Consider the following 288,358-nt stretch of genomic DNA (forward strand, 5'->3'; position numbering starts at 1 on the left):
CAAAACACAGGGAGCATATTCTATTGTTTTGTTTGATTTTAGGAACCATGCTTACACAGAACTCTGACACACTGAAGAATATCTAAATATTGAAACTTAAGACCTGTGAAGTATAAAGCAATATATGTTGGTTTCCCCTTCCTCTTGGTATTGCGTTTTTCCCCCATTCAAGTTCAGAAGCATTTGGGACTAGAAACAGAAAGATCTGAACTGTCGTTTCTATAGGTGATCACATTGGGTTAGAGCGTGTTACTGCAGCATCTAGATTTGGAAAGCTATGCTTACCAGGATAGAACGCACAAGACAGATGCTGAACTGCCTCATATCAAGGAACATCTCTGCCTGCATACACCAAGTCAACTGCAAGGCTAGAGGTTCTCTGGCATGCCTCTAGAGGGAGACACTGGGCTCCCACCAGGTCTCTGAGGAGGGTGAACTCATTCAATTCTCCAGCATGTTAGTAAACATGATTGGGATTTGGCTTGTGAATACTCAGGGTTGTTTGCTGATTGGCTTGTTTGTTTTTAATTATTGATGTCAGCAATTAGACACAGGGTCATAAACAAGTTAGCATTCTTCCTGGTCTCTGTAAGTGTAGACTCAGTCCACTCCTATTTTACAAACTAGAACTGAAACATGGCAGTGGAAGAGAGAAATTCTCTTAATGGGGTATATTTATCTTGTAAAGGAGAAGAATCAAAAGAAGAAATATCATTAAATTCAGTCATGCATCTAACAACCATATCCCTCACACAACAGTGGCGATGGCACGTAGGTGGCACCATCCAGGTGCAGGTAATTCACACTGCCATGTTCACACTGACTATCTTGACAGGTGACACATCTCTCTAACGATGTCAAGGTTGTTAACCCATGGTGGTATCTGAAGGCCTGTCATGCAAACAGGGCAGAGCGGTCCAACTGTTAACCACAAGTAAACAATCTTTGTTCCATCTCATTATCATATCAGAGGAATTCTTCCTTTCTAAACCCTGAAAAGATTACCTAAAAAAAAGTAAGTAAAAGTTTTTAAGCAGATTGGTAGTTTTTGTGCAATATGTCTAGGTATGTATTTGGAGGCTAGAAAAAATTATGTTCCTTCTCAACTCAACAGGCTTTGATTCTGTGAAAGGCATCACAGATCAATACATATTGGTCTTTTGAGTAGAATGGGGAAGAATTCTTCTAAGCATAGTCAACTCTTGAACATTTTCATTAAGGATACATAACAGTATCCTTGATAATAGGCCTTCTTTCTTTAAGTGTATGTTTGTGTGTGTTTGTGTGTGTGTGTGTGTATAAATGAATCATTGAAATGTCAGTGATAATGGCAAGAATTTCAAAGCCTTTTGATGTTCTCGGGCAAGAAAAAGAGAACACAAAATGAGTATGTCCTAGAGATATATACATTAATAAAATAGTGTCTGTAATTGACAACCCTATATTAGATACAGATGGTCTATAACTCAGAACAATTCAGCCTACAGATATTGATCTTTATAATAATGCAAACATAATACATATTCAGGGGAGTCTAGACTTTGGATTTTTGATGTGCTCTTCTCCTGGGTGGCTAATATGTCATATGATACTCTTTGGCAATGATGACCTGTGGCATCAAGTCACAATATCCAGTTTTAGGCACAGGAACTGAAATTCTACAATATTCTGTGTTCCTCTTTTGGCAAGTTGGTGTGATGGTTAATCTGCACTGTCAACTTGATGAGATTCAGAAGCAAATAGAAACCCATCTCTAGGTGTGTCTATGGGGGTTGTTCCAGGACCGTTTAAATGAGGGAAGATCAGGCAGGAATAAAGGCAGTGCCATCTCAAAGGCTAGAGCTGTGGGCTAATTGAAACAGAGAGTGTGAACGGAGCCACATCTTCTCTCTCTGCTTTCTGAAGACAGATACAAGGTACTGCCTCATTTTCCTACAGCCAAGCCTGGTGGGCTGCACTTCAAGCAATGCAGCAATCAAGCACTTTTCCTTAAGTTGCATTTGTGAGATATTTTGTCACAGTAATGAGTTACTTTTCTAATACATTCAAGTGTATTAAGCATATACATTTTTTTGACTTACACTATTTTTAAACTTACAGTGGGCTTCCGGGGGATGGAAATCAACTATCCTAAGTTAAAAGCCATCTATCCTTACAATGCCTGGCTTGCATTGCCTTCCCTGAAACCTTACTCTTCCATCCTCCTTTCCTCACCAAATGTACATCTTCTATGTCCTTTCTCTCTGCCTTCTCCTCTGCATTCTTTGGTGAAGCTGGTTAAATGTAATGAGCAGTAATTGTGCTACAGTCTAAATGCTAAACTATCTTGAAATTTCTTCCAACAAACAAATGTCCATTCCTTTTGAATTTCAGGCAGCTTCTCTGCCCAGATGTAACACAAATGGCCTGCAGTCCAGCTCCTTGTAGACTTCTTGTTCTACTCTGAAATCTCATGAGGCTGGCCTTCACCAACTGCAATTCTGCTTGCATTCTTGTCCTCCTGACTCTACCAGGATAGCCTGTTTAACTCTGTCAATAGCATCCTAGAACCCCAAACTCTTCCACAGGTCTACCTCAAAACAGTTCTGAAACACATGGTCAGGCTGATCACAGCAGCCACCCTGCTTCTTGGTGGCAGTGACTCTGTACTGGTTAACTTCCCTTGTAATTGCATCAGAAAATCTGACAAGAACAACTAAATGGAGGGGAGGTGGATTTGGGCTCATGTTGTCAGAGTCCCTCAGAGCAGGGAAGCATGACAACCAAAACAGCTTGATTCATAGTGGCAGGAGCGCACTAAAGGTAGCTTCTCACATGTTGCTACCAAGAATCAGCAAGCTTGGTCCAGAGCTATGGCCAGCCTCTAACATTTAGAAGCTTGTCTCCAGTGACTAACCTCTACAAACCATGCCTCCCACTCCTATGGCTTCATAGTATAGCCAACTGGTGATCAAATGTTCAAGCACTGTAGCCTGTGGGGAAAGTTTACATTAAAACCATACATCTTCTGCCTTTGCTTTGTTTGTTCACTGACTGAATAGAGCCCCAAAGACCATAGTGAGTTGGAACTTTGAATTTTTGTTTTGCTTCCGCCAAGGCAGCCAGGGTAAACAAGTGCCGTATGCTTACTAGAAGGGAGAAATTTTCAAGCCCTTTCCAAAGTGGCGCCGGCGGCTCCAGAGTTTGTCTTTCTTTTACAGTTTTCAACAAATGAATAAATAATTGGTTGGTATCAATATTTAAGTGTGAGTTCCACGCCAGGAAACCCCTCTGCTTGTATGTATTCAGTTCTTAACTTCTTAATGGAAAAAAAACTTATTTATGCTCATCAGTTTTTTTTCTTTTAAGTAATAGAAAAATAACTCCAAATGGCTTAAACACATGGGCCATTTATTATCTCAGTAAGTTTTCCATAATATGAAAGCTTGGGTAATCAACATATTTGGCAGCTCAATATCAACTAGAACTCAAGTTCTTAAGTTCTTCTGCCCTTGTGTTCTTTCTCTCTCTTCCTCTCTCTCCATCTCTGTCTATGTAGCCCAAGGCTGGCCAGTCCTCCTGCCTCAAGTAGCCCAAGTGCTGGGTCAGGAATGTGTGCCACCAAACACACATTAGCTTTAGCTGTCCTCTGCATGTCAGATTATCCTTAGGCCAATGCCCTTGTTTGTATAGGAAAATTATGTGTATGTCCACAGGGCCCAGGGCTGAACACATGCAAGGTAGTGAACAGACACAGGGCAACGACTTTTGCTTCATATCTCTCGGCATTGCAGCTTACTCAGTATGTATAGTTCTTAACAGTTCCCAGATGAAACTTCCAGGAGGTACACAATTTATTTATTCATGGCTACTATATAAGCTACATACATCCAGCTTTATATTCACATTCAGCTACATACATGATCTGTAAGGATGCTGAATATAGTGAGGCAGAATGAAGGTGAATGGTATCCAAGACTTTGAATTCGATTTAATTAAAGGCTCCTCCTTTTCTCCCATCAAATGGCATCTGTGGGCTGGGACTCTACAATGAAGTGGCAAGAGACTGGACCATCAGACCAGAGAGAGGTGGCCCCTCACCTGCTGTCTGTTAGCAGGTGAAAACCATGAGTATTCTGACAGACCTTAAGGTCCCGGAGGCTCAGCACCATCAGGAGAGTCTCTGATCACAGGCATTGCTCTGAACTGTCAATACACAGATATGGTAGTACAGACTTATAGGCAGTGCTATTTTGGCTCTGACATTACCCAATGGTGGTAAATACTTAGCCACTCCTGCAGTGGCAGCTCCTGTGCCCTGTCTGGAGATACTGCCAAGAAAAGGGAATGATTATCTTCCTACCAACTTCAGACACAGGTTATAGAAGAATGGGAGATGCCTTAGGGACAGGAAGTATTTCACTTTTGTTTATGTAACTGCTTGTTTCTATTGCTTGATTTCTTAGACTCGCCCTACAGTCACCCAGCTTTCTAAAAAGAGAATTTTACTGTGAAGCCTTAAGTTTTGATGAGTCTAGAACTTGCTGTGTTGATCAGGCTGGTCGTGAACTTTTGCCAATCTTCCTGTATCCTGAATTTAGGGATTTCAAATTTGCCATTACCATGGCCACCTCTTGATATTTTTAGAAACTGACTCACTCACTTGGGCAGTTTTGTAAGTTTACAGGAAATTTTTGCTAATAGGGCCATTTACGTGCAGTTTTCTTAACAGGGTTTGATGCATATCCGTTTGGGGTGGTCGGTCATGACAGCACCTTCCTCCACTCCCCAGAGACTGCAGCTGATTTGTAGAGTGCTGCTATTTGGGTCTCTTTGCGTTTCCAGTTGGTCCTAGGATGACACCCAGGTATCTAATTTCCATATATCCCATGATACTTTAATATTTGGGAAACAAATCTCTCACTCTACTAACTCTAGCGTTCAGGTTTATCCAAAGCTTTGTCCCTCATTACACTGGAGTTGTTGGCTCCTCTCACATCCTCTGGAAACAGGTGTAGACTCAGCATCATAATGTTGCTTGAGAGAATCAGCTGATGTTCTCTCTCACTTCTTCTGGAGAGCAGGAGCCCCTCAGCATAGGAACAACTCTGAAAACCTTCCCTTTAGCCACTCCTCCCTTTATACACTGGCCTTCTATTTCCCAAAGGCTCTTGAGTTCCATGTCCTGTGGGGTATTGCCCTACACCTCATTTGTGAGAAGTGCAGTTTTACCTTAACACCCAGTTATATACACCTGGAAACATCAATGGGTCAATGGATCAAGAAGCTTCTGAGTCTGGAGACCTCTTTCTTTGATCCCAGAATACTCATTCTTAGGGTATCACTCTGAAATCTCACTCATCAATGCTAGAGAGTAATAAGACTGTCACAGACAAATCAATGTCTATTATTAACTAGGGGCAAGGTCTTAGTGCTCATGGCCACGGTAGAGAAAGGTGATATATGACAAAATTCAGAAGACAGATACCCAGTGACATCTGCTAATTAAGCATGCAGAATCTATCAAATGATAATGACTTTAGAAATCTCAGAGTCAAGGATTTCTGCCAATAAATTCAACGTACCTCAGAATCATTATGCTTTTGAATGGCAGAATTGGAGAAAGTGTGGATAGTGGTGCACAGATGGTTATAATCGGAATGAAAATGGGTTGGTAGTGAAAGGTGCTGAGCCTCCAGGACCTTAAGGTCTGTCAGAATACTCGTGGTTTTCACCTGCTAACAGACAGCAGGTGAGGGGCCACCTCTCTCTGGGCTTTTTCTCCCAGAGGAGAAACTTTGATCAGTTTGATCAGGCATGATGCATCTCTTTTTCTCATGGCTGCTCAATGGCTATCCCATGTCTTCTTAGACATGCGGATCGGATCCTTGCTTCCTTTCTTCATCTGTGGAGAGGGCACCAAAAGTTGCAACCGGCTATCCAGCATGTTCTTGGGCCTTTGTGCAAACCTCCTTTTCTGTCATGACCTGTGAGGTCTTGCTGTCAGCTTCCCACTGTCAATCAAGTTGAATCATGTCAAATTATACAGTGCTACACTCAGCCACAAGAGCTGGGTTGAGTCCTAAAATTTCATTTTCACATGCAACTTAAGCCAAGACCCTTTTCCCCCCCCCCAGGTCTCTAGTAGTGTTGAAAAGAAAGTGGATACTAAGGGTCAAACAAGTTGGATAGGAGGCCAAAGTAAAATACTTTCTATAAGTCCTGCTGAGTCAGGCCACTATACTTCCCAGACCAGCTCTGATATCCTGGGTTTTTTTTTTTTTGTTTGTTTGTTTGTTTGTTTTTGTTTTTTGTTTTTGGATGACAGTTTATAAAGTATTCTCTCTGTCCTTCTTAAACAATATATTATTGATAAGTTTCTATTTGTTTGTTTTGTGTTGAGCGTTATGGTCATTATCCCAATATCCTTTCCATGGCTTATTTTAATATCTAGGTTTGTCTATATCAAATTCTCTATAGAATGACAGATTTTTCAAAAGTCACTGCTTGAAAGATTGGGCTGTAGTCTGAACATGTACCAGGACAATCCAGGATACACCCAGCACAGGGTGTGTATGCATCTGTGGCCCTATAGGTTCATAGATCTAAGCAGAATACACACATGGGCATGCATACATTTGATGTCTATAGTCATGTGCTGAGGATGGAAAGATGGAACTAGGAAGACAGAGCTCAGTAGGTATAAGTGTTCACAGTCTCATTCTGGAACTTATCTTCCATGAGTCTGGTGATGTTGATCTTTTAAAGGTTGGGGTTGGCTCAGATGCAAATGGGAGGGAAGAAGAGAGGGTGTGGGGACTAGGGAAACTTCCCATTCTGATTACACTCAGAAGCTTAAAGCTCTCAGTGAGATGGTCCTTATCTTCCCTGTGCCCTTGCCAAAACCTAGATTCTTTTCTTTCTAGGAAAGGAGAATAGATAATTGTCTGCCTTTGTGACATCCCAAAGTAGAGTCTATTAAGGAGACATTATGGAATGGATAGCAACCATATATTCTCAGTCTTGCTTTGAGACTGGTTCTCAGATTTTTGAACTTTTCAAAACTTAAACTATTACAGTTCACACATTCATACACCTCCCGTTTCTGGAGTGCTTTATATGCTCACATGCTGGGGAGCTTTTCCATTTTTACCTCACCAGGCATGTGCGATAATTGCCCTCACTTTATAGGGCTGAAAACAGAGATATGAAAAGGTAAGTGACTTACCCAAAATACCACTGCTGAGGCACAGGGAACAGATTTTGGACTTATGTAGTCTAGTTTGGTGGATGGAACGCATAGTCACTTTGCCAGTTTGTTGCCTTCTTGCCTTCCACATTAGAGCCAAGGGGATGTCTAGATACAAGTCCCCCATCCCAGAACCTTACTGATTAAGATGTCTGAGACTTGTAGAAAAGACGACATCAGGAACTTAGCTGTTCTTTGTTTTCTCTTTCCTCCTAGTGGGTAATAGGTCACCATTAGAGGCAAGGATAATCTCATCCTAGCATTCTGTCATGCAGATCTAATAATGTGTAATGGGAGAACAGGATGTACTTAGCCTCAATTTGTAGTTATTCAGGGGTCCATGTTGAGGCACCTGTAGAGTGGTTTTCATTGAGTGACATCACTTGGTTTCTTGAGTTCTAAAACAATTTATCATACACAAGTGACTTAAATGACAGAATCTTAAATCTGTCACTTTCTTTCTCTTTCTTTCTTTCTTTCTCTTTCTTTCTTTCTTTCTCTTTCTCTCTCTTTCTTTCTTTCTTTTCAGATTTATGCCATTTTGTATCTTTAGGTATCTCAGTTGTGGAATTGCAAATCTGAGACTGGCATGGCCAGGTTCTGGTGAGGACCCAGTTCTTGGCTTGCAGCTGTCTATCCTCTTGTTCCATATTAATATAGCCAACAGTAGAGAGAGGAAACAAGCTCTTGCCATCACCGGCTGCCTCCAAACTCATGATTATATCACCTTCTAAAACCCACATCTCAGGATACTTGGGGTCTGTGGGGCCAGAAAGCAGTGAAACTGGGGAGCTGGTCCAGAGTAAGAGTGAGGTCAAGATGTGTCCAGACCCAGAAAATCTTGTCCTGGAACCAGCAGGAATAGGGCTGCTTTATTCCTTGTTCTGAGCCTGCACGTCTCAATGCACATAAGCCTATGACCCCCGCTTCCACCACCCTGGGGTTGTCACATAGCCTCGCAGCCAAATTACAGGCTTAATTATTTCCCCTCTCCATCTAAGAACATGTCCATCAAGCACCTGGAATCCCTCTCCTTACACATGAAGTATTCCCAGCACCTCAGCTCCAGCTAATGATATCCTTGCCCTGAAAACCCCTACCAACTCCCCAGGTTTATATAGCACTCATTACCCACAATAAGGAGAGCTCTTTCACTCTGTCTCTGGAGAAGGCTATTGCTCCTACAATCACACAGGCAGAGATCCTGTAGAACCCAGCTGTCAGGATAAGCTTAGTTCCTTCCAGTCCATCAGGTGTACGAGCTGTGGTACCTGGATACCCCGAGAGCAGAAGCAGATTTGAGATGGCAGGGTCTGATTACAAGAAGTGAATTTGGTGACAAAACAAACATGCAGGTCCTAGGCTAGATGCCTTATTTTCCTTGCTTGTGGTTCTTTACTAAGGGCTGTCTATTGCAATGTGTCTCTCTAGTGTAGGTTCATTTGGTTCTATGTGGGGAGTAGGTAATTAGTTTAAGAGATATTTTCAAAAAGAGAAAAAATAGAATTTGGCCTACAGGATGGTATACCACTCTTTCCCTACTCTGTCTCTCAGCCAGGTATGTTTGCCCAAATACTCAAAGGATGCAACTGCCTGAGTCCTGAGCACTCTCTTACATGCCCCTCAAACTAGGGCTCCTTTTCCTCATCTTCTTCTTATGAGGTAATCTACCATATGCATCTTCATCTTGCCCAAGCACTTATATTCTAACTATTTCATGAATGGAGGGACTTGGCAGGTCGAGATCAGGTCTCATATCTCAGGATGTATGTTAGGTACAAAGATTTGTGTATGTTCCTGAAGGCTGTGTCTGGGTTCAACCATGAGACTAGTGATTTTGGCAGATGAGAAGGCTCCGAGGGATACTGAGTAGCACAGCCTGAGTTCTGGTGATGTCAAGGGATAACCATGCTAGAGACGGGGTACATGCTGATATGGATAAGGGAAGCTGGTATCTGAAGTATTCTGCTTTTCCTATTCCAGGTCTCAGCCAGGAGACGTCAGATCCAGACTCTTTCTATTTTAAATCTTACCAGAATATATCACCACTCACAGACTTGTTCCTGGATCATTTGTCGAGATACTTTTGTACTCTGTGAGAATGGTCCAAATTCTCTGAGACCAATAGGTACACACACATCTCCAGTGCACATATTGGTCTTGTATATATCTGGCAGTGACACTAGAAATGTCTCTGGAATAAATGAATCACAACAATCATGTCTCTGATGGGTTAGACTATGTCCAAGCAAAATCATATATTGTAGTCTGAAGGTCCAGGGACTTTATTTGTGGATGTGGAGATAATCAAAGAAAAATGGTTGTCTAGTCCAATATACTGGTGCTACTATAGAATGGCAAATTTGGATATGGGCATATCTACATACAGGACAAAGATGATATGAAGAGACACAGAGGAGCCAAGAGAGTTCTTTCCTGCAAAATGCTTAGAAAGGAAAAATTAATTGGTGTCTTGATTTTTTTCTTCTAGACTCTAAACCCATTATATAATGATTTATGTTACTTAAGACCCCTGGTCTATGGCATTTTCTGATGGAAACCCTAGCAAAGAAATACACTGCCTGTTGCTACAAAGCATTATTCTGTGTGACTAGAACAGCTAATCACTTTAAGGTTTTAGTTTTGTTAGTCTAAGAAAATCTCCATAATATTATTTACCTACAGAAGTTAAGAAAATTGCCAGATAGTAAGGGACAGAATGAGGATTTGAAACCAGGCATCTTGCTGAGAATATACACTCAACCAGGATATGTTAATAATATCCTTTAATGGAAATATTGCAAATTAGTTGGCTAGGGTCATACCCCCTGCACATATGTTCTGTTTGCTCTTGGGAAAAATATAGTTCCCAAAGGTACCGAAATCAGTATCTCTTCATTTTGTCCCACATGTTCTTGTTGACATAACCATGCCCCTCTTCGACCAAAGTTAGAGTCAGTATCTCTCTCCTCATGAGACTTGGCACTGACTGTGTCTTCTTTGATTAACTGAATGAATGAAAGTGATCCTATGATTAGTCTATGGATGGCCCTGAGTGGGTTCAGCAGCTATTGCTTCCTGTCTCTTGCAGCCATTCGCTATGTGAAATCCAGTTGTTAGGACTACAAGAATATGAAAAGGCCCCAAACATGGAGAGGCCCACGGGAGATGCTACAGGAAGGAAGAGAGGGAGACAAAGAACAAACAAAAGAGCACAGAGAGGTGCCAGGTAGGAGAGGAGCATCCATTTCAGAAAGGGATTCATGAACCCAGGCCAGCCCAATTGATGCCAGAGGTATCAGCAGTGAAAAACTCAGACTGATCCTCATATCCCTGGACTACAAGTTGAGGTAAAAAAAATGTTTTAATATGTCAGATGGGATCATTTGGTACACAGTGTAGATAGCTGATATAAACTTCAGTTTTAAAAACTTGAAACGTATTGCTAATGGCAACAAACCGAGAGGACACACACACACACAAACACACACTCTCTCTCCCATGCACACACACATACACTCCTATGCATACACATACTCTCAGGTACACATGCACACTCCCATGCACACAAACACACACTCCTATGCACACATACACACACACTCATATACCCATGCACACATCCATGCACCCATGCACACATCCATGCAGACATACACTCCCATGCACACACACTCCCATGCACACACACACTCCCATGCACATACTCTCATGCACACACACACATGCACACACACTCCCATGCACATACACTCCCATGCACACACACTCCCACGCACACATGCATATACCCATGCACACACACACACACACACTCTCATGCACACATACTCTCATGTACACACACTCCTATGCACACACACTCTGATACACACATGCATACTCTTATGCACATATGCACACTGTCACGCACACATGCACACACACTCCCATGCACACATGCACACATCCATGCACACACACTCCCATGCACACATGCATACTCTCATGCACACACACACACTCTCATGCACACACACACTCCCATGAATGCACACACACTCCCACGCACACTTCCATGCACACATCCACACTCACAGAAGACACCCTTAAGCCACTCATACTTACACAAACACTACCAGATTTTCCTGAAAACTTAGAAATTACTCTATTAATCAATAAGGGATGTAGTAGAGCCTCCTTTTAGATGGAGCTGTGAGGAAAGTGTACCTTCTGAGGTTCTAGGTGTCCCTCATTAGCTCTATATCCTCATGTACACTGACTGCCTGTCTCACCAAGATATTTGGACTTCAGATATTGCCTCCTGTTTTCATCAAAGCCTCTGACCATTTCCCAACAATTTAGTGCCGTTTCTTGGGTTATCCAGCAGTGAGTGCTAAACCTGTGCCAAGTGTCAGGGCTTCCACCACCTTTCTGCCCCTCTACTAGTTTCCTCTGCAAGAGACCCTAAGTCCAGGATGAAGGAATGCACCCAGGTCATCCAACCTTCCAAGGCTTTCTTGTTTGCTTGTTCATGACCGCAGGAGGGGTGCTTCTCCAAAATTGAAACTTCATACTGTGCCTTTCCTTCATCTCATTTCCAGGCCCCCCACTGTGTGACCGTGTGACACACAGCCATTCTGTGAGAATTGAGAAGGATATTGGCAGTTTGGGAGCTGTTGTTCCTGCTTATGTATGCAAAGAACATAATTGCTAAGTGCATCATCTGCTGTAATTTACACATCCACATATAGCACTGCGCAGGGCATTCTCCTCTTCCATGGGTACCCAGGGTTGAAGCTGTGTACACACTCCAGCCTGGAGAGAAGCTGGCTATTTTCCAAGGCCCGAAGCAGCCCAGTGGAAGACTCGAATGGTGTGATTTCCAAGACCTCCAAATGAGACTGGCAGAATTCCTTGTGAGGTTATTTTAGAACGTTCACAGGGAAGATGCAAGGGTTGTCTGCAGCATCTCACCTCTTTTGGCATCCTTTCCTCATGTGTTATAGGACCCTTGTCAGAATTTCTTGTAATGCCAGATCTATGACTCACTGATCAGTGCAAAAGATGGTTTTAAGTAATGGAGTTTCCTGTACCTTCAAGACACAAACCATGGAACAATGCAGCTGACCGTCATTTGAGATTTTCAGGGACAGGGACTCCCAGGGAGACCTGTACTGATGAGCCCTGTTGACCAGATGGTCTTCACTCTTGGGTTTGCACCCTTTTCCAAGATGTGGAGAATGTTTCTCTGTGGATTGCGAGGTGGGAAGAGCTTCTGTCGAGATAAGCAACTGAGCCCAGCAGCTTCATCCTTTCTCACAGCACTTCTGGGTTGGCCGGGGCTGCACCCAAAAGTGAAGATTCTTCCAGAAGTTTCAGGTGTAACCAGCACTGGATGCCACATTATACATGCTAGTATAAGGTGTAGTTTCTGCTGTCTTCTGAGGCTATAGTTTCAGTTTATAGTTGGTTAGGATAATGAGCCAGTGCATTAAAAAGAACTAAGCAGTTATGTCAGAAGACAGGCCAAGGAGACTGGCAGAAAACTCTAATTCAGTCTTGTATATGTATATATGTATATGTGTATGTGTATGTGTATGTGTATATGTATATATATGGTTAAATTCTCACATTAAGCCTCTAATGTTTGAATCCAAGCTCAGCCACTTTCTAGCAATGTGACCTGTGGCTCTATCTATCTGCTCAGACTCAATTCTTTCATTTTTTGAGATGGGGATAAGACCATTGTCAGTACCATTGTTGAAGTTTAAAGACTTCAAGCATGTGGAGAGCTAGGAACAGTGCCAGATTCTTATTGAGACTCAGTGTGTGTTGGAGGAGGCAGCATTCTTGTGTAGTTCCATAGACCACGAAGGTTCCTTCTAGCCTCAGAGATTCCCTTCATAGGTTCTTCTAATGACAAACCTCACTTGTGGTTCCCAGGCTCCTGAGTCATCCCTAGCTTTGAAGGGATGGGTAGAGCTGGCCTTTGGAATACAGCACATTTTCCAGCTATCTTATTGTCAAGTGGAAGGTTAACTTATCCATGCTTCCATCAATCAATGCATCCGTCAGTTTCTACATGTGAACTGGGAACAACAGGGCCCACCACAAAGTTTCACTGTAAGATCATAAGAACGTTGAATTGTGACTCATAAAAGACAACTTGAAATATTAATTGAGAGTCAAAATGACTTGATTTGACTATAGAGCATCCAACGCTGTAATCAAGTTAAGACAGGACCACTAGGCTACCCTGCTCCATTTAGTCTGGTGTCTTTAAGGGAGGATGGAGATGTGAACTCAGAAACATGCATTGGAAAACCCCATGTGAAGACAGACCCAGAAGGTTGTGTGAAGATGCCTGAGGCTCCAGAAATGCAACAAAAGAGTGCTCTCTGAAGCAAGCCACGAGAAACCACATTGGCTCTGACAACATTTCCGGTTTAGACTTTTACCTTCTAAACTCATAAGAATATATTTCTGTTGTTGAGCTTCTTGGGCTGGAGTGGTTTGCTATGTCACCCCAGGGAACTGAGGAAGAGATGAATGGCAGCATCTTAGTTATGGCGAGCATTTCGAAGTATTCACCCAGAACACTGCAAAGCAAATGATACAAGGCCCCCATCTGTTAGGGGTGAGGGGTGTGTGGCTTAATGGGCCCCTAGAGCAAAGGAGAGGGCAAAGTTCAGATGCAAGCTCTTGACGGGTACTTCTCTCTTCTATGGTCCTCAGCCACTAGAGGGCGTTTGAAGGACATTAGATCAATAGGAGATGACCTCTTGTAGTCAAGTAAATGCCAAGCATTCTGGTGCTGTGTGCCCCACTGTCCCAAGAAAGTGAGAAATAAATGATCCAGAGAGTAGATTTATTCACTGGCTTCTTTTACACTGGGGACAACTCAGACTAGTAGAATTAGGGGCGATGAGTGGGTAGGGTGTAGACATCTCAGCCATGAATCCTGCTTTCCTTGGAGTTAATGGTAACTGTTTCTCCATCTGTGTAGGATCAGGCAGAATAAAGATGCCCTAGAAGTACCTGGATAATTTTAAGGAGGCTAAAGAGAGAAATGGTGGATCTAAGTGTGGTTATATGCCTAGTGAATGTGACTAAACAGGCCATGGGAATGGAAAAGCATGAGGCCTGGAGAGCAATTGTATGTTCTTTGGAAAGTTGAACTCTTAGACCAAGACTCATAGAATGAAAATTCCCAATCTGGGGTGGGATTAGAGGTTGGACAGGGAAAGGCAAAGCCTGTAGAGATGAGGGAAGGATTAGACATTTACTTCTGTCTCTTTCAGTGATTGACACACCAGCCGACCCTGGCTGATTCACTTAACCTGTCTGGGTGATTGCTTCCCAGTGCACGAAACAAGGACAATGCCAGTCACCAGATCAATTTTCTGGAGTTCATTCCAGGCCCCTAATGAAAGGCACATTATAAACACAAATTGTAATTATACCTGAGAGTGCTTTTTACTCGGAGGAAGCCAGAGGCCTTTTCTGTCTTTGAAACTTCAATTATAAAAGTTAGGATCCTCTGCATTTGTCAGAGGTAGATAAAAATTTATTCGTAATATGAATCATATAAGAGCAGGTTAATGATGCTTGGAATCCAAAAGTGGGACATTACTGATGTGAGCCAATTGCCTGGAACCTGGAGACTTAGAGTCTGGTCCTCAGTTTTTCACTAATTAACCCCAAGACCTTGGCCAAGTCATTTCACCTCCCTGTGCTTTAGCCGCAAATGATGCAATTGGATGAGAAATGTGTGCTCCAAAATTCAGTCATTCTTTTCCTGACTCTTTTTGCTATATCTAATTATTCTATCATTATTCACAATATTTTAAAATGTATTTACTTTGATGAGCCTTTTAAATGTAAATGGGTGCTGCATTCTGGCTTAAACGGCAGCATCTGTAAGATTTCAGTTTTAGTGTGCTAGTTTCATACACACAGGCATATGTGAACACACATGTAAATCATCAAGGGACAGATATGCTTTGCTTGTGTGTAACTGAAGGGGGATTCAGGTAGCGCAATGGGCACATGCACCAATTGGGAAATGAAACACGCTAGCTTTGATATCTTGGTTGATTCTTATGTGGTTACCAGACCATGAAAAGAATTTATAACAAGGAATGAAGGGAAACAGAAGATCAGTTGGTAGTTTTGATAGACTTTGGGTTTGCACTCTAGCAGAAAAAAAAAAGTTTTTTTTCTTTAGATTAGTAGTACTTTCCCTACGAGCTAGGTAGCCAGATTAGTAGTGCTCGCTACTGCAGCCAGGTGAAGTGGTGCACATCTAGAGTCCCAGGACTCCAGACTAGAGACAGAAGGACAAGAATGTCAAGGGCATTCTCAACCTCAGAGTAAGTTTAAGGTCATCCTGAGCTAAATGAGATTTTGTCACACACACATACAAAGGGAAAAGACTATCATCTATCAAACAGTGCTAGAGAAATATTAGTATTTGCTAGAGAAATAACAGAAGAGAAAAATAATTTTAAAATATTAAGTTAAGGGGGGGGAAGCTCTATAGTTAGACGTAGAAGATAGCAAGAAATGTGTATGTCTGTACTTTCCTTTATGCATGAATACACAGTTCCAAATTAACTTACAAATTTAATTCATTCCAATGAAAACCTCAGTAAATATTTCATTAAAGCATATTAACTTAAAAGTCAGATTCACTGTAAGAGCCAGAGGATCAGGGAGTTTGCTGTGAGATTTTTGTCTTGTAGGAAGCTACACCCGTGATGTCTCCACCAATGTGGCTGCCCAACCATGAAACATGAGCTGAACATGGACAACAACAGATGTGTCAAAGCAGGCAGGAATGAGTCTACATAGAGCACAACATGCCACTAAGGAAAGCTAGGAGCTGGAGAATCTCCAGAGGAGAGTACACCACGTGGCTTTCCAATACCAAGTAGTCATTGGTGAAAACATATATCCAAGTAATATACAGACTGGGCACATTACATTAGGAAATATATAGGTATGCATTAACATTTATGTATGTAAGAGTCATAATGAAGATAGAGGTCATACATTTGAAAGGCAGCAAGGGTTTGGAGGGTTCGGAGGGTTTGGAGAGAAGAAATGGGGAAATAAGTGTAATTATATTATCATTTCAAAAATAAAAGAAAAAAATAATAATTGAAAAAAAGGTCAGATCCTTAAAGCAGAAGAACTTATTCCACAAATTAGCATTCATGTTGATTGTTTCCTTGAATAAACTTGAGCAGACTATTAGTTAGATAAGCAGTAATGTCTCAGTCCCAGTTCTATTGCTATGAGGAGACACCATGACCAGGACAACGTTCATAGAAGAAAGCATTTAATTGGGAACTTGCTTATAGTTTCAGAGGGTTCGTCTGTTATCATGGTAGTGAGCATGGCAGCAGGCAGGGAGGCAGGCTTGGTTCTGGAGGAGTAGTTGAGAGCTACATCCTGACCCACAGGCCACAGGCAGAGAGAGTGACAGCAGTGTGGGCTTTAGTAACCTCAAATCCCATCTGAGGCCACATACCTTTTTCAACAAGGAAACACCCACTCCAACAAGACCACAACATCTTCCTAATAGCCCACAAACTGGGAACCAAGCATTCAAACATATGTGCCTATGAAGGCCAGTCTCATGCAAACTAGCACACGCAGGGGTATCTGGGCCATCAACAGTGTCAAGGCCCTGTTGCTCTTGCCCTATTTTCAAGGGTGACCTATGATACTAGTGTCCACAGGTAGGAAGACATCGGGCCTAGAGAATGAGGTCTGTATCTAAGAAATGCATCTGTTCTCTGCTGTTTCCTGTTCTTGGTTTCTTCACTATTTAGTGGGGCCAACAACATGCCACAAGCATGGCTGAATTGACAGGGTGTGTATGAGGTGATTTGCAGGAATATCCAGTGATGCACAGAACAAATCATGCTTGATTTGAATGGTAGTTGGAGTTGACTCTGAGGACCATGGCATTAGGAAGGAATTATGAGAGGCTTTAGTCTGTTACTTCTCAAAAGCAGAGTTGAGAGTCATAGCAAATTTAGGTGAGAGGCACATTCGGTAGGAGCTTGGGATGTCACCCTGTTCTTCCAAAGTGGTATTTCATTCTTTATGATCCCATGTCAAGGAAGCTTAGTCATAACATACATACATACATACATACATACATATATACATACATACATACATACATACATAACATAGCATGCTTAGTCATAACAATAATCAAATATAACCAGAGAGACACCTAAAGATTTTTGGAAGTTCATTTATAGCCAGGCAGTGGTGGCGCATGCCTTTAATCCCAGCACTTGGGAGGCAGAGGCAGGTGGATTTCTGAGTTCGAGGCCAGCCTGGTCTACAGAGTGAGTTCCAGAACAGCCAGGGCTATACAGAGAAACCCTGTCTCGAAAAAACCAAAAAAAAAAAAAAAAAAAAAAAGGAAAGAAAAAAGAAAGAAAAAGTTCATCTATAAAGGTAAGAGTTCCTTTTATTGCCTCAATAGTTCAAACCCAAAACAACAACCAAAACAAACAAAAAACAACTCCATCTATCCACCATTAGGAGTGTTAGAATTCTTACACATTTGTTTTCCTTTTCATATTTCTTTAAGCATAATGTGACCAGGTTAATGACTCGATAATTATATTTCTACTTTGCTATTAGGGAAAAATTATAGTCAACTCACTCTAAGCTCTGGGTAAGAAGGGGCTCCATCTCAACCCTGTATATTAGAGGGCCTGTATGCCATTCCAGCCTTCCTCATGCTAAACTTTTCACCCTGGGCTAAGAAGGTGAGGATTAAAAAATGCATCCTAGGACAGCAAGATGGCTAGGCATGCAAAACTGCTTGCTGTGTAGACCTGATTTCCTGAGGTCAGTCCCTAGAACTCACTTACAGGCAGAAAGAGAGAACTCCTCAGAATGCCCCTATGACATATATACATGCACTGTATACATATATTAAACACACACACACACACACAGAGACATACACAGGCACACACAGACATACACAGGCACACACTACACCTCCAAGGAGTTTTGACCTCTCTGCCAAGGTGGATCCAGAATTTGAAGACCTCTGAGTAAGCATTTTCTTCCAGGTTCTCTTCCATGGGCAGGCAAAGCTGCAGGCAAATGCAAGCCTAGTGTGAGCAGTAACCATGGAAAAGTGGAGTGAGGACAGATAGACCTAGGCAGGGTGGAGCCTCAGCATATGCATACAAAAGGCTGGTAACAGAGGAGGTCAGACAGCGGGTGTGTGTGTGTGTGTGTGTGCACAGTGGCACAGTGGCACAGTGCCAGACCACGGGAGAGGAGCAGGAGGACAGTGGGCTTGGGCTTCCTAGTTTTATTTCCAGTCTAGTCTTTCCCCTAGGCCCTGCAGAATTACTGGTAGACACAATCCCACTGTTGATGAATGTCTACTGTGTGTCCTCTCTCTCCCCAGTCACTTCCTTTTAGTCACTCATGATTCCCCAACACTCTATAGCAATGTGGTCATGGACTGAGAAGAAAGGTTAAACTCCAAGATGGTGATTAGTACCTACTGATCCATTCCACTCTCAAGTATCCCTGATAAAACATCTCCAGAGATCACAACATCTTAAAATATGAAGGGAGTTCAGAGGTCATTCATGAAGTGCCTGAAAAATGAAACCAGAGAGATACACAGATCGATGGAGAAACAAACCTTCCACTCACCTGGAATTTGATCTAACCTTCTGGACAATCTTGTCATCCTTCAAGGCACGCCATTATTTGCCAGTGTGATTTATTACTCAAAATGTGGTTTATTCTACACCAAGGGGATTTCGGTTATCACTCTTTAGAGCCATGTTTATAGTCCCTGCACAGTAGAGGAACCTGGGATCATTTAGTACTTTCCAAACTAGATGGACATTATAACTCTTAATTTCATATGACTCTGAAGAACTTCCAACCTGTATTCCATTGGTCCGATTTCAGAGTGCTCATGGTTGCTATTCTCCTTCTGAACTATTACCTGGCCTGCTTATTTCCTCTGCTTTGCTCTTGACTTAGGATGGATCATACGCCTTTCTAAGGAGCCATGTCAGGAGCCAACAAAAATGTCGAAGCTCGTGCCACTGGGGCCATTATTATGCCTCTATTCAGGGCTTCACGTCAGAAAGGCCATGCTCATGAATCTGAAAATAGGCATATCTGGAAAAAAAAGATAAGAATGTAACCCTAAAACCTTGGGATTTCTCCAAACACTGAAACAGCTTGAAGGAAAATAATTTGGACAGCCCAAAACCATCAACCTATTTTCCTTTTTTTTTTTTTTCAGGAGAAAATTAAAAATCCAAAAGAGACAAGAGACCTATGTTGATCCAGGTAATCATTCAGAATGGAGGAATGTTCCGAGTGGTTAACACTGTTGAAAATATTGACGGAACAAAGGCAAAACTAGAGAATGTCTATGAGAGGAATCAGCAGCGACCCTGATGAGGTCAGTGAGGACCAGAGCAGCACAGAAGTCAGAGGCAGACTGGAGTAGTCGGAGGGGCCAGCGCTCTCAGCAGGCGCAGAAGCAAGAGCTGGTAATGAAGAGAAGACCAACAGAGGAAAGAGTGAAGCAGCTCCCAGCTAATAGTGAGTACACATCTATAGTCAGATCTGTAGTCAGGTCACAGACCAGTCCCCCAGTGTGCTCAAGGAAGGCCCATTTATATCACACTGTTGGGGCCTAGAGCTAGTGCTTACACTTTTCCGTGATACACAAATGGATGATTTTCCCAGGCAACTGGCCCTGCCACTTCCCTCTTACCTCCTTAAAATGCCAAGAAATGCTAACGTCCAAGAGGCAGGTAAGGTTCTCTTTGGGGGTCACCATTTACCATAACCACAAGCAACAGAAGGCACTGTTAGATTCTGCAGTGTTGAACATAGCCTAGAGGAGGCTCTGGCTGGGTTCACAGCCCTTCTTCTGTATCTCATCATTCAGTCTTCCTCACACCAGGCCTCTATCTCACACGCCTTGAGTGGACATAGGCACAGTGGAGTATCTGAGGCTCCATTCTGGTTTAGGGTAGAGACAAGAGAGACATACATTTCTGAGGGCTCTAGGGGATTATAGCTATCTCCAGGAGGTTTTGTTCTGCCATGTCTGTGGCAGCAGTGGCCTCATGGGAAAGCTCACAAGATGCAACACAGCATCTTTGCCTACTGAGAAGGAGCGCAGGGACAAAGCCCACTGCATTTGTGCCCCACAAAGTAGAGGTATGACACAGAGTCAAAGACAGGAACTTTTATGAAGTGCCTTCCACAGTCAGTCAGTGATTGTCTGCAGACAGGGGTTTGCTTGTAGACATACTCTGCCATGGCACTTTCCAGTGAGATGGGTCAGAGCCTAGATTACATACAAATGACCTCATATATACCCAGTTACTTGAAAAGCAAATTATATGTACAGGTGCCATTTTGTCAATGCACTCCCTGTGATCCACCTTACCACTCGTGCCTTCCTTTTTGTGAATCACACTTGAGAGCTGGGTAGGTCAAGGTAGACAAATCTGCTGTGACTGATGTTAGAGCTCAGGAAAGACAGAGACCAGACACTGAAATCTTTTTGTGGATTCTCTGTCACGGAAAACAGTAGAGCACCATGTCTTTGTGAACATACCCTAATTACTGTGTGGACTTTGAAGTGAGCAGTCCTCGGAGGAGAAAAGAAAACATACAACGGAACACAGTGTGTAGCATGCAGCTATTTGGACCCTGCCCACACCCCCTTTGCCAGGACCCAGTGCCTTAGGAATGAACCACAGCTCTTATTTAATCTTTGAAACATTGATCTTGGATGTCAGAGTGAGACCAGAGAGTTGGGAAGAATTTTGAATTTTGGTTAATAATTATTTTTTTGTTTGATGAAATGCCCTTCTCAGCATCAGTGAGCAGCTGACCAGTTAGTTGGGCACTGATTGACTTGGCTCTGCCAGCATCACGCTTTGGTTAGGTGCTGACAAGTACAGATGGTTTCTGATTTGTGATTTGACTTAAAATTTTTAATTTTATGATTGTGCAAAAAAGATGGAACTTTGTGATCTATTTTCCATAACAAGTGTACTTTCATACTTTCAGTTCTGATCTTTTAGAGTAACAATGTGCATTGGGATACTGTCTTATGATGCTAGGCAGTGGTAAACTATACATGTAGTCAGTCAAACTGTTACAAGGGGGAAACAACAGATAATCCTACTACATGTTTAGGTAATGAGCCGTGACGTTCAGCGGGTGAAGGCTGTTGTGGCTAGCTCTGGGGCTAATTGCATTTGATGTTAATTCTGTTCTCCTGTGAGGGGCTTCGGACAAGGAATGAGTCAGCACTCAGGTGATTTCCTGTAAACCTGCTTCCCACCTTAATTTATAAATAAAGGCTGCAGCCAGTGATGGGGCAGGAGGAGAAGAAGGTTTTGGGTGAGAAAGAGGGAAGAAGAAGAGGGGAAGGTGGAACCAAAGGGTTGGGGAGAGGGAGAGAAGAGAGAGGAGACAGTGGAGCTGAAGGTTTGGGGTGATGGAGAGAGGAGAAGCAGAAACACAAGGCCTGGAGAAACTGCAAGATAGAAGGGGTCTCATAGACGGGGAGGATGGTGGTGTAGTGGTAGACCTGCCAAATCTAGGCGCACAGCATGTATTCATAATAATTGAGTTATTCTTTCTTCGCCTGGGCATATTTGGGTTAGAGATTTACCACAACAGAAGGGTGTTACATTTTTTTTTAACTTAGGATATTTTCAACTTATGATGGGATTATCAGGATGAAACCTATCATGGTCAAGGGACATGCCTAAAGCCGTCCAACATTTACTCAGAATAATGATAGCATACTGACCACTCTGACACCTACAAATGTTATAAATTTATGTATGTTTAACTCACGGGAAATTGACATGTTATCACTATATGTTACACACACACACACACACACACACACACACTTCAAGTTAAAATGTATCAGACCATTTGGAATATAAACTGGTTCTATCAATTGTCTCCACCTTTGAGTGGTAGGCTAACTTACTATTGAGAAGACTTTCTCCATTTCTTCACCAGAGAACTTGCTATTAGTAGGTAGAAATGTTACTGAGTTTGGTATGTAAATACCATATCTTGCAACTGTCTTGAATTCACTGACTAGTTCTAACAGTTTAATTTTTTTTTAGCATAAATGCCCATGTGATGATCTTCAAACAGAGATTTTTGTCTCTTTCCGTGTGGAAGTTGTTTATTTCTTTTTCTTGCCTGCTGGCTGGGACTTGGAACACTATGTTGAATAGAAGCAGTAAAGTGGACATTCTGGCCAAGGTTTAGAGAAGTCAAAAGTTGACAAGAACCTTTTGGGGAAAACAGTCTCTCTAATAAGATGCCAGTGATATTGAATATGAAATGGATTGGCAATGAAACGAAGTGAAAGTTTATCTCTCATTATATACAAATTTAAAATGGAAAAAAGACAAATTATAGACCCAAATTATGAAATTATTAGATAAAACATTAGGAAACATGCTTCATGATCTTGGGCAAGCCAAGAATATTTTAAGATCTAACTCCCAAATATCCATACCCAAAGCAAAAGTTTATTAATGAGATTATATCAGCCTAATACATTTCTACATGGTGAAGGAAATAAAATGTTAGGAGGAAAACCTGCAGAATGGGTGAAAATATTTGTGAATTACATACATGGTAAAGGGTTACTATCCAGAATAAGAGACTCTAACAGCTTAATACCAGAAAGTCTGTTAGGTCATGGACAAAGTTCTTATAGATGTTTCTCAGGAGAAGACATACAAATGCCCAATAAGAACAGAAGAAAGGCTGAACATCACTAATCACCAGGGAAATACACATCAAAATCAAAATCAGTAATCCCCACAGGCAAGTGAGAATGACTCCCAAAGGTGATGCATGCTAGCAAGCCATGTCGGACAAAGGGGGACCTTATATGGTGTTAGAAAAAAGGCCTATTTGGACAGCCATAATGGAAACTAGTATGGTAATTTCTCAAACAATAAAAAAGTAAAACAGCCATAAGATTTAGAAATCACAGCACTGACTATATTTCTGAAAGGATTGATGGTAGTATGTTGAAGGACTACATGTACACCCATGCTTACTATAGAGCTTCTTTTTTATTTATTTACATTTGAAATATTATCCCCTTTCTCTGCTTCACCTCTGCAAGCCCCCTATCCCATTCACCCTTACCCTGCCTCTATGGAGGTGCTCCCCTATCCACCTATCCACTCCTGCATCACTGCCCTAGCATTCCTCTACACTGGGGCATCAAGCCTTCGCAGGACCAATGGTTTCCCCCTCCCACTGATGCCAGATAAGGCCCCTTCAGCTCCTTCAGTCCTTCCCCTAACTCCTCCATTGGGGTTCTTGTGCTTAGTCTGATGGTTGGATGTGAGCCTCTGCATCTGTATTGGTCAGGATCTGACAGAACTAATAATAACTAAGGACTGGAATTAATCTAAGTGTCCAGCTGCAAGTATCTAGGAAGATACAGCATGTCTACAACAAGAGGAGACTAGCTGTCTGTGAAGAGGATCGGATCCTTTTATCTGTAACAGTATAGTTGGATCTGTAACATATTAAGTGAAAATACAAGCACAGCACAGGAAGACACACATCACATAATGTGGAATCAAAAGAGATCATTTGCAGAAAGCAGAAAGCATCAGGGCTGGAGAGTTGGCTCTGCCATTCAGAGCATTTGCGGCTCTTGCAGAAGACCTAACATTGGTTCTGAGGACCCAACTTCCTGGAACTCCACCTCTAGGAGATCGGATATCCTCTCTGACTTCAAGCAACTGCACTCATGTTCACAAACTTGTACACATACACACACATTTGAACACACACATGTGCACACACAATTTCAGACAGGAAATTTTTTATTAGATATTTTCTTTATTTACATTTCAAATGTTATCCCCTTTCAGAGACAGGTGAGTATAGAGGGGAACAGGGAGAAGTTGGGCTGTGGGTACCAAGTTCTAACTAATGGGAGGAATACGTCTGATGCTCTTATCCACCACACAGTGATTATAGTTAATGTGTTACATACTTTAAAATAAAATAATCAAAGAGAATTTTGAGTGTTTTCAATACAGAATCATGATAAAGTTTGAGACAGAGGATATTTTGATTAGTGTGATTTTATTCTTACAGAATGTATACATGTATTGGACTTTATTGTATCCCTCAAACATGCAACTATTTGAAAATTTGAAGACAGCATAAGCTTTCCTGTGGATAACAAGGATACTACTGTCTGCATTCCACTATTGAATCCTCACTATAGCTTATTACCATTCACTTCTTGAATTTACCTGTGAATCAATGATTCAGAATTAAGATATTTTTCTGAAAATTTGGATTATATGTTTTTTAAATTTCACTTTCAGATGTGTAACATTTCATGTGTGTGTGTGCGTTTTTTTTTACCCCAACTTTTCTTAAGTCAAATGGTAAGATGCTTTGATGGAGCCTGTAAATGAAGCCGTATTGAGTACTGCTTTGTTCCCACCTGCTGGCATGACCAAGCCACGAGAAGAACCCTCTATATTGCCCCCCTATAGAAAACAAACTTTGTTAATGAGTCCAGCTGGGTGGGGCTTGCTGTGTGCAAGCCAGTGAGCACAGAAGGCATGTCAAGACAGGTCTAGTTTGAGAGATGCTATACTTCTGACAGCCAGTTTTTCTTTGAGAACACCCAATGTCTTCAAATATGCCAGCCTTCCTTATTCTGAACAATAACGTGGGCTAGGATGCTTTTATCCAAGCTTCTTCTTTTTCTTCAACAGGGTCATATTTGTACAATGGTCTAATGGGACCCCAATCTCCTCACGCTTTCTTTTCCTCTAGGAAAACCTTAGGTGTTCCATCCAATTTAATGATCTGTTTTGGAGAAATACAATGAAACACATGGTTTAAGTGAAGTTGGTAGGACTATACCTGTGAGTTACCTTGTTTGAACATGAAAGGCATAGTATTAAAAGCACAGATAAAAAGTGCACTGTGTGCCGTGAGGGTGGAGAGGTGGCCCAGCGGTTGAGACTGCTGGTGCAGAGGAACTTAATCAGGCTCCCAGCACCCATTTCAGTTAGCTCACAGCCAACTGTAACTTCAGTTCTAGGGTGATCCAATGCTTCTCGTCTCCACAGTCACTTGCTCCATGAACTCATAGCCACATATACTTACGAATAATTGGAGAAAATATCTTAAAAATACAGTGTGGGCCACCGAGATGTCTCAGAACATAAATAAACTGGTCATACATGTGTGGCCATGTAAATTTGATCATGGGATCTCTCAGTGGAGGGAAAGTACAGCTTCCCCAAAGCTGTCCTCTAACCTCCACACTTGGACTGTGGTACCTGTGCAACCCCCACACTAATAAGTGAGATGCAAAGGTAATCTCAGATTTTAAAACACAGTGGGAGTGTTTGAAAAATAAATATGAATTTTTGTTGTGTCTAAGTAGCTAATGACATGATTAATATCAAAAATAAAATAACCACAAATGTGCAATGGATGAGGCAGGCTTTCTAGGAATTTTGAAGGAAGATGGTACATCCAGGCCAGAGCACGCTGAAATAAGGTTTGAGGAGTGTGCAAAAGCTGGCTGCATCCCACTGTAAGGAGTCACACGCAGATGTGCATGTTATCATGTAACTGTAACTCCACACAGTATTGGGCAGGAAATGCTTTGCAATGATTTTTAAATAAATATTTTTGAAATTAAAACATAATAACACTATTTTCTTCTTCCCATTGCTCCCTCTACCCCTTCCATGTACTTCCCTTGCTATTTCTCAAATTCATGGCCTATTTTCTTTAATTGCTACTCTTTCTTTCTCTCTTTCTCATATATGTATATATGTATATACACACACATACATGCATATATATTCTCTCTACACACACACATGCATATATATTCCTAAATATTTAACTATAACCTACTTGGTCTATATAATGTTCCTTGTATGTATATAATTCCAGGGCTGATCGCTTGGTATTGGATAATCAATTGGGTGGCTATACTCCCCATGGGGAATATTTTCTCTCACTCTTAGTACTCTATAGTTGACTGCAGCTCTTTGCCTAGAATCAAGGCCTCTTGAAGTTTCTCTCTTCCATGTTAGCATGTCCTTTGCTGTCCTCCTTGTCAAGTCTTGTTCAGACAGCCATGTTGCTGAAACTTCATGGATGCAGTTTCCCTGCCTGACATTTCTAGGAAATATAATCTGTCAGCAGACCTTTTGTTCTTCTGACTCTTATAGTCTTTCCATCCTGTTTTCTACAATTTCCTGAGCTTTAGGTAAATGAGTTCTGTTATAAATACATCAGTTGGGACTCAGCAACAGAGGATCATTTTTTCTCTGCTTTTTGATCAGTTGTGGTTTCTTTAATGACCTTTCTCTGTAACAAAGAGATGTGTCTTTGGTGAGGAGGGAGATATCCACTCATCTGTTGGGCTAAGAATAAATATAATGTAATCAGAAATTATGCTTGTAGCAGTAGCAGGTTTTCCTCTAAGACCCAGGACTTCACCAGCCCCAAGAAGTTGGCTAGGTTTCCAGTACAAGGCATGATTTCCCTCTTGCTGAGAGGGGCCTTAAATCCAATTAAAGAATAACCTGAGAATTGCAGATAGTATAGAGAGTTCATCAAGAGCATCATTTGGTTTCCCCTTAATAGAATCTTATATTAAAGTAGAGCATTTGTTGCTTAATTTATTGTGATACAAAAGGGTTACCCAAAATCCACACTTCAGATTCCTGGAGTTTTTAATACTATCCATTTTTCTCCTCCAAGATTTCTGCCAGGAGACTGAGTCTTTGATACATTTTCTTGTCCTGTCTACTAAGGCTCCTCTTGGCTGTAACAGTTTCTGATGTCCTCTGCAGTTGTGACAACTCCTCCTTAAGTACTTTGTAGAATATTCCTAGGTATTTTTTGTCTGAAATTTCTGTCACATAGGTCCAGGCAATGGAGAGATATGTTTTGGGGGAAGGAAGACCACAGAGGACCATTCCTAACAGGTCATATTCAGAGTGGCTACTGTCAATTACCAGTGGTACTCTTGGCCTTGGCCTTCTTGCTGCAGTAGTGTTGGCCAGATTTTTCCATGTAAAGTTACTACTTTTATTTTCTCCTATTTCTTTTACTGTACACTTCGGAAGTAAGACACTGCATACAGTCTATATTTAAGACTGGGAAGTTAGGCTCTCCCTATTTGAGAATGGAGTGTTTCCTTTAAGTTACTTGGAATTTGTGTGTCTAGGAAATCTTTCTTCTTTCCCATGTATTTATTAATTTTGTCATTTATTTAGATTAGCATATATATATATATATACATTTGATTTATAAACTAATAAATCTTTATTGTGTTGCTCCAATCATTGCAGATGTGGCTTCTGGGAGTTTTTTCTTTTTTTTTTTTTTTTTTTTTTTTTTATTCGATATAATTTATTTACATTTCAATTGATTTCCCCTTTTCTAGCCCCCCCCCTCCCCGAAAGTCCCGCAAACCCCCTTCTCTTCCCCTGTCCTCCCACCCACCCCTTCCCACTTCCCGGTTCTGGTTTTGCTGAATACTGTTTCACTGAGTCTTTCCAGAACCAGGGGCCACTCCTCCTTTCTTCTTGTACCTCATTTGATGTGTGGATTATGTTTTGGGTATTCCAGTTTTCTAGGTTAATATCCACTTATTAGTGAGTGCATACCATGATTCACCTTTTGAGTCTGGGTTATCTCACTTAGTATGATATTCTCTAGCTCCATCCATTTGCCTAAGAATTTCATAAATTCATTGTTTCTAATGGCTGAATAGTACTCCATTGTGTAGATATACCACATTTTTTGCATCCACTCTTCTGTTGAGGGATACCTGGGTTCTTTCCAGCATCTGGCAATTACAAATAGGGCTGCTATGAACATAGTAGAACATGTATCCTTATTACATGGTGGGGAGTCTTCTGGGTATATGCCCAGGAGTGGTATAGCAGGATCTTCTGGAAGTAAGGTACCCAGTTTTCGGAGGAACCGCCAGACTGATTTCCAGAGTGGTTGTACCAATTTGCAACCCCACCAGCAGTGGAGGAGTGTTCCTCTTTCTCCACATCCTCTCCAACACCTGCTGTCTCCTGAATTTTTAATCTTAGCCATTCTGACTGGTGTAAGATGAAATCTCAGGGTTGTTTTGATTTGCATTTCCCTAATGACTAATGAAGTTGAGCATTTTTTAAGATGTTTCTCCGCCATCCGAAGTTCTTCAGGTGAGAATTCTTTGTTTAACTCTGTACCCCATTTTTTAATAGGGTTGTTTGGTTTTCTGGAGTCTAACTTCTTGAGTTCTTTATATATATTGGATATTAGCCCTCTATCTGATGTAGGATTGGTGAAGATCTTTTCCCAATTTGTTGGTTGCCGATTTGTCCTCTTGATGGTGTCCTTTGCCTTACAGAAACTTTGTAATTTTATGAGGTCCCATTTGTCAATTCTTGCTCTTAGAGCATACGCTATTGGTGTTCTGTTCAGAAACTTTCTACCTGTACCGATGTCCTCAAGGGTCTTCCCCAATTTCTTTTCTATTAGCTTCAGAGTGTCTGGCTTTATGTGGAGGTCCTTGATCCATTTGGATTTGAGCTTAGTACAAGGAGACAAGGATGGATCAATTCGCATTCTTCTGCATGCTGACCTCCAGTTGAACCAGCACCATTTGTTGAAAAGGCTATCTTTTTTCCATTGGATGTTTTCAGCCTCTTTGTCGAGGATCAAGTGGCCATAGGTGTGTGGGTTCATTTCTGGATCTTCAATCCTGTTCCATTGATCCTCCTGCCTGTCACTGTACCAATACCATGCAGTTTTTAACACTATTGCTCTGTAGTATTGCTTGAGGTCAGGGATACTGATTCCCCCAGATTTTCTTTTGTTGCTGAGAATAGTTTTAGCTATCCTGGGTTTTTTGTTGTTCCAGATGAATTTGATAATTGCTCTTTCTAACTCTGTGAAGAATTGAGTTGGGATTTTGATGGGTATTGCATTGAATCTGTATAGTGCTTTAGGCAAAATGGCCATTTTAACTATATTGATTCTACCGATCCAGGAGCATGGGAGGTTTTCCCATTTTTTGAGGTCTTCTTCCATTTCCTTCTTCAGAGTCTTGAAGTTCTTGTCATACAGATCTTTCACATGTTTGGTAAGAGTCACCCCAAGATACTTTATACTGTTTGTGGCTATTGTGAAGGGGGTCATTTCCCTAATTTCTTTCTCAGCCTGCTTATCCTTTGAGTATAGGAAGGCCACTGATTTGCTTGAGTTGATTTTATAACCTGCCACTTTGCTGAAGTTGTTTATCAGCTGTAGGAGCTCTCTAGTGGAGTTCTTTGGGTCACTTAGGTAGACGATCATGTCGTCTGCAAATAATGATAGTTTGACTTCTTCCTTTCCAATTTGTATCCCTTTGACCTCCTTATGTTGTCGAATTGCCCGAGCTAGTACCTCAAGTACAATATTGAAAAGATAAGGAGAAAGGGGGCAGCCTTGTCTGGTCCCTGATTTCAGTGGGATTGCTTCAAGTTTCTCTCCATTTAGTTTGATGCTGGCTACCGGTTTGCTGTATATTGCTTTTACTATGTTTAGGTATGGGCCTTGAATTCCTGTTCTCTCCAAGACTTTAAGCATGAAGGGATGCTGAATTTTGTCAAATGCTTTTTCAGCATCCAATGAAATGACCATGTGGTTTTGTTCTTTGAGTTTGTTTATGTAGTGGATTGTATTGATGGATTTCCGTATATTGAACCAACCCTGCATTCCCGGAATAAAGCCTACTTGATCATGGTGGATGATCGTTTTGATGTGTTCTTGGATTCGGTTGGCAAGAATTTTATTGAGTATTTTTGCATCGATGTTCATAAGGGAAATTGGTCTGAAGTTCTCTTTCTTTGTTGGGTCTTTGTGTGGCTTTGGTATCAGCGTAATTGTGGCTTCGTAGAAGGAATTGGGTAGTGTTCCTTCTGTTTCTATTTTGTGGAATAGTTTGAAGAGTATTGGTGTTAACTCTTCTTTGAAGGTCTGGTAGAATTCTGCACTGAAGCCATCTGGTCCTGTGCTTTTTTTGGTTGGAAGACTTTCTATGACTCCTTCTATTTCTTTAGGCTTTATGGGACTGTTTAGATGGTCTAGTTGGTCCTGATTTAATTTTGGTATTTGGTATCTGTCAAGGAAATTGTCCATTTCCTCCAGATTCTCCAGTTGTGTTGAGTATAGGCTCTTGTAGTAGGATCTGATGATTTTTTGGATTTCCTCAGTTTCCGTTGTTATATCTCCCTTTTCATTTCTAAGTTTGTTAATTTGGATACTTTCTCTGTGCCCTTTGGTCATTCTGGCTAAGGGTTTATCTATCTTGTTGATTTTCTCAAAGAACCAGCTCCTGGTATTGTTGATTTTTTGTATGGTTCTCTTTGTTTCTACTTGATTGATTTCGGCCCTGAGTTTGATGATTTCCTGCCTTCTACTCCTCCTGGGCGAAATAGCTTCTTTTTGTTCTAAGGCTTTCAGGTGTGTCATTAAGCTGGTAATGTATGCTCTCTCCATTTTCTTTTTGGAGGCACTCAGGGCTATGAGTTTTCCTCTTAGCACTGCTTTCATTGTGTCCCATAGGTTTGGGTATGTTGTGTTTTCATTTTCATTGTGTTCTAAAAAGTCTTTAATTTCTTTCTTTATTTCTTCCTTGACCAAGGTATCATTGAGTAGAGTATTGTTCAGTTTCCACGTGTATGTGGGCTTTCTGTTGTTTCTGTTGCTATTGAAGACCACTTTTACTCCATAGTGATCAGATAGGAGGCATGGGATTAGTTCGATCTTCTTATATTTGTTGAGGTCTGTCTTGTGACCAATTATATGGTCGATTTTGGAGAAGGTACCATGAGGTGCTGAGAAAAAGGTATATTCTTTTGTTTTAGGATAGAATGTTCTATATATATCTGTTAAATCTAATTGGTCCAAAGCTTCAATTAGTTTCATTGTGTCCCTGTTTAGTTTCTGTTTTCCTGATCGGTCCATTGAGGAAAGTGCAGTGTTGAAGTCACCCACAATTATTGTGTTAGGTGCAATGTGTGCTTTTAGTTTTAATAAAGTTTCTTTTACGAAAGAGGGTGCCCTTGCATTTGGTGCATAGATGTTCAGGATTGACAGTTCTTCTTTTTGTATTTTTCCTTTGACCAGCAAGAAGTGTCCCTCAGGGTCTCTTTTGATGACTTTGGGTTGAAAGTCAATTTTATCTGATATTAAAATGGCTACTCCAGCTTGTTTCCTGAGACCATTTGCTTGTAAAATTGTCTTCCAGCCTTTTACTCTAAGGTAGTGTTTGTCTTTGACCCTGAGGTGTGTTTCCTGTAAGCAGCAAAATGTAGGGTCCTGTTTACGTATCCATTCAGTTAGTCTGTGTCTTTTTATTGGGGCATTAAGTCCATTGATGTTAAGAGATAGTAAGGAATAGTGATTGTTACTTCCTATCATTTTTGACGTTATTTTTTAAATTTGAATGCTTAACTTCTTTTGGGTTTGATGAAAGGTTACTATCTTGCTTTTTCCAGGGTGAAGTTTCCCTCCTTGTATTGGTGTTGTCCTCCTATTATCCTTTTTAGGGCCGGGTTTGTGGATAGATATTGGGTAAACTTGGTTTTGTCATGAAATATCTTAGTTTCTCCATCTATGGTGATTGAGAGTTTTGCTGGATATAGTAGTTTTGGTTGGCATTTGTGTTCTCTTAGAGTCTGCATGAGATCTGCCCAGGACCTTCTAGCCTTCATAGTCTCAGGTGAAAAGTCAGCTGTGATTCTGATAGGTCTTCCTTTATATGTTACTTGGCCTTTTTCTCTTACTGCCTTTAGTATTCTTTCTTTGTTTAGAACATTTGGTGTTTTGATTATTATGTGACGGGAAGTATTTCTGTTCTGGTCCAGTCTGTTTGGAGTTCTGTAGGCTTCTTGTATATTCATGGGCATCTCTCTCTTTAGGTTAGGGAAGTTTTCTTCCATAATTTTATTGAAGATGTTTGCTGGCCCTTTAAGTTGTAAATCTTCACTCTCATCTATGCCTATAATCCTTAGGTTTGGTCTTCTCATTGTGTCCTGGATTTCCTGGATATTTTGGGTTACAAGCTTTTTGCATTTTGCATTTTCTTTAACTGTTGAGTCCATGGTTTCTATGGAATCTTCAGCATCTGAGATTCTTTCTTCTATCTCTTGTATTCTGTTGTTGATATTTGCATCTCTGTCCCCTGATTTCTTCCCAAGGCTTTCTATCCCCAAAGTTGTCTCCCTTTGAGTTTTCTTAGTTGTTTCTACTTCTGATTTTAGATCCTGGATGGCTTTGCTTAGCTCCTTCACTTGCATGTTTGTGTTTTCCTGTAATTCTTTAAGAGATTTTTGTGTTTCCTCTTTCATGACCTCAGCCTGTTGACCAAAGTTCTCCTGTATTTCTTTAAGAGATTTTTGTGTTTCGTCTTTCATGACCTCAGCCTGTTGAGCAAAGTTCTCCTGTATTTCTTTAAGTGTTTTTTGCATTTCCTCCTTGTTGGCTTTTGTATTCTCCTGGATTTCTTTCAATGATTTTTGTGTTTCCCTTGCAAGGGCTTCTAACTTTTGATCCATTTTCTCCTGAATTTCTTTATGTATGACCTTCATGTGTTCCTGTACCAGCATCATGACCAGTGATTTTAAATCCAAATCTTGTTTTACTGGTGTTCTGGGGTATCCAGGACATGTTGGTAGAGGAGAATTGGGTTCAGATGTTGCCATATTGCCTTGATTTCTGTTAGTGACGTTCCTGCGTTTGCCTTTTGCCATCTAGTTCTCACTGGTGTTAGTTTATCTTCTCAGTGCTGGACTCACCAGTGCAAGCTGCCCCTTCCCAGTTGGCCTCTGGTGCACAGCTTACCTCCTGCACTGCTTGTAGACAGTGTGCTGCTGCCCAGGCTGTTCAGATCCCAAAGCAGGCACCCGAAGGCTCCCGCTGGGGCCCGCTGGATTCACTGGAGCACACTGACTTCTCCCAGCTGGCCACCCTGAAGCCCAGCTAGCCACTTGCAGGACTTGGAGATGTAATGCTGCCGCCCAGACTGATCTGGATCCGGAAGCGGAGAGAGTAGAGCTAAGGGCTTCTGCCTGAGGCCTTGCCCCAGATTGTGTCTGTGGAGCAGATGGAGCCCGTGTGCACTCCCAGGGAGTGCTGACGGTGTATGCTACTGTGACCTCCCCTGTGTTCCGCTCACTCCGCTGGGCAGCCGATCCGCCAACCGGGCTGTCGCACACAAGGTTAGCCTGGCCGCCCAGTCCCTGAGTCCAGGCAAAAGCCTGGGAGGCCAAGGTCCGAGCAAAGTTCCCCTAGGGCTATGACTGTTAATTGGGTCTGCCAGGTGACTAGGATGGCGGGCGTGCGCGCCCGCGCTCCCTGAAAGCGCCAGGAGAGTCTGATTTGCTAACAATCACCTGGGCGGGTTGACTCACAGATGGCCCACCAAGCCGCCCAGTTCTTGGGGTCAGTCCTGTGCCTTTTGGGGCCTGGACCCCCGCTTTGTTAGCCTTAGGCTATGCCTGTTACAGGTCTGCCCGCCTGAGCTCTCTGTTGTCCTGCAGGCAAAATGGCGGCGGCGGCGTGCTCACAGGCCTGTGCAAAAAAACCTCCTGCCTGGGTTGGCACCCCGATGGCCCCCCGACCCGCCCAGGGCCTGGGTGCAGGCCAACGCCCGTCGGGCTCAGACCACCGCGGTGTTGGCCTCGTATTATGTTTGTGTACCTCAGTCCGATCCGTGGAGTACGGAACCAAGATGGATGAGCCTCTCCTGACTGGTGGGAGGCCGAGTTCTGAAGTGGCCTCCGTGCAGGAAAGGCACCGCACAATTGCAGCTGCTTGCTGCCCAGCTGGTCAGCGAAGGTCAGTGGTCGTGGGCGCAGGGCCTAACTGGTCCCTGTGACGCCTTGGTTCCACTGCTGATGGCCCTTCAGCTGGAGCAGCCACTGCTGCCGCTGCCGCCGCCGCCGAAATCCCGAGTTTTTTCAATTGGCCTATTGGCTTTGTCTTGACGTCTCTACATCACCATGGCTTCTAAGAAAACAATGTACTTTTTTGGTACCACAAGATGTTCCAGACTTACTTTGTGTTCTTCCATTTCTAGTCCTTAGCCTTGCACCATTTTTCAAAAACATCCCAGTTCTTTTTAATTTAAATTCCAGTTATTGCCCTCCTCCAGGTGCCCTTTCCCACAGTTTCTCATCCCATTTCTCCTCCCTCTTGCCTCAAGATGGTGCTCCCTCCACCAGACATCCCCCTTCCCTAGGGCTTCTAGTCTCTCAAGGATTAGGTGTATCTTCTCCCACTGGTGCCAGACTAGGCAATCCTCTGCTATATATGCCAGGGTCCCATTTTAGTTTCAGGAGGTTTCACTTATCATGTAAAGGCTGACCTATCAGAACTACACCAGACTTCTTAACAGAGATTCTAAAATCCAGAACATCATGGACAGATGTCATCCAGGCCCTAAGAGAACACAAATGCCAGCCCAGGCTACTATGCCCAGCAAAACTCTCAATTATCATAGATGGAGAAATGAAGATATTCCATGACAATACCAGTTTAAACATCTTTCTACTAATCCAGCCATACAGAGGATACTGGAAGGAAAATGCCAACACAAGGAGGGTAAATACGTCCAAGAAAACACGAGAAATTAAACATCTCACAAAAAAACAAAAGAAGTGAACCATACACACATAATACCACAGCAACAAAAATAACAGGAACTAAAAATCATCCATCTCTAATATTTCTCAACATCAATGGACTCAATTCCTCAATAAAAAGACACAAGCTAACAGACTAGATAGGATCCAGCATTTTGTTGCATACAAGAGACACACCTCAGTGACAAAGACAGACACTACCTCAGAGTAAGGGGCTGGAAAAAATTTTTTCAAGAAAATGGTCCCAAGAAACAAGCTAGAGTTGCTATTATAATATTCAATAAAATAGACTTTTAACCAAAAGTTATCAAACAAGATGAGGAAGGACTCTTTATATTTATCAAAGAAAAATCCACCAGGAGGAAGTTTCATCTATGTCCCAAATGCAAGGGCATCCACATTCATAAAAGAAATTTTACTTAAGCTCATAACACACATTGAACCTCACACATTATTAGTGGGAGGCTTCAACACCACCCTCTCACCAATGGAGAGGCTGTAGAACCAACTTATGAGTAGAAAGATTTTGATGTAGCCAAGATTTTTGTAGGGCCCTACTTTGCTCCACCATAAGTGATAGTCTGTGAATTTTTTTTATATATAAGATTTGTGAAACAGAATCATCTGTCTAAACAACTGATCTCAAAGAAGTTATCAAGAAACCAAATCAGAGCTGCAGCTGGGGATTTCTCAGCTCAGTCTTCAGCAGGAGCTGAGGTGATAGTGGTCATGTAGTGTGTCTTAGTCAGGGTTTCTATTCCTGCACAAACATCATGACCAAGAAGCAAGTTGGGGAGGAAAGGGTTTATTGAGCTTACACCTTCCACATTGCAGTTCATCACTAAAAGAAGTCAAGATTGGAACTCAAGCAGGACAGGAAGCAGGAGCTGATGCAGAGGCCATGGAGCGATGTTTCTTACTGGCTTGCTTCCCCTGGCTTGCTCAGATTGCTCTCTTATAGAACCCAAGAATACCAGCCCAGGGATGGCACCACCCACAAGGGGCCCTCCCCACTTGATCACTAATTGAGAAAATGCCCCACAGCTGGATCTCATGGAGGCACTTCCCCAACTGAAACTCCTTTCTCTGTGATAACTCCAGCCTGTGTCAAGTTGACACGCAAAACTAGCCAGTACATAGTGCTTGGGGTATTGCTCAGACTTATTTCAAGGCCTATCAGCTTCTCTGCATTCCAGTGTTCTTGTTTTCATAACCAGAACAATTGATCAACTTAGCATGTGTTTTTGAGTATTGAGTGTGCCAGGGTGTGTGAGTGGATTGTGACATTCACTGACAAATAAGATGGCTGTGTAAGGATTTAGTGTTAAAATACTAATATCAATAATGAGATAAAAGGTGTAATATTTTTTCTTTCAAAGAAAGTTTAGTATCAAGTGAGCATTAAATTTTAATATTTAAATGTATACATAAAAATATTAGGAAAGGTTTTATGTGGATCTGGTGAGATGGCTTAGTGGGTAAAGACACTTGCCTCTGAAGCCACATGAAGTGACTTTGATGCTAAGAACCCATGTAGATGTGAGAGGCATGAATTGACTTTACCAAGTTGTCCTCTGATCTCCATCCATACTTACACAATGGCAAGTATGTACCTACAATAATAAAATAAAATATAAAGTAAAATAAAATAAAATTTCTAAAGAAGTTATTCCTTCAAGGATGACAAGAAGTAAGGAATGAATTAACTGAAAAAATATGACTTGGATGGGTTATTCTCACTGTCCGTTGGCTTTCAAAGGGGAAGGTTATATGAGGGATCATGAAAGTTTAGTGTGACTAACAGTAAAATCCCTGGCTAGCATCACAGTATTCAAGAGATTATCAATAGCAGTGAGTGAGTAGGAGAAGACTAAGGAAGAAAACCAATATTTTCCTCCCAGAAAACCAGGCTATTAAATGTTTGCATTTGGTGTGTATATTACTGTGTTTAGTCTCATGTCAAAGGCCACATACTTCTCAAAGTCCAAGATCAAGATGCTGTTGGTGATGATTTTTCTTGAGGCCGCTCTCCATGGCTTATGCTCAACTGATTTTTCATTGGGTCTTCCCAAGTTAGTCCCCTCAATATATATGTATGTGTATATATGCACGTGAGTGTATTTGTGTGTGTGTATGTGTGTGTGTGTGTGAAGGAGATACTTTTCTTGTCTCTTTCTTATATAATGTACTATCTAGTTGTACGTGAGCATGACATAAGAGTCAAATGAGAAGAGGGAACCTCAATTGAGAAAATGCTGCCATAAGATTGGGGCATAGGCAAGGCTGTAGAGGATTTTTTAAATCAGTGATTGATGTTGGAGGAAGGACATACCTACCCCATTATGGGTGATACTACCTTGGACAAGTGGTCCTGGGTTCTATCACCCAGCAAACCAGCTCTATAACTGAGCAAACCCCAAGGAGCAAGTCGGTAAGCACCTTTCCCCATGGCCTCTGCATGAGCTCCTGCCTCCCGGTTCCTGTGTTTAAGTTCCTGATCTTAACTACCTTTGATGATGGACTGTGATGCAGAAGTGGAAGCCAAACAAACTATTTCCTCTCCAGTTTGTTTTTTGGCCATAGTATTTTCTCAGCAGTAGTATCTCTTACCAAGACATATCTGTCCTATTGAAAGAGAATCCCTTTTCCTTTGTGGATTAAAAGAAAGGGATACAAGGAAAAAAAACTTTGCCTGAGTAGTAAAAGAGAAACATTCCCCATCTAGAACCTCAGGAAAAAGTTGACATGCTTGTCTCTAGACAGAGTAAAGTGGTACAGCCTGATCGCCCTTCATGTGATCCCATTGGGGATGTGTCTGCAAGAAACTTAATCAGAGAAGCATTTAAACAAGACAGGCACCACTCACTGAAATTGTAAATTGTCCTGAAAAGAATTCATTTTGTATTGTATAGCTGGTCCTGATGTGTTAGGGTCATACCAACATTCATATTTTTAATTTTTTAAAAAATTTTATTTTATCATTTTGCTTTTTTTTTTTACAAACCAGATTTATCCCCCTCCTGGTCCACTCTCTGACTGTTCCACATCCCATACCTCCTCCACGTCCCATCTCCACTACAGTTTCTGCACCTTCCCCCAAGATCTCTTTCTGAAGTTATGCAATAGCTTTTAAACAAAAAATTTCTATAAATTCTTTCATTCCCAGTGGGTGGTTCAGCCAGGCTAGAGAACCTAAATTTTATTTGGTGTATTTATGATTACTTATCAAATTACCCATTTAATAGTCAGGTTACATACTTTCCATGGAACAGCTTAGGACATAGTAGAGACAAGAACTTTGGTAATAATGTCCCGCCTTCCATTGTCACACAGTGCATTTGGGATAATAGCACACACCTACAGCAATTATCGTGAAAGTCACCAGAGTTCACATTTCTCCATTACTTCCTGTGGACTAGACATTTTCAACACAGACGTTTATTTAGGCTTCTCATGAATTCAGAAAGCTCCAGGAGATTGGTAATAATCACCACAAGCTTTGAACAGATGTTGTAGAAACATAGCTAAGGGAGAGACTCTAGTTCCTCAACACTGCACAGCAAGAAGCAGAGAAACCGGGATTTGAACCTGTTTAGAAACTCCAAACTCCAGTTCTTGGGGCTGTGTGAAAAATGAGTCTGGTGCAAACTGAGACAGATCTGGCTTTGAGGGTAAGGTGTGAAAAGGTAATTTAATGAAGAGATACTTGGTTCTAGTGCATGGTTTAGCAGACTCTAAGTGCATGTAAGTGGGTATAGCCAGGAGTGTCAAGACTGCAGGGAGGTATGCGATTGCAAGGCAAGTTGGTGGTAATAGTATTGGCTGAGGTCAGATTATGAGGAGTAGTAGGAACTAAGCTAATGAGTTTGAAAATTACCACAGAGGAATTAACAAATTACATTTTGCATGGGTGAGAGCATGGGGAAGGAATTCTTTAAAAATCATAATCTAATTGGAAAAATGGATTAAATATGAGGGGGAAGATGAAAGTGAACTGTAATACATAGTTCTCAAATTCAGCTGTGTACAGAATCACTAGGGGATTTTTTTTTTAAACCTAATGTCAGGGCCCCACTTCAGTTCCATTTAATCAGAATCTCTGAGGTTAAGACTAGGTACAAGATTTCTTTACAGCTCCCCCAGGTGATTCTAACGTGCAGCCAGGGCTGGGAATCACTGAGTTAGATTATTGCAATCATACAGCATATAATAAGTTTTTGAGCTAGGATGATAGCAGGGGAAATGACAGAATGAAGCAGGAACCGTGGAGGTAAAGAGGAAGTGACAACCATACCATTTCAGGAGCAATTATTACAGGTAGGGAGGCAAGAAGGAGAGACAAAGATGCTAAGTAGTAAGAGAAACAATGCTGGGTCAGCGAAGGCATCTGTCTTGGGTATGCAAAGATCCAAAGAACAGAAGATCTGGGGAGTCAGATGTCTGTGGACCGGATCAAAGGACAAAAGCTAGGCTGTGATATATAGACTGGGAATTATATGTATATGAAATATGTTTGAAATGAGAAAAGACAAAACCTTGGAGAGAGAACACACAAAGAGAAAAGGGTGTAACTTCATGTTTCAGGGTGGAACTGCTCAGGTTTAATGGCAGTAAAGAGAGAAATGGCAGAGAAGAGGCACAGTCTACAGATTCAGAGAGGGAGTTCAACCAGGCCAATCAGACAGGTGATTGGAATTGGGAGGGGGTGGTCATGAATGATGTGGCTGAAGATGAAAAATTCAACACGCTGATTATGTGTCTCATCTAGGCCAGTGACCTCAATACTCAATGATAGCACTACTATGGTTGTCACTGCTGTGGCTTCCTACCTGGGGCTCTGCAGCCCATAATTTTGCTTGCTGACAATGCAGTCTGATCTTTCTTCTTGATGAGAAAAAGAACACACACTGACTACATGCTCCTGCCTATTAAAAGATATTTCTCACATTAGACTTGAACCTTGGTCATTTTTAACCACTTAAAAGAGCTGTATCTTGGCTTCTGTGTTGGACAATAGAGGCAGGATTCAACTATAGTGAGTTGGGAATTGTGAAGAGATGGTTACCCAAATGCATAAAGGTGTGTTGGAAAATCTACAGGCTTGTGTTAAGCTTACACAAGATAGACTAGCATAGATGTCATTTTTATATTCTTGAAAAAGAAAAGAAAAACAGCTGTCAGCATGTAGTTCTCAAGATGTTGAATATGTGCCTTTTGGATGAGTTGATCTGGAGACCAGTGGACCAACATAGGGAAGTGTGTGTCTGGCAATGTCTTTCATGACGTCCTGGTGATCAGCATCGGTGATATTTGATGATAAAACATGGCATACATAAACAAGAGCTGAATAAAGCGTAGAAGGAGAACTTGGTGAGGAATGAAACATGTTGGTTTCACTTAGTAACTTTTACCCAGAGAATATGTGCTCTCTCAGTTCTAAACCCTCTTTCTCTAAAATGGGTCCCTCTCTAAAAGGATACAATGGCAGCTGCCTTTTTCTAGCACAGAGGACTGAATAAGCATCAAACAAACCAATATATTGGAACAGGACTTTCATTCCAGAAAGTGTCATTAGATTTCAAAGATGATTTCTATTGATTTCAGTGCTGAACAGCAAACCAAAAGGGCCACTGTTATAATCCCCATCACACATGAACTTGCCATGTCACACTGTAATGGCACTGGTGCTGGAGGTGGAGTTGAGGTTGGCAGCCAGTTGACTTTAAAGGATAATATCCTTGATTATTCAGGATCTGATGTAGTCATAAAGTTCTCTATTTTTTTGTTATTTGACAGTAAAGTACATTTAAATAGTGAAATATAATCATATTTGCCATCCCCCTATTTCATCCCTTAACGCATTTCCTCCTAACTTCATATCTTTATGAAAAAATATAAGCTAAGTCCAGTTAGTGCTGCTCACATGCTTGCCATATATATATATGCACACACACACACAGACATCTCTCCCGCCTGTGTGTGTGTGTGTGTGCGCGCGCGCGCGTGTATGTGCATGTATCTTCCCCACACTAAATGTTACATACCAATTCAATTATATACACACTTACATTTCTACTAATAATGAACCACAAAGAAGATTGTAGTTCTATAAAATTATAATGTAGCTTGTGACTTAAGGGAAAGAAACATAATAATAAACTCCATTGAAAACAAACAGAAGGAAAGAAATAATAAATCTCAGAGGAGAAATAACTAAAAGAGACTAAAACCAAAAGATCACAAAATGAAGAACTGGAATTTTCAAATGTATAAACTCACACATGCAATGCATGCACGCATACTCACAAAGAAAAAATAGATAAACGTATTAGACAAATACATTGACTAAGAAAATAGATTCAAATAAAGTGAAAGACTGCAAAAGAAAGACATTTTAACTGGCATTACAGAAATACAAAGGATCATTACATATTGTTATGATACAGCATCAGCATACAGAAATGTATAACTTTTTGTACAACAAAAATAAATTATCTGGAGGAAATCAACATCTGAAAATAAAACTTAATCCTAATTCTAAAAGTTACAAATGAAAACTTGGGTACAGCTTCACCAAAGGTGTAGAAAACTCACAACAATATCAACACTACAAAATGTTTGTGAAAGAAATTAAAAATGGGCTGGTGGTACTGATCTATAGTCCTAGCTACTAAGAAAGTTAACCAGGAAGATTGCTAATTCAATGTCTATCAGCTTGGGTTATTTAGTTAAGCCCCGTGGATCTACCTTGACCAGTGAGGCCCTTCCTTCTCAATCTACAAGTATTTTTGAAGAAAGAAGCTTCCTGCCCTTGGTAGTATTAAAATCAAAAGGACCACCTGTAAGAAATTACAGACAAGAGTTTTATTGACCAGATGTGTTAGATTAGGCAGGTTTTAAATTCATACCCAATTACCTAAGTTTACAGGTAAGAAAAGTTTGTTTTAACCTGCCAAATAATAGATTTCCACATTCTGATTCATATCATCTAAAAGTCTCAGTACCTATAGACAAGCTTTTTCTCTTAATTTTATCATCTTAAAAATGTTTTCTTGCATTGACCACAGATGAGTTTGTTTTGCCAGAAGGAAGAGGAACATGTACATCACCAGTGGTAAATTTGGGGCTTAGAAATTGGAAGTTTCCCACTGTTCTTTTGGGCAAATGTTTGGGGATTTTAATAGCGATTTTTCCAGATCATCAAACTGATTCCTCTCAGAATTTCTTAAAGAACAAGTGTGCTAAAACAAACCAGCTAGCATTCTGTTGTCCAGTGTCAAGCTACTATGAATAAAAAGGGTCAGATGGCCTGCACTGTATCTGGGGCAGCGGATGCTGTGTTTATTAAGTGGGCCCTGCTCAGGTTGCAGGCAATTTAGCCATCTCCTTTCTTCAGTCTTTGCATCTTTATTTTAATTGTGTTTCATGCTAAAGTCACAAGTCTTGAATTTTTATTTATTTTTGTCATCTTGGACAATCTTATTTGACAAACAAGTATTACAAATGGGAACAGCTCTGTTAGAAGAGCTTTAAATAATGATTCTTTGAATGATGGCAATGACTCTGTACATAGATGATTTGGAATTATTCTCAATGCCATGTAAAAAGACCAGATAATATCCAAGATCTCAGAGATAGCACACTGGGAAAGGTTTGGAATTCTTTCTCTCTTTACAAAGAAGCCCATGTACTCAGTGTGTCAAGCTTTTTCCTTTCATTTCTTTTCTCTTGGTTTTTAGAATGTGAGCACAGATTGCTCACACTCTATAATGACTTTCTAATGAAAGCAGGAAGGGCCGGATGCATTGGAAAGCTGGCCTGCAGGTCTTCCAAATGTTGGAATATAGAGATCGCCCATCCTTGTGACTTAATCCCATGGGACACAGAGCTGAGTACAAAGGTCCTCAATCTTGGTGTGCAAATTTTCACAGAAAAAAATCACAGGATTCCCTTACAACACACATTCCTTTCTGTCCCCAGGGGGAAAAGTAACTACATCATAATGATATGAACAGAGGAGGCATCCAGAAAAATTAGCCAATCACGGGTCTTCAGAATAGACAATCGGTACAGGGAGAAAGTTTCTGAACAGAACACCAATAGCGTATGCTCTAAGAGCAAGAATTGACAAATGGGACCTCATAAGGTTACAGAGTTTCTGTAAGGCAAAGGACACCATCAAGAGGACAGATCGGCAACCAACAAATTGGGAAAAGATCTTCACCAATCCTACATCAGATAGAGGGCTAATATCCAATATATATAAAGAACTCAAGAAGTTAGACTCCAGAAAACCGAACAACCCTATTAAAAAATGGGGTACAGAGTTAAACAAAGAATTCTCACCTGAAGAACTTCGGATGGCGGAGACGCATCTTAAAAAATGCTCAACTTCATTAGTCATTAGGGAAATGCAAATCAAAACAACCCTAAGATTTCATCTTACACCAGTCAGAATGGCTAAGATTGAAAATTCAGGAGACAGCAGGTGTTGGAGAGGGTGCGGAGAAAGAGGAACACTCCTCCACTGCTGGTGGGGTTGCAAATTGGTACAACCACTCTGGAAAGCAGTCTGGCAGTTCCTCCGAAAACTGGGCACCTCACTTCCAGAAGATCCTGCTATACCACTCCTGGGCATATACCCAGAGGATTCCCCACCATGTAATAAGGATACATGCTCTACTATGTTCATAGCAGCCCTATTTATAATTGCCAGATGCTGGAAAGAACCCAGGTATCCCTCAACAGAGGAGTGGATGCAAAAAATGTGGTATATCTACACAATGGAGTACTATTCAGCCATTAGAAACAATGAATTCATGAAATTCTTAGGCAAATGGATGGAGCTAGAGAACATCATACTAAGTGAGGTAACCCAGACTCAAAAGGTGAATCATGGTATGCACTCACTAATAAGTGGTTATTAACCTAGAAAACTGGAATACCCAAAACATAATCCACACATCAAATGAGATACAAGAAGAAAGCAGGAGTGGTCCCTGGTTCTGGAAAGACTCAGTGAAACAGTATTTGGCAAAACCAGAACGGGGAACTGGGAAGGGGTGGGAGGGAGGACAGGGGAAGAGAAGGGGGCTTACGGTTCCTTTCTTTTTGAGGCTGTGACAAGGCACAGATCATGACAGACCAGTGAGCCAAGCCCTCACCTCATGGATCTGATGTGAAGAAGAGAGGAAAGGAGGCCTGTTTCCCAGCATCCCCTTCAAGGGTACACCCCCACGGGACCCAAATTGTCCCACTAGGTCCTATGTGTTAAGATTTCCACTTTCTCCCACCAATGCTAGGGTGGAGTGGGTGTCTTGAGAGCCCACGGGTCTTCAGAGACATTTCTGATCAGAAGTACAGCAATATGGAAGTCTAGTGCATGCTTAGTAAATGTGGTTTCCCATTTCCTTCTATTGCCTCAAGGTTGTGGAAAGTCTTACATGGAAGGATGCCATGTAAAAAGACCATATAATATCCAAAATCTCAGAGATAGCACACTGGGAAAGGTCTTGATGTTAGAGGGCAACAAGGCTCGGGCTGCCTGCCTGCAGAAAGTAGGAAGGAAAACAAGTCATCACTAGAAGTTGAGGAAAAGGACTGCCAATAAGGAGCTAAGGGAGCTACATTATTCACCACCTACTTTACAGTTTTCAAGTTTTAGTATATAGCCATTGATGCTTGCTTTAAAAAGAACCAGGTAAAACACTGCCCACCTGATTTAAAAAACACAAAAAACCACTGGAATATCACAAATAGTGCAACAGGAAACAAAGCCACTATCAGCTACTTATGCTGAGTTAAAAACAAAACATTTGTTTTCCAAGAGAAAAATATGACTGGATTTAATTCTTTTCTCACTTTAGATGTTTTGTCAATTTTCACCTCTATAAGTAAGGACACAATTTATGTCATCTATATGGTGGAGCGAGGGGGAAAGGGAGAGACCTAGTGTAACTGCTTTTGTTAGGAGACTCAAAGCTTGTGTTTCTCCTCTGTACTGTAGACTGAAGCAGGCCTTGCACCTACTGGGCCGTTACTAGGCCACTGAGCTACATACTAGGCCACTGAGCTACATTCCTGGTCATTTTGCAACTTATTATGAGGCAGGGTCTCGCAAGATGGTTCAGGCTGGCCTTGAACTCACACTCCTGCTTCAACCTCCTGTGAAGCTGTTATTGTGCCTTCACCAGCATACCAGGGTCCTGTCTGAAATACTTTATCTTGCAATGTCTGTACATGCCCTCCCGTTTCCTAGTTCTCTTTCCTCCTAGAAATACTACCAATTTCTTCTTTAATTCTCATTTTATAATTTTTTCTTGGTAAGTGGCCTGCCTTTATCCCACTTCTTTTCTTTGAAAGCCTTTAAATATTTTATTTGTATTGTATGGTTGTTTTGCTTGCATGTATGTCTGCATACCATTTGTGGCCTGCTGCCTTCAGAGGCCAGAAGAGGGCATCTGATCACCTACAAGTAGAATTGCTGTGAGACCCCCCATGTGGGTACAGGGTACAGGGCCTCTAGAAGAATAGACCACCCAGCCACCTCTTCAGCTCCTCCTTTGAAACTTTTGGTAACGGTGTGTGTGTGTGTGTGTATGTGTGTGTGTGTGTGTACGCGTGCGCGCATGTGTGCACGCATGTACATATATATTATTTTTATGAACCATCTGTTATTCTGTGACTTCTCTATTTTTTCACTGTTTTTAGTTTATGGTTTATGGATGTAGTATTTCCTCAAATCTTTCTAGGAATATATTTTTAAGTTATATTTTTGTTACTATACTATCTCTGATTCTTCTCTGTCCATTTTTATAATTGGCTTATAAAATTTGTTTATTTTTTAACCAAAATTGTTCATTTATTTAATTTTATCTTGTCATTCATACTGGAAGATTTTTTAAATTAATATTGAAACTTTTGGGGACTTTCATATGTGATTACAATGTGTTTCCATTGTATCCTTCCCTATTAACCTTCCAACAACTCCTGTAACTCTCTCTCAAATTCAAGTCTTCTTCCTCTGTAATCATATGGGTACAGTTAGTGTTGCTGTATGGATTTGGGTGCAGGGTTGACCATTTGGACATGAGTAACTGATTAGGGGGCTGTCCCTCAAGAACACTACCTCCCACTTGTTTGGCAGCCATGGACTTCTTCTAGTGCTTCCACTATGGATGGGACCTTGTGAGTCCTTTTCCAACCATGCTAGAATGTTGTCTGGTGTGGTCTCTGCAGGCCTTATACAGACAACCATAGCTGTAGAGCTTTGAGTGCAGTATCCCTGCCATAGCCCAATCACACTCTGTCACGACAACCTTCTGTCTCTTATACTTTTCTGCTCCCTCTTTCAGAATGTTTTCTGGCCCTTGGATGTAGGGGTTATGTTCAAGATGTCCCATTTCCAACCATATGGCCACATGTTCATCACACTTTGGCAAATTGGGATTCGCCATAATAACCTCTTATGCTGAAAAACAGGTTTGCTGACAAACCGTGAGAACTTTGCTTATCTGTGTATATAAGGCTATATCAATTTAGCAAAATGGTATTAGTTGGGTCTCCTCTAGAGTCTATAAGCTTGCCAGCACTGGTGCTTGGCTAAGTTGACAGTACTAAGTAGGAGTTCCCTTCTATTTGGTGAGCCTTAAGTACAATCAGACTTCCATTTAGTTACTCCAAGACATTCATGTCTTGTCACAGTATTAGGCATGCCTTGCCAGGCTGGTAGTTACTGTGATGTGTAGGATTTATAGCATGGTAAGACTGCTGATAACCTTTCCCCCGACGCTTTGTTTAGAATCTTCTGATATGACAAGAAGTAGCCATCAGTGTGGAGACTTTCAGATCAGCACCAGCTTGATATTTCTAAGTTCTATAATAAACGTGTGGTGTCATCTATGCTGGAAGTTTTGATGATGTTTCTAGGAGACCTTGGTTGTCAGTCTGTATTATGAGTACAGAAATACTGACAGGCTAGTTCTTTAGATGTACAAGTGAGGTTTCCTGACTTACAATCCTTGCCACTGTTTTACATTTAGGTGTTAACCTCCTATTTTTAGGTAGGGAGGGTGGCTCTGAAGAATCTAAATCACCACTATTTTGCATTGTATTAACTGTATCACTTTTTCTAATTCTTTACTAGGTAGGCTACAGTCTATTCCACTTCTTTCTGAAGAGGTATTCATAGGGTCTTTTGTGATGATTTTGTTCAGAGATAGATTCTGTTAGTTTTAGGCATTGTCTATGGAAAGGAGGAGTTGATTGCTCTTCAGGCCCTTAGGTGAATCATTGTATTTAGGTCTACTTGGTCATTTCTCATTCCCAAACCAAGCTCTTAAAGCTGGGTCTGGAGCCTTAGGGAGATTGTTCTGGGAAGAAATATTCATCTCTGTGTTTTGTTCTCTTATAAAACTACTGGGTTGAGATTTTCTCTGTTTCTTTCAGTTGGGGACATTTTCTATCTGTTATCTATTTTTGAGAAAAGTTATCTGATGATGGCCCCTTATGCCTTCTATCAAATGGGTTTATCTGACTACAGTCATCATTCTATTTTCTAGGTGATGTTGGGGGCGATGGAAATGAGTCACAAGAGTAAGCCTTCAGGAAATGGAAGTTACAGAGACCAAGGAAGATCCCCTAACTACTCTTGTTACCCAACACTGTGGTAATCTTAGGATAGCCCAAAGAAGTGAATATGAAAAGCCATCTCTCTTGTTAATACTGCTCCGACTCAATGCCTTTCTTCCTGAGGCTGCACTTATGTCATTGTGTGTCCTCCGTCTCCTCCCACCATCTACCCACCCCCAGGCACACTTGATTTTCATCTGATTGGACCCTTTTTCTCAAGAATATTTTCCCCTGTGACAGCATAGGAGACAGGGAAGGATAGGCATTCCCAACCAGAACCCAAACCTCATATGTGATGTGTGTGAAGAAGGCTTCTGATCACTGGACATTAATTTATCAACAGTAAAAATATGAATTTTCCTCGCAGCAATGAATTGCTAAAGTAGAGATTTTTCACGTATGAAACATAAGGCCAAAGGGTGCAATAGACAGAGCATGGGAAGACAGAGCATGAGGATTGCCTTTCATAAGCTTAGGTGCTTCTAGCCTTTATCCAAAACATTAAGTAACGGACACAGCTTTTAATAAAGACACGCCCGAGCAGAGCCATTGTTTACATTTCTTGAATAAAATCTCATAAGAATGCTAACTCAAGCCACTGAAATGACTTTTGAATTTGACTCAAAGTCACAGAGATATATATCCACTTTGGTTGTCTTCTCCACCTGTCATAAATATGAGGAGTGAATGCTTGTAAATCTGCCAATTCATGGCAAAAACAGCCATGACAATCTAACTAATGATCTCCCTATACTACTTTTCTTATCCAAAGAAAGCTTTCTCTCTCTTTTTTTTTGACAGAGAAAGATACCTTTCTTAGGTTGTTTTTCAGGAGGGTGAAAATGCATATCGTTGTGGTACAGAGTATCTGACTGATATATAGAAGGCAAAGAGACAAGCCCTGCCCTCAATGCACTGTGACACAGCCTTTCTCCCAGTCTCTCAGTGTTCTATTTACTTTCTAAATACAGCTTGAAAGTAGGCATTGAACAAGAGCTCTGGTACCACGTATATGATGACCCTTATAGTGACTCTAAAAGCGTCTCTTGTTCTAGTCAAACTCTGAGTCTCTTAGACAAGTCCTGAACCTTTTTACTGTCCTGCTGTGGTTGGTATATGCTTTTTCTTCAAACCCCGTCCTTAATTTTTTTCTTTGCAACAGACAGAGACCAGTTCTGAAAGGCATAACCATTCAAAATGCAGAATTGTGGAACCCAGGCCCAGTAGATATATCTACAAAATGATTCCCACACCTAAAGATCAGGGAATATTCCAGAAAGGGGAGAGAAAAATTGCAAGAGCTACAGGACCAGAGGTTTTCTGTGGTAATGCATCTCCTAGTAAAAACAGGAGCTACACCTATTAAATTGCACTAACACATTATGCAAATATCAGTTGAACAAGGACAACATCAACAGACATGCCAAAGTGGACAGAGAAAAGCCCAGGAGGTCTCAACCCTAAACAAGGGATTGCAGGCAACTAAGGAATGCCTAAACTGGGAGAGATAGCCTTTGCATACCCAAATGGTCAGCCCTGAAAACACACATATATGTAACATTATACAGACTGAGCAGGTTATATTTGGGAATCTCTCTCTCTCTCTCTCTCTCTCTCTCTCTCTATATATATATATATATATATATATATATATATATATATATATATATATATACACATGTATACCTTAAGTTGTTACAGACTGTGGGTCTGCTGCGGGATATCCAGGATTCTCTTGGTCCAGGAAGGCACAGGTCCAGCTGAGATGACAGACAAAACAAACCACACACACACAGAGGCGGTTTGAACTGAATGTATTTTGGAGCTCTAAGGCAAGGATTTTTATACACGAAGAGTTGGTATTACCATTTAAAAAGATGTAGCCAGTGAGGTAGGCACAATTATCATAGCCATTTGGTACAAGGAAATGTAAAATCAACCAGGTACAAAGTTTTTCAAGTAACAGATACAGAAGATCACTTTACAGATGCCATCAAACTTCCTGATTAGAATACAGAGTCACTCATAGTTTACAGTAAATCTTCAAAGAGTTTGAAGTTTCTTATACCACCTGGGTCTTAGTAAGTTCTTGTGAGAAATCCTTATCTAACATTTAGCCTTCTATATTGTGAAACAAAACTTCCTGACTTAATGCTTTCAGTACCAGAGTGCCAGAGCCATCCTCATACACATACACACAGCCATAAAAACCTGCATGTGGTTGGAAGGTAGTAATTATGTAAACAACTATGAGGCAAGGCATTGCAATTCTAAAAAGGGGGTTTGGTGGTCAGTGAATCGACTTCAAAGACCAGAACATCAGCCAGGCCTTAGGAATCCTGGTGAAAAGAGAAAAGGAGGAAGTCAGGGCAAACTGCTACTTGAGAATTAAGGGCTCATTTTAAATAGCCAGAAAGTAAGAGAGTACAATAAAGTGCCAGGTGAGATTATCAGCTTCCAAATATACAGAGAATATACAGAGAATTCAGTTATTCCCAGGAGACATTTTTCTTTTTTGCCTCTGTCTATAAGATATCATTTTTATAGACATCACTGGGCCACCGCGGCATTAAGTCATTTAAAAATAAATTAATTCATTAATAAAAGATTCTGTCTTTGGGTTTTATTGCTGTGAAGATACACCATGATCAAGGCAACTCTTATAAAGGCAAACATTTAGTTGGGGCTGGCTTACATTTTCAAAGGTTCAGTTTATTATCATCATGGCTGGAAGCATGACAGTGCAGCAGACATGGTAACAGAGGAGCAGAGATTTCTACACCTAGATCTGAAGGCAGCAGAAGGAGACTGACTGCCAGCAGGCGGCCAGGAGGAGGCTCTGATTCCACACTGTTCAGAGCTTGAGCATAGGATACCTCAAAGCCCACCCATGCAGTGACTTACACTTTCTAACAAGGCCACACCTTCTAACGGTGTCACTCACTATGAGCCAAGCATTCAAACACATAAGTCTATGGAGGCCATACCCATTCAAATCACCACAGATGCCATGATTTTGAAAGACAGAAAGGAAGGGTACATAAGAGAGTTTAGAATGAAGAAAGGGAGGAGAGAAATGATGTAATTATATTGTAACCTCAAAAATAAAAAGATATATATGACAAAATATGTGCAGGTCAATTCATAAGTCAGTTTCTTATCTGCTTATTCTTCTAACTCCCTGTTTCTGCATGAGTAGGAAACTGGTTCATAGTAGATGGTTCAGTAGAAGGTTCCATGTGAGACCTGAACAGGAGCCAGACCTTGGGATAGATTCCCTGCTAAAGATGACCTAGAGCATCTCTTCCTGTTTAAAGTTGCTGAGAATACCTACTTCAAACTGGGAAACTTGAGTGTTTTTTCTTGGGAGAAAGATGGAGGATTACAAATCTACTATTTGGTTGTATTTGGGTATGCTAATTTTCTCCTCAAATTCTATGGCATGATATCATATATATGTGTTTTTTTTTTTCTAGGTGATGAATGGATCCATTCATCTGTAATACTGTCCAAATATCAACTGGTAAAAATCTTGGTTATTTTTTACTTGGTAATCAAAGTCTTGGTAAAAATCATGGTTATTTATTCTTACTTCCTCAGCAATCTAATATGCTAGACTGAAATTTAGATACAATTTTAATTATATAAATATCCAATACTTATTTCTTGATAAATATCTGAAGCCTTAGCATCCAGTGATATTATTAGGATGGTTCTTTGAAGCAACTGTTTTTCATAGTAGTTTTGATGACAGTGAAATTGAGTCTTAGCAATTATGGGGTTGGACACCTGACTCTAGAACCTGAATGTAGAAGCTTTATGCCTCACTGCAGCGCTTCTTTAGGGACTGCATTTGGACAAGTCACTCACAGAAAAAACTGCAAACAACTTCAATAAGGCGTTTTCCCCTTATTCTCATTCTTAAGTTAATAAAAATTCATATAAGAATCAGTTTTCTTCACAGAAAGAGCTCTCATATGTAGACAGCCACATTTTTCACATGGTTGTCATTTACTTTGCTAGAAGAGGACAAGGAGGAAGAAGAAGAGGGGGAGAAAAAGTAGGTGGAGAAGGAGGAAGAAGAAGAGGAGGAGAAGGAGGAAGCAGCAATTGATAAGGCTGGAATTTGGTTTTATTTAAAATGCTACCATTTCCCCCACGAACTGGAGGAATATTGCAAGCAATGTGGATAGAAAACCTTGTGAACAAAGCACTGCTTTTTTCCAGTGTCTTCTTTCCTTTATACACATAAAAATGGTAAAGTAGCACAGAATTCAGTACTCTTAAACACCTATGATATAGTACATAGAGTGACATTCTAGAAAAATGTTATTCCACACAGTTTCAACTAACAGAAAAATGTTAATTTAATATTCCTTATTATAACATGTTTGTATCAATACACACACATATACACAATTTGTATGCCAAAAATACAGTTTAACCAAACTTTAAAGCAAATGTTAATAGCATACAGGACATTTTAGACATTTTAGTTGTTTTCTAATGCAGTATAATGGTTTGCAATGTTGTACAGATGTTATATTTTTGATAGACTTTTACCAATTGTTTGTGTTATATGGTAGCTTTGAAATATGTCTACAGATTTCTTGATACGTTTTTATTCCTAGAGTCATTTTTAATTCTAATCCTCTTGAGTATGAAAATTATTTGAGTCTTACTTGTTACACTCAAATAATGATAATGCAGAAATGGTTTGTGGCTGAGACTCAATCGTAAAAAGATTGACGACTCTCTCCAATCCCCACCATCTCTTATTACCCAGAATGTTGCTACCTTTATGTGAGAACCTCAGATAGACAGATGGACAGGTCTCTGTCAAGGAACTGGGTTCGCCCAGCAAGCCAAAGAAGGAGGTTTTCTGTCAGCATGTGCTTGTGACATGTGAGAAATAGATTCTCTAACTCCACTCAAACCTTCAGGTGACTATAGCCCTGGCAGACATATTGCCTGAAGCTTTATTAGTCCCTGAGGAGATGCAGTCAGATAAGCTCCCCCTAAATCCTGACCCATAAAAATGATGAGATAATTTACATCGTCTTAAGCTGCTGGCTTGTGTGGTAATTTATTCCCCTGCAATAGATAATCAATATACTTTGTTTTCTTGCTGCACACCCTACTTTTACCTTTGCGATGGGTTTTAGATTTCTTTTTCAATAATTTGAATTATACTTCTTTGTACTTTGTTTAACTTTGAATATATTTTATTTGATCTCTTTCTTTAGTAGTGAAACTCATTATTTCTAACTGGAGAGGTATAAATTTAAATATGTACTGGGAAAAGTTCAACTGGTTTATTAGTGCTGACAGTGTGCTCCCCTCTCAGCAGCGGTGACTGGAGTGGGTTCTGCCAATGGATAGATCTGAGTAGCTTTGCCATGTTTCTTCAGGAGTATTAGCTTGGACAACTATGTTGTGTTGCAGGAGCTTATAAAAAAAGAGAATTGTGTTGGAGAAGGAGCTGATGTCTCAAGAAGTGAATGTTAGGAGGAGAGTGGAGAAAAGAAACAATGTACACAGAATTGACCACTTGAGGAGCAAATCCCAAGTATGGATGGCAGCTCCTGGGAGCTCCTTGCTGTTTCACAGGAGAGCTTAGAGCTCATAACCCTGCTCTGGAACAATGGAAGCAAACACAGAAGTGAAGGATGATTTCGTCATTAAGATTGAATCACAACCCATACCAGTCTTGAGAACATCAGGAAATGGTAATAGTGAAGACTTAAACATTGCTCTACTGAAAAATGGCAAGAAATTCTGAGAGCTTCACGCCACCCTTAGGACAAATTAGAACAATGAAATAAAGACTAAGAAAAACAGGATCTCCGAACCAGTGAAAATGAATTTCAAGCAAGCAGCACTGCATTTACTATATTTAGTTTATGTACTTTATTTTAAAAGAATATTATTTTTACTTTTTTAATTTTATTTTTGGAAAGTGTTGGGGATTGAACCCAGGGGCATTCTAGGTAAATTCTATACCAGTGAGCTCTAACCCAAACTCTTGTACTTATTTTATTTTGAGGTAGTGCAGTGGTTCTCAACCTTCCTAATGCTGAGACATTTTAATACAGTTTCTCAAGTTGTGGTGACTACAAACAATAAAATTATTTTGTTGGTATTTCATAATGATAATTTTGCTGCTGCTATGAATCATAATGCAGGTATCTGATGTGCAGGGTATCTAATACATGATCCCCAAAGGGATTGTGACCCACAGGTTTGAGAACCACTGAGATAGTGTCTTATATACACAAGGATGGCCTCAAATTCATTATGTAGTTGAGGATGACTTTGAAATTTGGAGCCTTTTGCCTCTACTTCTCAATTCAGGGATTACAGGAATGTGCTGCACTGGGGGTAAACTCAAGGCTCCTACAAGCACAAGCATTCTACCAAGGAAGACCCACCCCATCCCCTATACTCCATTCTCCATGTAAAATTCTTACCAACTTAAGACTTTCCCATGGCCACTCTTTGGAGTTCATTTGACCTGATCCCTTCATAGCTGTGCAGCCACTCTTAACCATGGAATAGGTTTTTGCATTGATGGTAAGGACTATGTTAGAATCTCTGCAATACTATTAGGATGATATGAAGAACTTTTTAAGGTTTTGGCCAATTAAGAACATGCAACATAGCAACACAACTGTATATTATGTATGTGACAATGCAGAGAACACATAGGTGCATGTCAACAGTAGTTTGTCTAAAGCACCGAATGAAAAGTTGGTAGTCACACTACTGATAAAAATAAAAGACATAGGGGTTACCCAAATCATGGGTTAAAAAAAAATACTAGCCAGGCGGTGGTAGCTCACACCTTTAATCTCAGCACTTGGGAGGCAGAGGCAGGTGGATTTCTGAGTTCAAGGCCAGCCTGGTCTACAGAGTGAGTTCCAGGACAGCCAGGGCTATACAGAGAAACCCTGTCTCGAAAATACAAAAAAATATTTACTATTTCAAATGTATATTAATGTCAATAAACTAAAGACAAAAAGAGTATAGACAATTTTAGAGAATAAATTTGACAATATAGTAAATTTAAAACTACTTTAAATTTTGTGTGAACACTTACTAGCTTATGTATGTATATTTGACATGAAAGTAGAAAACCAGAGGTGAGATCATCTGAGGAAAGGAAGAGCACAAATAGGAGGGAGGAGAGGTAAGGCAGGGGATGGAATATCTATACTCAAATAAAAATGCATTTATGAAATTCGTCACTGTGTAAAATAAATACATGCCAACAAAATTTAAAAGAAAAATCAAACCATCAAAATAAAGTTAAGAAGTTATTGACAACATGACTGTCTTATATCTTATAAGAAAATTGAATTTGTGGGAAAAATCTTTTCACAGAAACTCAAGCATAGATAATTTAAATATTAAATTATATTAAATATTTCATAACGAAATAATACCAGCTGCATACAGTCCTCTAGAGTATAATACTTCCCAATTCATTTTTATGATACTAGAATTACTTCAAATAAAAATTAGAAAAAGAAAACAGAAGACCAACATGAACACAGATGCAAAAGTCTTAGTAAGATTTTAGCAAGTCAAATCAAATGAAATATAAAAAGGGTAATTTAATTTTGATGTAATAATGAAAAAGCAATCAACGCAATCCATCATATTACTACAACATCTAACTATGGAGAAAGCTAAGCGGGTAAAGTGCTTACCACACCAGTCAGGAGACTAGAGCCCTAGCTAGAGAAGACAAGCACGCATGGCGACCTGCCTGTAATTCCAGCCCTGGAAATAGAGACAGAGTTCTCCCCAGGAGCAAAGGCTAATTGCCTCAATATATAAGGTGGAAAGGAGTTGAAAATGTACCAATATCAATTTGCAGCTTCCACATACGTTTTACATACATGTTTATGCATATGCATACTTGCCCATACACAAGTAAATGCATATATGCATATGCACACAAATCACACACATAAACAAAAGAAATAAAAAGCTTAAAAAACTGAAAATAAAACCAACAAGCAAGTATTCATGTGTAAGCCCTTCTGATTATCTCACCATCCAAATATGTATAAGTGTGGTGATTTGAATGAGAATGGCCCCCATAGGTTCTTATGTTTGAAGGCTTGACTCCCAGTTGTTAGAACTGTTTGGGAAGGATTAGTAGGTGTGGCCTCATTGGAAGAGGTGTGTTACTGAGTGGGCTTTGAAGTTTTAAAAGCCCTGCCTTGCACTGTAAGCTTTCAGCTACTTACCAGTGATATGCCTGCCTGACAATACCATATTCCCCGATATGATGACCATGGACTCAAACTGTGAAACTGTAAGAAAGCTCCCAATTAAATGCTTTCTTTTATAAGCTGCTTTGGTCATAGTGTTTTGTCATGGGAATAGAGAATAAAGATAATTTAATCAACTGACACAGGGAAACTGTAAAAATATCTAAACTTAAATTTAATGGTGAAGGTCTGAAATGCCATATCCCTAGTGGAGAAACAGGCAAGACTTATTCTGCTTAGTACTTTTACTCAGTATTGCATCTGTAGACTCTTCTGCTAGTTTAGTGTAGCAAGAAAAAGGAAGAAAAGGAATATAATCTTTAAAAAAGATTATTACATTATTTCAGTATAAACACAATTGATTTTATATTTGAAAAAATTAAAGGATTTTATCTCAAAGCAATTAAAACTAAATGAGTTTTAGAATGTAATTCAGCTGTAAGTTATAGTCCACAGAAAATGTATATCTGTATATAAAAACTAAAAATCTAGAAAGAATATTTATAAAATATACAGCCATATCTAGAACATGATATAATTCAAAATGGGAATAAAATTTACAAAGTATAAGACATGCACATCAAGAATGTCAAGACATTACTGATGTAACTTTATGAAGATCATCTAGACCCATAGAGAGATATTCCATCAAATGAGTTCTAATATTGTTAAGATTTAATTCCCTTCACAATGATTGAAGTCGTAGTTTCAGCAGATGTGTGTGTATGTGCGAGAGAGAGAGAGAGAGAGAGAGAGAGAGAGAGAGAGAGAGAGAACTGATTCTACACTTTATATAAATGTCAAGGATTTGGACTAGACAAAACATGGTAGAAGAATCAAGGTAGAAGATTTCAACTGATTCCATAATCTTTTACAATCATAACCAAGGCAATGGTTACTATTGAGCTAGTAATGGTTACTATAAGAAAGGATACAGAGGCCAATGCAATAAAATAGAGAATCCCCCCAAAAATCTACCCATATGGGCCTAATCCATACACAGGTATACTGAGGGTAGAGGGTGGTTTTATCAGCTAATGGTATTGGAATTGAATGTTGATGTTATTAACATGAACCTCAACCTTAGCTCACAATACATATAAAAATTACTCAAGGTAGATAATAAATCTATATATAAGAAGGAAATTGATAATAAGGTAAAAACATAGAACACACAAATTGAGCTTTAATGGACAAAGAATTTTTAAGTTGAGAGTAAATTTTTTTATTGGATATTTTCTTTTTTTTATTATTTTCTATATTCTTTGTTTACATTCCAAATGATTTTCCCTTTCCCAGTTTCCCCCTCCCCATAGGTCCCATAAGCCCTCTTCGCTCTGCCTGTTCCCCAATTAACCTCCTTCCACTTTTCTGTCCTGGAAATTCCCTACAATGCTGCATCAAGCCTTTCCAGGATCAGGGACCTCTCCTTCCATCATCTTGGGAATGATTTGATATGTGAGTTGTGTCTTGGGTATTCAGAGCTTCTGGGCTAATATCCATGAATTAGTGACTGCATTCCATGTGTGTTATTTTGTGAATGAGTTACCTCACTTAGTATGATATTTTCCAGTTACAACCATTTGCCTAAAAATTTCATGAATTCATTGTTTTTAATTGCTGAGTAGTATTCCAATGTGTAAATATACCACATTTTTTGTATCCATTCCTCCATTGAGGGACATCTCGGTTCTTTACAACTTCTGGTTATTATAAATAAGGCTGCTATGAACATAGTGGAACATGTGTCCTTATTGCATGCCAGGGAATCCTCTGGTATATGCTCAGGAGTGGTATAGTAGGATCCTCCAGAAGTGTCATGCCCAGTTTTCTGAGGAACCACCAGACTGATTTCCAGAGTGGTTGTACCAGCTTGCAATCTCACCAGCAGTGGAGGAGTGTTCCTCTTTCTCCACATCCTCACCAACACCTGCTGTCTCCTGAGTTTTTAACCTTAGCCATTCTGATTGGTGTGAGGTGAAATCTCAGGGTTGTTTTGATTTGCATTTCCCCAATGATTAATGATGTTGAACATTTTTTAAGGTGCTTCTCAGCCATCCGAAGTTCTTCAGGTGAAAATTCTTTGTTTAGATCTGTACCCCAGTTTTTTATAGGGAATTTGAATTGATCCATTTTTATCTCCTTGTACAAAGCTCAACTCCAAGTGGAACAAGGACCTCCACATAAAACCGGACACACTAAAACTAATAGAAAAGAAACTTGGTAAGACCCTTGAGGACATCAGCAAAGGGGGAAAGTTCCTGAATAGAATACCAGTAGCTTATGCTCTAAGATCAAGAATTGACAAATGGGACCTCATAAAATTACAAAGTTTCTGTAAGGCAAAGGACAAAACAGCAACCAACAAATTGGGAAAAGATCTTCACCAACCCTACATCCGACAGAGGGCTAATATCCAATATACACAAAGAACTCAAGAAGAAGGATATTTTCTTAATTGACATTTCAAATGTTATCCCCTTTCCAGGTTTCCATCTGCCTGGAAACCCCCTATCCATTCCCCCTCCCCCTGATTCTATGAGGGTGTTCATCTACCCACTCATCCACTCCTACCTCCCCACCCTCATATTCCCCTACACTGGGGATCCAGCCTTCACAGGACCAAGGGCCTCTTCTTCCATTGATGCCCAACAATGCCATCCTGTGCTACACATGTGGTTGGAACTATGGGTCCCTCTATGTGTACTCTTTGGCTGGTGGCTTAGTCCCTGGGAGCTCTAGGGGTTCTGGTTGGTTGATATTGTTGTCCTTCCTATGGGGTTGCAAACACCTTTCAGGTCCTTCAGTCCTTTCTCTAACTCTTCCCTGTGCTCAGTCCAATGGTTGACATGAGCACCTGCCTCTGTATTTGTCAGGCTCTGGCAGAGCCTTTCAGAAGACAGCTATATCAGGCTCCTGTCAGCAAGCATTTCTTGGCATTCACAATAATATTTGCATTTGGTGACAATGTATGGGAAGAATCCCCAGGTGGGGCAGTCTCTAGATGGCCTTTCCTTCAGTCTCTGCTCAATATTTCCTCTTGTGAGTATTTTCTTCCCCCTTCTAAGAAGGACAGAAGCATCCACACTTTGGTTTTCTTCCTTGAGCTTCATGTGGTCTGTGAATTGCATCTTGGGTATTCCAAGTTTTGGGCTAATATCCACTTATCAGTGAGAGCATACCATGTATGTTCTTTTGTGATTGGGTTACCTCACTCAGGCTGATATTTTCTAGGTCCATCCATTTGTCTAAGAATGTCATGAATTCATTGTTTTTAATAGCTGAGTACCCCATTGTGCAAATGTACCACACTTTCTGTATTCATTCCTCTGTTGAAGGACATCTGGGTTCTTTCTAGTTTCTGGCTATTATAAATAAGGCTATGAACATAGTGGAGCATGTTTCCTCATCATATGTTGGAGAATCTTTTGTGTATATGCCCAGTAGTCATATAGCTGGGTCCTCAGGTAATACTATGTCCAATTTTCTGAGGAGCTACCAGACTGATTTCCAAAATGGTTGTACCAGCTTGCAATCCTACCAACAATAGAGGAGTGTTCCTCTTCCTCCACATCCTTGCCAGTATTTGCCATCACCTGAGTTTTTGATCTTAGCCATTCTGACTGGTGTGAGATGGAATCTCAGGGTTGTTTTGATTTGCATTTCTCTGATGACTAAGGATGTTGAACATTTCTTTAGGTGCTTCTCAGTCATTTGGTATTCCTCAGCTGAGAATTCTTTGTTTATCTCTGTGCACCATTTTTTTTTAAAATAGGGTTATTTGATTCTCTGAAGTCTTACTTCTTGAGTTCTTTGTATATATTGGATATTAGCCCTCTATTGAATGTAGGGTTGGTAAGTATCTTTTCCCAATCTGTTGGTTGCCATTTTGTCCTGTTGACAGTGCCCTTTGCCTTACAGAAGCTTTGCAGTTTTATGAGGTACCATTTGTCTATTGTTTATCTTAAAGCATAAGCCATTGATGTCCTGTTCTGGAAACTTTCCCCTGTGCCCATATGTTCAAGGCTCTTCCTCACTTTTTATTCTACTAGTTTCAGTGTATCTGGTTTTATATGGAGGCCCTTGATCCATTTGGACATGAGCTATGTCCAAGGGGATAAAAATGGATTTATTTGCATTCTTCCACATGCTAACTGCCAGGTAACCTAAACATAAAATTTGTAACTTTTAAAATTTGATAGATTTGTTTTATCCTCAAATTAAAAAACTAATTTGTATTTTGGAAATACTTTTTTTGTTTTGTTTTGTTTTTTGAGACAGGGTTTCTCTGTATAGCGCTGGTTGTCCTGGAACTCACTCTGTAGACCAGGCTGGCCTCGAACTCAGAAATCTGCCTGCCTCTGCCTCCCAAGTGCTGGGATTAAAGGCGTGCGCCCCCACCGCCCAGATGGAAATACTATCCAGAAAGCTAAAAGATAGAATGAAGCGATGGCTCAGAGCTTAAGAGCACATGTTGTTTGAATAAAGGACCTGGGTTCAATTTTTAGTATACAAATGGCAGCTAATAGCTATATGTAACTTCAGTTCAAGCAAGCCTGTACTCCTTGTGACTCAGCTCACATGTGTGCACATCAACTCACACAAGTGCTCTCTTACACACACAATCACATAACAGCAAATTCTAGGGAAAAGTTAAAAGACAAGCCACTGACTTCAATAAAATATATGCAAATCATTTATCTGCTGTGCATTCAGACTCGATATACTTCTGGTATTCACTATCAAGAAGATTCACAGTCCATTCAAAATGACCAAGACATGAAAACCTTAGAAATGAAAATGCTCAGAGGGCAGATGAGCACAGGAACTATTCTTGCACTTAACTTATTAGGGAAGTGCAAATAAACACCATAGTGAGTTAGTTCCACTTGCTTGATTGTGGCAACAAGTAAAAAGATGACAGACTGCATGTTGGCAAGTGTTTAGAATGTCATGAAATCTCTCTGTGGTTAGTAATGCAAAAGCCACTTTAGGAAACAAATGGAGTATTCTTTATAAAACATGCACATTACACACACACACACACACACACACACACACACACACACAGCACAGCAACTGCATTCCCAGATATATATCAAACAGAAGTAACAATTGGTGTCCACACAGACTGTCACTGAAGATTCTCAGCAGCTCTTTAAACAAAAGGCTCAAGCCGTGGTCAATGTGATGTTAATGTACTTAAACTGAAGTGATGCTTAAGTATACTTGTGTAGTTGGCTCATTCCTACATGTATGTCATTGCCTTCAGATGATATTCTCCTCTGTAGTTTCTGTTCTGTCAGCTTGGACTGCACAACAAAACTCACATGTCAGCCCAGAGAACCTAAGCATGGTGATGAATCCTTATTATTATATGCTGCTGACTTTTGAGATACCTTGTTATGTAACACTATTGTGACATCTTCCTGTCCATTCTCATTCTTTCCTTTTCCATTCCTAGGGGTTATAGGTAAAGAAATCTTCCACTTCCATTATTATAATTGTCACCTCTAGGGAGAAGGCTACTCCATCTGCCTCCAGGCCTGTTTCCTCTGAGCTCTTGATAATCACACCATCTTTTCACAATGAGAATCTACTTTACAGAGAAAGAAAGAAGACATATGAAACCACTTCAATAATAACACTAATAATGTGTTCACCTCTACATAATTAATGTTCACTGAGTGTTTTTATTAATTGATAGGAAAATTGTAGTTATAATTTTATTGTCTTAGTTAGAAAATCCTGCCCCCTGAAATGATAGTCAGTTCTTATTTTCCTATTGTACTTTGTCTTTCAGAAAAGAATAGTTCCAAAATACCAATCAATGGTCTCTTAATAAATAGTTGGCTAAGTCTTAATAATGTCTTTAGAAATTTAAGCACTTATATTGCTTTGATTTAGATTTAGTATTCAAAAGTATTTATTTTCCTTCTTTTCTGCAATATATATGTATATATTTGTTTTTAATAGAAAAAACATAGATGTATTAGCAATGCTTTACTAAAATAGACTTTAAACATTTTTGTTGCTTGATTTGGGAGTATGTTAAGGCCATCTGCCAATATACTCTATTATTGTAATGCGTTCAGTGAATTAGGAAGGGACTGATTGCTGCAGAGTCAGATGTGGGAAAATAACATACATGAGCAAAATAATGAGGAGGTGAAGAAGACAAAGTGCTTTCTGAAATATTTTGGGGATGGTGTAGATTAACTGCTCAACCAAAAACCTGCTGTGGTCTCCCTTTCCTCTATAACCCCATTTCAAATGGATCATCTCTACCAAACTTCCTTACCCCAATTCAGCCCATTTTCCCAGCTTCTAGCTGAGCAGGCAAGGGAAACAGGTCCACAGAAGACTTTCTACCAGACAACCAACAACCATAACACCCTCCTAAAATCCAGAAAGGAAACAGAAACCAAGGAACAAAACACTACCAGCAAAAGCAAACCAAGATTTCAACATTTGGACCCATAATCATCTCAGGCCCGATGCCTAGATGCTCAGATACCTGCATAAACACTCAATGACAAAAGCAATATATTGCTAATATATTAGCAATTCTACTATAGCACCATGAATATTCAAACATAGGTGAAGCCCGAGAAAATATCTTTGGCTTGTTTGAAGGAAATAGAGGTTCTTCTTTTTTTTTTTTTAATTCGATATATTCTTTATATACATTTCAAATGATTTCCACTTTTCTGGAAAGTCCACTCCCTGAAAGTCCCATAAGCCCTCTTCCCTCTCCCTGTTCCCCCATCTACTCCTACCCACTTCCCTGTTCTGGTATTCCCCTATACTACTGCACTGAGTCTTTCCAGAACAAGGGGCCACTCCTCTGTTCTTCTTGGACATCATTTAATATGTGGATTATGTCTTGGGCATTCAAATTTTCTAGGCTAATATCCACTTATCAGTGAGTGCATACCATGATTGATCTTTCGAGAATGGGTTACCTCACTTAGTATGATGTTCTCCAGCTCCATCCATTTGTCTAAGAATTTCATGAATTCATTGTTTCTAATGGCTGAATAGTACTCCATTGTGTAAATATACCACATTCTTTTGTGTTCATTCCTCCGTTGAGGGACACCTGGGTTCTTTCTAGCTTCTGGCTACTACAAATAAGGCTGCTATGAACATAGTGGAGCATGTGTCCTTATTGCATGCTGGGGAATCCTCTGGGTATATGCCCAGGAGTGGTATAGCAGGGTCCTCTGGAAGTGTCATGCCCGGATTTCTGAGGAACCGCCAGACTGATTTCCAAAGTGGTTGCACCATCTTGCAATCCCACCAGCAGTGGAGGAGTATTCCTCTTTTTCCACATCCTCACCAACACCTGCTGTCTCCTGAGTTTTTGACCTTAGCCATTCTGACTGGTGTAAGGTGAAATCTCAGGGTTGTTTTGATTTGCATTTCCCTAATGATTAATGATGTTGAACATTTCTTAAGGTGCTTCTCAGCCCTCTGAAGTTCTTCATGTGAAAATTCTTTGTTTAGCTCTGTACCCCACTTTTTAATGGGGTTATTTTGTTCTCTGGGTTCTACCTTCTTGAGTTCTTCGTATATATTAGATATTAGCCCTTCTTCCTTGACCAAGGTATCATTGCGTATTGTTCAGTTTCCACATGTATGTGGGCTTTCTGTTGTTTTTATTATTATTAAAGACCACTTTTATTCCATAGTGATCTGATAGGAGGTATGGGATTATTTCAGTCTTCTTATATTTGTTGAGGTCTATCTTGTGACCAACTATATGATCAATTTTGGAGAAGGTACCATGAGGTGCTGAGAAAAAGGTATATTCTTTTGCTTTGGGATGGAAAGTTCTATATATATATATATCTGCTAAATCCAATTGGTCCAAAGCTTCAATTAGTTTCGCTGTCTCTCTGTTTAGTTTCTGTTTTCCTGATTGGTCCATTGATGAGAGTGGAGTGTTGAAGTCACCCACAATTATTGTGTTAGGTGCAATGTGTGCTTTGAGCTTTAGTAAAGTTTCTTTTATGAATGAAGGTGCCCTTGTATTTGGAGTATAGATGTTCATGATTGAGAGTTCTTGTTGGATTTTTCCTTTGACCAGTAAGAAGTGTCCTTCCATGTCTCTTTTGATGACATTAGGTTGAAAGTCAATTTTATTGATATTAGAATGGCAACTCCGCTGTTTCCTGAGACCATTTGCTTGTAGAATTGTCTTCCAGCCTTTTACTCTAAGGTAGTTTTTGTCTTTGACACTGAGGTGTGTTTCTTGTATGCAGTAAAATGTAGGGTCCTGTTTATGTAACCAGTCTGTTAGTCTATGTCTGTTTATTGGGGAATTGAGTCCATTGATGTTAAGAGATATTCAGGAGTAGTGGTTATTGCTTCCTATCATTTTGATGTTAATTTTATACTTGTGTGGTTATCTTCTTTTGGGTTTGATGAAAGAAGTTTAATATCCTGCTTTTTCCAGGGTATAGTTTCCCTCGTTGTAATGGTGTTTTCCCCCTATTATCCTTTGTAAGGCTGGGTTTGTGGAAAGATATTGTGTAAATTTGGTTTTGTCATAGAATATCTTGGTTTCTCCATCTATGGCAATTGCAAGTTTCCCTGGGTATAGTAGTCTTGTCTGGCATTTGTGTTCTCTTAGAGTCTGCATAAGCTCCACCCAGGATCTTCTAGCTTTCATGGTCTCTGGTGAGAAGTCTGGTGTCATTCTAATAGGTCTTCCTTTATATGTTACTTACCCTTTTTCTCTTACTGCCCTAAGTATTCTTTCTTTGTTTAGTACATTTGGGGTTTTGATTATTATGTGACAGGTGGTATTTCTCTTCTGGTCCAGTCTGTTTGGAGTTCTGTAGGCTTCTTGTATATTCATGGGCATCTCTCTCTCTTTAGGTTAGGGAAGTTTTCTTCCATAATTTTGTTGAAGATATTTGCTGGCCCCTTAAGTTGTAAATCTTTACTCTCATCAATGCCTATAATCCTTAGGTTTGGCTTTCTCATTGTGTCCTGGATTTCCTGGATGTTTTGGGTTACAAGATTTTTGCATTTTGCATTTTCTTTGACTGTTGATTCCATGGTTTCTATGATATCTTCGGCATCTGAGATTCTTTCTTCTATCTCTTGTATTCTGTTATTGATATTTGCATCTATGGCCCCTGATTTCTTCCCAAGGTTTTCTATCTCCAAAGTTGTCTCCCTTTGTGCTTTCTTAGTTGTTTCTACTTCTGTTTTTAGATCCTGGAAGTTTTTGCTCAGGTCCTTCACTTGTTTGTTTGTGTTTTCCTGTAATTCTTTGAGAGATTTTTGTGTTTCCTCTTTCATGATTTCTTCCTGTTGATCAAAGGTCTCCTGTATTTCTTTAAGTGATTTTTTGCATTTCCTCCTTATTGGCTACTAACTTCTGTTCCATATTCTCCTGAATTTCTTTAAGTGATTTTTGTGTTTCTCTTGTAAGGGCTTCTAGCTTTTGATCATTTTTCTCCTGAATTTCTTTAAAGATTTATTTATGTCCTTCATGTGTTCCTCTAACAGCATCCTTACCAGTGATTTTAAATCCAACTCTTGTTTTTCTGGCATGTTGGGGGTATCCAGGACTTGCTGTTGTTGGAGAGTTGGGTTCAGATGCTGCCATAATGCCTTGGTTTCTGTTAGTAATGTTCCTATGTTTGCCTTTGGCCATCTAGTTCTCACTGGTGTTAGATGGTCTTATTGTCACAGGCTGGTGCTTCAACCTACTGTGGACCTTTAAGGCTATTTCCGTGACGCTGGATGACTGGGTTTCCTCTGGCACAGATTGCTGATATGCTGCCTTCCTCTTTTGTGCTTTTGGAGCCCTGCTCAGTCTTGCCTCAAGCAATGTTATACTTGGTTTGTCACGGTGAACCAGGTATTCCCGGACTGCTCTGTCATGGAGCGAAGATGGTAGTGATGGTGGGAGGGTGGTCACTCCCTCTGTTGATTCTCATGTAGGACACAGGCCCCACAACAGACTGGCTGGCAGATGAACCGCCTATGTGCTCAGGTCCTGGGTGCAGGCAGACCCCTGGCAGTTTGCACCCCCAGAGATCTTAGGCTCAGGATAATACAGCACCTAATGATGTTTTTCTGCCCTGGCAGGCAGCAAATAGAGCCATGGGGAGTCTCTCCCTCTGCTGTTCTCCATGCAGGACACAGGCCTCACAACCCACGGGCTGGCAGACAAAGTGCCTATGTGCTCAGGTCCTGGGCGCAGGCAGATCTCTGGCAGTTTGCACCCCAAGAGATCTTAAGCTCTAGATAATACAGTACCTAATGATGCTTTTCTGCCCTGGTGGGCAGCAAAGATGGCCCGAAATAGAGGTTCTTAATGAGGAAAAGAATAAATCCCTTAAAGAAATCCTCTAAAACAAACAGTCGGAGGGAATAAATAAAACTGTTCAAGACCTAAAAGTAGAAATAGAGTCAATAAAGAAAACCTAAACTGAAGGAATTCTGGAAATGAAAAATTTAGGAATTCAATCAGGAACTACAGAAGCAAGCTTCACTAAAAGAATACAAGAGATGGAAGAGAGAATTGTAGGCATTGAAGGTATGATAGAAGAAATAATATATTTGTCAAATAAAATGTGTAATCTAAAAGAATCTCTGATAAAAAAACATCAAAGAAATATGGGACACAATGAAAGGACAAAAATCTATGAATAATAGGAATAGATGAAGGAGAAGAAACCCATGCTAGAAAATTTTACCGAAGAAAAATTTCATAATCCAAAGAAGGAGATGCCTATAAAGGTCAAAGAACCATAGAGCACCAAATAGACTGGACAAGAAAAGAAAGTCCCCTTAGCCCATAATAATTCAAAAAACCAAATATACAAAACAAAGAAAGAATATTAAAATCTGAAAGAGTAAAAGACCAAGTAACATATAAAGATTTATAAATACCAAATAGTAACAGAAAGAGCAAGTAACATATAGAATTATACATGACTTCTCAGTGGAGACTCTAGAAGCCAGTACAACCTAGACAGACTTGTTATAGACTTTAAGAGACCATAGATGGCAGACCAGACTACTAATGTTCAGTCAGTTTCAATGGAGAAAATAAGATAGTCCATAAAAAACTTAAATTCAAATCTAGCACTATAGAACATGCTAAAAGAGGAATTCCAAACTAAGGAAGTTAACTGAAATCATGAAAATAGAGGAAGTAAATAATTTTGGATAAGAAAAATGAAAAGGGAAATACACACACATGTACACACACACACACACACACACACTACCAACAAAATAACAACAATCAACAATCATGGGTTGTTGATTTCTCACAATATCAATGATCTCAATTCCCTAATAAAAAGATGCAGAATAATAGAATAGATGTGAAAACAGGATCTATTTTTCTGTGGCATCCAAGAAACACATCTCAATATCAAAGACAGATATTAACTCAGGATAAAGGGTTAGAAAAATTATTCCAAGCAAATGGACCTAAGAAACAAGCTGGTGTAGCCATTTTAATATATAACATAATAGACTTTAAAGTAAAACTAATCAAAAGAAATAGAAAAGAACACTACATACTCATCAACGGAAAAATTCACCAAGATAACATTTCAGTTTTTAACATTCATGGTCTCAAATATAAGACACCAGAGTTTGTAAAAGAAATATTACTATGGCTGAAATCACATATTGATTTTCATACACTGATAGTGGGAAACTTCAGTATACCCAATCTAGCCAATAGACAAGTTATCCAGACAAAAACTAAATAGAAATGCTAGATCTAACAGATGTTATAACCAAATGAACTTAACTGATATTTACAGAACATTTTACCCAAACACAAAAGAATACACCTTCTTCTTTGTACCTCAGGGAACTTTCTCCAAAGTTGGTCATATACTCAGATACAAAACAAGTCTCAACAGACACAAGAAAATTGAAATAACCCCTTGGATCCTGTCAGACCACCATGGATAATAACAACAATAGAAACCACAGAAAGCTTACAAACACATGGAAATGTAACGAATCTTCACTGAATAAAAGAAATGAGTCAACGGAGGAGTGGCCCCTTGTTCTGGAAAGACTCAGTGAAGCAGTATAGGGCAAAAGCAGAACAGGGAAGTGGGAAGGGTTGGGTGGGAAAACAGGGAGAGGGAAGGGGGCTGATGGGACTTTCGGGGAGTGGGGGTCTAGAAAGGGGGAAATCATTTGAAATGTAAATAAAAAATATGTCACATAAAAAAAAAGAAAAAAATATTCAATGTTAAAAAAAAAGATAACACACAGGAAAATGTTAAAATAAAAAAAAATGAGTCAAGACAGAAATAAAACAAATACCTTCTAGAATTGAAAAAGAAAAGGAATACATAACATGCCTAAACTTATGGGACACAATGAAATAGATTCTAAGAGGCACATTCATTACACTACCTACATTAAAAACATGGATGGATCTCATGCTGGCAACTTAACAACATATTTGAAAGCACTAGGGAAAAAATCACACTGCAAAGGAGTGTAGTAAGAAATAATTAAACTCAGGGCTAAAATCAATGAAATAGAAACAAAGAGAACAATATAAAGAATCAATGAAACAAAGAGTTAGTTCTTTGTGAAAAGTCACAAAGATTGACAAACCTTTATTGAAATTAACTAAAAGGTAGAGGGAATATACAAATTAACAAAATCAGAAATGAAAAGGAGGCATAACAACAGACACCAAGGAAATCCAGACAATATTAAGCCTTTAAAAACTTTAAAAACTGTACTCCATCAAATTGTAAAATCTAAAAGAAATGAATAATTTTCTAAATAGGTCCCACTTACCAAAGTTAAATCAAGAGCATATAAGTAACTTTAATAGACATATAACCCCTAGTAAAATAGAAATGGTAATTAACAATCTCCTAAGCAAAAATCAATCAATCAATCAATCAGTCAATCAATCAATCAAACAAACAAGCAAACACCAACCAACCAAAAAGCCAAAGACAAAACAAAATTCTCAGGGCAAGACAGTTTAGAGCAGAATTCTATCAGACCTTTAAAAAGGAGTTAGTACAAATACTTCTCAAATTATTCCACAAAATAGAAACAGATGGAACATTGCTGAATTTGTTTTATGAGGTCATAGTTACCTTGATACTCAGATTACGTAAAAGTCTAACAAACAAAGTGAATTATAGATCAATTTCTCTTACATAGAAACAAAAGTAGTCAATAAAATACTTGCAAATCAAGTTCAATTAAACATCAAAAAGATCATACAACATGACCAAGAAGGTTTCATTCCAGATGACGGAATGATTCAAAATAGAAAAATTTTAAAAAATGCAATCTACCATACAAACAAACTTAAAGAAAAAAAAATCACATGGTCATCTCATTAGATAAAGAATTAGGGATCCAATGGACATACCCCAAGACAATAAAGGCAGTTTTCAGCAATCCCATAGGCAATATAAACTTAAACTGAGAGAAACTAAAAGCAATCCTACTAAAATCAGGCATAATACAAGACTGTCCATTTTCTCCATAGCTTTTCAATAAAGTACTTTAAGTCTTAGCTAGAACAATAATAAATGAAGGAGGTTAAGGGGATAAAAACTGAAAGGGAAGAAATCAAAGTATTTGTTGTTTTCAGAAGATAAAATAGTATACATAAGGGCGGCGGCGGCGGCAGTGCAGCAGTGGCTGGTCCAGCTGAAGGGCCATAAGCAGTGGAACCAAGGCGACACAGGGTCCAGTTAGGCCCTGCGCCCACGACCACTGACCTTCGCTGACCAGCCGGGCTACAAGCAGCTGTGATTTTGTGGCGCCTTTCACTGTACGGAAGCCACTTCAGAACTCGGCCTCCCGCCAGTCAGGAGAGGCTCACCTCCATCTTGGTTTCGACTCCAGAGAGATCGGACAGACTGAGATCAGCCTGGGCGGCAGCACCACATCTCCAGGTCCTGCAAGAGGCTAGAGGGGCTTCCGGGAGGCCAGCTGGGAGAAGTCGGTGTGCTCCGGTGAATCCAGTGGGCCCCAGCAGGAGCCTTTGGGTGCCTGCTTCGGGATCTGAACAGCCTGGGAAGCAGCACCCTGTCTACAGGCAGTGCAGGAGGTAAGCTGTGCACCAGAGGCCAACTGGGAAAGGGCAGCTTGCACTGGTGAGTCCAGCACTGACGAGACAAAATAACACCAGTGAGAACTAGATGGCAAAAGGCAAACGCAGGAACGTCACTAACAGAAATCAAGGCAATATGGCAACATCTGAACCCAATTCTCTTCTACCAACATGTCCTGGATACCCCATCACACCAGTAAAACAAGATTTGGATCTAAAATCACTGGTCATGATGCTGGTACAGGAACACATGAAGGACATACTTAAAGAAATTCAGGAGAAAATGGATCAAAAGTTAGAAGCCCTTGCAAGGGAAACACAAAAATCATTGAAAGAAATCCAGGAGAATACAAAAGCCAACAATGAGGAAACGCAAAAAACACTTAAAGAAATACAGGAGAACTTTGGTCAACAGGCTGAGGTCATGAAAGAGGAAACACAAAAATCTCTTAAAGAATTACAGGAAAGCACAAACAAGCAAGTGAAGGAGCTAAGCAAAACCATCCAGGATCTAAAATCAGAAGTAGAAACAACTAAGAAAACTCAAAGGGGGACAACTTTGGAGATAGAAAGCCTTGGGAAGAAATCAGGGGACAGAGATGCAAATATCATCAACAGAATACAAGAGATAGAAGAAAGAATCTCAGATGCTGAAGATTCCATAGAAACTATGGACTCAACAGTTAAAGAAAATGCAAAATGCAAAAAGCTTGCAACCCAAAATATCCAGGAAATCCAGTACACAATGAGAAGACCAAACCTAAGGATTATAGGCATAGATGAGAGTGAAGATTTACAACTTAAAGGGCCAGCAAATATCTTCAATAAAATTATGGAAGAAAACTTCCCTAACCTAAAGAGAGAGATGCCCATGAATATACAAGAAGCCTACAGAACTCCAAACAGACTGGACCAGAAGAGAAATATCACCTATCACATAATAATCAAAACACCAAATGTTCTAAACAAAGAAAGAATATTAAAGGCAGTAAGAGAAAAAAGCCAAGTAACATATAAAGGAAGACCTATCAGAATCACAGCAGACTTTTCACCTGAGACTATGAAGGCTAGAAGGTCCTGGGCAGATCTCATGCAGACTCTAAGAGAATACAAATGCCAACCAAAACTACTATATCCAGCAAAACTCTCAATCACCATAGATGGAGAAACTAAGATATTTCATGACAAAACCAAGTTTACCCAATATCTATCCACAAACCCAGCCCTACAAAGGATAATAGGAGGAAAACACCAATACAAGGAGGGAAACTTCACCCTGGAAAAAGCAAGATAGTAACCTTTCATCAAACCCAAAAGAAGTTAAGCAATCAAATTTAAAAAATAACGTCAAAAATGATAGGAAGTAACAATCACTATTCCTTAATATCTCTTAACATCAATGGACTTAATGCCCCAATAAAAAGACACAGACTAACTGAATGGATACATAAACAGGACCCTACATTTTGCTGCTTACAGGAAACACACCTCAGGGTCAAAGACAAACACTACCTTAGAGTAAAAGGCTGGAAGACAATTTTACAAGGAAATAGTTTCAGGAAACAAGCTGGAGTAGCCATTTTAATATCAGATAAAATTGACTTTCAACCCAACGTCATCAAAAGAGACTCTGAGGGACACTTCTTGCTGGTCAAAGGAAAAATACAACAAGAAGAACTCTCAATCCTGAACATCTATGCTCCAAATGCAAGGGCACCCTCTTTCGTAAAAGAAACTTTATTAAAATTCAAAGCACACATTGCACCTAACACAATAATTGTGGGTGACTTCAACACTGCACTTTCCTCAATGGACCGATCAGGAAAACAGAAACTAAACAGGGACACAATAAAACTAATTGAAGCTTTGGACCAATTAGATTTAACATATATATATATATATATATATATATATATATATATATATATATATATATATATATATATATATATAAAACATTCTATCCTAAAACAAAAGAATATACCTTTTTCTCAGCACCTCATGGCACCTTCTCCAAAATAGACCATATAATTGGTCACAAGACAGACCTCAACAAATATAGGAAGATCGAACTAATCCCATGCCTCCTATCAGATCACTATGGAGTAAAAGTGGTCTTCAATAGCAACAAAAACAACAGAAAACCCACATACATGTGGAAACTGAACAATATTCTACTCAATGATACCTTGGTCAAGGAAGAAATAAAGAAAGAAATTAAAAACTTTTTAGAAAACAATGAAAATGAAAACACAACATACCCAAATCTATGGGACACAATGAAAGCAGTGCTAAGAGGAAAACTCATAGCCCTGAGTGCCTCCAAAAAGAAAATGGAGAGAGCATACATTACCAGCTTAATGACACACCTGAAAGCCCTGGAACAAAAAGAAGCTATTTCACCCAGGAGGAGTAGAAGGCAGGAAATCATCAAACTCAGGGCCGAAATCAATCAAGTAGAAACAAAGAGAACCATACAAAGAATCAACAAAACCAGGAGCTGGTTCTTTGAGAAAATCAACAAGATAGATAAACCCTTAGCCAGACTGACCAAAGGGCACAGAGAAAGTATCCAAATTAACAAACTTAGAAATAAAAAGGGAGATATAACAACGGAAACTGAGGAAATCCAAAAAATCATCAGATCCTACTACAAGAGCCTGTACTCAACACAACTGGAGAATCTGGAGGAAATGGACAATTTCCTTGACAAACACCAAATACCAAAATTAAATCAGGACCAACTAGACCATCTAAACAGTCCCATAATGCCTAAAGAAATAGAAGGAGTCATAGAAAGTCTTCCAACCAAAAAAAGCACAGGACCAGATGGTTTCAGTGCAGAATTCTATCAGACCTTCAAAGAAGAGTTAACACCAATACTCTTCAAACTATTCCACAAAATAGAAGCAGAAGGAACACTACCCAATTCCTTCTACGAAGCCACAATTACGCTGATACCAAAGCCACACAAAGATCCAACAAAGAAAGAGAACTTCAGACCAATTTCCCTTATGAACATCGATGCAAAAATACTCAATAAAATTCTTGCCAACCGAATCCAAGAACACATCAAAACGATCATCCACCATGATCAAGTAGGCTTTATCCCGGGAATACAGGGTTGGTTCAATATACGGAAATCCATCAATGCAATCCACTACATAAACAAACTCAAAGAAGAAAACCACATGGTCATTTCATTGGATGCTGAAAAAGCATTTGACAAAATTCAGCATCCCTTCATGCTTAAAGTCTTGGAGAGAACAGGAATTCAAGGCCCATACCTAAACATAGTAAAAGCAATATACAGCAAACCGGTAGCCAGCATCAAACTAAATGGAGAGAAACTTGAAGCAAACCCACTGAAATCAGGGACCAGACAAGGCTGCCCCCTTTCTCCGTATCTTTTCAATATTGTACTTGAGGTACTAGCTCGGGCAATTTGACAACATAAGGAGGTCAAAGGGATACAAATTGGAAAGGAAGAAGTCAAACTATCATTATTTGCAGACGACATGATAGTCTACCTAAGTGACCCAAAAAACTCCACTAGAGAGCTCCTACAGCTGATAAACAACTTCAGCAAAGTGGCAGGTTATAAAATCAACACAAGCAAATCAGTGGCCTTCCTATACTCAAAGGATAAGCAGGCTGAGGAAGAAATTAGGGAAATGACCCCCTTCACAATAGCCACAAACAGTATAAAGTATCTTGGGGTGACTCTTACCAAACATGTGAAAGATCTGTATGACAAGAACTTCAAGACTCTGAAGAAGGAAATGGAAGAAGACCTCAAAAAATGGGAAAACCTCCCATGCTCATGGATTGGTAGAATCAATATAGTTAAAATGGCCATGTTGCCAAAAGCAATATACAGATTCAATGTAATACCCATCAAAATCCCAACTCAATTCTTCACAGAGTTAGAAAGAGCAATTCTCAAATTCATCTGGAACAACAAAAAACCCAGGATAGCTAAAACTATTCTCAGCAACAAAAGAAAATCTGGGGGAATCAGTATCCCTGACCTCAAGCAATACTACAGAGCAATAGTGTTAAAAGCTGCATGGTATTGGTACAGTGACAGGCAGGAGGATCAATGGAACAGGATTGATGATCCAGAAATGAACCCACACACCTATGGCCACTTGATCCTCGACAAAGAGGCTGTAAACATCCAATGGAAAAAAGATAGCCTTTTCAACAAATGGTGCTGGTTCAACTGGAGGTCAGCATGCAGAAGAATGCGAATTGATCCATCCTTGTCTCCTTGTACTAAGCTCAAATCCAAATGGATCAAGGACCTCCACATAAAGCCAGACACTCTGAAGCTAATAGAAAAGAAACTGGGGAAGACCCTTGAGAACATCGGTACAGGGAGAAAGTTTCTGAACAGAACACCAATAGCGTATGCTCTAAGAGCAAGAATTGACAAATGGGACCTCATAAAATTACAAAGTTTCTGTAAGGCAAAGGACACCATCAAGAGGACAAATCGGCAACCAACAAATTGGGAAAAGATCTTCACCAATCCTACATCAGATAGAGGGCTAATATCCAGTATATATAAAGAACTCAAGAAGTTAGACTCCAGAAAACCGAACAACCCTATTAAAAAATGGGGTACAGAGTTAAACATAGAATTCTCACCTGAAGAACTTCGGATGGCGGAGAAGCATCTTAAAAAATGCTCAACTTCATTAGTCATTAGGGAAATGCAAATCAAAACAACCCTGAGATTTCATCTTACACCAGTCAGAATGGCTAAGATTAAAAATTCAGGAGACAGCAGGTGTTGGAGAGGCTGTGGAGAAAGAGAAACACTCCTCCACTGCTGGTGGGGTTGCAAATTGGTACAACCACTCTGGAAATCAGTCTGGCGGTTCCTCTGAAAACTGGGCACCTCACTTCCAGAAGATCCTGCTATACCACTCCTGGGCATATACCCAGAGGATTCCCCACCATGTAATAAGGATACATGCTCTACTATGTTCATAGCAGCCCTATTTATAATTGCCAGATGCTGGAAAGAACCCAGGTATCCCTCAACAGAAGAGTGGATGCAAAAAATGTGGTATATCTACACAATGGAGTACTATTCAGCCATTAGAAACAATGAATTCATGAAATTCTTAGGCAAATGGATGGAGCTAGAGAACATCATACTAAGTGAGGTAACCCAGACTCAAAAGGTAAAATAGTATACATAAGTGACCCAAATTTTTTCTACTGGGTGACTCCTACATCTGAACCCTTTCAGCAAAATAGCTGAATACAAAATTAACTCAAGAAAATCAGGAGTCCTCCCATACAGAAATGATAGTCTGAGAAGGAAATCAGACAAACAGCATCTTTCACAATAGGCTCAAGTAATATAAAATATTGGGGTAACTCTAACCAAGCAAGTGATAAATTTCTATAATAAAAACTTCAAGTCTTTGAAGAAAGAAATTGAAGGAGATATCAGAAGATGGAAAGATCTCTTAAGCTTATTGATTGGTAGGATTAACATAGTAAAAATGGCCATCTTATCAAAAGCAATCTACACCATCAGTGCCATCCTCATCAAAATTTCAACACAATTCTTTATAGATCTTTAAAGGACAATTCTCAACTTCACATGAATAAACAACAACAACAAAAAAACCCAGGATAGCTAAACAAATCCTGAACAACAAAAGAACAGCTGGAGGTCTCAGAATTTCTGATTTCAAGTTGTATTTCTTTTTCTTTTTAATTTTTTTCAAGTTGTATTTCAAAGGGATAGCTATAGAAACAGCGTGGTACTGGTGTAAAAACAGACATGTTGATCAATGGAATGAAATTGGAGCCCCAAATATAAATCCACACCCTTATCAACACTCAATATTTGATAAAGAAGCCAGAAATATACACTGGAAAAAAAGATAGACTCTTAAAAATTGATGCTAGTCAAACTGGATATCTGTATGTAGAAGCTCATACATATCACTTGGCACAAAACTACAAAAGGATCAAATATTTCAACATAAAACTAGTTATTCTGGACCTAATAGAAGAGAAAGTGGGAATAACCTTGAACTTGTTGGTACAGGATGCCATTATTGCAGGTCCTAAGATCAATAATTAGTAAATACAACCTCATGAAAATCGAAACCTTCTGTAAGACAAAGGACACTGTCAATCAGACAAGGTGGTAGTTCACAGAATAGAAAAGATTTTCACCACACCACCACATGTGAGAGATTTTCACCACACCACACCACACCACCACATGTGAGAGATGAATACTATTCAAAATATATAAAGAACTCCAGAAACTAGATATCAACCAACCAACCAATCCAATTAAAAATGGGGTACAGATCTAAATAAAGAATTTTCAATAGAGAAAACTCAAACTGTTGAGAAACACTTAAAGTAACACTTAAATTTTCACTGTCCTCTGCCACAAGGGAAATGCAAATAAAATGACTTTGAGATTCCATCTTACACCTGTCAGAATGACTAGGATCAATAATTGAAGTGGCAGTTCATGTTGATGAGGATGTGGAACAAAGAGACCACTCCCCTATTGCTGGTGGGAGTGTAAACTTGTAGAGTCACTATGAAAATCAATATGGTGGTTCATCAGAAAGATGGGACTCAATCTACCTCAAAAACCAGCTAAACCATTCCTGAGCATATACCCAAAGGGTACCCCATCCTACCACAAGGGCACTTTGTCAACCATGCTCATTGCAGCTTTACTCCTGATAGCCAGAAACTGGAAACATCCTAGATGTCTTCCAACTGAAGAATCTATAGAAACATGTGGTACATTTACACAATGGAGTATTAACCAGTTGTTTATAAAAAGAAAATGACATTATGAAATTTCTAGGCAAATGGATACAACTAGAAAAAGAAAAGTATAGAGTTATGGTTAGATTGGGGGCAGAAAGGAGAGACATAGGACAGAATGAGAGAGTGTGGGGAGTGATGAATGGAACTGGGGGCACTTGGAGAGTGGTATAGATACCTAGTGCAGGAGAAATTTCCTGTAATCTATGAAGGTGATCTTAATTAGGACTCCTAGCAATGGGGAAATGGGGGTGGGTATCAGTTTTCAACTGGTTATCTCTGGTAGCCAGGTAAGGCTCCAAATGGTGGGACTGGGTTACATTCTATTGAGTCATTGGCCATGACAGTCCCATGGAAATCCCCAAACAACCCAAGCTGATGCTAATAGAAAGGATTGTTCTCCATAGACATTGGGCCCCCATTGGTAATGACAACATCCATACAACTAATTAAAGAGGGAAGAGAGTTGGTGCCTCCATGGAGCCTTCCTCTCTAAATTTTAGTCTCTTTGGTGTGGAAAGGTACTCCGTGGGCTACTGAAAGAGAAACATGAACACCAAACATTTGTACAAAGGCTATACGTACTACAATCTGTCCTGCCTTCAAAATATGCCAGGGCAATGGTGACACAAAAAGTGTGAGAGTAGCTAACCAGTGTCTCATTTGACTTAAGATCTATTCTATGAGAAGGAACCCATACCTGACACTGCTTGGGTAACTAAGAACCAGAAATTAGATATCCCAGAGGCCTGGGGTTACGCAAAATACTACTGTTCTAAATAAAAGTACCACTAATGGTATTCTGCTCTACTCATAGATCTGAACTCTGTTCAGCTATCCTCCTGCAGCAGATGGGAACAAATACAGAGATCCACAGTCAGACATTATGCAAAGAAAGGGAAAGAGAGAGGGAGAGGGAGAGAGAGGGAGAGATCTCAGAATACACCGCTCTAAATGGGATGTCTCCACCAAATCCTCCTCTCAGGGTTCAGGGAACCTTGAGGAAGGTGTGTGAGAGCCAGAGGGGATGGGGAACACCAGGAAAACAAGGTTCTGTAAATCACCTGGGCAAAACTCATATCCTTGATGATAATGGACTGAACCTGTAAGCCAGCCCCTATTAAATGTTGTCCTTTTAAAAGTTGCCTTGGTCATGGTATCTGTTCAGAGCAGTAAAATCCTAACTAAGACAAATGTGTCTCTGATTCACTTACCTTATCTTGGGCTCCTTTCTTTCTGTTGAATTGTCTTATCCAACTTCAGCATGATGGTTTTTGTTGTTAGCTCTTAGAGGCTCGTCCTTTTCTAATGAAAGACAGGAAGGGAGTGGATCCAAATGGGAGAAAAGGTGGGGAGAAACTGAGAGTAATAGAGGGAGGGGAAACTGTAATCAGGATATATCATATGAGAAAAGAATCTATTTTTAATAAAAGCTGGGCAATAAAATGCAAAGAGAAAAATAAGTATAGGGCTGGGAATATGAATCATCAGGTAAAGGAGGCAGCTGTCATCATGTTGAACGACTTGAGGTTGGACCTCAAAGCCACATAGAAGCTAGATATGGTACACACATGTAATCCAGTATTTCTATAGTAATATAGGAGGCAGACGCAGTCAAATCCCTTGGAAGCTCATGGGCCAGCAAGCAATAGGGGAGATTGCCTCAAAACAAAGTGGTGAGTGAAAACTGTCATGAAAGTTGTCCTCTGTCCTCCACAAGTGTTGCAAGATTTTCCCTGTTCAGTTATATTAGTGTAAAGGAGATACAGGGAAAGGGGGCAGAACTAAGTGTGTGTGTGTGTGTGTGTGTGTGTGTGTGTGAGAGAGAGAGAGAGAGAGAGAGAGAGAGAGAGAGAGAGAGAGTCCCAGAGGGTAGGGGGAGGAGATACAAGATGGCTTCAGACATGTACCTGTGTGACATTTACCAGCCACAAATAGCTATTTTTCACAAGGTTAGAAATATTGGGATAGAGCTTTTATCATTATCAATTGGCTCTAAAATTATTGTATTGACATCTTGTAAATTGTGATATTATTTATACATAAATCTAGTTAATTAAGCCTTAGGAGTCTTGATTCTATGGGGTAATTAAGTGCCAGTGTGGCAGATTTTGGGATGTGTGGGACATTGCTGTAGAAGCGAAAGGTATTTGGAACCCCCACTGGAGAGATGGCCCAGCAGGGGGCTGGAGAGCTGGCAGGCCATTTTTTTTTAAAATATTTCCTGCAACACACATGTATGCTGTGACACATCACACATAGGTCCTCACAAATAAACACGCACACACACACACATACATACATACATACATACATACACATACATTACACACACATATACAAAAAAGAAATACTAAATTTTATTAAAGGAGTTAATTTTTTTTAGAATAGTAATTGTGGTGGCTTGAATAAAATGGACCCTATAGGCCCATTTGGAGTGTCACTATTAGGAGATGTGGTCTTGTTGGAGTAGGTGTAGCCTTGTTGGAGGGAGTGTGTCATTGTGGGGCAGGCTTTGAGTTCTCATTTGCCTAGGGTACACCAGTGTGATACACAGTCTTCTGCTGCCTGCAGATCAAGATGTAGAACTCTCGATTCCTTCTCCAGCACTATGTCTGTCTGCATGCCACCATGTTTCTTTCCATGTTGATAATGGGCTAAATCTCTGTAGTAAGCAGTAAGCAGGAGCCAATTAAATGTTTTCTTTTATAAAAGTTTCTGTGGTCATGTTGTCTCTCTACAGTAATGGAAACCCTAACAAAGACAGTAATTGGTCTAGTATAAGCTTGCAAGATAGAACAGAATTTCCAAGAACTCAATTGTTGTTCCCTGTTATTAATATCTGGTGTGACTATAGTATATTTGTTACAAATAGTGAACCAACATTGAAACACCAGCGCTGAATGCCACAATTTATTCAGATTTTATTATTTTTGACCTAAGGTACTCTTTTGATTACAGTATGCCATTGAGTTTACTGTGTTCCACTTATCTGCCATGTCTCCTTGGGCTCCGTTTGGCTGTGACAGTTTCCTTAGGCTTTGCTTGTTGTGAGCTCTACTCTTTTACAGATTCCCAAAGACACCCAGAGAAGTGAGTTTTGATTTGCCGTTTACAGTGTACTATATACAATCTAGGTCTGATCCTATGAGCCCAGCACATGTGGGGGTAATGCTAAGACTTAAAACCAATGATGTCATATGGCATTACTTGTGGCATATAATGGGGTTATTGCTTTAGATTTATACTTTTCATTTTTGAGGACTGGGGAAGGTAGAGTTTGGGGATGGGAGGAGTTCTGCCCCTTTCACACTTACAGGCCTACACCAAGAAGTAAGCTTGTCTTGGCGGTACAATCCTCTACTTCCTTCAAGTACACAAGTGACTGCGAAACTCATATGCAATGTCTTTTCTTTCTTTATTTTTTTGGTACTCATCACAAACCATGAGTTATGAATAGAATAAAAACTGGAAGTTAATTAAATTGGCAAGAAAATAATTGGCATTCTCTGAGGAAAGTTGACTTTTCTCGCTGAGAATTTCTGGTTGCCAAAGCATGCACCATCAGAGCTACAGCAGATTGAGTGAAGGGTGGGTTAGAAGCAAGACTTTAGGCAGCTTCTGCAATTTTCACACTCATCTGTGTTGTTCTATAGCTTGGAATGTGTCTTTAGAACCAAAGGTTCTAAAGAAAAAAATCTTCCCCTAAAACCATTAGAAGGGTTTGGCCTTGGTAAACCTGTTTGGACTTAAACCTCCATACTGAGGGAGAAGAAAGTTCTATTTATATTTCCAGTTTGTGGGTTTATTGTGGTTCTTTGAAATAAACACAATATTCAATTGCCTTCACCAAAAATATGATGATGAAAGATTTGTAATGAGAAGGAGGGAACAAGAAGAGAGGTCAACAGCAGAGAAAATTACTTAGGAGTCTGGGGAAGAATAGAATCATTAAGGAGGAGATAGGGATAGGTAGATGATAGACAGACAGATGATAGATGATAGATAGATGATAGATAGATAGATAGATGGATAGATAATGAGTTTATAATTTATTGGCTCATTCAACTATGAAGAATGACCAACAGGTCCAAATGATGAGTCTTTGATCTTCACTCATAACCATGCTGTTCATTTTAGCAGCACTTTGCAAGATGGATAGTGGGCACTGGTCAGTGTTGTGGGTCAGCTGTAATCAGGATCAGATGAAGTGGAGATTGGGCCACCATCCTCAGTTGGGAGAATATTCCACCTCGAATTTGAGGTGGTTTCTAGAAGCTTCTTTCATGAAGGCAGGTTAAGCTATTTTGATAAGGTGAGATTTGTTTTAAGGTTTCCTAGGGTTATATGTATACTGATGTAGCCCTCTTTCTGGGAAATCTCTAGCTAGTATTGAAAACTTTGGATTGGGTTGTAACATATTTGTAAGAAACATGTAGTACAACCCTGTAAGGCAGTTGAGTGGGCCTGTGATTGCCATTGTTCTCACAGCCTTCTTAAATATCATGACATATCATGACAGTCTGGATCGAAAGTCCTGAAACAACCAGAAACACAATAATGAAGCTCCAGGCTGAGATCCAAGAATAGCTGATGTCACAACATCTGCAATGAGATAAGATGTCCAGCTCAGGGACAGTCAGGAAGGATCAGATTCATTTTAACACTGGGGCTGGAGAGTCTACGCTTCCATTCTACTTGGGAATTTGACTTAAAAGATGAGGCATGACCCCCTTACAGAGAATAGTCTGCTTTATTCAATATTAACCGATTCAATATTAATTCATTCAGAATAGTCTCATAGGTACTCTCAGAATAATCGGATCCTGTGGTCCTCGTAAACTAATACTCCAAAATAACCAACTCAGCCCCTATACCTGGAAGGACCCCATGGAAAGAGCAAGGCTCTGGGAGAAATATCCAAGGGTAAAGCAAAGCAGATGGGTCAGTTACCCAGAGTTCCTATGTGTAAATATGACCAGAAAGCCACATATGTTGTCATGATAGATGAAACCTTATTGATCTAGTTTGTATGGTTTGACTATAAAAGTACAAATAGAGGGTATGAAAAATGAGGACACTTCATTCTTCCAAAACTAAGCCCTAAACGAACCTCTGAAATACAGGTACCACCCTCAATCGAAGCCAGTTTTCCACAAGCATATTTGATAGCTCAAATGTATGCTAGTTCATAGGAAATGAGAGATGAGACATTTATCACTACTGTTAGCTGCCTGGAATTTATGCCTATATATAGCAATTCTGGTAAAATGATAAGGAACAGGACAACGCCCCATGGGCCTGAGGCCAGTTAAGCCCCTATCACAAAGAACCTGCTTCAGTGAACAGAAGCAAATGAGTGGACAGGTGACTCTCAATTCTTCAGAAATGGAAGTTTCTTTGGACAATGCATAGCTCTGCTGCATAGGGCTCTGCTGCACAGGGCTGCTCCCAGGCTTGCCCAGCTTCAGAAAGGCTTCCCGTGTTCTGTGAAGGCTTTTGCAGTCATTGCCAAAGCTACTCAAGAAGTCAGTCCTGGCTACAGAGAAGGGAGCCCTGAGGACATGCAGGTCCAATGATACTCCCCAAGGCAGTGAGTACAACAACCCCACAGTATTGTGATAAGGCTATTTAATCATAATTTCCTAAGAAACAAAGTTAATCTGAATATAAAATTTAGAAAACAAAACAAAACAAAGAACCATAATATCAGGACCACATCATAGCATTACTGTAGTATTCAAGCACACAAAGATGTTGAGGTCAGGAGACTAAGATGTAAGAGTCAGCAGTGCCAGACTGACCAAGATCATAGGGAACATCACTGGGTTGAAATGCATAGGATATGGTGTCTTTAGGGGGGCCTGGATCCAGAAGAAAAGTTTTTTAGTAAACATCTGCTCATTGTTTCTGGGTCATTTTCCTTCCAATGGTATAGGGGGGCATGTAAAAATAGAAGCTTTGGTGTCCAGAAGGCTGGAATTTGGATCCCAGCTGGGTCACCTACTGGGAGCTTGAACAAATTACTTCATGTCTTGGTTTTTAAAAGCATTAGTTTTCTTCCCCATGTTTTCCCTTCCAGCTCAGTTTGGATTTTATATTTCTGACTATGACTTTACATACTGGCAAGAGTTAGATGCTTTGAGGGACTTTCCCTCAAACGACACAGCCAACCAGCAGTTACTAACCTGTCCACCATTTGGACAGCAAACTACTGGATGAGCATCAAAGAAGCAATTTCTTAACAAACTAATGAACAGACAAACAGAGGCATGAAGGACATGGACAGCTGAGAGATGGCACAGGGATAGAGAAGCTTAAGGAGCATCCATCACCTCTCCTCAAGTAAGATTCTTAAATGAAGAGGCGCAATTGCCCATGCCTTCTGAGGCTATAAATTGTGGCCCCTTTGTGATATCAAACTTCCTTGAAAGGTCATTGAAAGCAGGATCCTCTGTCACAGGCTGACTGGGATTACCTGGGGGAAATCACACCTCTGCAGTGCATATGAAGGGAACTAGAGGGATGGGGAGGGGGTGAATGAATGGCAGTTTCTCAACCAATCAGCCAGAGGAACAGGTCTGGCTTTGGGGGCAACACATTCCTTTGGGCTTCAGTGATCAGCTGATGAGGCCATCCCAGGTGGGAGACTCTTCTGATGCTTTGTGATACATGCCTCCATCCCTGCCATCACTCACGTCCTGACACATGAGTGGATGAGAGCTCATTTATTCTCTGACTTAGGGATCAGTGTCAGAAAAGAGCTAAGAAGAGTATCTGACCTGACTCATTCATGTTATAGATAGGGACCTGGAGACTTGAAGAGCATGGAGGTGATTTTTCATTAAGAAACTCAGAAGGCTGCCTTTGCCTCCTTCTCTGTGGTTGCCAGGCTAACTGTGCCCAATGCTCACCCCCCAGGAGGCTGCAGGGAGATGACCCAGTGTTTACCTGGTATGTAACGTCAAAGGGACGGAAGGCCAGATGTGTCTCTTGGTGTATCCCTTTATTATTATCCATTTAAGGAAAGATTTGCTGAGATTCTTCATCAAATCTCTCTCATCCCCTCAACCCAGAATAAGGAGAGAATGATGAAGACCTAGGCACTGTGTAATTTCAACATGCTTTCTCATGGACCATGGATTTGGGTCTTCACTAAGGGCAATGCTGGACTGGAGTTATCTGCTTTGTAGATAGATAGTCCTGCAGGAGTGGCACACAGACATATGCATCATTTTAAAGCTTAAATGTATTTCCCATCCATCTAAGGAACTCACTGAATCATCAAGGGGTGATCTAAAGATGTCATATTTTCCAGCTCTCACACCTACATAGAGCTTCCTGGTCCTTATTTATTTCATTTCTGCTTTAGTTTTTTTCTTTCATTAGTTTATTCACGTTACATCCCGATCTCAGCCCTGCCTCCCTCCTCTTTTCCCAGTCCCATACAAGCCCCTTCTCCTATTACCCCCTCCCCTTTCTCACTCCCCCATGAGTAACAATTCGCCTGGAACATCATGTCACAGCAGAACTAAGTACATCTTCTCCCAGGATGGCCTGAGAAGGCAGTCCAGCTACGGAGAAGGGATCCAAAGGCAGGCAGCAGAGTCAGAGACAACCCCTGCTCCAGCTCTTAGGGGACCCACATGAAGATCAAGCTGCACTTCTGTTGCAAATGTGCATGTGTAGGGGTGCTAAGTCCAGACTCTGCATGCTTTTTGGTTGGAGTCTCTGTGAGCTCCCAAGGGCTAAGGTTAGTTGACTCTGTAGGTCTTCTTGTTGTGTCCTTGGCCCCTTTGGCTCCCTTAATCCTAACCCCCACTCTTCCACAAGATTCTCTGAACTCTGCCCAATGTTTTGCTGTAGGTGTCTGCATCTGTTTCCAACAGCCTTTCAGAAGACAGTTATGCTAGGCTCCTGTCTACAAGCATAGCAGAGTATCAATAATGTCAGGCACTGGTTCTCTCCTATGGGATGGGTCTCAAGTTAGGTCAGTCATTGGTCATTCCCTTAATCTCTGCGGGGGGCGGCGGTTGAAGTCCCCTTCCCTCCTGCCTTGGAAATCCTGCCTGGCCTCCATTGGAGGTGGCCACTTCAGTCTCCATATCCCCAGCTGCTAGGAGTCTCAGCTAGGGCCAACAGCATAGACTTCAGCCATCCCAGGTCTGATTCCCTGCATCTGATTTCTACCCCTGTTCCCTTCCTCACCCCTTCTCCAGTACATGATCAAAGAAAATGCTAAATTTAAAAAGGCCCAGAAAATGCTTTAGTTTTTTTTTTCTTATAGTAGAGTAGCTAACATCTCCCTATAAAAAGCATGTCTGAAGTACACATTGCTTGGCTATTGGCCATAACAGTTTCAAATAGCACTATCATAATATTTCTTCAGTAACAGAGGTGCAGTATTGGTAAAATGAGAATGTTCTAGAACTTGAAACTTTGCTAGCATGATAGCATGTGTGGAAATTTTTATGTTTATTTTCATGTGACACATTTTAGGGAAAACAAAGATACACTAAAACATTCCATAAAAGTATTATTACTTGAGTATATGTAAAAAGATATATGAAATATGAATGAATTTTCTTGGTTCTCCTCCCTAAGATTTCTCAGACATGCAAATACTCAAGCATTTGGAAAGGCTAACATCTAAGACCTGTGGGGCTGAAGCATTTTTTTTAAGAGATATTCAATCTGTTTGACATTGGCAAAAGGAAACTTAAAATAAGTCAATTTCAGTAAAATACACTGGTCTTTTGCTTTTGTTTCAGTAACATTTGCAAAAATCATTAAAAATATCTGAGATTAAATGATGCTAGTAATAACAGTATAGTATTGGAATTTACTCCCATGACTATTACTGCTTGTTCATATTAATAGAACACCTTAAATGAATAGTCTTTTTTTTCTCAATAATTGCCATTTTATAGATGAGAACATTGAGAATCAAGGAGTTTAAAAGAAATGGTTTTCAGGTACTTGAGCACTTTACATAGGTCTTCCATAACATATTTCCAGTTGAAACACACTCACTCTTGGGTTTCTTCTGAACTTAATATTGGAATTAATGGTTGAATCAGTTCTTTGTTTTTCTTTCCCTCAGAGAAGTACACACCATGAATATGTGTCTCTGGGAATGCAAATTGCCCACTCAATGGATTAGGCAACCACAAACAAATGGAGATTCGCACAGATGTAATTAAGAATAGAAAATACAAACCTATGTGCAGAACCATGATTTACAGTCAAATTCACCTCCCTTGAAAGCTCATATTAGATTGCTCTCGTTTGATTACCAAGCTGCTGTTTCAATGCAAAACATATGCTTGCAGATCCCCAGGTTTGCCCGCCTTAAGAATTAGCTAATAACTTTGAAACAGACCTTTAAGGGAGGAGTGCTTCATGCCTTGGCAATGCAACCATGTGCAAGTGAAAATATATGCATCTCAACCGGTTATTTCTGTAGGGAAGACAAATGTGCAAAAATATGTTTACCAGGAGAAATATTCTGGTTTTGAGTATTTGCCAAATGTTACACAAATAATTAGTGATGTCGCGAAGTGCTTGGCAGCTCCTCTAGGACTTCTGTCGTTGGAATGAAATCTGTTCATTCTCCAGTGTATGGAGAACTATGACGTTTTACAGTATCCACGGGACATAGTTGCCAGCTTCTCTTATATAACAGCCTGCTACTCCTTTATTCTTCTTCGCGTTTATCTGAGAACCTGAAAAATGATGGCTGAATCCCTTGGAGAGGCACCAAATCTACTTTTCCAAGCCATAAACTCAGCATTATGAAGCAACCGATCATTTTGCTCACACCCTCATGGTCACTGTCACCTTGCACTAGTGACCTTGCATCTAGTGTTTTTACATCTTGGGGAGGATGGGGGTCACAGTTCTGATATGAAACACTAAAAGGAAAATTAAAGCGATTGGAACCCCTCTCGTAGCCCAACTTCTAGAAAAGTAGAGAAAAACCTAGAAAAATAGTCTTCAGCTCCATGTTCTAGACTGAATGGCATTTACTGATTCAATGGAGAGCCTGCCTCACCATCAATGGCATTTGGAATTCGAGTCAGAGCTGTTTGTCTCTTAGACCCCAAAGCAGTAGCAGCTAAGATCTTAGGAAAGTAGTGTATACATTTCCACTGAGTGCAGGCTCCTGGAGCGTTGGGCACCCCTCTGATGGAGTTACACTTCAGGCTTTTTTCAGTAGAGGGGAGAGTACTCCAAGGGCTGGGAGGCATGTCCTGATGGTGCCCAGGAGGAATGTCTTGAATGGGAGTCAAACTGCAGCCTTCGGCATGAAAGTTATTCTAGCCAGAGAAATTATGTTGGAAGAAGGCAAAAGACCAGTGCTGAGCCACTGTGGCAAGCCAAAGACAGCTGCTGCTTTGATGGAGTGAAAATTCAAACAGAAGAGAAGACTAGGTCAGGAGCGGGAGGCATGGATATGACATTCTCTGAGGTGGCATGGCGGCAGAGGAAGGCTTCAGAAAGAGGTAGCACATCAGCCCCATGGAGAATCTGGCTTGGCAGAGGAGGTCAGGTTCACTGCACAAAGCCAACCAGCCTGACCGAAGGTCCTAGGAAGAATGAATTTGGTACCACTCTCTATTCAGATCTCCAAGTCATGATTCACAGATCCTCATCAACACTGCCCAACTTTCAGAAGATGCAAAACTAATAGAGCACAGTACCATGAAGGGGAAAGGAATGAGAGCTAAGCTAAAGAAACAGGATCGCATGCAAAATGTGACATCTACCCATAGAAAACAAATACATCAATTACATCCGTGGAGATGAAGAAGTGGGTGTGGTGCAAGAGGAAAAAAAAAACCCTCACATCAGAACCTAAAAAAAAATCGTCATGCAAATAAGGGCCCATTATTTCCCCTCTGCATGAAATGACTGACTTTGAGTTTTAACACGGGAGAAACCAGATGGCGGCAGACGGGCTTATTATAGAAAGTCCACTTGCACTAAAGTTTTTCTCAGCATTCTCTGCCTTGCTGAGTGAGGTTTTGTTTTGTTTCATTCCTAAGTGTAGGGCAGGCAAGTACCAAAATTTGTATACAATCTGAGACCTTTTCATGGAAATGTTCTATTCAATACCTCTGATAGCATGATACACGATGCCACCACAGGAAAACTAGTGTTGCTACAGACGTTAATCATAATTATGAAAATTTTTAATTTAAATGTAGGTCTGAACACACAAAATACAGTGCATGGCCATCTGTTGGTTTTCCATCTGGGCTCATTTGCAAAATACATTCTGTTTCACTCCTCCCTCCCCCCTCTATTTATAATCTTCCCTGGAAAACAAATATGCCTAATCTATGGCATGCCAGAGCTGAAGTTAGCTATTTACAAGGGGCTTTTAATAGACATGGTTACATGGTTGACTGCAGTAACAGGAACTTCAACTTTTTCTTCCTTTTTCTCTTGCTTGCTCTTCCTGGTAGGACATCTCCTTAGACATATCTTTTCTGCAATGAATATGATGTTTAAAAGAATAACACTTGCAACTCATGAGCCGCAATATTCTTTATGATGAGACGAAAGGCAGCCATGGTTCTCAGATGAAGAGTAGACCAACCAATGTAGTCCAGCCATGTGTGGCATGCTCTCCAGACATCAAAACAGAAGCTCAGATCCAACTCACCACATGGATAAATGGTGAAAGCCATGCACAACAATGAAAGAAGCCCCACATGAAATCTCATGTATTGTAACATCCATCTCACATGAAATCTCTGAAGTAGGCAAATCAATAGCAGTTACGGTTTGTCTGCGAATGCAGCGTGAGACCATGAGAAATGAGCAGCGATTGCTGTTAGATTTCTTTTGGGGGTGATAAAAAACATTCTAAAATTAGATTATGAGGATTATTGTAGGATATGTACAAAAATATTGAAAAGTATTCTTTAGATTGTTAAACTTCATGATGCCAATTATAGCCCAATAAAGGTGTTAGGAAGAAAACTGGGAGGAGATATGGAAATCACTTGTCCATTTTGTCCTATTTTAGAGATGATATTCATGTCCTAGGGGATGGCGGATACTATACAGTTGGTTAGTGTTAAGGTATCCAGGACTCTATTCAAGGCTTCCTCCTAAGACATAATGCTCTGTGGCATTCATTAATCCACCTTACCTTATGCTATTCTAGGAACAGGTGTGGACTGAAGGAGATATGTGAATGAGAATATCAGTTATTAAAGACTATAGTGAACCCAAGACAAGGAGGGCTTTAAAAGCCTGCAGTGGCCAGAAGGCTTGAGTGGCATAGATGGAGGCGGCCGAGCATTGTCTCCATGCTTTGCATCTGACTGACTACAGATTGAGAAGATGGGAAGGAGGAATATCTCACAGTAAGGCTGAGCTCTCCTTAGGTAGGCATTTCCAGAGAAGCCATGTCTGGCGTAAATCCTAAGGAGTAGCAGGATATGTATCAGAGACAAATAAGAGGAATTTCTTCTGATGGGATACAAACTCCATAAGCAAGCTTAGCATTGAAAATGGCGCAGGAGGGGGGGGGGCAGCTACTGCGCATGCGTAGTAAAACCTTGAGTGGCTACAACTACTGTAGAGACACAAAGGGTATCAGACGGCAGGAGGGAGCAGTAATACTGCATCTCCTGTGTAAGAGTAGACAGAGGAAAAGACAGTGAGAGGGAGGAGTGAAGGCAAATTCTAAAAGACAGGAAATAAAAGAAGGTCAGATTTAACCGGAACAAGGAAGTAAGTCTAATCAAAGGCAGCCTGAGATGAATTTTGCCCCTTGAGGCTTCCTCCTTTGTGGGAGATTTTAGTTTACATAGACAGTGAGTAGAAGATTCAAGAACTTGAGTCCGATAAAATCAGATTATGCAAGATGAGCAAAAAATCGACAAGAATTAAACTGATGAGACGAAGGAGAGTGAATAGAATTAAACTATGGAGGAAAGCAGCTGGGATCCTGAATGAGACTGTCATGACAAAGTATGTACGAGAAAGAAAATAGTCCTCAGATGATTTCCTGATACAGTGGGCATGAAGTCATGGCCTGCTGTTTTTTTCCCCCTGCATTCAAGCTAACCAGATTCTGTAGGGTATAGCCTTGGAAAGTTTCAGAGGAGAACAAGAACAAAGAAGAATTCTGATATTGATGGCTCCCAGAGTCCATAGGTGTATGTCTCCCCTTTGATACTGTTACTATGCGGTCAGGGAACTAAATATTTGGTTTATTTACCAGGCAAATTCCTAGCAGTTCATAGAAAGGCGGGAAATGTGTGTTTATGTACCCTCAATGACATGTTAAGTCTCAGCAATAGGAAGAATAACTCTTTCTAAACCATGTGACCAACGGTAAAGATAAAGAGAAAGGTAGGTCCAGTTGTTCCAGAGCTATGCAAAATAAGGTACAGGTAGGTGGCAGGTATTTACAGAGGAGGTACACCTGCACTGAAATCCTGAGAAGCACAAGTTTTTCTGTAGGCAGACTGGAAACGTAGTGTGTGGAAGGACTGTTGCAGCCCTGTGTACAGAGCACAAGCAAAAGACCTGAGGCAGGAGAGTGCATGCACATTCAGAGGAAACACCAGCATTTGGTAGTCACTTGCTGTGGTACTGGGTGAGACAGGAACTTTTCCTGGAGATATCTGCATGGAGAGATGATTGGATGCTTCTCAACCCATTCCTCATCCAGCCTGTCTGTTCTCTAGTATTCTTTCAGGGACACTGAGGTAAAGCCTTGAATTTGGAAATTTATGATGCACAGACAAGACAAGAAAGGGAAGTTAAGCCATCTGAATGAAAGGAAGGTGTGCAGAGCATAGGAAAGAGAAATCTGTGGGAAGCTGACTGTGTGAAAGCAACTATCCCCGTTACTTCAAACTCTTATGAGCCCACAACATAGGAGGTTGAATGTTAGTGGTATCTAAGTCAGCCAAAGCTACAGTTTTTATCTCATGACACTCACTCTGTCTCTGTCTGTCTCTGTCTCTCTCTGTCTCTCTGTTAAATTATTATGCTAAACATCTTCCAATCTTCCTTCAACCCCTAAACAGACCTCTTTGACCGTCTGGAATATTGCCCTATTGCCTTCTCCTGTACTCGTGTAAGATATGCTGCCTGGGACACACATATACTGCTTCTCAATATTATCCTTGTCTTTGTGTTCTTAGAACCCCTCATCCCAGTCACAATGTCTCTCTAAGAACAAGCATCATGTCTTGTGACCCCTGCATGACCCACAGTGCCCAGCACATATCGGTATTCATGAACTGCTCTGTCAAAATGCAGCTCCTGTTTTGTGAGTCTTTGGAAAACAAAATTCTTTCAGTAACCCATTGAAACCAAAGCTACCTCAAGAAACCACATTCCTAATGCTGGAACAATAAACCTACCCATTTAGCTGATAGAGAAATGTGTTGTGTTACAATGTAAAGCAAATTAGCACAATAAAGAGTTTTGACTTTCTGATAACCTTCTGTTGAAAATACATGAGCTGATCAGAGTCAGAATGGAGCTGTTATATTTGAAGCTAAACTGAAGAATCAGAACAGATGCAAGGCATAAAAGAAAGACAGCACACTGGCTTTAAATGCATATAACATGATACTTTGATGTTTGCTTCCTAACGATTTATTTAAAATTGTTTGCCCTTTGAGCTGCTTTAATTTTGGATGCCACGGTTCTCTTAGGGAGCTGTGAGGGATTGTGTACATACATTTCTTGAAAATGCAAGTTTTATTATTTATTTATTTTTGATACCTATTTTCTGACAGGTCAACTAACATGGAAATCCTGGGCCTTAGGAGGTCTGAGTCTAATTTTTATATTTACACAGGGAACATGCTGTTTCTCGCTGAAGTCGGTTGAACTATATGGGCCAGTTTCTCTTGTCAGCTTCTTACAAGCTTTGAAATGGAAGAAGAAATGCGCAGCAGGGTAATCCAGCCCTTTGAAATTTTGGAAACTGGGCAAGATGCACTGTGGTATTGATTCGTAATAAGCTTTGTTCAGATGGCATCCATCTATAATGCGGCGAGGGCTCTTTCTGGATTAAGATGCCTGGTGGCTATAAATGAATAGCTGTTACCTCTTTATTTGGGGTTGGGAGGTGGTGACAGTGGTGTGAGTATATGATTTTCAGTCGTTTCTTTTGTGAGATTTTTGGGCATTTCTTTTCAAGGCATGTCCTTTCATTAGAGGCACAAATGACATTGTAAAAGATGTGACTCTTCACAAGTTAATTCATAACACATGGCAGAGGGAGCTGACAGGGCTGGGCTCGTGGGTGCTTCTCACTGCTTTTTACTGTTTGCTGAGCTCTCCTGTGACTGCTGGCCATAGTCCTGGCCCTTTGTAGTAGGATGGTCATCATCTCACTTATTCTTGAAGGGATTCTTGAAGCTGTGTACCCATAAGCCCCATTTCTAAGATGAGCAGGCAGGATGAAGGAGCAATAGCCTCGCCAGAGGTGAGTGCTGGTAAATCTTAGGACCAAGATAAGAAATGGTGTTTGTTCACCTTTAAGGCCCAGCTAGACCCTGTTCTCACTTCCCTCTGAACACCTACATGCAATCAGACTGGGGAGCTCCCAACTGGATGCTGCCAGACCTCAGCTCTTAAATTGTCTTGCCTTTTAAATCTAGTCATTTTGAAGGACTTAATTCCAAAAATCCACTTCTATGGCTGCACACATTGTTGAAACTTTATACATTTCTTCCCAATTGCCCATGAACTCTCTTAGCTGGGATTGTTGAGACCTTGGTGTCAGGAAATTCCAAGTTACTTTTAGATATAAGATATTGAAAATTACATGAGATTTTTTTGTTCTATTATAAAAAGCTTAAAAATGAATTATTTAAACCTGGATACCTGCCTACATACACTATTAGCATTTTGACACAATGATGCTTTTCTTTAGAATGCTGTCAGACCATGTCAATCCCTTGTTTGAAGGCCTTTCAGCAAGCTTTGTTTCTGCTCCTATTTTCCAGATTTCCTATGAAGTTGAATAGATTCTGTGTATCAGCCTTCAAGTTTCATGCAGGTCAGCTGGGACTCTATTTCACTTTCAGAGCCCACTAAAGGGTGTTTGAGTGGAATAAATCCCCATCCTCTATAATTTTATAGCCATTTAGATTAGTGGTTCTCAGTCTTCCTGAAGCCGGCGACCCTTTAATATAGGTCCTCATGTTGTGGTGACTCCCCACTTCCCAAACATGTAATTATGTCATTGCTACTTCATAACTGCAATTTTGCTACTGTTATGAATTGTAATGTAAATATCTGATATGCAACCCCTGTTAGGGTTGCAACCCATAGGTTAAGAACCACTGATTTAGATGAAGCTGAGATAGGGGATTATGGCAAAGGTCAGAAGGGGGTTATAGCAAAGTGCAACAGGATGAGGGAGGTTTCTAGCTCAATTTTCCACACCTTTCCAAGGATCCTGAAATCATTTATGATGTGATGCTGTTCCTTGGGAATGGTACATTGTTTGAAAATATGGTCTTCTGCTCATGACCATGTGCAAGGGACTCATTCAGTTGGGTCATAACTAAGTGTGAAGGTTTCCCTATAAGTGAGAAATTTGAATTTAAAGGCAGAGAAAAATCGCAGATGGGAAGAGTTTTGTGTGCATGTGTGTGCATGCATATGTGTGTATATACATGTGTGCATACACACATTTATATTTATATGTGATGGATATTCTTGGTTGTAAAGTTGACTACATCTGGAATTAACTAAAAACCATGGGACTTATTACCTTGTGAGGAACTTTTTTTTTTTTAAATTAAATCATTTGAAGTGGGAAGACTCACTTTTGACCTGGATCTTTTAAGGTGAAAAGATCCATCTTTAATCCCAATCTTTTGAGGTGGGAAGGTTCCCCTTCGTTCTGGGCCACACTTTCCCATGACAGCCTATAGAAAGGACATGGAAGACTGAAGTTTGCTTTTTCTTTTCCTGTTTGCTCAGACTCTTTTCAACAAGTCCATTCCTTCACTAGCCTACTTCTTTGGGATTCCAGCACATACTGAAGACCACATAAGAGATTCCACTTAATAGACTGAAAAATTGCTGGGTGCTTTGCCTTTGCATTGGTAGAGCGCCATTGTTGGACTGGCTGGACCAGCCCATGAGTCACTCTAAGAACTCCTGCTTCTTTTTTCATTCTACTAGTTCTATTCCTCTAGAGATCCTAGACTAACACAGATTTTGTTTCTAGTGGTGGATCTGGGTCAGAGCAACAAAAATATAAGGCTGGCTTTTTAAAAAGTACCTTCCAATTTGCTGACACTTATAGTTATGGAAACCTTTCCAGTTACTGAAGCCTCTCCTAGAAGTTTGGAGTGGGCTAAAAGAAAACCCATGGCATGAGCTATTCTACAAACTTAAAAGAGACAAATGCATTTGATGATTTCAATTCACCAGTTGTGAGAGAACAGATTTGGGGACCCTGTATCTAAAACTTTTGACATTTCTGGAGCAATAATGAGAATATGGTGTTGGTTGGTTGCTCCTAGCATCTCTGGATAAAGTGACAAGGGAAAAAATGAAATCAGATAAAATTAACCAACATCTAGCATCCAGAATACCATGAAGGCCAATAATGAACTCAGTAAGAAACTTGGCCATCTCCAGATATGCATACACAGTATAAACGTTTCTAAGTATGCCCTGAAAAAGAATCTTCTTTCTTCTTCAGACACAGAGCTCAAGTTTCAGAACATCAAACTAAAGCTCACATTATAAGGTTGCTGAATTACACCAAAAATTCAAAGTCCCAACCAGGGAGGGTATCAGCAGTTAAAGTAAGGGCATTACTTGGTAAAGAATGGGATCGTGTAACTTGTGATGGTGTTGTGTGGGAGAACCCCATTGAGGCTGAGAACTTTGGACCTCCAGATTCTCAAGGGTTTATCTCATCCAAGGAACTAGTTTCTCCACCCTCAGTACGAGTGTACTCCCATCTTCTGAAATATTGTTTTTTTCTGCCATTGACCAAGAAAATTAATCCTTTGTTATCTGCTAAACCAGTAGTGATTTTCTCTGAAGGGATGCCAGGCAAGATGATATTGATGTCATTTGGGGCTCACCAATAGTTGCCTGTAGACTTATAGTAGGCTTCAGGCTAAATAGGCTCCTAAAGGGGAGGTGGGAAGTGTAGTCCATGAGGATCTAAACTGAATCATGAAAGAGCTTAATGAGTTTGCTAATTCATTCAAACAAGAGTCTGAAGAATATATGTGGGAATGGATTTTAAGGATATGGGGTAGTGGTGGAAGGACCATAATGCTGGATCAGGTTGATTTATTGATATGGACCCTCTGAGTGGAGATTCTAAGTTTAATATAGAAGCTCATATAGTTTTTTAAAAAAAGGTGTCAAAAGTTTGTTCAAATGATTGCCTGTAACAGTTTTCAAAAGAGAGCCTTCTGAAAAGGAGTTGGAGATGCCTGATAGCCCTTGGCTTAGTGTTGACAAAGGGATTTTTAAGGCTCATGGCAATTGCAAGGCTAGAGTGGGTACGCTGTGTAAAACCTAATCCTCCACAATGGTAAGGCCTAGACGACATGCCATTCATTATTCCTATAAGGAAAAAAAGGGAGTCTTGGCCTATGAACTAGACTTGAGCCAGTTTTCAGATGCATAACTACCTGAGAGAAGGGACAGCCATGTTCCCCTGAGGAAGGACCTTGATACAATATCTATGAGTTTTACTGTTAGCCAGAGGGCCCTTCCTCAGAGGGACCTACGGCCTTTTACAAAGGCAGTTGTACATAGGGGAAAAGAAACAATCAAACTTTCTGGGATTTGTTGGATACTGTCTCAGAAGTGATACTGGTTCTGGGAGAGCCCAAGAAGTACTGTGACCCTCCAATTAAAGTAGTCCAATTTAAAGTAATGGAGTTTTGGCTGACATCTGAATCACAGTAGGTCTATTGGGTCGCCAAACTCATCCTTTAGTTATTTCCCCATTTCCAGAATGTATAATTGGAAAAGATATACTTAGAAGTTGGCAGAATTCCCACAATATATTTTTGTTTAAGTCGTATAACATCTAGAATTTTTTAATAGCAGTCTTACAAAATTGATTCAGAGTGTTTCTGATTTCTAACAGTTCAACTTATGACACTTTGGCTTAAGGTGATATAAAGAAAGAAATGTTCAGTAGAACCTTATGCTCAAACATGAAAGTTTTACCTTTTCTCCAGAACTATTGATACACAGTATAATAATCTCTTGGGAGTATTGGGTGGCTGTACCAGTATCAGTAAAATGCAGCTCCCTTCCAGTCACATAACCCTGAGGACACTGCTCCTAAGTTAAGGTATCTGCGATATTGGATGTACTTGATGGACCTTCAACTGTAGACTTAGCAAGATGCAAGCTCATCATATATTTATGAGCATCCTTTCTCTTAGAGCAGTGGTTCTCAACGTGTGTGTCATGATCCCTTTGGGGGTTGCATGTGAGATATTCTGCACACCATATGCTCACATTAGAATTTATAGCAGTGGCAAAATTACAGTTATGAAGTAGCAGTGAAATAATTTTATGGTTGGAGGGTCACCACAACATGGGGGACTGTATTAAATGAAGCATTAGGAAGGTTGAGTACCACTGCCTTAGTCTCCTGTTTTACCTCCTCTCTGTTTTCCCAGAAGATCTATTTTCTTAGTACAACCTTCACTCTTAATATTTCTGCCATAATCATTCTGTCTTGAGACTCGTATCTGAAATATAAATAAATTGGATAGGTATCAAGATCTTGTTTCAGAAAGCTGGGACACCTAGAGCAAAGATGGCTGCCACATCTCCTTAGAAATGAAACCCTGGTGCCACACTCATGCAAACTACATACCAGAAGCATGGCAGCACCCTCAACTGTGACTAGCAGTCCAAGGTTGCTCCATTATGACATTCTTAAAATGGAAGCATGAAATCTTGAAAAATATGATACCTCAAGAAAGGAAGGAGTTAATTTAGAGGGGATGTTGCATGTGGGAATATCTGTTTAATATTTAAATACAAGAAGATATGAAGATATGATGAGGTTCCCCCTAGGGCTGCAAGAATGCTTTCTGTATCTCTCCGGATTTGGGTAGCAGGAGGACAAGCCTATAGCTGAGAGCTTCAGGGTATCTTTGGAAGGGGGAGATGGCTTATATGGTAGGCTTCCTTTCCCATGATCTCCCTTAGACTATCACAGATAACCTATCAATGCTAATTTACATGAAAATGCTTGTTACCGTTTACCGTTCTATGAGTTGTAGTCTATTGTATTTTCTACAAAGTAATAGTAATTATGCTCCTTATTAGCTTTATTTTATTTGAAGCATTTAGAAATGTCTAAGTAGAACATTCTGGAGAGAGCTGTGGTTAGAAGCCACAGAAGGGGTCTCCAGTTTCCTGAAGAGAAAACGTCTCTCTTTTTCTGCCTTAATTCCAAGTAATTGGTTTTAGTGTCTTGAGATTTTTTAAGGGAGGGGAAGATTAAAGAATGGAGGGAATATGAAAGGCACAGAAGGCTGTAGGAAAGATAAGATCTGGAAGCAGCCAATTCTTGTTCACAGAAGTGCGTGGTGTGTGTGTGTGTGTGTGTGTGTGTGTGTGTGTGTGTGTGTGGTAGGTTTTACTGGTTTACTGGTGTTAAGACTGGGTTAGGCAGCCACATACTTGGGACTAGGCTCTCCACATCATGGGAAATGGTTCTTCTGACAGAGCTGGAAGCCCCTCACTGAGGATTGGCCTCATTGTCAGAGCTTAGAATTACTGTAGAGGTCACCATATCCCACCCTCACCTCTGGTAAAGCCTACCAATGCCTGGAAACAGGATAGAGGCAAGGAACAAGAGGAAGGGATTCCATTGTCGTGAACAGAGGCTGCACTTGAGAGATTGGGTAGAAAGGGGAGCATTCAGAGAAGGGGATGGAAGGAAGAAATGAATGAGAAAACTAAGTGAGGGATTGAGGGACCCAACTGTGCCCTACGAGAACTAGAGAGCAGTCATGGCTCTTTCCTCCTGTTTGGCATTACAGGGTCTCACTGGTTACCTCATAGAGGTGTATTCAGATACAGAAACCCTGAAAGGAAGTGGCTGTCTTTAATGTGAGAGATCTTCTATAAACCCCCCAAAGAGGGTCATTAAGTCCTTTAGGGCTGGGAATATGTGCAGGAATTTCAGTTCAACCATGTGTTGCTGGTCAAGACAAGCCAATCATAGTTGAGGAAATCTACAAAGGTTGTCTCATCACAGCATCTGTGGCTGCTTCCCCAGGAATCTGAAACAGAACTTCATCGTCTCAGAGAGATCCTCTAAGTACTCTGGCTCCTTCTCACACTCAGCTTTGCCACAGAACATGGTAGGTTCATGTAGGTGTCCATAACTTGGTTTTCCAAAATGCCCACACTGGTCTTCTCCTTCCCTGACTTTCCACACAGGTTGTGCTTGTGGGCAACAGAGTTCAGAATGGCAGTCTTCTTGTGATCATGTGTCATCTGTTAATTAAGAAAAGTAATTGGAAAGCCCAGGCTCAGCTTGAATATAAGTCCCCAGCTCCTGTCATAGCTGGGAGCATTCCCCATAGAGTGTTTCTTCTGTTAGCTTTCACCTGTGTCCTCTAGGAGGAGGCAGTTGGCATTGTAACTCAGGTCTGGTTCTGGTTCTGGCACTGATAATGGCACTGTCTTGTTTCAGCAGAGCTGGTATCTAGTGAAGGAAGCCTTTCATAGATGTTTATTTGATGTATTTATTTATTGTACTTTATGGTTAGTTATATAAAGACATTTGCATACATGTATTTCATGTACTTTGTCCATATTCATCCATGGTCCCTCTCTTTCCCTCCCCTATTTCCATCAATTTCTCCAGATAGTCTCGCTTCTATTTTCATGTCATACATGTATATGTCTATATATCATACATGTATATGTATCATTATGTCATATACATGCTTATATATGAACATCTTTACATTTCTCTATAAAACCCAGGTGATTTTTATAGAGACAAGTGATAGAAAATGTATGATACTTGTCTTTCTGAGTCTGAAATTTCATTTACTTTGTTAGTTCCAGTTTTACCCATTTTCCTACAAATGACCTAAATTTGTTCTTCTTTATGACTGAACACAATTCTGCTGTTGATGTATACTCTGTTTTCTTTATGTAGTTATCCATTGACAGATACCTTGACTGGCCCCATATCTTTAATTTTGAAGTGACAGGATTTTTACTTTAAATGCATATATGACCCAAAAAGAGCATCCATCTCCCAGATGCCAAGGGGCAAGGGAAATATTCACCAACACAGTGAGTAAGTCAATGTATAAGTCTACCAATATGCTTTGGTAATAGGAATGGAAATAGGAAAGATTGCAGGTACTCATAAACATTGACCTTCTCCCTGCTGCTATGTGGTACTTTCGTCCATCCCTGTTCATACAGCAGTTCGAGGTATTGTACACGGTTCTGGAGAACTGAAGTGAATGAAGCGGAGCTTCTGTCTTGGTGCAGCTTACATTTGAATAAGGAATGTCAACAGGATGTGTCTGTGCTTTAAGATAGGTAAAACATCAAAATGGAGAGGGTATGAAGAAAGCCAAAAAGTCCTCACCTTTCTCATACATTAATTTAAAATGGAGACACAAAAGCAGGGGTTAAGTAGAGCATAGTAGTATATGGGAGAACTATCTAGAAAGAGGGAGAGTGAAATAATGAGGGAACTGACTTACTTTGTTTAAGGAAGACTGAGGAGACTGGACAAAAACAAACATCTGGCACAAGAACACAAAATTGGTTCAAATTTTCAGAAGACAAAGTCAATAATTTTATATTCTAGCTCTTACAGCATCTTGAGATATGGCTAAGGGTGGTACTGGGTCTGAGGTTTTTTGCATACCTAGTCCTGTCCCCTTCTCCCTGCTGCCTTGGTGGTCTTCCCTCACAAAACTTCTTAATAAACCTCTTGTCCAAAGGTCTTCTTTTAAAGGTCTCTTCCTAAGACAGGAGTAGTCTTAGCTGCTATACCAAAATGCCTAATGCTGCAGAATGTATGCATCAGTTTCCTTGACTCATGCATTTGGAGGTCTGAGAGTGTGGTGCTTACACCGGTGTGAAATTCTTCTGGCTACATCAAAACCTAGCAGAGACCCCTGGAGTGGGAATGAGAATGGAAGGGAAAGGTCATGTGGTAAGACAGAGGTGATTCAAGAGCCAGGGTCACTCTTCATAAGCACATATTCTCATAGGAACTGACCAGGATTCTGCTAGACCTACTTTAATCCTTTAAGTGGTCTAAACAACTTTCACTGAATGCCACCCCATTCTGTCCCACTACTCCAAAAACATCCCACTGAACAAGCTTTCCACTCAAGAATCTCTAGGAGACGAAAATCACACCGTATCCTGTTCATGGCCATAATCACTGAGGAATTCTGTGCAAAAAAAGAGTCTCTTATCTGACATACTGATTGCTTTATGGAGAACCAAGAGGAGAAGTTGGAACCAGAAGAACCATTAAGGCTTTTGAATAGCTCAGGATGTTAGTGTTAAGTAGATGAGAAGTGATTGGAGTGAGAAACTATTCTGAACGTGGAGCTGACAGAATGTCCTGACAGATTGGAGCTGCAGGTGTGAGAGGAGGAACAGAATCAAGGATGATTCTAAAGCCTTTGTCCTGTGAAACTCAGAGGATGGAGCTGAGATACGAGATGCAGGGAGAGGCAGAAGCAACCAGCTTCACTGATTTTTTGAATTTATTGGCATGTAGGACTCCTGCTCGTAAGCATGGATTCAGACACCCGAGTGGCCATCATGCCTGCATTTTTATACTCTGTGTGATTTAGGCATCAGTTCCTCCAGCCATTGAAACATAATTGATGTCTTCAAAGAGCTAGACCTGCACACAGGCTAATACCCTTCCCAAATCTCTGACTCTCAAGCTGAAGTTTATGCACAGAGGTTATTAATAAATCAAGCAGTTAATTAATCAACTCAATGTACATGCTTTTCCAAAAGAATAAATTTGTCCTGAAGGACTGATTATTTTTCGACAAGCAACTGTTCACTAGCTGGATATAGATTGTAGTGTTAAATTTCCAAGTCTCTGCCCGCACAAATTAAGGATGGTCAGACATTCACCTTTCTGCCTGGTTTCCTGCTTTTGATACTCTGACCAACCCTTAGCGTTATTTAAACATTCTTCTTTTTTATTATAAGAGTGTCAACCTGTGAATTAATGGAAACTTCCCTTTTTTGTGTAATTTATCTTTCAAAGCTGAAGGAAACCTTCAGGGGAGATAGAAAAGCAATCAGGCATCCATTTAGAAAAAAAATGCTGTGATTATTTTTTTGTATGCAGTTTTATATCATTTCAATTTTTTCAATATGTCTATTTCATATAATTTATTACTTGACACTTTTTATTTTCAATCATTTCTGGTTGCTTATAAATAAACATGCATTAATGTCAAGAGAATTATTATTCCATTATAAACTCTGTACAGACCAAAGCCCTGGCTTCAGTGGCATTGCCATCTTAACGTGGGACACACATTTAGATCGGATGGTGTTTGTCTAGAGAATTAAACACTGGCATATATTTTATCTTGGCTAAATAGATGTATGACTTAAATGGCGATAGCGATTTCCAAAGCAATCTTATGCAGGTGAGGATTATGCATTTTAATGTTGTGCTGTTGAGAAGTTAATCTTAAAGCAATTTATATGGAGGGTTAAATGATGACTCTTTTAAAAGTCTGATGACCTCAGAAAGATCCTGGTCAAAGTATGACTCCATGTGGTAACAGAACCTCAAAGATGATGGCATTGTTTACTATTTCATTATAGATTATTTAAAATGATTTGTGGACATGTTTAAGAAATACAGGACCTGGAGATATGGTTTGATGGGTAAAGCACTTGCTATAGTAGCATGTGAAAACTTTAGGTCAGATCCCTAGAACCCACATAAATTTGGACTCAGTCGTATACATCTGTACTCCTAGAGTTCCTATGGGAAAATAAGAGGGACAAGATAATTTCTTGGAGCTCAGAAACCAAGTAGCTTGGAGTATGCTTCATTGAACAGTAAAAAATCCTGTCAAAGCAGAAGGCCAAGACAGACACCCTATGTTGTCCTCTAATTTCCACATGTACACTGTGGCAACTGATGTAGGCATAACACACACATACACACACACACACACACACACACAAACACACACACACACACACACACACACACACACACACACACACACACACATGCACATTATAGCATTTCTTCACTGGTTGACCAAGACCCATCAAGTTTAGCTTCTTTATGCATATTAGAAGCAAACTGGGTCTGCTTCCTGCGACTGAGTCAAGACCTGGAATATGAGTAAGAAAGAAATGTCATATAATTTTTAGAGTAATTCCTTTGAAAGCGTAAGTACTATTTAAATACAAATCCCACAGATACTACTATTTAATGCCAGATATAAAGGGAACACATTAAGATCAGAAATCAAATAAGTAATTAGTTTAGGATACACAATTATTAGATATTAATAATTATTAGTAAATACAACGATGAATGATGCTAACACATAGAACTAAATGAAGATACTGCATTTAAATATTCTTTTGAAAATATGTAAATCTTAGCTATATTGCATCTAAACTCAATGTCATTTTTGTTTGAAACTAAGGTTCATGTGACTGAGGCCACAGGATGACTCACACTGGTTAATTCTCTCCCTAAAACATGAATGTGCTTGTGATTTTTGTCCTCAGTACACAGAAGTCACAGAAACTGTTACCCTATTCTTGCTTAAAGAACAGTGATCTTACAGGTGATCCCAAACCTCCCCATTCCCTCAGGGTTCTTTTTTTAATTCTAGATTCATTGCCTAAGACAAATCCCTATAAATTTCAAATCAATAGTTTAAAAGTCTGATTGGGGCAGTGTAGAGTATCTACTGAAAAACATTTTTTCTTTGCACATGTATAGTGGCAAAGCCCAGGAGACACCCAAAATTGTAAGAGAGAAAGGAATGACAACTTCATAACTTCATCAATACAGGTACAGGTAGTAGACATTCTGCATCCAATGTGTTATCTCCTAAGATTGTATTTAATAGTTTCTTTGGCTACTTGAATAGTTACCAGCTTGCTTCCTTTGAGGCTTGAATTGTCAGAATTTCATTGGAAGAATATAGAGGGAGAAACCCAAAGGCTTATGACGGTAAGAATGGTAAAGCTGAGTTATCGTAGTATCTTTGCTCTGCACACAACCCACCCTGACTCTGCTCTTAGCAGGGCTAAGATGGTACACTAAGGTACTGAGGACTGAAAGAATGAGGTAGCACAGTGTCTTTCAAAGGGTGTGTGTGTGTGGCAGCTTTCTTCTGCAAGCTGTGAATGATGGTCTGGGATATATAGCCACTGGAAAGGCCTACTCATTGCCCTGGTTGTTGAAGGTACCCAGGATTGCCAGATGACTGGTAACAGAGATTACATAACTATGAAAAAGTAAAGGCACCATTGTCATAAGTATAAGGTTTACAATCAAATTCAGATTGTCTATTAAAGCCCACAGAAATCACTTGCAGTATCCATGTTCCTGTGTTCCTATGACTGAAGCAAATGAGCAGTCATATAAAGAATGACTTAGTCCATGTATTAGGGAAAAAGAGTTCCTTCTAGTCCAGGGGAAAAAAGATCTGACTTCAGGCACCAAAATGGAAGCTTGTGTCTATTCCCAGAGCTCAACCCTTACCTACACTACCCCTTCTTGAACGGGTGATCATGGACTCCTTGAAGAAATTCTCCACATGCCTGCCATTAATACGGCCCATATGTCTTCCTCTCAGCATCTCTCCACAGCAGCTATTTATCAGAGTAATTTTGCACTGTATATACAGGAACATCCAGACTTCCCAGAGCTTATAGCATACTACTTACAAACCAATGCAAGTAAATTTGTGTTCTGTTGGGGGAGCTGTCAGTTGATAAAAAGTTTAATCCTGACACCATTTAGAGCATGACTAATGCTGCAGTCCCCAGTTTTGAGATGCTCAGGAGAGAGTGGCAGAGAATCCCTGGCAACTGACATACCATAAACATACTCATCCTGCCTTACAATGGGGTTCACATTATGACAGGAAGGGCCAAATATGACCCTCTGGGATGCATTGTATTTTAAAATGACACATTGAGATCCAGGGAGAAGACTCAGTGGATCAAGCATTTACTATGAAAACATGGAGACTTGAGTTTGAATTCCTAGAACCCCCATAAAAGCTGGGCACTATACTGAGTGTGAGTCTGTAATCCCTGTGTTCCTCATGCACACAAATACACACATACATACACATCATAAACACATCTCCTATACACACTTGCATACAAGATTAAAATTACAGAAAAATGCTTTCTGTAGAGAAATTAAGAGAAGGGATGGAGAGAAGAAGGTTTATGGGACATTTGGGGAGGGGGGGTCCAGGAAAGGGGAAATCATTTGGAATGTAAACAAAGAATATAGAAAATAAAAATATTAAAAAAATAGAAAATTTGCATGAAAAGAAAGAGACTAGGTATGTCATTGATGATTCATAGAGAGATTATTTCTATCAGATTCTCTTGTGTTCTTCTTTAACCCCCGTGGGAAGAGACTTCCTATTGGAGAATGAAAGTATTATCACAATTGAATCAGGCAGTTGATTTGATTATATTTCCCATTCCAAATACGGAGTCTGTATTGGCACACCAGACAGACTACCCCAGCTATAATGAAGGAGTTGTTGTGGCGAGGCCTGTCTTATAGAGTCACCAAGAGGAAATATCTGTTCTATTTTTAATTTTTGAAATTATATCACAATTATAAAACTTCTCTCTTGCCTTTCACCTCTCTAAATCATGCCACATAATACCTCTGAGGGGTTTATCAATTTTCTGCTTTTCCTACAGGAGCTAGTCTCTCTGTTCAGAGACTAGCTGAGTCTGCAGAGTATCAGTGTTAATCAGAGGGGAGGGTGTGAAGAATGTAAAAGCTGAACTCCCTCTCTAGACCTTCTAGAATGAAAAGCTGCCATTGAACAAGATCTGCGCATGACCCTCAAGTGACTGGTGTGCATATTAAGAGGTTGTGAGAAAATAATCTTCTCTAGAGTAACTTTGATCACACTGTCTATCTCACAGGACATCAAACTGCTTCACTGTATAGACAACAAAGATGGTTGGACCCGGAAGTCAAAAAATGTCTAAGGCTGTAAAATTCATGATTTCAGACAGTGGGAAATAGGTTTATGGATATTCAGGTACCTTCTATCTCTGTCATGCTCCCAGATGTCTGAAATGAAGGCTATTTTAAAAAATTATCTGAAGAGGAGGAAAGATGAGCATATGAACTCAGTGGTAGAGCACTTTGCTTGCGTATGTGAGGTTCTGTGTTTAATTCCTAGTACTGCTGAATAGGAAAGAAGAACAATCAGTGTACCTTATCCCCCTACTATAAGAACAGAATCTCAATGTTTGGTGAAGACCTTTGCTTTAGCAGGGCACACAGACAACATGAGAAAGAGCTGATGTCTTCACTTACTGAGGACTACCAGGGCACTAGTTCTGATTGCTGTGACTAACCCCAGTGCAACAGGCAGTTCTGCAGCAGATCCAGCCTGCCATTAAAAGCTGATTTTTCATTTCAGCCATAGATATAATTGCAGTGTAATCAGCTGTAATTCACATGGTCTTAACATACCACCTTTGGCAGTCCTAATAATAGAATCTCGGAATGTGACCATAGAGTTTGTATATAAAGACATGCCCTGTTTGGGCTGAGAAATAGTTTCACTTTGTAAACACAGTGCCTGGCTCATTGCTTGGCCCTGGCACAAATTGTAAGCAAACATAAAATACCAAGTGACCATGCCATTTGGATTACAGCTATTAGATTAATTGTTGTGTGCTTCACCAAGACATGAATTCCAGATTGTGTAACGGAACTCCACCACCAAATAGACATACCATGTAGCAGTCTGGACTTCAATAACTCTTAAAGGCATGACTAAGCTTATGTGCAAGTGGCTGACTCTCATCTTCCTACTATGAGAGAAAATTTGAAGAACAATTTCAGGAACGGCAAAGAAGTATACAACTAATTTAGCTTAGAGTGAGCATAAGCATATTTGTAATAAAAGTGTTTCCATTAAAATGAGTCTCTCTCAGGGCTGGAGAGATGGCTCCAAAGTTAAAAGCACTGGCTGCTTTCTCTGAGAGGAATCGGGTCTGATTGTTTGCACCCACATGGTAGGTTTCAATCTACTCTAACTCTAGTGTCAAAGGTTCCAATGCCCTCTTTTGGTCTCTGTGGTCACCAGGTATACATGTGGTATACAGATGTACAATAAGCAAAATACCCATACACATGAAATTGAAATAATTAATTAAAAATAATCTCTCAATAGGTGTGGTGGTTCACACCTGTAATCCCATTACTCAGAGGGTACAGCTCATGAGTACAGAAAGCCCATGAGTACAAACAGGAAGCTCATGAGTACAAGTAGTCAAGAGCTTGTCTAGCATGTACAAAGCCCTGGGTTTGACTCTAAACACACATACTCACACTCACACACACACACACACACACACACACACACATGCACACACACACTCACACACACAGCAGGGGGTGGAGAGGAGCTTGTTTACAGGTAGCTGAAGTAATTCAGGAGATTTTAGTCAGCCTTTACTCCATCCATTGTTTATGATAACAATACCTATGAAAGAAGACATGGGAGACAAAGTTAATGAGTATATTTAACAGTGAAGGTGGCAGTCACTGTTGAGAACCCAGCATGCCAAGAGTAGAGACAGCATGAGTGTGAAAAACAGAAGATTGTTTAGTCCTTGTTGAAAAATCATCCACTTAGAATACTCTCTTGATGATGTCTGCAATCTCCATCGTATTAGAAAACTACTTGCTATATACAGTATTTGCCTACCTCTACCTCCTGCCATGATCTCTCAACCTCACCTGCAGAATCACTGAATACCTATTGTGCTATCAAAACATTAAAGTCATCATTGCTTTAACCAAGACATTCACTTTCTATATAAATGGAAGCACAACTGCAGTATTCACTGGTGCCTCTCCTGCATGGTGCCAAACTAATTGGTCAAATAGAATGGAGAAATAGGCTGATGAAGATATGGTTGTGGATTTGGAAAAGTATAATAGCGCTCTGTTTGTTTCTAATGGACAATGTTGCCACTTTATCTTAGACTAATTGTATTCAGTTCTAGGAGTGAAGTCATAGAGGGTAGGTATTCCTCTTGTCCTCTAATCAACTTGTACATTCTGTTCTTTTTTTTTTTTGGATTTGTTTTTTTCAAGACAGGGTTTCTCTGTATAGCCTGGGATGTCCTGTCCTGGAACTCACTCTGTAGACCAGGCTGGCCTTGAACTCAGAAATCTGCCTGCCTCTGCCTCCCAAGTGCTGGGATTACAGGCATGCGCCACCACTGCCCGGCCATTCTGTTCTTACAACTCAAGAATCTCTAACCTAACTATCAATTCTCAAGGAAAAGTACTTTCCATTTGGGATATAATAGTGCTTGCAGTCAGCTAAGTGTTAGACTAACTCCATGGCCACCTGGTGCCTGAGCCACAAGCCAGGATTCCAGAACACTTAAAGCTTCAGCATTTGTTAACTGGTGGGAATGACATTCTTGATGACAGCATTGCCTACTGACAAGAAACAAGGGAGCAGATAAATAACATTAAATAGCTGGGCAGGAAAAAGTATATACACAACTAGAGTATTCTCTTGTGAGACTATTAGAATATATGTGGGTAATAAAGTTACTTAAGATTTCACTAATGCTAGATGCAGAGGTTTTAGAGCTCTTCTCCCTTTCTTTGCCTAATAAATTTTTACATGACCTCAAGTACATATGTATATAAAATAGGTATACAAATCAAACATTTACTGATAATAACTAATAAATTTATTTCAGAGAGTGGAAGAAATCACTTAGTGGTTAAGAGCCCTGGCTGCTCTTCCAGAGATCTGGTTCAATTCCCAGCAACCACATGGTGACTCACAACCATCTGTTATGTGATCTTATGCCTTCTACTAGCATTCAGGTGTATATGCAGAGAGAGTATTCATATAAATAAATAAATGTATTTTAAATAGATATTTATTTCCAAATAATTCTTTATAATATATACTTTTATCATTTATTGACCATGAATCCCAAATCCATAGTGGTGAGATAGGTATGTTTGCTTATCTTTTTATAAAGAATTCAATCTTAGCTGAATATTTGATGCTACAGGATTTCAGTCTTTTTTCCAAGATGATTGATATTTCAATTTTATAATCATCAATGCTGAGAAGGCTGCTTTGCATAAATATGTAGTACAAAATGGCATAAGTGTGTTGTAGGACCATTTCAGAAATTGTTAAAAATTATGTACTAATCCCAAGCTAAAGTTCCTTTAGTGAGTTTAAACTTTATTTACTTATTTTGTATCTGTGTGTGTATATGTCAGAGGATGACTTGTGGGTTCTGTCTTTCTACATTGTGAGGTCAGGGATGGAACTCAGGTCAACAGACCTGGTGGCAAGTGCCATTAAATGCTGAGCTATCTTGTTGGTACTCATTTAAGAATTTTCCCATATTTTTTCAATTGTTAGAGGAGTACATATATATGTATATATATGGAGAGAGAGAGAGAGAGAGAGAGAGAGAGAGAGAGAGAGAGAGAGAGAGAGAGAGAGAGGAGAGAGAGAGACTAAATAGTCCACTAAGTTAATTCCAAACCAATCAGGACTACTTAGTCTCTCTCTCTCTCCCTCTCCCTCTCTCCCTCACTTCCTCTCTCTCTCACTTCCTCTCTCTCTCTCTCTCTCTCTCTCTCTCTCTCTCTCTCTCTCTCTCTTACACACACACACACATACACACACACACACACTCACACTTACACACACAGTAAAAATGAAAGATACCTGATATCAACCCCTGACCTCCACATGTAGGTATACACACACCTGTACAGGAACGTGCATTCTCAAATTGCTATTAAACAATTTTTCTCAGGAATACAGCCCCTAGGAGGCTGGCTGCTTGTGCTCCATCACATTGTGCTACAGCTCTGCATATACAGGACTTGAGTTTTAAAAGTAGAGTTCATGAACTTGGGAGGGGAAAAGTTGGATTTGAACTATATACCTTTGCCTCTTGAATACTGGAATCAAATGCATGAGCCACAATGTCTAGTTATTGTTCTTGTTGTTTTTAGACAGAGTTTCTTACTGAACCTGGAGCTTGCCAAATTGTTTATTCTGATTGGCTAGCTAGTCCTCGGCATTCTCCAGTCTCCCTGTCTCCTGCACTGTCTTCAGGTACATCCTACCATGCCAGCTTTTATGTGGGCACCACAGGTAAAGCTCAGGCCTTTGCTCTTGTGGGACAAGTATTTTACTGAGTTATCTCCTCGGATCCTGAAAAATCAAATGTTTCTAGTGCAATACAATCAAAACAAATACAAATTTGATATTTACATGATGAGGAATTATGGTACACGTTTAAGTCCTTGTTTTACATGATTAAGTCATGTGCTTTCTAAGAGCAGAACACTCTGTATGTATAGCTAAAGCACCATGATTCATAGAATAAAGCAGGGTCTATCTCAGCTGAGGTATTTCAAGGCAGCCTTTGAAGGTGCTTTATGATGTGCAACTCTGTACAGTTGCGCAGCACATAGTGACATCACAAGATGCAAGATGGCTGAGAGATGCCAGAAGTGCCTCAGGTACACCATGAATTTGATTACGTACTTTTTTGCGCTCTCCAGAAAGAGTCTCCTATGGTCAAGGGTAGCCTCAAGCTATGAGGTTGAGGATAACCCCAATCTCTGGAAGCTTTCTGGCTTCGACCTACCCAGTGCTAACTAGGATTACAACAATGTGATACCACGTGAGGCAACATTTGATTTTGACTTCGAATTAATTCTTGGCTATTGTGTGTTCAAAAACCTTGTACTGTTGTCAGCTTTTCCACAACTGCCAGATTCGTTATGTGTCATGTTGGGTCATGACCTGCAGGATATGAAGCTGGAATTTATGTATGAAAGTCTCTTCTGATATCTGAATGCTTGTTCTTGAACTTTATATGGGAACTGAATCCAAATGAGGTGAAACTTAAGGCAGTTGTAATGAGAGGTAAGGATTTGAAGAGGCAACGAGTTCATGGCAATTATACACCATGAGTGGTTTTACTGACTTTCTTAAAGGTCTTGGGAGAATCTGGGCTCCTTCATTATCATCTGCTTTTCTGCTACTGACATGTCACATTGGACACAGAGTGTGGTCAGCGCCTTCACCAGCTACTCAATAGAGTGCACTTTGACCTTGAGTTTTCCAGCTTCTAGAATGGGAAGATATGAATTTCCATGATTTTTATTTGTACTTGTCTAGTACAACGTATTTTGTTGTAGCAGCTTTAGGAGACTGAGATAAATTGATCAGGAATATCTTGGTCTGAGCTAAAATAAGCTCAAAATGGGACGATACACTGAAGAAAAAAATCACCAACGTGACTTTATGACTAGCTCACTATGTTAGATACACTTCAGTCCACACTGTCATCATGTAAATTTTTGTATACTAGTAAATGTTTGATTCCTCTTCAGTTAAATTACAGAATATCAAAAAAGTACTTATAAAGAAAAGAAATGAGAATTACTCTGAGAAAACACAGAATAGTTTGATGTGGCTGAGGTAATACCATCTTGACCTGATCTTATTCTGACTCCATTTATGTCTGTCTGTCTGCTCAGGAGCTTTTCAGGCCCTAAGCCCTCAATCACAAATATTCATTTTGGCAACACATTACAATGTTCCATGAATCCAACCAATTCCTAGAGATATAAACAAAATATCTGCTGAACATATAGCCCATCCCCCCAAATGTTACAGTTTTCCCCAGACAATGATGTCATTAAGGTTGTTTATAAACTTCGTACTCATGATCTTTGGTACACACTGTTCTTTGTGGTAAGAACCTGATTTTTCTCACCAGTTAATAAAGAAGTCTAATTTGGTTGTCTATAACTTTCTTGTCTAAACTTTAACAAATTATCAAGACTTATTATTTTATTTTCCATTAAAAAATAAACATGTATTTTGTTATACAAGTAGCAACTGTGAATTTTAGACATCAACAAGACAGCTTATTTGAAAAGTGCCATATGGTAAAAGAGGTGTGTGTGGACACTAGGTGGACAAAAGGGAGAACTGGCGAGCTTTTTATTGCTAACTAGTAATCACGCTCAATCCCAGGTTCACTATCCTTGGCATTTTAGAGAAGTCTGACTGCATTTTCCAGTACTCTTTTCCTTACATGGTTCTGAGATATGATGAAGGATCGAAGCCAGGTGAAAGATTTGGAAGTAGAAAAGGCAAACTCATTGCTTTCCATAGTGTCCTGAGTGTCTTCTACGGGTCTCTCCTGGACTGTAGCAGTCATCTGAAATTGACAGAAGTGACTTCTGCTGACAGGTGTTGATATCACTAATGACACGTCCCCTATGATCATTAAACTTCCCAATTTTTCCCAAGGTGTCTTCGTTGTTTGTACTCCTTAGCCACTCTAATCACTATTCAAGCCTCTGTCTCCCTATCGCAAATCTCTTCCCATCACAAAGACAGGTAATGATGCAGTCCCTTTTCTGGATAGAGAAACTACTCATGAAGACTCCTAAACATCCAAGGTAGAAAGAGAAGCTCAAGTCCAGTGCAGTTCATTCATAAGATGATTTCTTGAGTTCCCAGACCCTTGATCATCTATATTGTGCAGGAACAAGTAGAAGCAGTGAATTAAAAGGGAGAGAGGAAACGTCTAACAATAATTTAGACAATACCGATGCCTGACAACATCAGCCATCACTGTCCTAACCCCTTTATGTAATAGTTACTCCAAGAGTTCTTGCATTTATAGAAGTCACCGCTTGAAATACCCAAATCCCTCAAAGAAATTCTCATCTCACAGGCTAGCATAAAACTTGATGGTCATAATGATGGTCCAAAAAATCAGAATGTATAGGTTGGTGCAATTCATTTAAGAACACTTATTTCTACTATTTTCAAATATTCTGTCTTATAATCTGCAGGTAGCCTTGGAGCATGTGTTTTTTTCTTTGTCCCCCACCTCCCCATAATGCTGCAGCTGGGTCTGAGGACTATGGATACGGACCTTTTTTTTTTTTTTTTTTTTTTTTTTTTTTTTTTTTTTACAAAAAGATTTATTTATTTATACATGTGAGTACACTGTCACTGTCTTTAGACACACCAGAAGAGGACATTGGATCCCATTGCGGATGGTCGAGAGCCACCACGTGGGTGCTGGGAATTGAACTCTGAGACCTCTGAAAGAGCAGTCAGTGCTCTTAACTGCTGAGCCATCTCTCTAGCCCAGAAACAGACCTTTTATCTCCAGAAAATGATGCCTGAGAGTGAGAACGAGTCTCTAGTGCTTGTTCTCACCTGTGGTTGTCAACCCTCACCTAAACTCACCTGCTGCTGCCACCACACCCCTTCTACACTTAGACCCAGCAGCAATGACAGGCTGGCAGTACTTCCTAGACAAAGCAAACAGGGACAGCCAGGAAACTTTCTTTAGTAATAGTGCAATGTCCCAGCTCTCCACATGCTGTCTCCTCTCTTTATCACTACCTAAGAAGCCCTGTATCACTGGGCTTCTCGATGGCTTTTATGCAGTGTTATTCTTCCTGTCTGATTCCCCAATCCTCAATGTCACTATTGAGGTGGTCAATTCCTGATTTCACTGTGGTGGTAAATTATTTCTAAATCATTAGATCCATAGAATCTGTTATTTAATCTATCCCTTGTTTGCTGAACAGAATCTTAGAATCTGAGTCACACTTACCTCCAGACTGCTAATTCTAATTTCAACTCTGTCTCCCAGACCCCTGGCATATGGTACACAAATCACCAGCTGCATCCCAGAGTCAACATATAGGCAGCTTGCTTACTGGGATCTGAGAGGCAGAAGTATAAGAACTCGCAATGAGTTCCCTGCCTGAAGAGAATATTGAGCAGAAAGGTAAGTTTGTTCCTGTGGGTCAGATAGGAAATGCTGGAGTCTGGAAAAGAATACAAATTGCTAAGGAGCAGAGCCCTGGGCAAAACACACCAGGATTTATGGTACATTTTCCTGAATCACAACTGCACCGCCAAGATTTAGGTCATTTTATTGTTTCTAAAGCTGTGGTGGCTGGTCTTCAAGATGATTCCAAATGTTCCTCAGCCCACCCGGCTTTGTGGAGTCATTCCATTTTTGCACTCTCTCAGAGACAGTCTGTGTAGCCATGCATGAAGAAGTGATCATATGTGACCTGAGGCTGGGTCACAAAAGATGCTGGTTATTGCTTTGCTGTCTTTCTTGGGTATGGTTTTGAAGCCTTGCCACAAAGACATGCAGGTGGCCAGTAAGAGAGGCCAACCTCGAAAAACTAGGGAAACCCAGTTAACAATCAGCAAGGAATGAAGACTGGCCAGAATATCCAGGGACTTTAGTAGAGCCAAGAAATGGCTACAAGTCCAATGGGCAATTTACCCACAGCCTATGAGGAGCCCTGATCCTCTGCTTTCTAGCTAAGATATGAGACAAAGGTGTACTGAATTAAGCTATTACATTTGGAGTCAATTTGTTTCACAGCCACAGATAACATAAAACCTAAAACAGAGTGGAACCTGTTTCATTCAGTTAGTCAAGTAGAAATTTGATGATGATCCAGTCAGCTCAGGCTCAGACCTACTAGGAAACATTTGTAATCACCTGAATCGCCTCCTTGTCGCATCAGGACCAGTCTTTCTGTGCTTGGGAGCTTTGCTTGTCTATCTGCTGTTTATTTTTATTTCTTATGTTTATTGTTCAAAGCTAGATGAACAAGCTGTGATGCCAAATTGTCCCCTTATCAGACACACCAGGAAAACTCAAACGTAGACATTTCCAATCACTAATATTTGCCAAAAGGGTTATTTTATGGTACTACTAATTTTAAAAGGTTCTAAGGCTCCACCCCTTTCTGTAAATGGTGCAAAGGTTCACGCAGGGCTCTATGTATTAGAGAGTGGTGGGAATCCAAGGAGAGGTTGGATACCTCCTTGCAAGGTGAGTATCAGGAGAAGATCTTTGCAAGACTTCTGACTGGGTTCTGTCAGCAGAACATCGAGATGGAAAGACCATACAGCAACAGGAACTCGGGGTGGCATAACAAAGAAGATAAGTCTGGAGGACAGAGGCAGAGGACAAGGGGTCAGTGAGAGAAAGTTCTAGCAAGCTACTATACAAACTCAAATATCTTCTCTAGTCTCACTCCTTGGGTGTGATAAAGGATAATGATGCGGTCTTTAGGAAATCTGCCAAGAACATGGCTGCTGTGATAAGCTGGGATAAAGAGCGTCCACATGCTACAGCAGCCTTCTAGCAAGCCAGCCTTTCTAGGTACAGGAAACCCCATTGGTTATTTTCAACTACTTTATTCTCTTCTTTGAATGCTCTGACACTTCAGTGCATGGGGTGGTGGCAAGCTGGCTGTTTTGACAGAAAAGAAAAAAAAAAACATCAAAGACCCCCTCCCACAATACACTCATTTCTTTGGTCACTTAGCCTGGTAGACATGAGTGGAAAAAAAAAGATTCTTTAGAGTTGTGTGCATTTAGTTGAAAGGAATTATGTGCACATGCAGATCATATACTTGGCTTATTTCACAAACACAGATTCCATGCCACTCATTTGAGAAATGTAACTTCAAGCCAACTTTTCTGTAGCTCACATCGTCTACACATTGGAGAAGGTTAATAGCAAGAGATTCCAGGCAACTGATTTTGGGTGCTTTTTAAAATTTGGAAATTCTACAGCCAATTATAGATTTAGAAGGAGTTGGATATCCTTAATGTTTTCCCCCTCCCCCTTTCTCCAGTACCAGAGAAGGGATAGGGGGTGGGGGTGGGGATTGCTAAGCAAGAAAGAATGGTTCCCTAGCTTGCACAAATTCTTTTCACTGCCACCTTCCTTCAGGCAAAAGTTAGTCTGTATTTCTGAGTCTGGATATAAACGAGCCTGTATTAAAACATTCTCCTTGTTTATAATTTTATGATTTATCTATATATCTTTTATTTTTGGCTACCATGGCTTTTTTACAGCTTTCTAATTTATATAGCCGTTTGTTTAGGCTGTCAAAACATTTTTAATTTTAATTACTGTGTATCATGCCTGAGGGTGTAAAACTGTCAGATAAATCTGAGACTCTGCATAAACATGTGGGGAACTGCATGTGTTATCTCTCAACAATTGCTAGTGGGCAGTTAGCAAATGTCTTTTCGTGGGGTTGGTTCGCTGGCTTTCCTCCTTCATAAACGTACAAGAAGATGGTATCATACTAGGTGCTGAGTACCTCATTAAACACAGGCTCATGACCTTGGCATAAAAAGGGCAAGAGGTTATGATGGACAGCCAGAGGCTGGATAGCTTTGTAAATGGCTAGTGGGAAAGTATTTCATGTAGCCCTGTCAGACTAGAACCCAGGATCATAAACCTGGCACTTCATTTTTAGTATGAAAAGTAACTGAGGAGTCAGACTTCTTAAACAAAGAAACAATATGTTTGGAGAAACATGCTCACAAATCATGTTTTAAGTTTTTCCCTTTGATAATGTTTCAGTAGTACAGATATGAATAAACAGGTTCTCATCCATCCATCCACCTAGCTACACATCCTTCTGTCAGTCTACCAGTCTAGAAATTTCGCATTTAGGCTCAAAAGACTCAAACTTGACTAGTGCTTGATGATGCACTTTGTAAGTAGGTCTAACTTTGGGTAAATACTTTAAATATAATTTTTTTTTACTCTAGTGATCTGAAAGGCTTTTAGTGGTAATTCTACAAGAAGCCTAGATATAAAATGAAGTGTCACATAGAATGTGTCTATTTATTTTGTGGCAATATCATTCTATTTCTACTCTAATTTTTTACACCAATCTTGAAGACTTGATGCCCAAGGGAGGCTGCTTTTACTCTCTGCCTACTATCCACACCCCTGACAATCAAATGCAAGAACCAGAGAGAGGAACGGGCAGGTAGAAGTGGGGCAGAGACACTTCTGCAATCTGGGCTTGCTGGTCTGTTATGTTATCCTTGATATGCCCAAGGAATATGAATGCCCAGAATGCATTTAAGCTAACTGAGCTGTTTCTATTTAGGGGCACTGGATTTTGGAAAGGAGTCACTATTTCTCATGTACTGGTGATGTGGGGGCATTTTTATGGTACAGAATATGGTACAGAATTAACAATCAATATAAACTTCAAACAAAAGCTCCAGTAGAAAAGTAAAGGCCTGCAGGCTAAGAGCTTAGTCAGGATTTGTTGCTGCAGGGAAGAAGTGGATCTTTACATGATAGGATGTAAGAAGGGGGAGCTAGGGTCTTGGGATGTGCTCCTGAAGATGCCCTGTGCTGCCATGGTTACAAGAGCAATGGGGCCAAATTACTGTGGGATGAAAATACTAAGCACATGGGTTCCAGTAAGTTTTTAAGTTGACCCATCTCAGGTGTATGCCAAAAAATTGGAAAGAGGGCTGGCAAGGCAATCACCTAAAACATAAACAGAAATGCCCCAGATAGAGAGACTGACGGCAGTACATGCGTATCTGCCCTTTACTATGTCCCACATGCTTCTCTGATGAGAAATCTAACCTCACTGCACAGATGAAGGTTAAGTAACCTGGTAAAAGTCACATGGTCACTGAGTAACAGTACCAAACCATGGTCAACTGGCTCTGGCACTCATATTCTTCTTTCCCAGGACTTCAGATAAAAGGTGCTATCATAGATGGTTTCTCACCACCTCAAGCCCCTATTCTCATCCATTATCCAAGATAAAAAGGAATCCAGAGGATTGGTAGCTTTACTCATTCATCATTGTATACTGTGTGCAAGGGAACAGAAGTTTCCTGAGGGAAGTTACGAATTTGATCCAGAATCACTCAGTGTCCACTAATGGACAAGGTATGAACTGATGTCTTATGACTTCTGGCTACAGGCCATCCTTCCACACTGCCACTGTGAAAACTTATCCTGGCAAATCCCTGCACTGCCTCAGAAACTCCCTGGTTCTATGTCCATTCCTACAAACTCTGGGATTGGCATTAGCCAAAGATGAAACAGTATTGGCAATATTCAGGGTGGCAGGACTACAGACAACAGTCACAGATGAGTGGGGGGCCTTCTGTGACTCAGTCCCAGGGACAGGCTGCAATGAGCAGCTTGTCTGGCACCTCTCTTACCATACTGAGGGAGGCTTGGACAAGCATTCTTCCTGTTCCTTTCAGACATGCCTACAGTGAACAGAATCTTTATTGGACACTTGGTGACAGGTGTGGGATGTGAGCAGAAGGAACGCTGGTTTAATATCTCCAGAGATGGACAGTACACATTATATAGCTAATAGTTCTCTATTTACTGCCTGGGTAGACTGTTGTTTTCTTAAAGAGTAGGAGGTAGGGGAAGGAGCAAAGCATGCTTTGTGTCCCAAGGCTTCTTACCGCAGATGTTTGCAGCTGGGACATGCTTTGCCCTTCTTTCTCTGTGCATGGGAATAATCCGCATAATCATGTTTCTGTCTTCATTGGCTGTCTATTATTTAATTGAAAAATCTGATGCTGATGCCAGATGAGGCTGGCAGATTTGTTAGATGTGAATAGAGGGAGAGGTAGGCTATGGCAGATGTAGTCAAGGCCCTTTACCCTTGAAGTCTCCCAAATGGATGAAGCCATAAACCTTTGTCAACTTACTTTCCTTCTCTCAAAATCGTTTTGTTAGAAAATATCTGGTCTTCAGTTGTAAAGTTATTTGGGTTCTCTTTATATCTCTTATCTACTGATACAATTTAAAAACCCATCTAAATGCATAGCCTGAACATTTCCTGGACACAATGGAGGCTAGTAGTCCAAGACAGCCATGGCTCTGTCTCATGTGATCTCTCCTCTTCCCACATTCTGTCTGGGATTATTCTTTCTGTGGCTCTAGAATTCATGACTGGGAACTAAAATGCTTCACTGTCAGGTTTCAGAAGTCTACAGGAATTTTATGGTCAAGGCAATCCATATGGATGAGACTAATGTCAAGTAGGTTAGAAAAAAAAATGAGCTGATGGACAAGACACAGGGCATGATTGGGCAATCAATCAATCAATCAGTCAATCAGCCAATCAATCTTCTACTCTCTTGAACACAAGGACTACTTGAAACTTAGGATAATGACATTCTTCAAAGCTAGAAGCAAGTTTTCTCTTCTAGTGTTAACTTGGGGTGGTACCTTGGTTGAGAGTAGTGTGCACTGCCCTGAGATAAATGTCAGTAAGGATGGAGTGAGTAATGGGCCCGAGCTCTTAATGACAACACTGGCAGTTGCCAGTTCCAACCACTTGCTCCAACTAACTCCAACTAAAAGAAAAGATAGTAATTTGCTTTACCCAACTCTAGGGCATCTAGGGAAGAAGGGGTTTCTTCAAAGGCCTGGCTTACAAGGTCCTGAAACAGAACCATGGGTCAGTGGTTGATACCTATCTCAACAACCTATGAGAGGCAGAGGGCACCAGTATCCCATGAAGATATTACTCACTATGGTTGTGGAAAGAAAGTATCCATTACAGGTGAAGGATTTAGGTTAGTTCTAGGGTATGGAAGATGGCTCCCGAAATTCTCATTTACTGGTTGCTTTGTCAAGTACTAATCTGAGTACCAGAGTACCTAGGGACTTTATTAATCTTAAAACAAGGAATCATATAGCTAAGTCTGATTAGGTCAGGCAAGGTTTTTAAAACCAGCCTTTCCTTTGGCTGTTAGCACAAAATTAATTTGGTGATTTAAAGCATAAACAAATTCAACATTTTGTCCCGGCTTTGAAGAACATAAGGGCCTCTTGCAGCCTCTAGGAATAAGAGCTCACTGTTTTTTTTAAACTCAAGAACTGAATTCTACCAGTGACAGAATGAGTCTGGAGTATATCCCTTCCCAGAGCTTCCAGATGAGAGCCCAGCTGGCCAGCATCTTGGCTTTGGCCTTCTGACACCCTCAGTAGAGAAACCAGCTGAGCCATGCTAGAGCACTGACCCACAGGAACCACGAGACAGAGAACAGGTGTTGTTGTAAGCTGCTGTATTTGTGGTGATTTATTAAGAGCCAATAGGAAAGCCAAAACATGAGATGATTAGTATTTTTGTTTTATTCCCCTAAAGACATTAATACCCTTGGAGAAATGGCATTAACTCAACTAACACTTATATTTTGGTCTAAATCTATTAACCGAAAAATGTCTTTTGTGGTTGGAGATAGCAAAATTGGTGAGGGCGAGGCAGGGCAAATGTGCATGGTGTTAGAGTGTGAGTAGAGAGTAGGCATGTGGTGCTTATGGACCACATCTCTGTCCTGCAAAAAGAAAATATACAACTAGTAAGATGAGGGATGAAGGATGAAGGGAGGGAAAGATGCTACATTTTCCAACTGCCCATTTACCTTTCTAACCTTATCTATGTTTCTTCAACAATTACTCTAATAAAATTAACTGTTTATTCTTCCACTTTCTGTGCCCAATAGTCTGTTCTGATTTCTTCCTAATGAATCCTTCAGAACTAAACCCAGTTACCCAGTCTTCTTATTTGGGGCCATTCTTTCCTTTTGGCTCCTATAATGTAACCCCATTCCTCTTCGTGTTTGCTTTCCTGTGTTAATGGATACTCAACACCAGAATCAATCGCAGGAATCTTTTCCAGTAAAATATTTTCTAAGTCAGCCATCCTCAGAATTTCCACTGCAGACTTCTTCACACAACCAATCTCGCTTCTTCATTGACCTCACTTGCTCCAATTGATGTAGATGGCCTGTCTTTTGCAGAGATGGCTTGAACACTGCTTGTTGGAATTGAAAGAGTACTTTGAGACCAATGTTTGAATCTCAGTTTTCTACAAGAGCATTATGATTGACTTCGTGTGGTGTTACATCCTGTTTCTTTATGATTAAGATGCAGAAAAATGGAGCTGGTCCTGTCTGTCTTATGGGATTGGAATTGGTGCTATAAATGCACATAGCAGATGAGTCCGATGCTATTATTGTTACTGCTATACTGCAATCAGAATAACATCAACTTGATAGCTATTGGTCAGATAACCAGGGCCAGAATGAGAGAAGAGTGAGGAAGAGGAGAGAGACTGCTGTAGAAGGAGCACAAGCATGTAAATGAATGACAGTGAAAATAGTAGCTGTGGAGCTCATGAAGTCCGATGAGAGACACAATGAACTTGAACACAGGAACTCCTATGGGAGAAAAAAACATTTACGTGGAGCTTGCTTTTTGTTTCAGAGGTTAGTACATTATCTTCAAGGCAGAGAACAAGTTGGAATGCAGGCAGACATGCTAACTGAGAGTTCTAAGTTGGTTTCTGATGGCGGCAGGAAAAGAGAGATGCTGGGCTTGGCTTAAGCTTCTGATGCTCCAATAGCCACCTTCACTGACATACTTCCCCCAACAAGGCCACACCTCCTAATCCCTCTCAAGTAACACCACTCCCCAAACACCAAGCTTTCAAATATGTGAGCCTAGGAGGGCTATTCTTCTTCAAACCCCCCACATTTCACTCCCTGACCACCACAGGCTGGTAGTCAGATGATAATGAAAAAATGCATTCCATTCAACTTTAAAAGTTCCCATAGTCTAGGTGGTTCCCAATCTGTTCATTGCAACACCTTTAAGGGCAAATAGTCCTCTCACAGGAGTTACCTAAGGCCATCAGAAAACACACATATTTACATTACAATTCATAACACTAGCAAAACTACAGTTATGAAGTCTCAACTAAAATAATTTTGTGGTTGTGGAGGGCGAGGAGCAGGGAGAACCACAACATGAGGGTCTGTATTAAAAGGTTGTAATATTAGGAAGGTTGAGAACCACTGCTATAGTCTATAACTGGACACGATTTGAAAGTCTAAAGTTCAAAATCTCTTCTGAGGCTCACAGCACTCTCTTAATTGTAACTGCCTGTAAAATCAAAATTGAAAGTCAGACCACACACTTCCCACATACAATGGCACAAAATATACATTGCCATTCCAAAAGGGAGAGAGAGAGCATAGCGAAGGGTGATGGACCAAAGCAAGAGTGAAAACCAGCAGGGTGATCTTTAAATTCTGTGTCTCCATGTCTGGTATCATCACTCTTGACTCTAATTCCTTTCAGCTTTGTTGACTGCGACATACTTCTCTTTCTTGGGCTAGCTGCTCTGCCTGTTGACAGCTTTACTTAGGAGGTATCCCATGACTCTGGCAGTTCTAACATCTTAGGGTCTCCAATACCATCCAAGTTTCATCTTCACAGCTTCACTGAGTGGCTTCTCTGGACTTCCACGCAGGGTCATCCCTACCTCGTGCCTGGCCTCAGTAGGGTTCCTTAGCATGGAGGTACATTTCATAACCCTTTCTTGTATCCTTGACCCTAAAGTTGGAAACACGTGGCCAATCTTCAACATTCTGCTGTATGTTGGGACGGGAACATGGACCTCTCCTTCAAGCACACAGCATCTGCTTTCTGCTTATGATGGTTTTCTTCAGTACTTCAGTTTTCCTTTAATTTCTTTTCACAAGGTGAAAGCTTATCTGGGTGTGGTCTTGCTCCAAGGTCACCACTCCTTTTGTTCCATTGAGGACCAGGCTTTTCTTATTAATCTCCTTAGGCAGTGGACTTAGCTCTAATACACTTCCTGATGGTCCTTTTCTCCCCAAACTGTACATTTTTTATTTTTCCTTGCTTAGCTTGCTCCCTTTTCCTTATAGATCTGTATAAGAATAGGTTGTTTTGAAATCTTTTATGCCAAGGCCATTAACCCCAAAACACTTGAATTTAGCCTTAGACAGATTCATCTTTCTTTTCTTTCTTTCTTTCTTTCTTCCTTTCTTTCTTTCTTTCTTTCTTTCTTTCTTTCTTTCTTTCTTTCTTTCTTTCTTTCTTTCCTTCCTTCCTTCCTTCCTTCCTTCCTTCTTCCTTCCTTCCTTCCTTCTTCCTTCCTTCCTTCCTTTCTTTTATTTTCTTTCTCCTTTTTCTTTTTCTTTATTTTGAACAAGAGAAAAAGACAACCAGATTCTTCAACAAAATACCATAAGAACAGTATCTAGGTCCCTTCCTAACATTCTTGTCCTCTGAAATCTCTTGAGCTGGGTCACAATCTACATTTCTCTTGGCATCACTGTCTTCCATGTTTATACTAGCACGACCCATTAAGCCTGCTTAAAGCATTCAACTGCATCCCTAACCCAAAGTCTCAATGTCCACATTCTGCCAACAAGCAGCATGGTCAGGCCTGTCACAGTACTACTCAGCTCCCTGATAACAACTTCTGTCTGGATTGGTGTTCTATTGTTGTGAAGAGACACCATGATCAAGACAACTTTTCCTTTTGAAAAAAAAAAACCTTTGGGTTTTTGGTACTTGCTTACAGCTTCAAAGGTAAGTTCCATCCTTCTCATAACAGGGAGCATGGCAGCATTCCCGCAGAGATGATAACTGAGAGTTCTATATTCAGATCTGAAGGCAGCAGGAAGAGAGGAATCCTTGACCTGGCTTGAGTTTCTGAAGCCTAAAAGCCCACTACCAGTGACACACTTTCTCCAACAAGGTCACATCTCCTAATCCCGATCAAAGAGCACCACTCCTGAATGGCCAAGCCTTCTAATATATATGAGTAAGAACGGCCTATCAAAGCTGTTCTTATTCAAATCACCACACTCCACACTCTTCAATAAGCTAATAATCTCAAGAAATGCTAAAGGTTTCTTTGGGAAATAATGAACTCATAGGAGCTCTGACGAGAACCAAGCCTTTAGCATATCTAGAGGACAGATGTAGAAACAAGAACAACTTAACCTTCATACACTTCTGAATTTCCAATGAATAGTCAGATTTCAGGGACATAACAAAGAACTCTACTCACCTAACAAGCATACCTTGAATGTCTCTGCCCCTCATGGTTTTACCTTGTGCTATAAAGGGAAGAAGGAGGAAGAGGAATATACTTCAGAGCTCACATACAATCTTCTCAACCCTATGTGGTGGCACACATCTTCAATCCCAACACCACTGAGGGCTGAGGCAGAAGCAGATGGATTGCTGCAGTCTGGATCTGCTTCTGTCTTCAGGGGTATTCGGACACCAGTGCACACCAGGACTGAAGGAATGGAACAAATCTTGTCCAGGTCGGGTGGTTTCTCAGGAATTCGGTCATCTGGGCACGGGACGGGGAGGGGGGTGGGGGGTCTGGAAAAGAAGCCTCCAAGACAGCTTTTAGTGTCACAGCTCTCTTTATTTGGGGGGTAACAAGGACTTTATAAACCTTGGGGAGTGGATAGGAGGTTTTGAGGTGTAACTACATTATTGGTTAGTACCAAGGTGCTGAGAATGCTTTGTTTACATGAAGAGGAAATCCAAGTACTTGCTGGACATGCCCTTATAAGAAAAGAAGTTAAACCAGTAATTTGGCCACCAGGCTACAAACTACATCAAAGGCAGTAGAGGTAGGGGTCACAAAGCTATGAGCATTGCCCCATGCCAGACCATGGAGGAAATGATCTTTACTCCTTCCAGTCTCAAGATGAGATTTTGGGGGTTTGGATACATCTCCTCTCTCACTCTTGCTCCAAGCCTGTTGTGTTCCCCCCACCTTTTTCTCCTCTCCCTTTCCCACTTGTCCCACAGATCACTATGAGTTCCAAACCTCTGCTGAGTGTGTGGCTTCTGAATTGTGAGATGAGAGGGCTGGAACTCTATTTTCCCAAACACCTAGTGCCTGGTTGTGCATATCAGTCACAAGAAGGGGTCCAAGCTCCACCATAGTAAGGTATCAGCATCAGGCTTTCTAAGCTGGGGTAGATTTTACATCCTCTTCTATTAGTTGTGTAACCTTGGGCAGGACACCCCTCTTCTCTGCAGCATCTTAATTTACAAACATGAGATAATACTCTTCTCATAGGCCTGTTTTAAGGATCAAATGAGTCAATTAAAAAAAGTGTTTAAACAAGGTTCTAGAGTAATAATTACTATAGAATTGTTTATTGTTTATTTATTATCTTGGAGCTTCAGACAAGGGTCTATTATATACTTTGGAGATGACCATAATTATCTTCAAGAATAAGTAACATTAAAAAGCTACATAACCTTAACTTACTCTAAGAGCTGCCCAACCATCTCAGATGTGATGCTGGGTGTGGCCAAAGGAAGAAGACAGGACAAGAGAAAGCACCATAGAGTGAACCTTCATACATCCTTAGAGAATAAATAGAATCCACTTGTTCACTATCATGTCTAAGTCTTCTTTACTCCGTGTCCTGCTCACATGTAGGACAGAGTCATGGGCAAATTTGGTTGACCAACTGCTACTACCTTGGAAGCTCACAGACCCATACTATTGAAATAATGAAGCACCATCCAGTCCTGTCTCCATTGCACTATCTCTGATGCCAGACCTGGGGGACGGTTCCAAAGGAATCTGCCTGTATGTCTGAGGACTGAACATGGTTTCAGGCTGTTTTCCTGCTTTGAGGCATGTTTTCATGTTCCATGCTGGTAGGTCTTGAATAGATCACGTGCTAGCTATTCTGTTAAACAGATCTAAACATAGTCACTCTTTTCACATACTATTAAACACGGCTACATTAGAACAATGTGTAGGTTGAGACAAGTACCTCCCACCGTAAGATAATTGGGAGTGAAGTCGCCGTGACAACTTGACTAACTAAATTAACCCTATTACAACCTGTTTTCATGGGGTCAAAGACATTTCAATGGGAGAATTCAGGTGTAAGAGAAAGCATTCCACATTGGGAATACCGTGTAACACGCGCTGAAACATAAGGCAGAAGAAGCAAATGAGCTGACTTAGCTCAGAAAGATGGAATGAATTCTGAATAGCATCCAGCTCCAATCCAAGCTTTTGTCACTTGTGAAAAGACATTTTAATATCTTTTGTTTTTGTCCTGGTTTTATACATACATATATATATATATATATATATATATAATTTTGCAACTTGTTTGAACATTAATTAAATAATTAGAAGTTAAGATCAGGTGTGGGGACACACACCTTTACTCCTAGTACTCTGAAGACAGAGGTAGTTGAATCACTCTGAATTTGGGACCAGTTTGGTTACATAAAGATACCTTGTTTCAAACAAAACAAAATCTAGGAAAAGAAAATCTAATTGCAGCAACAGTGTGACTTAATAGTTGATTGACTGAACTCAGAAATTATTAAAAAGAATATGTGAAAGAGTCAGTGGTGTTTTTGAGGGTGTTATTTCCTGATGGTTGACTGTGTGCCTCTGGCAGATTTTTTTCCCCCCACAGAACTGTTCAGTGATAAGGTCCATTCCCCTGCCCTCCTCTTCTCTTCTAGAGGAGTAAAAGTGCATTGAGAAGACCATGCATTAAGATACAGGAATAAGGGTTCCTTCGGGACAGGGATTACTGCGGCCTGGTTTTGCCCTCTTCTCTTTGCTCAGCCTCTTGTAAAGTCTTTTGTCCAGAGTGACAGTCAGCAGATACTTACACGTAAACAAGGACATGGAAATTCTATTTTTATATTAAAGCCATCTAAATGCTAGGTTCGGAAGATGATAAAACAACAAAAGGTTCCTCATGGTGGCACCAGTGGAGATAGGCTGATCCCTGGGATTTGCTGGCCAGCAGGCCTAGACTACTTGGAAGTTGCAAGCAAGAGAGTGATTGTGTCTCAAAACAAGAACAAGAACAACAACAACAACAACAGCAACAATAACAACAATAAAATTGTATTCTGCACTGAGGGATGACACCCAAGTTATTCTCTGGCTTCTACATGCATGTACATATACTTGCTCTAACATGGAAATGTGGCTGCTCAAACACATATAAATACAAATGCAAAATGAAAATAAAACATAAATGCTTTACATCAGAGATGCAGTGAGTATAATAGGGGCTAATGATACAAAAAAATGATATAACTTTAAAAATGATGCTGGAGAAGAAAATCTCACAGTCCGTAAACACATGTTTACTACTTATTATCTCCAAAGACCTAGTTTTAAAGAATAAGCTTATCATTACCTTAATTCTCCTTAAATCTTTTGTATATAAAGATATTAAACTAGAATTTATAGACTAAACTGTGAATACCATGCTTATTATGTGTTTTCTCCTATTTTATATTTTTCTGGGTTTTTTTTTAAATTTTTTTTGGATTTTGTTTTTTTCAAGACAGGGTTTCTCTGTATAGCCCTGGCTGTCCTGGAACTCACTATGTAGACCAGGCTGGCCTCAAACTCAGAAATCCGCTTGCCTCTGCCTCCCAGAGTGCTGGGATTACAGGCATGTGCCACCACCGCTCGGCTATATTTTTCTAAAATAAGAACCATTTATCTATACAATAGACATTATTCTAGAACTATTACTGTAGTACTATGGTATAATACTACAACATAGGAATAGGGCTGTAGGAGTACACAAGATGCCTCCTGTCAAGAGGAAACAGATTTTTTTCCCTGAGTGCCCATAGAGAGGAAAGCCAAAACCAATGGGCAACTGGTATTGAGAGGCCAAGTTTAGCTTACCATAAACTGTCCGAACTGTTCAGCACAAGAATGTGCCAATGCCTAGAAACAGTGCATCCCTTTTTCCTACAAGTGAGCATTTAAGAGGCTAAATGACAATCTATGAAGAGCAAACATGTTAGAAATGAACTCTGGGTCCTCTAAATCTGTGGCTTGAAGACTCAATGCATATCGACTTACAGTCCTCTCTGCTGCTGTCTTTTCTAACAAGGAATGGGTTTCATTAATATCTTCTGAAACACCTTTGTTTGTGAGATCTCTACACTGTCCACCTTAACCTACTATTCTACTGCATGACCAATATTTCCTTCCCAATATTTCCTGGGTCACCATGGACACTGTCCACCTTAATCTCCTATTCTACTACATGACCAGTACTTCCCTCCCAATAGTTCCTGGGTCACCATGGACATTCTTCAGGAAGGACTTGTTTGTTTGTTTGTTTGTTTGTTTTTAATAAGCTGACAGCTTCTTCTTTTTTAATTTTTTTGTTTGTTTTTACAAGACAGGGATTTTCTGTGTAGCCTTGGCTGTCCTGGAACTCACTCTGTAGACCAGGCTGGCCCAGAACTCAGAAATCTGCCTGCCTCTGCCTCCCAAGTGCTGGGATTAAAGGTGTGGGCCACCACTGCCTGACTGACACCTTCATTCTTTTATGGACACAGAAGGTGTCCCAAAGAAGGCAGAAGCTAGAGGAAGTCAGAGAGCTGTGGATTAAGGGGAGGAGTCTTTTGTATACTTCTGGTTTCTCTGGGGAGAGTTCTAATTGAAGGGTCTCCGAGTAGTCACTAGCTTCCCCACTCACCATGTTAAACTTTGATGGACATCAAATTACAGTATAGTTCTGACTATTAATTTGGAACCATTTGAACTAGTTCAAGTTAACACTAATCAGATTTATAATTTGAATTTCTCCTCAAACCAGTTAAGCATTATCTTTTAAGTATATACTGATAATGGCTTTTGAAATTGTTCATTTTTGAGCAGGGAATATGGATGTGCTCTACAAAGAGAATACCTTGTCTGGTTTGAAATGGCATTTGGGTAACTAATCAGTTCTCCTCTGAGTTTGGTACATATTAGGATAGAGTGAGAAATATATTTGGTACATAACCAGGTGCATCAACACTGGCTTGGAAGAGATCCCAGCCACTGTCATAGAATGAATCAAACTTTAATGCTGGTATAAAAACAAATTTGGTTAAGTTTGTAGAACAGTGCAAGTGTTGAGAATGTCTATTTATTTTGTGACAAAATTCTAAAACTATCTACGATGTACACGTACTCTTTAACAAAACAGCTCCGAGTGACAGTTTAAACCCACCCATTGTTCATTTGTATGATCAGTTTCCTGGAATACTTTGGAATGACCATCTGGACCCTCTTGAGAAGGGTGAGAAAGAAAAGGATTAAGATTATAAAAACCACCCGAAGCTGTGTGTGCCACAGAAACTGAAGCCACACTTTCAGGAAAGACTGCTTAAACATCACACTTCTCCCCCTGCCAAGAACTCCTGGAAAATCATGAGGTAAGCAGATTAGAGAGCAGGCATTTGGCATGCTCCATCAAGTCAGCTGAAGCTCCTTTGAGCAGTATCCCGTTCCATTAGTTATTCAATGGAATGGGAATAAGGGAGTGGGTTGGGATGCTGACCAGTAAAACAGAAGGTCAATCTAGGGAGCTTTCTTCTCCTGGTACCCGTTGTAAAGGGCTACTGTTAACACATTTCTTTCTTTTCTCTCTCTCTCTCTCTCTCTCTCTCTCTCTCTCTCTCTCTCTCTCTCTCTCTCTCTCTCTCTCTCTCTCTCTCTCTCTCTCTCTCTCGCTCGCTCTCACTCTCTTCTCTCTCTCTTTCTTCTTTCTTTCTTTCTTTCTTTCTTTCTTTCTTTCTTTCTTTCTTTCTTTCTTTCTTTCTCTCTTTCTTTCTTTCTCTCTTTCTTTCCTTCTAACACTCTTAAGCAAGTCTCTAGGACAGAGAACTTGAATACACTCTTTTTAGGTGCCAGGCAAACTGTATGTTCTCAGGATGATGCACAGCTGATTCTGAGCTATGGCCCAGCTACTAAGGTCCTGCTGCTTCTGCTTCATTCTCCTGCATTCTCCCGTAGTAGGCTGGCTGCCTACCACATCTAAGCCTCGGGCATTCTGAAGAGGTAGACAATAAGGGACACAGAGAGGCATGATACGTAAAGAACAGAGAAGGACCAGAAAGCAAACAAGCTGATGACTTTTGGGAGGAAAAGTAGTTCAAAGAGGTGGTCTTAAAACACCATCTCCAAAGATGTCCAGAAGCAGAATGATGAAACAGAAATGGTAAAGGCTGAAAAGCCACAGGAATATCAGAATGATCTATTCTGTGGCCCAGATGTCTCTATAAAGACTTTTAGTTAAAAATATTTGAATACTAAGTTCCTTTCATTGCTTTGGCTGGAACCCAGGAGTGGCTAAAGTATGTATTTGGCATCTGGGCCATCTCTGGCACACTAATTTCCCTCTGCCTAGTCATATAGCCAACGGCAGAGCTGATCTCAACTAAGGGTTTCGCTACTAATTGTAAGTTTCCAATTACTAGTTGTTCGAGGTTTATCAAGTATTGTGACTTTAATTAGTGCCCTAAGATATAAACTGCAGTGTCTTTAACAGACACGTTCCAGTGGGGATAATTTGATGAGACAGTTCCTGTTGTATAGTAATTGGGAACCAAAGAGAGACTCACATATGAATAGTAAATTAAGATGCACAGTAGTGGCTGGGATTTATACCTGGGCTGTGAGAGGCCTTAATGACCCCATAAAAGGGAATAAGGTCATTTGTTATTTAAAGGATCATAAGATATTGCATTTCATAAAGATATTGAGCACACACAAGGTTAAAGTGCTCATGGGTGATCCACATTCCCCCTTTATTCCATTTATAAGCAGAACCAGAAGAGTTAGCACTTCTTTGTAATAAAGCCCTAAATTCCAGAGCGACCTGCTGCTGTTCTCCCTCTCAAATCCCAGAGGATGGCTGCTGCTGGGCTGGGCTTTGTAAAATGTTAGTTTCATCCCTAAACTCAGCATAGGCATTGAATCCTCCATTTTCGAACCAATTAAAGTGAACGCTTTTCCAATTTTCTGGGACAGATTGTCACATGTAGCCGAAGAAGGGGACCTAGAAGCCCAAAAAGGTAGCAGCAGAGAAGCCTGATTTTTGGTATTTCCTGGTTGTGGTGGGTCTCATTTTAGGATGAATACATATATAAATATCTTAGCTCCGTAAAGATGAGAGAATTCGTAGCAGGAATAGAAAACTCTCAATTATCCACAGATACAAAGAGATAATCCAAAATCTCAACATGTTCAATGTAATTGTGTTGAGATTTGTAATGTGTTGCTGTAGTTAATCTGCATCCTTTATTAGGCTTCTTGGGTCCTTAAGAATTTGTTTTTGTTCCCTTTTCATGCAACCTCATATCCAGCAGGGAAAAATTATATGTGTGTGTGTGTGTGTGTGTGTGTGTGTGTATACATATATACATATATAATTTTTCAAATATATATATATATATATATATATATATATATATATATATATATATATATGTTCAGGTTTAAAATTCAGCATGGATAAATCCCTCTGTGGACAATGGAGAAATTGTGGTAATATCTCTTATGTCTATTACACATTTTATTTCATTCCTTTTGTAGCAATAGGCATATCCAAAGACACATGCACAAACCATTGCAAGGAGCCATGCAATCATCTCTGCTAACATTGTCATGCCATCCACCGATGCTTTCCTCAGCCAGGGTGTAGCTGAGCTCAGTAGAGGGCTGTGGTGGGGCAGCTTAGGAGAAGAGGAAACAATTCCTCCAAGTAAGCAATTAGAACAATAAGAGCCAATTAGAATGCTATTGTTTAAGTGGAAACTCCCCCCAAATCTCTACATGTTTCAAATTTTATCCATATACTGTTAAACTGATGTGGGTAGGAGATCCTTAGGTAAGAATAGGTTACACTATTGGTGTTCTGGGATTCAGAAAATGTTTATTTCGATGCACCTGCATTTTAAGCATTATTAAAACAATAAAGTTTGAATTATTATAAAAATGTATAAAAACAACAAAAGCCCGTGTATCTACCCTTCAGAACTTCCTATGGTTAACAGAGACTCACAATTGGCCAAGGGTCAGAGAACAGTAGACTGCAGGATGCTCAGTCCCAATTGGAACATCCATTTCTTCCCCTCTCCTCCCAAGGCTCAAGGACCCTTGAGGAAAAGAGGGTGGGATGATTGTGTGAGAGCCTGAGTCAGTGGGTGACTTTAAGGAAACAGTGTTTTCTGGACCTAGCAGGGCGGTTACTTATAAATGCTCAGAAGTTGTGAGAGCAAACACACACATGAGACCTGTACAAACACTAGCCAGAAAGACAACTTCCAGTGTTGATAGGGGAGGTGGACATGAAGCATCACCCTAGCTGAGAAGCTACTGGAAACTAACTGATAGATACTATGTGAAGAAGACGCGGTTTCAGTTTTCAGTGTGGGTGACCATGACACAAGGGAAGACCATATATCTAAGATCCTATAAGCAACAGAAACTGGACTAATGACTTTAAGGGTGCAAAGTTGGGCAGGTGGATCTGGAAGAAATGAAGGGATGGAGATGAATATGATCCAAATACTATTCTCAAAGGACTGAGAAAAGATAAAAATCTAATTTAAAACTATAGCTACAACCATGATGGATTTCAAACCATGCAGGGCTACAACTCCCACCCCTTCCTTCAGACACACACCTTCTATTAGATCTTTAAATTTCTTCCCATTAAGGATGAATATATATTATCCTATACTTTGAATCTGGGATGCCCTTGTGGACTGATCTATCCAGCAGAATATGACTTTTTGACTTGACTTGGCAAACCAGTGTCAAGTGTTCCCTTTAAAATAATTCTTGTCAAAGGTGGTGATAGGCCAACAAAGATAGAAAATCCATTCAATAATTCAAGAAATGAAGCTGGTATAAATAACCATCTAGTTTAAAGAAATTAAATTATATAACCATTATCTTATATATCAAAACAGGTAGCCCATGAATTAAAGTTTAAAATGTAACAATTAGTGATTTATGACATACAGAATTGTATGTTTATATTCATCTTAGTGACTATTTTCCTGCCCAATTATATCTATATGTGACTTAACTTCCAAATGCTGTGGGGGAAATAAAGGCTTTGGGATATTTTATCTATAGCTACAAGTTCCTAATCCTTAGGCTGACAAATTTTAGACTGCTAAACATAATGGGATCAATACAAATAGAGTCTAGCTGCACTTCATGAATTAGCAATATCTAGCAAACCTTGCTTCTGTGTCTGTCTAGTCTACGTTCTGGGCTCTTGCTCATTCAGCTCCCTATTTATTCTTGCCTTGGAGGTGGAGTGGGGTGGGTAGAAGAATACCCTCATAGAAGCAGGAGAAGGAGGATGGGCTAGGGGGTTTCCAGGAGGGGGAGAAACCAGGAAAGGGGATAACATTTGAAATGTAAATAAAGAAAATATCCAATAAAATCATAAAAGAAGAATTCTATATTCTGTTTAGTATAACTCTTATTGATGCCATAAACAGGATTCTCTGTAACAGATGTTATTAGAATACTCAACTCTATCTTCCCTTTTAATTCAGCAAATAATCATTAAACACTTTTTAAATAGTAGGCAATTTGTTAGGACAAAAGAAAGAAATGACTAAAAATCTAGTAGTCACTTTCCAACTTCTTGGTGGCTATATTCCTTGCAACTCCTGTCATTTTTATTTCAGCGCAACATTGATTTCTAGAAATGATGAAAACAAAAACAAAAACAAAAACTATGCTCTAAAACTTCACTATGGACCATTGTGGTGGAATTCTTGTAAAGCCTCATTACCTTTCCTTTACAAGTGTTGATATTAACATGTATTCTCATCTATTTTAAGTTCTTTCTGTAAGGATTGAATACATTCTTGTTTGTGAATGTCAGGCTACATAAATAAAACTACTATACTCCTCTTTCCTAATAGCAATCCTTCTTACAATTTAGAGATTATTTCTTTCTCTGATGCCTCACTCAAAAAGAAAAGAAATAGAAATTGCTTCACGTCCCTAACTTCTTAATTCTCTCTAAAATCTCTTCCCTCATGTGGAAGAAAATCAGGAAGAAGGCCATGGAGTTTGTCTTTATTCTTCTATCATTCCTTTGGCAATATAAAAGGCCCAATCCGAAGCCACATGCATGACCTACATTTATTCTTAAGTATCAGACAGAAGGGATGAAGTAGGTTGGAGGAGGTCTTTACTAGACTATAGCAAAAGTAGAACTAGTTTTTGGAGCTGTTGACTAAAGGGAAGTTTGGTTCTTATGACAGTGCCTACCCTCTGATCATTACAGATTTGGTCAGGAAAGAGTAAAGACTAGAGTGATCATATGCCAGATCAAATGGAAATGGAAGGACATGAAAAGACCTAGGAAGAACATGGAGAGAAGTAAGCCTAAACATGTTTAGTAGGAGACAATCAGCTGGATTTAAATTCTTCACACAGAGACTTTGTATCTCCATCTTGTAAATGTTTTACACAAGCCTCTATTAAAGTCAACAAATTCATGGAGAGCAGGTTTCATAGCATATCCTTCCTAAAATTCTTTGAAGAATCAGTCCTAGTTCATGGTTAAGAGGTTCAGAGTGTACAGGGAAATGGGTGCATGTCCACCTCAGTTCTATCCGCTGAGGCACCTCATCAGAGTCTGCACTGGGAGACTACTAGAGGTCTGAAGCAGCCAGGATGACCAGGTTTTCATGGTGCCATAGCAGGCTGTAGTAACAGAGCTCATACTCATACTCAAGATGTTTGTAGGTAACACAAATATGTGGTCACTGAGGAGCTGTGTGACTGTGGGGTCTGCTTTCTAGATTTCTGTCTTAATGAAGGATTCACTGACCCAGTTACCTGGAATGTTCTCTGCTCCTTCAGGGATCACACATGCTATAGAGACATCTCTTATTTAAATTTCCACTTCCAGGGGTAGCCCATATTTAGTGGCTTTCGGAGAATATAATGGCTGGTTATCTCAGCCAATCAGAAGGCCCAGAGAGCTAGATCTTAAGTGATATCTAACTGCCATCTTTGTATTCCTGTTTTATCTTGAGAAACATCCTCCACCACACACACACACACACACACACACACACACACACACACACACAGACAGACACAGACACAAAACTCCATTTGAGGGTCTGCTTTCTAGAAAATCTCACCAATAGCTCAAGGGAGTTTTGACCACCACAAATTTTTAGCATCAATATAAATCAAGATTGGTTAATCAAGTAATTGAGAGCAATTCCTCCACTAATAAGCCCTGATCCATGTTCCTATTTAAGTAGTATCCCTCTCACTGGGGAATTCCCCAAGTGAAGAAAATGTAGGGGTCCCTGAAGTGTAGACCCTGTAACTAGCAGCATGAATGGTAAAGGTCGACCAGTTCTACAAGCAAAGTGATGGCTGTTTAATGGATAAATGCGAACCAAGGAAAAGGGAATTCATAATCATTCTGAAGTCTGTTGGACACAGAAAAAAATAGAGTCTTGTACCTCAATGTAAAACATCACCATGATGCTCTGCTTGGCTGGTCACATAGAAACCAGTTTAGATGCACATTGTTGGCCAAGTTCCGGGAGTACACTGGCTACGGAACCATCTGGGGGTCCCTTCTTTGGTCTGTGTTTATATATCCTAGGGTCATGTTAAGTGCTTGCCTTATGGAGTACGAGCTATCAGGGTGGAAAAGGCCAAGGAGAGGCCTCTTAAACAACTGGGAAAACAGAAAGGGTTAAACATTGAAGCCTAGACCATGGAAATCCTAATTGTACAACAATATTCTAAGATGTCAAAAACTCCCTTTGTAGTTCAGTTTTTTTTTCCTGCAAACCCCAGATAAGTGGCTGAGCACATTCACAAGGCTAAAGAGCTTCCAGCAAAGACTCATCCAGTTTCCCATACATTGACCCAATACTTAAGAACAACTGGTTACTTTAACAAGCTACTTTTTATTAGAGTAAAATATTCCATTCCAGTCAGACTATGGGCCTCTTTCTTTTAATAGCTATTCTCAAGGTAATCAATGACTTTTAACAGCCAGGTTCTGTTATCAATGTAAAAGAGTAGGTTTATTGATCTGACACATACTTTTCTTCACTGGGCACCAATTATTGCAATCTAAATAGTGCCATATTAGGCTAGAAACACTGTGTAATTTTGCTAGTCACTTAATGCATTCTGCTGATTGGCTTCAAGAAGCTTTATAATCACACCGTTGATTTGTGAGTTAACAATAGTCTAGATTCCACCGAGAGCTGGAGGCTTCTTAGAAAAGGTTAATAGAATAAGACATTCAAGCTATCTCATTTTTGTGAGGGTAGATGAATAGAAATTCTACAAGGGTATGTAAATCTTGGATGCATTTATTATTCTATTGAAAACTAGTGTGTTTCTTAAACAGAAAAACCACTGAAACAGATCCCGGAAACTCCATCTAAAATGCAGACTATTTGATTTCATAAACATTCCTAAATTTGGAAGTCATTAAAACTATTAAAAAGAGATGCTGCCACTTCTGATTAAAAATGGGGGAAAAAAATCAAGACTCAGAATGTCATTAATATTATTAACCTGAGAACTAACCTAGCTGCTTAATTAAAAACAACAATATATTTTAAAATTCGCTAAAGGCTCCAGGCAGCTGGAAGAGCCTCAGGCTGGACAGGGTTGTATGAGGTCCATGGTAATGACATGCTCTTATGTCCCGAATTTAACCTCTGGAGACACTCAGAGCTCCATCACTGTTGTTTGTATGTCAGAATTCAGTGTGACTGCTACAATGAAGACGTGTACTCCTTTCTAACCTGTACCGTTCTCCTTCTTGTCACGATTCTCACTGACAATCACTAATTCAGCAAACAATTACTGCACTTCTATAACCCACAAGAATAAAAACTAGGCTCAAGAAACACAACTAACAGCACACTGGTGGAAATGAAAGTAGTTCCCTCTTCCTTAATTAAGTTCTATCATTCTAAGCTTTTTCCAAATCAAAGTAACTTCACCACAGCCAAAGACAAAGCCATGGGTGTTAAATTCACTTTGATTATTAATAAAAAAGATGTTTTGTGCCAAATTCTCATCTTGACTTATACTAAAAGTCTACTGTGTCTTCTTTTACTTTGTCCAAAACATTTTTATTGTGCGTATTTTTTTAGCTTGTTATTTTTTTATTCGATATATTTTTTCTTTACAATTCAAATGATTTCCCCTTTTCTAGACCCCCACTCCCCGAAAGTCCCATCAGCCTCCTTCCCTCCCCCTGTTTTTCCACCCAACCTTCCCACTTCCCTGTTCTGGTTTTGCCCTATACTGCTTCACTGAGTCTTTCCAGAACCAGGGGCCACTCCTCCTTTCTTCTTGTACCTCATTTGATGTGTGGATTATGTTTTGGGTATTCCAGTTTTCTAGGTTAATATCCACTTATTAGTGAGTGCATACCATGATTTATCTTTTGAGTCTGGGTTACCTCACTTAGTATGATGTTCTCTAGCTCCATCCATTTGTCTAAGAATTTCGTGAATTCATTGTTTCTAATGGCTGAATAGTACTCCATTGTGTATATATACCACATTTTTTTGCATCCACTGTTCTGTTGAGGGATACCTGGGTTCTTTCCAGCTTCTGGCAATTATAAATAGGGCTGCTATGAACATAGTGGAACATGTATCCTTATTACATGCTGGGGAATCCTCTGGGTATATGCCCAGGAGTGGTAAGGCGGGATCTTCTGGAAGTGAGGTGCCCAGTTTTCTGAGGAACCGCCAGACTGATTTCCAGAGTGGTCGTACCAATTTGTAACCCCACCAGTAGAGGAGGAGTGTTCCTCTTTCTCCACATCCTCGCCAACATCTGCTGTCTCCTGAATTTTTAATCTTAGCCATTCTGACTGGTGTAAGGTGAAATCTCAGCGTAACTTATGCTCTAAGATCAAGAATTGACAAATGGGACCTCATAAAATTACAAAGTTTCTGTAAGGCAAAGGACACCATCAAAAGGGCAAATCAGCAACCAACAAATTGGGAAAATATCTTCACCAACCCTACATCAGATAGAGGGCTAATATCCAAGATATATAAAGAACTCAAGAAGTTACACTCCAGAAAACCAAATAACCCTATTAAAAAATGGAGTATGGAGTTAAACAAAGAATTTTCACCTGAAGAACTTCGGATGGCAGAGAAGCATCTTAAAAAATGCTCAACTTCATTAGTCATTAGGGAAATTCAAATCAAAACAACCCTGAGATTTCACCTTATTGTGTGTATTTTGTACATGTATGTGCACATGTATGTTTGAGTGTACATATACGTGGTGTGTACAAGGTGGATCAAGTCTCTTCCTCAATCACATTCTACATGATATTTTTCTATTTATTTTTCTATTAATTTATTTTCTATTTTCTTTTATAGCTTAATAAAGCATATAATTAATTTTAGTCACCCACCCCATCCCCTCTGGCATCTCCAGCCGTTTATTACTCAAATCCCACCCCTTTCCAACAAGCCTCCCTCAGACTTCAATCTCTTGCTTTTCTGTGTGATCTATTGAGTTCGGTTAGAGTTGCTTGCATGAGTATGGCTACCAGAAAGCTCCAAGGATCTACTTGTCCCCACTCTCTAAGCCTCCTATTCCCAGGGCTGGGATTGACAGACACATGCTTCTGAAACCAGCTCTTTATATAGGCGCTGGGGATTTGAACTCTGGTCCTCATGCTTGCATGATAAACATTACAGTCTCATCTCCTCAATCTTCTTCCAAAATATGAAGTAGTACACATTCAATTTCAAGGTAGAAACTATGCAGCACTATAAAACTTAAGAGAGAAAAAAAAACAATTGTGGTGATGCAGTATTTTAATAGGAGAAAAGTATGCACAGTTCTGTGTAGCTGGGCTTTTGGTTCTTCACTAAAATGGTCAGGGGCATTCTCTGTTGTAACATGAGATCTGCATAGGTTAATAAACATGGAGGTTCATAGGAATGCTTGAGGTATCTGTACTGACTTATCCTAAACTATGGAATTACTGTAAATTAATGAGGATGTATGTGTATGTGTATGTATGTATATGCATATTGTTGCAATCTAGCCCATAGTTTTTTCTCATTAAAGATATGAGAAAAAGGGGCTAGAGAGATGACTCAGTGGTTAAGAACACTGCCTGCTCTTCCGGAGGTTCTGAGTTCAATTCCCAGCTATCACATGATGGCTCACAACCATTTCAAATGGGATCTGTAGCCTTCTTCTGGTGTGTCTGAAAAGTGTGACTTTGTACTCATAGGTGTAAAATAAATAAATAATTCTTTAAAAACAGAATATAACTAAAGCATTTTTTTTTTTGCTTAAGCATTTTACTCTGTAGTATACTCTTTTCTCACCAGGATTAAACTGCCACTGTGTCAGCCAATGAAGTACAGCTCACTTTTCATCTCTTAGCACGTCTACCTGAATAGTTCCCCTCTTTGCAAATACTGATATTTATTTCTATTTTCAGAAACTGTGTAATCTTTTGTCAGATGTTCAGTGTAAGGGTAAGGCTTGTCTGTGTTTGTGGGCTACTAAGGAGAGCTACACAGTGCTAGCTGAGCATTCTTCATGTGTTCTGGAGAGAAGCCCACGATTTGAGACTGAGTGCCTGATTCCGATTCCATGCTCTCCATTACATAGTAAGCGCTGTGTGTGTTAGGGCTCTGAAGTTGACCTGGAATTACTTTCATTAAAGTGGTGTGCGTGTGTGTATGTGTGTGTGTGTATGTGTGTGAACATTGTCCAGAAGGCTGAGTGGAGCCAACTGCTTTTGAAGGCACACAGCGGTCTCAGTACCTTTTTTACTACCTTACCTGAGATAGTAACAAAGACTAAAGGCCTGTGTGTTTCCTTAACTTCGTGACTCAGGGAACAGAAGAGACTCCTTTCAAGATCCAGACATTTCTGTCAACATTGTGTGTGTGCAATGAGGACCAGAATCTGATAAATAAATAAATAAATAGCATATCCTGAGAATTTTAGCTTTACCTGCTACCTATAGATCAAGCATAGTTTATCCCACTGTTGCAATATAGATTTACCAAATCCAGCCTGATTCTGCCTGCTCTTCATTTGACATGACAATCATTTCAGAAGGATGTGCGTGGTCTTGGAGGCACTCATCACAGTCTTCTATTGCACTTTTACCTGGACACCCACAGTCATGACATCACCATGAACTGCAACTGTGGCCCTGTTCTGTGGTCTTTCTGCCTCTTGCCCAGATTGTTGCTTGTCTAGGTACTTCTCTCCCTGGGCTTAATCAGCCCCAGAAAGCTGCTCCTAATCAAACACCATAGTCCTCAGAGCCATTAGACTGAAAGTTTGTAACCACAAGGCATGCAAAGTCACTGTGCTGTGCCTGTTCCATGTGGAGTGAAGAGTCATGCCCTGATGAGATGCCTAGTCAGGAAAGAACTGCTTTTCGACAGACACATTAAAACCTCTAAAGAAGAAATAACTATTGTGGCTGGAGAGATGACCCATCTGGTACCAGCAGCTTTTGCTGTTCTAGAGAATCTGGATTCATTTCCCAGCACCTTCATTGGGCGGCTTACAACCTACTATAACTTCATCCCTAGGGGACCCTAGGCCTCTTTTGGCCTCCAAGAGTACCTGCATACATATGACAGACACACAGACAAGCAGACATGTAAGCACATATATAATGTATTATATTATCATTATATAATTATATTTTATTATATAATAGATAATAAAATATACAATATAATAAATTATAATAGATATTAATTAGAAAAATAGTTACATTACTATTACACCTCTTACACATCACCCCTTGCCTGAAGGTGGAACTCTACTCAACCATCCAAAGACAATAATGTGACAGCTTCTATAATATGACTGACTGTTAGACGTCTTGTTAAGGCTTAGAGATGAGGCAGTTAGGTCGAAGGTATCAACAGCTCAATAATTGTTGCTTTCCTCTGTGGTGTGGATTAGCAATACACATCTCTATGTCTATAAAATTCTTTAGATTTACCTGATTTTTAAAACTAAATTCCACTGAATTCCTGGTGTCACATACTTTCCAGAGATGATTCAGTTTTATTTTGTCCAGCAACAAACTTGATTAGAGGAAGGACATGTTTATTGTTTTTGGTTTGTGTTTCAATTTTATAAGGATTTCTGATTTTCTTTTTAAAAAATTATCATTTAACCTATTACAAAATATGCACACAAAATTGAATAGTTTACAGTGGGTGAGGCATATATAAATGACATGGTCATATTTAAATCAGAGTATGTGTAACTTGGTAATAACATCTCTTGCTAATTGAACTTATATGTCTCACACAGACCTTTATATGTGCTGTTATTTTCATTCCTCACAAATCCTGGTTATTTTGGTTCATTCTGTAGATGAGAGCATCCGAATTGGCTTTCCTGGTGTCATTTCTACATAGGGAAAGATAAGCTCGGATTTGAGCTTCAGCAATTATTTCTAAATGCCATATGCTTCGTTCTCCACTTCAGTAAACGTTTTCTTTCTCAAAGTAATAACTCTTCTGTAATGTTGTTTGTTTGTTTGTTTGTTTGTTTATTATTATGTGGATGGGGACAGGCTCTAAAGCTTCGTATATGTTGTACAAGTGTTTGGCAACCCAGCTACATCACAGGTAACTCTAACCTTTTGATATTTATTAGCAAGAAGTTTAATGGTTGTTTGCTTTCGTAACTCTCCATGGGCGCGGCATGAGGACAAAGGCCTCACAATTAAGTCTGGCAGAAATCCATGTTATTTTTTTTTATTTAAGAAAATTAAAAGTAATTTTGAAAATTATGTCATAAATCTGAGATCATAAAAATTTTGTCAGTGCCGGAAGAAACTTTTATATATGAAATTAAAAGAATAAGAATAGTCTCTGGCAGGGCAGTGCATGGTTGATGCATGGGAGTGAGTCTGGTTGGCTGTAGATTGAGTTTTAGACTGACTGTGATCAAGTGTTACATTCAATAGAGTTGAGTTTTAGATTGCAGGTGGATTGAGCTTGAGATAATTGTTTGAATTTCAGACTGTTAATGGAGTTTTAGTTGAAGTATTAGGTTGACAAAGGTTCATTTTCAGACTTAGCATCTTTGAGTGTTATTGGAATTCAGGTCGCTCAGCAGTAGGGTGATTGTGTTCTTTGGTTTGGCCAGTATCAACCCTGATTGTGCTCTTGTCCCTACGTGCACATACACACTCACACACACATACACACACAGACACACACACAGTATCAATCCTTACTGTGCTCTCCTCCCTATTTATATAGACAAAGCACCTCTGTCTAAACATTGGTGTGTGCTATCATCTGGATGCTTGTGTGAATCCACCCAAAATGCACATGCTACCATTCCAACCTGAATGGCACAGTGTGGTCATGTATGATGATTGGAGATGAAGGCAGGAGATGAGGACTTTGGACCATGGTAAGACTACAAAATGCCCCTTGAGAGATGGCCAACCTCCTTGTCCATGTGATGTTACAGCAAGAAGACAATTGTCCACAGGAGTTAGGGACTCCCCAGATATCAATCTGTTAGCACCTTATCCACATACTCCCTAGTCCCCAAAACAGTGAGGAGACAATTTTATGGGCTGTGTATAAGCCAGTGAGTTTATTACGTTCTGTTATAGCAACCCAAATATACTAAATTCTATCTGCATATTTTCTCTGAACCACCTGCTCCATGAGTTAAAAACAAAAACAAAAACAAAAACAAAAAAACCCATATCATCATTCTTTAGGGTCTGGCACCCAAGTATGGCAACGTGAACTTGGCTTTGCATTGGAAATCAAAGCCTTGTGCAGGCATGCGGAGGAATCTGCAGTGTTTTCAGCTACTTGTGCCTCTGAGTGAGTCTGGAGAAACAGATCAGTTAAAAAAATCACTAGCCTCTCAGCAAGCACTGCAGGGCGATCAATCCAGAATGCCTCGCATCTCAGCGAGCAGACGCTGTCTACACATTTGTTTCTTCTCCTCCTCTGTCTCCACATGTTCCCATCAACTCACTTGAACAGCTATTAACCATAACTTCAGGAAGCAGTGGGAACTAATGACAAGTCTCATCCCCTCCGTTTAATAATGTGCTCCTAATTCTCATGTTTTCATTATCCCCTGGCACTAAACCATTTCCATTTGCACACCCAAGCCATCCCCCATATCTTTAGTGTTAATGTCAGCTTGATCTGCACTGTTCGCTTTCATTAACAATATACATTTACAGGATAATGCAATCCAAAAACAGATGCTTCCCAAATAAACCACTCATGGCATTGACAAAAAGACACAAGCATGAAGGTCAAAGGCCCTTGAAATATTCCGTTTACCATAGGGGAAAATAAAGAATGACTCCTTAAATCTGTTATTCACTCAACAAACATACTGGCTATGACTCAGGCTCTGGATAACGGATAGGATTCAAAGATGGTAAGAAAATAGGACATAGATTCTAAAGCAGACTATCTGCTTTCTGGCTAAGGTATGAATTCCATATTTGAAAAAACTGGGGATATGAGACCTTATATCCTGATTGAGTCTCAGAGCCTCTGGTCTGTATCATGGAAAGAGTTGGCATTGGTCAGCTGGCTACAGACCAAAAGACAAAGGCAGACCTTAGCAACAAAGAAGGCTAAGTATAAAGCTAAGCCTACAACATAATCAGAGTGATTTCAGGAGTTCTTAGGGGCTTGCTAAAGCTGCTATGACAAAATCCATGATGCCCTTGGCTTCTGGGTTTTGTGAGCAATCCTTAGTGCTTATGATTTTACAGAAACATTCTACTGATTTCTGTTTTTCTGCCATGTTGTTCTTCCTGTGAGCCTGCTTCTGTGTCCAGATTTTCCTTCAAATAAGGCACTAGTTGCACCAGATATCGCAGTGACCTCATCTTTATCTATATATGCAGGGACATGCTGAGGTCTTTCATATGCAAACATACATACACAAGTGCACACACACACATGCACACACACACACACACACACACACACACACACACACACACACCATGAGAGCTGAAGAGACCAGTGACTGGGAGGAGGGATGCAAAAGAGTAGTAGGGGTAGAGCAGGGGACAAATATGACCAAGGTGCAGTAATACACTTAAAAATGTCATAATGAAACCCACTTTTCTGTGCAACTAAAAGCCAATGAAAAAATATTTTTTTAAAGACACATGCGAAGGAATTAGGAATTGTGACTTAGAAATATGAATTTTTGAGAGCCAAAATCCAATTGATTGTAGAACTGGGCAAAGAGACAGAAAGAAAGTTGATAAAAGGAAGAAATGCAGAATCAAAGAGACAGGCAAAGGCTGGGCAGAGTCTCCAGACACTGGCATGCTGAGCCTTGTGCAGAGAGATGATAGCGTGGGCAGTCCGTTCTATGAGTGAGGCTGGGATAATTTGAGTGTGTTCCTAAGATGCCTGACAGGGACGATACAGGGTTATACCACATGCCAGTTTATCCAACCTCCCCTTTACATCCAAAACCCCATGACTTTCTCATATTCAACCACTCACAGGCTCTCAAATCTCAGGTGTGGTTCTAGAACTTAGGATCCCTCCTGGGTTAAAATGTAAAGAATGACATGGTAGTAGCCTGCCTTTAGAGCACTCATGAGGCAGAGGCAGGCAGATCTCTGTGAGTTTGAGCAACCCTGATCTACAGAATGAGTTCCAGGTGAGCCAGGAAAACGTTCCACGTTCTTTTTTTTTAAATTAATTTTTATTAGATATATTCTTTATTTACATTTCAAATAATTTCCCCTTTCCTGGTTCCCTCCCTGAAAATCCCATAAGCCATTTCCCCTCCTCCTGTTCCCCCTCCCACTTCTCTGTTATGGTATTCCCCTACACTGCTGCATTGAACCTTTCCAGGACCAAGGGCCTCTCATCCCTTTGATGTCCAACAAGGCCATCCTCTGCTGGCTATGCTCTGGAGCCATGGGTAAAGCCATGTGTATTCTCTGGTTGATGTTTTTGTCACTGGGAGCTCTGGGGGTACTGGGTGGCTCCTCCTATGGCACTGCAAACCCCTTCAGCTCCTTGGGTCCTTTCTCTAGTTCCCTCATTGGGGACCCTGTGCTCAGTTCAATGGCTGGCTGAGAGTGTCCCCCTCTGTATTTGTCATGCATTAGCAGAGCCTCCCGGGTGACAGCTATATCCAGCTCCGATCAGCAAGTGGTTTTGGGCATCTATAATAGTGTCTGGGTTTTTCCCTTCAGTGTCAGGAGACCAGTACTAGATGGTCACCATAGCAAAGGGTCTTCTTTTTATGTTCTCCTTTTTGAACATTATCTGGGTTTCATGGGCTGGATAATTAATTGCCTTTCTAAGAATATCCTACCATTTTAATCTCATTTGGGTACCATAGGTCTGGGTTTGTCCTACTACTTTCTGGAATTGGCACAGCACACCTCTCAATCTGCCCTCCAGCTTGCATCTCCAGTGGCTGTTCTACAAATGCCTTGGCTTTGTTCACGCCCTCCAAGAGAAGTCAGTGTTGCTCAGAGGGTGCTTTAAAATTGGCAACATCAGCACCGCCCAGGAACTCTTGAGATGTATAAATTCCACCCACCCATGCATATCACCCCCAGATCCTTAGAATTAGAACTCATAGAGGTGGGGTTCATAAATCTGTCTTCACAGCCCAAGCAATGGTCTGACTGCCATTTATCACTTGACCTGGTGCTCAGGCTTCTAATATCCTATCCTCCTCTCGTCACCACAGAAGAATCAGAGTGGCTTCTAAGTCAGGCCATTTTGTTGCCTTGCTTAAAACTTATAAGAGCTTCCTCCCGCATTTAGAAAGTAAACAAAATTCTCTTCCTCACTTGGAAGATTTTCTTCTATTCCACCTTTCCCCCTTGCTCAACACACTCCTGGGTTGCTGGTATTTTATTGACAGGAGATATTAAGGCAGCTTTGTTTGCCTTGTATCCATAGTACCTGACATATAAAAGAGACATTCACTATTCATGCATAAATCATTTCATTAGTAAAGACATTCATATTTGTCTTTTCCAAGGTTTAAGATTTTTGCTGAATTTCAATTTGTTTTTTTCTTAGGTTTGTCTATTTAAATTCTAAAGTGTTTCACAGTATCACTCTTTTTATTTGTCTTTACAACTTCTTCCTCCTCCCCTCCCCACCTCTCTCTCTCTCTCTCTCTCTCTCTCTCTCTCTCTCTCTTCCTCCCTCCCTCCCTCCCAAAGCTCCATTTTTGGGATAATTTTAGTTAATTATTAGTAAATTCCACAAAATATTTCAAACTATTTACATCACATATAGTTGGACTACAAACATTCCCATCCCTAGAAATTGAAAACGGTACATATAAATACCCTTATTAAAAAAGCCTGTGGATGGCTTGGTGGTCAAGAATGTTTCCTGCTACTGCAGAGGACCCGAGTTTGGTTCCCAGCATCTATATATGGTATCTCACAGTTTCCTGCAACTCCTCTTTTTTCATTCATGAAGATTATCATTGAACTGAGACTGAAATAAGGAAAGAAATGTCCAAGGATAAAATTGTGTGAGAATATTACTGGCAGAGGAATAGCATGTACACTGAGCTGTGAAGGAGAAGTCCAGAGTATTGTGATCCTAGGAAAGAGACGATGTACTTGAGGCTAAGGAGCCAGAATAGAACATGCATATGGTGGTGAACTCTGTTCCATACAAAAATTAAAAGGAGCCAGAAATTCAACTCTTGTGCTATATTTGAGTTTAGGGATTCCTGTGGTGGTAAGGGCAGAGTGGGTGATTTAGAGACAAGGGAGAAAGCATGAAAACTCAGCCAAAGGTCTTCACATTTGAATTGTTTTCCCAGCTTCAGGTCAGGGCTGGTCCATCATCACACTGTATAAGAAGCTATTCGGTAGTGGCTTTCTGTTTCTCATGATTCCTTGTATTTCTCTTATGTCAGTGTGGCAGCTGATGTGTAAAACATCAATTAGTCGAGGCCACCGTATCCTGTATTTACCCAGTGATCCTCGTGTGAAGGCTTCCACCTCTTCACGCCTCCATGGATGGAGTTCTGATGAGCCACATGTCTTTTCCTCCTGATTCTCGTGCTTCAACTGCTTTATCAGGACAGCTTCCTGATGGTCCTAAAACTACAACCTTCTGTGCCCAGAGGAACCTTAATAAATATGTAACTTTTTTTGTTCATGATAAATATATGACATGTTGCAAATATATAAATCATCTTTTAGGGGCTAGAGAGATGGGTCAGCACTGAAGAATACATTCTGCTCTTGGCAGAGTACCCAAATTTGGTTCTCAGCAAACACATCAAGTGGCTTACAAGTCTGTAACTCCAGCCTGTTTTTTAAAAACCATCTTCTGACCACTATATATACTGAAATTATGCACACACACACACACAGAGAGAGAGAGAGAGAGAGAGAGAGAGAGAGAGAGAGAGAGAGGCGGGGGGGGGAGATGCACACAATTAAAGGCAAAATAAGAAATTAAAACTTAAATCTTCTTTTAAATGAATAAATGAATGCCCACAGTTAATAGGTTAGTGTCAGATGTTAGACTAGATGCTTATGACCATAAAATTATTGCTCAATGGAATCCTTACAGATTCATGCACACATGGGCTGACTAATACACTGAATTTAGTGAGATTAAATAACTTGCTAAGAGCCTATATTTGGTGCTGGCTGAGGAGTCTTCTGAGTCCCAGTAGTGGGATACAAAGTCTGCTTCTTTTCTGTCATGCTAGAGGCCTTGAGCACATGCCAGGCTGTAAAAGAGCTCCCATATCCCCCAGTGCCACCTTAAGGTATTCTCAGTTTTGCACTGAACCATGGTTCACGGGACAGAGATTTGCAACTGTCCGGCGACTGTTTTTCTCAGCACATTGACTTGAGATAGACAATCAGCATCTTGATTAAATAGGATTTTGCAATCAGAAGTTTCTGAATAAGGAAGAATTTGATAAATTCTAATGAGTTCATAATGTAAGCAAGAGAAAAATCAGAAGGGATGTGAATGAGGAAAACAATATCAAGATGGGATGCTCCAGTATCAAGTGAGAGAAAGTTGTAAAACGCCATTAAACAGAGTGAAAATCATCACCAGAGCCTCTACTGTGGCCAGAAAGGGGTGAAGAAGGAAGCCATGGTGCCATGATGGTTGTGATTAATCGGGTCTAGCACAGGGCCGTGTCCTTAGCATCGGCACCACTCAGCAAGGGCAGCCTCCCTCATAGTGCCAACTCTGTCAACATTCTAAATCCCATCATGCCTCTGGGAGCTTGCTCCCTCTCTGCACAAAGGTCTGTACTTTTCTAAGGATAAATTCATGAATAATGACTGCTATTTAGTGAATGCCTTACTAGGTGTGGACAGAGACTATATTTGCATTATATCATGTGTATCCACAATCATTAGCAATGTTTTTCTATTTTTGTAAGAGAAGAAATGGAAGATAAACAACATGGTCCCAGACACACACATTTAATAGGTGACAAAACTAAGGTTTAAACCTAGGACTAGCTTGAAAGCCTCAGTTTAGCTACCAAAGTCTGTGGAAATCTATATTTTTACACAAGGCTTCTTATACATTTTACTTATTCACACATAACTTCTTTGTACAGGCTTCTCAGAAATGCTGTCATGTAAAGATGACTGTGGCTTCCTCTTGTATTCAACAAGCAGACCTGTTGAAAACAGGGGCTGCACTCCTTAAAGGTGCTATATTCTAACTGGCATTAAATTATTATTATGTTAGGCTGGAGACATGGTGCCAGGCGAGAGTACTTGCTGCACTTCTGGGGTGTCTGGGGTTGAGTCTCAGCAGCTTGCGGCCTCCAACAACGCTGGCTCCGGGACATACTCTCTTCTGGCCTTTGCTGGCACCCACACATATAGGATCTTTGAGGAGAATCTAGAACTACCAACTTACTAAACAACCATAATTCCTAATTGCATTTTAAATATTTACCATTATTCCCATAAATAAGTATAGGTCTCTGCTATAGACAGAGACCATTATAGAAAACCACAACCAATCAAAATTTAAAGAATAAATGATTGTGTAGTGCTTAGCCCCAACTGATACATCTATAACACAACTCTACCCTTTAAGTCTCAGAGATTATAGTGAGAGAGAAGAAAGACAGTGAGATCCAGAGGAACTGGATGTTTACTTTGCAATTGTGTCTCTTAGAAATGTCACAGAAGCTGCACCTGTGAGGTCTCATCAACAAGGCTAGCTAAGCAAGATCTGAACAACGACAACACCAATAGATATGCTATTGTAGAAGGGAGAAATCTCATAGACCCAACCTGTGATAAAGAACTCTAAGGACTGTTGAGTGCAGGAGAAATAGTTTTCCCCAAAAAGAACTCCTCAAGTAAGTGGCTATCCAATACAAGTGGTCAGCTTTGAAATCATATACATACAAGTAGCATTATGTTGACTGCATTAATTGATCAGGATGAGTGTGGAAAGGGGGAGGACAGATTACATGGGAAGGCTTAGAGGAAAAAAAAGAAGGCTTAATAATATGATTATATTTTAATTTCAACAAATAAAACTATTAAAATATTATTTTTATTTATATCAAATTATTACCTGCATTTTTGTGTACATTTGTGCTGCAAAATTTCCAGTGAAAATAGATTATAGATATCAACAATACATTAAAAATGTCAAGGTTGGTTCCTTTCAAAAGTATGTGAACAGATGAATTTGGGTTTCATCATAGCTCACAATTACACAATCTTCTTGGAGATTATTTAACTTGACCCCTGTGTATACTATGGTGTCATTTCTTAGTAGCAGGAATTCTCGTTTTGTGAGATGAATAGGTGTCACTGGGATGGATGGGAGTGATATCATGGGTTATTGATTCCTGAAAGTATCTGAGATGATTTGCTCTAAACCATGAATTATGTTCCAGTCTTCCATTTTAATATTTTAATCATACGTTTTAGTCCTAAGGTTGTGTAAGTTGCTCTAAAATTCTATAACCTTAATTTGTTACAATGCCCTTGAAGCCATCACACACAACAGTATTTCCTCTGTTAGGAAGTGGATCAACTAAAACACTTGTGAATAGGCTAAGGGAATTGAATCAGAGTTTCCAGAAAGCAGTTTCATATATAATTAGGAAAGCTCACTACCAAAGCCAGCGCCAGCAGCCCTGAAATCAAGTCCAGAAGTCAGCGAACTGTGGCTCACGGGCCAAATGTCCCACCACCTGTTTTTGTATGTTGTGAAAGCCAAGGATGCTATTTATATTTTAAATGGATGAAAGAATATAGGGTAAGAAGAGTACTGTCTGACAATTATGTGAAACTTGAGGTTGATATCTTTAAAGAAAAAAATGTCTGAGCACAGAGCCACACGCTCTTGTTTTTGTTTGTCCTTGGCTGCTTCCAGGCTATAACAGATGAACTGTGCTGAGTGTCGGAGTGGCCCGGGGACTCTTCACCTCTTCAATGTATCTTCTGTCGAGCATTATAAAGAACTCTGCATGCTGAATGGGATGTGTGACCCTTAGTTCATCAAAGGTTGCAGGTCACAGAGCAGTACCTACACCCGACCCCTGCTGCTCTCCTTTGAAATCTGGATGATCAGTCAGCTTCTCTAAAAGGCATGCCAGATAGAAATGCAGCCAAGTAACACACAGCTCCTTAGAAGACAGATTCACATACCAAAAATACAAAAAAAGGCCCAGCAATCCCAGATTTGGTAGAGATAGATATTAGAGGGGATGAGACACTTAAGTAAAACAAGTTTGTATTGCTCATGGGGTGAGTAGTTGACACACTCATTCTGCAAGAGAAATATGTTAGGAGTCATCTTGATGTTCACCACTGTGTATGATAGAAGGACTTTTTTAAGGAAGCAGCAATCTGAATATTGCACACTCTGATAAAGTTATAAGCATCTTGAGAGACTTTTCACACACACACACACACATACACACACACACACACACACACACACACACACACACACACACACACATCTTTACAAAGAAAAAACAAAGATTCAGTTGTGCCTAAAGGTGTATTTGTCTTGAGAGGGCTGTAAAAGATGTCAGAGAGGCCAGTTAACTGCATTCTTTGGAATCCCTCAGAACAATCACATCATCATCAATTTCTTCAGTGCTTTGCAGTAGTGACATAAATCTGAATGAACTCATTTCATATGAGTATGTCTGCCCTACACTTTGTTCTTCTATGCTGCCTGTGTTAGGGTTCTACTGCTATGAACAAACACCATGACCAAGGCAAGTCTTATAAGGACAATAGTTAACTGGGGCTGGTTTACAGGTTTAGAGGTTCAGTCCATTATCTTCAAGGCAGGAGCATGGCAACATCCAGGCAGGCATGGTGCAGGAGGAGCTGAGAGTTCTACATCTTGTTCTGAAGGCAAGCAAGGGAAGATTGACTTCCAGGCAGCTAGGACAAAGGTATTAAAGCCCATGCCCACAGTGGCACACCCACTCCAACAAGACCACACCTCCTACTAGTGCTAAGCATATACATTCCCTGGGCCAAGCATATACAAACCACCACACTGTCCTTCATTTTATATCCCCATCACCACATTCCCAGGAGCAATAATTAAAATAAACCCTTCTGAAGAAAGGAGAAATGATGCCCAGCAAAGCCAGCCAGGATGCCTTCCACATGCATGACCCTTTATCTTGCCCCCTCCCCCCCCAGTGACATAGGCCTTGGCTCTCAACTTAATGGGGGTTTAGAATCACTAAGGAGACTCATTTCTGTATTTTTCCAGACAGGAATGATCCAGGCAGGGAAGCCTCACCCTGACACTGGGCACCTTCTAGTGGTATTTAGAGATGGGAAGAGGTGTGAAGAAAAGACTTCCTGTACATCTTTCCTTCCTTATTCCTGAGCCAGGGTGTCCCCCACAGCTGCTTCCGTCCTTGGTTTTCAGTTTCAGAGTGGGAATATTGGGTTATCCTCCTCCATGGACTGAGCTCTCTCTCTACCCATTTAGCGTATAGATGGCCATTGTTGGGCTACTTAATCGCCACCATGTAAGTCAATCTAGCAAATCTTTTATAATATGCATGTATCCCATTGGCTCTATCCCCCTCACAAAGAACTTAGCTAAATACAGTCTCTCAGCAGTTTATCATTCTTTATTTTCCTGTACTCTGGGACCATTGACCTAATAAATATATATGTTAAGTGTATATAATTATATACACATATATGAATATATATGATAAGTGTATATAGTTACATACACATATATGAATATATATAATATATATACATGCACCAACAAATAACTAAAAGAGAGGCAAAGTTGGACTAGTAAACATGCCCATGCATGAACCGAGGAGGTGTAACAAATCCTTGGGCTCAGGTCTGAGATAGCAACTCAAACTCCAATGAGCAGTGTCTGTTTTCTTCTCCCTTACACCCATGCCTTTAGAACTCTGTCTGACATGGAGAGACTGCAATCATTGCCTGCCTTTTTTACCAGACATTTAGCTGGTCTGTTTTTCCATGGATGTGTCTTTGAGATATAGGGCTATCATGCCAACCAATAAATATTAAGGCAAATAAATGCATGCAGTATGTTAATAGGCATTATAAAGGAAAAGGGACATGCTGCTCTCGCTGTGATAGTGCCAAAAATCAGGGTAACCATGAGAAGAATTGTTTGGAAAAAAATTGCTAATTGAATTAAATAAGTTTCAGACTTTTCTCTTGGATTTTTATTTATACTAAAAGCAGAGCTATTACTGTGTCCTATGTAGCTTCCCTCAGAAACCAGCTCTTTTGTACATCTGCAAAGGTTCCAGGAAATAACAGGGCATAAATAAACAGAACCATGTACCTTTGCTCTGGACCAGAGAGTATGGGCTCCTTCCAGCCTTGATTACAAAATCCCAAGTGATCTGCCATAGTCTTTTTGGGATTCTGAAGGTTGCTGAGTTGTGGAAGCCACACATTGTCAAGAGCCTGGATCATTGAGTTTGGTGCATAAAAGGAAATTTGCCCTGGTAGAAAAATCTAGTTAAGGGTTGGTATCTGTGATAACAAATCTTTATTCCACTAAGCCACTGAGACTTTGGAATGATAAAGACAAGGTATCTTGGCAAAACCAGATATACTGATCTAGAATTATGACTCAGGAATTCAGAACCTAACAGGAAAATAGTTATTTTAGGCAATCCTCCTATGCTCTTTTCTTTACAGGTTATAAAGAGTCATATCAAGAGCTCTGTTTTGACTGAAATATGTATAACACACTGATTCTCCTATAAATGTGCAATATCGGGGATACCCGAATTCACCTGAGCTTGCGGATCTGAACAAAGGATTTGATATAGGACACTAAATATTCTTCAGCTACATTCTCACTACAAAACAATTAAAGAGAACTATTGGGATGGAGTATGGGTCAGGAGCCTTTCTCATTTATACAAACCAATCTCAACACATTCAAACTTGTGTAAATCCAAACAGGCCTGTAAAATGTATGTAGACATTCTTAAATAACTAATACTCAGGCTTCTAAGTTTTCCTCCTGCTCAATTTTCCTGAAGAGGCATGTATCTCACTCCCCAAGTGGAGTGCTTGCTTTGTAAGTGAGAGCACACAGGGATCTTTATATCTGAAGAGATTAGGTTTCCGGGAATACGTCCATCACAATTATCTGCAGCCACTTAGAACACACATTTTTGCAGCGCTTTGTTTCATTTCTGACTTTTACCTTTCTCTCCCTCCATTTCTTTCCCCTGCTTTTGGCTCTTTTATTTCTTAGTTCTTGGACTCGGTATTTATTTGTAAGCTTTTGTTTAGTACATAAAAAAATGTAAGGCCTAATAAAGGAGAAAGGAAACCAAGATCAAATAAGGTGCCGCCATCAGCTGCCCTTCTAACAGATGACATTTGCAGTCCAGGGTCGTTAACTGTACATAGATATAGAGGTGTTAGTCTAAATAAGTCCTACAGGATGTGCAAGTCTGTGGCTGTTTAATTTATCATGAGATGCTATTGCTGGGCACACCTGTGTGAGTACATACTTCTGAATATGGCTGTGCATAAATGTAGCTAGCTGGATCCCAGGCTATGTAGACCTGGCCGTAGTCCAAAAAGGAATTTTCCATTGATCTTCCAGTTTAATTATATCTGCGGTGATATCTACTACCTTGTGAATCATCATGTGGACTCGTTAGGCACCTGTTCTCTCTCCACTTGCAAGGAAAATGTTTCAATTAGAATAAAAAAAAATGATTAAAGAGCGTTCCTCTTCATTGCTTGTGCTGGGTAACTGGGAGGGGACTGACATGAATATGCAGCTAGGCAGGTGGAGAACAGGTCAAAGCACAGATCGGAACTTATTATCTCAGGTCCGTTTCTCCCTGCCTTGCTCTCCCCCCTTGAAACCCCAACACCCACACACAAATCAAACATTCATTATATGCTTGCCACTCATTACGTATAGAATTTTGTTTCTCAATTAAGACTCTGTGAAACATCATGAGTCAAGTTACTCTGTTACTCCTTTCATCCTGAAAAGCCCGATGTGGTGGTTTGCATGTGGCTGAAGACACAACTGCTGAGGAACGATGTATTGACAAAGACAGAGACGAACCCTAGGGGCATTAGTGTGCCAGGCTGTGCATTGAACATCTTTGAATAGCCCAGCTGATCTTCGTCCCATTTCCAGCAGGAGAGGTGTTATTCATTTCACATCTCTGATGAGAAAACTGAGGCCGAGCACTAATCCACACTTAACTTGGCTTACTTCCCAGGTTTCCCTAACACCCTAACACACATTGATTGTGCTATGTCTCCGAAGCTCTATGGCTTTTTCCAATGCGCCAAACAAAGTTGTGCAGTGAACAAATGCTATCATGAGGGCAGGAAGTAGCTAAAGACTTTTTATAAAAAAAAATGCTTACACACTTGCACTTTGTCAAAAGACTTTTTCAGTGTCACACCCAAGTGTGTCTTCAATTCAGAAAGAGGGTAGAAACACACCAGGGGGAATAATTTCATAGGTTGAGCTGCCCCAGGGCAGTATCTGTGGGCACATACCAACTCCAGATGTAGGAAATAAAAGCTGATGTTCATGTATCTGCGAGGTTCTGTGGTTGTCTGCCATGCAGTAAAAGAGTACAGATGTTGAAAAAGAAATTGCCCGTTATCCCATGTCATATTGACTGTGAGACACAGAAAGCCAGGAAACAGACAAAAGGCCGGGACATTCCACTGCCGCCCAGAAGCTGCTTAGTTCCCCCCAGTGCAGATAACAACAATCAATGAATGCTCAAATCATGGCCGTTTAGGTCTGGAAGAGCAACAAGCAAGAAGCGTTTCTGTACCCTTGTCTCTGTGCTACCTTGCTAGAGGCTTTACATTAGCACTGAGTCTCTACACCCGGTACCCAGATGGGTCTAAAGAGTGTCCACATTACTGCCATATCCCCTATCTCTTCCTTAAATTCTGGGAACTAAGTTGTTTGTGTACTAGCTTGAAAAGGGATATCAGGTAGAGAGCCTGCCCAATCTAATCTCCAGATAATTCCCTTCTGTTGATTTTCATTCATTGCCATTCATTGTAAGATGATCCACAAATTTAACAACAAATCTTGGGAGGCAGAGGGAAGAGGTGCTACATGAACTATTGGATGGAAGGTTATCCTGTAATTGCAGTGCTATTAACATTTGAAGACATGACTCAGAATAGAGAAAATGGGTACTTGCTAGTGGATGCAGATACCTAGACCCCAGCATCTCCTACTTGGTTGCCCAAAGAAAATGGTTTGTTCCTTGTACCTATCTTGACTTAGAAACTTTAATATTGATACTTCACCTTGCGTTTTAAGTGGGTCACCCATCATCTTATTCTGACAAGAAAAGTGTCATTTACAAAGGAAACCCTTTGTATTCCTCTCTCCCCAGGTGTAGATACACATGTAATTGTTTCCTTTTTTTTTTTTTTTTTTTTTTGCGTCAAAGAGCTAGAAGTTCATGAATTGGCATGGTAAAAGGCAGGCTATCAACATACAGAACAACTTGTATCACAGAGATCTTGTCACTAAAATCTCTCTTAGCCCTCATTAACACCACCATTCTGTGTCACAACTGTGACTTGTTGCCAAGAAACAGGGTCACTAGCTTCAAAATAGCTTTTGGAACTGGATTCTAGGACACAGCTATAAGGGTAAAGGGTCACATGGCATGCTTGCCCATCTGGTTTTTTTATCTTGGATCAAATATCAGCTTTTCAAGGAAGCTGTTGGTGACCACACCACACTATCTGTGGAGGTTTGAATAGGTATGGCTTTCATAGACTCATGTGTTTGAATTCTTGGCCCATAGGGAGTGGCACTATTAGGAGGTGTGGTCTTGGTAGAGCAGGTGTGGCCTTGTTGGAAGAAGTGTGTCACTGTGAAGGCAGGCTTTGAAGTCTCCTATGCTCAAGCTATTCCCAGCGAGGCACACAGTCTCCTTCTGCTCCCTGAGGATCAAGATGTAGAACTCTCAGCTCCTTCTCCAGCACCATGTCTGCTTTGATGCCACCATGTTTCCTGCTGTGATGATCATGAATTAAACTTCGGGAACTGTAAACCAGCCTCAATTAAATGTTTCTCTTTATAAGAGTTGCTGTGGTCATGATGTCTCTTCACAACAATAAAGCCCCAACTAAGACACTACCTGAAATTGTGTTTCCTGTGGCCTATCTCTCTTCAATAGCTTCTAGTCCATCATGCCTGCTTCTACTTTTGTCTGTTATCTCTGTTTATTTTTTGTTTGCTGTGGAATCTAAGCCATATGTGTGTATTGTGGGGAGGTTCTCTCAGCTTTGTTCACTATAAGAAGTCTAGGACTTTTAAAGTACCTAGCATAAAGTAAGCACTGTGTTCTTCATGGATCCTGTTTCTCTGAGTCACTGTCAATCCAATGTCTGTGTGGTTGTTTGGTCGATCCTTCTTCATAGCCTTAAGCTTCAGGGGAGGCTGGAAACACATTATTGTTTTCTATACTAACACTCATTTTGCTTCATATATTACCTGGAAAAATAATTTCTTTCTCATCTTGTCTCAAATCTTGATTACCTCCATCCTTAACATTGTTTTCACAGAGCTGCTGCTGAAGAACAAACTTAATTATGACATACCTCATTACATGATTTCCAAATCCAAAACCACTTAGTCTACTTTAACCCTCACCTGTAAGCTAAACACCAAGTTACTTTCCATAGCATAAAAGACTCTGTGTCTGGGTATTGCTTGCTCATCCCCTTCTGTCTGGAATATTCCTCCTATGCCTGCCTTTTGAGTATCCACTCTCTGTGCAACACCTTCCAAGTATACTAACCCCTGTATTTTACCATTGTCCAATATCTGACCCCACTGTCTCCTTCACAGCACAGAGAAACTCTCAGCATAGGCTGTTATTTTATAAACCACTGGTCAGTTGTGGTAATTAGTTCAGTTGTGTAACACCCCCTGCCCCCCATTACTTCATCTTTCTCCAGCATTCACTAATAACCTTCTGTATATCATGTGCTGGTGGCTTGGTGACACATGAGATACACTCATCCTTCCTGCTCGAACAGAGATAAGAGTGGAACAATTAGGGAAGAGATGCATTCATACCTATCATGAAAACAAAAGACAAAGTCCCTTGAGAGCACTCAACACTCTATGGAAACAATTGAATTGCTTAAAAACTGAAGTAGAGGTTTGGAATGGGGGCAAGTGGGAGAAAAGGGAGGGTAAAAATGAGAAAAGGTCTTGAGGAGGTGGTAGATATACCAGGGATGAATCTCTGAGTTGGGGAGAAGTTCACTATACCTAAGAAGTCAAACAAAGACAAATTAGTGATGGAAAGGGAGTGTGGTAGATGGTGAAGCGTAAAGAGGACTATCCTAAAGATGAAAGAAAGTCATAAAGGGATTTTAAGAAAGGCCCAGGCCATGAGGTGCATGAGAAATGCACCATTCTGGGCACATTCTTAAGGATGGTCAGAAAAGATAACCAGAGACACCAAAGCTTTCTGGAACCTACATTACAAGTGACTGATAGAGATGGAGCAGTCTGTGGCCCTGAGGGTACAGAGAAAAGATAAAGCTGGGGGATTAGGAAGGTAGTATTCTGTTCAATGACTGGTATGGATATGCCCTGAAAAGACCCCATCATCTATAATGGAAACCATTGTCTATTGCCTGTTAGTCTTTTACTAAAAGTGTGGGCTATGGACAGATATCGCTTTTCCTGGCTCCCGAGAAATGTGGATGACTTAATGAGAACCTGACTCTAGACAAGTTTCTCAAAGGATTCCTGGACTCACTCAAGGTTGAAAAGCATAGTCCCAGAGGACTCAATCTCCTGGTATCACACTGTCAACGTTGGCAATGAATATACACATGCATAGGAATGTGTATATATAACACACTCATACAAACAGACTAACAGGGAAAACTGCAGCTTTCTAATTGATGTTACAAGATAATTTGAAAAATGGTAAATGTTTCTGTTTTGTAAAAGTGCTATCCTTAAGATCTATAGGAGAAATATTTGTTAAACTTTCCAGATAATCATCACTCAAATCAGATTGAAAGAACAAGAATAATATATTGAAGTCTGTCATTAGTAATGATCAGTGATGTTTTCTAAATATGTCTGCTGGTTTGTGACCCTATAAATGTCCTCAGTTAACCAATACAAGAGAGTGGACACAGTGTAATGGTGCTCTTGTCTCCCTCCATAGAGGACTATTTAGCAGAAGCCAAGATAAGTAGAGAAACAGTGGCCATGTGTTGGTTTTTAATAGCAGCACAGTCTGCTAACTGGCCTTTCTTGCCCTTTACATGGCTTGAAAATGAGTTAGCTATCAGGTTAATTGAATGCTATCTGAGAAACATGCACATAGTGTGTGTGTATGTGTGTGTGTGTATATGTGTGTGTATGTGTGTGGTATATGTGTATGTATGTGTGTGTATGTGTATGGTGTATATGTGTATGGTATGTTTTTGGCATATGTGTGTATATGATACATGTGTGTGGTATGTGTATATTGCATGTGTGTATGTATGGTGTGTGTTGTGTATGTATATGTGTGTGGTATGTTTTTGTATGGTGTGTGTGTGGGGGGGACATGTGTGTATAGTATGTGTTTGTATGGTGTGGGGGATGTATATGTGTGTGTATGGTGGGTGGGTATGTGGTATGTGTGTATGTGTGTGTGTGTGTGTTTGTGTGTGTGGGTGGTATGTGGGTGTGGGTGTATGTATGGGGTGTATTTCAGAGGCTCACACTTCAGGAGCTCCTGCATTCCGGGGAGCTGTTGAAAATGCCCTCCCACTGTTTTCTGGGTCCTCACTGGCTACCCTGGAACTCTGCCCACCCTAACTTGCTGAGATATGTCTGTCATTTTTGACTGGGTGTGATTCTATCAGCCCAGTGACTTGTCAGGTCCCAAAGAAATTAAAAAAGGAAAAGTCCAGATGGTGACATTTGTGGTGAAAAAGAAAAGCGCCTTTTTCAGTCAAGCTGCCTTCCAATTATTTAAATTTATACAGATTTTATTTATTTATTTGCCATTTTCTCTTCTAAAAGGAGAAAGTTCTGGGCCTGCAAACAGGTTGCCTCCTGGTCCTAGGCTGCTCGTGGCTGGGATGTGGTTTACTGTAGAGCTGAAGGAAGGCACTGTAGCTCTCAGGAAGCAAGCTGTGGGCTCAGGGGAATGGCTGTGTCCTAGTGTCCTCTGATCTAGAAGTACTTCTCAGCTCTCCTTCAAAAGATTTAATGTTTTTAATACTACAAAATCCAATGGCATTCTTTGAGGGGTGAGTACATATTTCCTCCCTCTTTATTGAGTCTGGGGCATGCAAGGCCCTATAAATGCTGTGATTAATGCTGGCTATCAGTGAAAGTGCATGTGTTTCAAGCACTGCTTTAAACACGTTATATGCATTGCTTCGTGTAATGTCCATAACGACTAGGTAACATATGCACACATTATTATTTTCATTTGTTTCAGATAATAAAATGAGAAAATGAGTTTGGGGAGGTTATTATGTAAATAGCTCAAGGTCACAGGTGAGTAGGTGGTAGGTCCCTGGTAGCAATCAGGCCACCTTGATTTCATTGAAACCATCAAAAATTCACAGTATAGCAAATACCACAGTACACTCCCAAGAACTAATGAAGAAAGGCTGGGATGCTCAGTGGGGAGAGATGCTCAGTGAGGAGAGCTGTGGAGGCTACGTAAGATGTGGTAGGTGAGGGAGAGGGAGAGGAACGATGGCCTGCATGGGTGTGGGGACCATGAAAATCGAAAGGGACAGTAAAGGCAGCTGCGTTGAAATAATGCTATGGGGTGTGATTATAGCAGTATTTGGGAAGCACTTGTGCTTTGAGCACAGGGCATAAATAAAACTCAAGTTTAGAGGGGGCAGGAGGCAATGCCATTGTGAAGGGCATCTGTCTGCTGGACTATTGAGTTTATTCTGACCTTAGACTTTGGGAACATTTTAAATTAGAAAGGTGATATAATTCTGTGTACGTTTTATTAAAATTCCTCTTCAGCTGAGTAGGACATAAACTTTACCATTTTGGTTATATCTTTCTGCCTTCCTGTTTCCAGCTGCCTGTTTCTCCTGTGTGGTGGCAAACTGACAGGAACTGGATCCTTGGGGGAAATGGATGGCCAGGACTCCATCCTCTGCAGACAGTTTCAGACTTTAGCTTGGGCTCCAGATATCCTGACTAAGGAAATGTGCTCTGGGGAAAGTAAACAGCTTGGGCAAGCATGGGCAAGTTACAGATATTCTGTGTCAGCCAATGAGGAAGCGGGTAAGGAAACTCACTCCCACCTCTTTCTTCCTTAGGACAACATTCCCCATTTCCAACCAGCTCAGCTCCTACACTCATTCTATCTTCTGTGAACTCACCCAGTTTGAATGCTGGCATCTTATTCTTTCCTTCTACACAAGTCTTTTGCCTAACTTTACTTTTTTAAACAAACCATTATTAATGTTGTGTATATATGTGTGCCTGTACATGCATGTGAGTCCAGTGCCCACAGAGGCCAGAAGAGAGCCTTAGATGTTATGGAACTGGAGTTTCAGTTGGTTGTGAACTGTCCTATCAGGTCCTAGTAACCAAAATCGAGCCCCTGGATGAGAGCACTACATGCTCTTAACCAGTAAGCCTTCTCTACAGCCCTTCCTTTTTAAAAAACATTATTGCATAACCCCCTGCCCTCCTAATTCAGCCCTGATTCAAACCCATTCTGACAGTTCTATCTTTCCATACCTCCCAGTGAAGCAGACTCTTATCCACTGATGGGGAAACACAACAGGTGGCTTTAAGGCAAAGCTTTCCATTAATCCAGCTGTGAGTCTTATGTTGACAATAAAGACTTTTCAGATTGGGTGTAAAACAGATGTGTTTATCTTACTTTAGTGATGGGGATTTACCACTGTGGCTAATGGAAATTGTTTCCCACAGCTTGACCCACATTACCTCCCCATGCCTCATAAACATACATACTACCACCACCAAAGTAGGCTGTTCTTGACTGATATTCAGGGAAATACTGGACAGGAAAAAAAAATCCAGATTTTTGTATACGTTAAAATGACAATCCGCTATCCTGACAAAATGTAAGATTGTCTGTCCTGAAGCAAATTACTGCCTCATCTTTGAGTATTATACTTACTGATATTTCCTTAATTCTTAAATTGTAACAAATCCTTGAAAATTTTTTTGTCAAATGAAACCTTCTTATAAGGCATGATCAATATGAACTCACCTTAAGTAAGAGAGGGAACCTACTGTGGTTTAAGATTAAGCTTCCTGGGGATCCCTGGAGCAAACCAATTCCCAAGTGGATAAGGTGTCAGGAAGACATGAATATATATATCTTAGTATTCATTCTTTGAGAGTTCAGACCATTCAGGGCAATGATCTCGCTAACAAGCAAGGCCACTAGGAGTCTAGGTGTGTCGTTCTGTCCCCAGATCCTTCCATCTTCAGAGCTATGTGAAAAGTAGCCTAAGATGACAGATACTCGATTGTCTCACTGAAACTTCAAAGTAGGTGTAAAACAGGCTTTAAAAATCCTCCTCATATATGTTCTTCTAAATAAGCTTCTTGGTCTGACCTCAGTGGGAGAAGGTGTGCCTAGCCTCACAGAGACTTGATTTCTGAGGGTGGGGGAATACTGAGGGAGACCCCAACCTACTCAAAGGAGAAGACAAGGGGAGATGGGGCAAGGATTGTGGGAGGGGGTGACTGGGAGGGGGCAATGAGTGAATAAGTAAAAATTAATAATAAATAATTCTTTAAAATGGAAGAAATTTCCTTCTCATTAAAGTCATGAAAGAATTATGTTTCAGAGTGTAAGTTATAATAATGATTGGGGGATAGAGCTTCCCATGTCACGTTAAGTCAGCAGGTCAGATAGACAGCTTGATATGTGTACCCCATGAGATCTTGGCCTTGTGTCTGGTACCAATGTGAATAATTCAGAGGGAGTAGGTCTATACCTCTTTGACAAGAGAGTAGAGGATTGCTACAACTTCCAGCTTAGCCCATACACTAAACCATGCATCCAAAATGATGAAAGTAGATTTCCCATGGAACACATAGGAGTCTTGGGGAAGAAACAAAATGGACCCACAAGAATGAGTCATTTGAAAAAGATCCTGGAAGCCCCATGAGCGATAGTCCTCTGCAAAGTTACCTAAAGTAGCAATGTGGGGGAAGGACTAAAGGGAGCTGGGAAATACGAATTGTGTTCTTATTAGGTTTTGCAATTCTTTTAAAGAAAGCGAAACTTTTAAACTCTTCGCAAGACTAAGAGCTTAATAAGTCTTACCTGACAATCAGCCTTATTCTCTTCTCACTACTTTCCTTCTCCCTCTCAGCTTTAATCGTGTGCATTTAATCTGGTGACTCATCACCTAGGACCAGAGTGAAGGGGTAAGGGAGAAAGGAGAAGAGGGAGAGGGAAGGACCATGTCCACCTACCTCCTCTGTCTTTTTACTCCTCAAAAGCCCCAGCACAGGAAGAGAAAATAATTACAATCTGCATGGAATTTTCAATTCTTGAATTGAGGTACAGAAGCAGACAGTTCTGTGAACTTGAGCCTTTTGGTTTTACTACCATTGACTGAGAATGCACTAAGAAACCACATTTTAAAAGGCCACTAAATGTAGACAATTGACTTTGCATAAATGAAAGTCAAAAGGCCCTAGCCTCTATTGCCAGCACAGGGAACATACATACATAGCTACATACCTACCTACCTACCTACCTACCTACCTACCTACATACATACATATATACATACATTGTCATTAAGAAGAAGACTATAAATTTCAGGAAGATTTTGTTTTTTAATATGTGAAAAATGTGGTTTGTGTCTAAGTTTACTGCAAACAGGATTGTGTCAAAATTGATGTGATAGGTTTTTAAAAGAGGCTCAAAGTAAGGAGAATTTTAAGGGAAGAACTTAGTTTTGAAAACGGGACATGACATTGTCTTCTGAGATTTGAACTGAATAGTTGAGAATAGATGATAAAATAATGTGAATTTGGAATTTGATGAAAAAAAATGAGGGAACTGTAAGGCCAAGAAAAAGTTCCCCTTTGATCATATTGAAAGAACAATTAAGTACTGGGTCTGACACTGTAGTTCTTAGAAGCATCATCAGATACTTGCAAGATAAGTACTCCTGACTTCGCCTTCTTTTATATATATTTACATTCTAGTTGCCCCCTCCTCAGTCCCCTCTCCCACAGTTCCCCATCCTATTCCTCCTCTACCTTGCTTCTTAGGGGTTGTAACTCCCCCACCAGACCTTCCCCTTCCCTGGGGCCTCAACTTTCTCTCAGGAATTAAATGCATCTTTTCCCACTAAATCCCAACCAGGCAGACCTCTACTATATTTGTGCCAGGGACCTCTGACTGGCTAGTGTATGCTCCTGGTTGGTGGCTTAGTCTCTGGGAACTCCCTGGGGTCTGGGTAAGATGAAACTGCTGGTCTTCCTATGGGGTTGCTCTCCTCTTCAGTTCTTCAATCCGTCCCCTAATTCAACCATAGGGGTGTAAGTATATGCTTATTAGTAAAAAACTACAGAATATCTAAGATACAACCCGCAGACCATAGATAGTAAGTAGTATAACAAGCAGAAAAGCCTAAGGATGTTTCAATTCTGCTTAGATGGGGGAAGGGAGCTGAGTGGGAGGGGGGAGAAGGAGGTGAAAAGGGACATGGATTCAGGTACTGGTGGCAAGGGGATGAGTGGGTAGGTGGGTGAGACAGAAGAGAAGACCAGAAGGCTAAGAAAATGAATGGAGATAAGCAGCCTCAGGGGTACTATCTAGAAATCCATAGAAAGTACCATAAATCCAGGATGTAAGAGACTCTAAGGACTCAATGGGTGTGACCTTAGCCAAAATGCCCAACATCGGGGAGAGGGAACTCAAAGACTCTACCTCCAATAGTTAGACAGGGTCTCAAGCTGAGCGACAGGATTACTAACCCACAGTCAAAACTTCTGACCTAGAAGTATTTCTGTCTAAAAGAACTGCAGTGACAAGACTGGGGAAGAGACTGAAGGAAAGGCAGTCCAATGACTGGTCCACCTTGGGTCCATTTCATGGAAGGGCACCAAGGCCTGATGCTATTACTGATGCTATGATGTGCTTGTAGATGGGAGCCTGGCATAGCTGTCCTCCGAGAGGCCCTATCAGCAGCTGACTTAGCTTTCTAACCCCATATGTTCCAAGCCTTCAAGCCCATCTTTCTCTCTCTCCTTTCTTTAATCACAGCTTTAAAATATAATTAGTAAGGATGTAAGAGCAGTCATTAATCAAATAATGTCCAGAGAAACACATCAGGAAAAAAATGAGATTTGTAGTAGAGCACTCATACGCTGAGTGCTTTGATATGGACCATCATAATTGAGAAAAAGAGGTGTCCTGGGAGAGAGCTAAAGCTGTTAAAACCTGTAAAAAGTAAAGTGCTCTTGCATACACCAAGGTTAAGAAGTCGTCCCAAGTTTTATCGAGACAGTGTTATCATGAACTTGGCAGTATCAAGGATTGCTTAGGCAACAAGGCACTGAACAAGCCTGTGAGGAATGATCGAGATTAAGTTCACTGAAGGGGGAAAACTCACAGCAGTTATAGGCAACATCATTTTTTCTGGCTGGGGTCCTGGATTAAATGGAAAAAGAGAAATCAGGCTGAGTGCCAGCCTCTACTGCTCTCTGCTTCTTGAATACCGATGCAATGTGACTAGCAGCCTTTTATTCCTGCCACATTGGTCGTTCCACCATGGTACACTGTACCCTAAAACTGTGAGTCAAAATAAATCCTTTCCTGAAGTTACTAATGCTTGGAATTTTGCAGCAGCAACATAACTAATACACATAGATGAAATACTGCCTTCTATGTAATATAGTTTCTTAAGAGACATCCTTATAGTTGGAAGTCAGAAGAGGGAAACCAGTCAACGGAAGCATCTATACTATCGTATATCTGGTCACTGATGCTCAGTGAACCACTTTTGCTAAGGAGCATGGCTTTTCAGTCTCAACTAAGTGATGCAGTTCAATCTATTGCTTTTGGTTGCTTCTTACACACACGGCAGCAAGATGGCCAAATGTGTTGGAAGCAGGCCAATCACTACTATTACTGTTTCCCTTCATTTTTCCATGTTTGGTATCTTTTCCTTTGAACTAATTAGACTGGTCATTCAGTGTAGCCAGTGTTTGTTGCTTTAGAAATTATAACCAAGACTGCTGACTTCATAAAGAACAGATAGTTACTTTTCATTGCTTCAGAGGCAAGAAGTGTATGAGCAAGGCACTGGTCCTTTCTACTGTCCACTGAGAAGATGCTTTCTATTTCCAAAATGATGTTTCAATACCACATCATCCCTAGGGGTAGGACTCTGTCTTCACATGACTATAGATGCAAAAACAAGGCACCTGACTACTGTATGAAAACTAATTCTTAAAAAATAAGGCTTTTAATCTGATTCTCAATAGAAGGAAGTTTTGTGACTAAGATATCACTGGGATCTTAGTCTAGGATCCCCCTGGTCCTTGTGATCTTTGGCATACGAACAGTGGAGAGTAGTGTTAATGATAAGGTGGTATTGACTATTTATTACAAGTCTGAGTGAAATGCATACCTATGAAATGAGAGCAGACTGTGACCATTAACCATTGTCCTGATCTATGGTGTGAGAAAGCTTTATATGATTTTCTATGGGCTCATTATGTGATGGCTCATACTGACTGCTAACATGACAGGGTCTAGAATCATCTTAGAGATGAATCTTGCCCGTGTTTGTGAAGAATTGTCATCAATAGTATTTCTGAAATGGGAAGACTGGCACAAAATTTTAGGTGGTGCCATTGAATAGACACAGGTCCTGGACTGAATAAAAGGAAAGCAAGATGAACTTCAGCATTCATAACTATCTGCCAACTGACTGCAGACACTATGAGACCAGCAGCCTCGAGGTCCTGATGCCATGTTCTCCTAACCTTGATGTACTTTCTCCTAGACTGTGAGTCAGAATAAACCCTTCCTTTGGGTGAGTGTTTCATTGCAGTGATGAAAAAGTTTCACTATGAAACAAGCAGATTTCAGAGAAAGCCTTTGTGATAGACATGTTCTGATTGATGCTTACCAGAAGAGATAGTGGGGTGTCTTTTTTCCTTATTGGAAAGCCTCCTACTGCATAGCAATCTTACAAGGTTTAGTGTTCCTGTCATGAGGTGTACTACTTACCCATTAATGATCTCTTAGGCAGTTCAGGGGCAAAGATGTGACTCTGATTCTATCTTTCTCAATGATAACATTGAGAAATGTTCCACTATTCCAGACCTTTTTTTTAGGTTGTTGATTTTAAGAGGGGAGTCTAGTTTTATGGTCTTCTAAGCATGATAATATCTTAATATCTACTTAGCTACCTACCATAATTACCATTCCAGGAGTAGACTTGTTAATATCTCCTTAGGGGGTTTAAGTTACTTATTTATTTATTTATTTGTTTGTTTGTTTGTTTATTTGTTTGTTTATTTATTTATCTATTTATGTATTTACTTGTTGATTTTTGACTTGACAGTTTGGGAAATTCCATCACTAAGTTAAATGTCTAGTCAGTCCTGGGTTTAGGTTTTACAATTTAAATTTTGGAGATGACACTTAAAATCCACACATTCTTGCTTTACTCATAAAGGGCTCTACAGAGTTTCATAGTTTACATACTTCACTTGAAGATCATTTATACTAATTCTACCTTTTTTTGGAATTCTTGCTATATGGAAAACACCTGGCTAGTTACTATGGAGCAGATGACTAAATAAATGTGATCTATCTTCTTCAGGAGCCCATGATGTCTAGATGAGAAGACAGCAGAAATCCAACATTCACAGGACAGATAGCAAGGGCTGTGTGGAGTCTAGGATTCTGTCTTGGAGATTCCAGTGCATTCTTTGAATTAATTTTCTCAGATTTGTTTTTCTGAAGCCAGAGACTATGTTCATATTTAAACATGTTTATATTTTAAAAAGATCTACGTTGAAAGTTGAAAATGGTGTGAACCGATATATTTTTTAAAGTATACTAACTGTAACTTTCAGATCAATTTTAGGTCCCAGACCATTTTTAGGCACAGAAAATTTACACATACTGTCATTGCACACATGTGTGCATGCACACACAAACACAAGCACACACACACACACACACACACACACACACACACAAACACCACAATTCCCCTTCTATAAAAGTCCCCCACCAAAGTGTGGGGGGAGTAGATTTGCTTCAACTGTCAATCTAGAAGAACATACCATAATCACCCAAAAGTCACACCTCAGCCTTACTTCTTATATTTTCTAAGACCTGAAGTTTTTGAAAAGAGAGAAGTTTCTTGGGAGGTTTTAGTTTTTGTTTTTGTTTCATTTGGGTAGATAAAAGTAACTATTTAGTCTGGTCAGTTGACAGACCATGATTTCAATGACACTTTACTATGTTGAATTTAAAAATCTGCTTCATGTTCAAGCCAGGTGTCCCCTTCTAGACAAGTCTCTGAAATGTAGACCCTCTATGCAAATTGCATTTCTTTGAGCTCCCAGGAAAAGTCATTCTAATTTCTTGACTGATGTGCTACACTCCACACTCAGTGAACTGTGGCGAGCCCAGACACGTTGATTTAAATGGATTTTGTTGAAATGTAACACTAGATCTCCAACACCTGTTTTCATTTTCATACGGACTCAATAGAAAGGAAGTGCCATTTCCATGCAGAACATGCAGAGTAAGGTGCCATTTTTCTGTTTCTGATTGAGAAGGGAGACGCAAATTCTCTCTAACTTCTTTGTAATATGTTCATTCACGAATCTTTCATTCTCCCATCAGGCTGTGAACACCTGCTCAGTACCAGACCCTGTGGGTAGTCACTGGTATGCAAAGGGACTGCTCCAGCAGTAAGGGACAAAACACATTAGCAAAAAATTTGCTTCTCCTGAAATTGATGCTGATCCTGTCCACAACATTAGTCCAGGTGTGCTTTTGCCAAGTGACTTATTTTGTTCTGGTCATATAAAAAATGTCACATTAAGGGTGTGGATTCTGGAGTCCTATATTCAAAGGACATATCTGTCGATGATTAATCATGTCACTCTGGCAAAGTGATTCCATTGCTTATCTATAAGATCGGGACAACAATTATACGTAGTCAAAGGAGTTTAAAGAAAATTAATGTCTGGCATATAACAACTATTAAATATACATGCATTGGCTTTTATTCTGTTCTTTCTGCATTGAAACAGAATATTTGTGTATCTGACACATTTCTCTCTCTCTCTGCCTCTGTCTGTCTGTCTGTCTCTCTCCGTGTGTGTGTGTGTGTGTGTGTGTGTGTGTGTGTGTTATATCTTTGTATGGTGTTTTTTGCTTATTCTGTGGCGCTGATAAAAATGGAGCATTTCATCCACTCCTTGTCCCCTGCATCTTGTTTCTAGTATTTCTAGACAAATTCTAGAAAGAAACTTGTTTCGAGATGAAAGGGGATTGAATAGAGACAAGAGAAATCTCCAAAAGGCTATCAGAATAGCCGGGTCAGAATCACAGCATGCCATGCATATGTATTCAATGTGGCAATGTAGGAAATTCCTACAGTAAGAATGAAGCCCAGACCTCCAGTTCATTCTAATGTCAAAGAACTGGTTAACTTGCGCCCAACACAGTCAAATCTGTTATGCTCTGTTTCTCTGTATCCTACTTCCTGTGGTGGTTAATTCTTATCACCAGGTTGACTAGATTTAGAATCCCTTGAGGATTAATGACACATTTGGGTGTGTCAGAGAAGGTGCTTCTAGAATTGGAGAAGACTTACCCTGAATGGTTTTTGTTTTTTGTTTTTTTTTTTGTTTTTTTTTTTTGGTGTTTGTTTTTTTGTTTTGTTTTTGAGACTCTTCTATCCTACCCAACGTTTTTCCATATTGTGGAAATTTATATTGCTCCCAGAGACTCCATTTTACAAGCAGCTTTTGACATCTTTTTAAAGATTGAGACTGACACTGCACCCAATTGGACCCTGGAATAGCACCATCTGCCAGGCAACATGTATACAGCACAGACTAATGATTTGTTCCTGCGAATAGACAAGGTGACATCTTAACCTTTATTAGCGTAAACGTGAGTGTAGGAATGTTAAGGGACAGATAACTCCATTTTTCTTTGAGGTTAAGCAATGTGAGACTTTGATCATATCCTTAACTAGAGGTCAACTTGGGTTTTAGTTTTAGGTTTTGTTGCTCTGTTTGTTCTTTCTCAGTAATCTTGTCAATTACACATTGCAAATTGTTTCCATTGTTCCAAGAATTGATTAACCATAAGATGTTTCATGGTATGTTAACTGACTGACCATAAACCTATAACATCTACCTTTCCCATGATCATAGAAATAGCTGCATTTTTCTACTTTTAAAAAATCACTTGCTCATTTGCAGTTAAAAAGGCCTTTCTGTTTCTGGTCTGGGCAACTTCGTTCCACTACCAAAGGGTATTGTAAATTTGGTTTGTCTGTAAAAATGTTATTTTTTTACCTTGTAACATCTCAGTGTTAGTTCCTTGTTTTTGACCCCATAATAGGAACACATAGACATAGTAAAATCAAGGAAAATCAGTCCCACGAGACTGAAGAGAGGAACCTAGATGTCATAGTTAACACTATGATAGTGATGGAAGCATTGACCTGTCATTTGCTCACTGACAGAGAATTCTAGAGTGTCCCCAGTGCCTGCTATTGATAAGGCTTACTTGATTTGTTAGCTACTTCTTTATCTCATCCCCACAGATGCCTTTACATTTCAGTTAGTACCTCAGTTCAGGCCTCTTTGAAATCCCTTCAACCTTTGTGTAGTCACTCTGTAACCTACAAAAAAGTGTTCATTCACGTTTCTGACATAGTTCCCTCACACAACTGTGCATTGAGCATGGGGCTTAGGGAGACTGAAAGATGCCAAAGTAGAAATGAATCTGTCATTGCTTACCCTTAGCTAGCTTCCTACTAAGAAGACCGGCTTCTGCCTTATGTGCCCATTGTCCTGACCAATCCCAAGGAAACTGTAAACCAAAATAGTTTCTCCCCTTAAGTTGTTTTTGCTAAGTATTTGGTCACAGTTATGTAAAAAGTTGACTAATGTTGGTACACTGATATTGAAGACCCATTGACAGAAAGGTATTTTCCTTCTGGTCAAAATGATGGAGTCTGTCAGGGAGATGCACTGTTGTGTCCTTTAAGAGTTAAGACAGGAGAATCGATGGAGAGAAGAGGACTTATGGAACATATGAGGGGTGGACTGGGAAAGGGGAAGGCTTCTAGAATGTAAATAAAGAATATAGAAAATAAATTTAAAAATGTTTAAAAAAAGAAACTTTTCCTTTGGAAAAAATGAATACATTTTGCAAACAGAAAAAAAAAGAGTTAATTGTGTTGGCCAATCAATCACTGGGGCTAAGGACCTGGGAAAGGGACCACCCTCAGGAAGGCTGAGTCACCTGAAACCATGGTAAAAAGGTGGGTGCAGATAATTCTGCCTTTAATGAGATAATGCCATTTTCCTTCTTGGTTCTCTGTGCAGTTGATACAGACTCTGCTGCTCTGAGTCAGAAAGGCCCAGCTTTTGCCTGTGTCTCTTTCATTTAGAAGCTGCCCAGAGCCCATGTGTGCTTTGTCCCCTACTTCAGGCTATTCCATTGTTTTTGGGAAGCCCCTCCCACTGCCCCCCCCTGCTATGTGGCTGCTTATCTGCCATGTGGCTGCTTACAAATGAAGGTCTTCAGCCTCCCTTTTCTCCATTCCCCTCCTCCAGGCAGGTGCAAAGATTTACAACTTGCCTACCCTGAGGATTTTCTTTTAAACTCTAATAAAATTGTCCTTGAGCTTTCTTCTCAGTCTGCTCTTAAATTATTTTATTAACAAGACTATACTCTGAAGGGCTCCCTAATTTCTCAGCTAACATGTGGTAACTGCTGGAATTATCCAGAATTTTCTGATAGCAGTACACTACCCAAATGATTAGCTAATTGACTAAGATTGGTCCGAAGAGAATAAGGGAAAATCAAGAACTCACAAGTCAAACAACCTTCTGATCAGAAATCTTTTGTAGGCTAACAGGAATGTGTGGGAAGCTGAGGATGTCAAAACCACATCGAAAGAACTGCTTACTGCAAGAATTAATTGCCACTTAGATTAATCTCCTGGTTATGGGTAAAATAGACTCCCCAGAAGCCCTATATAAGAGTTTGTGTCTGTGATGACTGGCAAGATGGCATTGGTAAAGCCCCACCATTCCACCTGCCTACTCCACCAATGAAACACCACTCCACCTGCCTACTCCACCAATGAAACACTTTCCCAACAGTTATACTCTCCTCAAGTGACTGGCTTTGTTGAATGCCCTAGAAGTGGCCATACAACTGAAACAGGTATCATTTTATATCACTGGGGAGCTGTGGACAACAAAGACCAACACCCAGATGTGCTCAGCCTCACACAACTAGTTAAAGCAGAGCCAGACTTTTAAAATTATAGCTGATCCATCCCCTAACCCCCAAATGTTTATCTGTTCTTGATGAGCAAAAAAATAGGTCAAATTATCAAACACACTGATTCCCACTTTATGTAAATGTTCTTACCCTGTCTATAAAGTAGTAGGAAAATATCTACCAAGCTTTAAAAGTTATTTCTATGTAAGTAGAAGGAATACAAGTGATTTTATCTTTCTCATTTGTAAGGATTTTTTTTAAGATTTTCTACAGTTGAAACACTTGCTTTTATAATTGTTGAAAAGTTATATTTATTATGCTGAGAACCATCATGCAAAGTCCAACTCTAGATTCTTTCCTATGGTCCTAAGCTTATTCCCCCAAAGTTTCTCACTTGTGCTACGTTTCTTATCTGAAGGTGAGGTCCAGTCTTTAACAGAAGTCTCTGATTTGAGGGTCAAGATTCTGGGGGATACTCTCTAGCCACAGAGCAGATCAAGGTAGCATCTCTCCAGATGTGCAGAGCAGAGCATTGCTCTTGACCTCTGCTTAGATGCTGTCCAATGGGCATCATAGGGTTCTAGGATTGTGTCTGGGTATCTTGAGTGGGTTTTGTTTATCAGGTGCAGCCTTGGGTGAAGTAGGGCTCCTGACTAAGCTACAACATGCCTAAAAGGCATTCTTAAAAACTATGCTCAGGATGATAATAAAATGGCACAGAAAATGCCATTCTGAAAGAGAAACAAGGTTATGAACACAGCGCTGAACAAGGAGTTCAATGGAAAGAATGTAGTTGCCAATTAGTCTTAATTTTCCTCAGGGTCAAAAGGAGAAATGAAATTGAGTGGCCCCCCCAGGACCCCTTATATCTTAGTGTCAAAGTCCCAGAACCCTAAAAAATTTTTCACCAAAATTTTAATTCAACCCACATGCCCTTAAGTTTCCTATCTGTCCCCCATTTACAGTCTCTAGTCACTAGGCCCCATCCAGTCTCTGCAAAGGAATTTGCTGACTCCTTCATTTCTCCATTTAACTGACACAGACAACTCCCTGCTCCATTGTGAAGCATAATTTAATGTAAATGGGAACATCAATCAACAATAACTAGAAATTCACTATATTAAAAAATTATGGTTGGAAGTCTTGTTACTCACTGCTTTCGTAGAGCCACCATGGGTCCCAGTGGGGTACCTTCATCTCTTAGACGCCAATTGCCTAATCTGTAAAGCAGGAGGTCAGACTAGATTTATACTGTCTTAACTGGATGCTAAAATTGAGACCCAAATTTATTAAAATTAAATATAATTAAAAGTTAAAAACTCAGGCCCTTTGTTACACCAGAGACATGTGAAGTGTTTGATATCTGCATGTAGCTAGTGGAAATAATACAAGATAGCTTGAGTGTTAGAACATCTCCACTCTCACTAGGCAGAGCACCACTGAGTCCTGAGAAGATTAAGAATCCTTAATTTAGAGATGGTTTAGAGATGGAAACCGAAGCTAAGGGATGCCACGATGACTTGCCCAAGGCCATGTCACACTCAGAAAATAGCGTTTTTCGAGCTCGAGTTTTCCCTGTATATTACATTCCACAGCCTACCTTATAAACAGAAATACCTCCCACCCTGAGGGTGCCGAGGCCACAGCTGCTGACTACCATGCAGGGACTCTGTGGAACCTGTGATAACAAGTGTGACTGGTGGAGCAACAGTTACATCATTAAGCTCACAGTGTGGTTCAGAGCAAGCTTTGCGAACTGAATAATAAAAGCACGGGCCATTTTAAATTCATAGGAATGTTTAAAATAATAAATATTATGAGCAAAATCATATACTTTGGGCAACCAAATATCAAGACATGGGGAACAGAATGAGAATTAATAAGTTTTTAAGCATTTAAATGTTTTATTTGAAAGCGAGATTTAGCAGTTGTTTGTTCGTCTTCTAGGAGATCCAAATTCTGTTCCCAATGTTGAGTGGCTTATAACCACCTGTAGCTGAAACTCTAGAGGATGTGAAGGATTTCTTTCTTTCTTTCTTTCTTTCTTTCTTTCTTTCTTTCTTTCTTTCTTTCTTCTTTCTTCTTTCTTTCTTTCTTTCTTTTGTTTTTTCTTTTTGTTTTTTTCTTTTTTCTTTTTCTTTCTTTTATTTTTTTTTGGTTCTGTGGCAACTTACAAAAAATTTGGCACACACCTACCAGATAAATATACATAATCCTAAATAAAAATAAATTTTCATAGAAATTGATTTTAAATATTCCTTAGTGATATGTTACTTGTATACAATGCGGCATTATGTTTCTATTCACCCCTTAAAACCCTATCTATGGCCCTCTCACTGACCCTCTCCTGCATGCTGTCATCCCCCTTTTAGTCTCATGTTCCTCCTGTCCTTTCTTTTAAAAATCAGGCCAGTCCCAATGCAGGCAATCACAAGGATTCTGTGTGTGCAGGATTACAATGGCTACACTGTAGGAAGATAGTGGTACTTTGCCTTCGTCTCACCCTTCAGCTCCCAGAGTCCTTCCACTCTCCCCCATGTTACTATGCTGCATGAGCTTTGGAGGGCTGACATACATGTCCTCTGTGGAGCCAGGCACTCAGTTGTCACTCTCAGAAATTTGACCTGTTATGAGTCCTCACTTTGACCACTGCCCACTGTTAAAAGAAGCATATCTGACCATAGCTGAGACCTGCCCATAAATATGTCTTTAGATATAGATATAAGTATATAGATATAAGTATTTAGAAAGCAGTTTATCTATATTCACATTTGTAAAACCATTACTAAATTCTCCCTAAGGGTCTGTGGTCTCTCTAGCTATAGTCTCTTGACAAGTTCCATACTTGACAATTTCCCTCCTACTGAGTCTGTTGCAAATGCAATCAGGAAATGGATGGTTACCTTGATAACATTCATGCCACTATTGCCCTAGTGAACACATCTTTCCAGGCAGTTCACAATTTTAGCACACAGGGTCTATAACTGAGTGTCATTGTTAGTGACATATCTTCCTCAGTAGCCTGCATAACAACTTCCAGCTGTATGAACCAGTAGCCAGCAGGGAGGAAGCTTCCAGCATAGGTTCATCTTGGTTTCTCTGGGTCCTAAATACAAAGTGTGTGATGACTTTGTCAACAGGTTCTTACTGCCAAGTCCAAGTGGGCATCCAAGAGCATTGGCAATCACTTGCAGTGTTTTAGTAGTCTCTCCAACAATTCACAGAAGTATCTTGTACTTGGCACTGGGATTTTGGGTTGAAAACTTTTGATTTCTGAGAGTCATGTTAACCATTCATACAGAGTACTTCTAGTCTAGATCCGCACCCCCCCTGCACCCCCCACCTTTTTTTCAAAATAGGGTTTTTTCTCTGTGATCTTGGCAGTCCTGGACCTCACTCTGTAGACCAAGCTAGCCTTGAACTCATAAAGAGTTCTGCCTGCCTCTGTCTCTTGAATACTGCATTAAACGGGTACCACCAAGCCTAGCTCTAGAACCTTTTAAAAACTATATAAAAAGTTGTAGGTTTTTCTATGACTCTTTCATGCATCTTTAGTTTTGGTTGCCCACACACTTCCTCCATTACCCTACCTCCCTTCCCTTTAAACCTCTCCTCCCCTAGTGTTTCTTCCTCTGCTTTCATATTACATTAGTATTATTATCTTCCTCTTGCCTCTCCCCCAAAGCTCTCTTCGTTTCCTCCTTGCTGCCCATCTTCTATAGATACATACTCTAATGTAAACAAAGCTATCTAAAAAATTGAATCTAAGATCCACACATGATGATGTATAGCATTCACCTTGTCCAGGACTGGGTTAGGTACTTCACTTAGTATAATACTTCCCAGTCCCATCTACTCTTCTGTAAGTTTAATAATTTAATTTCTATTTAGTTCTGAACAGAATTCTACTCTGTCAAAATTGACTTATCAGTTAATAGACATTTAGGCTAATTCCACTCCTTAGCTTTTGTGAACAGGGCACAAATGAAAATGCGTGTGTGGGTAGGTATTTATATGGAGCCAAGGACTTTCTCACTGTTATTTACCTCTCTGTTCTAACTTCACTATGTTGCTGAGATAAAAACCCTATAAGCAAAAGCAAGTGAGAACTTATTTTGCTTACATTTCCAGATCACAGTTCTTCACTGAGAGTCAGGCCAGGAATTCAAGGCAGAAATCATGGGGAAGGGATTCTGGCTTTCTTGTAGGCTCATCCTTAACTGGGCTTCTTATATTTTATTCCAGGAGTAAGTGTCTATGGAATGGTGTTGTCCACAGTAGCCTGAACCCCACCGTATCAATCAACAATCAAGAAAATAATCAAAACAATTAAATAAGACACAGACATGCTCACAGATCAATCTGACTAGGTAATTCCTCAATCTAGGTAGAATCAAGTTGATAAAGCTACATGGGACACTTTCTAAAGCAAGAACATGCTTAATTTTGATTAATAGAGAGATTATATAGGAGAAAGAATAATCATTGTCTTTATTATCCTGTCTATGGATCTGATAGTCCCTATTATAAAATTCTTCCTTTGGAGTGATTCATTTGCCAATTGTTCTTTTGCATGACTGATTTTTCCTGTTTATTCCCACCAAAGTGTTAGTACAACTGAAATACATCCTATTAGAATTCTCAACTATCTGATCTGACCTGATCTGATAGATGGATTTTTTTCTTAGTTTTTATTTTTAAATTTCAGTTTCTTGGTATTTACTTTGAATGTTTAATGTTGATGTATAAAATTGGAACCACATATAGGGGAGATGGGTTATGAACAGCATTTATTAAGTGATTATGTGGTTATGTTCTCAAAAAATAGATTTACCTAGGCAGAGAGGAGGTATATTAGAAAATAACTAAGAAAATTGCTGTAAACCAGGAAATAATGCAAAGTGAAAAATCTTGATGTAACCACGTAGGAGATCTTGCAACTGGATTGGCAAAGCAGCTTTTGTAAATGATAAAATGGGTGTCTTAGTCAGGGTTTGTATTCCTGCACTAAACATCATGACCAAGAAGCAGATTGGGGAGGAAAAGATTTATTCAGCTTCCACTTCCACTTTGCTGTTCATTACCAAAAGAAGTCTGAATAGGAACTCACACGGAGCATGAACTTAGAGGCAGAAGTTGATGCAGAGTCCATGGAGGGATGCAGCTTACTGGATTGCTTCCCTTGGCTTGCTCAGCTTGCTTTTTTTTATAGAATCCAGGACCACCATCCCAGGGATGGCACCACCTACAATAGGCCCTCCCCCCCTTAATCATTAATTGAGAAAATGCCCTACAGCTGGATCTCATGGAGACATTTCCTCAAAGGAGGCCCCTTTCTCTGTGATTATTACAGTTTGTGACAAGCTGACCCCTTCTCAACTTGGCACACAAACACATCGCTATTAAGCCTCAACCCTTACTTTCTTATTCATCTTCAAGGTGTAAATAACCTTAAGAGTCCCACAGTCTACAAATTCTTACATATTAAAATTTCAATCCCTTTAAAATATTCAATCTTTTTTGAAATTCAAAGCCTTTTAACTGTGGGCTTCACTAAAATAAATTCTTACTTCAAGGGGAAAAATATCAGGGTACAGTCACAATCAAAAGCAAAATCAAACTCTAACTGTCCAATGTCTGGGATCTGCTCATGATCTTCTGGGCTCCTCCAAGGGCTTAGGTCACTTCTCCAGCTCTGCCCTCTGTGCACACACCTTGTCTTCTAGGCTCCAACTCCCTGTACTCCACTCCTGTTGTTCTTCTTGGTGGTCATCTCATGATACTGGCATCCCCCAAACACTGCTGTCTTCTGTTAAAATTGGACTGTATTTTCACAAATAGCCTCACATACATGATTTTCATAGTGCTAAGCTTCAACTTCTCTGCCTGACCCCTTCAGTACTGGACCTTCAACTGTCACCGAGGCTGTCCCTTCACCGATGGCCTCTCCTGGCCTCTCACAGTGCCAAGTATAAACTGCTACCCCTTCGTGTTTCAAAACCAGTACCACATGGATGACTCCTATACATTACCAAGTCTGGCTGCCAACAGGAGGTACAATCATGGCTGCCTCTGGAACACAGCTTCTCTGTGCTCCTCGGAAACACTTCCCAGAAAATTTCACCTTAGTGGTGCTGGTCTTTGCTTAATCACTATTAATTTCTTAGATCCATCAAACCAGCATCAGTCATCCCAGTAATGTAAAGGTTTTGGTTTACTAGTTCTGGTATCTTCTTAATCACAGCTAATTCTTCAGCCCAGCTAACCAAAGCTACATAATCTTCACAATCCAAACAGCAGTGGCCCTGATACAAGACTTTAATCTTCTCTCTGAAATTTTATAAGCCAGGCTTCTGTCATTTGCACTGTTCTCAACAGTATCTTCCAAGCTCCTACAGAGCATCCCACAGAGCTTTTAACATCCCTCCTCTAGCTCAAAGTTCCAAAGTCCCCAAAGTCCTCCCAAAACCATGGTCAGGCTGTCACAGGAATTACTTCAGTCCCTGATACTGACTTCTTTCTTAGTTAGGGTTTTACTCCTGTAAACAGACACCATGACCAAGGCAAGTCTTACAAAGGACAACATTTAATTGGGGCTTGCTTACAGGTTTAAAGGTTCTGTCCATTATCATCAAGGTGGGAACATGGCAGCATCTAGGTAGGCATGGTGCAGGCAGTGCTAAGAGCTCTACATCTTCATCTGAAGGCTGCTAATAGAAGACTGACTTCCAGGCAGCTAGGATGTGGGTCTTAAAGCCCACACCCACAATGACACACCTACTCCAACAAGTCCACACCTACTCCAAAAGGGCTGCACCTTCTAATAGTACCACTTCCTGGGCCAAGCGTGTATATAAGCCATAACAATGGATAATCAAAAGCAATCATTATTACAGACATGATAAAGGGTCTATTCATTTCTCCTTCTTTTGTCCTATGCTTGTATGTCTTGTAGTCCTTCCTGTGGTCTAATCCCCCACCTTTCCAAATGGTCAAATGCAGTGACTTTCTCAGGCCCTGTTTCCTCAATCTAAATGTTTCTCTTACAGTGTAGATCCTTGTCCTGACCCTGATTTTAAGGACTTCTATTTCAGTTGAAATAGTCAGCTGCCTCTAAATAAGTATGGAATGTGCTACCTCTAAGCTCCACTTTGTCAAGACTGAAACAACACTATGACATTCTCTGGCCACATCACTGTGGAGAAGAGGCTTCCTCTTCCTTGACAGCACACTAGGTTTCATCACCCATTATAGGATCAGTTATATTTTCATGTTTTGTAACTTCAGAGCAAAAAGAATTAAGAAGAAGCTCAAATAGAGTTTTTCTCCTAAAAAGTGCAGCAGCTCCACTTCTTGAATAACCATGATGCCATCCTATTCAGAGCTGAATCTGACCCAACTCTGTACAGACTGATACTCTTTCCTCTATGACTGTCTATCAGAGACTTCCTGTTCTTTCACAGGCTGGGTATATCAAACCTTGTTGACCAGAAGTGTCCTTTCCAACAACAACAACAACAGCAGCAACAACAACAACAAATGATCCAGGTAGCTAGAGGCAGGGAAAGCATGCCCTGAACTAACTGCACTTGTGTGAGTTGCTTTGCTGTGGTGAACTTGAGAAAATAATTTTTCTTAATCACTGGCATTCTCAAATACCTTTGGTTCCAAATTATTGTTCTGCCTCAGAAACTCCATTTGCTTGATGTCAAGAGGCTGTGATTTAAGTCTGTAAACTCCCTGGGATTCAGATGGAGAGGGCAGTTGCTCTTCAATCCTGCCAGCCTCTACATCCAGGCACGTGTGTATTCGTAATGACAAACTGACAATGTTTCTGTACATCTCTGTGATCCTTCAGCGGGATGGGAAAGCCAATCTGAGCTCTGCACTCTCAATCACATTTGGAATAGGAACATTTACTTGGCCAATCTTGTTTCCTCCACCATTCATTCATGAAGGAAAGCAAGCCACTCAACTAAATTACACATCCCTGACTTGTGTAAATACATTGCATGTGCCAAGGACTAGTTCAGTTGACTGGGTTCAGCAAAGGGGCAAATGTGTGTTAAAGTATGAGTAACAGAACCCATTGGGGACTACTTAAAAATATTCTTAAAAACCAAGACTCTTATAGGTTTTACTCCGTGTAAAATGTTTCCTGATCTCAGGCCATTCCACCCATTCATATTATGTCATTTGTAGGAAACAAGAGGATTGTGGTGCTGGAGATCAGTGAGAGCTGATGGGTTTGACTCCTAGAGACAGGCTATATAGTCCAACACCCGAAGGCCAGCAGCCCTTTTAAGAACACCCATCACTCAATCAGGAATGATTTTGTGTTTACTTCATATGATTCCAAAGCATGAGAAGACAACCAAAGTCCAATCTCGAAGAGCTCAGGACGTGGATCTAGGTGGAGGTCTAAATTACTTTACTTGCTGGTTATAAGCTTAGGGACTTGCTCTAAAACATCAAACCAACACCTAGCAGTACTCCTGAGTCTAGAAATCACCAAACCTCACAGTGGTCAGAACATAGATAGATCATTGGATGTATTCTCTTTCCAAAAACAAAGTGTCTTAAATCAAAGATGACATCCAGCTAAACAGTCACATAATGTTAGTTGATTTATGCCAATTAACAAGATCTTTAATTTCTTTAACTTTGCAATGCAATGTCTTATAGTAATTAGTCTCGCTGCTAAGAACATCTTTTATGGAGCCAGACACTACAGAATATTTAAACAGCTGTACTATGTAACTGTTACTGATCCAAGAAATTGTTATTTTCTTTGACTTGTGACCTACGCATACCAGCAAATAACAACTTGTCGTTTTTTTCTCCAGAAGTTTCTTGAAGTGAATTCTGTTTAACTACTTCCCCAGTGGGTGCTAATGTAGCAATGGTGTGCTCAGCTATTTTCTTCTTCCTTGGGTACAGATAGAGATGTGTCTAAAAAAAGGGGGGGGGGGTCCCTGAAACAAAAGCCTGTGTAGTATATTAAACTTAAAGTCAAGAAAGTTGGAAAAAGAAGAAAAGAAATTAAAATGGGGAAAATGAGATAGCCTGTCATCAATACATATATAGTTAAAATCAACCCCACATTTAACTGTGATCTTCTCAACTGCTTAGTTGCAATGTGAAGAATCAAAATGTTTCACATTAATCAGAGGAGTGGGGAGAACAATACTCACTCATCAATATTAAGAGAACCTAAGATTTATCACACTATTTAGAGGCAAAATAATGTAAAGACAGGCTAAAGAGTTAAGTATTTTACAATTACCTCTGTAGTAATGGCAGAACTAAGTTTCTTGGGAGTAGAATGTTTGTTATAGGTACCTAGTGTCTCATTCCATGTGGTTCACCTGTTATATAGAGTTAAAAACTAGAGTAAACAATGATATAGAGAAAGTAAACATCTGCACACAGCGTAGAGAACTCCATCCCAGGATGGGTAAAGAGAGACTTAAAACTAAGGAGCTGGAAAATCTGACAGATGGGCATGCACCAAAATTGTTTTAACTGTATTTGAAAAGACAAAGAAGTTCGTGTTAGTGACAGAGATTGGTGTAAAATTCACAGTGATAAAAAATGTGGATGATTTCGATGAGATGAACTGTTGAACCTAAGAAACCAGAAAGCCAGTCTGCCATTCAAGGCCTGAAAACCAGTAATTGACAATGTGAAATTCAGAAAAATCTAAAGAACTGGAAATACGAGGAAGCCAGTGCAGAAACAGAAATTCTATGAAACAGCTCCATTTTCAGGGTCACTTCCCAACCCTCAGAGTCAAGGAACTATTCCTGTCCCTTCCAGGAAGAGAAGTTCTAGATTGAAAACAACCCATATTCTACTAAAGGCTGGTAAAGGGCAAGCCTTATCTATTCTCTCCCATTGTAAGAGCTAAAAACAAAGTATCGGTAAGGGAAACTTGGACTCATTGGCTGTCTTCCCATTCAGGGCTGCAACTGCTTGGCTCCTTAAAACATTGACAAACGAGGGTACTTTTGCAGAAGAATGGACTGAACCAGGATGCCACACTGAGTAGTCACTGAACAAAATGGCTAGGTTTACAAAGACCAATTTTTTATATGCCAATATTCAGAGACATCCAGCACCTACCTAGGCAATCATTGCCCATTCTTAAATGTAAATGAAGAACTAGGGATCACAAAGCAGTCACAGGAATCATCTCTCCGAAAAGATAAGACAAACAAATCATAATTAAAAGGAATACCAGTAGCTTGAAGGAAACAGGCAGTGTGTAGGACAGGAGAAAATGGCAAATATGATTACCACAAGGTTTTCAAAAAAGAGATGGCAAGGGTAGTACAAAATGAGAAATACATCAAGTCCAATGAGGTGTGTATGCATGTGTATGTTCGAGCGTATATGTGCATGTGTGTGTGGGCACTCATGTGTGTGTTTAAGGTAGAGTTAACCAAACTCATAAAATTCCAACACAGAATTTTAAATTAAAGACTTGAGGGAATTTCCCAAGGAATCAGAAGGAACAACAGAGAGCAATGGGTAGCAGAAGACAGAAACATAAGGAATCAAGACAGCTAGTATCATATGTAAATATGACCCAGAAGGGAAAATACAGGAGACTAACAGGAGAAAACTACTGGAGAAAGCTTATAGATTTTGAGAGCATGAAACTCAGGAATCAAGAGAACAGATCATCCTTCACAGTGACCACACAGAAAGGGAGATGTCTTAGGTTTTAACATTCCAGCCAGCAAAACTTAGAACAAAGGAAAGGTCTGCTAAATTTCCAGAAATAACACTTCAAACAGTGGGTGAGCAATCTGAATGCAAGGAACTCTTCAGTCAGACACCAAAGAAAGAAAGTTTAAAGCCATATTGCCAAGATTCTAGTGTCCATCATAGAATCCCACAATTGGCCAAATAGCAGTCAAGAACGTAGTTCACTCATTGGGGTGGGGGGTGGGGTAAAAGGTGTCAGCTTTAAAGGGGAGCCACTGGACAAGTTGTGTCCATGCTGCAAAACTAAGAAGGAGAGAGAGAGAGAGAGAGAGAGAGAGACAGAGAGAGACAGAGAGAGAGAGAGAGAGAGACAGAGAGACCAAGAGACAGAGACAGAGAGGGGGAAGGGGGGAGGAAAGTTCTCAGCAGCAGACCAAACAAAAGACCATCCCCAGGTGGAGCCTCAAGATCTCCACACGAGAGTTGAGAATAGCTGTAGGAGAAGACTCAATGACACCCCAGTCTTCACAGGAGCAGAAAAATAGAGTTGTTAACAGAATGCCTTAAAAACAAACATATGGAGAGTTGGGTAGATGGTTCAGTGGGTAGGAATACTTGTTGAGTAAGCATAAGGGGCCAAGTTCAAATCCCCAGCACTCTTGTAAAAGATGGGTGTGCCTGGACATGTACCTGAAACCTCAATGCTTAGGGAGGTGGAAGAGGAGAAGTAGGAGGTGTAGAAAGAAGGATGGCCAGGAATTTCTGGCAGCTAGGCTAGATCCCTGGTCAAAGAGAGATTCTGTTTGCTCCTATATTTTAACTATTGTGAACATTGTTGCTGTAAGCCAGGTTGGGAGGTGTGCCCTTTGAGATTCTCTTTTCAATCATTTGCATATAGAGTCAGGAAAGGAATTAGATTCAATAGGACTGAATATAAAAAAAATAAGTCTATCAGTTAATTTTATTAAGTATTTTGAAGAACAGCCATATAGTTTTTGATAGGAGCATTCTAAATTCCATTAGTTTCTCCAATTCTATCAACATTTATTTCATAGGTTTCTTGTAGTTGACTGAGATGATATCCCATGTGGCTCAATTTGCCTGGTTTTGAGATTTAGTGACATTAGTGTCTTTTTGGTGATGCCTGTTGGCCACACTAAAGCCATTTGTGGAACTTGTGTAAGTTCTCAGCCTTGTTTTAACTCAGGTTATTTGCTTTTTATTGTTAGTCAGCTGCAGAAGCTGTATTGAAATACTAGAAATGAAGTCTTAGCACATGGGTGGATAGAAATATTTTCTCCATCCTGGGGTCATCTTTTTAGTCTTTTGATTGTCCTTCAATCGCACATGTTTTGGTTTTGAAAGAGTCTAATGTATGTACCTTTGCTATTGCTGCCTGCGTTTTGAAGCATTATACCAAGGACACAATGGCCGATCTAATGTCAAGAATTAAGTATCACTTCATTGTTTTCTAAGGATTTTATAGTTATAGTGTTAATGTGTGTGTGTGCGTGCATGTATGTATATGTATATATGTATATATATATATATATGATAGTATATATATATGTGTGTGTGTATAAATATTTTAGAGTATATCAAAGAACTAAAGAGAATTACATGTGTACATAATTTAAAGTTATATACATTTATATATGTGATATACTTTTGTGTATGAGTATTTTTCAGGAGTTTTGCCTGCATGTCTGTCTGCATGCATGTACATATTTGGTGCCCACAGAAGCCAGAAGGAGCGTCAGATCTCCTGGAACTGAAGTTACATGCAGTCTTGAACTACTGTGTGGGTGTTGGGAATCAAATGTGGGTCCTCTGCAAAAGTAGAAAATGCTCTTAATCATCAAGCAATCTCTCCATCCCCATGTAGTATACCTTTACATATCTACTTTGACTATGATGCTATTTCTGATTAAATCTATATTACTCCCCATTGCCATTTTGCTAACTGATTTATTGATTTCTGTGTGCCTTATATTTATTTTTCAGTCCCTCATTTTCTCCTTTCCTTCCTTCCTTTGTATGAAGTTCATTAGTTCTCATGACGTGATTTGATTCCCTTCTCACAGATTCTGTACATATTGATTTTGTGGTTACCATGGGGATTGTATACGATGTCCTCCAGTTACAACAATCAGTGATAAACTGCTAACAACACCAATCACATATAAAGTAGTATTCCTCTAAAGATCTATTCCTTCTCTTTGTCATTGATGTCACACTATACATTTGTGCCACATGTTTCCATAAACAAATAATTACAGTTTTTATGGTGTTGCCTTATAAGTTCTAACAAAGATAAAAAATTCAATCCAGGTATGATACCCAGTGGCATGGCCATGAAGCAACTGACCTCCAGCAGACACTGAAAAATGTCTGCAGCCCGGAAACAATAGCCACTTGACAGACTGCTGTTGTCTTTGGGGAGAATTGCAACTTTGTGGTTTTATTGACAAGTATTTCCTCAAATTCTCATTCCAGATCTTGGTGGCAGAAAATTACAGCTCATCAGAGAACAATGATGGGATTGTCACAGGTATGGGATGTTCTAGGGAAAGTTGGAAGAGTTGAGTGTGAACTCAGTCCAAATATACAGCTGACTGAGGAACCTATAGGAAGCTCAACAAGAAGGCAGGCACAAACTAAACATCTGTCTACTCTTGATAGTCATTCTTGCCTCCTGATGAGATGCATGAATTTATGCTTTCAATGAATCCATTCCTAATCCACGTATAGTTTGAATGTCAAAAAGTTAAAGGCCATGGGAAGGAGGGAGAGCTCAGTGAGTAAGAAAGAGCGCTTGGAACGAAGCCTGACAATCCATGGTTATATCACCGGGACCTACATGGCAGACCGAGGGGCCAATTTCTATAACGTATCTTCTGGCCACCCCTCCCAGCCCCTGCACATGGACAATCTCCCTCCTTGGGGCTGAATAATTTAGAGGAAACCACAAAAGCAGATATTCTATAGAAAGGGGGACGATCCAAACTCTTAGTATAAATAAGCCCAACCCTCAATTCATTGCTAAGTATTGATGGCACAAGAAAGATAGCCCAGCAACTATGCTAAAAAGGGCACCTTACAGACCAGCAATATGGCTCTATGGCTAAGCAGACACAAAGCTCTGACTTTAATCCCTTGCACTCCCAGCACTCTGAAGGTGGAGGTTGGAGGAGCAAAAATTCTGCTCTATTTTTTTTTCTGTTCAATAGACAGTTAGGTAGACTAATTAATCAATTAACTTAACATATTAAATAAATATCGCTATTAAGTTTCTTTAGAAGCACCTCAAGTTTGATGAAGGGTGATATAAACTGTTCAATAATGCAGTCATTAAATGTACTGAGGAGCCACAACGTAGAAAAACTGCAGGTTAGACACTTGAACATGGACAGTGGAAACCACTGGGAAATTAATTTCTCTTTAAAATTCAAGACTGTAAGAGGAAATGTTTGACAAGTTAATGAGTGTGTGCTTTTCCTTACCCACAAGCTTGTGCAACTCAAATCTGTGACAAGTGCACATTATCTGTGATTCTTCTTGTCATGACCCAGAAAATGGCAGTCCCTTTGACTTCAGGGCACAGGGAGTAAAGATGTGAAGGGCCCCTCGAAGTCCTCAACAGTGTGGGTCACAACCGTCAGTGTGTAGAAAGGTGTATGTAATGAGAGTCTTGACTAGCATCGAGACAGGGAAGGTTGGCAAGGCACTAGACGCTTGTTTCTAAGTCATTAAGACTTGGATTTGACACTGAATTTGTATGTGCACTCTTTAGACTAGAACAGAAGATGGAAACCTCTAGGACCCAGCAGTATGATTGGGCTTCACCCTACTGTAACCTAAAGTCCTCATGGTAAGGCCATTTCTTTTCAACAGTTCATTTCAAACTTTTCTTCTTGTATGTGGTCCTCCCTATAAAGTCTTCAAAGAATGTCTCAGTCCTAATGGAAGAGCCCCTAGCAAGCCCCAAAGGTATCTGTAATTTGGTAGGTGTCTATGTTCTCTAGTATTCTATTTGAAATCGCATCCTTCTTGGTATTGATCACACTAATTCTTAGCAGGGATTCATGAGAGCTGGAATCACTGACAGCAAACAATGGATTCTTGAACCTTATTTGTTAAAGGAATCTGCATATTTTTAATTGAACTAAGAATGATCCTAGATGAATTAATGTAGTTCAGAATAAAATGGAAGAAGGTATTGAACTAAATAATAGTGTTAAATGTTCACTTAAAAGGTAAAGAAAAAAAGAATGCTACTGAGGAAGATCCTGTAAGCAATGGTGCCTATATCCGCCCCCCCTCACCTTCCCTCATCTCTGTACCCCAGCCTTGGAGAACACACATGCAGCAGAGTGGCAAAGAACTGATTTATACAATTACAAAATAAATATACTTATTTGAAATTTTAACTATCTCAAATATAAGTAATGAAACTATTCTACTAGATTGGTGCAAAGGTGAAAGGTTTCTTACACTGTCAAAATTTTCTGTTCAGTATTGAACACATTGATAAATAAATGCAGTTATATTAGTCATCATCTTGATGCACATTTCTTACTTTAGTTTTTTTTTAAGCTAATGACTTGTTACAGCTTATTTTGTGTTTATTTTATATGATGGAAATGTTGTCAGATGAAGAGATACAGAACTAACTCCCCCCCCAGCCCCCAAAACTTCTAACAAACCTAAAGTGCAGCTGTGGTTCAAGAACATTTGGAAAGGAGAAGGAGGCCTTGAAAATGAGTATCATACTGGCTACTTTGCTAAAGCCAATCCTCACATATTGACAGGGGTGCGGGGATGCCCAAGAGCTAACACCCATCATTCAATGATCAATGGGCAACTGAAGAAAACTGGAGAGATGAAAGAGCTCAGAAATTTGGTGCCTTATAAGCTGATCAAAATATGATGGTTTTGAATTTTTTATTCTCTCCTATTCTATGCTACAATGAACCTCTTCCCAGTTGGATTGTGATGCAGGATGAAAATCTGACTGTATTTAACAACCAGCTAAGACAAGCTTGGTGGTTGATTGGATCATGAAATTCTAAAACCCTTCCCAAAGCCAAATTTGTATGAAGAAAATGTCATAGTCACTGTTGGTGGGTCTGCTCTACTCTACTAAGTACTTTGAATCCTGGCAAAACCAATCTATCTAAGAGGTATACTTATAATTGCTGAAAAACAGTGCTTACATCAGTAAAAAGAAAGGATCCAATTCTTCTCCAGTGACCAAGTGCCACAAGCAACATTTTGAACCTTGACTAAATTGAACTGTAAAGATATGTCTCACCCATCATGTTCCCCTGACCTCTTACCAACTAACTACCACTTCTTCAAGCATACTGGCAACTGTGCAGTGATAACACTTCAACAACCAACAGGATTCAGGAAATGTTTTAGAAAAGTTTGTTGCATCATTTGGCATGGAGTTTAAAAAATATTTTGACTTTTCTATTTGTGTGTGTGTGTGTGTGTGTGTGTGTGTGTGTGTGTGTAGTCCAGAAGACAGTGTTTGATTCTGGAACTGGTGTCTCAGGTAATTGTGAAGCACCTGACATGGGTGCTAGGAACCAAACTCAGATTCCATGGAAGAGCAGTATGTGCTCTTAACCATGGTGCCTTGTAACAATGTCTGAGGCATGGCTTTTTATGTTCAAGAACAAGCTTATTTATTGTTGGAAAAATTTGTCGATAGTGATTGCTAGCATTCTGTCTAAACTCTGGTCCACAGTTCCCTGGCAACATCCAGGTATGCTCCACCCCAGTTACCCAGCAACAGCCAGGTATGCTCCACCCCAGTTACCCAGCAACAGCCAGATATGCTCCACCCCAGTTACCCAGCAACAGCCAGGTAGCCCTGACCCACTATAAAAGGGAGCTGCTTGCCCCCTCCTCCCTCACTTGCTCTTGTTCTCTTGCCCTCTTGGCCTCTTGCTACTTCCCTGCTTTCCTTCCCCCTTCTCTCCCCATTCCTCTCCTACCCCCCCATCCACATCCTCATGGCTGGCCTCCTCTTCTCTTCTCTTCTCTTCTCTTCTCTTCTCGTCTCGTCTCGTCTCGTCTCGTCTCGTCTCGTCTCGTCTCGCCTCTTCTCTTCTCTTCTCTTCTCTTCTCTTCTCTTCTCTTCTCTCTTCCCTTCCCTTCTCCTTCTTTCTTTCCATTCCCTCCCTTCCCTTCCCCTCCCCTCCATTTCCTCTCCCCCTTCCTCTTCCCATCCCTCCCCTCTCCCTCTCTCCTTTTCTCTCCCTCTCTCCCTCTTTCCCTTCCTCTTTCTATCTCCTCCTCCCACCTTTCTCTGCCTCTCCTGCCCTCTTAACTCCCCTCTCCATACCATGAATAAACTCTATTCTGTACTATACTATCATGTGGCTGGTACCTCAGGGGAAAAGGGATGCCTCGCATGGGCTCACTGAGACATCCCCTTCCCCCATATGTCACCACACCCCTGTAGAACATACCCCTCTTTATCTTTTTATAAACATATCAGTGATGACTCCCACTGTGATTGTGATTTATGTGTACAAAAAGGTGTACTTGAACAAAGCTAAAATTCATGGTCCAAAACTGCAATTTCCTTTAAACCAACCTAATAAAATATGTATCAGTTATCTACCTATTTATTTATCTATCTACCCATCAATCTATTCATAGAAAATTATCTGAGCTATCTAAATAAAAATTTTGGATTAATTCAGCATCCCTGACTTTATTGGGATAAAGTTAGAAGGCTACAACATGTTCACATTAGAAGGTTACTATAATGTTTTGTGCCTCATTTTCATATAAATATAAATGTCTCCCATAATTGTTGATGTGATTACTCTGAGCAAATTAAAGAGATTTACGTTTCCAATGTTGGGCCAGCTTACACCTCTATAGCAGGAGCATGTGCCCTATTGCTGTGAAAACTCATAGAACTTACAACTAAGAAAGTTACATATTGAGGCTCCCTGCCACCATCTTTGCTCCCAGACAGACAGGGCAGGAAGCTCCAGATCCAGAGATATTCCAAGTTTAACATCACTTGGGGCACAGACTGCCAGGTTTCTGCCTGTGCCCAAGACATGGATAGCTCTGTGGTTCATCTGTGTGCCAGCCTGCCTGTCGACAGTTGGAGGGGCTCTCCACTGTCTTCTTCACTCCCAGTCAGACAAGACAGGAAGCTCCAGGTACACAGAGACAACCCTGAGTATAAGATTGCTTGGGGCAAGGCACACCAGGGATCCAACATCACCCAAGAGTGGGGCAGCCCATCAGCAATCTGTGCCAGCAGAAACCCAGTCATCCAGAGGAGCAGAAATAGCCTTACTGGTTTACAGGAGGTTCAAGCACCAGACAGTGACAACAGGACCAACTAACACCAGAGATAACCAGATGGCAAAAGGCAAATGTAAGAATGTTACTAACAGAAATCAAGGCAATATGACAGCATCCCAATTCGCCAACAACAACAAGTCCTGGATACCCCAACACACCAGATAAACAAGATTTGGACTTAAAATCACTGGTCATGATGCTGTTAAAGGAACACAAGAAGGACATAAATAAATCTCTCAAAGAAATACAGGAGAAAATGGATCAAAAGTTAGAAGCCTTACAAGGGAGACTCAAAAATTATTTAAAGAAATTCAGGAGAATATGGGTCAACAGATAGAAGCCAATAAAAAGGAAATGCAAAAATCACTTAAAGAAATACAGGAGAACTTGTGTCAATAGGCAGAAGTCATGAAATAGGAAACACACAAAAAAAAATCTCTTAAAGAATTACAGGAAAACACAAACAAACAAGTGAAGGAACTGAGCAAAGCCACCCAGGATCTAAAACCAGAAGTAGAAACAACTAGGAAATCATGAAGGGAGACAATTTTGGAGATAGAAAACCTTGGGAAGAAATCTGGGGTCATAGATGCAAATATCAACAACAGAATACAAGAGAGAGAAGAAAGAATCTCAGATGCAAAAGATACTATAGAAAGCATTAAATCAAAAGTAAAATAAAATGCAAAATGCAAAAAGCTTATAACCCAAAAAATCCAGGATATCCAGTACACAATGAGAAGACCAAGCCTAAGGATTATAGGTACAGATGAGAGTGAAGATTTACAACTTAAAGGGCCAGCAAATATCTTCAACAAAATTATGGAAGAAAACTTCCCTAACCTAAAGAGAGAGATGCCCATAAACATACAAGAAGCCTACAGAACTCCAAACAGACTAGACCAGAACAGAAATAACTCCCATTACATAATAATCAAAACCGCAAATGTACTAAACAAAGAAAGAATATTAAAGGCAGTAAGAGAAAAAGGCCAAGTAACATATAAAGGAAGACCTAGCACAATTACACCAGACTTCTCACCAGAGATCATGAAAGCTAAAACATTCTGGGCAGATCTCATGCAGATTCTAAGAGAACACAAATGCCAGCCAAGACTATTATACCCAGCAAAACTCTCAATCACTATAGATGGAGAAACCAAGATATTCCATGATAAAACCAAATTTACACAATATCTTTCCACAAACCCAGCTCTGCAAAGATTAATAGGAGAAAAACTCCAATACAGGAGATACACCTCAGTGTCAAAGACAAAAACGATCTTAGAGTAAAAGGCTAGAAGACAATTTTATAGGCCAATGGTCTCAGGAAACGAGCCGGAGTAGCCATTCTAATATCAGATAAAATTGACTTTCAACCTAAAGTCATCAAAAGAGACACTGAGGGACACTTCTTGCTGGTCAAAGGAAAAATCCACCAAGAAGAACTTTCAATTCTGAACATCTATGCGCCAAATGCAAGGGCACCATCATTCCTAAAAGAAACTTTACTAAAGCTCAAAGCACACATTTCACCTAACACAATAATTGTGGGGGACTTCAACACCCTACTCTCCTCAATGGACTGATCAGGAAAACAGAAACTCAACAGGGACACAGTAAAACTAATTGAAGCTTTGGACCAATTGGATTTGACTGATATTTATAGAACATTTCACCCTAAAGCAAAAGAATATACCTTTTTCTCAGCACCTCATGGTACCTTCTCCAAAATCGACCATATAATTGGTCACAAGACAGACCTCAACAAATATAAGAAGATCGAACTAATCCCATGACTCCTATCAGATCACTATGGTGTAAGAGTGGTTTTCAATAGCAACAAAAACAACAGAAAGCCCACATACACATGGAGGCTGAACAATACTCTACTCAATGACACCTTGGCCAAAGAAGAAATAAAGAAAGAAATCAGAGACTTTTTAGAATTTAATGAAAATGAAGGCACAACATACCCAAATCTTTGGGACACAAAGAAATCAGTGCTAAGAGGAAAACTCATAGCCCTGAGTGCCTCCAAAAAGAAAATGGAGAAAGCATACACTAGCAGCTTAATGACACACCTGAAAGCCTTGGAACAAAAAGAAGCCAATTCCCCCAGGAGGAGTAGAAGACAGGAAATCATCAAACTCAGGGATGAAATCAATCAAGTGGAAACAAAGAGAACCATACAAAGAATCAATGAATCCAGGAGCTGGTTCTTTGAGAAAATCAACAAGATAGATAAACCCTTAGCCAGACTGACCAAAAGGCACAGAGAAAGTATCCAAATTAACAAAATTAGAAATGAAAAGGGGGATATAACAACAGAAACTGAAGAAATTCAAAAAATCATCAGATCATACTACAAAAGCCTATACTCAACCCAACTGGAGAATCTGGAGGAAATGGACAATTTCCTTGACAGATACCAAATACCAAAATTAAATCAGGACCAAATAGATCATCTAAACATTCCCATAACCACTAAAGAAATAGAAGGGGTCATAGAAAGTCTTCGAACCAAAAACATCACAGGACCAGATGGTTTCAGTGCAGAATTCTATCAGACCTTCAAAGAAGACCTAACACCAATACTCTTTAAACTCTTCCACAAAATAGAAGGAACACTACCCAATTCCTTCTCCAAAGCCACAATTATGCTGATACCAAAACCACACCAAGATTCAAAAAAGAAAGAGAACTTCAGACCAATTTCCCTTATGAACATCAATGCAAAAATACTCAATAAAATTATTGCCAACTGAATCCAAGAACACATGAAAATTATCATCCACCATGATCAAGTAGACTTTATCCCAGGGATGCAGGGTTGGTTCAATATATGGAAATCCATCAATGCAATCCACTACATAAACAAACTCAAAGAAAAAAATCACATGGTCATTTCATTGGATGCTGAAAAAGCATTTGACAAAATTCAGCATCCTTTCATGATTAAAGTCTTGGAAAGAACAGGAATTCAAGGCCCATACCTAAACATAGTAAAAGCAATATACAGCAAACCAGTAGCCAGCATCAAACTAAATGGAGAAAAACTTGAAGCAATCCCACTAAAATCAGGTACTAGACAGGGCCGCCCCCTTTCTCCTTATCTTTTCAATATTGTACTTGAGGTACTAGCTCAGGCAATTCGACAACATAAGGAGGCCAAAGGGATACAAATTGGAAAGGAAGAAGTAAAACTATCATTATTTGCAGATGATATGATAGTCTACCTAAGTGACCCAAAAAACTCCACTAGAGAACTCCTACAGCTGATAAACAACTTCAGCAAAGTGGCAGGTTATAAAATCAACTCAAGCAAATCAGTAGCCTTCCTATACTCAAAGGATAAGCAGGCTGAGAAAGAAATTAGGGAAATGAACCCTTTCACAATAGCCACCAACAGTATAAAGTACCTTGGGGTGACTCTAACCAAACATGTGAAAGATCTGTATGACAAGAACTTCAAGACTATGAAGAAGGAAATGGGAGAAGACCTCAAAAAATGGAAAAACCTCCCATGCTCATGGATCGGCAGGATTAATATAGTTAAAATGGCCATTTTGCCAAAAGCAATATACAGATTCAAATCAATACCCATCAAAATCCCAACTCAATTCTTCATAGAGTTAGAAAGAAAAAAAACCCAGGATAGCTAAAACTATTCTCAACAATAAAAGAAATTCTGGGGGTATCAGTATCCCTGACCTCAAGCAATACTACAGAGCAATAGTGTTAAAAACTGCATGGTATTGGTACAGTGACAGGCAGGTAGATCAATGGAATAGAATTGACGACCCATAATTGAACCCACACACATATGGTCACTTGATCTTTGACAAAGGAGCTAAAACCATCTTGTGGAAAAAAGATAGCCTTTTCAACAAATGGTGCTGGTTCAACTGGAGGTCAGCATGCAGAAGAATGAAAATCGATCCGTTCTTATCTCCTTGTACTAAACTCAACTCAGCTCAACTCCAAGTGGATCAAGGACCTACATATAAAACCAGACATACTGAAACTAATAGAAAAGAAACTAGGGAAGATCCTTGAGGACATAGGCACAGGGGAAAAGTTCCTGAACAGAACACCAATAGCTTATGCTCTAAGATCAAGAATGACAAATGGGACGTCATAAAATTGCAAAGTGTCTGTATGGCAAAGGATACTGTAAAGAGGACAAAATGGCAACCAACAAATTGGGAAAACATCTTCACCAAACCCACATCCAATTGAGGGCTAATATCCAATATATACAAAGAACTCAAGAAGGTAGATTCCAGAGAGCCAAATAACCCTATTAAAAATGGGGTAAAGATCTAAACAAAGAATTTTCATAGTGGCTGGTTATAAAATCAACTCAAGCAAATCAGCAGCCTTCCTATACTCAAAGGATAAGCAGGCTGAGAAAGAAATTAGGAAAATGACACCCTTCACAATAGCCACAAACAATATAAAGTATCTTGGGGTGACTCTGACCAAACAAGTGAAAGATCTGTATGACAAGAACTTCAAGTCTCTGAAGAAGGAAATGGAAGAAGACCTGAGAAAATAGAAAAAAATCTGCCATGCTTGTGTATTGGCAGGATTAATATAGTTAAAATGGCCATCTTGCCAAAAGCAATGTACAGATTCAATGCAATACCCATCAAAATCCCAACTCAGTTCTTCACAGAGTTAGAAAGAGCAATTCTCAGATTCATCTGGAATAACAAAAAACCCAGGATAGCTAAAACTATTCTCAACAGTAAAAGACCTTTTGCGGCAATCAGTATCCCTGACCTCAAGCAATACTACAGAGCAATAGTGTTAAAAACTGCATGATGGTATTGGTACAGTGACAGGCAGGCAGATCAGTGGAATAGGATTGAAGATCTAGAAATAAAACCACACACCTATGGCCACTTGATCTTCAACAAAGGAGCTGAAAACCTCCAGTAGAAAAAAAGATAGCCTTTTCAACAAATGGTGCTGGTTCAATTAGAGGTCAGCATGCAGAAGAATTCGAATTGCTCCATTCTTCTCACCTGAAAAATTTCGAATGGCTGAGAAGCACCTTAAGAAATGTTCAACATCATTAATCATTAGGGAAATGCAAATAAAACAACCCTGAGATTTCACCTCACACCAGTCAGAATGGCTAAGATTAAAAACTCAGGAGACAGCTGGTGTTGGTGAGGATGTGGAAAAAGAGGAACACTCCTCCACTGCTGGTGGGATTGCAAGCTGGTCAACCACTCTGGAAATCAGTCTGGTGGTTCCTCAGAAAACTGGGCATGACACTTCCAGAGAACCCTGCTATACCACTCCTGGGCATATACTCAGAGGATTCCCCAGCATGCAATAAGGACACATACTCCACTATATGCATAGCAGCCTTATTTATAATAGCCAGAAGCTGGACAGAACCCAGATGTCCCTCATGGATACAGAAAATGTGGTATATTTACACAATGAAATACTACTCAGCAATTAAAAACAATGAATTCATGAAATTTTTAGGCCAATGTTTGGAACTGGAAAATATCATCCTAAGTGAGGTAACCCAATCACAAAAGATTATACATGGAATGCAGTGGATATTAATTAGCCCAGACGCTCTGAATACTCAAGACACTATTAACATATCAAACGATTCCCAAGAAGAAGGGAGGAGAGGGCCCTGGTCCTGGAAATGCTTGATCCAGCATTGTAGGGGAGTACCAGGACAGAGAAAAGGGAGAGGGGTGATTGGGGAATGGGCAGAGGGAAGAGGGCTTATGGGACTCAAGTGGGAAAGGGGAAAGCATTTGGAATGCAAACAAAGAATATAGATAATAAAAAAGAAAGTTACATATCTTTATGGATATAGTACATATCTTTAGTATATATACATATTGGCTCCATAACTCTTACCAATCTGGTTGCAATTTCATGAGTATGCAAATCAGGCATCCATTCAATGTGGCATCTTGTCATTCAAAGGAAGGTTATATAATAAGGTTCTTGGCTAGAACTGAACATCAAGAGTGACTACTAATACTATATATATAAAACAGAATTAATTGTCAAGATTTTAAATCATCTAAATCATGATTTTCCTCATATTTAGTGTGTTGGGGAAAAGTCATGTAAGACACACTGATAACTGAAACTTTTAAAATTTATTGTGATCAGTGTGCTGCTGAGGAATGCATAATTTGGGGATTTAACACTTGATTAGCTATTAAATGGCTGTCAGGAGAAAATTCTGCAGTAATCAGTTTAGCTTTTAGCCCCTAATTATCACTGCACAGTGGATTTGGGGTGAGATAATTGAGAACTGCAACACTTAAAGGCCTCCAGTCAGGCACTTTTTAATACAATGAAATGAATTATTTCTCTACCAGGGTTGCATTTAACAGGTATTGGTGACAAAGAAAGAAATGTGATAGTGTATGGAGTTTCATAAAGTGATTTAAAGTAGTTGATTCATTCATCATGCAATTAAGTGGAGCTCAGTTGTATATAACTTACCTGGCATCTAGGTCAAAGAATGTCTTTCAAAACTCCATAAAATTTGTTGGGAAGGATTTAACTTTAATCAAGGAGAGTTGGGACTGCTGTCTGAACTATGCAATGAATTAAATCCTAGATATGGTGACCTTGGCCTGGTTTATCTCTTGTTTCTTGGAGTCCTATTCTACTCAGCGAAGCACCTACCATTCTCCGTATTTAGTTTGCACTCATTGCTCTCACTTAGCAAGGCTTGTGAGCTCTATCCAGCCCTCACCCCGCCCTCTTTCCTACTGTCTTTGTGACTGTTCATTGCTATCACCACTTTCCTATCCTTTACTTTTTTAATTTTTTTATTCGATATAATTTATTTACATTTCAAATGATTTCCCCTTTTCTAGCCCCCCCACTCCCCGAAAGTCCCGTAAGCCCCCTTCTCTTCCCCTGTCCTCCCACCCACCCCTTCCCACTTCCCCGTTCCGGTTTTGCCGAATACTGTTTCACTGAGTCTTTCCAGAACCAGGGGCCACTCCTCCTTTCTTCTTGTACCTCATTTGATGTGTGGGTTATGTTTTGGGTATTCCAGTTTTCTAGGTTAATAACCACTTATTAGAACCATCCAAATCATCTCCAATCTTTAAAGTTCTTATCAAATCAACAAGTGACAATCGGATGACTTCTCATGACAACATATTAACTATAAAAATGACATGTAACAATCTCCTTTATGCAAACTTCTAGTGCATACAAACAGTCATGCCACTTAGAGAAATGGAAGGACCAATTTGACCAATTTTGTATACTTAACACTGGCTCTGCATCCATTTCACTGGAAATAAATGTCTTGACCCTTGCTCAGTTTTCACTCAATCAAGGAGCAGTACATGCACTACCTTCATAATATATTCTTCCATCCACATCCCTATTTTAAAACAAGAACAGCAACAGGGATATTAGATATGACTGCTTAGCTGGTGAGCATTCTATAGTACTCTTCTTCCCTTGGAAGAGAATCCCAAACAGAAATGGGGTAACAAAGCACCTAACCCTGAAAAAATAAACTGTAATTAGTATAAGCCAATAACAGCACTTTTTTTTTTATTCGATATAATTTATTTACATTTCAAATGATTTCCCCTTTTCTAGCCCCCCCCCACTCCCCGAAAGTCCCGCAAGCCCCCTTCTCTTCCCCTGTCCTCCCTCCCACCCCTTCCCAGTTTCCCGTTCTGGTTTTGCCAAATACTGTTTCACTGAGTCTTTCCAGAACCAGGGACCACTCCTGCTTTCTTCTTGTATCTCATTTGATGTGTGGATTATGTTTTGGGTATTCCAGTTTTCTAGGTTAATAACCACTTATTAGTGAGTGCATACCATGATTCACCTTTTGAGTCTGGGTTACCTCACTTAGTATGATGTTCTCTAGCTCCATCCATTTGCCTAAGAATTTCATGAATTCATTGTTTCTAATGGCTGAATAGTACTCCATTGTGTAGATATACCACATTTTTTGTATCCACTCTTCTGTTGAGGGATACCTGGATTCTTTCCAGCATCTGGCAATTATAAATAGGGCTGCCATGAACATAGTAGAGCATGTATCCTTATTACATGGTGGGGAATCCTCTGGGTATATGCCCAGGAGTGGTATAGCAGGATCTTCTGGAAGTGAGGTGCCCAGTTTTCGGAGGAACCGCCAGACTGATTTCCAGAGTGGTTGTACCAATTTGCAACCCCACCAGCAGTGGAGGAGTGTTCCTCTTTCTCCGCACCCTCTCCAACACCTGCTGTCTCCTGAATTTTTAATCTTAGCCATTCTGACTGGTGTAAGATGAAATCTTAGGGTTGTTTTGATTTGCATTTCCCTAATGACTAATGAAGTTGAGCATTTTTTAAGATGCTTCTCCGCCATCCGAAGTTCTTCAGGTGAGAATTCTTTGTTTAACTCTGTACCCCATTTTTTAATAGGGTTGTTCGGTTTTCTGGAGTCTAACTTCTTGAGTTCTTTATATATATTGGATATTAGCCCTCTATCTGATGTAGGATTGGTGAAGATCTTTTCCCAATTTGTTGGTTGCCGATCTGTCCTCTTGATGGTGTCCTTTGCCTTACAGAAACTCTGTAACCTTATGAGGTCCCATTTGTCAATTCTTGCTCTTAGAGCATACGCTATTGGTGTTCTGTTCAGAAACTTTCTCCCTGTACCGATGTCCTCAAGGGTCTTCCCCAGTTTCTTTTCTATTAGCTTCAGAGTGTCTGGCTTTATGTGGAGGTCCTTGATCCATTTGGATTTGAGCTTAGTACAAGGAGACAAGGATGGATCAATTCGCATTCTTCTGCATGCTGACCTCCAGTTGAACCAGCACCATTTGTTGAAAAGGCTATCTTTTTTCCATTGGATGTTTTCAGCCTCTTTGTCGAGGATCAAGTGGCCATAGGTGTGTAGGTTCATTTCTGGATCTTCAATCCTGTTCCATTGATCCTCCTGCCTGTCACTGTACCAATACCATGCAGTTTTTAACACTATTGCTCTGTAGTATTGCTTGAGGTCAGGGATACTGATTCCCCCAGATTTTCTTTTGTTGCTGAGAATAGTTTTAGCTATCCTGGGTTTTTTGTTGTTCCAGATGAATTTGATAATTGCTCTTTCTAACTCTGTGAAGAATTGAGTTGGGATTTTGATGGGTATTGCATTGAATCTGTATAGTGCTTTAGGCAAAATGGCCATTTTAACTATATTGATTCTACCGATCCATGAGCATGGGAGGTTTTCCCATTTTTTGAGGTCTTCTTCCATTTCCTTCTTCAGAGTCTTGAAGTTCTTGTCATACAGATCTTTCGCATGTTTGGTAAGAGTCACCCCTAGATACTTTATACTGTTTGTGGCTATTGTGAAGGGGGTCATTTCCCTAATTTCTTTCTCAGCCTGCTTATCCTTTGAGTATAGGAAGGCCACTGATTTGCTTGAGTTGATTTTGTAACCTGCCACTTTGCTGAAGTTGTTTATCAGCTGTAGGAGCTCTCTAGTGGAGTTCTTTGGGTCACTTAGGTAGACGATCATGTCGTCTGCAAATAATGATAGTTTGACTTCCTCCTTTCCAATTTGTATCCCTTTGACCTCCTTATGTTGTCGATTTGCCCGAGCTAGTACCTCAAGTACAATATTGAAAAGATAAGGAGAAAGGGGGCAGCCTTGTCTGGTCCCTGATTTCAGTGGGATTGCTTCAAGTTTCTCTCTGTTTAGTTTGATGCTGGCTACCGGTTTGCTGTATATTGCTTTTACTATGTTTAGGTATGGGCCTTGAATTCCTGTTCTCTCCAAGACTTTAAGCATGAAAGGATGCTGAATTTTGTCAAATGCTTTTTCAGCATCCAATGAAATGACCATGTGGTTTTGTTCTTTGAGTTTGTTTATGTAGTGGATTGTATTGATGGATTTCCGTATATTGAACCAACCCTGCATTCCCGGGATAAAGCCTACTTGATCATGGTGGATGATCGTTTTGATGTGTTCTTGGATTCGGTTGGCAAGAATTTTATTGAGTATTTTTGCATCGATGTTCATAAGGGAAATTGGTCTGAAGTTCTCTTTCTTTGTTGGATCTTTGTGTGGCTTTGGTATCAGCGTAATTGTGGCTTCGTAGAAGGAATTGGGTAGTGTTCCTTCTGTTTCTATTTTGTGGAATAGTTTGAAGAGTATTGGTGTTAACTCTTCTTTGAAGGTCTGGTAGAATTCTGCACTGAAACCATCTGGTCCTGTGCTTTTTTTGGTTGGAAGACTTTCTATGACTCCTTCTATTTCTTTAGGCTTTATGGGACTGTTTAGATGGTCTAGTTGGTCCTGATTTAATTTTGGTATTTGGTATCTGTCAAGGAAATTGTCCATTTCCTCCAGATTCTCCAGTTGTGTTGAGTACAGGCTCTTGTAGTAGGATCTGATGATTTTTTGGATTTCCTCAGTTTCCGTTGTTATGTCTCCCTTTTCATTTCTAAGTTTGTTAATTTGGATACTTTCTCTGTGCCCTTTGGTCAGTCTGGCTAAGGGTTTATCTATCTTGTTGATTTTCTCAAAGAACCAGCTCCTGGTTTTGTTGATTTTTTGTATGGTTCTCTTTGTTTCTACTTGATTGATTTCGGCCCTGAGTTTGATGATTTCCTGCCTTCTACTCCTCCTGGGTGAAATAGCTTCTTTTTGTTCTAGGGCTTTCAGGTGTGTCATTAAGTTGGTAATGTATGCTCTCTCCATTTTCTTTTTGGAGGCACTCAGGGCTATGAGTTTTCCTCTTAGCACTGCTTTCATTGTGTCCCATAGATTTGGGTATGTTGTGTTTTCATTTTCATTGTGTTCTAAAAAGTCTTTAATTTCTTTCTTTATTTCTTCCTTGACCAAGGTGTCATTGAGTAGAGTATTGTTCAATTTCCACGTGTATGTGGGTTTTCTGTTGTTTCTGTTGCTATTGAAGACCACTTTTATTCCATAGTGATCAGATAGGAGGCATGGGATTAGTTCTATCTTCTTATATTTGTTGAGGTCTGTCTTGTGACCAATTATATGGTCGATTTTGGAGAAGGTACCATGAGGTGCTGAAAAAAAGGTATATTCTTTTGTTTTAGGATAGAATGTTCTATATATATCAGTTAAATCTAATTGGTCCAAAGCTTCAATTAGTTTCATTGTGTCCTTGTTTAGTTTCTGTTTTCCTGATCGGTCCATTGAGGAAAGTGCAGTGTTGAAGTCACCCACAATTATTGTGTTAGGTGCAATGTGTGCTTTGAGTTTTAATAAAGTTTCTTTTATGAAAGAGGGTGCCCTTGCATTTGGAGCATAGATGTTCAGGATTGAGAGTTCTTCTTGTTGTATTTTTCCTTTGACCAGCAAGAAGTGTCCCTCAGAGTCTCTTTTGATGACTTTGGGTTGAAAGTCAATTTTATCTGATATTAAAATGGCTACTCCAGCTTGTTTCCTGAGACCATTTGCTTGTAAAATTGTCTTCCAGCCTTTTACTCTAAGGTAGTGTTTGTCTTTGACCCTGAGGTGTGTTTCCTGTAAGCAGCAAAATGTAGGGTCCTGTTTACGTATCCAGTCAGTTAGTCTGTGTCTTTTTATTGGGGCATTGAGTCCATTGATGTTAAGAGATATTAAGGAATAGTGATTGTTACTTCCTATCATTTTTGACGTTATTTTTTAAATTTGATTGCTTAACTTCTTTTGGGTTTGATGAAAGGTTACTATCTTGCTTTTTTCAGGGTGAAGTTCCCCTCCTTGTATTGGTGTTGTCCTCCTATTATCCTTTTTAGGGCTGGGTTTGTGGATAGATATTGGGTGAACTTGGTTTTGTCGTGAAATATCTTAGTTTCTCCATCTATGGTGATTGAGAGTTTTGCTGGATATAGTAGTTTTGGTTGGCATTTGTGTTCTCTTAGAGTCTGCATGAGATCTGCCCAGGACCTTCTAGCCTTCATAGTCTCAGGTGAAAAGTCTGCTGTGATTCTGATAGGTCTTCCTTTATATGTTACTTGGCCTTTTTCTCTTACTGCCTTTAATATTCTTTCTTTGTTTAGAACATTTGGTGTTTTGATTATTATGTGACGGGAAGTATTTCTGTTCTGGTCCAGTCTGTTTGGAGTTCTGTAGGCTTCTTGTATATTCATGGGCATCTCTCTCTTTAGGTTAGGGAAGTTTTCTTCCATAATTTTATTGAAGATATTTGCTGGCCCTTTAAGTTGTAAATCTTCACTCTCATCTATGCCTATAATCCTTAGGTTTGGTCTTCTCATTGTGTCCTGGATTTCCTGGATATTTTGGGTTACAAGCTTTTTGCATTTTGCATTTTCTTTAACTGTTGAGTCCATGGTTTCTATGGAATCTTCAGCATCTGAGATTCTTTCTTCTATTTCTTGTATTCTGTTGTTGATATTTGCATCTCTGTCCCCTGATTTCTTCCCAAGGCTTTCTATCTCCAAAGTTGTCTCCTTTTGAGTTTTCTTAGTTGTTTCTACTTCTGTTTTTAGATCCTGGATGGTTTTGCTTAGCTCCTTCACTTGCTTGTTTGTGCTTTCCTGTAATTCTTTAAGAGATTTTTGTGTTTCGTCTTTCATGAGCTCAGCCTGTTGACCAAAGTTCTCCTGTATTTCTTTAAGAGATTTTTGTGTTTCGTCTTTCATGACCTCAGCCTGTTGACCAAAGTTCTCCTGTATTTCTTTAGGTGTTTTTTGCATTTCCTCCTTGTTGGCTTTTGTATTCTCCTGGATTTCTTTCAATGATTTTTGTGTTTCCCTTGCAAGGGCTTCTAACTTTTGATCCATTTTCTCCTGAATGTCCTTCATGTGTTCCTGTACCAGCATCATGACCAGTGATTTTAAATCCAAATCTTGTTTTACTGGTGTGATTGGGTATCCAGGACTTGCTGGTAGAGGAGAATTTGGTTCAGATGTTGCCATATTGCCTTGATTTCTGTTAGTGACGTTCCTGCGTTTGCCTTTTGCCATCTAGCTCTCACTGGTGTTACTTGGTCTTGTCAGTGCTGGACTCACCAGTGCAAGCTGCCCCTTCCCTGTTGGCCTCTGGTGCACAGCTTACACTCTGCACTGCCTGTAGACAGGGTGCTGTTGTCCAGGCTGTTCAGATCCCGAAGCAGGCACCTGAAGGCTCCCGCTGGGGCCCGCAGGATTTATTGGAGCACACCGACTTCTCCCAGCTGGCCGCCCGGAAGCCCCCACTAGCCTCTTGAGGGACCTGGAGATGTGGCAGCCACCCAGGCTGATCTAAAGCGGAGAGAGTTGAGCTGGGGGCTTCTGCCTGAGGCCTTGCCCCAGATTGTGTCTGTGGACCAGGTGGAACCCGTGTGCACCCCCAGGGAGCTCCGAAGGTGTATGTTGCTGTGACCTCCCCTGTGCTCCGCTCACTCCGCTGGGCAGCCGATTTCCCCAACCGGGCTGGCGCACACTAGGTTAGCCTTGTCGCCCGGGCCCTGAGTCCAGGCAAACGCCTGGGAGGCCAAGGTCCAAGCAAAGTTCCCCTAGGGCTATAACTGTTATTTGGGTCCACCAGGTGACCCGGATGGCGGGCGTGCGCGTCCGCGCTCCCCGAAAGCACCGGGAGAGTCTGTTGTGCTAATAACCTCCTGGGCGGGTTGACACACAGATGGCCCACCAAGCCGCCCAGTTCTTGGGGTCAGTCCTGTGCCTTTTGGGGCCTAGACCCCCGTCTTGTTAGCCTCAGGCTATGCTTGTTAGCAGTCTCTGCCCTCCCGAGCACTCTGGCTCCTATAGGCAAAATGGCGGCGCGTGCGCCGGCCGGGGCAAAAAAAACTCCTGGCTGGGTTGGCGCCCCGATGGCCACTCGAACAGCCCAGGGCCTGGGTGCAGGCCAACGCCCGCCAGGCTCAGACCCCTGCGGTGTTGGGCCTAGGTTTATGTTTGTGTACCTCAGTCTGACCGATCTCTGGAGCCCGGGTTCAAGATGGAGGTGAGTCTCTCCTGACTGGCGGGAAGCCGAGTTCTGAAGTGGCTTCCGTGCAGCGAAAGGCTCCGCAGAACCGCAGTTGCTTGCCGCCCGGCTGGTCAGCGAAGCAGTGGTCGTGGGCGCAGGGCCTAACTGGACCCTGTGTCGCCTTGGTTCCACCGCTGATGGCCCTTCAGCTGGAGCAGCCACTGCTACCGCCCCGCCGCCGCCGCCGCTGCCGCCGCCGCCCCAATAACAGCACTTTTATCCTTTAGGCAACTCAATGATTTGCTGTACATATGAGAATGGAGATGTGGAATGATCCTTGTATTTGAGATACACTCAAAATCAAGCTTAGAGGCTTCTGGAAGTAAAAGAGTTTTCTTTCTTTTCTGCCAGGATATTGGTTTAAGTGAAAGCTATGCCCTCTGTGGAGACTGACCAATCAGAACTACCTGAAGATCCTGGGAGGATTTGGATAGTTGGAATAGCTAGTATCATAGTTGTATTGCAGTGGATAGTTTAAAATATTAAGAAATTGACAGTACTTACTTGTTTAAGGGTGCTGGGTAGCTGTGGAGGCAATGAGTCCCACAGGCACTGAAACTCTGGATAGGAAGGATCTCAGAGGTGAGATAGATTTTGCAACCATTTTCTCTCTGGTACCAGATAGATATCCTGGCCTTCAACAAGAGGTTTGGATTCTGGGATTTGTACCAACCTCTAGTGAATGGAGAAACTGATAGAGCTTGGTTCCGGGCTATGGGGGTAGGGTGGGGGATTTCAGCACATGACTAGCTTTGTGTTAAGACTATTTTCCAGATTCTAGAATTAGCTAGGAAGGGAGGTTGAAAAGCTAAGCAGAAAGCTGAAAAAGAAAAAAAACAAAACAGAATGACGTGTTGAATGGTTTCACGAACTAGATATTGTGACTCAGTATCCACTCGAAGTATATTCAAAAATAGAGAAGGAATTTAGTTGAAAATCTTTGGGATAGACTAGGAAGATCACAGACATTCCTTACTAGGAGTTCCAGCTTTCATTGGCTTGGCCCCAAGAGGCCAAACAAGAGAATGTCATTCATAGTAGTGAAAGAAAGCATAGACTTGTGCATTCAGAGATGATTTGACTCAAGTTTTGACTTTATGATGGCATGAAAATGGTTTCATTTATAAATAAAGTGTTCTTTCAAATTTGAACTGAGAGCTTTTCTTGGGCGAGCTGATACACACTCTCTTGGCATTGGAAGAGACAACTCGCTACATCCCCTAGTAAGCCATGTGAACACCAAGGAGCCTAGACATGCTGCACAGTGTAGTGTGGGGGGTGCTTTGGGTTGTTTGATGTTCATGTAATTTGATAGAATTTTTTAATCTCATAGAATTTGATAAATTCTATGAGATGCTTGGAGCTCAATTATTAAGTAGGCATTGTGTTTTAGGATTTCGTGAAACTGTAAAGTAACATTAAAGTGTTCTGGAAATATTTTAGTTAGCTTAAGTTTAAGCTGTAATGTTCAGTAGGTGGGGTCACCTAACTGCATTTTCAGTTTAAATAAGTTTCAATTTATTTGGTTTATCAGTAAGCAATCTCACTGCAAGTTGCAAAGCATAAGACTGGCAAACTAAAACTCCATCCATTAAAATTTAAACTCTAACCATTAAAACTAAAATTAAATCAGAGATCTTTTTAAACAAACATAAGCTAAGCTAATTTACCATGAGCAAATCTACTTCTAAAGGCAATATGTTACAATATAGACAAAAAGAAAATATCTTAGGATAAAATAAAAATAAAATAAGTGAAGTACAAAGGGACAGAATATGGACAAACATAAATATATCCTGATTGAATTGTGATGGAGTGATAGCTTGTATTATATAAAACATGCATACAATTAAAGACACATGAAAATGACAACACAGGAGATAGAGGAGTGAATAGTAAATGTTAAATAACAGAAAGGCAGAAATAGTAATCCTTTGTTTTAGACAATAATAAGCTATAATATGCCAGTGATAAATGTATTCTCTACTGTAGCAAGTAACTGTTAAATGGAACAATATAAACATTAAAATATTTGATTATTCAAAAAGAAGCCAAGAAAGATGAACATAAACATAAAATAGGTGAATCAGAAAGGATAAGATAATGCTTAAATCTGAGCTTAACTGTAATTAGATTATACTTACATTAACTAAATGAGACATAAAATATTCATATTGCCAGCTAGATGAAATGAAACCCAGTTCCATACTGATTACCGAAGATAAGGTTGAAACATAAATACTCATAAAATTAAAGATACAGGTACATAATGTTCTATATAATATATATGGGGGAAAGGTAACCATATTAAATAATACCATACTATTTCAGAACAGTTATTCTATAGGGCAAGAATATATTTAAAACTGAATATAGATATAAAGTGTAAATGACATAAAATCCAGGGATTGGGACTAACTTTGGCTCACAGATCAGATCTATGCGAAGTTTTATCTTACTCCCTGAGCTTTTGTAGTTTTGAAAGGCCTCCAAGTGGTTAACTGAGTGGGTTATAATCAAGTAGCTATGTAATTGATATCCAATTGATTGGACTAACCAGATGATGCATAACTAAATCATTTCCTTTATGTTGCTTCCATTTCCTATCACAAGTGCTGGTTGGGAGTTTCAGAACCTGCACTGGCTCTATAACGTGCCATATTCATAAACTGTAGTATTGCTTTGCTCAAATAAGTGCCACTAATTCTTAGTTGTCTAAAGCAATGGTTCTCAGCCTGTGGTTCTTGACCCCTTTGGGTGGTTGCATATCAAATATTTACAATTTGATTCATAACAGTAGTAAAATTACAGTTATGAAGTGGCAACCAGATAATTTTATGATGGGGGGGGGTCACCACAGCATGAGGAACTATATTAAAGGAATTAGGCAGGTTGAGAACCACTAATCTAAGGATTCTCCTTGCTAACAAAATCCAAACAAGACCAGAGAGTGGTATTTCACCATGCAAAAGTTAATCCACCAGTTAGACATCACAAGTCCTAAATCTATCACATTCAAGACCTAGCTACACTTATGGACTAAGTGGAAAGTTTGGTCACAAAACTGAACCTTCCCAAAACCAGAACGGGGAAGTGGGAAGGGGTGGGTGGGAGGACAGGGGAAGAGAAGGGGGCTTGCGGGACTTTCGGGGAGTGGGGGGGCTAGAAAAGGGGAAATCATTTGAAATGTAAATAAATTATATCGAATAATAAAAAAAAAAAAAAAAAAAAAAAAAAAAAACTGAACCTTCCCTTCCAGAATTTCATTCAGTATTTATTGTCAATAACTAGCTGAGTTCTTCCTTTAATGGCAGTTAGAAAGACTTTCTGGTCCATGCATCCCTGGTCCATGGTTCCCTGACTCAGTCACCGTGGCTCCTCCCCCTTTTATCAGTCATTATACCTCCCTCTGTTTTCTAACAATTTTTACCTCACCCCATCTAAATCTGGGCTACATGAAAGCATCTAAAATCACTCACCTGTTTCCTCCTGGCCCTACACGATGACACACGAACGCACCCTTGTGATTATCATATCCCTACTCCCTCTTTGATAGAGTTGTTGTCTGGTAACTATGCCATTCCTCCAATGTTCTAAGGTTCCAGTGCCCTAAAATCACCTTTATCACCATCCCTTCTTTACTGCTGTGCTCTCTGCCCATCATCTGTACAAATGTCAGTTCATTTTGCAAACTGTGGTCAGATCTCTTTAATATAAATCTCCAACAGCAGCCCTATTGTGCTCCTTTTCATATGTTGGCATCGGCCTTCCTGCTGTTGAATTGGACTGAGTTCTATAAGAAGAACCATAGTTGATTTGTCCCCCTGTACCCAAGTTCTAAGACAAGGGATAGCTTATAAAAGCAGGGAGATGTTTGCAGATGAATAATAATTTCTCCAAAGTGATTGACCAGATTCAGCTGAAGTGGAAAAAGACTCCCTTTTTCAGAATCCCATAATCCATTGCTCTTAGCAATGATGAAATGGAAATCCAAGGGGGCTGAAGCCCTGAGTGAAGTCCCACACTAGCACGGGGAAAGGATGAGATTGAGCCCTTTTGAATACCATACCAGTCTACTGCGACATCTTACTCTCTGAACTGCTTTAATATTGTCACTACGACATCATAACTCAGCTTTATTCTCCACAACATTGTTCATCCCAGCAGGTGGCTGAAACATCTTAGCATCGAAAGAGTCTCCTCTCTTCCATAGTTAAATAAGAGGAGAGAGAAACTGACCAGGGCAGGTGCAGACGGAAACATGTTTAACCAAGTTTAATTTGGAAGGGTTTTAGATTCATCACCTACAGAGGCTCAGGGAAAACAAGTATGCACGCGCACTGCTGTGTGCACTACAGCCACATGCATTGTTTGCTGACAGGGTCATTTTCCATCTCACCTAAGAGCCAGAATGAGGGACAGTGTGCAGTGCAGTCAAGTGCCACATCTGGGGCTGAAAAAGCCTTTACTACAGCCCCGGGGGCCATTGAAATAATGATGCGAAACCTCATTTCCAGGCCACTCTTCCTTCTTGCTGACAACAGATGGTGAAAAATGGTTGCCGTGTTCAGCTTCTTTCCATATATTTGCCGTTGAGAAAAACTTGGACCCCAACCTGCCACAGTGCCCCAGTACCCCCACTGGAGACACTTGGGTATCTAGAGGCACTCGGCTTCTGGTTGTGTGAAGGCAGGCAGCCAGATCCCCAGATGAGGGATTACTAAACAAGTTGGTGATTTTCAGTTGAAGGATCTCAGCCAAGGAAGTTTAAAGTGTTCCCGTGCAACCCGGACTGCCAGTGAAATACCAATTTCTTCTTTTTTTTTAGAACAATTATTTCTTTTATTTTTCCCCAGATAAACCAGCAGACATTCTTCTCCTCCCTTCTGAGGCTTCTTTGTGAAAGAGCTGGTGCCGTAGATCATGCAGGGCTACTCCCCAGGTAGAGCTGCTGCGCACAGGTGCATGCTGGGGCTTTGGTGTCTGCCTTAGTCTCTGATTTGTTGCAGGAAAAAGACTCACTGTAGTTGCTCCATTCCCCTGTGTGCATACTTTGAAGATGGAGATGATGTATTAATTTTGTGTGTTTTCAGATTTATGCTCTATGGACATAACTATTTTTCTAAGCAGCGAAGCAAGTGGCAACTTCATAGTCTGATTGGCAAAAATGTTGTGAGGTTGGTGTCCTACATTCTGACTTCATTGAGAGGACACAAAAACTGCCCAAAGTGAAAATAAAGAGTCTGTTGTTTAACCTGGTATCCGGGAAGAACTCATTTCCATACTTTATGTAATAAAAAATGATGGGGGTTGATCCGAACAGACTACTTACTGCACATGTGCACAAAGTAAAACTATATGGCAAGTATATTTCTTACTTTATCCTTCTCATCCTGAAATATCAGATCTTCGTTGGTGAGTGTGCAGTCAATCATAGCAAAATATAAGGTTTTCTGATGTCTAAAAAGCTTCGAAGGACAGAGCAGTGAGCACCACAGTTGTGAGAGGTATGGTCCTAGGGTACAAAATGTGGACCATCAACCTAATAAAGTAACAGAAGCAAGAGACATTAAGTACTATTCTTTTGTGACTTTGAATGCTACTTTAAACCTGTTCCTCTAGTGTTGAAGAATCTTCAGCATTAGTGACAGTAATACAACCTAGTAATTGCCTCGAAAGATGCTTTATTGTGTTCAAGGACTTTCCATATCTGTTTCCTCCTACAGCCCTTCAGCAATCTTGGAAACTAGACAAAGGAAATGCACAGCCCCAGTTAGCGAAAAGCAAGCAAGATGGCATTGACTTATTTTTGTTAGGGAGAAGAAGCTGTCTGTGACTCTGGGTGGTGAGTTGAGAGATGTGGTGGGAACAGGGATGGGGATGCTTCCTGGAGTGATAATGGATGCTGGATGCAGTTGCCCTGATCCTGTTGCTGCAGCACTTCTTCTTTCTCCGGGCAATAGAGTGTTAGCAGAAGAAGCCCTCCAGCCGGCATGGCCTTCTGGGATTGCTTCAGGTACAAAGCTGCCTCACTTAAATTCATGCCCAAGGCAGGGAGCTACAGTGGGACATTGCATGAAACTGTTGTAAGGGGTTTTAGCCAAACTCTATATGACTCAGAGAAGTCACTTTGACTTTAGAGTTCATTGTGGTTTGTGGATGACATAACTCTTTAATCAACTCCTCTTTAAGAGGTGTGAGCCCAAGCATATCCTGTATCAAATACTTTGTATGTTAAACTGGTTCAGAATTACAATCTTGGTTACTCAGTATATATACTTTGTGATCACATGGATGCCCAAGGGTGCAGCTGGGAGCTGGAGTTTGTGACTGTATTACCCACTCATTACCAGGTTATGTGTCTATAATCAATTGGTTGCACAGGTGAGTGTCTGTGAAAAAAGTTCCATGCTACACAATGTGTATGCCTAGTAAATATTCTCACTTTTCCTCCAAAGGAACCTTAACCATTCATCCAGCTGACTCCACATTCCAGGCAAGAGGATGTCTGAACACCATTGAAACTATTAGACATAGGGCCAGTGTCTCACTCTATTCAGACTGACAATGAAATAACAAAGAATACGCCTTTCGTAATACAATTTTATAGTTTACAGCTCTGGAGCCTGGAAAATCCCAAATTAAGTGGACAGTAGATTCGATGTCTGCTGACAGTCTACTGTTTACAGATGGCATCTTTGTGCTTTGTTTTTACATGGTGGAAGAGGCAAGAACTTCCATCAGACCTATTTATACTATTGTAATTTTTATTTTGTGTGTATATGCATGCTCATATGTATGGGGACACATTTTTGTGTATGTGTACATGTGTGTACAAGCTAGAGGACAAACTTAGGTCATATTGCTCAGGTTCCATCCATTATTTTGGGAGACAAAATCTCTTGCTGGCTTGATACTCTCCTAGTAGGCTAGACGATATTCTCCTCGTCAGCTAGCCTCAAGAATACACCTTCACCCTGCATTATTGGTGCCCACTTGGTTTATTAAGATGCATTTTGAGGACCGGACTTAGATTCTGATGCTTGGATGCCAAACCAGGTGCTAACTGAGCTGTTCTCCCAGGCCCTACGTCCCCTTTTTAAGAGAAACAATTTCAAATGTTGCACCTCTTTTTTAGATTTATTTATTTATTTATTTTATGTAAGTACACTGTCTCTGTCTCCAGACACATTAGATTCCATTACAAATGATTGTGAGCCACCATTTGGTTGCTGGGAATTGAACTCAGGGTCTTTGGAAGAGCAGTCTGTACTCTTAAATGCTGAGCCACCTCTCCTGCTCATACCTTACCTCTTAATACCATTACATAAGGATTTTAGGAAGACTAAAACATTTAGATCATAGTGCTAGAGGTAGCCGAATCCTTAACTAGAAGACCTCTTAGTTAGGATTTTTATTGCTGTGATAAAATCCTGTAATAAAAAGCAACTTGGGGTGGAAAGAGTTTATTTTAGCCTCCATGGTCCAATAGCAGTCTGTAGGGAAAGAAAGTTAAGGCAGGAACTCAAGGCAGGAGCTGATGTAGATGTCCTGAGGGGTGTTGTTCACTGGCTTACTACTCATTCCTTGCTCAAGCTCAGTCCAGGGGTAGCATCACCCACAGTAAGCTAGGTTCTTCTGTAACAATCACCAATGAAGGAGATGTATGAAAAGCTTGCACACAGACCAATTTTGTGTGGGCATTTTCTCAGTTTAGGTTCTTTATTTCAAAATAACTCTAGCCTGTGTCAAGTTGACAAAAGCTAGGCAGAACAGAAGGGTTGGTTAATAATCTGAATCCTGACCAAGCCTCAACTCACAGTGGACCCACTGTGTTCTCAAAGTCTTGCTTATAGTACTTTTCTAATTCTCTGAAATTGAAAGAAACATATATGGTATCAATACAGTTCCCCCAGAAGGTTCTTTAGCTTAAGAGAATGGACCACCTTAATGGAAACCCAAACAGAAATCTCTAAAATCTTTCTACTAGAAAAGATTCTTCCTCTAGAAGACATCATATCATATACAAAATATTATAAGAAATTAGCACTATTCATGAGGAGTATATGTTGTGGACCTGGTAGTATCTATCAATCATATTTTCATTTAATTTACCAGTCTGACCTCTGAAGAAATCACACATCCCAGTATGGATGCTAATGTTCCCCTAACTTCACAGATAGACTCTGCCCTAAATTTAGTTAGCCTTCTATGATCTGTACAGTCTAGCACTTTCCAACACAATGAAGCCACACCCAGATAGGACAGAATTACATGCAAATGGCCAGGATGTTCAGGAGGGAGTGGCACAAGTCTCTCAGGTGAGCATCCTGTGGCTCTCCTCAGCCCCATCAATGATCACAGTCTGGGAGTTTATTACAAGTGGTTATAGCTGCTCTGATGAAATAGTGTCTATTACTCCCAGAGTATGATGTTGTTCAACAGTTGCACTGACTTACTATTTTGATAATGTTTTTTATTATTATAGAATTACATAAACAAGGAGCAGTTAGTATTCTAGAGACCTGATTGAGTTATACACATACAGAGCAGCATATAGATACTTGTGACAAAGAACAAAAAGTCTGACACATTAATAAAGCTTAAAAAGAAATGTTCAGTGTGTAACATTATTTTTGGACATCCTATCCAAACTAAAATTATATTTATTTCAGCATGCTTCTCTAATTATGACAAAGGATGTCCACTACTCATTAGGCTGTTTTTACTTTTCTGGCAGCATAGTCTACATATATAGGATGCATACATAGAAGACTTTCAGTTTTTAGACACCAAAGTATAAAAGAACTGTGCATAGCAGGTTCACATTGAGAGCATCCAGTAGAGTCTCTGACATCATAAGTACTAATGTTGGAGAAAAATGGCTCATGGTAAGTCCCAGTAGGAGAATAACAACACAGATTCCTGAGTTTCTAGCATAAATTCATGTCATTTGAGTTTGGGAATTCTGTACTTTCTGGAAAATAATTTGGACATGCTGTTGATCCTGATAGATACAAAGTATTTGGACATTATGACCATAAAAAAATCAAGCAACTTTAATATAGAACATATTATCATAAACTGAATCCTTTTTGGTCCTTACAGTTACAAGGTCAGGCAGGTCCAGCAACAGTATATTAAGAGAAGGAAGTGAAGTGTCTGAAATAAATCACAAACGGAGCAAGAGGAAATGCAAGCCAGCTGCGTAGAGACTTGACTCCATGCCATCTATCACTGTGCTCTAGCATTGTCTCAGCTCACAGCCACAGTCATACTGAGTTATACACATATAGAGCAGCATAGAGATATAGGTGCAAGCAGGCAAGGCTCCTTAAGACAAGCTGATCAAGGAGAAAGGGGACTACTTAACAAGCATGGATGGGGTGGGTTATTCTATTTCCCTAGCTGGAAGTAGAACTTTGCATTGTATTTCATCCAAGGTTGCCTTCAAAATCACATAGGAGAGAAACTTTTCCTAACATATGCTTTCTTCTCTGAATTGATAGGGGATCTAAGACCTGATATCCAGAGCCCTCACATTTGAGGGTTTGTGGGTTACCTTCCTACAAGACCTGTCTACCCACTTAGAGGAGAAATGTGGATGACAAAGGAAGAAGAATATAAGAAGAATGGGCTGAAGTCTAAATGTGTCAGATATACAGGTAGTGGTGACTGAGGGGTTAAAATGGGAAGAATGGGAACACAATAGTTTCAGGGTGTCATGTGTACAGCAGTATGCATACTAGTGTGAAAATTTTCCAACATGCTTAAATACCTACATAGACGCTTCTTCAGTATCAGAGATAATAAACAAGTAAGTAGAAAAGATGACATGGATACTTCAGGTCAGCTAGCCTCGTCACAGCTACCGTGTGACAGCTAGCCTCTGTCACAGCTACCCTGTCACTGTTACCCTGGTTTTAGTGTCATGAGCAGTGGAATAAAATTGCCAAGAAGACAGGGATGGACATATTTTCTGATTTAAAATCGTAGACTCTCAAGTACACAGAATGACCTTTAAATGTTGCCATTGAGTATATAACTTTACCAAACACTCAAACCTAATCTTCAGTTACTGATATGGTGTTATTAAAAACTGTTTGGTATTAAAACTGACTGCAGTAAACCAATTAACCTTAAGAATGACTAATAGTCATTGATAAAACAGAATTATATCTCAGGTATAGATATGCTTTTATTGCTGGAGAAGACTCAATACATATCCAAGGAATTATAGCTTTTGATCTAATAGCATAGAACAATATGGTTACAATAACCAGGACTCCCAAACAGCAAACTCAGAGTGAATCGATTATGCAATCATAGAATGGTCAAAAAAAGCGCATCTTACCACCTAGGCATAGCAAAATGTGAATGGATTTCAGAAGGCATGATAAAAGCACTAGTTTATAAGAAATCCTTTATGTGGATGCATAGATGATACTTTGAATCACAGATCTGCATCCAGAGCTCTGTCCCCAGTGGTCATAACACATGAAACTATGAATGAAAATGCAAAGTAGGAATAGTCTGATTACCATCACTTCTTGCTAGATCACTGAACAAAAGTATGCTTTCTCTCTCATTCTGGGATCTGTGAGTTTAGCAGTTCTGGCCACACAAGTCAGAGTATTTTAATCAAAGGATATAGCTAAACTACATGGAACAATAAGTTAGATTTTCTATGTTCATTTTATGATTCGTATGTCTAGAAGCCAGCAGAAAAGTAGGGATGTTATATTTCTACAGAGAACTGGCCATCTTCGATGGTTGCTTTTAAGCAACAGGGAAGGACAAGACTGTATTTAATACTCAGGAGATCTATCTGGATGCCTTCTGGTACTCCCTTGCCACATGCTGGAAGTAAATGCAAAATCAAGTGTCATGGGACTAAGTTTCACAAGATGTGGTGCCTGGATCTGGGTTACCAACCCATATGAGTGGAGGTGCCACTGGAGGAGTTTGAAGGCTCTGACATGTCTAGTGGTTCTGAGACAATTCCAGCAGCATGGGCTATGTTTTCCTACTTTTCTTTACCCTGTAAGTTTCCTTCATGAAAAAGAAACCGTGACTACAAGGAACCCTGAAAACTCTGGTTTTTCTTTTTGAATGTACAGTAGGAAGAAGAATAAGGGCATGCTGGGAATTTTAGACCATGCGATATTTCAGCAAGTTTTCTTCTCCTGGAAAGACATTTTACTCTAGATACTGTGAATACCATCAGAGGAAAGCCTTCTCTGTCTGCTCAGCTGCAGACGGTCACCTGCCCCAAGTTCATGGCCTTTCCTCAGAACACTCAGTGATGATTTTACATAGTTTGATGTTTCAACAGAAGTTGAGAGCATCTTGGCAGACCATGGTAGCACTGGATTTTTTTTTTTTTTGCAACACTGGCTGAAGTTTTTGTTGGTTGTATAACTACTGAATTTCTCCTGACATGATTTTCCTTTCTAATTTCTTCCAGATGTACATCCCAAAGGCACACTACAGTAAGCATCCTACATGCTAAAGTCCACCTAAGATTCTGCCTTCTAGAAAAACCAAATTTTCTCTTCAAAATAATTTTATGTGTATTGTCTTATTTTCCCTTTGTATTAATCCTGTGAACTAGGCATGGTAGATTTTATTTTGTAGATGCAAAGGGGCCTAGAGAAGCTAAATGCAGTTCCCAGCATTTTACAGTGGAATTCACCATTGACAGGCCCACCTACGACACACCCACCAAGTCTGCTTTTCTTATTCTACCATGTGTCTTTTCTGTGCAGAGGGAGCCAGACAAGGCTGTGTTCATCCTTCTGCTGTGCAACATGCCCAGATTTTAAGGCTCAGTCTCTTAAAGGGTTCTGGGAGATGTAGTCTCGTCACCAACAAGGCAATTCATAACCAGTAAGAGAGGGATGTTTTAATGATGCTTTTATGACATATTGATCCTATATCCCACAAAGTTCTAAAAAGTTTTAATCAAAAGCAGATCATGTTAATAGAATACAAAGGGTGTCACTTACAATGACAAAACCCGGTGATTTAAAAGGGGTATCCAACTTCGGGATTGTTTTGTAGATGATAACATAAATCAAAACTAGCAAGAGATTTGGTATTAGGAATTGCACAGATAACTTACTGATCTCAGGGCTGGGTGTATCCTGTTGTTGATGGTGATAGCCTTGAATGTCCAAAATGCTTAACTGATGGCTGGATTTCATGAAAGTATGCTTTCATTTTATTTCATTCATTTTCTTTGTAAGCATGCCTCTAAAATGACTATATCCACCCTGCATCCTTAAGGAGAGATGGGAGACTGTGGATCTGTGTTGGGTAAGAAACACTGGACATATCCAGAGATGTACTCTATAGTAATAGATCTGAAGTTTAAATAAGCTTAGCTTCACTGTGTGCATCACTGTTTCTGTGGTCTTTCTTATCTGAAAGTGAAAAGAGACAAGGATACTCACTGGCTTTCTCAGTTTTCCTTGACTGAGGTGCTTTGGACTTCTGACTTTTTTGTTTGCTTGTTTGTTTTTTATGTATTTTTAATTTTTATTACATATATTCTTTTTTATCATTTTTTATTTTCAATATTCTTTGTTTACATTCAAAATGATTTTCCCTTTCCCGGTTCCCCCCTCCCCATAAGTTCCCTCAGCCCTCTTCCCTCCGCCCATTCTCCTATCAGCCCCCTCCTACTTCTCTGTCCGGGTATCCCCCTACAATGCTGAAACAAGCATTTTCAGGACCAGGGACCTTTCTTTCCCCCTTCTTGGGAGTCATTTGATATGTGAATTGTGTCTTGGGTATTCAGAGTTTCTGAGCTAATATTCACTTATCAGTGAATGTATTCCATGTGTGTTCTTTTGTGATTGGGTTACCTCACTTAGGATGATATTTTCCAGATCCAACCATTTGCCTAAGAATTTCATGAATTCATTGCTTTTAATTGCTGAGTAGTATTCCATTGTGTAAATACACCACATTTTCTGTGGTATATTTACTCCATTCCTTCACTGAGGGACATCTGGGTTCTTTCCAGCTTCTGGCTATGATAAATGAGGCTGCTATGAACATAGTGGAGCATGTGTCCTTATTGCATGCCAGGGAATCCTTTGGGTATATGCCCAGGAGTGGTATTGTAGGGTCCTCTGGAAGTGTTATGCCCAGTTTTCTGAGGAACAACCAGACTGATTTCCAGAGTGGTTGTACCAACTTGCATTCCCACCAGCGGTGGAGGAGTGTTTCTCTTTCTCCACATCCTTGCCAACAGCTACTGTCTCCTGAGTTTTTAATCTTAGCCATTCTGACGGGAGACTTTATTCAGACCAGAAAGAAAGCCCAAGACTTAGACTGTAAGTATCAGAAGTGATGGAAGAGGACAAAACATGGTGGAGGACTGCAATTTATAGTGGATGACTTGTATGGATTTAATTCCACAGACAGGACTAGAGGCAATGGTACCATGATAATAATGAAACCATATCATGCTCTTTTAATGAGGGGTTTAATGAAGTCATTCATACAAAAGGCTTTGAGTTTATAATTAATGCTCCAAGACCACAACCCCTGTCCTCTATATCTAGCATATTTAAAACTTTCAAGAGAACGAAATCAAATGAAAATTTCTATATCCCAGCTTCTGCAAGGAGACTATAACATGTAGTACCCTGATGGTAAGCATGTATTATCTCTGTAGGGGTTAGGGAAATTAGCAGCAATGACACCCAGTTATTAGAGAATAAATTATTTAAATTCAAAAAAGATTAGCATCAATTAAGTGCAGTAGTTAACCACCTAATGGTGTATTTGAAAATATGGAGATATTCAATTGACACTTGATTTCTCCCTACTTTAGCCGTTACTGAAGCTCCGATGTATCTTCTATATTTCCCTTATTTCTCTGAAAGTAGAGGTGTCTGATATTCTTATGAGGAGCAGTTATATTACTTTTACTTTAACACTTGTCAGAAGTTTGAAAATAAAAGGAATGATCAAGTGTGACTGAATTAGGAAAGAGCCTAACACAATTATAGCTTCTCCCCATGATTGGACTCTAACAGCCACAGAGAGACAACGCACAGTAACAGATTGTGAACAACACAGCCTCATATAGGTGAGCAAGGATATGCCTTCCCTTTCCTTTCTTGTTTTTTTTTCTTTCATGCATAGTGCTTACCCCTATGTCTACACCCAAAGAGAGCATCTGTTCTAATGGTTCTAAAGAGGACAATCTGCAGACAGGCTCAGTAATCTGCTATGGGCAAAACAGGCAGTAAAGATTCCTTTACTGGGAAGGATGTGAGTCCAAGATCCCTACTAAAGTAGCAGCCACAGATGGAGACACTGAGCCCTGAATGTACTCTTAGAGTAGACTGACTGATCTCTCCAGGGAAAGACTCCACTGTTCCCAGACAGAAGCCAATGGCTGTCTAGAGATCCTGGTGCTTTCCTCCCTGTTTAAATATAGGTATTCCTGAGATGGTTAGCACCAAAGAGGTTTGTGGGTAAGAAATTGAATGTCCAATAGTAGAATAAGGTTTGAGAACAATGATTCAAAATGAAGGAGAGGAGATCTTACAAATGAAGACTTAGCTTTCAGGAGAAAACCTCTCAGGAATAAAATAGGAGGATTGAGTTAGCATATGCTCACATCAGCATTCCGTGTAGATGAGCCAAGCCTAGAACATTTTCGTAGCTGTTGTTTACAAAGAAGTTGATCATACAGCCTGGCATTTAGTGTAGGGTAGTATGGTGACTGTGGACTTTAAAGTCAAGCAAGATTAAGGAATGTTCAAAGGTAGCAATGCATTGTGGGGTCAGAGATCTGTTTCCTCATGTGTAAAATGACATTTCCTCAACTGCTTTTTCACAGGAGGAAGTAAGGTGACACAGGCAAAGCAGATGGTGTCAGGGCTGCAGCTCTGCATAGCTTCACATAGACTCTGGTGCAGGGGACCTCTACAAGAGTCAGTGCATTACCTAGAAGATTCCTGTCAATAACAGCACATGATATGTGCTCAGGGAACATTAGGTTTTCTCCCTTACCTTTAGGAAGTATTTAGTTTCTCTATTTAATACAGATTTTGAAACAGCAATCTGTCTTCTCTCTATGATAAAATAAAAATATGTTTGAATCCATCTTTATCTGACAAAAGTTCTTATGGGTTCGGTGTAATCTTATTACCACTACCACCACCCTCTAAGAAAGCACCCAGAGTCCATATTATTCTCTGTGTCTGCACTCTGACAATGTGTTTGACACTCTTTAATTAATTAGTTCCCTTCTAGCTCCTGCCTGCTGGGACCTGCTGGCCAACTTTGGCATGTTTTCCAAGTCAGTGCCCCTGGGTGCTGCATGCATGTTTTGTGACTAGTGTAACCTGTCAGCACTTCCCATTCAGGGGCTTTATCTTCCCTCATTCAAGTCTGTTTCCTTCTTCTCTGACAGGACCTGGCAGAACCTCATTCTTTTTTCAACAGAATTCCAACGAGCATACCAACTATCCAATTGCTTTTCTGATTATGCCTAGAATAGAAGAAGTCTAATCCCACATTGAAAACCACACTATCCAATGACTGTTGACATCAGAACAGCAAACATTGCAAAGCTATTAAAAGAATGGCAGGCTGTGGTAATGTTTTATCTGTGCCTAAGGGGGGTCTTAAGTTAAGAGAGGGTTTACTTATGAGATTGTATCAGCAGACATTGGGTTTAAAGAAAATGCTATTTATCCTACCAATCACACCATGGGTATGAAATGCTTTCTGAATTCTTCTCACAGCTTAGCTGTTCATACTGCCATGCTAGACAGCATCAACACAGGGGTGGATACAAAAGGGGAATATCAGCAAATAAAACTTCAGGACTGCCTTGTTGGCACCAGGAAGATTGCTATGAACTTAATACCAATCTGAGCTACTTAGTAAGTTACAGGCCATCCCAGCCTAAAGTAGGAGACTGTCTCAACACACCAAAGAACAGGGAGGACAACAAGAAGTCTCAGGTCCATTCTTATGTACTCCTCATCCTTCAAGATTATCACAAAATCAACTTTCTTTGTGTTGATTATTCTTCATAAGCAATACGTCACTCTGCAAACCCTACAGTTCTTTGTGTTTATCTGTATATTTTTAATGATGAATGATTTAAAGCACTTATTAGCATGATGATATCTCCTGCACTATAAATGTCCCAGAATACCTATGTCTTTTGATATCTATACTTCTGGCACTTAGTGGGGTCCCTGATTAGATGCTTGATGAATGCTGGAAAAATGGATGGATGAATGAATGACTAAAGTTCTAGACACTGGCTGTGCTCTGTACTCTCCTGGAGGTGTAAAAGAAAGAGATGTTCTGGTCAGTCATAATGAGGACCAAAGTTCTATAACTGGGCTGGTTCAGAGGAGTCTGCAGGAGAAGTTATAAAGCCTTCCTGAATTATGATAGCATACTCATTGGCATGGGCCTCTAGCCAAACAGGATTAGACTTTCCTGTAGGCAAAATTATTTTATGGATAGAAGTTTCCAACCATACCCTTCACCACAAGGATATGGGAGTTGAATTCTAGGCAAATACAGTGCAATATTGATTTTATGTAACTGTGATGGCAGATCTGAGAGTAGAGTTTGTATGACCAGATTAGATATTAGAACAGGGCTTTTATAGCAAGGTCATCCCTGTAGTCTGTATGGGCTACTGTGACACAATACTGAGTAATAGGTACACAACAAGATTTAGTTTTCACAGTTCTGGACACTGGGAAGTCCAAGATAAAAGAATAAGAAATTTGAAGTTTGGTGAGTGTTTGCTTATTGGTTCATAATCAGAAACTTCTAGATGTTTCCTCTTGTGATAGAAGGAGAGAACCAGTGGTCTCATATAATCACTAACCCCCAGAGGCCTTACACTTGAATACTTTCACATCACAGATTAAGTTTCATTATATTGATCTGAGCATAATTGAACATACAAGCCTTCTGAGTAGTGGTAGTGAATACCTTTGATCCCAGCACTTGGCAGGCAGAGGCAGGAGGATCTTTGCAAGTTCATGACCAGCCTGGTTACAGAGTGAGTTCCAGAACAGCCAGGGATACACAAGAGAAACTCTGTCTTGAAATGCCACAAAAACAAACCAAAACCAAACCAAACCAAACCAAACAAAAACAAAACAAAAACAAAACAAAACAAAACAAAACAAAAAAAAACAAAAAAAGCCCCACAGCAATTATGTATGTGCATGGGCAAGTGTATGCATACATGTGTCTTTTACTATTTATCTTAACTGGAATTTTTATTGCTGTGATAAAGCACCATGATCAAAAACAATAAGAATCCTAAGACAAGTAATATCTATGTATATATGCATACACACACACACACACACACACACACACACTTATTTGAAAAAAGGAGGCTTGATTCAGCTTATAATTCAACAGCATTCCCCATCACAAAGAAAGATCATGGCAGGAACTCAAGCAGGCAGGAATCTGGAGACAGGAACTGATACAGAGGTCATAAAGGAGTGTTGTTTACTGAATTTCACCCTATGGCTTACTAAACCTGCTTTCCTATATATCTTCAGCCTAGTTCACTTTGTTTGATGCTCAAGAATCTTTGGTGTGTTTTCCAAGTTGATGCCCCCTGGGTGCTGTATGCATGTTTTGTGACTAGTGTAACCTGTCAGCACTTCCCTTTCAGGGGCTTTATCGCCCCTAGTCAAGTCTGTTTTTTTTTTCTTCTTTGACAGAACATGGCAGAACCTCATTCTTAAGAATGAGAATCACCAATCAACAAAATGCACCACAGGCTTCCCTACAGGCTAATCTGGTGGGAACGTTTTTTTCTTACATTGTGTTTCTTTCTTCCAAAATGATTGTAGCTTATGACATAAAACTAGCCAGCATGTGGATGAACTACTATTCTTTTCCAAAACATTCTTTCAACTGAAGCTTGTGCCCATTAAGTAACAACTCCTTTCTCCTCCAAGCTCCTTATAATCACCAATCTGACTCTATTTCTATAAATTTCTATTCGTCTAAGAATTATACAGAGTGCCATCATACAGTAACTGCCCTTTTGTGTTTGGTTTATTTCACTTAACATAATGTCTTCAAAGTTGATTCATATGCTATCATGTATCCAAAACTGTTTCTTTTTTGCAGGTGAAAATCTCTGTACATAGCTATATATACCTTCATGTATAGACCCAATATTAGTTATCTATTCACAAGTTAATAGCCACTTGTGATGTTTCTACATTTTGGCTGTTGTAAAATTTTGTGATGAACATTAGTATATCCACTTGACTCCCCACTTTTAGTTGATATTAGAGAAACATATTCTATTTTATATAAAATATCTCAAGTCCTGGGTAGGCTAGAAATCTTGATAATCTCAATGTTAATTCTTGTATCTTAAATGTTAAAATAAACATGTGAAGATTACTGAATCTACATCTAGATGAATTCTTCAGTTGTGCTCAAAGCATCTGCCCCATATAGGTATACACCTATCGATGATGCAATATTAGGGCAGAAGGAGAATGTTATGGTGAACAAGGACACAAGATGAAATACACATAACAGCACAATCCACTCAGAGGAAGAGATGAGGGAATGACTGATGGTACTGAGTTAATGGATTATTGATGGAAGTTCGCTGAATCTTCAGTCACAGAGAAGGCTTTTAGGCAGGAAATAAGAATTCCTGCAAAATACATTCCAGAAAAATGATTGAGAAATTCATATTCAAGCATAAGAGAAAATGGAAAGCTATGGTATATGGTTTAATTGACCTCAAGCTTAAATTGTGAGCAAACATCAGAAAATAAGTCTAGAGAACTATAGCAAGCCATGAAGGGTCTTACGCCTAAACTAAAAACCTTGAGTTTTACATTCTACTCTTGAGGCATGAGGAGCTACTGTAGGCTATGCAGCAAGAACATGGAAGGATGAGTTTGGTGCTTTATATAGATACCTCTGGACTGTGTGTGTGTGGGGGGAGGGGTGATTGACAGGAAATGATGGTTAGCTGGGACTCAGGACTCTGAATCTTTGCAACAGTCAGAGCCACTGAGAATGAAGAGTGAAGCAGAGGCACAGATTTGGTGATTGGGTAACTGACTGTGGGTGAGGGAAGGATGCTGGTAGAGAAAGTAGCCAGAGGTGACCCGAAGGTTATAGGCAGGTTAAATTGTCTATCACTAAGCCTAATTCCTAGAGAATGAGAGAATTAGGAAGAGGAGGCTGGGGACGGAGAATGACGACCTCAGTTTTGAGCATAATGACTACAAGGTCTAAAAGAGAAATTTTAGCAAGAATCCAAAGTTAAAGACATAAAATTTGTGCTCAAACTTGGTTGACATTAGAATAAGCCACTCTAGTCATTTTATGCAATGAAATAAGTATTTATGTAGTGGATTTAATATTGGCAATATCATGAGAAAAGTTGAAGAATTCAGACCTAAGTGAATTTTCAATAATAGCATCTATAAGAAAAGTTTTAAACATAATGTGCCAGACATCCAAACTCTCCATCACAATTGGAAGGCTCAATTGAGTAAAGTGGAGAACACTTCCACCATTGCATATACACCTTATTTTAGTCTCGTTCCCAACCATTCTGATAAAAATACTCTGATAAATGTATTTTAAGGAAGAATGGGTTTCTTTGGCTTATGGTTGCTGGTTGCAAGCTACTACGGAGGTGAGGAGAGTCAAGGAAGCAAAAACTTGAAAATGTTGGTCATATTCCCTCATATTCAAAAGTAGAAGGCAATGAATTGATGTATACATTCTAGTCCTTAGCTGCCTTCTCCTTTTTATTCAGCCCAGGGACAAGACCATGAAATGATTTATATCCTTATTCAGGGTAGGTCTTCACAACTAATTACCCAATTAAAAAAAATCCCTCACTGGCATGCCCACAGGCCAACATAATCTAGATAATTCCTCATTAAAATTCTTTCCCTAGATGTGTCAAGTATACAACCAAAACTAGCCATCACATGCCTCTACATATAAGAAGCTAATGATCAGATACAATAAAACTGCTGTGAAAACTCTGGTGCTCCCATGATTGTTCTTGCCAGCAGCAACCATCAAGTATAACAAGCAGATGGTGCTGGTCTCCTTTCAGCTTTTCAAATCTTATATATCTGTATTTTCTTGACTGTGTTGGTAGCTGTAAAACTGTGAATATATGAGAAGCCATTGAATTATACATTGTGGTAAGTGGGTGAATGTTTTGGTATATCAGTTATATACCAATTCAATTGGTAAAACTTAACCTACCCCCTGAATTCTAGCTGCAAGGGAGTCTGAGAAGAATAATGTGTCACTTTACAATTCTGTACAAAAAGATACAATATGAAGATGTTGAAGTGAATATTGAGTCAACAAATTTTTGGTGTTTTTACATGGATAAGTGAATTTTCCAAGTGATAATATGTAAAATGAATGAAAATGCAAATGAAGATCTGATGCTAATATTTCAGAAAATACAAGAAAATAAGTTCTTAAAATGAGACTGAAAATGGCAAATTATGAAGCACAATTACAATCCTGGAAGCCAAAAGGAAAATATCAATGTGGAAAGGTAGAAAAGTAATTAATGTGCACCACTACATAGGTAGAGGGATTGGATAAGTCACTGATGTGCATCTTGAGATTCTATTGAAATACTTATTATTATGCCTACATAGCTGTTTTCCAGGAAGATCAATATAATTCATGTAAAATCATTTGATGTCAAACTACATATTGTTTGTATCAGTGTTACCTATGATTATTTTGAAAATATATTACTGATTTATTTTTCTCTCCTAGAAGCTTATAGGGCACCTTAACTTATGGTTCTAGAAGGCAACTAAAGGTAACAATAACAACAACCTGCATTGTTCTAGGGAGTCTCTTGTACCCTCCTGACAAAGATCCTAAAGGGAAGGTTTGTCATGCCTGGCACTGGGAGTTTTCTTACGTAGGTTTTGGCTTGGGGGTGAGAACCTTATGTGGCATAGCTTCATTTAAAGTATATATAAGTGTGCATGTGCATGCATGCGTGTGTGTGTGTGTGTGTGTGTGTGTGTGTGTGTGGTATATGTGTAAGACTCTATAAAGTATATATTGTGTAAGTTTTTGTGTGAGTGTGTATATGCATGTACAAATGTTTTGTAGATATGCTTTTAAGTAAGCATATAAGATAATGTTTATGGCTTTTTCAAGCACTCTTAGTGTTGTCTCCTGTTCCTCCATCTTTCTTCCCAATTAAAGCCCCCAATGCTTTTCTCCTATCCCGTGTCACATCACCTGTATCCTACTATCCTCCTCTGTAGTGTTCTTTCCTCCTCTCTAGCCTCATGGGAAATATAATTTCTAACAGTATTAAAATACTTATCTTATACCCACAGATAAATGTAACTCTCAAAGAAGCTTTTTTCTTACAGTAGGTGGAAACTATTTCAGAAATCACACCTGTTCAAAATACAGAGAGTAAGCGATTGTGGAGTGCCACATCTTAATCAATACAACCTACAATCTATAGTACAATGCAATCTACAATGCCACCTCAACCACTGAGGCTCATAGAATACTGCAGAAGTGAATGCAGAAAGATTGTAAAAGGACCAGGATAACTGCTTCTTGATAGGGTCCTCTAGACATAAAAGGAGATGTGTACACATGAAATCTCAACAACACTCTAAACAAGGTCTGCATGTTGACAACACCAGATGACATACTAATGTAGGTAGAAGAAACTTCTCAAGGCCCTACCCCTAGATGAAAAGCTACACAGAATCAATGGCTGCTGAAAGAGGGGGATTCAGTTCCCCCTCTCCAGGGATGAGGCCCCTGATAGCTTATCTAACACAAGATAGTCAGATCAAAACATGTACATATGAGCATATGTGTGTGTGTATGTATGTGTATGCGTGTGTATCTATGTACTAACTTATAAATGTAACAATAACTATAGAACATGAGTCTTTAAAGCGAAGAGAGGCACATGGGATGAGTTGAATTGGAAAGAGGAAAGAATTGTAATCATGTAAATACAGTGCTCACAGATGACATTCTTATTTTTTTTATTATAAACAAGTTCATGTAGCCTCTACAACCAATTTATACCTTAGAGTTAGTATATTTTCTAAGTAACATACTCAAACAAAATGAGAATGACTTCTCATAGACCGCAATATGCCATCCACACGCGTGCATATAGACATCCACACAGCATCCTCATTAACAAAGATCTGAGAACTGATCAACGATATAATCTACTTCCCATCACATTCCTACATAGTCATGATCGGGCAAAAGATCCAGGTTCCTAAAGCCAATGGACATGTGAAGCGCTGCTCCTGGTCTTACCCCCATCCCCTCGGGTCCTGTTACAATCCTTCCTGCCATCTCATTTTCTGACTCTCAAACACAGACAGCCTGCGGTGCTTAGGAGTGGGATTCCAATCATCCCACTTCTCAGGCACTAGGCTACATTTGTAACACACCAGCTGTTTCTGAGAACACATTCTTAATATAGGGACAGCAAGACATTCTGCTGTCACTGTCCTAGTCCATGCCAGAGCTCTCGATATGATACAGTGGTGCAACAAGAACAAAATCAAAGCTGGGTCTTGGAAGCACTTTCTGAGAGTCCCAGCACATCTTGGCTCATTCTGGTCATGAGATGTAGGTCTGGAGGTGCTTTGGAGGACAAGATGAGGTAGGATGGGATCCAGACACAATTCCCCAGCAGCCCATAGGGGTGGAAAATAATGAACGTAGAGTCATAGCTGACTAGACACTGTTTTCAGACCGTCTCTTTACAGTGATACCATGGACTGCCATTTCAAAGACCTCTGCTAAGAAAAGCAAATTTAAGTGGATTCTTTGGCCTAGAAATAGAGTGCACCCTCTCTACTTAGTCGGGATGCACCATTCATCACAAGGGTTGCTTGACATTTGTTGACTTTGTATTTGAGGAAATGTGCTGTTTAATAGTCTGGACTTGGAGCCAGGCAGTCTTAGATGACTGGATTCCTGGATCTGCCTCTTCCTAGCTATGGAAACTTAAATAAGTTCCATGCCCTCTCAGTCCCAAATGTTCTTCTCTCTAAAAGAAAAAAAAACATGCAAAGTGCTGAGCACAATGTTTGGGCTATAATAATCCTACTGTAAATGTAAGTCCTTATTATTCACTACTGCAATTTTGCCTTAATAATTTGCAATACTTTAGATCATTTTAAGTATTTATTTATAGCATTTATGAAAAGAGAAGCTATTCTCCTCAATATTAGTAATGTTCTGAACTGAACTGAATGGGGCCAAAAGCACATATAGTCAAACTTTGAGGGGACTTTAAATTGCAGTTTAAATTATATTTACTTTTTACAGAGTGCATACTTTGTGTTAATGTTTGCCAATTAGCATGTACTTTGGGGGTCATTCTCCAAATGGGTGCTTCCATCGGCCTTCTTTGGCAAGGTGAATCTCTTCAACAAAAGGAAGCTTTGGTGACATGGAAGAAAAGGTGACTAACAATCAAATAAGGGAATGGTGTTTATGGAGGGAAAGTGTGCCAGTGTTCTCTAAAACACAAAGCTCTTGCTTGACCTGTCCTAAGCCCAAGTAAAGCTTCAGATTTCCCTTTCCTTTTAAGCGACCTCCATCCTTGCACCCCTGTGAGATACTTGCTAGGACAAATATTTTGTTAAAATGTTTTCCTAATTTGGTTAAAATATTAAGTAGATGTCCCTGCTAATGATAGACTGAACTAAAATTGATTTTTTTTTCTTTTGGTCAAGCTTACATCATGGTTGTGATTAAAGCTCTGGTCATTTGCTCCATTCTGATAAAACTTAAAAACTGAAGAAAGCAGACACTATATACCACATAGGCCTCATCCCTAAATATCACACACACACACTCACACTGTGTGTTCCCTTTCTGGAGTTGGATCAGCCTATTTCCAATAGCTGGATCTGATAATCTGGGAAAAGCTGGTGTGAACTTCAAAAAAGCAGGTTTCATAGGGCTCAGCACACTGGTCCCCTCTGATAATAAATCCAAATTCAGTTCCCTCCTGAAGAAACAAATGACCAAGTGAGAGCATCAGTTCATGCTGCAAAAAACTCCAGCAGAATTCCAGATACACTAGTTGGTTAGTTCTAGATCTCAAGAGCATGTCAAAGAAGGAAGATATAAAAATTATAATTGATTTTCTGAGTGTTCAGGTCGAGCCCCAGTATGCACCTGGCCCCTTGGAAGAAGAGTGAAGAATTTTTCTGTCCTGTTTCCCACACCCAAGCATTATTTACAAAGATCCTTTATGATCTTCACATCACCATTCATAAAAATTTCCTGTTTATCTACTTGTTTTCCAGACTATCGTCTTTCCTTATTAAAATAAAAACACAAAGAAGCAACCCTTTCATCTTATTTGCCACCTGCCACCTTCCCTGTCCTCAGAATCTATGTTGGAGCCTAATACATTATAGACAATATTTTCTACTGGATGAATATGTATTTACCAACTTACCCAACTAACCTCAGGGGTTTGGTATTTATGGCCAAATGCAGCTTAGGAATAGAACAGAATTGAAAATGTTGCATTTAAGTAAATTTTTTAATATAGCATTAGAAACCATGCCCTGGAAGGCTAAAAATGCAACTAATTTCCCCCAAATTAAACTTACGTTATGTAATCTTAATGTTCTAAGATCCAGAGGCCAAATGGAGATGCGCTAATGAGGGCATGCAACAGCAAATACTGAACCATATGAGTCCTGACTCTCATTTCTCATTCACATCAGTTGCCATGCATGTTGGAAGGTGTGTGCTGTGGATAGGGGAGTGGAGAATGGCACAGAAGTGGCTCTGTGTGCTGCCATTCAGACACCAGGCTTATTACATTCTACGGCCTGCATGATCCAGTGACAGTTTCTCCTCTCCCCATGAGTGGAAGAGAAGGGTTTGTGGGTACAAGGACCTCAGGAGGCCAGACCCAGATGCTGCTCTAAAGATGAGCACAAGTCACTGCAAGGGAAGCTGGACTTGAAAAACAGGAAGTAGGGCTTGCTACTGCACTAGGCTTCCGGGGCATCCCTGTTGTTGGTCTTTGGAACTCCTTAAGGTGACGTTTTCCTCTGAAGTCTCCAAGCTTTTGTTTGATCTATCAAGAGCTCTACTTATAATAAAATAAATCATGTTGAAATTTAAAGTTCCATTGATTATACTTCCTTTGCCATATTGGATTGTGTAACAGGATATGTTTGGCGCCTATTAGAAATATATTTCCCAGGTTTGTAACTGTGAACAACCCAAAAACATTGACAAAGGATTGATGCAGAATGGTTAAAACAACAACAACAACAACAAACAAACAAACAAACAGAAATGTATTGTTATACAATCAACCAGATACCCCAGAGCTCCCAGGGACTAAACCACCAACCAAAGAGTGCACATGAAGGGACCTATGGCTCCAGCTGCATATGTAGCCGAGGATGGCCTTGTTGGACATCCATGAGAGGGGAAGCCCTTGGTCCTGTGAAGGCTCAATGCCCCAGTGTAGGGGAATGTGAGGGTGATGAGGTGGGAGTGAGTGGGTCAGAGGGGGAGCACCCTCATAGAAGCAGGGGGAGGGGAGATGGAATAGGGGAAAACCTGGAAAGGGATAATAGTTGAAATGCAAATAAATAAAATATCCAATAAAAAGTTTTTAAAAAAATGATACTACCAGAACTTAATCAGACTCTAAGATTAGCTTTGCTCACTCTGACAGGATGGATACTGACAGCACAGCACACCACATTCTCTCAGGCTTTTTATGGCGTCACTGGGCTTGGAGGCTTCTGCCTCCCCAGTTAAAGAAACGCTCGAGGTTAACGCACCAACCCTCATTTAACTGTATGTGTGAGTGCGCTTCTGTCCAGAGACTTAAGCTCACTTTCATTTCACTCGCCCACACTCCTACTGCCCCGAGCAGCTCCTGATGCTAGCCAATATTACCCCTGTGCTCCTCCAGCCAGCCAGCAATGCAAGTCAAAGGCACAGAAGCAAATCAAGCTTCCCAGGGTTTTGGCCACCCTCAGGGAAGCGAGAGCAGGGCAGACATGTTGGGAATAGTCAATCTGGAGAACAAGCACAGGGCACTGTGGGGGAAAACAATGCAGCTTTGGATCTTCGAGTTGAAGAGCTTGTGCTGGCGGCGAGTTGGATAAACCTGGCTCGGCATTTCAAATGCTCACCAGTTTCTGTTTCAAAAGGTGATTTTTGTTGTGTTTTATTTTTTTATTTTTTTATTTTATTTATTTTATTTTTTTTGGTCCCGCTAGGTGGATTCTGGGTTGAGTGGCAGAACCAGACCCTCAGGGAAGCTGAATTTTTGTAGGAAAATGATCAGACTTGGTACCTTGAAGGCAGGAACCCAGTGCTAACCTCCCATCCCCTTAGTATTCAGATTAACGCTGACTCTGCTTATCATGGCGAAGATGCACCGGAATTTAAGAGAAAATGATCAGAAAAGAGGTGAGCACGGTGACAAAGCCGTGTATATGTGATGGGAACTTCACCTCCACCCTAATCAGGTTCTCCACTCTTTCCATCCCCAAAGTGTGCCCCACCTCAACTCTGCCTTGCCTGTGGTCTGGGTCATAGCTGCTGCCGCATGTCTGTCACCAGAGCTGCCTATAATCCAGATATGGATGCTACGGATACTCCTCCCAATTCCTAAGAACCCTAGAGTGCCGTGTGCCCATGGGCAGGGGAGTACTCCTGGACAAGTGCAGCTTCCTGTATTTGCTGTGTGCTGCAGCGCAGAGTCTGCAGTTATTGGGGTAGCCAACCTCCACAGCCCCTGACATTCTTCGCTCCTCCAGGAGACAGTAATACATTACAGGTGTTATAACTTTTCCTCGGAATCAGACTGCCTGGGGAACTGTAAATCTAAATCATGGCTGCCCTCAGGAAACCCGTGGGCCTGTAAACACAGAGAAATGAGTGAGATGAAAGCATCCGAGGGAGAAAATGAATCTCAGGCATCCCACTGAAGTCTATTTCATTTTTACAGGCTGGTCCCCCCACCCCCCACCCCCGTGGCAGGGGCAGCGCCTGGGAGGGACAGGCTGTCTTCTGACTGACAGCCGACAAGTGAAGCTCTTCCTGGAAGCCTTAGCTCTCAGACCTCAGTGAGGGGAAAAGAACTACAGCGTATTTTAACTGTCCCCTGCTAGCCACGGAGGACTCAATAAGTTTTTGCTGGGAGGTCAGGCCTGCCCAAACATGCATTTGTAATGAAGGCCATTCTTAGAGGCAAAGGGAGCCTGGCACATTCAGGTGCACAGACTATGAGAGGGAGTAGAGAAGAGAAAGAGAGGGAAGGAATATAAAGAAAAGAGAAGGGAAGGGAAAGGAAGAGAAGGCACCGTGCTGAAGATTCACAGCTCTATTGTACATCTCAGGCCCTTACTCTGCCAGAGTAAGATGCCCTGCATAGTGCACACCCTGTCCTGGACCCAAATAGTCATCCAAGAGGAAGGCTGCCATCCCATAATTACCAAATGGTGTTTAAAGTGACAATCTGAATGTCCCAACAGCCAAACCAAATTTCTTCAGCCATACATGGGAACATGCAAAACCTGTCACTACAACAATGATGTCATTTCCTTCCAAGGAAGAAGCTGGAATAATTCCTGTTTTGATTTTTAACATTGTTATTTCCTTTTTACTTAAATACAACCATTTTGCCTTTTGTAACGTGGACGGTTGATTGACTGAATGACTAACTCGAGTCAGTGTGAAAGACATTTGGTCAGTGTTGACACTCCTACTCATGGATGAATTGCCAAATGCTTGTATGCATGATCTCAGAGTCACTTCTGCCCCAACAGAATTCTATAATGACATCTAAAGGCAATTTTCAAATTCTTAGTGCATCTTCCCCCCCTCCCCACCCCACCCCCGACCCCCTTGGCCCAATTCACATTTTACATATTCTGGCAATGAGAGCAAAACTGCAAAGCTTGGGTTTCATTGTTTTGGTTCGGTTTTTAATCACCTGGACTAGCTTGTAGTGTAAATAATATCCCAAAGCACTGGAAATTACAACGCCTTCATATTTCAGCTTCCGGATTGTTGCCGTAGAGGCAGGAGAATGTAAAGGAGCAGGGCCTCAATTTGGGAGCCAGACCGTCTTGTATCCAATTTTTGTCTCTCCCCTGCTTTGTGTGCAATCTTTGGCTAGTATCTTAACATCTCAGTGCTTCCGTTTTCTCCTCTATTAAAGGATCTATCAATACTAGTAATATGCTCCACTATGTTCATAGCAGCCCTATTTATAATTGCCAGAAGCTGGAAAGAACCCAGGTATCCCTCAACAGAAGAATGGATGCAAAAAATGTGGTATGTATACACAATGGAGTACTACTCAGCCATTAGAAACAATGAATTCATGAAATTCTTAGGCAAATGGATGGAGCTGGAGAACATCATACTAAATGAGGTCACCCAGACTCAAAAGATCAATCATGGTATGTACCCACTAATAAGTGGATATTAGCCTGGAAAACTGGAATATCCAAAACATAATCCACACATCAAATGAGGTACAAGAAGAATGGAGGAGTGGCCCCTGGTTCTGGAAAGACTCAGTGTAGCAGTATAAGGCAAAACCAGAACAGGGAAGTGGGAAGGGGTGGGTGGGAGAACAGGGGGAGGGAAGGGGGCTTATGTGACTTTTGGGGAGTGGGGGGGCCTGAAAAGGGGAAATCATTTGAAATGTAAATAAAAAATATATCGAATAAAAATTAAAAAAATACTAGCGATACTCTCAGCTAGCGAAACAGGATGTAAGAAAGACTGGTGTTTAGCAGGCAGTGAATGCGATCCTTCGTATAGCTAGTGAAGTTTTTGAAAAATTTACATTTCTTTTGAATAATTCTAAGGATAATTTATAACAATTCATAAGAATTACAAAATATTGTCTTTAATCTAAGAAAATGTTTTCCTGCTCAGCCATCAGGCTAGGACATAGGTGAGTGCACATTCAGCTTTACGTGTGATGCCCAGTGTGACTTTAACCAAAAGTGTTCTATGCCTGTAGACTACTGGGAGAAAACTCCCTGTTCCTGAAGGAGGGATTCCTGGGGACCCTCCTCCATGCCCCTTTCCCACACCACTGCAGGTAGCTTCTAAGTTTGCCTCCTTCCTCTGACCCATCACTGTACTTTCCTGGAGTGGAGCATTTGCTGGATCCCAGCATGGCTGATTCCAAAACCCCTGATAGGACAGGGCACTCCTGTGATGGACCTTGCAGTTTCCAAGGCATTCTGTGAAGAATAACGGGAGGAAGAAAGGTACCCAGGATTGCATGGAAATATAAAATGACAGAAGACCAGACACCTTAAGAATCCCACAGAGCACAAGGACCAGACATCAATGACATTAACAGCTGCCTTCTAGATGACTGTGATGTGTGTGTTTGTGTGTGTGTGTGTGTGTGAGATGTGTGTGTGCTTGTGTGCGCATGTGCACACACATCCATCGCACATACATGCACACACACTAAACCCAACATGATTTCATCATCACTTATTTAATGAATGCATTTTATACCATTTAGTTTTCTTACTACCTACCACAGTGTCATTGTTCCCATTTCTTAGGTAATGCTATTCACAGACAAGCATAAGTAAGTTCTCATCCTAAGAAGGTGGAGGGGTTCAAACGTTGAGTGTGACTCCAGACCCTGTTCTGTTCATATTCATTTCATCAAGTAGGGATCAAAACAGAGATTAGAGCACATGCAAGAGTTGGCTTTCAGTGCAGGCAAATTAAAACTTTTTTTTGTTTGTTTGTTGGTTTTAGTCTTCCGAGACCATTTGAGCCAAAGACTTTACATTCAACTTGCTTTTCTAGTTTCTCCTATCTGCACATATGCAGCTTCTCAAGCAAACTAGCATTCATCATGAGAAAGAAAGCATTTAATAATGAGGGCTCACAGTACGGAACACTTACAATGAGCTTATGCTCTGTTCTAGGATTTCCTGTGAACTTAGTGTGTTAATCCTCAGGCATTCTTTTTCCCAATGAGCAGATCAAAACAGAAGAGAAACAGCCACAATTTGTCTCTATAATCGTGATTGCATGGCATGACACGTACTTTCAAATACCCTACACACCAGCAGAGCAGTAGAAGGCTTCCTTAATTGTTAATTCACATGGCAGACTGGTGAATTTCTGACAAGAAGTGGTGGAGGGGCCACTCACAAGGAGCTGTAAGAAAAAGACAGCTCTGCAGACAGCACAAAGCTGTCACCCCCAACACTACCTGTCTGTGAGTTGTTTTCTACTTATTCTACAAGTCAAAGCACGGGGAATGTAAAATAAATGCCCTAAACCATCCTGGGCTCCTGCTCTATTGTCTGCAAGAACTTCTATTAATTCCAAGTGCATGTTCAAATGAATGAGCAGATATGTCATCGGGACAGAGGCCAAAGCACACTGTGTCTGCACAGTGTTCTTCTGTCTCCCTGTTTCTCCCTTGTCATTTATTGTCTTCTCTGGCTTTCTACTTTCCTCATTCTTGGTTCCATGAAACAAAATTCTCCTTATATGTCCAGCATGAGAATGCATACAAGGGAAAGCTGTTTGAAGAATGTTAATCATCCACATCGAGAGGAAGAACTGGCACTACGCTTCTACCCTCACATCCTTTCAGATGAGTGTCTGGAACTCAAGTCAGAATCAGAAAAGCTTTGTTCCAGAAAAGGCTGTTTTCCTCCAAACCCATTTTCTGGTCCACTCTGAGACACAGAAGCTGCCAGGCTATGGTTTCTTGTAAAGTGCATGTGCACTGCAAAGCTTATAGTTTTGGAATGCAAACAGCCCTACTTAAGTCTTCACCAGGTAACTTCTCAGCCCAGAGCCAATAGCAGTTTCCCCTGAAGACTCTGCAAAGGGAAGTTTCTGAGTAATACTAAAAACTGAACCACGGGGAGTTCCTATTACTGTCTGCCTTATTTTGAATCATCCTTTTAGGAGAGAAGTTCACTCTTAAAGGTAGGAAGAATAGTACAATGCATTTGAAAGTTCTGGTCCTGGACACTTTTGATTTAATGCTGTACCTTCTAAAATATGGAAGCAAGTTGGGGAAGGATAGTCTTTGCTGTTTCATTTAAGGACTACAAAAATGACAAAATCTGAAATAATGAAAAAGTCAAATAAATACTGTTAGAAATTTGACTTACCCCACTCTACCCCCATGCAGGACCTAAAGCGCTCCAGTCCACAGCACAGATTTTTTTTCATTGAGATTCCCCATCAGTCCCTTCCAGTGGTTGAACACCTCCAGCTGTAGAGACCATGATCCTGATAAAAAATAAAATAAAAAAAAATAAACCTTATAGACAGCTATTATGATATGTCAGGTCAAAAGCAATATTTTTTGTTTCTTGTTGAAGAAAAGATCTTTCTTTAACATTATCAGATTCTGTTAGAAAGAGTGTGTTTTTAAAATGTGTCTCTCTGCCTTTAGAGAATTCCAGACACTAATGGCTTTGAAGTAATTCTTGCACACTTTAGAATAAATGACATCTTTAAGAAACGTCTGACTTGGTATTTACACGTATTCATATTCCCATGCTTCCTGTCTAGTTTGTCAATGCTCAAACACATCTTTAAGAAGAATGTTTTAAAAAGAGAAAAATTACAGTACTAAGAAGTATGAAAATGACATGGAGAGACCCCCACTTTGCCTTAGCATATGCATACCCATTGAAGCTAATGGAATTTGTCTTTATACGAGTGGTTTATTTTTCAAATTGACAAATTCCCTGAGACATAAGTTGGTATTCTTACGTTGGCAATTTCATCTCATAAATGATAAGAGCTCTCCTAATTAACAGTGTATCGAAGATCATGTTATTGAACCGATAAACATAGGCAATTTTCTGGGTTCTGGGACCCCTGAGGGCAGGCTTTCCTGCATTTTTTGGGAATGTTTTCAGGGTTTTGGATCTAGTTTGCTTTGCTCTGACTTGCCAGTCATGATTAATGGAGTCTAGACACAGAGATGAGGCATCTTCAACCTCCATACATTGAAGGATCACAGAATCAAGAGATTGCATAGGGCTGCTTAAACCTTGAAACCATAGCAAGGGGTAAATTGATTTTGGTATATCATGAGTCTAAGAGCATCCATTTCTTCTCCTCCCTCATCCCTCTCCTGCTGTCAGAATTTATGTTAGTCTCAGTTTGTCTGTCTCTGAGCCCTACACAAGCAGATACTAAGCCCATTACTTCCTAAAGCTGATCCCCCTTAAATCTTAAGCCATACATTTTTCTACTGTTCCTTTTTAAGCTTGTTCCATTTCATCAAAATGCTCTTCATAGGACAGAGTCTATGTTAGGCTGTTTTGAGATTTCCTTTGTCAATGCAATTAATCCAAAACTTTTTGCTTTAGCTTCATGAAAAGTTTTTGGACAATGGCAAAAAAGCAGCCATATTTTTCACCAAATAGCATAAGATCAATCTCGAGACAAAATACTAAAATTCTTCTCCTCTGAAACCTTTTGAGTCAGGCCCCCAAGTTCAAGTAACTCTCAGTTCTACTGTTTTTTATGCTTCTACTTGAATGCCCCATTAAGTCCCACTTAAACAGTCCCACTGGTTGTTTCCGAATCCAAATCTACATCCCAAAAAGAAAAAAAAAAGTTAAGGTCAGGTCTATTACAGCAATACCCTAGTCTCTGGTACCAACATCTACCTTAGTTTGAGTTTTATTGCTGTGAAGAGACAGAATGACCATGGCAACTTTTACAAAGGAAAACATTTAATTGGGGTGGACTTACAGTTTCAGAGGTTCAGTCCATTATAGCGTGACAGCATAAAGATAGTCATGGTGCTGGGGTGGCTGAGAGTTCTACATCTTGGTCCTTAGGCAGCAAGGAGGAAACTGTCATCCATATTGGGAAAAGCTTAAACATATGTAACCTCAATACATCCAAGCCCACAGTGACATACCTCTTGACCCCACAATGATAATGCCACTCCCTATGGTCAAGCATTCAAACATATGACTCTATGGGGGCCCTACCTATTCAAACCACCACAGAGGCAAAAGGTCACTCTTACATGCCTTCCTTGATCGTTCTATAGCTTAATTTTGAGACATTCTCTCACTGATTGGGAACTTATCAATTCAGCTAAGCAAGATGGTTAATGAGCTTCAGGATCTGTCTCTGCCCCTCCGAGTTCTAGGGTTATAGATGCATGCTACAGATGCATGCTATAGATGCACACATATAGTGCTGGGGTTATAGATGCCTGCTATCTTGCCTACCTTTTACATAGGTGTTGAGGATCCAAAGTGAAGTCCCCATGTTTATTGGGCAGGCACTTTACTGATTGGACCATTTCTTCAGCCCTGGTAATTATAATATTATACATTATGATTTTAATTTCTTTTAAAATGTATACAATTTATTTTGATCATATTCTTTTTTCTTCCCTTGACTCTTCCCAGATTCTTCCTATTTTTCTGCTTATCTGATTCCATGCTCTCTTGCAAAAGAAAAGAACAGACAAAACAACAACAAAATCCCAAATAAAAACAAAACAAAAAGACAAAGCCACTAAACTATAACAGAAAAGAAACTACACAGTAAAGCATGGAGTCCTTGTGTTAGCCAACCAATCCTAAGTATGAGACCTTCCCTGGAGTATAGAAAACTTCTTTTTCTCTTCCTCCTATCATGCACCAATTACAAATAACTTCTTGGTTATAGGTGAGACTTTGTGCTCATTTTCCCTTCTCATGCTGGGATTTTGTCTAGATTGAATCTGTACAGGTCTTATACATGCTGTTACAATCTCTACGTGTCATAAGTGCATTAACACTCTTGTGTCTGGAAGACTGTTTCCTTGGAGTCATCCACCACCTATGGTTCTTTCCATCTTTCCCACATAGCTCTCTGAGACTCTTGTAACAGGTATAAATTAAATCTTGAATTGTTAGTAAAAGGGGTCCCAAAGATCCATAATCCAGACAATACAGTACATTTCCAATATTGCTGGTCATCCTCTACAATCTAATAGTAATGCCCTATTGCTAAAGATATCACTTACTTATGTAATCTAGCCTGAAGAAATTGAGCTGATAACTAAGTAGAAGCTCTACCTACTGATTAGGATTAATAGTGCTGGAAGATAGCTTGAATAGTATAGCACTATACTATACTATACTATACTACACTACACTATACAGTACTATGCTGTACTATAGTTATATATGTACTAGAAGAGAAAAATCATCATCAATGTCACCCAGCTATGAACTCTGAGACCTACAACAGTGATCTATTTGCAAGATATAAGAAATTGAGGTATCATGACTATTTGATAGTGATACCAATACTGTTTCTAATACTTATAATGACCATGTATTGGATACAGTAGATGTACCACCCTGTGGCTTCCTAAGCCAGACAAAGGATAGTAGAGCACTGCCCATACCCCAAATATCTCTCAGAAAGCATGGCAAGAGTGGGGCCTCTCTACCCAAATCAGGCTTGGGCCTACTCAGCCCCATAGAAACAAAGGCCCCTTCTTGATAAAGCCTGTTAGGCTTCTGTTTCCCTCCAGAGAACTGGCTTCTCAGAAATCACGTGACTGGCAGACTGCTAATCTAACTAATTAAAAAGACTTCTCCCTTATGCTTTGGTATTTGAATTAACTTTTGCCTGTCATCACTCAGATCCACATATGCAAATTAGGTGCATTTTCTTCCATGTCCTTTTTTTCTCTCCTCCCTACTTGACTCAAGCTATATAAGCTAGCCCTGTCATTTTAATAAATGAGCTGTTTGCTGACACAGTCTCTGGGGTTGTTTATATCTGCCGCCCAGGACCCTAATCCCCAGCTTCTCCTCACATGAGACCACAGGTGTGCAAAAGCCAATGGGAGACAAGAGACCCACACTATCATACACAGACAAAGGAATTTACCACAAAGTATTATTCAACAACAACAATAATAACAATAGCACACATTAATACTTATAAAGCTCTAACTGTATAGAATCACTACATTAAATGTTTATGTGTGATAAACCTTTAGCTTTTAAAATTATCCTATGAAAAGAAACTTTTATTTTAGCTATTAACGCATAAACAGTGGCTTCATGAACATTACTTTAATGACATTGTAAATAACAGATCTGAATACAGAATCTAAACATGTTGGACTCCAATACCTTCAAGTTAAGCATAATATACAGTTTGTATCCTTTCTGCTCTTTCAATTACTTTCCTTCACGGAAAAGTCCCTTTTCAATATTAAATAATATCTAAGCATCTTCCTTTATCTATATTTCAACTTGGTTTTCCTTTATAGGATCTCAATTTCAATGTTGATTTCAATACACAAAGTATTTTGCTGAGCATAAAAGTTGAAGTTTCCATCTGTTCAAGTCCTAAAATAATGGGACAGTAGAACTCCAAGAGAAGCTTTCACATCCCCTCTGAAATGTACGTGGGACTCCAGATGTGTGGTACTACCCTATGATCAGCCTTTGGCCTCCCCTACTCATCCAACACTTCTCTCCTCTTTTACTCTGTGCTATGAAGAACAGAATCTAAAAGAAGCTGTACAAAAAGACACCCTTCCAATAGCATTAGCTTACAAACATCAACTGTAATGAGACCTATCATTCACTGTACCTTTATGAAAGAGAGCCCAGACTTGAATTAGGAAGTATAGCATCCCAGAATTGAGCATATGAGAACTGGACCGAAGCTGTGTTAGTTTTAATCATGGCTTTGCTATTAACTGTACAAACCGAAATGAGTTATTTAATCTTCTCTGATCCGTTGATGGTTAACATTGTTTGGATGTGGCAAGCCTAAAATAACAGCATCTATGAGGAAATTTTCAGAGATGATTAACAAAGAGAAGGTAGATATAGATTATGAACTGTTCCCATGTGTTTGAACACTTGGTCTTTGTGTTCAAGGAGGGTCTTTGTAGATATGGGTCAATCCAAGGGAGGGTCACATGGACTACAATGCTTCCTCTTTCCAGCTCTGACTTCCCAAGTGATACAACAAGTCACTTTAAGTTTCTGCAGTCATTGCTGTGAACTCCTGCCATTGTGCCTTCTCCGCGATGCTGGACTATATCCCTGAACCATAAACCAGAATTCCTCTTTGAAGTTGTTTCGATTCTGTTGCTGGTATTCTGTTATAGCAGTGAGAAAGCCATTACATACCCTGGTCATGGTCTTCACTATCTGGGGATAGATGGAATTAGAGAGGAGAAGAGGAGAAGCTGACCAGTACAGGCATACTCTCTCTTCTAGCTTCCTGGCTACCATGATGAGGTGAGAATCCTTGCACATTCATGCTTTTCTATTGTGACCTTTCTTACCATTCACCAAAAACGTGGTGCCAAACTCTCTAGGCTGAACTCTCTAACTCTGAGCCAAAATGGATCCTTCATCCTTTGTATTTTTCAGGAATTTGGTTACAATAACAAAAAACAAGCAGACAAAAATATAAAATTAACATATATATTTACACATATACATATATAATATATACATATATAACATATATATAACATACACATATATAACACATATACATATATAACAAAATATAAGATTAATACAAGGATAATGATAATAATTATAGAAATTATTATTAGTAAACATGAAGCATGTAGCTAAATCAATGAAAAGACCACCCAATACAGTAGATTTCTGACAAATATGACTTAATATCATTCAGTTACTTAACCTGCTTGATTCTTAGAACAACTAACTGTTATTCATATTTTTCTGATGGCAAATAGTCCCATAGAGCCTGAGTGGCTTCCCAAAGCCACAAAATTAAGATGGGAACAGAGGTTCCCGTTATCTGCACTAAGTCACCTGGTATATTTTGTGTTCCCTTTGTGTTTGCTTGTTTGTCTGTTTGCTTTTTATTTGTTCACTTCCAGTCACCCTCTCTCACAGGCCTCCCCCCATCCCCATCCCCATCCTCTTCTCCTCTGAGAGGGTGGGGCTCTTCTGAGTATCCCCCAACCCTGGCACATCATGTCTCTGTGAGGCTGGGTGCATCCTCTCCCACTGAAGCTAGACATGGCAGCCCAGATAGAAAAACATATCCCATAGACAAAGCAACAGCTTTTGGGATAGCTCCTCCTTCTGTTGTTCTGGACCCACATGAAGACCAAGCTACACATCTGTTACATGTGTGCAGGCTGGCCTAGGTCCAGCCCATGTACGCTCTTTGGTGGTTCAGTCTCTGAGAGCCACAAGGGTCTGGGTTAGTTAACTCTGTTGGTCTACCTGTGGAGTTCCTATCCCATTTGGGACCCAGAATTCTTCCCCCTACTCTTCAATATGAGTCTACAAGCTCCATCCACTGTTTGGCTGTGGCTGTCTACAGCTGTATGGGTCAGCTACTGGGTGGAGCCTCTTTGCAACTGACAGGGGTGATGAGGTCATGTGGGGGGCATCTCCAGGATGAGACAGAGACCTGGGGTAAGGGAGGTAGCCAAGAATCAATAGGGGTGACCTTAGCTGTGACTCACAGCATTGGGGATGTGGAACCTGAAGAGGCCACCTTGTGTAGCCAAATGGGCCCCAGTGGCACAATAGAGACACAAACCCACCACAAAACTTCCAACCCCAAATTTATCCTGTCTGTAAGAAATGCAGGCACGGTGGAAGGAGCAGAGACTGAGGGAATGGCCAACTGACAACAGGCCCAACTTGAGACCCATCACATTGACAAGCACCAATTCCTGACACTATTATTGATACTGTTATGCTTGCAGACAGGAGTCTAACATGTTCCCTTTATTTATGCTGCAGATCCTTTATGAGGACCCTTTCCCCTGGGTATCAGTTAAGATAAATGTAGAGCTATGAGTACTTTCATCATCATCATCATCATCATCATCATCATCATCATTCACTCAAAGTGATGGGTAAAGTATAAGTCAATCTGTTGAGAAAAAATTTAACTAAATTAACTAAACTTAATAAAATCACATTTCAGATGAAATTATTTAAAATAGACTGCACAGTTTCAATTTTGCCCCAGATTTTTGGTCTATGATGTTGCTATTTCTTAATGCAGAAGTGGGGTGTTTTAAAAATACCAGTAGGTAAAGAGAATTATACAACATAAGTAGGAAAAGAGTACTTCATGCTAATATAAAAGGGCAGTGGTATTAAAAATGGAAATCAAATAGAAATTAAAGCAATAACTAAATTCAATGGTTCTAATCCAATTTCTAAGATTGCCCTGCAGAGGGTTCTAGACACCATTTCCTGGCTCCTTACTGCAGGCAAGGAGAGTGCTGTGTGGACATATTATGCATTTTCCTAAGAGGACTGTTTTGTATTTTCCTCTATGACTCTACACTAAACTGTTGGACATCATAGGTTATCCGTTCCAATTATTAGTGCAGAGGAAGAAGTTTTAACTTTGTATAGTGCTTAAAACAAAGTGTTTGGACCTGAAGAATCTAACCACTTATGCCTACGGGTGTAGGCCTGTGTACTGGAGGCTATCTGTGGAGAGATTTCTGGCCTGGCCAGGTGGGAGGGGACAAATGTAGGGGAAGGGGCAGAGCTCTTATGACAGACTCTCAGAGTATTTATCACACACCTTTGTTCTTCTGGATAGGATCTTATACACGATTTTGGGATGGGTTGGGGTCTGACAGTAGGCAATTCCTATTGGCGTTGAGTGGTTAGGGATGCCCCATTTACATAAGGAAGGGCTTGGGGCATTGCCTCTATGTGACTGATGGTCACAAATTTCTCTATGAGGGACTGCAGCTATGTGACCAGGACCTGGTGCCTGGGACAGGCAAAGCTTGTACTGTCCCTTCAGGGTCTCTGGGGCTTCTAGCCTTAGCTCGACCTTACCAGGCTTCCTCTCGGGGTTCACATACAGGAATGGGAAGATTGAGAATGTAGCTACAGAGATAGTCTCATGAGATGAATAAAATCTGTCAGTGAGAAGTGTGGTATACCTCAGTGTGTCTACTGTAGAGAACAGTCTATGTCAGGGATCTTTTGGCAAAATGACCTATAGGAGAAAAGAATATTGTGCGGATAGTTTTATGCCAAGCCGATACAAGCTATAGTCATCTGAGAGTAGGAAACCTTGAATGATAAAATACCTCCCTAAGATGTGGCTGCAGGCAAGCCCTGGGATCACTTTCTTAATTAGTGATTCACTGACAGCAGCCATTGTAGGTAATGTCATCCCTGAGCTGGTAGTCCTAGGTTCTATAAGAAAGCAGGCTGAGAAAGCCATGAGGAGTAAGCCAATAAGCAGGACCCCCTTTCCCACTCCCATGGCCTCTGCATCTACCCCTGCTTCCAGGTTTGAGTTCTTGTCCTGACTTCCCTCAGTGATGAACTGCAATAATAAGCCAAAAAAACAAAAACAAAAAACAAAACAAACAAACAAACAAACAAAACAAAACAAAACAAAACAAAACAAAACAAAAAAAAAACCCTTTCCTCTCCAAGTTAGTCTTGGTCATGGTGTTTCATCAGAGCACCCTAACTAGAACAAGAATATTTAGATCTTGATGTACATCTGCTTCCTGCCCTTAGCAGAGCCTCAGCATGGAGCATTAGTCATCAGAGCCAAAACTATCTAGCAGCTGCAGTCAAAAGTGCACAATTGAATTCAATGACTCTAGTTACTAGGTAGTGAGTCTTTTTGAGTTTTAACCTTCTCGTTTGTAAACTCAATACTGATTTCTATGCCCATTTTACAGAAGGAGTTTTATGCTTAAATGAACTAGCAATGTAAACATGCCCTCGACCATTGTTTTACAAGAAAATTGTTCTTTCTTAAAAAATATTTTATGTGTATTAATATTTGTGTGCCCGAGTTCATGTGCATGCACCATGCATGTGCAAAGGCCTGAAAAAGGTCATCGGAACTCTTATAAATGCAGTTAACAGATAGTGAGGAGCCACTATGTGGGTACTGGGATTTGAACCCAGGTTGTCTGCAAAAGCAGCAAGTGCTCTTAACTATTAGCCACAAATTTCGCTAGCCACAAATTTGATCATTTTTATTTTATTTGATTATGAGATAAAACCATAATTATATATGAGTTGAAAAGTGTAAGTTTCTTCATGGTAGGAAACATTGCCTAGGTGCAAACTAAATATGGGCTTCATAAATTTATCTTCAATACAATGACAAATTTATATTTTGAACTCCCAATAATAATTCCAGAAACTACTAAATATTAGAAAGTTTATACCATACAGGAAGTTTCTTGGCTTAAACTCTTTTTGTTTTTATTTTACAAAAATTACAAGTTATGGGAGCAGGTGCTTAGTAAAATTTAGATAATATAGATGAAATGGAAGTAAAAACAATTTGTGTTTTCATTACTAAGATGACCTCATTAACAATATGAAATACAATCTACTATTTTTCTGCATATACACCTATTTGAAAAGTATACATGATAAAGTGAGTCATACAGTATACAGTGTCTGCCTACATAATAATGTGTTGGGCACATCTTTCAGTGATAACATATGCATATTTGTGATATTATTTTTAATATGGGCATATTTTTTCTTTATGAGTATGTGGGATAATTATTTACCAATAACTTCCTTTAGAAATCTATTTCCAATGGTTTTTAATCATAAAAGTGAATATAGTTTGCATAATATTTTCATGCTTTTATAATTTGTCCTTAGGATAAACACTTCCATATAAAATTGTAGGATAATAATTATAATATATATTTCATATATAGGTTTTATAGGTATGTAGATTTTTAAGAGTATTAAGACAGATTGCCAAATTAAACTATAAAATGCATATACTAATTTACATTCCACTAGCCTAGTTTTGCTTGAGATTGCGATTTATATTTTTATCAATATACTCTAACACTAAGAAATTGCCAGGCAGAGTGGCTCATGTTTTTAATGTTGGTATTTGGGAGGCAGAAGCAGGAGGATATCTGTGTTCTAGGTCTTTCTGATCCACATAGCAAGTCACAGGCCCACTAAGGCTACATAATGAGAAACCCCCTCCAAGAATATGATTAATCTAACTAGTAAATATTGTCATCAAATTCTCATCTTTTTTTCTGAAGCTTCAGGACATTTTTAAATGATTTATTCATCTTGGGGGTTGTGTGTGAGTGTTTCAGCTTCATGTATGTATGTGTTTCTGTGCTGAAGGGCCTGAGAAGGCCAAGGGGGCCATTAGATCTGGCACTAGATTTAGACAGTTGTGAGTAGCCACATGGCTGCGGGGAACTGAACCCAGGTTTTCTGCAAGAGAAACAGGTGAGCTTAATCTCTTAAGTGTCTCTTCAGCTTCCTCAGGACAATTGTGTTTAAGATAAACACCAGATCAGGCAAGCTATAAATCTAAGTTGCTACCCTGGGGCAAAGAGAGGGAAGAAAGCCATGCCATTTGAGTCAAGCCAGCATGTGTTCAAACTATCATCTTAGATAGCATCCCTTTGGTTATCAGGTACATTGTTCAATTTCATTTCATCAGACATTCAAAGACATGCCTCCTTGTTTGCTTACCTTGGTTAATGTTTTCAATATTGTTAATGTTTTTATGTTCATCAAAAATGATGTATAAATTCTGTAGGTTTTCTTGTGGTGTCCTTGACCTCTCTGTCTCTCTCAAACCTTCCTTCCTCCCCCTTACCACATGATTCCATGATCTTTGACTCATGTTTGACTGTGGGTATCTACATCTCTCTGATATTCATCGTCATTGCATTTCTTTCCTCTGATCTTGGTCCTCCTGTCAATGCCTGCTAATTAATTACTCTTGTGACTCCTGAGCAAATAATCTATGATAAGTTCTATACCTCAAGATCCTTGACTTTACATCTTTCAGCTTCTTTGACCATGGTAGGTAGGATAATCACTGCTCCCAAAAAGTAGAATGTGGACATTTGGGGAACTATTTTATGAGAAAGATTATAGAAACTCATGTTCACAAATACTGAAATCTGAATCTAGCAAAATCAATTCTTAAGGAATTAGATAAAACATGATTATTAAAGCAATCAAAGTAGCATTTGTTCTGCAAACCACTCAAGAAATTCAGAGGAAATAAAGAACAGTCCTAGAGTAGAGATATGAATACCAAAAGTTCAAGAAAAAAATCATTAATAAGGATTGTCTGGATATAACAATATAAAACCACAAGGAAGAAGTAAGAAATATCTTCAAGTGAAACCAGAGAATAGGAAGTATATATACCAAACTTGCAAAATTCAATAAGAACAATGCCCAGAGGAAAATTTGTAGGCACAACTCGCAGCATTGGAAAGGAAGGAAGATTTGAATAACAACTAAATTTATACCTAAAGAAATGAGAAAAGTAAGTATAAACAGAACTCAAGTTCAACAAAGAAAGAATGAAGACAGAGAAGAGAAGAATGCAGTAATTTTTTTTTAAACCTTGGTCCTTCAAAAATTGAAAAATACCAAGGCATTAGCTATATTAACTAGGAATAAAAGACAGATGACTCAAAAATTTTAATAAGGGACAAAATAGTAAATAATGTGGAGAGTTTTACTGTAACACAGACATTAAGGAGAATACTCTAAAATTATATGCAAATAAAATGGGTTATCTAAATGAAACAGTTAATCTATGAATGCATCCAAGCCTGACTGAGTAAGAAGAGACAGTAAGTTTCAACAGACACAAAACTAGTCTGAAGGTTGGATGAATAATCAAAAAAAAAAACCCCTCTCAATAGATAAAATTTCATAATGGATGGTTTGTCTGCTGAATATTACCAAGCATTTAAAGAATAATTAATAATTGTGTTTTGAAATTTTCCAAATAGCTGAAGAACATTTCCAAGCTCATTCCCTAAGGCCAGTGTCACAATATACTTATCCCAAAGCCAAACAAAGGCCATGTAAGAAAAAAAAAAAAACAGACAGACCATATTAATTTAAAACACCTTAATAATACTAGCAAACCAAATTAAAAGACTTCCATAATATGCCTGTGACAGTTAATATTGAGTACCAACTTGACAGGATATATCACCTTGGAGACAAGCCTCTAGGCATGCCTGTGAGGGATTATTTAGATTGGATTAACCTCTGGCCATACTTATGAGAGATTACCTTTTTAAAATATTCAATTTAATATTTATATATGCATAGAGTGTGTTTGTTTCAACCCTACCCCCATTCTGTCTTCTCCAGTTTCCTGCTCTCCACCGCATCCCTTTCCCTGCTAACTTTACATGTTCATTTTCCCTTGATTATGTTAATTAGGGTTAGAAAACCCACCCTAAATGTGGGAATTCCCATTCTTTTGGCTTTAGTACTAGACTAAATTTAAAATGTGCCAGCCGAGACAATAATCAATCTAGTTTTGTGGCTGGCAATGCATTATGACTAGCTTCCTCATCTCTGCTGCCATAAATTGACCACCAAGTTAAGCTATACTCTTAAACTACAAGACAAAATACCCCCCACTTTCTATACTACTTTTGTCATGGTATTTTATCATAGCAACAGGCAAGGAAACTAATACAAGTAAAATATCTTTCTTTACCACACTGACTTTATCATATGAGAACAATACATTCTGATAAAGAAAATACACTGTCCAAGATCATCTTAATTGGTGCACAGAAAGCAAATGGAAGAGTTTTCCTCTCCACTGTAATAAAATAATAATATCATTCAAAAAAGAAACACAAGGCACATATCTTCATATAAGAAAGGTTATATTGGAAAATCCCACAGAGAACATCATCTTTGATGGTGAAAAATTAAATTTTTCCTTTAATATTTGAAGGGAGACCTGGATATTGTTTTTACCACTTCTAGATGGACCTAACCATTTGGGGAGACAAAAAAAGAAGCAAAAGTCCTCCAAACTAGAATGAAAAATGTAAAAATATTTATTTGAGCATGGCTTGACCTCATATGTAGAAAACCATGAACACACACACATACACACACACACACACAGAGTTAAAACTAACAAATAAATTCAGAAAATTTGCAGAAAGCAAAGTCAACCACAAAATCCAGTTGTATTTATATATACCAACAAGGAACAATGGAAAAGTAAAATTTAAAAAGTGATTCCATTTACAACAAAAGTACGTAGGAATAATGTTAGTTAATGAGACAAAGCTTAAAGAACATTTATTCAACAAAACTATAAAATATGACTAATTACATCATAGAAGACACGAATAAGTGAAATGATATCCAACAGACATGAAATGGAACACTGTGTTATTTAAGTTACCGTGCTATCATAAATTACCTGCAGATTCAATACAACACCTATCAAAATTCCTGTGATGTTTTCAGAAAAATAGGGGGAAAATGTGCCCTAAAACTGTTGTAGACAATCTTCTGTGACGATGAATACAAAAACAGTCATGGAAGAGAATAGAGTAAGATGCTTCACATGTTCCCATATCAACCTGATCACAAAGCTACCGTAATCCAAAGAGTGTAGCACTGGAGTGAAAGTAGTCACACAGGGCATGGGATCTAAGAGGGGCCTGCAAAATTATCCCTCAGACTTCAGTTCAAACTATTTTTGACAACGGTTCCAAGATTATCCGATGGGCAAAAGAATCTTTTTCAAATAATCGTTCTGGGTAAACAGAAAATCTACCATAAACAAAATTAATGCTATGCACATCCAGAAGCTAAATGAGAGGTGTGAAGCCCTAAGAAGAAAATATGGAATATTTCTCAGCATTTTCTTAGCTATAATATTCAAGCTACACATAAGAAAAGAAAATAGGGACAATTGGATTTCATAAAGTTTTAAAATTTGTACATCAATATCAACAAAATTCAAAGACAACTCACAAGAAGATAGGACAGATCTTCAAATAGTATATTTCATAAGTAATGACAGAATATTCTGAGATTGTCTGTGTAGAACACAGAAAATCCAGTTAGAAAGGGCAAAAGTCAGAAGCATACATTTCTCCAAAGTTGAGGTAGCAGCTGTTCCTTGTCTGTGGATGGGGGTCTACAGTATTCCTATACAGCACAGTTTATTGTCATAGTGTAGATATCCATGGGTAATTGAAATTGTAGAAAGCCAAACTGCTACTTAGGTAAGACCCCACGAAAAACATGAACAAGTATAGTGCATCACCAATCATTAGGGAATGCAAACCACTTAGCAATAGATACCTTGTATCTGTTAGGATGTCTACTACCAAAATTAAAGTTTCCAATCAGAAAATGACAAAGAATGAGGGAGGAGAAACTAGAGCCCTTGTTAGTGGAAATGGAGAGAAAACATCAGAATAGCACCCTTAAAAAGAAAAGAGAATCTGACATACACTTCACTGTAGATGAGGCCTTAAAAGATAAATTAGAGTAGAATAAACCAATCATAGGAAAACAAATATCACATGATTCCAACAAATGGGATACTCAGATGATTCACAACCATTGAGATAGCAAGTAGGTTCTTCTTGAGTTCTTTATATATATTGGATATTAGCCCTCTGTCAGATGTAGGGTTGGTGAAGATCTTTTCCCAATTTGTTGGTTGCCATTTTGTTCTTTTGACAGTGTCCTTTGCCTTACAGAAACTTTGTAATTTTATGAGGTCCCATTTCTCAATTTTTGATCTTAGAGCATAAGCTATTGGTGTTCTATTCAGGAACTTTTCCCCTGTGCCCAAGTCCTCAAGGGTCTTCCCCAGTTTCTTTTCTATTAGTTTCAGTGTATCTGGTTTTATGTGGAGGTCCTTGATCCACTTGGAGTTGAGCTTAGTACAAGGAGATAAGAATGGATCAATTTGCATTCTTCTGCATGCTCACCTCCAGTTGAACCAGCACCATTCCCAGAGAACCAAATAACCCTATTAAAAAATGGGGTACAGAGCTAAACAAAGAATTTTCACCTGAAGAACTTTGGATGGCCGAGAAGCACCTTAAGAAATGTTCAACATCATTAGTCATTAGAGAAATGCAAATCAAAACAACCCTGAGATTTCACCTCACACCAATCAGAATGGCTAAGGTTAAAAACCCAGGAGACAGCATGAGTTGACAGGGATGTGGAGAAAGAGGAACACTCCTCCACTGCTGGTAGGATTGCAAGATGGTACAACCACTCTGGAAATCAGTCTGGCGGTTCCTCAGAAAACTGGGCATGACACTTCCAGAGGACCCTGCTATACCACTCCTAGGCATATACCCAGAGGATTCCCTAGCATGCAATAAGGACACATGCTCCACTATGTTCATAGCAGCCTTATTTATAATAGCCAGAAGCTGGAAAGAACCCAGATGTCCCTCAATGGAGGAATGGATACAGAAAATGTGGTATATTTACACAATGGAATACTACTCAGCAATTAAAAACAATGAATTCATGAAATTCTTAGGCAAATGGTTGGAATTGGAAAATATCATACTAAGTGATGTAACTCATTCACAAAAGAACACACATGGAATGCAGTCACTGATAAGTGGATATTAGCCCAGAAGCTCTGAATACCCAAGACACAACTCACATATCAAATCATTCCCAAGAAGAAGGAAAGAGAGGACCCTGATCCTGGAAAGGCTTGATGTAGCATTGTAGGGGATTGCCAGGACAGAGAAGTGGGTGGGGGTTGATTGGGGAATGGGCAGAGGGAAGAGGGCTTATGGGACTTATGGGGAGGGGGGAGCCAGGAAAGGGAAAATCATTTGAAATGTAAACAAAGAATATAGAAAATAAAATAAAAAAAAAAGAGATAGCAAGTGGGATCTCCATCTAGCCAGGGTATGTGGGTAAGGGGAAATGGTACATTATGTTTATGTATAATAAGCATGGCTTTTGTTCCAGAAGATGAATAAATTTGTATCTATTACATACAAGTCAGAGCTGGGTACTCATTATGAATGCATTTGATGTCATTGATCTGTACATGTACAGTGCTTGAGGATTTAAGTGTTTTATAACTATCTTGAAAACGTGAAAGACTGCTCACTAACTTCAAAATACTTTTCCACATCTACAGTCGTTCATTTTCTATATCAACTCTGTGTTTCTGGGTTGAAATGTCTTCACAGCCTTCTTCATGTGGTCTCACACTGCCATGTGTAGTCTTTCATAGACTGATGGATTTTATTTGCTAATGCTTAATTTTATAGTTTCTTTTTTAAAACCTACCATCTTAAGGACAATTGCTACATTAAATTTTGTCACCATTTACTTGTCTTCTTTGATTTCTAGAGTGTGTTAGCTCTATAAAGTGACTAGGGACATTTTTCTCTCTGCTTGTGCTACAGAAGAATCATCTGTTCCTTGGGAGCTTGAAAATGTTTGTAGTATCATCTAATGAGTCATTTTCTCAAAAATTTCATATCTTAAATTATTCTCTGTGTGTGTGTGTGTATGTGTGCATGCTCATACACATGTGCACAGGCACAAGCATACATATATGCATGCATGAGACATACAGGTGAACATGCACAACATGCCTGTGGAGGTCAGAGGGCAACTCTGTAGAGTTGGTTCTCTTCTTTCATGTTTACACAAGCTCTCAGGATCACACTCAAATCTCTAGGCTTGAAGGCAGTGCCTTTATCCACTGGGCTATTTCATTGGCCCAACCTTCCTATTACATTTACTACACTTCCATAACAAAATGGTCTCTTATGATTGTTGTTTCTAGTCACACTGTACATTCCTCCATAGTCAGAAGTCAAGAGAAGGGTGTGGTTGCTTCAGTTGCCTGTGGAATGAGGCTTAAAAGCAAAGTGACAGCAATTCAAGGAGGCCAGATACTCATGTAAGACAGGCAGGAAAGGGCAAGAGGAAGGGAATGAATGTCTGTAAGGACTGGAAGCGAGTGTGTGGTGTTTATGGGATGTCATGGGAGATTTTTCTGACTAAAGCGGCCTAATATTCCCTGCCCTTCTCTTTGATCCTTCAAAGAGCTCCTGTGCTACCTGAACATTTGATTAACTTGAGGAAAATTCTCAGTACTTCCACATGGAAAGTGTCATATAAGCATGCCTAGCTAGGTCCTTAACATAAGGGATCCTGACACCAATGCCCATGGTTAAGCAAGGCTCTCAAGTCTTGTTAAACTGATTACAGCATCCTAGCAAAGGAAGCCTAATTATGTACTTTGCATGTTCATCATTTTATCTGCATTGTCTCTTCTAGTCTCATGAGATTATGAAAACATCTAAATAAACTGTATGTGTTCAAGACATAGAAAGTCACAAACTTTGACTAAAAGACACCAGAGAGTTTCAGATACCTGGGATGATATTTTAAAAAGTAAATAAAGCTGGTGAGCAAGAGTATTTCTTAAACAAATCCTGTAGCAAAAATGTATAAATTCTTGCCCCAGTATACTGTCATAAAGTAAACCTCAGTTTCTGACTATACCATTTCTCCTCTCTTGGCAAATAACAGTGTCGAAGCAGTAAGACCTGCAGGTCCCCATGAGAGACAGCAAGCCTGATCACAGACACACATGGTACTTAGCGTGGTACTCAGTGGAATCAAGGGGAGAGGGCAGATAGACTCTGTGGAGTGGGAGTCATAGATGACAAGATCCTACTTTAACAATAGAAGCAAAGGCCAGACTCCAGTAGGATTTGCGTGTAGGGACAGGGCAGCCTCTCTCAATGTCACACAGAAGATTCAGAGTCCATCTAGAATCAGAACTCAAAAAGGCCTGGGTGGACCCAAGAACTGCATTTCTAATGTGTTCCCAGGGATGCTGAGGTCTTTATGCCTCACTGTTTAGAACTGCACACTTAGCTAATTAGATCATTCACAGAGCTTTTAACTGCAGGCTTTAGATGTAGCCCTTGGTCCTAGAGTTGACATTAGCTTAATGGCACCCTAAAGACTCTGACTTCTAAAGAATGAGTGTTCCTTGATCTCTAGATTGTAGAATCATCTCAGAAGGGAATTTATTTAGGTCTAATTGTGGATTTTATTACAACTCACAATAAGCATTGCAATCTTTAGTACCACATAATCACACACACACACACACACACACACACACACACACTTTAAATAAAAAAGATACAAAGTAATATTTATCCTTTCTTTCCATGAGACATTCTGATATAGTCTTTTAAATACTGCATGAAACACACTAAACTGTTTTCATGACTTACCAAAATATGACAATTGGTAGTTTAAAAATATGTCAGAAGTTAGATGAAAAGTGGGCTGTGCAGATAGTGATTGCTGCAATGGTGAACAGGGTGATTTGGGGGGAGAAGTTAATTCATCAAACAGAATGGATCAAGCCAAACCCATATTAGTTGAACTGATAAATGTAAGTTGCCACAGACAATTTCTTCCTCCCTTTGCCAGTCTCATCTCATAGACTGTTACATGCCCTGATCAACTGTATATCCTTTGTGGGTGTTGTTTGTGTGTTTGGTTTGGTTTGGTTTTCGGTGCTGGGATTGAACTCAACCTTCCTCATGTTAGGAAATCTCTCAAGAACTGCATCCCAAGCCCTCATATACATTCTTACATAAAACATTACTTAAAATACAAATATCAATAAGTACATTTAAACTCAGTGTAAAATTATATATTTACAGAATAAACTAGCTAAAACTTGCATCTTACCCTTCCAAGCTTTCCAGATTAATATAGTAGATTCAAAATAAAAACCAAGCACTTATTGAGCTTGCCTACATGTGTAAATAGCACAATGTGTGTGTCCAAATGTAAAACTGTTGGAACAAGGTATCACCTGGGCACATGTTAGAAAGGGTAACACATTTTTTTTTGTCTGAGTGTATTGAAGGTGTGTGGGTGGTGAGAGCTGACACCAGCTTCAGAATCCACAGGCATCTTGCAGTAAAATAGGAATATGTGATGAAGTTGTGGTTGTGGGCAAAAATTTAATTATCAGTAAAGTCAGTTTTGTTTATGAAATGACGGGGATAAAAATATACATAAAAGAAAATGCCAAACAATGTATACTGAAATAAACCAAACTACCATGTCTGCAGGAAAATAAGCTGAAGAAACCTGATGAGCTCTCCTGTGCTACTGCAGAATGACTGATCTAATGATGCTCAGACTTGATGCAACTTTTTACTGAGGTTCAGTGACAATATAAATGTGACTTGCATAGCACAGGATGCCTTTCAATTGACCAGTTCAATAAAGATAGAAATAGATTCAGAGAGGAAGGCCAGAACCTGAATGACCCTTCTAAAATGGTGGCGCATAAAAGGGAAATGGAGATTGATGGTTTCTTCAATATTTTTCTACCACATTTCCTACAATGTGTTTATGGCTGCCCCCTCTTTCTCCAAGAACCAGTGATTCACACAGTGCTGGATCACTGAAGAGCCAAACTGAATGCAAGGTGGTTCTTCAATGTCTTGAACAACTCCAAGGGCCCAGTGGCCCTCTCACTACCTTGACCCCTGTTCTCAGCAGTCAGTCCACTGCCATAACTTCTGGGTAGAATTGTTTTTCAGGACTAGGCAGAATGGTCATTGCTTCCCACTGTAAGAACCACTATTTGTTTTGTAAAATAATTTCCCAGCACTTACTGAGGGTTTTTCCATAAATCATGTCCTCCCACAGTTAAATGAACTAAATAAACCATTGGTTCAAAATGCTGCAAATGGCATAGGATGTATATCAGACACATCTCTTCCTTGTTCTCAATGGCTAATCATTTATTTGCATCAACCTAGAGACAGATTTGCTGGTAAGCAGTGACATGCTTTTATCTTCCCTCCCTCGCAGTCAACAAATGGACTAGCTTCTATCTGGTGTTTGTCTGAGAGAGGCTCTCAGAGACAACCCCCCTACCACCACCATATACACATCTCCCAGTTTAGGTGCACTCCCTTACAAATGGGATGGTTGCAAATTACAAATCACGGTTTTGCCTCATACTCCCAGATTCCAAATTGTCTAATTTTGTTGGAGCATTTTCTTGACTAAACACTCTATTTTTCTCCCAGTGGAAAATTAAGAAAATAGTTTCCATAAACTTCTGTACCTCTTGCCTCCAAATATATTAGTTCTTTAAAATAACCAGGTTGGGTATGTGGAGGATATTTCTGTCTTAGAGCACATGACCAGGATATCCCACTAAGAAGACCATGACAACCAGCCATGTAGCATAGAGCCTAGAGTTCTCCATGCTAATGAGGTATCTAGGGGTCCAGAGAGTTTAGCCAATGAGCATCTCTTCCTACAAAAGGTATTTAATCTCTGTTTCACCCTGAATAAGTTCTATGCATTGTCATCTGGTATGAATAAAGTAGCTTGGACAAGCAAGGACTGTCTCCTTCATCAAACACCACAGGGGAAGGGGGAGGGGAGGCTTTCATCATACAGAGTCACACCTAAGTCTCCTGCAGAAAGCCTCTCTGTACTCCTGGAACTCACTGTGAGCTATTCCAGATCACTACTTCCACTATGATCCCCTGCCCCAGGCTCATCACAAACCTAAGGCCCATTCTCAACTTCCTGTAGTTCGGAGTGGCCAGTTTGAGAACCACAGCCTTTGTCCCAGCCTTTTCTCACCTGGAGAAACATGGGCTGGGAGTCCTATCTTAGATTGTGTTTTGCCTCCCCTGAGCAGCATGTTGGTGTCCCATGAGTCTGACACCCCAGCAGCCTAACACCCCTGTATTTTGCTTCCCTGAGTGGCAGTCCAATACCCTAGTGGCGAGGCAGACACACAGAACCGCAGGGATGCACTCAATTTTGTATGTATCTTAAGCAATTGACATGGTGTACATCCTGCTTCTTCAATTGCATGAGTCTCACTTTTTCTTTTCTGAAAAAAAAATGAGTTGAAAAATATTTATTACCTACTTACTATCTGCTAAGCATGGTTTTGTGGGCTTAAAATACAAATATGAAATACAAGAATGAAGGAGAGACGTTCTCTGTCCTAAGAGAGCATGCATTTAGAAGGATGGATAAGAAAGTAATAAACCAAGTGTACTATGTTATACTACACGATCCTATTGTGAGGATACAGTAATAGAGGAAGCAGTGAATGATGGTGATGAGGGTTTATTATTTTAAACAGGTATCAGGAATGGTATTTATGAAGGGCTGATAGTAGAGCACAGAGAGAACTGAACTGAGAGACGAGGATGGTACTTCAGTGATATGAGGTCCAGCAGGAGGAAAACAAGTCAAGAACCTTAGGAAGATGCATGGGCTACTGTGAAGCCAGTAAGTCGGGGACCAATGGCTTTAGGAGAACAGCAAGAGAAGACCTTGGCATGATCCAAAGCAGGGAGTGAGGACGATCACACCGAGTGAGAGCTACTGTACACTTAAGACTGTACACTTAAGAGTGAAGTCTAGATCACTGTGAGTGAAGACGAACAGCTTAAAGACTTCTGTGCAGGGAATGATATGAATTTAAAGGCAAGTTTTAGACATGATTGGCTAAGGCCCATGGGGAAATTTCCATGCATTGCTCAAGAGAGTATTTGGGGATTCAGAGGTATTGTAGGGCCTGGAACATAAAGTTGTGCTTGTCAGAAGTTAGAGAGCATCTAAGTATAAGGGACTGGACAGAACACTTAAGTGCAAGGAGTTGGGTAAGCAAACTAAGGATTGAGGCCTGCAGCACTCTAATTTTTGACAGTGATGGATGTTTAGTAAAGAATTCCAAGTTCATGGCCCCTCGTCCGGGAGGTATGCATGGGTGTGACGGAGTCGTTTTCAAACTTACAAAAAACATCCTTCCAGTTTACAATAGTCAGATTCTTTTTATCAATGATTTCTAATTGTAGGTCTATAAAGCCAATTAAAAAAATCATTAAGCTACTTACTTAAGAAGGATGTTGAGGAGGTTGGAATTCTACCACCGGCAGAAAACCCTTCCCAGACTTAGGACTTTATGAAACTCAATTGCAAATGCAAAGGTGAACTGCTAGGTTCCTATCTAAACTTTAGTTCACATTCATATCACATTGTAAGTTCTTGATCCCACTAAGTGGATTTCTCAAACTCCCAGAATCCAGCAGCAAGAGAGGGTTAAGCATTATCCTTTGGTAAGCCTGACTGAGGAAGGAGGGAGTGCGAGAGAGTTTGGATTAACAAGGTTTATGGTCTGACTGTGTCTCTTCCTAAAAATCCTAATCTCTGAAGTATAGTATCAGAGTCTAGGCTTTGAAGAACTAGTTGGATCTTGAGAGTAGAGTCTTTGGAATATGATTAACAGTACTTCCTTAAAAGGTAGAAATGAGCTTGCTTCTTCTCTATGCCCGGATCCTCATTTCCCAATAAAGAGTACAGAGAAATAAAAAGTAGCTTTCCCTGACATAAGGAAATAAAAAGTAGCTTTCCCATGTCACCTGGCTTCTTGGTCCTGGACTTGCCAGTCTCCAGAATTAGGAGACATTTCTGCTTTGTAAGCCAGCTGTAACTCTCTTACTGTACTAACTGACTAACACAGGCAGGAGATGAAGAAACCATTTCTATCTAGCCACAGGCCTAGTAGCAGCAGCAAACAAGGAAAACACGGGAGGTTGGTAAAGATGGCAAAGGCCTGCCTCCCTCTTCTTGCTTTGGAGCCTATATTTCTTGATGGAATTTGGCCAGTGTGCTGGTGAAGAGCAAACATATTTCATCCAAAGTGTTGGGTATTTTCACTTGAAATGAGGGTGCTATCAGGCTAGCAACAGGGACATAATGACTCTGACAATGAGGGAGAATAAAGCATTTTCCCTACCTAAATCACATGCTTTGAATAGCTTCTGACCTTGGTTCATCATAGGATGCAAAAAAAATCATACGGATGGAGTACGTGCCCACTCTCAGGTCTGGAGTGTGGGGAACGGGCCACCTGTGGCTAATTGCTTTTGAACTCACCTGTGCATGTTCTCAAAAGAAAAATAAACCCTAGAAAATTGGTTTTTGTTTCCATCAAGCAGTATGTCTTTTCTCTCTTCTGAAAGTGAAGCTTAAACATCTTTATTATTGTCAAAGTCCTGTGCTATGAGTCCTTTGATTCCCATCATTTTCCTGGTTTAATCTTCTCCAAAATGTTCACTTAGCAGATATTTAGTGAACACCTACAAGGAATTGGATACTGAGTTTAGAACTGGCACAGAATAAAACAAGGCAGAAAAACACTGCAGGTGTAGAACATGTATTATGCAGAGAGGGGGAGGGGAGAGGGAGAGAGAGAGAAAGAGAGAGAGGGAGGGAGGGAGATTCTCATCATAGCTAGAGTTAAAAGTGTAATAAAAATAATCTGACAATCAAGGAAGTCATTTTAGGTTGACTGATCAAAGATGCACACTCTGAAAAATTAACATTTGAACTTATGAATGAAACTGAAACATCTGTATTGAGGACTTGGAGAAGAGTCCTGGAGCAAGGAAGTTATATGCAGGCTCTGAAAGGGAAGCAAACTGGCATGGCTAAATAACAGGGAAAAGCATCTGTGAATCAGAGGGGGTGGGAGGGAGGGAGAGAAAGAATGACAAGGGTGGATGATGCGACACCATTTATGACCCAGAAAGATGTTCTTATTTGACACTAAGGCAAAACACTTAAGGGGAGTATAGTCAATACTTCTTCTTTTTTTTTCCATTTTTTATTTTTATTTTATTCGGTATATTTTTTTATTTACATTTCAAATGATTTCCCCTTTTCTGGTGGCCCCACTCCCCGAAAGTCACATAAAATGTATACTTGATATGGTTTACATTTTCACTGAAACAGTTTCATGTGTGGTGACTATAGACTCCTGGGTAATTATAAGAAATAAATAAAAGAAACATCCCACCACCCTATCTATGGAGTCTCAGTAATAATATCTTACAAAACCACTGCCAGACATTGGTGTTGGCACAACCTTTTCAGATTCATTCATTTCTACTTGTATCTGTGTGTTTGCATCATTTGATGTGACTTTTAAAGGCATTTTTTTGGTTCATAGAAAACCTGATTAGAAAATCTCTTATGCTCTTACCTCTTCCCTTCAGGCAAACCCTCCCAACCCACTATCATCATGGCGCCCTAGAGTGATGCATGTCTGCCACTGTGAGAACTTACACTTGATGTCATCATCTATGCTCCAGAGTCTTCATTGGCATGCATTCTTTTTCATCTCATTTTTTATTTTTTGAGAATCTCATACATTTACATTATTTCTACTACTTCTTCCCTCCAACTCATCCCGTGTTCTTGCCACTTTCTTTCAAAATCATGACCTGGTTTTAAATTATGTTTACATATACATATGCACACAACACACACAATATCACACACGTATGCACGCACACATACACACATATGTGTACACACACACGGAGAGACACACACACACAGCATTGCTCATTTGTAAATTAATTTAGGGCTGACACAACTGTGACTGGATGACCTATCAGGGACTTGTTCCTGGAGAAGATTTCTTCCTTTCCCTTCTCTCAGCAGCCCGTGTGTGTAGCTCTGCGTGTAGGGGTGGACCTTGTGAGATGTCCCTACTCACTCTGGCATGTCAGATGCTATTATTGTTGTGCAGGTCTTGTTTAGGTAACATCCATTCTTGAAAGTGTATATTCGATGTATTTTTAAGATCTATGTGCCCATCCTTAGGAATAGTTTCACTGCTCTCAAAGTCCTCTCATCCAATTCATCCTTCTCTCCCCCCAACTCCTATAACACCAACATTTATGATCCCCATACTTTTGTGTTTTCCAGAATGTCACAAAGCTGAGCTATACAGTATTTAACATTCACATATTTGCTTCTTACACTTAGAAGTGTATGTGTAAGAATCCTCTGTGCCCTTTGTGACTTTATAGCTCATGATCCTTACTACTGAGTGATATTCAAACATCTGGCTGTGTCACGGTGTGTGTAGCCATTCACTGACTGCAGGCATCATTTCTGTTTTGGGCCAGATATGAGGAAAATGAATAAAGCTGCTATGAAGGTAAGTGTAGGCTTTTGTATGGACATGTTTCCACTCTTTCAGATAAATACTTGGGACTACAATTACTGGTTTCAATATTAAATTATAAGAATTTTTTAATAAAAACAAAGAAGGCACTTCCCACTGGTTTACACTGGCATCCAAAGTTAGCATTTTGTATGGTTCCCCCAAGCCCTAGCAGATGCTTACTAGCTGTCATATTGTCATTGTTTTGGGTTTTGGCCATTATAACAGTCCTGTTTAGTAATAGTTCATTGTTGCGCTGATTTGCAATTCCCTAGTGACATGATGTTGGGCATCTTTTCATATGCTTATGTGCCATCTGTATGTCATCTTTGGTGTGTCCATTTAGGTTTTTTTTTCTCATTTTAATTTGCTTGTTCTTTTTTTTAACTGTTGAGGTTTAAGAGCTCTTTGGAAAATTCTAATAGCCATCCTTTATCAAATATGTCCCTGGCAATTATTCTACCTCAATTTGTGGCTTGAGTTCAAAGCATTCTTATCAAATATCTTCCAATATAGGCAAGTTACAGGAAGTTCCTTCGACACTAAATTTTCTAATAAATCCAATTCACTGACCATATCCTACCATCTCTTGGTCCTCCCTGATGTCTTTCTCCCCACTGCTTATTCATTTAAAAAATGAAGGATGCTTATAAATGAAATTACAGCATATAATCTTAGGATACTAACTTGCTTCCCTCAGGGTGTAATGCTCTCAATATTCATCCATATTTTTCTTTTTCTTTTTTTTCTTTTATTCTTTTTTGGTTTTACAAGACAGGGTTTCTCTGCGTTGTCTGTGTAGCCCTGGCTGTCCTTGAACTCACTATGTAGACCAGGCTGGCCTCGAACTCAGAAATCCACCTGCCTCTGCCTCCCAAGTGCTAGGATTAAAGGCGTGCGCCACCACTGCCCAGATTCACCCACATTTTTAACTATATGCTCGTTACATGTATTTCTACTGATGAGTACTATAAAATGAGTACTGAATATACTATAAAATGGCTGTGCCATTCTTTATAAAACCATTCCACCACTGAAGGACATCTGAGTTAATTTGCATCCTTAGATATAACAAATTATAAATAAAACTATAATTATTTATTACTGAGGGTTTTTCCCCACAGACATACATTTTCATTTCACTAGTATAAATTCTCAAGTATATTTGTCAGTACAGAGTAATTATATAATTACATGTTTAGTCTTATAAGAAATTTCAGGGGTGTCTTTCAAGGATGTTACACCCTTTCACATTTCTAGTAGCAATGTATATATGATCTGATTTCTCCTAATTCCTCTCCAATCTGCATGTTGCCATTACTTTAACTTTTAGTCATGGTGATACCTCAAGGTGATATTTTACTGTAGTTTTATTTTGTGTTTCCCTAGCAGGTAGTAATATCAAATATGTCTTCCTGTGCTTAGTAATCATCTGTATATTCTGCTCAATGAATGTCTGTTTCTGTATTTTCTTATTTTTATTTGAATTATGCTATTGACAACTTGTGAAATTTTAAAGTTCTTTATATATTTGTATATAAATTACTTTCTAGATAGGTAATTTGTAATATAGTCTGTGGCTTGTCTTTTATTCTCACAGAGTCATTCATATAAGAAGCATTTAATTTTATAAGGTTAAACTTATCATTTTAATGTATCCTGCTTTTGGCAGAATATCTAAGAAGCATTTACCTACTTTGCCATCTCTGCCTTTTAATTAACATATTTAGAACATTTACTTTTAGTGTAATGGCTCATATGTTAGAACTTAGATGTATCTCTTTGTTAGCTATTTTTTCATGTGCCTCCCTTTCAGTTTTCTTGTCTTTGTGTGGGCTATTGAAGAATTTTCAGAATTTTTATTTTTAATAGTATTTCTGAGTATATCTCTGTGTGTAGTTTTATTAGTGTCTGTCTTAAGAGTTTATATCTCTTAAAGGTTATAGATATCTAAAATGATTTTTAAAGCAGGAAATGAAGGGAGCTCAATAAGGTTATTGGGGTTATTACAAGTTAGAGATAAATCCTGTTTCCTAAGCCAAACATCTAAGAACTAGCCTAAATGTTCTGTTCACATTCACCACTCCTTCTGCTTCTCACATCACAAACCCCACTCTGGACTCTTTCTAGCCACTACCCTAAGTATCCATTGTAGAATCTGTTCAGTTCTCTCGGTTCTCTTCTCCTATTATCTTAGTTTAGACTGCTTTTACCTCTTCCAGTTATTAGTTCAACTTCCTAACTGATTTCTATTCTGCGAAGCTGCCTCTGCTCCTGTCTCCTCTTAATAACTATGGCAATACTGGTAAGTTCAACCTTTATCATGGTACATTTCAGATGACTAACTTCCCAGCTTTGTGCTGGGGGCTGATGGCTTTCCTGAAACACAATGCTTGGAATGTTAGAACTGGTTGTACTGTCAGCTGGTGACTCTGGTCTCATCGACCTGTGTAGGTCCTTGTCCTCAGGAGATGGACTTGTGTAGACTGGAAGGCCTGCTGCTTACTGTTTCTCCCTCAGTTACAAGCCCATCTCCTATCCTTGTCTCAGCTTTGCTTGCGTACTTCTTATTTCCCCACCCAGATCCTCTATGGTGAGCATGCCCCTATGTTCCTCTGTCTCACGTATTTCACATTCTGGAGTTCTTATAATCTTTTATCAAGTCTCTTTCATCTATGACCTTCAAGATTTCTAAGACTCATATTCCAGCTTGCTTTCTATGTCCACCTAGTCCCAATTCATTACAGAACTAACTACAGTAATTGCCCCTTCTGGCCACTGTAATGTCCTTGAGAGCAAGATCTGTGATGTATTTTGTCAACTTCCCAGGCAGCCTGGGTTCTGAGAGGCTCCCAAACCAACAAACCAACCAACCAAACAAACAAATGAACGAACAAACAAAATCAACCACGGCCCACAACCACAAAAACACCTAATTTCAGGATAATAAATTTTATGAGACTTATTTGAGATCTTAATGGGCAAATTGCTTTCCAAAGCATTTTATTTCCAAGTAACCAATATGTTTTATAACCACAGGAGAAATGAAAACTTAAATATTGATACTTTAAAACTACATTTTACAATGTTTGATTTTTGATTTTACTGGTTCTGTTGAAATTCAGTTATCAGAAACAGAAAAAATGTTAATAATCCATTCCTTAGAGAACTGTGTTCTTTCCAGGATTTTTGAAGTGCTCTTTCTGCTCACTTATGAAAATTACTGGGGAAATGTTTTCAGGGAATAGGGCCTTACTTTCCTCTTGGCACCATGAGTTTCACTCTTTAGCATCTGAGGCAAGGGCTGCCTTCAATTTCTCTGAGACTCCAGAGGTTAGCAAAGCAAAGTTTCCCGTTTTATCTTCCATGAAAATCTCCTCCAACAAATGGACCCAAAATAGCATCTCCAGAAATCTTCACATCCAGGTTTTATGCATTTTTTTATTTGGACAAGTGTGGGTGAGGCATTCCATACAGGATTTAGGACTCAAAATGCCAATGTGCAGGATGAGGATAGAGAGTGAATCACTAAAAAGTTATATTACCACAGGAAAAAAATAACTAGCATGACACTGCTCCTCCATGACCGGGCTGCCTCTATGTTACTATCAAAAGCAACAAAGTTCTGAGATTACTTGGCATTCTCTTAAAGCAACATACAGGAATTTTCCCATCCAGGAACAACTAGCTGCCTTGATTTTAATCTGGCTCCTGTTTTCATTCGCTGACATCTTGGGGTTAATAATTAAGGCTGAAAAAGATCAGAGGAAGAAACGTCAGTGGTGATGGACAGTGAACATCTTGAATTTTTCAAGCAATGATTTTCACAAGAACCACAAGATGGCATTGTCTGCTGTGGGACTGAGTTCTGACACAGCAAGAACTGAGAGCGGAGACCGGAGGCCAAATTGTTTCCAACCCCTTTTTATGTCAATGGCCAGCCTTCCACATCTGTCCTGTTCATTGTGCCCTGGGCCTTGTTGTGCTGAGGTAGAAAAGAAGCAAAGTGACTAGGCCCGGGAGATAGGCAGCCTGGAGAAAGTGCTAGCAGGCTGTAAAAAAAAAGTCACCACAGCAGTGGTAGGTGGGAAGGTAGATGTTTTGACTGGCTAGTACCCTGGATAGAAAGATGGTGTCCACTTATGCAATGCAAAGGGGATTTAGATTTGTTAAGGTTATAGTTCAAACAAGTCTGATGTTTTGTGCAAACTAATCAACTGTTGCATGTTTTATTTTTTTCCCTTTTGATATCACATATCCACACACAGAGACAATTTTAGAGCTCTCCTAGTATGTATAAGATGGAAAGATGCCTTACACATCCAGACTGTGAGCATGGAACCATAACATAAGACAAATGGAACAAATCTATTGCAAGACGTTTGTACTAAAGTAAAAGTTGCTTATTTGAATCCCCAGCAATCTCAAGAGTAGGGGTATAGATTCAGGAAGTAAGGCTCACAAGTTTAGGGAAGGACTCTGAGATCACAAAGGGGTACTCTATGATTTAGCCTTAGTCAATCTGATCCTAAGCCTCAAGGACTTTGCCCTGTGCTGTGCTTTTCTCAGACACTAGCCAGTGGAATGAAGGAAGGGTGAGAGTTCTCTCTTCTGCTATAGCATGCCTCTCTGTATCCGGACAATTGGCTGCACATGCCCACAGCCGCAACAGGCAGCACCATGACACTCCATATTTCTTTTCTCTAATGTTCTGGTTAAAATATCTGAGCAAAAGAATACAGGCCATAGTTGAATAACCTCCTTTTTACCTCAGTGAACCAGAAATGGGTTTGCATTGATAATGTAATAGAAAATTTTGGTTATGATTCATTAGTTTTCTAGTTTATTCCATATCTTATACATGTTCAGTGTCATGTATAGCAAACCTTACCTTACTTTGAGAACCTACAGATGAGGAGAAGATGGAAGTCTGAGATGCCTGATGAATAAGATATGATGCTTGTCCACAAGATACTTAGAAATAATGACTTTTCCAAGTGCTATGATGAAAATAGGCAGTGGAAGTCACGTGAACACAGAGAGCATTCACTCAACCTCCTAGGCTCAGTGTGGGCTGGATATGTTCCTGGGTTTGGAATGCATCAGGCTTATCTTGAAGGATAAACTAAAGGGGAAGGGATTAACTGCTCTATGTCTTTCCCTTACTTCCTACACTTCAACAAACAGCTTCCAATAGGAGAGGATCTACCAAGGCTCAATCAGATAATTATTTTTGAAGGCTCAGGGGTCTATCTTCATCTTCCATTCCTTCATAGGTGCTTTACTCCTTTCCCCTTAGAAATTCTTGACCATACGATTCCATTATGTAGGATCTGTCAAATTTGGAATCAACTGGGCTTGGTCAATGTGGAAGGAGGTAATCTTACCAGTAACAACATACAAGAGCAGTAATTATGACATGCATTATAGTTCTGCCTCATGCTAACCCCACCTTTGACTATAGCTTCTGTTGGAGATACTGACCTTACCTATAGCTGTCAAGTAGACTCTGGGAAGCCCATTTGGCACTCACTTTCTGTTGTCACTGTATGACACAATGGCTCTTGTTAGCAACCTAACTCTACCTGTGCTACAGAATATGAGATAGATATACCAAATGGAAAAGCATGAAACAAGAAAGAAGAACTAAGTCATGCTGCTTGCTAGAAAAATGGGTGTGACTGAGGAACATCAGAGCAAGTGAAGTCAGCCACAAAAAGCCAAATATTGGTTTCTTTTCTTTTGTGGGTTCTGGGATTTTCTATAGATACATAAAGTCATGTGTGTGTGTGTGTGTATGTGTGTGTGCGCGCGCGCGCACGTGCGTGTGTGTGTGTGTGTGTGTGTGTGTGTGTGTGTGTGTAACTAGAAAGGAGACTAGCATAAGTGAGGAGAAATGAATGAAGGAGAGCAGATATGGGGAATGGGGGAGTGGAAGGAGCATCACAAACTGTGATATATTTGGCAAACTTTCCTTTATGAAACTTTACACTATGTACAATGAACACATACCCATTTTAAAAGAATGCAAACAAGAATAAAGTAAAATTAATCTGATAGGAAAGAGAACACAGAATGTTCCAGCTACAGAGAATGATGTGTTTAAGTGAATGAAGTGTGGAATCTTCAGGCAAGGCTATGTATTTTGACCTAGCTAGGACCCATGAGAACAGAAGATGTATGAAAGTAAAGAGGTAAGAGAGGCAAAGTTCAGGTAGCCAAAGGTATTGTTCCCTACACTTAAGGTTTAGTAATTTACCCTAAAGGCTATGAGAAAACACCATAGGATTTCAAAGATAGAGAAAGTAACATTGGTACAGTGACAGGCATGTAAAATAGAATTGAAGACCCAGAAATGAACCCACATACTTGTGGTCACTTGATCTTTGACAAAGGAGCTAAAACCAGCCAGTGTAAAAAAGACATAATTTCAACAAATGGTGCTGCTTCAACTGGTGGTTAGCATATAGAAGAATGTAAATTGATCCATTTCTCAAAGCTCAAGTCTAAGTGGATCAAGGACCTCCAATAAAACCAGATACACTGAAACTAATAGAAGATAAAGTAGGGAAGAACCTTGATCACATGGGAATAGGGGAAATTTTCCTGAACACCAATAGCTTATGCTCTAAGATCAAGAATTGACAAGTGGGACCTCATAAAATTGCAAAGCTTCTGTAAGGCAAAGGAAACTGTCAATATGGCAAAACATCAATCAACAAATTGGGAAAAGATCTTTACTAACCCGACATCCCATAGAGGGCTAATATCCAATATATACAAAGAACACAAGAAGTTAGACTCCAGAGAACCAAATAACCTCATTAAAAAATGGGATACAGAGCTAAACATAGAATTCTCAACTAGGAATACCAAATGGCTGAGAAGCACCTAAAGAAATGTTCAACATCAGTCTTCAGGGAAATGCAAATAAAAACAACCCTGAGATTCCACCTCACACGATTCAAAATTGCTAAGATCAAAAATTCAGGTGACAGAAGATGCTGGTGAGGATGTGGAGAAAGAGAAACACTCTTCCATTGCTGGTGGGATTGCAAGCTAATACACCACTCTAGAAATCAGTTTGGTGGTTCCTCAGAAAATTGGACATAGTACTACCTAAGGACCCAGATATACCACTCCTTGGCATATACCCAGAAGATTCTCCAACATGTAATAAGGACAAATGTTCCACTATGTTCATAACAGCCTTATTTATAATAGCCAGAAGCTAGAAGCAACCCAGATGTCCCTCAACAGAGGAATGGATACAGAAAATGTTGTACATTTACATGATGGAGTACTACTCAGCTATTAAAAACAATGAATTCATAAAATTCTTGGGGAAATGGATTGAACTGGAAAATATCATCCTGAATGAGGTAACCCAATCACAAAAAAACACACATGGTATACATTTACTGATAAGTGGATATTAGCCAAGAAGCTGGGAATACCTAAGATATAATTCACAGACCACATGTAGCTCAAGAAGGCAGACCAAAGTGTGGATATTTTAGTCCTTAGAAGAGAAAACAAAATACCCATGGGAGGAGATACAGAGACAAAGTGTGGAGCAGAGACTGAAGCAAAGGCCATCCAGAGACTGCCCCACCTGGAGATACACCCTATATATAGTTTCCTAACCCAGACACTATTGTAGATGCCAATAAATAAATGCTTGCTGACAGGAGGCTGATATAGCTGTCTCCTGAGAGGATCTGCCAGTGCCTGACAAATACAGAGGGGGATGCTTGCAGCCAATCACTGGACTCAGCACAGGGTCCCCAATGGAGGAACTAAAGAAAGGTCCCAAGGAGCTGAAGGGGTTTGCATCCCCATAGCAGGAACAACAATATGAACCAACCAGTACTCCCAGAGCTTCCAAGGGCTAAACCACCAACCAAAGAGTACATGGAGGGACCCATGGCTCTAGCCACATATGTAGCAGAGGATGGCCTTGTTAGACATCAATGAGAGGAGAAGCCCTTGGTCCTGTGACGGCTTATTGCCCCAGTGTAGGGAAATTTCTGCTTCCCAGGAGAGGGAAGCAGAAATGGGTGGGTTGGTGAGCAGGATGGGGTGGGGGGTGGGGGGGAATGGCATAGGGGGGTTTTGGAGGGAAAACCAGGAAAGGGGATAACATTTGAATGTAAGTAAATAAAATACCTAATAAAAATGAAACAAAGTAAGACAAGAAATAAAGTTTAAAACAATCCTAATGGAAAAGAACTTATCAGGAGAAGTAAAATAGATTGGGAGTTTACTGTAGACACAAATAGAAGAACAAACAAACAAAAAATAGGTTTGGTAGGGATAAACAGAATATGGCTAATATGGTGCAACACTGGCTCCATTCCTTTCTCTTCTGGTTCAGGATGACCTACAGTGCTTTATATTTCCTCTGGGTGCAAAAGCCAGAGTGGATCACGCTTCCATGCTCTACCCCTTAGCTGTAGAGCAACCGTGATACCTGAATATAAGACTGTACTTCTGGTAAGTTTTCTGTGCTTTGGAGGACCACCTGGCTACAAATCCTATTCTCTTGTTGTCCCTTGTTACCTGTTGTAGGTAATAAACATGCCTCATGTGGTGTGCTATGCTCAAGTGCTCTTTCTCGCCACATTGGTGGACGTGGCAGATGCTGGTGCAGCTCAAGGTAGTGTGGGCGAGGTTTTAAGAGTCCTTCCCAGGAACTGATACCAGTGTGCAGTGAGCCTGCTTCACTATGGAGCTGAAGTTTGTACAGGATCAAGGCCTTGGCTAGTGATACAAAGCTCAGGCAATATGGGTGGCTACTGAGCACAAGGCAAGGGGCAAGAGTGTTAAGGAGGAATGGAGAAAGATGGTTCACAGATACACCAAGAGACACGACAGACAAGAACAGTTTCAAAGGAGAGCTTAGTAAGTAGTGACCCAGTGGGGCAAAGGCAATGCCCAGAAGCAAATGCAGGGTACTTTGAGGAATAGCACAAGAGTGAAGCAAAGGGAAGGGTCATCAGCCAGATTCCACACGTCTCCTTTGCAGCGCTATAAGAACATCAACTTCCTAACATTATCCTAAGGTCAGGAAGAAACAGGAGAACAGATCAAATGTGACAAAGGTTGCATATACTATTTGAAGATATTTTGAGTGACAGATCTAAAAGCAGCCTGCCCGTCAGTGTTCTTCCTTTTCAATACCAGTTGTTTATTTTCTAATTCATGTGACCTTACCTATACCACATTTAGAAACTACTGATTTTGTAAACTTGGGTTTCTCAGTTAGCCAGTCTAAAACTCTAACACTATGTTCAGTTTTTAACATTTCTCATTTGTCGGCCTTAAGCCACTCTAACTTCCTTTAATTCTGAGCATAGTTCAGTTATTCCAATTTTACAGATTAAGAATTTGGGTCTCTGATTAACGTGGCACATGTAACATGAAATACCTGGCGAAGGGCAGAGATAAAGTCCACAGTCACATCTTCATAACCCGCAGTGCCAGTCTATCATCAGTCACAGTCCTGTAAGTCATCAAATAGGAAATACCTGGGGCAGCAAAGCCCTTGAAACAGACAGGCAAGCGAGTAGAGAATCTACTGAGTGCTTAAACATCATTATGGGACACATCCTATCTCACCAGATTTGTGCAAGTGGCACACAATCACTATGAAAACACTCCTTAGTCTCTAAGCCCTTGCCACACCCTTTTCATGTGACATTCTTATTTGATGGCACATACTCTCATCATTAACTCTGGAAAGCCACAGACTACTGACTGTGCTGTAGCTCCTTCTTCTCACAGATTCCATTCAGCTATTACAAAGCACAGTAACGCTAGGAAGTTGATGGCCACAGAGCTAGAAATGCTAGAGATGAGGGGTGTGGAATGAAAGGACAGCCCTGACAGGCACAGCCATGACAAGTTCCAGAAGAACCCTGAAGCACAATGCACAACATCTAAGCACGGGAGGAGGATGCGCTTAGATGTTGTGAGGAGGTCCAAGAGGACCGTCTCAGGATGGTAGCAAATTACAATGGCACCAGGGTTAGCATAGGCTTGAAATTTTGGGCTGTTTCCCTGCTGGACCAGTGCCTTGCACAATGCCATACCCACGGTAGGTATGAGGGAACTCTGAAATCACATAGTATGCTGGCTAGGTTTGTTTTTGGGGTGTTATTGTTGTTGTTGTTGTCAGCTTGACATAGCTAGAGTCATCTAAGAGGAGGGAACCTCCATTAAGAAAATGCCTCTATAATAGCAGGCTCTAGGCAAACCTGCAGTACATTTTCTTAATTAGTGATTGATATGGGAGGGAACAAATCACTGGGAGGGGGACAAGCCCTGTCACGGGTTCTGTGAGAATCCTAACCTCTTTCAGTGATGGACTATGATGTAGAAGTTTAATTAAAACAATCTCTTCCCTACCCAAGTTGTTCTTGGTTGTGGTGTCTCATCACAACAATGGAAAGCCAAGCCAAGATACCTAGCAATCCACAATCAGTGTGTAAAGCTAAGACATAATTAGTTTAACGAGGAAGGCAGCAAGTCTGCTGTTCACTGGAAATACCTAGGCAGGGCCTACAACAGCCAGGTAACAATGTCTTGTGGGAAGTTTAAATCTTAGATAATGAGCTGAAGTATCTGTCCTTCAATATTCTTTCTAGCTGAGAATCTCCCAAGTCTCTGCCCATTTGTAATAGGGCTAGATTACCAATCCCTTAGTTAGTTAATAATTTACTCACTAGTAGAAACTGGACAAAATTGGAAGAAATGCATTAGTGGTTTTTGAGAAAGTCATACCCCTTACAACCCCTTGAACCATCATACAAGAAGAAAGAGCCCACCTGTCCTGGGTCATCCCACCTGTCCTGGGTCATCCCACCTGTCCTGGGTCATCCCACCTGTCCTGGGTCATCCCACCTGTCCTGGGTCATCCCACCTGTCCTGGGTCATCCCACCTGGCAGCATGAAGCTGACGGAATGTCTTGCAAATCCTATGCCAATAGCAACAGGAATATTCTAATAACTAAGTCAACAAGCCTAACAGTATCCTCTGTGCAGGAACGAGTACCATTACCCAGGGACACAGGGGTCAGGTGACCAGCTGCTCAGAACAACGCAGGTGGATTATGTACCACAGGACTATTTATTTGTATTTATTTGTAAGGCATTCACACAGCTCAGTGTTCTTAGGACAGTCTTCAGTTCTCTGTGCTCCTTAGGGTACAGACTGTTTTGACCACATTTCAGTACCCCAAATTCCCCAGTTTTCAAAATATGTCAGACAGTCCTTCTAGCTAAATTACATGCCTCTAAAATTCCTCTTCAGATTACTGAAATTGCCAATGTTTTGTCAAGGGGTGGGAGCTGGGTTCCACCCAGGCAATGCCACAGACAGAAGGAAACATTCTCCCATATCCCATTGTTTTTTTTTTTTCTCCACTTCACAACTCCAACTATTACTATATTAAGAAAATTTCTTATTTGTGCCTAGTCCTTTTTTCTCTTTCTTTTATCTTTCCTTCTTTTTTCTTTCTTTCTTTTTTCTTTCTTTCTTTCCTTTTCCCTTCTTTTTGCAATACTTTAGGGTTTTTTATTAGATATTTTCTTTAGTTGCATTCCAAATGTTATCCCCTTTTCTGGTTTCCCCTCCAAAAAACCCTATCCCACCCCATCCCTCTGCTCACCAATCCACCCACTCCCACTTCCCTGTCCTGAATTCCCCTATCCTGGGGCGTCCAGCCTTCTCAGGACCAAGGGCCTCTCCTCCCTTTGATGTCCAACAAGGCCATCCTCTGCTACATATGAAGCTGGAGCCATGGGTCCCTCCATGTGTACTCTTTGATTGGTAGTTTAGTCCCTAGGAGCTCTGGGTGTACTGGTTGGTTCATATTGTTGTTCCTCCTATGGGGCTACAAGATTCTTCAGCTCCTTGGGTCCTTTCTCTAGCTCCTCTGTTGGGGACTTAGTACTCAGTCCAATGGTTGGCTGAGAGCAGCCACCTCTGTATTTGTCAGGTCCTGGTGGCTCCCTCACACACACACACACACACACACACACACACACACACACATACACACACATTGAGCAAGTACTTCCTGACTGCCCTGTTGTGAGCAGCACTCTTACCTCCTTTGGAGCATCTCAAACTCAAAATAATTTGCAAGGAGAAAGTACCATAAAATTATATTAAGGTGCAAGCCCTCATAGTCTGTATCTTTCAGAGTAACAATTCATGTGGATATTGTAATTAAATGTTAATTGCATGTGTTAATGTCATACTTTGGCTTATAATAATTTATGCAAAGTTTCCAGTTTGATCACTGAGGAACCGAGTAGCTCTGCAGAATCAAAATATTCTATGATAAATCTCATGCTATTGTGAAACATTCCCATTGTCACCTTGATGCCAATGACAATTGTCTTCCCAATAAATATTTATATCACAATGAAGTATGAATTGGAAAGTGTGTGGATATTTGACATCCATATCTTTCTATCTCTGAGACATACTGAATATCATCCTAAAAGAAGGGTGGTAACTTTACTACATAGCCAAAGTTTTATCATGGCTATACCTACAAGTATATGAAAATATCTACTATGATAATGTAAATAATCTTAGTGCCCATTGTCCAAAATGTTACTTAATGAAACCCTGGTAACTTTTGAGGACCCATTAGAGAGCGAGTCCACTTGCTTTTGCATGGGTCCTGGTGAATTCAGCATCAACGGAGAGCCAACTGAGGTAACTCATCTCTTAGAGAATTCAATGGCATGGCTGTAAAAAGCACAATAGTTAATATTCCTGGGACCTCACACTTCATACTGAAATTGTGTTCAACAAAAGTACAGAACACATACACATGCACATACTTGGACACACACACACACACACACACACATACACACTGCACAAATACATTGGCAAAACCAGCACCTGCATTTTGACATGTATTGGGTGACTCTTGTATATTTTAAATACTGGGCTAGTGTGCTCCTTTATCCACACTCTGAAGATCTTGATGCAGTCTTGAACTTTCCCACTGCAACATTTAAGTGGCAGGAATAATCCAAATATAGGATGAACACAGAGGAAGCCATGCCTACAATTCAACTTCTTTGCTCAGCCTATGCAAAATCTCCTCATGTCCTGGCCATTTCCCAGGACCAAGCAACCTGGAGAATTACCCTGCAACTTATAGCTTCATAGATGTCCCTTATTCCAAGAAACACCCACAGACCTTTATCTAGATAGATATCCTTGCCCATGCCTCATGACCATTGTCCTCCCCTCCATCTCCCTTCCAAATATTTGGAAAGTGCTTTCAGGAAGGCGAAACCTAGTTCAGTAGTTTTCACACAACTTTCCCGAAGCTTTCCAAGAGCATGGAATGCAATTGACACCACTGTGAGGTCCACAGTTGTTCATTCCGAGGTCGGCCAAGGCTATTGTTACCTGACATAGAAGCAGCTGTTCCCGACTAATGCAAATTGTCACTGGGATCTGGACTCAGTGTATACAAGAGAAATGACTCTGCCCTTTGGATTGGCATGGAACAAAAACGATTCCCTCTTTGCTCTCCCCTGCCAGCTCCAGCCCCCAGTCACCTGACTATAGAGCCGTGGTCACCAGGCTCATTTTTCTTTATGCAATTCAGTCCTTTTTATTATTTCTCCCCTGAGATTCCACTCTATTACACATTTTTATTTCTGCAAGCCCAGATTTGGGACCTCTGCAGACACAGTTAAGAGGCTAATCTGAGCTGAGCTAGGTCCGATATGTTACACTCATTCTGATCTAGCTGACCCCCTGCCTGATTTACCAGCTTGAAATCTTTGGCACCATTTCACATCATGTCTCTGGCAGAGAGCTCCCCTATTTAAAATTATTTCAAAGATTGCTATGTTTTAATTATAAATGATATGGCTAAATCTTAAGGTGCCACAAAACTAAATGCATATACTAAATTTGACAGATAATTTTCCTTCCTGGGGTTATAAAATAGAAACATACGTAATGTAAAGAGTTATTTTCAACCTTTGAGGACATGAACTAAAAGATATACCAGATATGCTAGAATTCTTATTTTAGGGTGTTGGACCCTGAAGGCAGCAACTGTTTTTTTGGATATGCTTATATTCGTCCTGTCATGATAGATTCAGATTGCATACCACTAAGGTCCCAAAGTTTGTTCTAGGTTTTAGACCACCTGCTTATCATAAACTGGTTTAATGATGATTACAGGTACATGCTGATATGAGTCGAATACAAACAGGCATCAGATCTAACAGATATTCAGGGCTCCTTTGGCAAAGTCAGTCTTGGCCACTGATGAGTTTCATTTTTCATTTTTTCATTGCACCAAGTATGATGTTTGATCATTTGTATTTGGATCCTGATTAGTTCGTGATTGGCATCTTCTATTCTGCTCAGCACAGTGCCCGACCTAGAAAACCATGCTTTAGGAACCTTATAGGAGTCTAATATGAAGCCCCCTGTGCCTGCCCAGGAACAGAGACTTAGATGGTCATAGAGTCTTATCTTCAAAGAGTTTCAGTCTAAGAGACAAACTTTATTAGAGCTCTGGGTCCAACAGAGCTGGTAGATACATGGAACACACAAGGTACTAGGACAAGGGATCATCCTCACCTTTAGCATGGTAAATACTTATTCCTCAAACTTCACTTCTTATGGTATCTTGAGCTGTAGATGTTGCATATGAGGGTCGAAGTCAGAACAAAACCATGATTTCTTCTATCTCTCCTGGTGGGAAAAGTCATAAACCAGATTAAAAAACAGGAATACCTTAGTTTACCAAATGACTTTCCTTAGTTCTCATCAGAGATCTCCTCCAGAGATCTAAGAGATATCCTCTGACAGAGATCCTGCTATATAAGTGTTCCATATTTATGGTTCTGCTTTGTCAAAATGTCTGGATGTTTCTAGAAAAACATTCTCTGTGTTAACCATCCATGCAAATGTTTTGAGTCCACTTCCCTAACTAACTTCAAAGAAAGACTTTGTTTAGCAGTTAGTCCTCAGTATTTTTCCACTTGGCCTATAAAATCACTCTGGCTATGGAGACACTGGCAAAGGTGGCTGAGGGCACCCTTTGCATGGCTTTCATCTCACTGAAGGGACATGCCTGCCTTCCACTTCAGAGTCTCAGAGACAACATCACTGGGAGAAGCCTGACGGATTGCACTTCTGCCTCTGAAGGACCAGCCCATGCATCAATGTCTCCCAAAGCTTCTGGGAGTTTTGTTCTTATAAAGAGGTGAAGCCACCAGAGGGGAATAGATGTTTGTTTGGTTTATTTTCTGTCTCTTTCAAGATGCCACTGTGACCACTGATGCTTGCTTACAGTGTAGCCCACCCTTCAGGGGGATTCTGAAGGCTGCACACTAAAAGCACTGGGCTCTGAATAAAAAAAATATAAGCATTATGGATCCACCTCTCTCGAGTGTGTGTGCATGTGTGTAGACGTGCGCGTGCATGCGTGAGTGCGTGCGTGTGTGTGTGTGTGTGTGTGTGTGTGTGTGTGTGTAAGCATGTGCACACGTTTTAGAACCCTCAGCTGTGATTCTTAGGTGTACACAGCTAAATTATCATGTCCTCCTCTAAGGATTCTTGTTCCTCACCTTATAAGCGGGTAAATCCCAAGTGTCTGTGTATAAGTTGAGCTTTCTTTAAAGTCAAAATCCACAGAGAAATGAGATTAGAAGCTATGCTGATGGATTCTCCCCAAGTCTCCCTAAGCAATCATGTATTCTTTCTATGTCTTCAACAAAATACAGTTAATAACAGCAAAAAAAAACCCAAAACTTTTTCTGCTCTGCATATTTTCTATTAAGAAAACAAATTTTAATTAAAGGAAGATGTGGCATCAAGTGGGAACTTTAGTGACAATATAAATAATTGGACTCTTTCTAAAGCTTCAGGGTATCAGGGTAATTAGCCAATTTCAAATGCTGTGGTGTTATTTACTTAATCAGATGTGCTAACTACTCACGCTCATCAGAGCATGCCACCTTCTCCTTCCTTTTTGAATATCAATTATAATGAAGATAAAGAAAAAGAAAGATAGGATACAAAGCATGAATTTTTTTTTTTTTGCTGCAACGCCATGGGTAAAAATTAAGACGTGCTACAAAAACTCCCAGTCCTCACCATTGGCCTGCTGGGTGAGCCCTGGGAATGGGGACCAGAGTCTGAAGCAGAGAGCCAGACAGGGGGATTCTGAAGGCTGCACACTAAAAGCACAGCAAACTCTGGGATACAGCATTTCCTGCATAGCCACTAGGTGGCTCTGTTGCTCAGGACAGACTGGTATTAAGGAGGGGAGCAGGGGAGCAGATCATTGAACCGATGCCACTCTAAGGAAGATGACAATGTCTTTTACTTGTTGCTTGTTTCTTTCCAAGGAAACATCTACTTGTTCTAACTTTCCAAGGACATTTGCAAGAGTCCACTGGGATTTTACTAGCAAATATGGAGATCTTCATTAATTTGTAGGCAATTTATTGTTTTCTATACAGCATTGCCAAATATTACTCTTGTTACCTAAAACCTACATTTACACCATCCTTGACTTGGACACTATGAATTGTTTCAGAGGCATGTCATGACATTTCTTGGAAAATCAATATTTAGCCTATAACCAAATCTTGAATTCTACTGCATTTTCTAACCTGTATCTTACCCTTTATCTACTCCCCAAGTCCTTGAGTTTACTTTGGATTGCTCTCAGTTCCAATCCCATCACCCTTTTTGGGTTGGATTTACATTGAACCTCTGGCATGTCATCTTCTAGATTCAACTTCACCTTAAGTCTCAGGGCCCCATGCCTGCTCAGGTATTAGAGATATGTGATGGCAGACTCCACACCTTAAAAGGAAAACCAAGACAGAGGAGCAAACTAAAGGTGAGGTTCATTGCCTTAGACTTTGGGATAAATAGATTTTTGGATCCATAGTCAGGGGATGCCCCAGTTAATGCTTCTTATAAAAAATTGATTTAAATTCTTCAAAGTAAAAACATTATAAAGGTTCATATAAATACTTTTAAACCTCTCTCCTTTCGGTATCACCATTTTTATTTATCAAAAGAAAGTGTTTGTGTCTATGTTTGTTTTTAACCAGAGGGGTGAGTGAAGAAGGACCTCTCTGTACACAGCCTGTGGGCTTTTCAGGAAGCCAAAGCTCTTGAAGGGCACTTCTAACAGTCCATGTGCCCTTTATCATTCATTAATAATGGACATGCTCATCTCTAGCAGCTGAAATCTTCAGCTTTAGATAGCTATGCCTACAGTAAAGAAAACCACACACATCTAAAGCATCCCTCTTATGCTCTTTGCTTGGTTTCAGGACCACTGGGTTATCCAATAGGCCAGCAGTTGAAGACATCCTTAGATTCAGAAATCAAAACCTGACAATAAATCCGTCACTATACAGAGGGTATGGCTAGCCACCCAGGGCTGGAGGCAACTGTATAAAATTTTAGGATATTAATTTTTAAAATGAGAGAGCATCTAGACATAGCAGAATTATTAGTTTTTCCCAGCTTAATAAATAAAATAAATATAAGAACACTGTTTCTCTTAAAGATTCTGTTTCAGAACTTAGCACTCAACAGTGAAGATTATATCTTGAAATTTCAGCTACTATGGAGGGGTAAGCCAAGACAGTACTGAAGGGAAGGATGCTGCTGCTGACTTAAAGCTGGTTTCCTGAGTAGGAGAGGGAGTCCTAGGCTACACAGCTAGACAGAGTTTGGAGCTGAATATAAGTTCTGCTCAGAATCAGGTCAGAACTAAATGCTTAGGGAGAAACTGTATGAATTGGATGTTGTTAAACTCTAGAAAAACTTATTGTGATTAAACAAAAATATTGGAAGTGACAAGATGAAACTGAGAAACGGTCAACAAATAAGACCACTGCCTACCTACTTTGGCACAGACTGGCCACCTCTTGAACTCTACTATGCTAGCTCACGAAAGAAGAAATTAGATCAAATTCTGTCAAACATTAGGAGCCAAGAAGGGGAGCACACTATGTAGACAAGACTGACCTTCAACTCAGAGATCTGCCTCCCAAGTGCTGGGATTAAAGGTGTGTGCCACCACTGCCCAATTTTCACGTTTCTAATCCAATGTGTTGGCTATACATGGATTGGGAGGGGCAGTAAAACAAGAGAAGAGTAAGAATAGATGCTTCTTATTTTGCCTGAACCTTTTTAATTAATTAATTAATTAATTAATTAATTTTTATTTTGCCTGAACTTAAGGATGATTTTTAACCCTACAGAATCATTATTGATCATAAAATTAGAATTAATAGGAAGAAAAAATCCTTCCCACATCTTTGAAACATTTACCCAATTAGGCAACTGACAGTTACTCCTTTTTCTGGTTTATACAGTAATCAAAGTCCTGGCTGCACGGCAGCAGGTGTCCTCAGTGCTACAGGTCCCGTGTAGGCACAGTACTGGAGCATTTACAGCTTTTTGCTTAAGAGACTATGTTACATTAACATAGAACAACCCTTGAATAATGGGGCCTCAGACAACCTCAGCTAGAACTGAATAAATGCTGTGCTTTCTCTACGCCTCTCTAGTGAGACTTAGTATAACCTGCTTCTATAACACAATGTTCCAAGCGTCCCACCCACTTGCTCTTGGACTTGAAGCCACTGCTAAGTAGAATGACTTCACACCTTTCAGGGATAATCATATAAATACATGGTATACACCCTATTGACATTCTCTGGGATATTTCTGCAGAAACCCAATCTAAAAAGTATGGTATTGATGAGTACTCATGTTTAATACCAAAATGATTTCATTAAGGTTTGATATTTACTGACCAGATCTGGCCTGATATTGTGCAGTATTCCTAAGTTGCCAAGCCACAGTGTTCTGAACCAAGTGAAACTTGGAGCTGAGTGGCTGTCGCAGAGCCTGGGCAGCTGCCGAGGACTTTCATGCTGGCATTTCTCCTGCTGTGGGCTCTTTCTTGGGGGGAAAGGCTGGTCCTTCTATCATAAAGAACAAAACTGGACTTCCAACGGCTCTGTTAATGGCAAGTACAGCATGTGGATGTTTCTTTTTACATAGTATTTGATATGAACAAAACCCCAGATTATTGAAAGGGGTTTAGAGAACCACAAAAGATCTAAGGGCATAATTAACAATAAGAGAATGCATTAACTCAGAAGGAATTTCAGTATGTTATTTACATTCACATAGGTCAAAAGAGAGACTAATATATTAACATGATGTAGAATCTTCTCCTTTCTCAAAATTCTATATAAATGAGGAGGTAGGGGGAAAGAAGGAAAAAAACAGTAATTTTTACACCTATTTTAAATTTTGGTTTAAACATTTGTCCCAGAAAACATTTTGGCAAGAAACACACATTTCCCAGCTGCCTCTGAGAGAGCAAGTTGCAATCTAGTTTATAATATCCTTCACAACTAAATATTTCCTTGGGAAATTGCCTGGAAAGTTCATAACAACTAAGGATAAAATAACTTTTTGGTGAAATATCCACATCTAAAAGCCAAGTTGAGACATTGTAAGGATCAAATACAACTGCCAGATGCCAAGCTCTGTCCTAAAGTTTACCATCTAAGGGGAAACATTTGTAGAATGGATTATTATGCATCAGGAGAGTGTTTAGACAAAACTAAGGATGCAGAGTCTGCCACCATCCAAATCAGCTCCTCAGGTGCCAAGACTATGTGAACAAAACTGGGTTCTTTACTGTGAGGGAACATCTGAGATACCTCAGACCTTGGGAGCCCATAACTGAGCAAGACAGTCTTCAGGGCACATAGTCTTCTTCTATCACCACAATAGGAGATTCCAGGGGCAGAGGATAGGAAAAGCAATTGCACTTGCTCAGAACAACAACTTCTTAATAACAAACAAACAGACAGACAAACAAAAAAACCATAGGATACTTCCTGGTAGCAGAATTCCAAGCAAATATTGATGACAAAGCAGGATAGAAGGTACATCAGAAAACTGGCAACGGAGAGAAGGAAGAGCACAGGACCTGGTTTTCACCGGATGCTCTGTTACCACGAGAAATGTTACCATAAGAAATAGTCACAGACACATTTGCCAACTGCCAAGTTTGCCCTCTTCTCAACTTTCAGAATTTAAAAGCTCTAGCTGGGCTTGATTATGCCCAATCTTTCATGCCCAAAGCATTGTGTCCCCAGCTTGTCAATTCAAATATCCAACTTGAAGTAGTCAATTGACAATGGATTTATAAAACTCGGCATTTCCAGGGATTCAATCTGGGGTCTGGATTTAGGTTGTTTTTTTCCAAACAAAGAAAAAGGATCTTCAGGATGAGTGAGCTACCAGAGAGCTCAGGAGAAAGGACTTGAAGCTCCAGCTTATTTCAAAAGCATAGGGAGCTGAACCCACTCACCTATGCTCCTCAGCACAGTCAGTAGGAGCAAAGAAATGGGGCAGAAAGAGAGATTGCACACACTGTGTTAGGCAACTACATAGACTTAGTGTATGTTTACATTTATCTAATACAGTCACTGTGCTAAGGACACTACACTTTCTCTATGTAATAAAACCACAGCCATAACTATTGGCAGAGTTAAGATTTAAATCTCCATATGCTTCTTTATCCTGTGTCACAAAATCTCCTATTCACAGAACAGATGAATAGCTTGTGTTTCCTTCTCCATCTTTGGCATTACATGGTTGAAGATCGCACGGGTGCAAACCCTAGGAGGTTGATGAGACATAGGTAACACAAAAGGTGGCCAGAGACATTTCCCTTAAGAATCTGATGGGGTATATTTGAATTCGTACATGTTGCCACTGGACAGGATCTTAGCAGTTACACCCTTTGCCATTAAGTTGAGAAAAGTGAGGTCATGGACTCAGAGGCCACGAGGTACATCAGGTAAAGGAGCTAGACCTTCATTAGAACATTGGGGTTCTTTCCTTGTACTTTCTGTAACTCGGCCTCTTAAATGTCTTAGGAGCACCCACTCAATACAAAATAACAAAGGAACGACCCTCCCTCCTTTATTTAAAACCTAAAGTAAGTTAAAACGCAGGAGGAATCGGCTACTCCAAAATCTCCCCAGATTCTTATCTCTGGGTCATGAACTCTGTCTTGAACTCAGATTCTGATGATTTGGACAGATTCCAAGGGTCACAGAACATGTGTGTGAAATGCATATGTTCACGTTCACTTGGCAATAACTCAGGTGAATGACTGCCCAAGACACACAAAGGCACACGTTGGTTCAGTCTCGTACATTCACTGCTGCGATTTATGGGACCAGAAAGGAGAAGCCTTCTGGGGTAAGCTGACTGTAAGGAGGGACTTCTTGGTGGTTTCCAGCATCCTGGTCCTATAGAAACCACCTCCAGCAGTTGACTGTCATCCATCTCAGTTCAGAAACAACTAACTTTCCATGCTTTCACTTAATCACAGCATCAGGCTAAGCAGAGTTTCTCACCAAGGGGAGAAAATGAGTGTATGAGTTTGTGAAGATGCTGGACAGGTTGAGAAAAAGCTGAAGACACTTTCAGATATCAGAGCTCCAGCCACATCGTCAGTTATCTGTGGGTCCTAGCCAACTTCCTTCTCTCTAAGCCTTTGTGAACACATCTGTGAAATGGATGTGCTGAAAATAATCTAGAAGGATCCTTCTAGTTTAAAGGTCAGTCAAAATTGAAGGTGCACCTAGGCTGTGGTTGCCTAGACTGAAAAAGAGCCCAGGAACCCATCGCCTCACAGGAGATGGGGCAAAGAATAATAAAAGTCCCTGTGTCTGGTTTAGATGCTTTTATGATTTAACCCATTTAATCCCATAACAACTCAAATGAAGAGAACGTACCCCAGTGTTATCTTGTCTCATTTTAGAGAGAGGAAACCGGAACTTGTACAGAATAACTTTCCTGGGTCACAAGTTTAATTGATAAGTATACGAAGTACCATACTGTAGGAACAGAGAAGACCCTAGTAGAGGAACTGATGCAATGCAGGAATGATTTTCCCCAACATTATATATTGAAATATTAACCTCCAGTGTAATGATACACCAAGAACAAAAATAACATCCCAACTCCCTGCTCCCTACGGGATTACATATCAGTAGACAACGCTGTTTATAATGCAACAGCATCTCCTTAAAAGTCTCTCATTATGGAATCTTACAACTGTATTACTCTTGTCTCCAAAAGCAAAGGTCTGGGGTTTTGTCCACAGAACGGAAATAGAGAAAAGAGAAGCCAGATAAATATGTTACCTTTCTTACTGAGAACACCAGGATTCGAACGCATGCAAGAAGCAGGAGGTAGGTGGCACAAAAACAGAGTGACAACCAGCATTCCTCAGATGTAGACTGAGGAATGTACTACAACAATGACCAGAATGACAGGACAACCCTAAGGGTATAAAAGTGACATTCATACCTTGGTAGTAACCAACAACCTTTCAATTTGACTTAAGACTCCTCAGGAGGGAAATCAGGCCTGGTAATGGAAAACTTGCCAACTACCAATGCTAGTGAAGTCATGAGTCTTAGAGGAGAACCTATAACAGTCACCTCACTAAACCAGCACAGTAGACAACTACATCTTAAATACTCAGCCTCATACCCACAGATATGTGTTGTCCTCATCCCACATCAAGGAGATTTTTTTTTTTTGCAATAGATGGAGATCTTTCTCAAAAGTCACAAGCAATTAAAATGAAGTGCAGAATTGTAGAGCTGGGTTCCTATGGAAGCTCTACAAACAACCCCTGATCTTAAGGCTCAGGGAACATTGCAGAAGAGGAGCAGAATGATTCTAACAGTCAGAGTTTCAGAAAGTTTGCTATGACACTGTGTCTCCTTGGGATGTCAGAAGTAGACCCCAAAAGGTATCACTAATGTGATGTACTAAACATCACACGAGGTAAACAAGGATGACAACTATAGACATGCTAATGTAGATGGAAAAAAGCCTAAGAGGCTCAACTTGTCTGCACACAAAGTACAGACAACTAAGAAATCATAACAATGGGGAAAACAGTCTTCCCCAGAGAAGAACACACCAACTGGTTGACCAAAATCAAATGATCAGCCCTGAATGCATACATAGGGGTAGCATTATACAGACTGATCAGGTTACAGTCATGTATTTTACATGCATATACATATATGTATATAACAACGATTAACAGGATAAGAGGCCCTGAGTTTGAAAGAGGGCAAGAAGGAGCATATAGAAGAGTATATAGGAGGGACAAAAGAGAAGGGAGAAGGGTGAAACTATAATTTTAGAAACTAAAAGAAATGATTTTTTTAATTCCTTATGAAATTGGCTAAAAAAGAAAGAGAACCATGTTGGATTTACTCAAAGGTCTATTCATACAGAGGCAGCAAAATCAGAATATGGGTAGACAGGACCCACGTTAGAATTTACGCTGTTTTAAGTTTTTTTCTTAACAGGCTTCCTCCATAAACCTCACAAAAATATAACTGAAGAAACATCCAAAATTTGGGCACATTATAGTCACATTTATTGGCTGAAAACTGAGGGAGAAATGTCCCTTGAAGAAAGCAGATACCCGTTGTTATATGTTATTCATTTTAATACCTTTATTGGGATATAACCAACATGAAATAAAGTTCACCTATTTATTTTTTTCTGATAAAACATAGTATTAAATTTTTACTTCCCCTTTTAAACATTTTTATTGGTTATTTTATTTATTTACATTTGAAATGTTATCCTCCTTCCCAGTTTCCCCTTCACAATCCCACTATCCCCTCCTCCCTCCCCCTGCTTCTATGAGGGTGCTCCCCCACCTGCCAACCCACTCCTGCCTCAGCAGCCTAGCATTCCCCTATCCTGGGTCATCAAGCCTCCACAGGACCAAGGGGCTCCCCTTTCAGTGATGCCAGATAAAGCAATCCTCTGCTACATATCCAACTGGAGCCAAGGGTATCCCCTGTGTACTCTTTGGTTTAGTCCCTGGGAACTTTGTGAGGGGTTGGGAGGGTCTGGTTGGTTGATATTGTTGTTCTTCCTCTGAGGTGGCAAATCCTTTCAGCTTCTACAGTCCTTGCCCTAACTTCCCCACTGGAGTCCTGCACTAAGTCCAGTGCTTGGCTGTGTATATCTGCATCTGTGTTAGTCAGGATCTGGCAGAGCCTCTCAGGAGACAGCTGTATCAGGCTCCTGTCAGCAAGCACTTCTTGGCATTCACAATAGTGTCTGGGTTTGGTGTCTGCATGTGGGATGGATCCCCAGGTGGGGCAGTTTCTAGATGGCCTTTCCTTCAATTTCTGCTCCACTCTTTGTCCCTGCATTTCCTTTTGACAAGAGAAATTCTGGATTAATATTCTTGAGGTCAGTGGGTGGCCCCATCCCTCAACTGGGGGCAGTGCCTATCCACTGGATATGTCCGCTACAGGTTCTAACTCCCCTTTGTTTTTAGGCTAAAGTCCTCCCTGTTGGGTCCTGAAAGCCTCTTGAGTCCCTGGCATCTGGGACTTTCTAGTGGCAGCCCCAGTTCCTTCTCTCCCACTGCTACACACATACTTTCAAATTCCTGACCTCTGTACTTCTCCCCCATCTCCTCCCCTATAGGAACTGGCCCCCCTTTTTCCCTCCCACTCCCCTCTCCCTCCCAGATCCCTCTCTCCCTCTACTTCCCTAAGATTATTCTCTTTCCCCTACTGAGTAGGACTGTAGCATCCACACTTTGGTGTGATCTTTCTTCTTGGGTTTCATATGTCTCTGAGTTATATCATGGGTATTCTGAGCTTCTTTTTGGCTAATATCCACTTAATAGTGAGTACATATCGTAAGTGTTATTTCATAACTTGGTTACCTCACTCAGGATGATATTTTCAAGATCCATCCATTTGCCTGTAAATTTTATGAATTCATTGTTTTTAATAGCTGAGTAGTACTCCACTGTGTAAATGTACTACATTTTCTGTATCCATTCCTCTGTTGAGGGACATCTGGATTGTTTCCAGCTTCTGGCTATTATAAATAAGGCTGTTATGAACATAGTGAAGCATGTGTCCTTGTTATACATTGGAGCATCTTTTGGGTACATGCCCAGGAAAGGAGATCAAAGGGATACAAATTGGAAAGGAGGAAGTCAAGATATCACTATTTGCAGATGATATGATAGTATACATAAGTAACCCCCCCCAAAAAATCCACGAAACCGGGTGGTGGTGGCACATACCTTTAATCCAAGCACTTGGGAGGCAGAAGCAGGCGGATTTCTGAGTTTGAGGTCAGCCTGGTCTACAGAGTGAGTTCCAGGACAGCCAGGGAAACCCTGTCTCGAAACCGCCCCCCAAAATAATCCATGAGAGAATTCCTACAGCTGATAAACAACTTCGGTAAAGTGGCTAAATACAAAATTAACTTAAACAAATCAGTAGCTTTCCTCTACTCAAAGGGATAAATCAGCTGAGAAAAAAAGTTAGGGAAATGATACCTTTTACAATAGTCAAAATAATATGAAATAGCTTGATGTGACGCTAACCAAGCAAGTGAAAGATCTGATTGACAAGAACTTCAAGTCTCTAAAGAAAGAAATTAAAGAAGACCTCAGAAGATGGACAGATCTCCCATGCTCAGGGATTGTCAGTATTAACAGTAAAAATGGCCATCTTACCTAAAGCAATCTAAAGATTCAGTGAAGTCCCCATCAAAATTCCAACTCAATTCTTCATAGAGATAGAAAGAGCAATTCTCAAATTTATCTGGAATAGGAAAAACCCAGGATATCAAAAACTATTATCAACAATAAAGTTCACCTATTTAATATGTAGAATTCAACAGGTTTGAGTGCATGTAGACACTGCAGAATGTTTGAAACATTTTAACAACCCTAAAAAAGAAACTCCACAACCACTGACAATCAGATGCCTCCCCCACGTCATGGGTAACCACTAACTTTCTTTGTGTGTTTATCTATTATGAACATTTTATATAAATGTGGCCCATTGGGATTGACTTCTTTCACTAAAGATAAGATTTTCAAGGTTTAGCCATGCTGCAGTTGGATTAACATCTCACATGTTTCTATGTCTAAAATGGCGGACAGATATCCATTTGACCTACACATTCATAAACTCACAAATATTTGTGCTTGTCCTACTTTTTAATCATTACAACATAGAATATAATCCTATAAGGCAGTGTCCATGTTTTGTGTTTGGATGTGTCTTTGTCATTCTTAGATACGTGAGCAGAAGACTGGCTCTTAAGGCAACTCTACATTAAACAATAAGAGTACTGCCAACATTTCCCAAGGGCCATTCTCCATCTCAGTTGATAATGTATTGTTCTTCTCATCACATGTTATTTCTGTTTAAACGGTGATCATCTGAGCGTAGTCAGTGCATGCATTCTAGCTATTATGATGGGATTTCCCTTTATTATTTATATAAAATGGAGCAGCTACAACTTACAGGAGATCTACAACTATTCTAAGGAGAAATAGTGTGGACCCAAATCCTCTCTCATTTTCAAGTTGAGTTGACTTTATTGACTTTATTTATACAAGTCTCTTAAAAATTCTAGATCCTGATTTCTAATTATACACATACTTTACAACAATTTCAGATTTGGTAAGTTTTATATTCATTTTCTTGATAGTGCCATTTGCCATAGAAAAGTCTTTTTAATTTTATATGAGCTCAATGTTGTTTATTTTTCTTTATTTTTACATGTTTTTATAGCTAACAAACTCTTGCCAAGTTAAAGGTGTACTCCTATTTTCTTCCTCCAAATTTCAATTTTACTTCCTACAATAATACTTTCCATGATCCATTTGATTTGTTTTAATATGTAGGAAGGGGGTCCTATCATTTATTTGCATTTTGCTAGCTATTGCTCTAGGACTAACCCTTCCTCAATGGAAGCCCATGCAAGCTTGAGTTTAGATATCACTGCACATGTAAAGCTTCAGCAAGGTTCAGGGAAGACAGACAATTAAGTACTTTCAAGAACTCACTAGAAAACCAGCCTAGCTGAACTAGTGAGTTCACTGAGAGAATCTGCCTCCAAAAAAAGTGAGATGGGGATCAGTTAAAGAAGACATCCACCACTGGCCTCAGCCTTCATGTGTATCCCATACACATAAACACTCACATCAACAGATACAAATATACATCACTCACAAACATACATAAACAAAACACAAAATCAATTGGCGTGAAAGTGAGGATCTTGTTTCTAGTTTGATTTTACCAATTTTATTGCAAATGTTCTTCTAATTTTGCTTTTCATTACAGCTTAAGAAAATTTCATCATATAAGCATCATTTTCTTCATCTGCCTAGACCTCTAGGTTGGCTCCATCCCTTAGGCTCTGCAAACACTGCGGTGGGGGTGAGGGGAACACAGATGTGGTATGCTGACTTAGACTCCTTCGAGCACATACTCAGAGTTAGTATAGTTGAGTCATGTGGTTGTTGTATTTTTTTTTTTAAGAAAAACCTGCATACTGATTCTCCCAGCTAACATTTTATGCAGCTGCACCAGCTGGTGTCCATCCAGCAGCAAACAGAGGGTCTTGTTTCCCTACATGTTCAGTAGTGTCTGCTGTCATTTGCTTTCTTGATGATTGCCCTTCTGACTGGTTTAAGACAGAATCACAAATATTTAATTTGCATTTCTCTGATAGCTAAGGATGTTGACCATCTTTTCAGTTATTTAGTGACCATTTGTCTTTCTTCCTTGGAGAACAGCTTGCCTAACTTATTAGCTCATTTACTGAATCGATGCTTTCTTTTAGATTGTTTTTAGTTCTTTATAGAGTATACATAAGAGTCCCCTGTCAGTTGCATATTTACAAAGATTTTCTTCAGTTCTGTAGGCTGTCTCTTCACTCTGCTAGTGGTATGTAGACACTTTTTAATCTTATGCCATCACATTTTAATCTCATACAATCACATGATTGGGATTACTCTGTGATGTTGTAATCCTTCTCAGAATGCCCTTTGTCTAGATACCTTCCACACTTTCAGGTTTATGATCATTGTTGCTTTGGTTTTTACTAATGACTTCATCCATTTTTATCATAATAGTATTCTGTTGTAATCTCACATTTAAGGTACATAGAACAGTTTATTGCTACTTGAGTTCCCATACCAAGAGGACCCTTAGAGTGCACAAAAGTGATTGGTTGGCTATGAATTTGTATTTTAGTGAGTGGGCTTTGGTCTTAGACACAGTATAAAGAATAATAATTTGCCTTTATTCAATGGCACTTATGTTCCAAAACACCACTCAAAGAAACAATTATTATTTGGCTCATATTAAAATGCCTCCTTATATATCACTAAGAGGAAGAAACTAACATGTATGTAAAGTACAATTATGTAACTTGGGACTAATTCTTAAATATTAGGATCTTGCTTGTGGTTTGCTATGAATCAGTGGGAAACACTGTCCTTTTTCTTTCACATTCCTGGCTTGGCTCAGACTTTAAGATGTTGCATCTTACAAACTCTAACATTTCAAGGGCAGATCAACTTCCTCTCCCTCCAAACTCTGTTGGTATTTCTGTCTGTGTCTTACTTCCCTACCTACTAAAGAACCTTATAAAGGAAATTATAAAGAATCTTATACTAAAGGAAATGGCAGAGAAAGAACTGTGGGTTCTTGATACTAAATTTCTAACTTTATAATCCCAGAGAAGTCTGTATTTCTAAACCCATTTATAAAGGCTGTACTGAAAAGATCACTGGCTTCTCAATCTAAGTCATTGCCTCATTTTCTAGGGACACAGGTAGACCATGAATTATAGCAGGGCTTGCCTCAGAGTTGGTCTCCACATATAACAGTGGTTTGGCTAATATAATATGAATGGACACTGTATATCTGTTCAAGGCTGTGTTCATATTTCTTTTTTCATGAACTACAGTTGCTTGGGACAGTGAATTCTAGAGAAAACTTTTTTCTTTTCCTTTAAAACATTGTGGTGATGACTTAGAGAACAGTCTGAAGGATGAGTATGGAAAGAACATAAAGCCTGGGGTGGGGAAGAAAGCTGCAAAACATGGACTTCTGGACATGACATGGCTGTCCCACAAGTCAGCTTTATAGCAGATGTGGTTACCTGCACAAGAACAGCATAACATTAAGCATTAAGCCAGTCAAAAATCAAAGCATGAGTAGGGGAGGGTCTCCTGAAGGTCACCCTAGCAGAGGTGCTAATGGCAGTTGATAACGTTTGAGGGAAGGAGAGTTACGCTCCTTTGAGGATGTTTCTTCTGTAGATTGTCCATATCCTAGTGGGTGGCCCAACACCCATGCATATATGGGCAGTAACAGTTAGACTCAGAAGGAAATGAAGTAGGGAGGGAATTAGGGTATGGAAAAGTAGGGGCAGCCAGAGGGTGGTAGAGGTGCATGAATGTGATCAAAATGCTCTCTAGAAGAGAGCTATCACCCACAGATGAAAGAAAATATACAATACTTTTTTTTTGAGTTCTTTTTTTTCATTCTTTTTTTAGTCGATATATTTTTATTTACATTTCAAATGATTTCCCCTTTTCTGGCTCCCCACTCCCCGAAAGTCCCAGAAGCCCTATTCC

This window comes from Apodemus sylvaticus, chromosome 1 (genome assembly GCF_947179515.1).
Source record: "Apodemus sylvaticus chromosome 1, mApoSyl1.1, whole genome shotgun sequence".
Taxonomy (NCBI): domain Eukaryota; kingdom Metazoa; phylum Chordata; class Mammalia; order Rodentia; family Muridae; genus Apodemus; species Apodemus sylvaticus.